Source organism: Pezoporus occidentalis, unplaced genomic scaffold (assembly GCF_034315485.1).
Source record: "Pezoporus occidentalis ecotype Australia unplaced genomic scaffold, CSIRO_AGI_Poc_V1 ctg100, whole genome shotgun sequence".
Lineage (NCBI taxonomy): Eukaryota > Metazoa > Chordata > Aves > Psittaciformes > Psittacidae > Pezoporus > Pezoporus occidentalis.
This window is the reverse complement of record NW_026912780.1, coordinates 1,078,830-1,349,874: the sequence shown is the minus strand read 5'-3', so window position 1 is coordinate 1,349,874 and position 271,045 is coordinate 1,078,830. Positions and strand designations below refer to the sequence as shown.

General features: G+C 41.2%; 3 protein-coding genes and 1 long non-coding RNA gene across 8 annotated transcripts; 2 read left to right on the top strand and 2 right to left on the bottom strand.

Moving 5' to 3' along the window:
* Positions 1 to 85,022: 85,022 nt before the first annotated feature.
* On the bottom strand, positions 85,023 to 107,689 carry LOC134160203 (uncharacterized). Its single transcript, XR_009963479.1, has 4 exons — positions 107,284 to 107,689; positions 104,899 to 104,953; positions 86,140 to 86,271; positions 85,023 to 85,671 (listed from the first exon to the last, which is right to left on the bottom strand). It is a non-coding gene; the product is annotated as an uncharacterized LOC134160203 (long non-coding RNA).
* Positions 107,690 to 111,665: 3,976 nt separating this feature from the next.
* PRICKLE1 (prickle planar cell polarity protein 1) lies at positions 111,666 to 175,774 on the top strand. Of its 3 annotated transcripts, none has more exons than XM_062612421.1 (8): positions 111,666 to 111,885; positions 166,537 to 166,716; positions 168,946 to 169,059; positions 169,885 to 170,022; positions 170,379 to 170,582; positions 171,135 to 171,321; positions 171,455 to 172,318; positions 173,510 to 175,774. In XM_062612421.1, the coding sequence occupies exons 2-8, from the start codon at positions 166,585 to 166,587 to the stop codon at positions 174,364 to 174,366; spliced, it is 2,496 nt and encodes an 831-aa protein (XP_062468405.1). In that variant the 5' UTR covers positions 111,666 to 111,885; positions 166,537 to 166,584; the 3' UTR covers positions 174,367 to 175,774. The 3 variants fall into 3 exon arrangements, with proteins under 3 accessions (XP_062468405.1, XP_062468413.1, XP_062468422.1); XM_062612429.1 differs by lacking the exon at positions 111,666 to 111,885 and adding an exon at positions 160,711 to 160,848; XM_062612438.1 differs by lacking the exon at positions 111,666 to 111,885 and adding an exon at positions 161,114 to 161,278.
* Positions 175,775 to 180,747: 4,973 nt separating this feature from the next.
* PPHLN1 (periphilin 1) lies at positions 180,748 to 254,074 on the bottom strand. 2 transcript variants are annotated; one of them, XM_062612360.1, is made up of 10 exons: positions 253,435 to 254,074; positions 248,630 to 248,677; positions 247,268 to 247,359; positions 243,665 to 243,844; positions 242,664 to 242,725; positions 224,086 to 224,342; positions 221,615 to 221,697; positions 217,309 to 217,425; positions 214,145 to 214,285; positions 180,748 to 184,397 (listed from the first exon to the last, which is right to left on the bottom strand). In XM_062612360.1, coding segments are annotated over exons 2-10 (1,143 nt in total). In that variant the 5' UTR covers positions 248,631 to 248,677; positions 253,435 to 254,074; the 3' UTR covers positions 180,748 to 184,187. The 2 variants fall into 2 exon arrangements, with proteins under 2 accessions (XP_062468344.1, XP_062468354.1); XM_062612370.1 differs by having other exon boundaries at positions 243,674 to 243,844.
* A 4-nt stretch (positions 254,075 to 254,078) lies between these two features.
* On the top strand, positions 254,079 to 270,771 carry ZCRB1 (zinc finger CCHC-type and RNA binding motif containing 1). Of its 2 annotated transcripts, XM_062612384.1 has the most exons (8): positions 254,558 to 254,704; positions 259,408 to 259,495; positions 259,671 to 259,699; positions 266,809 to 266,920; positions 267,006 to 267,113; positions 268,557 to 268,666; positions 268,763 to 268,838; positions 270,126 to 270,771. In XM_062612384.1, the coding sequence occupies exons 2-8, from the start codon at positions 259,412 to 259,414 to the stop codon at positions 270,255 to 270,257; spliced, it is 651 nt and encodes a 216-aa protein (XP_062468368.1). In that variant the 5' UTR covers positions 254,558 to 254,704; positions 259,408 to 259,411; the 3' UTR covers positions 270,258 to 270,771. The 2 variants fall into 2 exon arrangements, with proteins under 2 accessions (XP_062468378.1, XP_062468368.1); XM_062612394.1 differs by lacking the exons at positions 266,809 to 266,920; positions 267,006 to 267,113; positions 268,557 to 268,666; positions 268,763 to 268,838; positions 270,126 to 270,771 and adding an exon at positions 261,849 to 262,022 and having other exon boundaries at positions 254,079 to 254,704.
* The last annotated feature ends 274 nt before the right edge of the window (positions 270,772 to 271,045 follow it).

Below are 271,045 nucleotides of genomic sequence, written 5' to 3'. Positions count from 1 at the left end.
ACAGCTACAGGTTGGGCAGAGAAGAGATTCAGAGCAGCCCTGCAGAGAAGGACTTGGGGGTGTTGGTCAATGAGAAAATGAACATGAGCTGGCTTCAGTGTGCGCTTGCAGCCCAGAAAGCCAATTGCATCCTGGGCTGCATCAAAAGGAGCATGACCAGGTGGTCGAAGGAGGTGATCCTGCCCCTCTCCTCTGCTCTCATGAGACCTCACCTGGAGTATTGTGTGCAGTTCTGGTGTCCTCAACATAGAAAGGTCATGGAACTGTTGGAACAAGTCCAGAGAAGGGCCACGAGGATGATCAGGGGACTGGAGCACCTCCTGTATGAAGATAGGCTGAGAAAGTTGGGGCTGTTAAGCCTGGAGAAGAGAAGGCTGCGTGGAGACCTCCTAGCAGCCTTCCAGCATCTGAAGAGGAGCTATAGGGAGGGAATATTCGTTAGGGACTGTAGTGATAGGACCAGGGGTAATGGGTTCAAACTTAAACAGGGGAAGGTTAGATTGGATATAAGGAGGAAGTTCTTTCCTGTGAGGGTGGTGAGGCACTGGAACGGGTTGCCTAATGAAGCTGTGAATGCTCCATCCCTGGCAGTGCTCAAGACCAGGTTGGACAGAGCCTTGGGTGACATGGTTTAGTGTGAGGTGTCCCTGCCCATGGCAGGGGGGGTGGAACTAGATGATCTTAAGGTCCTTTCCAACACTAACTGTTCTATGGTTCTGTGATTCAGAGACTATTAAGTGAGGGGAAAAAAGAGCTGAAACTCCGAAGAGAAAAATTCAGTATACCTGAGTTCCAGAAAGCAGCATTCTTAAAAGGAACTCCCTTTCTACATCTGTAATCTGGCACCTACAAATACAAGACAGGACAGAGCACAAGCCATTGTGAATGTCTTGTTGTTTCCAGTACAATGGGCATTTTTTTTCTCAGAGCTCCAAACTAAAGGAGGTACCAAATTGAAAACAGAGCTATTGTCAGACAGCAGTGCTTCCTGCTCTATGAAAGACATGGCTGCAGATGTCTGCAAGCAAGTTTCAAAGCTCATGACAGCTTCACAAATCAGACTGTTTTGTTAATGTGCTGCAGGTTTGAGTGTTTCTGAGGTATGCTCCTGATGCTCTCAGTGAGTTGGGCTAGCTCTCTACAACTCCTAGTACTCATGCTGCTGGAGAATCTGGTAGCATTAAGACCATGGCCCTAGCAGAGGCTGACCGAGGCCTCCATATTCTCCAGACCTGATGACACTGCCTCCTCTCTCCCCAGTCTGGCTATTTGGCAGTTCACACAAGCGAGAGGGCTCACATGAATTGCCTTGTTCTCCAGAAACCTGCTTTCATAGTGTACAGCTGCAGTCAGGCACGTGGTGTGACATCTTGAGACCCCTCACATCCATATCTGATGTGATTTGGGTACACGGAGTTTGTAGGCCCTGTGATCTGACCTGCACTATCTTTCGGTCAGCAGCAAGGGGGACTAGGACAGCAACACAAAACCCTCGGCATGCTCTCATGACAGTGTGCATACAGTATCCAGGAGCTGGAAGGTGTTCACATATGTGCAGAGCCCCTGGAATAATGGAGAAACAATTCATAGAAAATAAAGACAGAAGTTCAGACTGTGAAGAAGAATATTGGATCTAGTGTAAGAAGCCTGTCTGGGGATAATACATGTCTCAGTTCATCCTTCCTGATACGTTGGCAGCTACTCAATGCACATTCTTTCCATCAAGGACAACTTTGAGAAAGAGAAAATAACTGTCCCACTGTATTTGATGGTTGTCTTTATTATTTTCCATTAGGAATGATGTCCTGTGCCTCACCTGGGGTCAGATTAAGGACCATAGACATGTGAGCTATGGGCCAGCAGTGAGAGTTCAGGCACAGAAAGCAGAAGGAGTAACTTCTCTGCACTGAGCTGCTGTGCCAGTTCCGTGGGAGGGCACAGCAGATAGAGCAAGTGCATTTGTAGAAAAACACAGAACCAAGTGGAAAGGAAGCAGCACAGGTTCACCTGAGGGCTTAGAAGAGAGAGTCTATACTAAGGGCAGATCTGTTAATCACGTGTTAGGAACCTCATTAAGCTTTCATCTAATCCTGATCGTATAGATCTTGTCTCTTGCTTTCCACATTCTGTGCACTATAATCTGAACTTCCTGTGTCAAGTAACACATTCTTTACAAAATGAAATAACACTGCAATTGTTCTGCTCTTAGTTAGTGGTTTTCATTTTAACACTGTGACTACCATAACAAACAAGCATAAAATATTTGAACTCCCATTTCACATATAGGATGCCTTTGCCTGTCAAAGCAACGGCAGTCCAAGGGTTAATTTTTTTTATATTCTAAACATATGCATGCAACAAAATGTATCCTAGGGCTATGATTCATTTGAGTTCACAGGGATAGAAAGGCTCTGGAATTCTAGAAGTTAAGCCTTGTTTGACGCTTGCATATTTAACTGGTGAATCTTTGTATTAAAATGCATTTTACGTTGTTTCTGAATAAAGCAGGGCATCCCTGCAAGAAATACATAAACCAGATGGTTTATTTCTGAAATAACTTGCCTGTTCTTGCAACTTGCATCTGAGCAAAACTTCTTGACATGCATGAGAGGGTGAATTTCCTAGTGCAGTGTGCTTCATTAGGGTCATTCTGACAAGGGAACAAATAGATTTACTAAGGGCCAGACCCTTATACTGTTTCTTCAATTATTTTCTCACCATAATCGGTAGAATAAGAACTGTTTTTCTGACATTAAACATCAGCTGATGTTCTTACTTAATTCTGGTTTCTAAAATAACCAAAGCCTGTGGGTGATGAAGTTGGGACCTGACTGTTGCCATAGAGAAAGAGACAGCTTCCCACCAGCACTTCCAGGTACATTTCACCTAAAACGTATTTCACCTAAAATGCAGCTCTCTGCGACGCATGCAGCAGGGGAGAGGCTGCCGAGGTCAGGCCGTTAGGTCAGCTTCCCCTCTGCTGAAATTCTTCCTGGTTGCCAAAGACAGAATATCACACTGCTCTCAAGCAGTGCAGAAGCCAAGACTTTGCTTCAGCTCCAGCAGCAGCTTTTAGAACTGGCATAGCTTTAGTAGATTCAAAGCAAGCTTGAAGAAAAGTTTGTGTCTTACAGTGCCAGAATGGCATTTGCTTCGAGCTCTGGTTTGACCTGGCAGACCTACCTTTGCCTGATGGGCTGTTGGCGAGCTTTAGCATCTAAAAGTCATTCCTCACCCTCAGAAAAAATCCATCCCAACTCTGGCCCACCTACACCACGAGCATGGGATGAAAATGATCCGGTTGCCAGCAACTCTCTGTCCTGTTGCCTGTGTAAATCCTGTCCATATCACAGTGGTGTTGAGGGGTTTGATGAGATGAGGAGAGGAAGAGCACAAGGTGTAGGCTACAGATTCAGGGCTGCTGCAGGAACTACTCCCGGTGTGCAGCAGAGAGTAGCATGTACACATAATGGTTCCATTTGTCCAGAAATACACCCGAATGATTGATAGCTGTTATGACACACATGTAGGGCCTGTGGCTCCAGGAGACCAGGGGAAAGAAATAATTGCTTTAATTATCTGGCAGCAAAGGACATCTAACTCCTCCCAGCTGTATTAAATTGCTGTTCTCTACTCCAGTCACCCCTGGCTTGTCAGACAAAGCAATGGGAGCTGTGGAGAGACCTTTGGATGGGGACATCTTGTGTCCCAGTTTGCCGCAGGCTAAGGATTCTTGGCTTACCGGCCAGTCGCTGGGAAATACATCTTTCACAGGACTCCACAGGCTGCTGCATTGTTACCCAGTCACCAAGACCTGCCCTGAGAAATATGCCTGTGGCTCGAGGGCTTGAAGTGTCCCAGGATCCCAGCATTCAGGACCACCACATCCAGAGAAACAGAGCTGCTGGCCAGGCAGCTGGCCATTATCTCTTACTCAAGCAAGAGGGAGATTAAAACAATGTTTGCAACATCCACAATAGCATAACTATAAAGGCAGGGGATTAAAACCACGTGATGACCCAAGGACAAACTCAGAGGATCCCTCTCCCTCATAGTACCCAGCCAAGGTGTTTTGAGTGTTCACCCACCCCAGGAATCTTAATAAAGAACTGCCAGAATATAAGAAAGTGTTGAGTATAACAGCAAAAGATGCCTGTGTCTCCATCCACAGCCTTTATAACCTGATACGGGCCCAAAGCCTATTTCTTCATGAATTTGTTATTAAAATATAATCCCTTAGCCAAAATATAGCTGTATGAAATAAGGGAGGTTATGAAACCCTCTCTGGTGTTTGAAACACTTACCTGCAACTTAATTTGCATATTTTTAATTAAAGCATTAATTAATAAAATTAATTGAAAGCGTTTTTCTACAGATTTCTAATGAAGAACCAAATATTCATCTTTTGACTCTAAGATCACCATTTAGAAGCTACTTTCTGTAGGTCTGGAAAGAACACACAGCACATGAATCCCATCAGCTTTCATTCAACCTGATGAATGCATTATAGTTGCTTTTCAGAATGGCATCAACAGCGCCAAAACATTTGAAACACTTCAGCGGAAACTTTACCCCTAGTTTCCCTCTCATTATTTTGACCTGCTCAGCGCAAGTTTATTTTGAGCTTCATTTTGTAACACGGTGTTCTTTAGAAATACATCTTTTTAAAGACAACTCTTCAAAATGCTCATAAGGGGTTTATGTTTCCTTAATATCCACCAGTCACTGAGGAAGATGACTGGCAAAATCAGGACACAGGCTGTTCACAAACTGTTGTCAATCCATAGATGGTGAGTAATTTTGAAAAAAAAAAAAAAAAATCCTCCTCATAAATTTTAATTATGGTAATTTTGGATACTACTTTCAACTGAAGTCACTAGATGTTTTTCCACACAGGAAATGGATTTGCAGAATCAATGGCCTTCAGTGTTCTGCTGTTTCACAAAAAGTAGCATGTCATCAGAAATATTTACAAAATAATGCCAAGACGTCTTCTAATTTACACATTAAAGGAAAATTGTGGGAGGGAAGGAATACAGTTATTATTTTTGTGAGGAGATCTACATTTACAAAACTGATTTTGTTGCTTTTTCTAAAGAATTTCCTGTAAGTCAGATTCAGACTATTCCTGGAAAAAATCAAGCCGTGTATCACAAGCACCTTAGCTGATCTAGCTGTGCCTTTGATGGCAGCTCCATTTTTGGGAATTGTTATTTTGAGGGAAACGTTCTGAGAAGCCAGGTAGACCCATAAGTAACTAATAAAAATGAGCCAACACCTGGAAGCAATGATATGCTTGAGGGAGATTATCCATCATGCTCTTTTTGCTGCCCAGTGCAGACATTCCCACATACCACTTCAGTAGCTGAATGGAAGTACCACAATAGAAAGTCGCAAATTACATCATGTATTAAAAGATTCAGCTAGAAACACTGACATATTACACTATTGTGTTATCAACTAAAACTATAGCAATTCTGAATCAAAATCTGTTTTAAATGTTTCATTACCAGCCACCTCGATCCTCTTATGTCTGAAAATTCCTCTGTATGGCTGGAAATGCAAAGGAATACTTAAGTATTTGCTGTTGATATTGGAGAGAAGAGTGTGCCCTCTTCATGTAAAGGCCTTTCTCCACAAAAGTGGAGACAGTAATATAGAGCAATACTGAACCATGATATCATTTTGCTGTGCACAGAGGAGGATGAGATTTACAGAAAGTATTTGTAATTTAATTACTCTGTTTTAAAATAAATCAATAGGACAAAAAAAATCACCTACATCTTCCAGCAGAATGGAATGGTTTATCATATGTGTACAAGGCAGTGCGGTACGTTCTTACCTTTATTAACCACGGGAGACTTTCTTTGGAAAATACATATAGATATATATGGATTTTCTTTGATTGGTATGAGCACATGAAGCATGCATAAATGTATAGAAGCATCTTTCCCCCCTCACCTTTTTTTTTAAAGACTCTTTGTTCTGTTTGACTACCTACACTATCACATTCTAATTCTTGACAAAGTAAATATGCTGGTGGTCTTTTGCTTTCTAGATTATGTATTTAGCTGCATTATAGTCTAATGCTGTTGGATTTAGAAGCCACCCCTCTCTCCCTACCAGAGACGTTAGCTGTTGCAGTAAGACCTTGCCCTGAAACTGTTTCTAATCTGCACTAAGAAAGGAGGCTTGGGAAAAACAAAAACACAAAAGGAAGAGAGGGCTCCAGTCTTGTTGTCATGGTGTGTGGGAGAGCTGGGGCCACCTCACTTCACCCTCTTCCCAACTCCCAGTCACCAGACACAGGGCCTTGATGCTCAAGGGTTTGCAGTACTGTACTAACCCTGCAGAATGGGTAATGTGCCCTGGAGACCTATCAACGGAGGGGTATTTTTCTACAGAGATCAGGAAGTTCCCACTGTCTTCACAGGAAACAAGCCCTTCATCCAAAGAATATCAGATCTGGTCAGCACCCACAGCTTCCAACATCTCTTCACTTGTGAGTCTCCAAGGGATCTCCATGTTAGCTTCCTTACAAATGCACATCAGCACCATATACAGACCTTGCAAAAACTTTTGCACCCTCTCCTTTTGTGGATGTCTGGGAAATGGATCATGTCTCTGGGTAATCAGGTGGAAAACCTCTCTACTCGTGGTACAAAGTGTAAATTGGCATAGCTAGGCTAGATACCTCAAGATCCTATCCAGCAATGTAAGACCAGCAAGTCCCTGCTCCAGACAGGCTTAATAACAGCAGGCTGGTTTTGTCAGATCGTTTCCATTGTTAGAATGGAATGCACATGGTGGTGCAGCTCTCTCAGTACAGGCTGCTGGCAAGCTCACACCTTCACCATGGGGCTTCCTGCTGCTCTGCAGCACAGACAAGCACCGTGAAAAGTGTAAGGCCTGATGCCCAAAAAAGCAATATACAGAGCTAGATATTAACCATACAGCCATGAAATGATACCCATCTGTTTTCCAGTTGTAACAGATTGTCAGATCATGCAGCAGTTTAAAAACGAGGTAAGAGTTAATTACAGGCAGTGACAGTATAGTGTGAAAGAGAGGAGACCATTTGCCACCCAGAAACAAGGGCCTGGTGACAAGGTGAAATCTTGCTCATTTGCTTTCTGGAGTTGAGGAGAGATGGGACAAAGGACTGTTTCCTACCTTGGAAACGTTATCTGCTAGGTGGTGACAGACAGCAAGGGTGAGGTAAGGGAATAAAGGGGGTTCTTTCAGAAACTGTAGTGATTTTGGTGTCATTTATGAGCCATTTTTGTCTGTGGCTGTCAATAGAAAATGGGACAAACAAATCAGCAGCATTCTGTAAGTAGTCTCTCTAGTTCTGGATGTTCTTGACACCTCAGCTGGAGACATATTTTGCTGCTCCACGTTGCAAATATTCCTCATGTGCATGGGGCCACAAAACTGCTGAAAGTTTTGCTCAGAATACCAATTACAAGAAGAGACACCAAAGCGAAGTTCAGAGTTCATTTCCAAAAGCACAGTGTAAATGAAATACTCTTGCAGACATTCGTTGTATTTATTAGCTGTTATTTTCCAACTTGTTTTGAAGGGTAATTACGTGGATAACCTGACACATGCCCCATTTTTTTTGCAAAGGTGATGTACATTGCAAGCCCTAAGCATTCCTGAAGACATACTCAGAAAGCAAAGTCCGTAATCAGGGCGCTGCCCTCAGCTTGACTGGACTGACAGGAACAAGCCAAGGTGGAAAAGGCCAGAACCATCTCCAGAGGCTCCGGGAGGGAATGTGGGGAGTGTCGGCAGCACGGTGTTCGCCTGCAGCCGGCGAGCTGTGCCAGCTCGGTGGGAGGGAACAAAAGGGAAGTGGGATCCAGGGAGCAAAACAATTTCCACAACATGTTCCCTGCCTAAACCGGTGGTGATAATTGTGCCAGAAAATAGAAATAATAAAAAGGCATCTTTGGTTTCTGTTGTTTTGGAGCTGATTCCAGAGATGGAGCCAGTGGAAGGAAAACAGCTAATGAATGCAGAGTTTCAATAATGGTTTACTCCTTGTTGTGAGGAGCTCAAAAGTTGTTGTTGTGAAAGCCCCGCGGGTCCCCGGTCCTGAGAGATGCGGACCAGATGTTAGAGGGCCTTCCCAAGGAAACTAGTCCTTGCTGCAAAGGACTGACAGGGATGGCAAGGAGCAGGGATCAGCCGGGACACGCCTGCCAAGGCTGGCATGGCAGCAGGATTTTGTTCAGTGACCATCCTAAAACGCTTTCCTAACCCAACTGAGTTCAACAGAGAAATGAAGTTTCTGTGACTTCTGTAGTTTACCGCAATGTCAGAAATGTGATCTAAACGTTGTGGTGCTAATTGCCAGTAACCCCCAAGGGAAATGAGCTTTCTCATTTAAAAGTGCTTTCTTTGGAGCTAACAACATGGCCTTTCATGTCACAGGAAAATACATACCCCGCACAAGCGTCTGACCCCCCACATTACATTCAGACATCTCCCCACCACAACACCCATGAGGGATGTGTGTACCCAGGAGTAGATGTAGATGACTTTAGGCAGTATCTGGTAGGATTTCATATTCACAATATTTATTACAACTGGGAAGAAAAAACAGTCTCTGTTATATCAAATTGAAGCCCCAAATGCATTTCTTTGCCTGAGTTATTAACCCCTGGTAATGAAGGTTTGAAATTGAGATATTAACTGCCAGAGGGGCAAATGAAGTTGCTTTAACAAGGCTAATTATTTGGCACCTGCAGTGGGGCTGGATGTGGCAGCCAGGCTCTGGGGCCATGCCCTGGCTCTTTGCATCTTATCAGCATCAGGCAGCAACTCCTGCAGTGGGGCTCACCCAAGGACCACAGCCAGGTCCTCCAAGAGCCATTTATCCAAAAGCAAAGCGATCACAGGCAGAAGACACACAAGCACAGCCATGTGCCCTCAGTCCTGCTGGGGCTTTAGTCTTCTATCTTTGATGGAAGACTGCTGAAAGGCATAGCAGCAGCATGGCAGCAGCATAAAGCAGCCACGTTTGGTCCATGCACTTGCAGCTATTGTCTTAGCCAAACATTAGCAGCCTGATTTACATATTCATTGTAGGGCCTTTTTAGTCCTTTTATCTGTCCCCCTCCTCTTTTTGCCTAGAGATCAGAAATATTTCAATCCTTGAAGTGTCAGTTTTAAGATATCAGGAGAGAAATAGGAAGGAAAAAAGAGGCTAAGGCTTTTCATTCCAGTTTGAGAGTTGACTGACATGTTAAGATTATTGGGAGTTTCTTTAACAAAAGCATCTGCATAAGACTTACATATTTCCTCTGATCCTCTTGTGCTGTTTCCTTTTTACCAACTGACAGGTTAATCCAAGCATAAACAATTACATTATCATCCTCAGAATTATTTTCCATATACTTGATATTTTTCTTTAAAGATTCTCATACAAAGTGAATCCGTAAGAAGTCTCTGAATAATTGAAACAGTTTAATTGACTTAGAGGTACCGAGCCACCTCCAGAAAATAGACTCAAATGGCCTAATTACTAATACAGCATATGGAGGAAAAGCAGAGGTGTGGTGCAGTCTGTTGATGGATCAATTAGCACACCAGGCAGAGGATTGTGTCATCATCTCTGTTACCATCAAAACAAAATCTTACTTTGCATGTGTCTGTAATATCACACAAATGATCTTGTTTTTTTCCACTTGTGTAGCACCTCCTTCAAAACTCAGACCTCAAAACACTTTGAAAACATTGAATCAAACTGCCTCTGCCTCTGCTTTATTCCCCACAGGTTAGGAAGGTGTAAATGACAACCTGGTTTATCGGCCCTATAAAAGTAAACAATTTCTAGAGCAGGCAGTTCCTTCATACTCCACTGAAAACTCTCAGCACTTCCACAAAGTAACGGACGAACTGCTGAGAGAGAAGAAGCTGTGTCTGAGGGTACAAACTGGTAAAGGGTTTTTGCCTTTGCAGCATAGGAGGGGCATCCCCAGGTGTCTACTTGTCTTCATCAGTTTAGCACAGCACTGCGAAATTTCAGTGCAGTGCAAATCTCTTCACTGCTTTTATCAGTATAATACACATTGTGCTCTGGGGGGAAAGGTCAGGAGTGTGAATTCTTCCACCCCTGAATATGATGTAGTGAATTAAGGCAAGCAGTTCACGCTGTTATAGTCAAGAGGATCTACTACCCCTGGTAGCCTCTCATCTTAGATTTGGATTAAGTGCCTCTGAAATTTCTAGTAAGGGTTCTTGGGAAAAAAAAAAGCATATTGCTAAAATTTAAAATTAACAGGTTGAGTTTAAATAAGAGAGACAAAATGTCACATTTTGAGAAGAAATTAAGGAAAAAACAACTTGATTTTAAATATTGAAATTTCACCATTTATATGGTAAAGCACAAAGCATGCAGGAACACAGGCTAACTCTGCATCAGGGATGCAGCTCTTCCTCTCAGCAGCTACTGCCATTACTAATATCAGTAATGACAGCAGCTGATAACAGCACTGTCTGATAACAGTAGGTCTGCTGCATCACTTACATACACCTCTTCTATCAAAACGGTAGGATTGTGGCTTTCTGATACATTCTAATGCCCAAGCACTTGCAGAATCCACTCTTCACTGTTACACTGCAACAGGGCCATTCCATCTGTGGAGCTGCCACCTTCCCTTTCACATACAGGCTTCACTGGTGCAGAAGTCTTAGTTCCTGGTACAGTCTCTGTGAAGAACCATACCATCATACCCAAACACATTATTTTCAAGGGGCCATACCTGTGTACAGGAGTCAATGTCAGAAAATGTCAGTGTTCCTGATTTTTCTCTTTGCTCTCCTAATAGAAATGCTGCAAATAAGTCAATTCTCTGACACTCGTGCTCTTCTTTCATCTGCTTTTCAGGTTTTCACTCATTTTCTGCTGCTGTACAATGTGAGAAAATGTGCCTTGTACACAATTACTGGTTTGCTCCCCCAGGTTTCATCTGATATGCGTTTTAGTAGAGAAAGCTGCTGCTTTCCAGCTTTCTCACTCAGGGCACAATCTAAATCTTTGCTTGCAACATCACTGTCAGATAAGTTATCTATTCCTGAAAATTTAAATAGGTATGGAAACCAACTGCATAAGGATGCTTTACCCTTGGAAGAACTTCAAACTGTTGTCCATTAGCTGTTTCCACTGCTGTCTCTTCATAATAATCTTTTGTGCTTTTGAAGTCAAATCTCAGATAAAACAGCTATTTACTGAGTCCAAGACACTTAAATATGACTAAGAAGTCTGTGCAACTCTGTCTGCTGGGCTCCTCTAGTTGTTTGGAAGCAATACAGATTGGAAAGCCAGACTCTATATAATTGTCTCAAAATGAGTAAAAGGCAAAACTTGAAACACTCAGAACCATGCATTTCTTCTGAAAAGCTAGGTCTAGCATTTTATATTCTCCTGGAAAGACTTAGGCAGGAACCAGTATGTCTCAAGATGTCAGAATAAACAGAGCATCATGTTTCACCCACTGTACAAGCAAGACTTCCAGGAAGATGCCTGATGCCAAGGCTGCAAACAGGAGCACTCCCTCTTCCTGAAGGGATGGCCCCATGCATTAGCGTTGTGAAGGAAGACTGCTTCTTTGGCTGCTTTCAGAGGTGTAATAAATTATTGAAATGGAATATAATTGATAACTCACAGAAAAATTACTATCATAAGTTTAAGAGCAACTTAAGGAGGACTGATAGCTTTCATTTTACCCAGGGAAATTGATTTGTCTGTGGCTTTGAGGATGCCTGCTGCCAACAATAATCTTCCAGTGGCAAATTGTTTACTGTTGGACTGTCTCTATATGGTGAGCCCAGTACTGTAAAAGCTATCTCACTCCTGTTGGACTGGCTCCATGCTGAACCTCCTCCTCCTCCCACCATCCATGTGCCCAGTCACATCCTCTTGCAGGAACGCTGCATAACACTAAAACATTATGGGAACCATATGTCTAGAAAATGAAGTGGGCTTGCAAAATGAGATGGTCTCTAGTCAGAGTTTAGTTTTATTTAAAAATGCCTGCAGCACAGCAATGCTTCCAAAGATTTTACTGAGAAACTGCTGGCCAGTGTGAGAGATGGACCTAAGGAAACATATAACTCCTTGACCGCACAAGGCGCGTGCAGTCAAGGGGTGGGAGCTGCCGTTATGTGGCCCTGTCCATATACGCCTTACAGCAATATGACAAAGTGCGTATTTTATATTGTCACATTTTACTCCTGTGCTGTGATAGCTGTCCTTCAAGTACTATTTCTCCTTTTGTCTTTTCTCATTTTGCACTTGGACAATCGGGTATCATTATTTTAACACATTGACTTTTTCCTGGATAACCTTTCTGAAAACTGAAACATCTTTTCTTTTCTGTGAAGAGAAAAACACTGCTTACCCTACACATCTGCCCAAGAGACACTCATTAAGCCTATCTGTAGACTTCCAGCACTGTGGGCAATATCTGCCCATTAACACAGTCATTTGGGATCAGGGATCGCTGGAGATGTCAGGGAGATTTGAGTCCCAGGCTCAATTCATCTTTGGAATCTCAAGAGTACTTTTTAACATACATGGCTGGGTACCACTCTACCCATAGAAAGACTATCCTTCAGGAAGTGAAAAGTGAATCATCACCAAATAATTTCTTCTCTGTAGGAGAGCAGTTATAAAAATGAAACTGCAGTTTAGCAGGGAAGTACATTTATCTTTGAAACTCCTCATACTGCTTCAGAAATGCTGCAACTGTAAGACAAAACACATTATTCAGGCATGATACCTTCCATTCAAATCCATCCAGAAATTCTAATGGATTATCTGTATCAAGCAGACCTCAGCTGAGAACAAGTCTTGTTGGTTCACATCCCTCTAACTTAAGCTGTACTAAATGTCATCCATCCTCCTGTAGCTGGTATAAAGCCAACATAAACTCCATGAAAGCTCTGTATGGTGTGTTCTGGCTAATTTGACAGAAATGTGATCATGTGCCCGTTCTTGAGCCAGATCAAGTTTGTACTTCTGGGAGATCAGTCAGCACATAGGACTCCAACTAATGGCTATAGAGCCGCAGCGTGAGCATGAACATCACACAGGTTCCTGTGACCGAGGCCACCGGAGCTTGGACAGCATCCAACAAGCTCCCCAAACTCCCATGCCCTCAAACCAGCTGGTTTTGGCTTTCTTACATTTTCTTTTTTCTGCCACATTCAGGCCAATCTTAATCAAAAAGGAGACCAATGCCATCCCATACTGTGCTGCTTTCCTCCAAATATTCTTCTTTGCCATGGAGCACTTGTAAAGGTTTGTGTCATTTGAGCTGCTACCCCCAGTCCTCTAAGTCACTGCACACATGTATAGCAGGGGAATGCTTATCAGTAACAGGTTATTTAAAGGACAAAGATAAGGACTAGAATATAATTTATTCAACATTTGAATGCCATCACCCTCTGAACATGCATTTTTACAGTTTGTAGCAGTAGCTGCTGTGGTCTCAGCTGTGTGGATGCACCTACAGCAAGGTTACAGCTGTGATACTTAGGAAGTATTTTTCATGTTTTGGGCTAGGATGGCATTCCAAATGAACAAAGCTGCCTTTACATGAAACTATAGCTTTATGTGCAGTTTGGTTGCATCTGATATCAACTACCAAACAGTACAGACTTCATTATTTCAGGAAAGCAGTAATGTTTAACTCCTTGTGCCTGATCTTGAAACTTCTTACAGATGCTGACTTCAGAAAGGTAGACAGAGATCATTAATAACCTTGGTGATGCCATTTAAATTTGTATACTTCATGCTTTCTCATTGGAAAGTTTTAAAAAACATATATTTTGCTCAAAGGCAGAAGGTTTGTAGAACGTTCTCTTTTCTTTTTCTGAGTTTTTCTTTTGAGCTGTACCTTCAGAGTGAAATACCATATGGCAGACACACACTCTTCTTGCAGAGTAATGAAGTCCCACAGAAATTACATACCTTTTCCCCCAGGGAATAGTTCTGCCTGTACTTCACATAGCCAATTTTATACAGCTCTTTTCCCGTAAGACACTTATTCTATTTTAAGGGATAAATTCCACTGATACTTATACCCCACTAAACCTAGAGCAATTTTCTTGAAGGCATTGAAGATACTTAAGATTTATGCTGGCATAACAAGGCTCTGAATGTGGTCTATATATTGTTAGTCGGTGCTTGTAGTAAGAGACCTGAAAAACATAGTTACCAAATGTCACATTGAATTTATTATCCATGTTCACACCATCAGCACTCACAACATCAGCAAAGAACATCATTATGCTAAATGTAATTTTTTTAAATCTAAAGTCACTGTGTAGCTATCAGGGACAAATTCTGAGATCTTCAGCCGTTATTAGATCTTTACTTGGCAAACATTGCTACTGAGGTAAATAAAGGTTTTCATGGAGCATGGTATGAAGCAAGAATTAAAAAACATATTTCTTCTGAGAGCATTTAATTTCTAAAATGATCATAAATACATAGCTTAGGCAGGCTTCTTTAATGTCACTTTATTTCTCAAAGAATAAACAAGTTACCATTTTGTTTTTCTGCATGGAAGATGCTCTTTTAATTCCAGATGTGGAAGACATATAAGACATGAATGCAAGCTAAATTTCAACCATAATAGACTCTGCATGTTGCCACTTCAATGACCTTTTAATCCCTTGGAGTTTAACCATTTCCTAATGTCTCCTAACAGCCATTTTCTTGTTGGGAAAGCCCTTTCTAACTGATAACATCTAAACAAGCTCATACCTTAATTAGAAAAATTCTCCCATAAATATTTATGTTGCTGTGATTAGGCCATTTACTGAATCCAGCTACCCATTATGAGTTAAAATAGAGCGCCTTGTTTTGAAAAGCCTGGGGCATGACATAGTTTATACTAGGGGACTTTAAGTTGTAATTCATCTAATCAAGTGCCTGACCTCTTGCCTCCAAAGTAGCCAGTAGTCGTTGGAGGAAAATAGCCTTCTGCTGAGCATAGCATCCTCCAGTCTGAATTTTTGTAGGTTGGAAATAAATGGGAAACACATCTAAGCAATTGTTTAACTACAGAATAGCATTGTGCAGTCTTTTCTTTTTTTTTTGGTTCAACAGCAAACATGAAGAATCTGAAAGTGAAAGGGGGCAATCTCTTTCTCAGAAGGAAATACAAAAAGTTACAGGACTTCTACCCAAGGGGTACTGCTGCTACCTAATGAGGCTCCCACACCACGCTGGTGCTGAGGGGGCAGAGCAGTTTTTGCTGGTTGCCGCCAGGCAGCCTGCTGTGAATGGAGTTAGATACCTAGTGTGATGTATCCCATTGAAAGAGTGATGAGAGATTTAGGCAGCCTGCTCTCAGTGGCTGTTCTCTGGCTCCTGAGGTGTAGGAAGCACTGAAATGGGGCAGTGCATATGGTGCATGTTAGCCTTCTTTAGTTGAATATGGAGCCAGAAGACATTGCCCTGGAAAGAAAGCAGTCTGAATTGCCTCAGTTTAGATGCCTAAATCCGTTTCAGTACTTGGACCGGGCTTCTGAATGTAGTTTTTGGGCAACATTCATATGCTCGTACAAGGAAATTTAACCATGCTGGGGAGCTGGAGCACAATTCTCACACCGCTGAACTGCTAATACTCCACCGGCACATTTCGGCTGTCTCACTCTATCATGCAATTCCCAACCACAGTTTTGGCAACAAAATTTTCCAGAGCTGGTTTCTGGAAGGAAGCTTCTGCATGGTTGCCCCAGTTTGGTGGCTGAGTAGCACAGACACAGCTGCTCCTAGCCAGCTGGCTTACATGCGTGAGAGCACTGCTGGGCACGTTTAATCTGTTGATGTAATTTCTGACATCTAATGTGCTAATTCCATGTGTAGGTAAAGATCCAAGATTGCTTCAAGACTTCCAACTCCTTCAGCACCAAATGGGAGAAAATGTTCCTTTTTAAGAGATTTTCAAGTAAATTCTCACTTTCTTCATCCAAAATGTTGTTCCTTTCAGGAAAAGTTGCCTTCACTAATTCCCAGACATCTGACCCTAACTTGGAGTAACACGTTAAAAATGACATGACTCATTTTTCTGTTTGCCACCACTTATGCTGTCCTCATTTGTAAAGATACAATTCTAGAATTAACTCATCCATACTTCAAAGTCAGAACTCCTTTCATACCTTTTTCAGCTGCAGATTTTCATCTTTACATTTATTTCTCTGGGATACAATTGATCCACATTTAAAGTAAGAAAAGCCTACCTCCTCTAAATGTTGCTTTTGCAGCTGCTTTTACTTAAATGAATTTCCATTATTTTTTATCTTATTTTATTCTCATTTAATATCTTACCTACTTCATTCATTGATCTAGGCACTTTACAACAGCAAGTTTACTTTTAAATAGTTAACAAGTAAGCAAGTCTTAAAATACAAGAGATTCTAAACAAATGCTATCTTCATATATTATCTATTGCTATTTATCTACTTCTTGGTTACTTTATTTCCTCTCTTTATACACACACACAAAAAAACAAGCAAGCAATGGGTTCTGTGGCTGCACTGTTTATTTCTTTATTGTAAATAGAGTCCTGTTTAGGTTACATATTCTTGAAAGACAGAATGTACTTCTATTTTTGTAGTATAATTTATTGTCCTGTTTCGGATAACAATTTTCGATGTAAGTATGGTTAATGTTTTAGTTAGTGTCAACTCTAGACTTCCTAAATTTGTTTCATGATTGCCATGTCATGATACTGACCTTGAAATAATAAGATTAGAAAAATAATCATTTTAAGTCTTCTTATGTATAGTCTGGTTTCTGAAACATTAGGGGTCACATTCTTGAGATTTTTCTTTTGAACTACATCAGGAACTTCTCTGACAAAAGATAGAAACAAAGATGAGGCTCTCTGTTGATTGAAAGAAGTACCACAAAGTGATGTTTGAAGAACAACAAAAATGACTGTGAGAGTTGCATTTAACATCACGGAGGTTGGCTGCGTTGCCTTTCCCGAGTTGTGAGCTTTACTGCAGGCTTGAAAATCATAAGCATACACCAAAGGAAGTTTTCTTGATTTTTAGAGATACTGAGCACCAAAAGCTCTCCTTGACAAGTTAACCGGTGCATCTAAAAATAAAGCTATTTTATGTAAATAAGCTGGGCATCACAACCGTTTTATGAAGGCCTGTTAGCAAGGTACAAGTGTTGTGAGTAATCTTTCTTTTAAGGCAGGACTGCAAATAAGGTGAATACAAGTTATACATTCTCTTCTATGTTTGTTGTTTGCACTGTACTTGGTGCAGATTATTAGCAGTTGAATCAGTTCCAAAATCTCTTTCAATTCAAACAATGTTTCCTGTCCCTAGGAGGATTTGCCAAATTTATTTTGTCCTCTCCAGAACAATTCTGAGTTCTGATCTGATAAATAAAATAATCTGTGCTTGAATTCACAAGTTGGACCATTTTGTTATTATTTATTCTCCCCTGAACACTGTTTCTGTCTACTTAGCTCAACTTATCTGTAGCACCACTGATGACTGCGTGAGATGCTTGGAGTTATGAGGTACAAAGTTGTTTTTAAAGCCCTTTACCCCTATGACGTTTCAATCTTCCTCAACCAAAATTATTTTCTCTCTGCTTTTCTCAAGTTGCTCACCACTCAGTTTTCACCTCATACATCACAGCAGGACCATCTGCATCACCCAGTAAACCATGAGCTTCCACTGTCCCAGCTTACTCTGAGAAATAACTTGTTGCCCATTAGGAGGAGATTCCTGTGATTCGCCTTTCCATCCATCAATTAGCAATGAAAATGAGTAAACTGATGCTAACCAGGCAACAATCATTTACAGTCTTATTTCTGGAGACTTTTTTTTAAGAGTATTGAACGTGCCAATGGACTGAATAAGGCAGAATGCCTATCATAAAGGCTGGCTCAGTTATTTCTGATACAAGCTAAGGTAATGAGGAGAAGCGTCCACCAGTAATTTTCAGCAGCAGGTCATTTCACTGAAATAGCCAGAAACTATTCCTCTTGCTGAAAAAAAAGAAACTCAGCATACTTAAACTAAGGTGAGAGTAGAATGGGGTCCTAGAGCAGAGATGGATGAAGAGAGCATATGTGAAAATATCAGTTTCAATAGGAATCTGTGGTAATGTGAACAGATGTTGCAGCAATCAATTTGACGAAGGAGGTACAACAATGGAGGCTTGCCTGAACCTCAGCTTAATTGCAGCAGCCTCTATTTGGAACTAGTTGAAATCGACTGAAATATCTTGGCAAAACTGGTCCTTCAAAATCCAAGCATTTCAGCATTTCTAGTAAGGCCAAAAAGCACTGTCAAGATGATCAAACTTTGACGTAATAGTAGCCCTTCTAGACACATCAAAAAGAAGAAGCACAGAAGATCACAAAAACATTCTTCAATGCTGCTTAAACACTTTCAAAGCTGCTGTTTTTCAGCCCAATGATGAGTTGGTTCAGACTCACAACCTCTGACTAGGGCCACAACCATTGTTTATATCTGATTTTGTCCAGCATCACCTGGCACTGGCATAATCTGCTGATGTTTGATTATGGGCAACCTGCCTGCTCAAGGGCTAAATGCATCTATTTGATAAACAGAACCCCAGTGTCATCCTCTTTGATGAGCCCAGTTTATGAGCCATGTTAATGGGTCCCAACACGTCTCCAGGCAGTAGCCACAACTCACCAGCTGGGCAGTAAGCTATACTGGTAAGCCTAATTCAGATCCCATGTAACCCCGCAGGAGACTAGTTTAGGAGGACTTGGTCTCTTCTGAATTGGGTGTTCACACCCCTAGATATCAAACCCAAAGGACACAAATCTGATCCCTGGAGACCCAGTATCTTTGGGTCTCCCATGGTAAAGCTCATTTAGCTGGCCATGGCCTGAGCAGATGTTCCATTTTGTATACTTCAGTAGTGGTCCCACACTAATCACGAGGCAGGTCCTTTCTTCTTTCATGTATTGAGAGGACCAGTTTAGTGATTTTCCCCTTAGCCATCCCTACATATCATGTTCCATCTTCTCTGTGGAGCAGAAAGAGGGAATGCTACCACTGAAATCAGCACATTACTAAAAACCCTGAATCATCTCCACATTTCACATTTCCATGCCTCATTTTGTGAATTATCAGTGAATTTAAGCTTCAACTGTCCCAAACTCCTCTGGAACTAAAGCACTGCAACAGATCACATCTGTTAACCACCAGGGACTTAGACAATTTAAGAGCAAATTATTCATCCTCTCCATATGTAACTTAACTAACCCCAGCGAGAATATCTTGGCTGACTGTTTGAGACTACATGCACACAGGGGTGCTCCCAGAAAGTGTGGATGACGATGCTTAGCAATAAGGGCTCGTTGTCCCCAGGTTTGGTTGTGGGGGTTTTTCTGATGATAACTGTGAGCTATCCCCCCAAAGGGACCAGCTCATTTTCAGTGCTACAACTATAAAAAGAATGAAACAGGTGCAGAGGACTATGCTCCAGATTTGGGAGTGACAGCCATGAAAGCTAACAGCAGGAAATGAAAGGCAATATTCCTGCAGTATATTTTTTGGTTGCCAAGGCTGACATGAGAGTGTCGTTACGTGGAGAAAGAGTTGAGATTTGCCACTTGGAAGGTCCTTGCCCCATATTATTTTTATTTGTGACACACACAGAAGAGGTCAGAGTGCTTTCCCTTGCAACTTCTTTTATAGTCATCTATGGACCGATGTCTCTAAGTTCAGCTTACTTTTTGTCAACAAGGGGCATTTTTTCCTATTTCTATTGTGCTGCAGGCCTCTGTGGTTCACCATGAATGCTTTACTGCTGACATTTCTGGCTGATCTGCTTCAGCTTTCCACAGTTCTTGCTTGGTAACAGCCATGGAAACAGTCCAGCAGGCAAATTGTGTAGACATCATGAATTCATTGTTCTTCTCCCGCCATTTAGGGCTGTTTGTCCCCCTGGCCTCCTGCATGTGAGGAACCCTTGCTAGCTACCTCAGCCATGGCCAGGATCTCTTCCACTATCACCTAAGTGTTTGCTCCCTCAAGGAGGGACTTGACAGACATGCTACAGTCTGACTTCCACACCAGAACCTTCTTGTCTGGTTGGTGTGTGTCTGCAGCGCCCTTCCAAGAGCAAGGGGGAGCAGGAAATGAAGCCTGGCTGAAACTACAACTGCTGCCATTCCCTGCATGGCTTCCCCACTTCCTTGTGAGACTTGGAAGGAGCAGACCAGGACACAGAAGTAGCAGAATACTGTCCCTCTGTCCATAAATCTCTGCATGTGTCTTGCTGTTCAGTGAAATTGCTGTTTTCCATGAAAGTAACCACCATCACTCTATCATCTTTTGGTTCCAGTCCTGCTGTCTGCAACTTGCTCTCACTGCCGACAGCTAAGATGCACAGTCCTCAACAGCTCTGTCCAAAGATCAGGATTTCCTTTATTCCCCCACTGTACCATGAGGGGTCCTTTCCTCTGGCAGGACTGCCCCCCCCATCCCATGCTTAAAGGAGCTAATGTAATGTTTCCCTCAGAAACATCAGTGGAAACTTAACCTGATGAATGAAGGAAACCTGCAAGGGAAAAAAAAACAACAAACCCACACACAGAAAAGCTGAGAATTCATCCCAGCGCTGGGAACAGCTATTTACAGAGGTACCAGCCACGGGAACTAGGGGAGATAGCCAGGACTGCTGCGAGGTCCGGAGGCTCAGCAGGTCTGTGCTTGGCCACAAAGGCTCCTTGTTTCCTGCTATCAGATCACCAGGAGCCTGGCTGGAGTGCGCGTGGCTGGCACATGGAAAATGGGCGCAGAGATATCCATGTAGTGTATAATCCAGAGGCTGCACATAGCTGCTGGCCGCTTGCAGCTGCCTGTACCAATTCTCAGTGTCCACCTCTTATTCCTCCTGGCCTGGCCACAGAGATGGCTGACTCCAGGGACCCAGCAGTGCTCAGGTGTGGGCCATGTTTGGCTGCCTCACTCCTCCTACCCCTTGAGCTGGCAGTTTGAAAGCTGCCAGCCTCCTTTCCCTCTTCCCTGTTTATACTGGATCACATTCACCATCCCCTTGGCTCTGGCATGCGGTCATGTCACAGTCTGGATTCAGCCACAGGTGCTGTGACTGAGCACAGGGAAATGAAAGTGGTCTCTGTTCCCTTCACTTGCAGAGGGGCAGGAGCTTCCTTTACTGACTTTTCAGGGTTTCTGTTGTCAGCCCCTCTCTCCCAGCATCCAGTGCAGGGATGTCTCTGACTCAGGAGGGAAAAGGAAACTGGTTTAATTGGCATCCAAGAGAAGGACACACGGTGGGGAGGAGAAGGTTGTGTGCTCCCTATGGTAGGAGCTGCGTCTGCAGGACCCAGGGTGTTTATGGAGGGCGAGGAGGGCATAGAGGCAAATCTAAATGAAGGACTTCTGTTCAGGGCAAAGCTCCAGCTGAGCCTGGGATGAGTGCTGTGCAGTGGCTGATCGCCCCACTAAGGACGGCCCTGGCTTTCTTGTGCTGAATGAGATGATCCTGTTCCAGCCCAGCAAAGGTGTTCCTTCACCTCAGCAAAGAGAAGTTCAGCCAAGTGGGGCTGGATGCTGGAAAAGCCAAAGCCAGTGAGGCACTGCAGGCCAGGAATAAGAGCAAGGCAAAGCCAACATGTTGGACCCCCACCAAGTGTTACTTGCCACTTGCTGGGGCCACCTCAGAGCTCTTGGCCCTCCACAGGTTATTGTATTTCAAACGTAAGGTTTGAGGCCACAGCAATTTAGCACATCAAGGAAAGGTCTGCGTCCTGTGACCCTCCAGGTGGCTAGAAGTGACTCCCAGAGTAAGGGGGCAGCATCTGCAGACCCTGAACTGAAGGCACCAGGAGTCTGAGGGGTCTCGTGGAAAGACCTGGGAAAGGGCCAAGGCAGGCATAGCACAAGAGCTGTGCGGATAGCTGGGCAGAAAATGTGTTTACACCATGGGGGTATTTTTAAATCTATTACTCAGTGCTGTAAAACCAAACCTCCCACCATGCTGCTGGTGGGGAGGGGGCACAGTGACAGCAGCAGACAGCAGGCATGAAAGCAGCAAAGCTCTGAAGGCATGTTTGCCCCGATTTTACAGACCTGGGAGCAGACTCACTTCTGCTGATATGCCTGCTATCCGTAGGAAAGATGAACTCTGTTCCCAGCAATGCTTTCTGTAGAAGCTGAGAGATGCTGTGTGCATGAACATTGCTTTGACCTCCCCTCTGGAGGAGCAGTCTGAAGCATACCTCGGGTGTAGGTCTCCCAAGCAGACCCACTGCTTTCTCTCCCACCATGGCTCTCCACCGCTCTCTGAGGGTATGTTTAGAAGACAGCGCTTTACTTTGTGGTGCTGCTTATACTTGCTCGTTCAGTGTAAATAACTGTATTAACTTTACAGGCAGCCCCAGTTTGAACTGACTGAGATTCATGTAGCAAACTGGAACTATGCCAGGCCCACCAGAGCAGAGACCTATTAGTGCGAGGTGGAGCCTGAACAGCTCTCAGGATGGGAGGTCTTTCCAAATGAATGTGATCCCTCCTTGTTCTTACAGATTAGTTTTAACACTGACACAATGGCTGCCAAATACTGAATCTGCCAGAAATGTCAACAAAAGGCACTTTGATCTCATTCACTTGCTCTTGTTAAGAATGTATTGTATTATTTTGCCTCCTTTGTGGTCAGAAGAAAAATGTTTTGCCCTTGCACATCACTCATGTTCAATAATCTATGTGCTGTGTTACACGGGGCTTCTGCTTTTCACTGCTGCTTGGTTTTGGGCTGCTCACTTTAGCAGTTGCTGCATGCTATACATTTGTTTAAATGCTTTAGAGAGGGTGTGTATTTTTTACATAAAAACCTGAGATTTGTGTAGATGTTCTTATCTAAACAACTGAAGAATTTAATTTTTATTATATGTGTAAAACTACTTAAAAATCAGTTTAAGTTTTCATGCTAGTTATTAAATTCTTGGCTTAGTAGTTAATACAGTTCACATATCTGTCCTTGGCACAAGGTTTACATTTTTCTAACCACATATTTACTGTAAAAAGCAGTTAATATTCACTAATAAAATGATATATTGACAATTATCTAGCAACAGTATTTCTTGCAATGCATCAGCCTCACTGTGTACTGTAAAAAATACAGTATGAGTCAAACACTGTAATTCTCATCTTCAAACGCAGTGGAAGTCTATGGAAAATTTAATCCCCCCTACCAAATAAAGAAAGAGGAAACTGTTGATGATGAATTTTGGTGCCAAATCAAAGTACCACATTTGTTTACACACAAAACTGAAGAATAAGATGTAACATGTTGCCATGAGGTATTGAGCATATTCTGATAGTTTGGCATGACAATGCAGTCAGCAATTATACTGAGGAAGATGCAGATAAACTTGCAAAATAGAAAGAATATTCATGATTATTGTGTCTTGGTATTCTAAAAGCAATGTTTGCAATTTTATCTCTGAGAAACAACCACACAGAAAAACTTCAAAATGCAAAGAACGTTCTGTTTTCAAAACAAAATGATTACTTGTGCTGTATATCACAGTGTAGTTGATCTACTCTCAATACCGTCTTTGAAGGTTAAGCTTCCAATGTGTGATCATCTAAAACAAAAACTTATTCCTCCAAAGTCTAGAAGTCAGAAAAAATGCATACACCTTTAGCAAACACTACTCCACATTTAGATAACTGACCAGTGCTTCTTTCTGCAAAGAGAAATTTCGTTTAGACCCCTGGATTATTGAATAGGTTACGGACATGCACTTTCTTAACTTCATGATGTCCTTTCTAGGTGTTCTATTTTCATGGCAGGTTTCTTACTTCCTTCCTTAATTTGGTGGGATATTTTCACAAAGAATCATGTTTCTTCCCTTTAGAGGTTTACTGTCAAAAGGAGGAAGTATTAATAATAAGATTTGTTATCTATTAAGTATAAAAATCAGAGTAGCATTGAGAATCACTAAGCTTGACCTCAACATGACAACAAGTACATTATTTTGGGCTCTGAACAGAATACTAAAATATGTAAAACTTAACACAATTTAGAAAATGTTTTGTAATTTCAATCCATAAACCTGTAATGGTCACTTTCTTCCCTGTTGGTGGCCAATGGAACCCATTACCAAGAGAATTAGCTGAGCTCCTTGAAGTTACCAACCTGCAAAGTTGCTGCTTCAGTAAAATCATTGCATGGTGGATGTTACTAAACTGGACTTTCTTTCTGTAGATTTCAGGGTCATTAAAACACCAGTTGGCCAGAGTAAGTCCCTTTGCCTGCATGCAGTCCATGCAATGGCAGATACATCTTCAGGATTTCAAGATTCTTTGCCATCTCATTCCTATCATCTGGAGCACACATTCATGCCAAAAACTTATCTGTCATACGCTGGATAGATGTGTTGCTCTCCTATAGCTAAAAATGAACTGTTCAGAACATTGCCACTAAAGATACCAAACTTAGTGTTGATGCCAGCAATGTCAGATTTGGATGGCACAAAAGCATCTGAAAACTGGCATTTTTACCATGGCAAAACTTAGGAAGAATAACCAGCCTGTAAGAAATTCACAAGGAAGGGTTATCTGAGATTACCCTGATCATGCAGACTTGGGAATGGACCTCCATAGTTCTTGGGGTTTTGGCTTGCAGGTTGTGCGACCTGCTTGCTCTCAACAATTCTCTCTAAGCACCGTTTGCACTTCTCAGACAGTGACTATCATTAGCAAAATCACTGCACCACTGCACACTCCAGAGTGAGAAGATCAATTCTGACTAGCAGCAGGAGAGATGGAGATATCAGCACAGTGGGGAGGAAATGGAGGGACTAGAAGGAGGGCACATTTTCCTTCTTAACAAAAATCCTTCAAAATCCAGACAGCTTTGCACAGTAATCTATAAATTTCCAGTATGTGTCACACAGTCTCTCTGTTCATGTTGTCAAAGACTCTCTGACAGCTGATAAAATTTAAGGGAAGTGGTAGATGCTATGCACTACTTGTTCAAAATGACAAAGTGTGAAAACATAATCAATTCAGGAATTCATAGGGGAAAAAATAGCACTTTGCTGTTCTTGAAGTCTGTTCAGTAAAATTGTGCAAAAAAGTGTGACTAAGCATCACTAGTAACTAGAAGCTACAGATAGATACCTCACAAGTACTTTAATACAAACTCAATTTGATTCAAGCTTTTCTGGCAAGGTTTTATAGCAAAGCTGAGCTGCCTTTGGCATTGTTCTCTCCATTGGTGCCCTCTGATGAAGAAGAAAACCTCTCGCCCATCTGCTTGGGAGAGACTCATACTTGATAGCATTCTTGTAAATTCACATGCTGCTCACAGCTTGTTCCTCCTTTAAGTTTTCAACCTTGCTGGTGTCTTGTCAAGCAACAACTAAGGACACCGTAGTTACATGACAAATATTTCAGATCAGTGTAGTTTTTAATGTTCGGATGATGGCTAATGCTATTACTCTCTGTCCTGTGCTGCCTTCCAAGAGTAAAATGGGGAATGCAGTCACATACTTCTGCAAGATTATGCAGTTTTAAACTCGCAGCAACCTGAAGAAACTATTATTTAAATTTTTGTAAGCTTCTTCAAGCATTTCCTGTTTATAAATGTACTGGGTCTGGCTGGGATGGGTTAACACACAGAGTATTAAGCAGAAGCAGGGGAATTAGTTGTAGCTCAGTAGTTTGAGTAGGTACTCTGAATTAACCTGGCAGGGGAAGGTCGGCTGGGAGAAAAGGTGAAAACACTGTCAGATGAGTAACTATGCCACTTATTGGGTTAATATCTATTGGTTTGGTTGCATGAACACCCTTTTTCCTTCAAAATTTTTGACAGGATTACTATCATTCTAAAACCAAGATTTAGCTACAAAGAATTCAGGAAAAAATGCCTATAATTTAAAAAGTCCAACTTTTAAAATGTTAGATGCTGGGTTTTAAATCCATTTCACTTTGCTCAGCTTTAATTGTTAGAACAGAGCCTAAAAACATTTGTAATAGACTGAATTTTATTTGAAACTTTCAGTAGAAAGGGTTTGCCCATTTGTCAGAATGGCATTAAGGAGATAAAGTTTAAAATATTATTATTTACTGGAGAAGTTCCATATCTTCCTGATTTGGGTCTGGGATCTGAAATATGTCAGGGCTGTGTGTACAAGATCTTGGCATTAAAAGCTTGCCTTTAGTCATTCCTTGGGAAATATGCCCAAATTTGATTAAAAGATGAAATTATGAAAATTCTCAGTTTGCCTCTGATAAGAGATCATGTGTTAGAGGTTGGCACCTGTATTTCACCAAGAATCCCTGTTTAGCATGCTCCGTCATGGGGTGGAAAGCCACAAGCATTCATTCCCCTGCAATTACTCCTGCAGGCACTTGAAGATGTGTGACCCAGCAACTAAAACCACATGCAAGGAAACTCTCCTGCATGCTCCCGCTACTTTTCCTTATGGCTTCCAGTTCCCTGAAAGAGAAGGAAGAATCTGCCTTATATTAGAAGGGCTTGTGAGGAATGATGTAAGGAAAGGGGAAGCAGTGGAGGGAACAAGGGAAAGGGCAGAAACTGGAGAATGGGGCTCAGAAAGGAGCAGAGGAGCACAGCTCCCCCAAAATTCAAACTGGACTCAAGACCTCTGTGTTTCTGCAGGCTCCAGCATTGTGTACCTGCCTAATGGGTCTTCAACACCTGGCCCCTATAGAGCCATACTGCTATTATGAGTTGCCTTTAGTAGTTTTAAGGATACACCATCAGCTCCAGTCAGAATGCCACTACTAGCCAAGCAGGAAGCCTTCCATGCACAGAACTGCTGCATCTTGTGCTGTATGTGCTTGCATCTGCTTAGTTTCTAGTTTGCAATTACATTAAATGAAAAGTGATTTTAAATACATTGAGGCTGATGGTTCATCTACTTAAGTACATGCATTTTTGTAACCTACTGTGCTAAGCCAAGTGGAATTTCTGTTTCTCAGCGTTGTTAGTTTCTCACTGCATCAGGAGAATGAAATCTGAAATTAGGGAAATACTTAGGACTTCCAATTAACTTTTGAAAGTTTTATGAGTGCTAAAAATATCATGTGGAGCAGGAAATAGACCAACAGGCCTACAGTTCATTGATGTGTTTGTTTTAGTCCTTTATGTATTTTCTAAAGATGCACTGATTGCTCTGCTATATTTATTTTGAAATGCTACACATGAGAGGGAAAAAAGGATGCTACAGCAAAAAAGAAAATAGCTTCCATAGCCTTCCCATAGCTTAGTGGGAAAATAAAAATTAGTATCATAAAATCTTAGTGAATTAATGTATTAATTTTCCAGTGAAAAAAAGCTATTTAAAGAAAGCTGAAGCACACCACTTTTAAAAAGTAGCTTATGTATAATTAGCTATGTCACCTTGTTTGGTATCAAGCACCTCTTGATTACAGAAATTGTCAACCAGATTTTTTTCTTAGACATTTATAAAATTTGAAATAAAACAGCGTTAACCTCATTTGAATGGGGTTAAAGAAATTTAGAAGAGTGAGAAATATGTATCTGATTAAGAAGATTTTTGAGAAACCAGGGAATTGATTCCCAAACCACAGAAATTCATTTTATCCATATGTAATTCTTCTGAGTAATACAGAAGTAAACCTGTTCAGTGAAGCTGGCAGAGGAATCAGCAATGGGAAAACAGGTATTTATTATGCCCAGTCTCATTTCAGTGTGTAGTTTGAGCTACTGTATTTCTGATCCCACATAAACTAGGTAGGAGTGCACAGCTGAGGCTATTGCTCCAAGAAGATTTTCTACATATAAGCTCTGAAATCAGGGATTGCAATCTATTGTGCAATACCAAGAAACACCTGGAGACTTTAATTGGATAGAGGATGGACTATTCCTCTTGTCCCCCATCAGTGGTGATTACTACCTATGAGCACTGCTGGATATTAGAGAACTGAGGCTCTCTGATCAGCAGCTTCAGGGCAACACAACCAAACCAAACTCAAAGACTGATCAAACTGTGGATGCAAAAAAGGCAAGTGCAGAAGGTACAGCTTAGCTACGAATGTCATGTCCTGGCCCCAACTCAGTGATCAAAGGCATTCCAAAACAAGCACTAAGTGTCTGCAAGCTGCCAAAGAATCTGGGCGCAGTATTAGGAAGAAGATGAAGAACAGATTATACACCAGTAGCAGCTACTCCCTAGTTTGAAGAGGATGGATTTAAAAAAAATAGCTGGGAAGATATACAGCCTGTTAGACATCCACACATCCTCAAGAATAGTGTTGTAATGTACATTGCGTTGTAGTGCTCCAAGTCACTGTTTAAAGAAAATACAACAAACAGGAGGCTCTAGGGTGGAGTCAGTGATGAAAGAAATGGAGAACGAAATGAGGAGACTAGGAGGGAATCATGATACCAGAGCAGCTTTGAAACTGGGAATCTTCTGCTCTAAAGCTAAAAGCATAAAAAGCCACATTACAAGAATTAATAACTTTTGGCACCTCTTTCCTGCAATGTCTCCAGGAAAGGAGGGGACACAAACATCAAAATGCGGAGGGAGCTTTCATGTTTGTCCTGAACAAGAGACATCTTGTTTTTGAAGAGCAACGCCCAGAACATGCGCTTCTCATAGAGCTGTTGCAACTTACTTTGGCCATCCCTCTCTCTCCCTACCCTTCACAGGAGGATGGAAACAAACTCCCCAAAAGAAAACACTGAGCTCTGCATGACTGGTTTGCAACAGCATCTGGTGCCTTGGAAACTGCTTCTTCAGCCAGTTCTCTTGGCTGCTTTGGAGGTACAGTGATGTTCAACTGCAATATGGTTAGGCTTGCTTCCCAGACCATATCTACCCTGGCCTGTGGAGCCTCTGCCTCCAAAGCACTGGAGGTAGATGGAGAAACTAATCAGAACATGTACATGGCTGGAACAGACTCACACCAGATGGCCATTCAAAATAGCAGTCACACTGAACAGATATAAGTCTTATTCTTGAGAAAAGTCTTCCCAGCTGCCATTTTCCTCTGACTCATCTTCTAGAAGAACTGTGTTAATTTCAATCAGAGACAGTGTTGAGTCACAGATGCCACACGTCAGACCAGTTCACTAGGTCCCTTTTGTGGCTGGGGTGATGAAAGTACTTTAGGCAACTAAACGTTTTTGCTTAGTACATGCAAATTCTCAGCTTTCTCTTATTTCCAGTTGAAAAATTGGTAGAGCAGTGGCTCACCTTTTGAAGCACTAATGCAAATAAAGGTAAGAAATACATCAGGTAGAGCTAGCTAACAATAATAAAAAGAAAATTCTTGATTTTAAAGAACACTGGATCAGCCTTACATTATATGAGAGCTTTGCCTTTCGGTGCTGAAAGTTAGAAGTTATTTTCAGCACAAAGTGGCTGAGATCTTTACAGAATTCATTATGTGAAACAAAAAGTCCTCTGAGCACCTGCACCTGTATGAAATGTTCTTTCAGGTTTTCTGCTCTTTAGAAAGCTTTTTCTCTTGTTATTTCAAGAACCGCCCTTTGCAATACTTAAGCCATGATTTCTTTGTGCTGGATAATATAATACAATGTCATGAAAGGTAAAAATAGAACTGGAGGAGGTCTTTTTCATTTCCTGATAATTTCCTCAGCAAACTCTGAAAGGTTTATAGCCATTTCATCAAGCACTGGTACTGTCTGCACTGAGCATATGGTCTGTTTTGATCTTCTTTCAGTTCCCAAAATAAAAAGCTAAGGGTCTTTGGTGAATATCTTTCCTCCCCAGCTAGAAAACATGTGAAACCAGCTCTGTCACTCCTCTTCCTAAGCCCCAGTCAATCTGTGCCATGGAGGAGCAAGTTTCAGTTCCCACCTTAGCCTAGCCTACAGAACGCTTTATGTTCCCTTGCTCCAGCTGTTGGACTTTGCATCTACTTGTTCCTGCAGGCCTCCTGCAGTTCTTCCTATCAGCTCAACTGTTTTATTGGGGTAGGAGATTTAATTTACAATTTTCTTGTCTGAAGTTTTTAACCACTTTCATTTATACCCCTCTTTTTGCCAAATAATATCTTCATGTTACTCAGAATTAAGGGTTTGGGCCACTTCTGTTCAGTCCGTGGACCAATTCCAACAATTTCCTTAGAATCCATTGAAATAGGAGGAAGCTCAGGGGCATTTGAGTTTCTTCAGAAATACCAGTCCCCCAGGATTTGCCAAGTTAATTATTCACCATATAGACTTTTCTAGAGTGTCATCAAACAAACAAACAAACAGCATCAGAAGAAAGGTGGCTTCATAAAGCCTCAGCAGCACATACAAGGACAAAACTTTTTGTTCTGTTTTTATTAGTTCGCTGTATTTTTCCATGGCGCTGGACCAAGTTATGCAACAAAAGGAAGACTGTCAGCATTTTAATTTTTGGACTACTGCATTGCCTTGATTCTTTGGCATCACTGAGTAAACCTGCATGATTTTCATACAAGGAGAAAACATCCTGCTTGTAGGTGGTCAAACACCTGCTCCCCAAGCTAGAAAGGCAGCAGCTGTTGTCCTTAGCGTGCCTGATTTGAGGAAAGGAGGATGTTGTCTACATATTTTCACAATGCCATTTACAAGGCAAGGCTTGTGGCTTGCTACCAGATGAATTATTGCCTTTGACAGGAGAAATAAAATTTTCATACAAGACTTTGACAGTAATACTCAAAAGGCATTTTTTTCAAGCACAGGCTGAAGAAGTCAACTGCTTTGGAAGGCTGAATAAATTCTTTTCCCAAAGCAGCTTTGCTGCCCTCCATAATAGAAATTACAGAAGTCATACTTTAGGTATTCTGTATTTCTGTTAAAAAATCAACTGTACTGGGTCTGGTTGAGATGGAGCATGGTACATCAGCATATTCAGATGTGAAGATGTTTGGATTCTGTAAGGAGGCTCATCTGGAAGCAATGTATATGTTCCAGTTCTTTGTAGAAAATGCTTAATTCTATTTTTTCACAAAAGCCCTTTCTCTTGCAACTCATCTGCTTAAAATTAGGCATGTACTTGTTTGTCTTTCTGACTTGAGGCCATGCAATATACAGTCTTCTGATGCTGAGTAATTTATGTGCTTGCACAAATCAGTGGGTAGCCAACAGAGGACAGACTGGATATAATAGTTTCACATACTCATTCTTCTTTTATGGTCAAAAGATCATGGAAATGAGGTCATACTTCATGCCTTTGAAAGTCCCTTCCTTTTTCCGTCATCTCTGGAAAATTCAATGGGTTATGATTATTTCAAAGATTTTTAGTGAATTATTTACATTCCTCAGCATAGAAAAACTGTGGACTTTGCTATCTTCTTTGGTATTTGCAATGAAGGATACAAAGGTGATCACAGTCTAAAACAGTTCCTTCTCTCCTTTCACTCCTTTGAAACATTTTAATGTATGAAAGCTGTGTAAAGCCTGAAGGAGCCCTAGTCCTGTAGGAGAGCCAAAGACTAACAAGAAAGCTATGTGTCTTGCCCTAACTAGCAGAAATGATTCTGTAAAGGAAGGGTTGCAGGACTTTAAACGCACATTTCCAAGTCCCTCTGAGACAGAAAATGACGTGTGCTGTACTAAAATGCTTTTAGAAATACTTCTTGTTGGTCTTCTTGATTTATGGATGGGCCTTCACATTTGAAGCAGCTGAGCTATCTTGTCCTGTTAGCATACAGAAAGAGTTTTTCATGTCTGCATGGAAAGTGTAAGAACAGCTCACATCCTTGCCAAATCACAGAAAAGATGTGTTAAATGCAGTTATACAGAACATTTGCATAGAAGTGAATAATGCAATAGAGAAGAGGTAAAAAAATTACGCGAATGAGTCCAGTCTGGTAAAATCGCCATTTCCAATCCTGATCTGCTTCCTTGCCTTGTATCAGTGCTTGTGGGTTACGCTCAGGGAAAGGAAAGACCCTTTGCTAGATAAAGCAGGCACTGAAGTATAGGTCTTTCTGAGGGTTATTTACCAGATCTCATTCAGGTTTCAGCAGACCATCCTGTAGCACACAAGAGCTGTGAAATTCCAAAGGGTTGAACGCACTGCGGGTCCCCCTGCAGGCTCCAGGGGTGGCACAGGATGATTTCTGGGAGTCAGGGGGACTTGTGGTCCAACCATGGGGAAGACTCAAGCCCCCTCCCCAGGCATGATGACAGGAGAGGGGAGGGATGCCTTGCCTGCATGGGGTGCATAAGCCCTCTCCGGGCAGCAGTGCCTGTGGGCAAAGGTTGCCAGGCTCAGGAAAAGCAGTCATAAGCCAGCTCCTGCCTTGGCAGCTGCAGCAACACCAACACAACAGCAAGGTGAATGAATGAGCAAACTGGCAGGATGTGTTAAAAAATGAATTGCCTCAAAACCTTTGCATGTGTTAGGACAGACTGCTGATTTTAGAATCCTGTTAATCCTTCACTTGTAGTTCATCGCTTATTTCCACCTCATGCTCGCTAACGGTAGAGACCATTCATGTGCATTTGAAGTTCTTCCTGTAAACTGTGCGTTAAAGAATTAATTCTTGAATTGCTTCTCAAAGCCAAAGGAGTAAGGAAGAGGCAGCACCTCTCAATGCTTTTGAATTTAGAGGTGGGGGTCAGAATTGTTGCTAAAGCCAGAGATAACTTAAAACATCACGAGATTCATGAAAAAGTGCAATTTTTTTATACCAACCAGAACACTGGATTTTCCCATCTAAAGTGACAGTCAAGCATGTAAATTGAAGAAATGCAACTACTGAATGATTCTTTCTCCCCCTCTGAGCCCCGTCCACACATGTGCAGGCTATGTGTGATACTGATACGTTAATGCCTTGTATGTGCCTCTGGTTATGAACAGAGCCTCTAACACAGCAAGCAGGAGAGCATCTGAACCAGGCTAACATCGGACCAGACCACAATATTTGAGTTTTATGAGTGCTAGCAGGACAGGCAATCCTCTCTACCCTTGCTTTAATAGCTTTCTTAAAGTCTGGGAAACTACAGAGAAAGTAAATAGCAAGGTAATTAAAACATATGTTGCTTAATTTATCATTATGGATGGATGAGCTTTTGGACAAAATATTTTTTCTTTAGAAAATATCTGTGCTTTGAAAAGAAAAATATCATTTGCAAATAATAATTTTTCTCCAATTATTTATTCACAAAGCCTATTTTAAAAATTATCAGAATGTCCAGTTTCAATATTTTTAATATAAAAAAATCATATTTGGTTCAAATAATCTTTCAGAACTTCAAATTAATCCTGGTAAAAACTGTAAATGAGAGTCAGAATCTAAACAAGAAGGCTACAAATATTGACATATGAAGATTTAATATACTCAAATCCACATTTTATGTCTTATTTAATAGATTGTTGGAGTGAACATGTGTAAGAGCTTGATTTTTCACCCTGATTCAAACTAAAAATTTTTGTTCAAAGATCAGTTTTCCCAAGAAAAAAATACAATTTCCTCATCAGCTCCATGCCTCATGAATCTTAATTTAACAAGTGTATGATACACTGATTTCTGTCAGCAGATCACAGTGAGAATGTACTGTGGTAGAAATGAGCTCCATCTTCCATTCTGAATTATCTTAAGCAGCTCTGTTAATATAATAGGCTTGTGGGCATATATTATACAATGACACGAGGCCTAACCTTTCCCTTTCAAGCAGTTTCTCATTTCCTGACTTCAACAAACATAAGAGAATATCACATGGTAAAAGAATGCTGTGAAAAGTATATTGAATCATCTGGCAGTATTTAAACCATGAGATGATATTTTATTTTGCTTATTCTACATGGAAATTCCTAACATCAGCTCTTGCTCAAGTACATCAGTCCAGGCTCTGCTGTTTCTTTTCAAACATTCTTTATTCCTCTCTTCTTGTTCTTGTTATATCTTTTTATCTCTTAGCCGGAATGTGGATTTTTGTAGATGCCTGAAATGAGATAAACACCCAAATTCTGAGCTTTTAATTTCTTCTTCTGAAAAAAAAAAAAAGAAACCCAAATACAGAAGAATGTAACAGGATTCTTTCTATTTCTTTATTTGTTTTCCCCCTGGACTAATTCAGACATAGACAATATACAGTGTGTTAATAACAAGTCCTCTATGACAGTCCTAATACTTCAGGGATGTTCTAAGAGAATCTACAATAGGTAAGTGACAATTACATTACGTATGTTTAAATCAATTAATTTCTGGCAGAGTGGCCGCTATGCTCTGGAGGTTCTACCTAAAACCACGGTGGTTCTTAGCCCAGGCTGCTCATACACCTAAATCTGACCGTTCTCTTAAGAGCTTTCTTGGAGAAGGTCCAGAGCTCTCAACACCTTGAAGAGCTGAGCCCCAAACACAGGGTTATTTCCCAGAAGAGGCAGCACTTAGTAAAGCAAGAAAAGAAACAATTCAGGAAAAAAGTATGTGATAGTATGAAAAGAAAAGAAAATTAACAAAGCATAATAATACACCAGCTGCACACCTCTAGAGACAAGTAAACAATGTGTTACAGCCAGCAAGTAGCAACTGATTGCTGGTATTTGAACCAAAGGGGGAAGACTGCTGTTAGCAGGGAGGGTCTTAAGACACCACATATGTTTTCATGGATTTAGAACCCAGAAGGGCTATTAGATCTTCTAGTTTTACTTCCTTCATAGCAGAAGCCATAAAAATTTTCATGCTCCTCCTTCCATTCAGTAATGACTTGTGTGCTGCCAAGAGCAGTGTGTTCCCTAGGGGCACCTCCAGCCTTAGTCTGAAAACTTCAAGAGGGGAAGAAGTGGGTCTCTTAGCCCTTACAGTCTTGTTACAGTCCATCCATTCCAGCAAAGGTTTACTAGCCCACATGCACTCCAACACCAACATTACGTTATCCAGTGACATATAATTATACATGACAGGCTGTGATTCATTGCTTGCTTCAAGTGTTCCCAAATGTGTCTTGGTTACACGCCACTGCTGACGATGACAGCAGCTCCCAGCTGGACAGGACACTCCAGCAAAGCACTACTTCACTCTAGTGCACATACTGCAATTGGGGAAGACCCAGCCCAGCTGAAAATTAGTTTGTGGCAGCTACAGTACCTTTGTCCATAGTTTCTGCCTAAAGAAAGGTAGAGACATTTGAATGTCAGGGAAAACTGTTTACCTCAAAAAGATTGATTTCAAATTCTTCATAGTCACAAGGGAAATCACTTCCTACTTCAGCTGACTCCAGGGAAGACACCTCAGGGCTAGGTTTACTCAAGGAAAGGGGGAATATGAGATTATAGCATTAGATATGGTATTAGACAGGCCAAAGCACCACGACCTTACTGTGCTCTTTAGAGTAGTTCCCAGTGAATTTGGGTGTTGCACAAAAATACTTTTTTGAGTGTAGAACTTACAACAGTTAATTTTCACCAAAACGGAAAGAAACAGCTCAGAGAAGAGCGTGTGACCACATTTATTCTATAAAAGAACTTTGTGGTAACGATGCATTCAAGCTTTCTGGAAGGAATTTTCTTTCTTTTTTTTCTTTTTTTTTTTTCTTTTTGTTAATAGTAACTCCTAAACTCACAAAAGACATGAAAAGACTCTCTGTTTCTTTCTAGGCTGTATAAAATAGAAGCCTCAAAACACATTTGTTCATCAGCATATGAATAGCCTCTGTATAAGGTGCATAACCATGCCTAATTTTTGTTGTAGAGGGGTCCTATGCCTTCTTTTACAGTAACAAGGGAATCAATTTAATCACACCTGTAAATGCGTACTTTTTATCTTGGAGGTGTAGAACTCCTTGCAGTTGGAGAAGAGAGGTTGTTGGATGAAACCACAGGGGGGAATAATGCGTATTAAAACTCCTTGGACTACAAGACCAAGGAGTGCCCATTCCATACAAAACTCTTCCATGGTACAGGTACACACACATCACCTCCCAGTCTGAAATTATGTTCCACCCATTCCATGTCTTTGCAATAACGCAAATTCAGAGTTTGTCCCACTCTAATAAATGCTGTTGTGATCTATGCACGCACAAGAAATTGTAAATAGCAAATGGAAACAATGGCAGCAGCAAAAGAAGTCCTGGCCCCTGGGGAATTTTCCTGAAAGTTGGACAAGAGATTTCATTGTTTCTGTACAGTGTATATCAGAGTAAAGTATATGGAACAGTCATTTAGCTCTCAGAAAGCAAGTGCAGTCTTTCCAAAGAGCAAAAGGAAGGCAATAAGGAAAAAAGAAAAAGAAAATTAACTCGATTAATTCAATGGATGATTTGACATTTTGCTCACAAGAACTGATCAGTCCCAAAGCCTTGTCTTCTCTAATGCTCGGCTTTTATTGAGTTATAGAGTTATATGGGTGCCCTGCACTTTGAAGCAGTTACAATGCCTGTTTCAGTAGTGCAAAGAAAGTTGGAGGCTTAGGTAACCCTGCCTGACTTCCAGTCATCCTAGTAACAGCCCAACAACAACCATGTAGTGTCTGTAAAACATCCAGGAGATGCCAGACAAATTATCTCCAAGGTTTTTCCAAAACAAAAGAGAATCTTTAAAGACATTTCATTACCCATAAACAGTTCTGAGACAGATAGCAATTTAAATAAGCCAAGTAACTTCAGAAAGAGTGGAAATTCTGAATTCATGCCCAAAATTAAAATAGCTTTTTAATAGCCTTACCCTTAAAGAGGAATTAATGAATGCTCTTTCACATCTTTACATAAAGCCAGACTCTGGCAGATGTGAGATAGATTACGATATACAACATAAACAATATTTGGTCTTTTATCCTGGCAGCAGGGAGTGTACATCTCTGTACTTGAACAAAAGACCATTTCTATCTTAGCAGAGGATGTAAACAACCCCAGTCACCAGTCGCACTCCAGGAACCCACAGGAATACCTGTTCAATGTTTCTACCAAACCCTGAAAACCAAGCTAAGGGGCAGGCAGGGGGGAACAGGGCAGCGAGCCTGGGGCAGGATTTGGCCTGAACACCAGGATTCATCAGAGATGTTTGCTTTTGTGTAGGGCTGAGGACTGCCAGCCCCTGCCCAGCTGAGCTCTTCAAGCTGTAGCTAGGAGACGGCCTTCAACACACTAAAAATACATCCCCTGCACTGGTTGGTGACAGCTTGTTTGCAAGTAATGGAGGGGACCCTGGATGCTGCTGGACACTGACTTCAGCAGAGGGGGGAGATGGCCAGAAGCAGAGCCTGAACTCCCAGCATGGGTGCATATGTGTGCACTCAGCATCCCACCTTGGCCATGGCTGCCAAGGCCAGTCCCATTCCTGCCCATGCACACTGGTGCTGCTGACCCAATCACCCTGCACCACTGAGAGGCTGCATCTCCTGCCTCCTGCAGCCAAGCAGGGCCAAGGAGACCATGCAGAGCAGGTGGGACATGGGGCAGGACCTTAGGGCTCTTCCTCATGGTAAAAACTCACCTGGTGTCAACCAGCTTTTCCCTACAGCACCAGATTTGGCTCTCATGAAGCCCAGCTCTCTTTTCTGTACTCCAGGTCACTTGGATTAAGCATCTGGAGACTAGAGGGGCCATCCATCCCTGCCTTCACCACCGCTATCAGGCTGCAGGCGATGCAGGGACTCTGCTCTTCCATCAGTAGGCTGAAAACAGAGCCCTAAGGAGCCGTGTGGCAGCCACACATCCCATTTCCAGCCAAGTACATAGATGACCAAAGCTGATTTTTTTGCCTCCGAACTAGCCAGGGCAATACGGTGCTGGGAGCTGGGCTGTGTGTGGTCAGGAGTGGGAGAAAGGGTTCATTTGGGTCATCAGCCAGTGAGATGCGCTTTGCTCACACTAAAAACACAACTCGTTTGAAAATCACGCTAAAATGTACGCCAGAAGACAGGCAATTTTTTACCAGCTATTCCCTGTTAGTGCTGCCATGCACATTGTGCCAAGTTAAAGGCAAGACCTAGAGTAACCAATCACAGGGCTCTGCACAGAGATTTCACTGTCTCAAATTTCTGCAGATATCTGTGGCTATTCCTACATTCCCATCCACATACCAAGCACACACCTTTGCAACACAGCACTATTTGGTTTGGGAACTGTGCTTTCATAGTACAGCAGGAGCCTTGGGCAGAGGAGCTACGAGGAGATGTAACCACAAAGATACCTTTGATGAACCGGATCTCTTGCATATGCACATTTATGGTTAAACTTAGGAAAAAATGTAATTTTCTTTAACTAGAAAAATCTATACCTCCTGTGTAACATTAGTATCCATGGAGATACAGCACCAAAAGCTATTCTAGCGCTGGTTTATGACACCTTTGTTCCAAACAGCAGAGAAGCACAAGCACTAATACCAGTTTAGTTGCTTTGAAATTAATAATGTACCACACCATTCCGTGCACATGGATGCACACAGCCACAAAGGCATCTACCCCTCCTTCTCCCTCTGTTCTCAGGACGTTGTTCCACATTTAATTCTCATTAGTACTAGTATCAATAATTCTTAATATATCATCTTACAGTAATCGATGGAAGTTGAACGTCAATCTGTTTCAGCATTTCAGCTATTGTTACACCCTGGAATGAGCCTGGCAGCACTTGGGTGGGATCTGGGTTTGCAGGAACACAAAAACAAGTTTGCAAAGAGGGAGTAGGTAATGGAACACCAGGTAATTATTTAAAAGATCGCAGATTGCATACATTTATTTGAGACACAGTGCTGAAACAAGGGAGGGGCCTACTTAGTGTTGTCTTTCCCTTTGTATTTCCTCTAATTTCCTGATCCCTTCAAGCTGTTCATCATAAGAAGAGCTTTATTAATGTTACTGCAGATACTATAAAGGAAAAACAAATAGAGTGACCCAATAGAGCAGGAGCTGGCAGAAGTTCGAAAAGCCTCCCTGTTGTTTTCCCTTTGAAAGCTTGGCAGGCATACAGAGCGCTCAAACCTGCTCCTGCACCCTGGTTGTCATTCCTCATCCCATGCCGGCTACCTTTATGGTACACCAGGTATGGTCCAGGGATTTTTATGACTTTCACAAAGCATATTGCACAACCTGGAGACAAAACATAAAGAATACATTAGATTTGTAGACAGTTTTGCAGACAGTGGCTCCCCCAGACAACCACATGACTGTTTACAGTAAATGGTATCGCCTCTTAAGAAGGTATTCACCTGAATCAAGACCGGAGGCTGCTTCCTGTGGTCTCTCAGCAGTGCAGAACCTTCTGCCAGCATCAGGTTTGTGGCTGGCTTCTCCCTAACCTGTTGGTAACCAGCTGTTGTAATGTTGATTTCTAATGTACTGAAAAGCTCTATCTACCCCAGGCAAAGTTGTGTTTGAAAACACCTTCACTTTTCTCAAAGACTGGACATGCCCTTGATCGTTCATCCTTAAACGGACACTAGAACATTTTTCTTCAATTCTTTGTATTTGGGGTTAAACAAGAAGGAGTCTAAAAAGCACATTTGAATTGTAGGTATAAATCTGACTGGTTGCCATTTTCAGCCAGGTTTGCCAGGATGACAGTAAATACCTCCTTCTATCCTTACTGTCAGGGTTGAACTCAGTAGTCCTGCTTGTGTGGTCAGGTCGACCAAGTTCAGCACCCATTATAGAAACTGATTGTCAGCTCTTTGTTTGTACAGCTGCTTGAGGTTTGTTCTCCAGCATTCTGGGGGTTGGGTGCTTTTTGCCGATGACCTGTGAGTGCTAGCACCTTGTCTCCATTGGGAGTGTGGGAGGATGCTAGCTGCATGCTCCTGCAGATGCACTTGCCCGATGGGCAGCGCAGAGCTGCCTGCTACACTGCTATTGCCATTGGTATAGTTATATCATAAAAGCAGAGGATTCACCTAGGACGCTTGCAGAAGTCTAACTGGGGAACACAGATGCAGAACAGTAGCTCCTTCAAATGTTCAGATGATATTTCTAGCAACACCCTCCTATACTCCTTTGTAGACTCCATAGTTGAACCTGTGTACACATGAAAGTGTACTTTAATGCATAATATGTAATAATATTCTTGGAATAAGTATCACAAAGACACATTAATTTATGGAAAATATGGTTTCCCATATGTTGCTGACTCCACTACCTCTCTTGAAATTATGCATATATATATGTGTGTGTGTGTATGTATATATAAAAGTTTCTTACAGTCTTTTCTCTACTTTTTAATTTGAGCCCTTCCCATGCTGGTGTCCCTCCTGCTTTCTATTTCCCTTTCAATACTGTCTTGGTATCCAGCTGTAACACAAATCATCCTCTTCCCAAATCCTTTCAGAGCACTTTGTGTTGTGGGTAGGTTTGGGGTTTTGGTTGGTTTGTTTTTTAGCATGGTCATTAGGAAGCCTGAGTACTTTCTGAGCTTCCTTGGTAATGACTATAAAAATCTCTGAAGCTGGTTGAGGTGGGCCCATCCCAAGCCTTTCCCCTCACTCAGAGCTTGAAAACCCTATATGCATTGCAGAAGTAGTGACCCTTTCTGCATCTGTATACCCATAAACAATATCTGCTTAAAGAAGCAAAGGCAACTGACAATGCATTAGTGATGAGTGTAGGGTTTTCACACCCTTGGTAAATCACACTGATGTCTCCTTTTCAAACACTGTCCTTGCAACATTAAACACAAAAACAGCTTTCCTTTGACAAACAGCACATACTTGTAATTTCAGAAATATATAGTCGTCCATGCCTCAGAGTAAGACTAAGGAGTCTTTGTAGGAGAAAACATTTGAGAAGATAATAATTATAAACAAAGTGACTGGGATACCCCCCACACACTCAAAACAAAACAAAAAGAATCACACAAAAAAAAAAAAACACAAACCAAGCAAAATTAAAAACAAGTAATCAAAAAAGCCCCAAACAAAAGATAAACCAAAACAACCCTCTTGGGATGGGTGAGTGTCCAGATGATGCTTTTTTACCCATATTAGATAACACAATTATGCAACGGCTGCAGCCATCTCACCAGCCATATGCTGGGCAGCAAATAAATACCTTGTAGTGCTGGTCCCCATGGGGCCAACCATGTCTGTCCTAGCAAGTAAGACCCCACACCTGTGACTTGGGGATGTGAGGGAGGGAGGGAGGGATATATTACACACCGTGACAGCCACAGTGAATTCATGCTAGCCATGACTGATTAGGAAAGAAACTGTGTCATTCCTTATCTTGAATAACTTCTCTTATCTCACGTATATTTTATTTTATCCCTAAAAGAAAACAGTGGAGGTTTGCAGATGGCATGGAGTGCAGTTGGCTATCCTACTTCAAGCAGCTGCGATTTCTCGTGGTCTAATTTTAACTGAATCACAGTACACATTTATAATTGAAACCAGTGATTCTACTTTTAGGATATCCTATCCTGTCAGGACTGAACATCTGCCTTAATATCCCCCAAAATGGTCTTCACATCTATGTAAAACCACCTTTCCTCTGCGTTTTTAGTGTTTTTACTGTGTCTTCTCAGCAAAAAACACTGGTTTCAAATCCACATACTTAAAAAAATCTTAAACTATATGTAGGGGTTTGATTCATGTGGCTCTACTTATTACTAAATATTTTTATTCCAAATCCATACCATTTCAATAAAGGAATATGACTAATACATACATACAGGTTATCTCCAACATCTGTCATGCGAAAAATGAATTGGTGAGCTCACCCATAGTTTTTATGCTTTTCTAATACACAAGCCAAGTTTCAACTTTCAAACTAAGCAGAAATGTGCCAAATAGCATTTAAGTCTGTTCAGCAGCATGTGTTAAGCACCTTTTTTGTTTTTAATCCCAGAATCTATCTGTGATGTTAAGTGATTGACTTAGAAGCCCCATTCATCGAAGCTCAGTTTCTCTCACCTGCTGCTTATGAAGAGACCCCCTTTGGCTTTCAAATTCTCAGCCTGGACCAAAGGTTGCAGATGGCTCTGCTGATGTTTATAAAATACTAGGGCATGATTTGGATGTTCTTGGAAGCAACATAACCCAAATCATCACCAGCTTTTGTTGACACAATTAGGTTTTTAAAATCAATCCTTCATTTATTTTTTACAGCAAAATCCAGAAAAAACTTAAAATGTGCAAGTTAAGACTTGCAAGCTTAGCTGGTTAGTGTGTACCTTCTCCTGTCTTTGTGCAATTTAGGGCAATGCATGGATATTTGCATACTCAGTCCACAACAGTTTACATCTTTAAAAATAGTATTATATTTCAGTATAATATTTCAGCACCATAATTTATTTTTCAGGTATGAAATCAGCAAAGAGAGCTAGAAGAAAGTCCTAGAAAAATAGCAAAAGAATAAACAGACAACAATTTGGTGAATTTCTGTTCAAAATGTTAATGTCAACAATGTAAAGTTAATTTAAAATCATAATAAAGACATTTCAATACAAAGAATATTGCATGTTGTATGCTATAATTCTGGACGGAAATGTTTTCAAATAAAGATAACGGGATTCAAATTACAAACTCGCAGAAGCAGCAGGGGGTTTAAGAAAAACAACATATTGAATTATATTTTCCATTTGCACTTTTAATCACAGATTTCAGCAGAGTGCTTGTAGTGACAAGGATGTTACCCTGAGAAATTCCTATTAGAATTTAGAAAACCAGCAGTGCTTCAGTCAAAACACTGAAGAAGCACCAAAACTGAAGATGAGTTTTACTTTGTTGACCACAGCAAGAAAGGGTTGGAAAAGCCCCAAGGAAAATACATGTTTATTCATAAATCCAAATTATATGAACTGAAACAATTAAGTGGTAGTTTAGAAGCACTAAGTCAAAGTGCTACAATGGTGTTGCACTGCAGATTCATTAGTTGGCACTAAGCTTCAATTATTTGTGTTGAGGGACCAGGCTTCACAATTAAAAATTATGTATATCCCTTCATCTGAATTATTGCTTGTTCTAGGGACAGTCCATCCATCCAGATGGAAACTTATCCATCTTGCTTTTGACAAGTAATTCTTTTAGAAGTTCTCTGGGTCGTCAACACCAGGTGGGAAGGTTCAATAATTAAATGTGTATTGATTAGTATAGCCATGGATACATTTGCTGCTGTGGTAAGGATGCGGGTGGCAAAGCTGTCTGTTGCCCATTTGGATTTCTTTTACTCCCTGGGAGAGCGCTCTACCATCCTCTTGCTACCTATTCATTGCTTGATAATTGAGATGGGCAACTACCTGCAAGCTACGATTAAGTCTAAGTTTTTCAGCAGATGCTGGAAATTTGGGATTAAAATGTCTATCTGAACATTTCTGTCTTTCCACATGTTTATGTGAAGGGAAGGGAGGGCAGACATACAGGTCTGGGTGTCATAGAGCAGGCAGTGACACAAAAACAAATGGAGCATGAAATTAAATTTTAGAACTTGTGCAACGTTTTCTACCACAATGATAGTCAGGTAATGAAACTCCCTAGGTTCAAGGTATCAAATGGTTTCTATAACCCCAACACATTTAATCCTGGAACTCAGCCAGGTAATGATTAAACCTTCCGAAAGAAGATCCAGGAGAACATACATAGATTTGACAAGTCAGGAGTTTGAAGACATTTCAGACATTGAAATAGGCTGAACATGTTTGGTCCCCAAGCAAAGGAGCATCGTTGTTTTCCAAAGGGACAGGAACACTATTTGCTGATCAGGGAAAACAGCTCTTTAACACCATCGCTGGAGGAGCCCAAACAGGGCTTTCAGAAAAAAGGAAAGGGCACTCCAAGGTTCTCATTCTGGTTTGCATAAGTAAGACTGAATGAGGGTTTCTTTTATTTCATTTCAGTTTTATAATACTACTTCCATGAACTTTTACTCAGCTCTTGTTTTTACTCTGTCTTCATTCTCCAGTCAGGATGATTGCATACCAGAAGCAGAAAGTTTTTAGGTTTTAAATAGTCTTCCATGAAAAGATTCAATAAAGCTGGAACTTTTCTGCTTTCTTCAGTTTCAGGACAGGTAGTTTTCTGCAGGAAAATCTTCTAGCTACATGATGCAGCCACTCAGACATCTTCCAGTGGACACACAGCTTTCACTCTGTCTTGAACTTCTAATTTATTTACATTTTACTAATGAGAAACAGAACCCTTTAATGCATCTTTATTAAATAAATTTTGAGAGAAATGTGACAAATATAAAGGCAAGAAACCATAGCATAGCTGATCCAGGATAAAACAAGGGTTTCTTGAAATAGCCATCTTTTTCATATAAAAGTTCAGGCTTTATTTGTTCATGTCTTTTGGACCATCTTTTCCTCAAATAGCTAAAATGTTACTCTGGCAGATAATAAATCAGTGCACTCCTCTTGATTCCCTTGTCTGGTTGATCACATTCTTAGTCTGGTATTTATTCCTGCAACTAGAGTGATTAAATGAATTTGTTGCCCAGAATCACGAAACTGAAATTTCATCGTTGTTTGTCATTACTGAAAAATGCAGCAAGTAGAATTCAGCTTTTTAAATAGTGACTTTTTCTCTTCCTGCAGTTTGCAAAGCATATCCAGCAAGTTTGGGTTGATGCAAAGCGATGCACAAATAACTTCTGATCTGGAGTCTCTCATATGCCGTATTTACTGTCACCAAGGGATTAGGTTCCAAAAAAAAGCCCCGGTGAAATCTGTAGCATTTCGACAGCACATAGCATGCACGTCAGTGAAATGAAATGCCAGTGCATCCAGCAGTGACATGCCCCAGCTGAAAACGCCTCCTGTGACATGCGTTTTACTTCTCTGAAACCCATGCCAAATGTTATAATATGCTGAAACTGTTTTGTCGTGTGAAGCCAAGTCATTCCTACCCACCAGTGGTTTTGACACAGGACACTATGAAAAAGTGCAAAACAAAATGCAGAAAGGCTTTTACTGTACGCAAGTGACTTACTTTTGCTGCTTGTGTTTCTTTGGTATCTCTCCTGACTTATTTCACATGCTGAATGTATTGGTGCTGCCCCAGATCTCTGAGAAGGTGTAATGCAGACATTGATCTGAAAAACTACAGTTTTACAAGAAGGTCAAACCACACAATGCTCCCAAGCGTTAGGGTTTGCATTTAGTCACGAGCTAGCTGGAAAAGGGGTTCAATGGCATCTACCTAAACAGCTCCTTGTTAATACGAATCTGAGGAAGCAAATGAACCATCTGAATGAAGCAAAATGTGCTCACTTGTTCAAGGACACTTCTTTTGTTTATCTGGGTACACGTTTTTAGGTGCATTTCTCACAGCTCTTTCCCCTCTGTGCTCAGCAGGGAACAAATGAAACGTGGACTTTAGAGTCTGTGCTCCCGAAGGAGAAACCATGACAACCTGAGGGTTTGCAGTCCGGTCTCCTCGAGCAAGAGCCTCCAACTGAAGGGATCAGGCTTCTGTAATAACATTTTTTAAAAGCAATAAAAGAAAATTTACTGCAGTGACATGATTTAGGAGTTCACTGGGAAAGGCATAGCTCTGCACGCTAGGAAGTGCAGGCCAGGTCTGCATGGCACAGCGCGGCGGGGCTTTGCAGCAAGGATAAGCCAGGAGAAAGGAAGGGCGGTATCTCCCAGAGGTACTGTAAAATAAGATCCTTGGAGCTGCAGATTTGTTACGGGAAGAAGAAGGTTTTGATTGTATCGCATCCAAGCCTGTTATTGGTTTAATCCCTCACTGTCAGGATACCGGCTCCAGCAGTCCCTTCCTGGTGTTTTTCGCCACCACCGCGCCGCTTGCAGAACAAGGAATGGGGTTCAGCCTCACGCTGTAAATCACATCCCCATGCAGCGCCCTTCACAGGAGTGCCTTGGGAGATAACAGAGCCTGGCAGCCGTGCTGCCTTCCGGGCGCTCGCCAGCCGCCCGCCCCAGCCCCGCTGCTGCTGGAAGCACGGCGTTAGCAGCCATTAGCCAGGCAAGGCTGGGAATGCCTGAGTCAAGGCCAATGCCAGCCCTCTCTTCAGCCTTTGCTGAAGGCTGATAGCTGCACGGGTGGCAGAGACAGCCCTCAGGTGTAAGAGAGGAGATTTGGATTCTAGGATATTGCAGTAGGCTCTTCCTTCAGCTCTGCTGCAAGTTTTGTGGCTGTTTTCCCTTTGCTCACTTAAAGGGAATGTTTCCTGTTGTGGTGTTGCTTCAGACAGGAATTCCCTCATTTCGCCTTATCTGCCTTCAAACTATACCAAGGTGGCAGAAAGGGTCAGCCTGACATTTTTCAACACACGACTTCTTGTTTTGATGACCTGCTCACAATCTCTGCAGATCCTTTGCTACCAGGACAAGCATCCATGCCATGTACAGGACACATGCCCTCTGCAAAGACCAGCAGGCTTCACGAGTGCTTCTGAATTAAGCGTCCCAACACCCTTGCACTGTTGCCTGTTGTCATATGTCTCTGGAGGAACTTTGAAACAGAAAGAGATTAAATAACTTCTTCAAGGTCACATAGCAAGTGTGTGACAAAGCTGGGAAAAGAATGTAAATTACAGCAACTCACCATCCTTTGTCTCCATTAGCTTCCGCCTTTTGTTGTTATTGCTATTAATAAACACAGGCAGTATTAGAGCAGGCACAGTTTCCAATGAGGAGAGACCATTGCTCCAAGCATTGTAAAATACAGATAAAAGAACAGCCTTTGTCTTGAAGAGGTTGAAATCCAAAATTAAGCCTCACATTGCTGCGACGATCCTTGCGGTTTTCACTGGCCAGCCACTCAACTTCTTAAAGATGAAGCTGTCTCTATGAGAAAAACCACATAGCCTTCTGATGCAGGGGAGGCAGGGTGCCAGGAACACAAGGGGCACTGGATTTCAGATTACCTTTTCTTCTGTCTTGTACTGAAAAGCACTCAAGGCAGACTGGGTTTTTGCTCATTTCCTGTGAACAGAGCTGAGAGGGAAAGTTACTGATAGCACCTACAAGAAGTACACACACAGCTAAGCAGGGCTGTGCTCAAAATTCAACACAATAGCAAGCCCTATACCAGCCAGGCCTGACCTAACACCAATACTACAATGTGCAGTGTTGCCAGATTCAGGCCTGGCTGATTTAACAGATTGGTCACAGGTTTCTCTTTAGTTATGAAACAGCTTCCAAACTTCAGATGTGAGTGCAGTGTGCTGACTCAGTGCCAGGTATGTCATGCACAGGACAATAATGGCTAGGAAGTGCAAGAATCTGGATTTATTTTTAAACTTCAATTTATCAACTTCTTAAATGCAGTAGCAGTAAGTTTCTGCTTTTTCCATTCCTCCTTTTTCCTGAGCTACAGGCTTGGTGATCAGGCAATAAGTAACTCCAGGCACTAAATTTACAGGGAAATTGTTGCACTTTTCAGGTGGTTAAAGTCATTAACTCATACCTTATTACAGCAGCTGAGGCGTGCAATAATAAGCCCCAAAAGTACTGCTTTTCAGGTCTTAATGCTCAATTAATTTTCTGGAATCCACATCAAGAAACAAAGGAATGAAACCACAATAAGAAGAACCAGGGGAAGAGTTATTGTGTTTCCTTTATTCTTTAATTTCAGTCTTGGTTTATCACAATTATAAATACTTCAACAAAAAGCCATGCAGGTCAAACCTTCCTGCCAGTCTAAATTGTTCTTCTATTTTTGTTGATTCAACCAGGATTAATTGCAGAGGGCAGCCATGCGGGTCAGGCCACAAGTCTGTCTACCCCAGCATGAGTCTCCAAAAATGCCCAGCACTGGATGCCCAGGAAACTGTACATGCATGGGACAAGCAGAAAGTGGTGTTTTCTTGGGATATCCTCAGTGTTCAGTGTCTCTGTAAATCAGAGGTGGTGTCTTTCTATCTAATATCCCACAATGGACTTTTATTCTCTGAACCCATCAAATCCTTTCTTGAACAGGTCTGTAATGTTTTTGTCCACAGCATGCTGTGACATGAAGACCTATAAATAGGTCTTCAAGACACTGAGAGATGAGTCCTTCCGTTTGTTCTGCACTTGGAAACCTCCAGTTTTCTTTGACGCCATCGCTTTCTCCTCAGCTGTGTGTTACTGGGGCATAGCTACGAAAAACTATTCAGTAGTTATCTAGGCTCACAAGGTCAGTGGTGTTCCTTTTTGAAAGGTAGAAAATGCTGTTTTCAGTGTAAGAATAATATAAACATTTATTTGCAAAAGAAAAAGGAATAAGACTGAGGACAAAATGTGCCCGTACATTTTGCACAGGCCTGCAGAAGACGTGGAAAGCCCTTACCAATAAGCTCCTCTTCAAAGCAGTGGAGGTGTGCAAGTTTCTGGACAGGGCTCAGCCTCCTTGGCTAGAACAGCTGCAGAGAAAAGTTACCAATGCAAGCTCAGGAAACAGATGTGCAACTCTATATTCACAATGCAAGTGCAGTACTTCTGAATTTTCCTGCAGCTTGCAAGGCCAGGGACTGCCTTTCTGGTTCACTAGTCTGATCACATGGCGATGAATCTTAAAACAGACCTTCTGTCATCAAACCCATTTTCATTTAGAGATAAAAAATACTCATGCTAATTGGGAATTTAAGAACACTCTCTTGGGTGCCAAAATCCACAGTTGAGAGAGACAATGTTCTGCATTGTTTTAAAAAAGGAATAATGACTTAGGAGGAAAATGTAATAAAGAAAGTCACAAAATTATTAAAACAAATGGAAAAGCGAGAAAGTTGACAGAATCAAATATCATAGAACAGTAGGAAGTGAACAAGACAGGAAACAGGACACAAGATAAAATCTATAGCAAAAAAGTATTAAGGACAAAACAAAATTTAAGTATAACTGAAAGAAATACTAACAATGGTTTTAATACAAGAGGGCAGAAGTGCGTAATAAATATTTCTGGCCTTGTGGTTGGGAACAAGACAGATTTATATATACGATAAAATACTTTGCATACCAATTATAACCATTTCTAAAGAAGATGCTAAGCAGCAGATTCCAAATGAAGATCTGATATCAACTAAATCAGATAATTTCCATGTATGAATTTTTAAAGAGCCAGAAAAGGTTCTCTTTAATATTTGTCGTCATTTCTAGTAAATTTTGGAACACTCAGTAATTGCAGAGGCTTAGAAGAAAGCTCACTTTGTAACAATACCTTAGAAGTGTAAGCAGACATCCTGAACAATCACTCCCAGCCACCTGCTATCAAAGGCAGTGGAAGAGCTACTGTTGGTTTCTATTAATAACAAATTTTAAAAGGTAATAAAAGAAATGCCAATCAACATGCATTTATGCAAACTACATTTTGCCAGATTAACGTGGTAAACATTTTCACAGGGTTACAGGTTTGGGTTATTCTTTATACATTTATACACTGCTTAATATCAGTGCTGGGGGGCAGAGACAGCACAAGGATGTCTCTCCCAAGTGAAAATGGTGGGCACTGGGGAAGACAATGGGGAAGCAGGCACCAGGCACAGCACGCAGAGGGAGAAGGGGCTCCTCAAGCCCTATCATCTGAGAATCCGAGGGATGTGTAAACAGCTTACAAAGTCCATTTAAAGGCAATTAATTAAGCAAAAAGCCACTATCACAGTATCAGAGGTTGGGGCAGAAGAAAGGTCCATCTAGCACAATACCAGGTCCTAGTGTGCCCGTCCCAGCCTGGGCATGCTCATAAATACAACTTTGCAAAGAGTACTGAGGGAAACCAATATAAAGACTGTACTTGCAAAGACTGCACTTGTTACTTTAAGGTTTGTTTATTTCTTGCTCCTCATTGTATGGATTCTAAACGTGCTTTCAATCATGAACATGATAGTGTGATTTGTTCAGGGCTATGATCTTTTGCTAATTTAGTTTTATATTAATATATTACATGATTATATAGCTTATTGTTTTATAGCTGATCTCTGCACATGGTTAACAAACACTGCATAAAACTATAACCTCTTCTTTTGACCAGCTGTGAGAACGTGCTGCAGTTTGCGTATCCCAGAGTGAACAGAGAGCAAGACTGTTTAATTAGATCCAATCCAAGCAGTTTCTGAAAAATTAATTTAGCAGCTACATTCCCAAATTAATGTTGATTAGCAACTATTGCATGCACTATGTGCGTGAAATGTGTCTAAACTGTGTTTATGTTGCAAAATTGAAAACTTACTTTTAATTTTCTACCCACCACCAGATGACCATTTTCAGCAAATTAATCACTTAATATGTTCTAAAGCATTCCTTTGCTTTATTTGTTTATTCGGGCCTTTGTTCATTGTTAGTTTTCTAATAAAATACAGTCTTTCAAGTCTGGTTTTAAAATAAACCTAATTTCTCTAAGCCTTTAAGTTTCGCAGTGAATTAACCCATGGATATACCGACACCATTTCATTTTTGTCGTTTCTGATCTTTATGAAATAATCATATATGAGAGAAGGAAAATAAAACCTCAGCTGGCCAGTGCTTGTTATAAACAGGTCTGATTTCAACGAATACTTGATTTTTCTAGATGTTATTTAGTGGAGCAAATGTTTCTCCTCCTGTAGTCCCTGAATGTTTTTGCATCCCCATTATAAAGTAACCAGGATTTTCCACTGTTTAAGGCATGCAGTAGGAATGTAAGTGCAGAGTCACCAGGCAGCGCTTGTCAGATACACATGAATGGAGGTTTAAGACACAAGGCAACGTAATCTCAGCCGTTGATACCAATGAAGGAAGCATTACCCTAGGAAAATGCAAGTCAATGAATCTATCAGCTGCTTCTGACACTCAGTTCCTCCCTCCATTTCCTGCTCACTCCCACTCCGCTGACCTCCAAATCCCCTTGTTTCCTATCTTGCTGACTTCTTTTTCAGCATCCTCATCACTGCTGTCTGTAAGCATTCTGCCACTGGCCCGCCTTCCTTATTTTCTGCATGTTGTTTCTAAGAGACCATTTCTCAGTGAGAGCCTAATAACCATTATGTAAAGTGGGAGGCAGCAAGGGGAGAATAACTGTAAGATATTAATGATAAAAAAATCATTAAAAGCGTGTTGGACTGATTCCTGCAAATCCCCAAAGGTGAGAATATCTTTACAACAACTTAGAGTGAACTTTATGGAACAGCGCTTTAGCAGGGACTGAAGAAATAAGCTGTGTTTAAAAATGCGGATGGCCGAATTAATTTCTTCAATTCTTTTAATTGCTAAAACAACCACTGAAAAAGTTCAGATTTCTGACAGCTTTTGTAAAGTCAGATCTTATTCCATGGATATTTTGAACGAGTAAAAATGGAAGTGGCAAAAATGCTTTATATATTAAAATTTGGCCTTTTTGAAGGACACCATTTTAAAGGCAGAAATAACTTCAAAATGAAATATCCAGTCAAATCGCCAAACAATCTAAAGCAAAGCTTAAGCTGGACACTGCTCAGCTACAAAGCCAAGTGTGTCCAATACATGCCTGGCACTAACTATAAACATGCTCTGGGTTGCTGAAACAGAAAAGAATTCTGCAGATTTAAAAAAGGGCACAATTTAAAATAGTTTCCTCTACTGCCATAGCAACTGGTACCTAAACCTAATACAAATGGAAGAGACAGGCTGAACTGTTTAGTCCTTTTCTTTTGAACAGTTGCTGTCAGTTTGCCCCATTGCAATGGCTTGATCCGGGTGGGATGTTTCCCATCTTTACACTTCTTTTATCAAGCAGCAGCATGGAGAGACACTCCAAATGGAGCAAATGTGCTTACAAAGCCCAGAAATATCCATCAGGAATGTGAAATGGTGGCTGCTTTGCAGTATGCTGGAACTGACGCTGCGAGATAGAAATACTGTTTTATTAGATGCATTTTGAGATCATTTAACGAAGTTTATCCCAAGTTTTGGATAACTTTATGAACTCCCAAAAATAAAAATCCACCATGTACAACCCACTTCCATCCATCAGCAGTGAGCATGGGCTACAATCACCCCATCCTCCTTTTTCCTCTCCTGTACCAAAACCTACGGAGAAGCCTTGCAGCGTGCCCAGGTTACAAATGTGGGCTCCGGGGCAATGCACAGCCCAGACGTGATGGACTGACAGGGAAAGCGTCCCCTCAGCAGCCCCTCTGCTGAGGCATCCAGACAAATGTTGTGGCTGGGGAGTATGAGAAGAAAAGCTGTCTCCTAGGCATATAAAAAGGTGACTCAGACTTTTCTCGACCTTTCATAGAAATGGAAAGATAAAACCGTTCACAGCTGAAACTGGCTGGAGCAATGTGGTGGGCATGTGTCTTTTCAGCCTCATAGTGTCAGCAAGTATTCAGACCGATGCATCACTTTTTACCTATTTTCCCACACATTTGTTTCAGTCGTATGGCATAAACTTACTCTGAATTTTAGCAGATATCACCACGCAAAAATAAGACATGCCATCCTGGCACTGACTGGCAACCCTATTAATCTGGGATCCAGTCTCTGAAGGGGGAGAGTAGCAGAAAAAAAATGAGGGAGGAAAGTGGAAGAACATTCTCCGTTTCATTCAAGACCTATTTTCTCTGAAAGACTATCATTTTAAGTGTCTCTACAAATCTCCCCGCTATTAAGTTCTTCTAGTCCCATTTCTGTCCTTTCAGCATCAGAGTGCTAACAGCGTGGTACAGCTGTGTCCACAAGTTCAGTCCCTCTCATGTGAAAAAGTGCAGCCTCTTCTCAGCTTTAAACTTCTTGCTGCCTCCTCATGAAGTGCCCTAATTACCTTGCCAGTGCAGTCAGTATTTCATACGCAGCAGCCACATTCCCTGTCATCTCCTTTCCGAGCTAAATATAGAACAGGCCATTCTGCAGCACTAAGGGCAGCACAGCTACACTAACAGCAGCTCTTTGGCCACCTGCAGTGTCTGAGGTGGCTGCTGTGCTACTGCAATATCTTTTCAGGAAGAGATGTCTTTAAAGCTTCCTCAGGAACCATTTTCTCAACAGAATCCAATCACTGGATGCGTACATCAGACAGAAAACAGCTAAGCAGGCCAGCAGAAAGCAGGAATTCAGTCTATCCCCAGAAGAGAGGAAAAGGCAACACTCTGCAGTGTGAGGGACCCTGGGCCAAGCCTCTGAAACAGCCACTACCAGTAAACCCAGTGATTTGGGTTCACACAGGGTAGTCTAACAAGAAGTATCCTAGAATCCTAGAAAGTTCAGGTTTGGGAGGGAGCTTAAAGATCATCTCATTCCAACCCCCTGCCATAGGCAGGGACATTTTCCAGTAGACCAATGCTCAATGCCCCATCCAACCTGGACTTGAACACTTCCAGGGATGGGGTAGACACTTCTAAGGATGAGGCAGAGTAAGATTGCATTGAGAAAAGCATCTAATAAATTAGTATTTTAAACAAACAAGCTATCTAACTAACTAACTGCTTTTGCTAAGAATTCACTGCTCAATTCCCTAAATTATACCAGTATAGTTTTAACCTGTTTGAACGCTGGACCATAGCATGCAGGATCGGAGGTGCAGGCATCCCTGAGAATTACAAGTGTGTGAATTGCTTAAGGAAGTTTTACAAGTTTTTAACCTTGGATTTAATGAGGACTCCAAAACTGTACCTCTGTGATCGATGGCACTGGTAACTTGATTTAAATCTATGCCATGAAGATAGATAAACTGAGGGTTTTCTAAACTGAATCAGATAAACTTTGAAGAGATTTTACCTGACTTCCACTTCCATTTTGGAAAACATTAACAGAAAAAGTTGGTTTATTTGTGTCCCCTGGCGGACTCTGTCAATTTTTCTTCTTTTAAAAAGTAAGACAATTTCCATGAATAAAGTATTTCTCAAGCCAGTGACAAGAGCAAGGCAGTGAAACAAGCTCAGCTAGCTGGTGCTCGCTGCCAGCTGTTTGCTATGCATGCCAACTGGTCACATTGAGTATCAGCTATCAAAAGGTTTAAACCATGTGTAGACAAATCCAGGATTTTGAACTCTAGCTTAAATGTCTTCTCAAAGCCCAACTGTGTGAATTTGGACAGGCATAAAATCATCCCTGAGGGGAGAGATGGTAGGAAAAAGTATGTATACTCACTTTTGCTTGTTTGCATATTTTAACCTGTGATTTGCTCCTCTGTGTGTGAAACTCTAATAGTAGCTTGAATCAGGTTTGCATAGAAAGGAGGAGGATTTCAGTTAAAATGTTTGTATATCCTTCATTTATCTCACAAAGGTGGTTTTTAAGACGAATTCGGAAATAACCATCTTCATAAATCCACCAGCTCCTACTTCTGGGAAACCACTCTTGCCTACATATCAGTCATGTGAACTAGTAACAGTATTAAGCAAATTTCCAGAATATTTCATAGTTGGTCCACAAATTTAAGCCCAATTTGCCTTATGGGCTGCAATCTCCTGGATGCCAATCTCAGTCACAAAGTCCTTGTAGAAATTGTCTCTCCTCACTATGGGAGGAGCCTGAAGAGCCACTATGCTAAGAATGCACTTAATATAACTCTTGGTTCCTGTGGCTGTAATTTAGCGGCTGGAAACAACAAAGAGGTGCTGTTCGCATGTGATCAGCCAGCTCTCCAGAGGCAGCTGTCCAATGCTCTGGGAACCACAGGCTGGCAACCCTGTGACCCCCACTAAACCCCAAACTCATGGCTTTCCCAACAAACCTCATTCCTCAGAGCACAGCAAGGAGCTATGAGCAATTATTTTTTAAAATATATTTATATATTTATATATTTATTTATCATTATGTTTATAGAATTGTGCAATGCTATGGAAATGATGCTGTTTAGCTAGCAGTGCTGGCGGTGGCTGTTGATGGTTCTTAGTTACTGACGTCAAGGTAGTCAGTCCCTAGAGTACTTCAGTGAGGGCCTGCATTCTTTTTTCCCTGTCTTTCCCCACTTGTCACTGATTTCTACTTTACTCTACTCTACTCTACTCTAATCTACTCTACTCTATTCTATTCTATTTAACCATGGAGCCAAGTGCACACCTACCAGCTGTGTAGTCACAGCAGGTACAGGTTTGCCAGGAATGCCTGTTCTTGCCCTAAAACTGCTCCATGTACCTCACAGTACATGAATGGAGCTCAGGCCATCATATGGGGCTGGAGCAAAGCAGATGAATCAGACAGAGACATCTTCCTAACTGGGTCTCAGGTGTGCAGCAGTGCCTATGGAATAAGCCTCCTGCCTGATCTCCACTGCCCTGAAAATGGTATGGGACCTCAGCTCCTGCAGTACTGGTACCCTCAAACTGGCAATACAAGCGTATGAAATGTGAGTTTTAAAAGCATTTCCCTTGGCCAAGGTGTTTTAGAAAGCTATCTGCAGGCAGCAAGGTGAAGGACGGTTGAAGCTGCCATCCAGTCTCCTTAAATTTGTGAGTCTCTGTTCATTACCTGGAGACCTCAAGCAAAAGCTTGAGGGTTTCACTTGAAGGGACCCCAGCTCTGGAGGGGCATGGCGTGCAGCCCCATCTCCTTCCAGCATGGGGCCAGGACACAGAGAGAGGGTCCCCAGGAGTGGATCTGTGAGGCATGTTGCAAAGAAGCCATAGTATAGACACAGCCTGCGGGAGATGCACAACTGATGTCAGTAAGAGAAAGATCTGACCCTGGTGCCTAAAATTACTTGCTTTAAGTTAATGGTAGACATATTGCCAAAGCATCTTACACAATTCAATTATGCACTGAAAGAATCTGCATTGTGGAGTTCAAGTTTAATTATATTGTCGTTTACTCCAAGGAATGCTTGTGGTTTAATCATTGTTTATATTTATTATCTTTGGTTTACATTTTTTTCCCAGATTAATAGATCATAAGATACCACCGCATCAAGACTTCGCATTAAGGCAAGATACTATTTTAACATTATGTGGTAACTATTTAAAAAACAAACAATTGTCAACCTCATCCCACTGAAATAACTCTTTGTTCCAAATTCATGTCCCTGGAAGCACTGGAATGTCCTCATGGCAAAGTGGCCTGCCAAATCGCTGAGTAAGGGCTGGGGTCAGCTCCCCTGCTGGTGTAACACTAATGACTTCATGGAGCCATGCCAAGGGGGCCCTCCATATAACCCTCTCCCCCAGGATGTTAATTGTTTGATTATATGGAACAGACACATGCTGTGAACATGTAATGTCAATGTCCTTAAAATAAGCCACCCCAGCAAAGCAACTTTGGGACGCTGGTTAATACACAGAAATGAAGAACCTGAACTGTATGTTAACCCCACGAATGTGGTCCCAAGTGGCTCCAGAGCCCTTCACTGTAACCAGCAATTTCCATCACAAACCAGCCATGTAATTACAGACTAACCGCAGAACTAATGCTCATCTCACAGCAGTTCAGTTGTGCTCTGGGTCCTGATCGTGCTGTCAGATACCAGGTGCTTTCCCATACTATCCAAAGGTCAGCCCTGACCTGTAAATGCCATCCTGGGAATGGAAGGCTCTTGCACATCCTAGCATTTGTAGGTAGGTGCATAGACAAGGGCTGGCCAGAAAGAACTGCATCATCAGGTAGGAGAGTCCTGCATTATAAGAGAGACTTGGTTTATGCAATTTATCAGTAAAATCAGTATCAATAACATCATTACAGTAAATTTAGGAAAATAAGAGAACCGAAGGTATCATATAAAAAGAATTACTCACATCACTTCACAGCTTCCAGATGGTGAGTAAATATTATAAAAGAGAGCAAGAGAATCGACTCTTTCCTACCTAGTTTTCTGGGGGAAAGACATTTGTCCAAATTTTATATATATTAATTAATATACATGAACACAAAAGCACATGCATGGGATTGCTTTTTACATTTTCTCATACCAAGAAAACCATACATGAAGTTTCCTTGAGCTTTAATATACATTGTGCATTTGTGATGACTGCAGAATCTGGTCATGTTAGCAGTAATAATAATGTCAGTGTTTGTTCACATTCCTGAGCTAAGTTACATGCTAGAACAATGTACAGAGGGTTGTCATGTGTACTGATGTCTTACTAAAATGCATATGGCTTAATAAAATCGATATACCTAATTCATATTTCCTTTTTTTAATTAGATGACAGATGTGCCCCATACAAACCATGAATGTATGTGGAGGCTGTTAAACTACTCATTATAAATGCAGACGTTTCCGAAGTCAGTGAATCACTTGCAAATAAATTCTGATTTCATTCTAATGCATTCTGCATACTCAAGGATTCACCAAATACTTTCTGTGACAAACTTTCAGCTGATGGGTGCTACTCAACATTCACTGAGCACAGCTAGTAACCCACTGTGTAGTCCTTGCCTTGATTGGATAAGAAGGAAGACTTTGTCAACAAGAAAATAAGGAAGAATGATTAATTCACTTCCTACCTGATAGTTAAGGCATTCAAAATCATTCATACTGAAATTCATGAGACTTTGGGGATTAATTCATAGCAGGAAATTCATTTCAATTCATTTGTACAGGGACTGTCTTAGTGAATCACAGACTACTGAGCAGCTCAATTCTACCAGGACTTTTTTCATTCACCATTTGTCCCTGGGTTTTTCTGCTCCCCCGTTTTCTGCATTTGACCAGTCCAAAGTATATATTTGTATGTTTTTATATGTATACAAATACAGTAAATACCATGGTGGCACCACGGCCAGGAAAAACCATGCTGGGGGTAGGAAACACCATGGTGTCCACCTGTTTAGAAATCTGTAGGGGGGAGATAATATTTTGACCATCCCCTGATGGATAAAAGTCTTCTCAGGTACTCTACTCTCCCAAACTTTCCTAAATGGAAAGCTGAACTTCGAGGAGAATGAATCTCCCATCTGTGGGGAGATGGGACTGTGGGGACAACTTAGGCAAATAGCTTAATGAGAAACTTAAGTTTAATGTAGTTCAACATGTCTGATGAATCTCAGCCTTTTGTCTGAACTTGGGAAAACAACCAAGTAAAATAAGGAAGTCATAAGAGATTCAGCCTTTTTTTGTTACGCTTTACCAAGCTTTGTGTAAATGCTGGCTAAGGGATTTCTGTATCTAAAATAATAACATGAACTGACATTGCTGGCTGCGATTTTCTCCCCCTTTCATTCTGAGGAGGCTGAACACAGAAAACAAGTCACTGGGAGGGAGGGAAGCTTGAAAAATGTGCCTCTGTCTGCAACTGCAACCTTTCCCTTATTAATTCTCAAAGGACTTACGGCAGAATCTCATGGAAGTTTAAAATCTGACAAAGCTTTAGAAAAAAGAAGGCAAGTCCTAAAACTTTTAAGGTAATAAATCATAGATTTCAGCTTGACCATATCTTAGAATGTCAGTTAAGATGAAAGAGCCTGAGAAGGAATAAAATACCTTATCTTCTTTAATTATTCTTCTTCCATGTCATCGTTCCTGCGTTTCTTTCTAATTGACCTACAGAAGATCCATTTCTCTCTGTGTAACTTACAGTTTATTTGCAGGGGTCACCCTTTCCATGGCTTTTCTGCAAAGAATGTAGAACAATCTCTGTGACAGACTGTCATGAAATAATATCCTGATGTACCATATGGAACAATTATCTCAATGTTATCTCCTATTAGACAGAAGAAAGATACATCAGATCACACATCTATTACTCAAATCAGTCAGACACAGTATCACTCTATTACATGTGGCCCTGAAATTGTGGAAAAAGGCCATTGAAGTTGCAAAATACAGCATGCAGATGCTAGAAAATCCCCAGTTTAAGGATGTCTAAACTGCAGCGTTGCTGGGACTTCATTACACGTCGATACTTAAGAACAATTTAATGTTCCCACACTGTGCACTGAACTACCTAGAGGTGGCCAACAGAAATGCCAGGCATAGTGATGTTTCCTCTGTAGCTGACACAATTAAGACTGCACACAGATATTTTTGTCCATGTGGGATCCCAAATTCGGAGTTTACTCTAGACAGGAGGCACCTATTCATGCATGGCGGGGGAGGAAACTTTGTTACCATGACTTGTGATGAGAAAACAAATGCATAAGTGACACACTTGACCAGGAGGAAATATGAACTTAATTAACTCTGAAGCAGCATTTGAACTGGATGTTGACCAGGATACTGTTGACCACTGAGAGGGTCAGTTGGAGGTGGAGAGGCAAAGTCATATGCTCCTCTTTGAAAAGCCCACTGCACTGCTGAATGTGTAAACACGATGCCGCTAAGAAGACTGGGAGTAAGAATTGATAAAGGGCCTGGATGCTCTGGGCAGGCCTGGCAGACTGGCCTCTTCAGGGCCCTGGGTGAGATTTAGGGATATCTCCACTCATTTCTCTGGATCATAATGTGAGGAGAAACCAGATACAATAGCGGACAGATAGTTGGTCTGTTCAACCTGCTGTCCTGCCTCCAGCAGTAGGGCAGTAGACATCAGCAGATGCCCAAGGAAGATTTGGAGAAGAGGGCAAGCCATGCTCCTCTCACACCTGCCCCACTTTGCAGTGTAATTGCTGATGTATTTGTGTCTGATACCTCTTGATGGCTTTTCCTTCCATGGCCTCCCCTCTAACACCATGGACAAAGCCCATCTCCTGAACTGATGGGGATATTTGTGCCTCCACAGGGACCTGCAGGTCCAGAGCGGGGGGCCAGCCCACAGCAGCAGGGGACAAGCTTTCCAAACAGTTCCCCACCATCCAGGTGCCTCGGCACCACTCCAGCCTGCCAGAGGTGCCTAAAATAGCTAGACTCAGTCTGGCCTGAGGAGTTTAATGTTCCCTTTATTGCTGAAGCAATAGTATAAACCATCTGAACAACAGCTCCAGAATGTAATCTAACACATTGTTTTGTTTGCATCTTTTAAAAATGAAATTACTAGGGTATAAAAGACATTGTGTGAATTATGAGGGCTTTCATATGCGCTGGAATAGGATGTTTGAAGCCATTCAGAATAAGAATCTGGTGTGGCAGATGCTGTGTTCACACAGTGAATACAGCGTTATCTTAGGATCTGAGAGAGGACATTCCCAGAACTTTCTTTTTCTAACTGATATCCTGAACTCCATGCTATGGTGTGGGCACTACAGATACATAAGGTCTGTTCCTTCATCCTGCTTCAGACATCCCACAGGATGCTCAGAAGAACACCCCTTCAGCAGCCACCTTCACCAGTCACCGGTGCCTGACTTGTTCCCCCTCATCACCCCCCAGAGGCCCAAAGCAGACTGCGCAGATAGCCCTGGGGAAAGCTGGATGTTTCGATAGGCTTCAGCTCCTATGAGCAGCGCCACGATTTAAATCCACCCGGTATCTACCAGCTCCCACGAAAGCTGAGAGCATTTCAAGTTTCATCACTTCATTTAGCTGCCTACACAGGAACTGGTGGATGCTGAACTCTGTGGAAACGCTTGCCCTGTGAAACTGGTCTCCAAGCGGTTTATATCACAGCTGACGGTGTGTCAACTTCGACATGTTAAGTAAGGTCCCGACATAATACACTGTAATGACTCCCCATGCAGCTCTTTAAGGCTTTTATGTAAAGACACATTTAGACGTCTTAATAGCTCAGAGTTGTTACTTTTACTGCTCATAGCTGTCTTACACATACGGGTTTATATATCGATTCATGTCGATGTAACTGCTAGGCAAACATATTCACTTAAGCCTTGGAATTTTTCTTGGAAAATGCACCAAAGCTTTCCCCCCTTCCCATAAAATTAATGACATCCATTTGATGGGGTGCTTTCTCTGATATTCAAAAAGGCCATTGCCATAGGAGTTAACCAATTATCTGCTAAAAAATCAGTTGTAAAGTTATGCCTGTCTGTATACTCACTAAGCGTTTTTCAGTCTAGTAGTTTAAAAACAAGTCAGCATTTAAGTCTCAGGTTTTTAAATTAATCATTTTTTGTTTTTTCATCTAACCACTGAATTCCTGAAAAAAAAAGAGGTTTTGTCTAGAGCTTTGCTGTAATAAGAGAAGCAAGCCTTTAGATTGCATGTATACTTTAGACTACACATGTATTTTACAAACCTGCTCCATGTGGCTGTGTTTATCAACTGAAAGTATATATCGCAATGAATGAACATTTAAAAGTAATCATGTAAAGGACAGGGGAGAGCTGGATTAATCACTACAGCTTTTGGGTGGTCTGGGCTATGCTTGTAAAATTTTATGCTGAGCAAATTTAACATCATGCAGAAAAATCATCTTTGCAGTGAATTCTGCCTTCCTATGTCTGCCTTTCTCCCTACCAGAGCCAACACTGGCTCAGGCACTAACAGGGAAATGTTGTGCAGACCCTTCACGGCTGTAGGACTGACTGTGCAGGTATGTATTTGTTGGTAGACGATGGACTTTTCCACTGGTACTTGCCAGACTGACAAACCAGACCAGCTCCTTTCAAATGTATTCCTGGTGCGGCCAAGACTTTGAGAAGGCCTGTATATTGATGTGTTTGGCTTTATTTTTGGCATAGCAGACTCTCTGAACTCAACTCGGGATGAATGCCTTTTTTTCCCCCTCAGCCTTTAGTAATATGTAAATAGGTGAAATCATCTCTTACATTGAAAAAAATAACTAAAACTTTAGAATACTATCTAGCTAAATCCATTTTTCCAGCTCTGGCATTTACTGCTTTCGCTGTTTATAAAACCTAGGTCACGGTGTGTGTTCATTTTAAAGAAAAAAATTTAAATACACCTTTCAAGCACAAATAAAGGCTTTCCAGTCATATCCTTCTGCTGTGTGAAAAAAAAAAAGTAATAAAAAAAAGTTATTTAAAAAAAATATAGCATAGAAGTAGTGAAAAAAATTCTATTAAGAGAGGAAGGCTGTCATAAATTTACTAAAGCTTTAAAGTTATCAGCTCCAATGAAAAGAGTGATAAGCCTAGTAGCATCACTCAAAGGATAGATTTATTGGTTACGATTGTGATTATTACATGATTCTCAAACAATATTGTGGTTTTGTGACAAACATGGAGCTATTAAAGCAACAATAATTTAAAAACTGCCCAGTGAACAATGAATAGGTGGGAAAGAATAATGCTTTTTTATAGGGGGCTATGTTAACTGTCCTTGTTATAGGTGGCTCACCGAAAACTATTCAAGGAGAACAATCCAAAACCAAACAAACTTGTCTACCATTGGTATTAAAGCTTCCAGGATCCTCTTCAGCTGTGATGGCAAGTGAGCTAAAAAGCAGAAGAAGCCAAGATCTTTGGTTCTCTCCAGCAAGCAGGCAGGGATGCTTCCCAGATGTCAGGAACTGCACGTACAGTTCAACATTCCCTCAAGCCAGCACAACAGCACTGGGGGAGAAGAAAATACACAGTTTCCTCCAGATTATTATTAGCTTTCCAGTAATGAGTCAGATCAGAGAAAAACCTTTGGAAAAGAGCAATGAAGAGAAGAACTTTGTTTCTCTGACAAAGCTTGATACAGTTTTGGTTTGCCCCAGGGCCTAAGGAAGGAAAGCTGTGCTGATAGTTACCAGCACATTGCAAAATGCTTTTGTTGCCTACGGGGAGCTTATTCCCTGTTCAGCTGAGCCCTCTTTGCTGGATGCAAGCGATATGGTGAGCAGCAGCACCAGAACAAAGAGTACGCACACCTCTCTGTTTACTGCGGTCTGCAGCTAGATACACACCAGCACTCAGCTAACATCTGAAGTACGGAGTGACTGAAACAAGTGATCAGCTCTGGCACGCCTGCTGGTGGCCCTGCCTGACAGAGTTAGCCTTCACACAGGAGTGGGTCCAAAGCTAAATAGTCCTGCCGGGGAGAAGGATGCAGGGAGGCTGGAGGCCAAGAGAGGTAGAGGGAAATCTGCACTGCTGCTGCCCGAATTATCCTACCTATGTGGATAAAAAGCTTGCCCTTACAAGTACCTGCAATACATTCAGGCCTTCCTCTCTCTAGCTTCTATCCCACGTTTTTAATTACACAAAAGATTTCAACTTAGTGCTTTTTATTGCTCTGGCTAAGGAAGGTAATGAAAGAGGATAGAGGCAGAATAAAACCCTGTTGCTGGTGCTAGCACAGAGGTTTCACACTGGAAGTTCATTTTGAGAAATCTCCCTACCATTATCTTATTCCAGCTCACATTCAACATGTAGCAGGGCTAACAACTCACCCTCTAACCCACTGGCTGCAGAGGATACCTCTGCGTGTACACCCGCAGACAGCCATGGATTAATACAAATGCAAACAAAGCTGGTGTTCCTGGCCCCTATTGTTTCGAACTGGCAGAAGACATAAAGCAATAAAACTGTTAATAAACATTTTGAAATACCTACTCAGTCATAGCTAAACCAGACCTAAACCCAATCTGTTTTGGAAAGAGGGAAGAAACAGACACTTCATTTCTGCTCCTTAGCTACTTATGAGCATGGCCCTTGTTTGTAAACCTGGCAGGCTCAGGCTTATGGACCTTAAAGTTACAACAGCATTATGTGCAGAAAGCTGTTTCCATTCATCCTTTGGAATATATAATTCTGGTTGTTTTGGGGTTGGTTTTTTTTTGCTTGTTCCACAGTAGATGCAAAGAGTGCTAACACAATAATGCAAAATGCCTGGGACATTGACAGAGAGGTGAGAACTCAGTAGTCTTTTTCTTTCTGCCTGGAAGACTTCTTTGGGAAGTTAGATTCTCTGGGAACTACCAGAATTTAGGACCTAATCCAACTGTAGTTTTAAATTAAAGCATTTTCATGAAGTATGGGGGTGAACTGGGTCAGTCTTTGCTTCACATGAGGTACATATATTTACTTGTGGCTTTGCCTCTCCTGAGCAACGGAGCCATCCCAAATAATCACTCCCAGAGAACTCAAGCCTCACCGATCCAGGGACTGTACAGACAATAAAAAGACTGTCTAAAGGAGTTTAGTCTATCTAAAGTACAGACAATCAGAGAATCAGCTGAATGCCAGCTGTATTTACTTAGCTTTTTTCTATCCCAAGTATATACAATATGTATAATTTCTTTAAAATTCAGTTGCATATTAGTTGAAAATTTACTTAATAAATAAAATCAGTAAAATATATTTGAAATATTTTCATTCACTGATTTCCTGCACTGGTTATTTAAAATAATAGCATATGATTAAAAATTGTTTTGGTTAAACCAAAATATCAGTTGTCCCAACCATTAATATGTCCTGGCTGTGCTCCTAGGTGATGACAGTACTATATTTAGTCACTGAGTACCACCAGCTGTCTTGCTAACAGAAGTCTGGCATTTTCCTTAATTGAGAGATGCAGTATGTGTGAAATGATACCACTCACACTCACTCATGATAATACTAGCATGACCTAGTTGAAAGCTTTTGATTTTTTTTATTTTTTTTTTTGCTTCTTTGTTCAAAAGAATAACAGTTGGTTCAGTATAACGTTAAAATCTGAAACCTATCCAAGGGGGTTATAAAGAATCCTCTGCAGATTATGATCTAGAAACCTCATTTTTCTAAGTCCCTGCCAGGGAAGGGCAGGTGAGGGGGAAGAAATGGAAAATGTAGCCTTCAACACTTGACAATTACCTACCCAGTCACCCATATCTTGCAAGTTGGGTGATGTTTTCTTAAGGTTTTTTTTGCCTAGCTGAACACCGGGCCAGAGGGAGTTCAGGTTGTTACATTCTGGTGGACATCACTGATTCCTGTCAGCCTTCTACTTTAAAAGCAATGGTATATCTAGAAGTGGATGACTACTTTTGCTGCTGAATAGTTGGTAGCTTTGGGTACAACAGAATTCTTTGTGAATTCTAGTTTTAATTGCTAGAGTACAAGTTTCAGGTAGAAGCCAATGTTCCCTTTCCCCACTCTCAGCCCAACACCGTATTGCCCATTAGGTAGGCCAGATATCAGGTAAGAAGTGTAACTAAGTGCACCGCTTCCCAGGAGAGCTCCTTGGCACTGGGGTCTGGGCAATGGGTAAAAGTAGCTCATTTATTCTCTCTTGTTGACGTTCTTCCACTCTTATTCATAAATAAACATACAGTGAAGCAGCAACTGAAAGTCTGAAGTTCCTCTTGTCAATGACCTAATCACCAGGTCAGAGAGATGTATATTATTTTTTGTCCAATAAGTACTTAAGTTTTCATTGTTGAGTGGTCCAGCCATAAGAGAGCTATGAGAATCCCATCTCAGCACACACTGCAGTTTAACACTGGTGATATTTTTCTGGATGGGGCAGCCTGGGATTAAAATTCCTGCTGTGGGCCAGACAAAGGGGGAATCGATCCCAAAGTTTCCCATATATGATGTGAGTGTCCAGGACTGGGATCTAGGGCACAGGAGGGAGGAACAGCTTTAATACCAGCTCCTCATGATTACCTCATTCCTCTGGTGAATCTGGCCCTTGGGTATTTTTAAGATGCCCCGAGGTGAAACCAAACGATTCAAGGTGAAGCAGTCCAGAACTGTTGGGTTTTGATTCATTGAAAATGTTGAAAAGCCTTGGCTGGGGGAGCAGTCAGCCATAACAGTCAGCAAAATACGGAAAAGAATGGTTGTTGAGCAGGAAACGTCCTTGTCCGCTGTGCCTGCTCCTGAGGGGCCAGCTGGAGCTGACGTGTACAGCCAACCATCCTGACTGAGAGTGCGATGGCTTGTGAATGGGCAAAATAAACCTTTAATGGGATTTACAGGCACTGTGGGCAGGTGAGGAGCCTGCAATTCAGTGATGTGAATTCAGTTCCCAGCTGAGCCACACGATTTCTGTGCAGCCTCAGGTGAGTTGTTTACTCCTTGAATATGCAGGTGCAAACTTTTGTAGCTCTGTCAGAGGTTTCTCTGCTTCTGTTACACCAGCTGGAGATGTGAGCCCTGACACCTCATGTCCCTTGGTATAACGGGGGGGGGGTAATGCTTTCCTAGATCTGGAGGGTCTTGGACCAATGACAAAGTCAGTAACATCTCATGTGTGCCTGTTGTGGTGGGCTGATACAGACCTAATAACACAAAATGAATAAAATAACATGGGAAAAACTTAAGCAGCAATTTATTGGCTACTATACATTATACACATACAATATATTGTATGGTATACAGTAATGTGTACTGCAGCATGCTGCCATCACAGGCTTTTAAAATCTTTATACACATGGCTGTTTTGCTGTTCTCACACACTTGATGTTTCCTCCAAATGGGAACTCTGGGTTGCTGGCAGATCAGCCATTCACGTATTCATTATTCCATGAAGTCACGTTTTTCAGGAGTAAAGCTATGGCTTTTTGCTTCAAAGGCGATTAACAGCTGAACTCATACTGCTTAGCAAAATAATGTAGCTGCTTGGATTTCCTCCCCATGTATTCACTGTGAAATGTGCTTGAAAATGGAGATTTCCATTAAAAATTGGTGTTCTTCCCTGACATCACTGGAGGGTCACTGAGCAGCACAAGAATGCAAATGAATTCTTGCCCACTTCAGCAGTGGTTAACAAGCCAAAGGACACTATGATGTCTCACAGAAGGCCCAAAGGTGTAGGACACACACCGTGTTTCCCAGCCTGCCAGTACGTAAAGATCATCAGATCTGTTTCTCTGTTCCAAACTTGTATCTGCTGGGAGGGGAAATCTGGATGGGATGAGGAGGCTCTCAGTCACTGTTTAAGTATGTTGCTTTTCATAACAGCATGAAGCAGAAGTGTTTTGTTTTGTTTTCCATTGCATTTCTCAGCTTCTGCACATTAAATGCCTTCAGATTCCTGCAGAGAGCTAAATCTGGTGTGCAGGCTGCAGCAGGTAAACAAGGTGTATCTTAATGAACTGCCAAGCAGTAACATGAGGGAACTTTTTAACACAGCTTTACTTCCATTGCTCACACTGAACTCCCATGACTGCTCCTGCAGCCTCTAAACCCTGAAAAAAAGAGCAGTGTTTGTCCCTGTGATTACTGATATAACATGACTAAGAGGCATGGAAGGCACAAACCTGACCCTAATTTAGTGCAGCTGAGTCACATGTCTTTACAAAAAAAAAACTGAGTTAATTATGTTTTAACTAATTTTTTATTTTTTTAAGGGAAAAGAGAAAAATATCTCATTTAATTAGAGAAGATGCTTTGTTTCAAGAATATGCCCAGCAGGGTGACATTTAGTAACAGCACTGTCTCTTCTGACAGCAGCTTGTCAGACTAGAGTCACACAGTTCTACCTGCTGTTCAAACACAATGTGAGAAATAGGTCCTTTCCAGAATATTTTAGGATCTCAAAATAAAATGTGACAAGTTGGTGAAAGCAAACAAAGAGGGCTTGAAACAGAGGAGCAGTGAAAAGAAAGGTCATATGGCAGGACCACTTGGCTTAGTACGACTTGGGCACGTGCTCCTTTAAGAAGAGAAGCAAGAGATCCTAATAATCCATTAGCTAGCAACTTGGCAATGGACACTGTGGTAGTAAGGGGTCTTGAAAACCGACTTGAAGGAAAAGACAGAATCCCACAGCCATGGAATGGTTGGGGCTGGAAGGGACCTTTGGAGGTCACCTGGTCCAGCCCCCTCTGCTCTGGCAGCATCGCCTAGAGGCAGTTGCTCAGGACCATGTCCAGACAGCTTTTGACTGTCTCCAAGACGGGGACTCCACGACCTCCCTGGCCAACCTGTGGCAGTGCTCAGTCACTCTCACAGTAAAAAAGTGTTTCTTGATGTTCAGAGGGAACCCCTGTGTTTCAGTCTGTGCCCATTGCCTCTGGTCTTGTCACTGGCCAATCAGGAATAAGCAGGATGTTCTCCATGAAATGCTTTCCACTCATAGATTGCAAGACTCCAGATTTCTATGTTCACAAAGCACGAGATGGATGACTTGATAAAATTTTTATCAGGTAACTCACAAAGCCCAGCATTAGGAAACAACAGGTCAGCTCCAGACACTGTAACTTGAAGACCTTGTTTCAAAAACAAACAAGGTTTGTTTGGTTTTGAAAGCTGAATCACAGAATCATAGAATACCAGATTGGAAGGGACTTCAAGATCCTCTGGCCCAAACTTTCTTGGCAAAAGCACAGTCTAGACAAGATGGCCCAGCACCCTGCCCAGATGAATCTTAAAAGTACCCAACATTGGGGAATCCATCACTTTCCTGAGGGCATTATTCCAATGGCTGATTGCTCTCAGTGTGAAAAAAAATCCCTCTTGTGTCCAAGCATTGTTGTCTCTATTGCCTCCTGTCTTTTCTATGTGACTCCTTGTAAAAAGCAAGTCTTCATCTTCTTGGTAGCCACCCTTTAAATACTGGAACATGGTGAAAAAATCTCCCCTGAGCCTTCTGTTCTCTAGGCTGAATAAACCCAGTTCTCTCAGCCTTTACTCACACGGCTTCCCAGTCCTTGGATCATCTCTGTAGCCCTTCTCTGCACCCTCTCCAGCCTGTCCATATCTTTTTTGCAGGGACCAAAACTAAACACAAAATTAGAGGTGTGGCCTGACAAGCACTTAGTAGAGTGGGGTAATGACCTCTTTATCAACGCTGGTGGTACCCTTGCTGATGCAACCCAGCACCCTGTTGCCTTTCTTTGCCACAGCAGCACACCGTTCACTCACTGCTGCCCATCGTGACCACCAGGACTCCTTCCACACAGCTGCTCCCCCACTAGATCTCAGACTGTGCTGCACTCTTGGATTGTGTTTTCCCAGGTGCAAACCTTACATTTGTCTTTGTTCAACTTCATAACATTCTTGTTAGCCCACTCGTCCAGCCTATCCAGGTAATCCTACAGGGTGTCTCTCCCTTCCAAAGCATTCACTTCCCCATTCAGTTTGGTACTGTTGGCAAACTTGACCTTTCTCCCAGATCCATTATAAGACATTGAACAGCACTGGGCCCAATACCAATCCCTGGGGGACCTCACTTGTGCCAGGTCTCCAGTTTGAAAAGGAACTACCTATTCACCACCACCCTTGGGGGCAGCCAGTCAGCCAGTTACTCACCCACCACACAGACCACTTGTCTAGACCTTAATGCATCAGTTTTGAGCATAATAAAATCATTAGAATAATTAACAGTAAAGAAAAATGTCAGGTAGCCATTATAAATTCTCTAATGTTGAGATCACTGTGAAAGCAACAGCTTTGATAGGTGACCTGAGCTCTTTCATCTCAATGCAACATTAACAATAGAATATTAATTGCAAGCATAATGCTACTTCTTATTTCAACATCTTAATCTGTTTCACAGGTCATTTTTGTGACAACATGACCAGCTGATGGATGCAGTAGCATATGGAAAGATGCAACAGGCAGCTTGCTGTTGTCACTGATGCTGCAGATCTTGAACATTCTTTGCCAAAGTATAAATTACTTGACTGGAAGGAGAATATTCCACATTTTTTCCAATGAAGGAATCTACTTCCTTCTGCTCCCAAAATCACAACTAAGTTATATATCTCTGTGTCTCTCAACCTACTGCTTCTCCCAAGACTGTTTCCATGGGGCATCTGAAGTATATAATTGAATGATACCAGATTCACCAGCTGATCAACAACTAATTTAGCCCTGATTATATTGTTCCAAGGGATGGCACATAGTTCACTCCCCTCCAGCTGGTGTCACCTGGCCCTGGGTTCTTCACTGACTCACATCAAGCAATGCAAATGGTTGCTAGCAATGTATCAGTCAAGTAGACCTACACAGCGGAACATCTGTATTATGCTCTCAACACAGGAGCCAGATGCCTAATACTATGTACTAATGGAGAAAAGGGGGGTTGTGGTTTTTCTTACCTTACATGAAGACCTAACTTAAAACAATAAACATCTGGTGGAATTTGCAAAAGAGCCTTGTGGAGCTGACAGGCTATCATGGATACTGCTTGGGAAATGCAAAGCCCACAGGGGCATGGCTGCAGCATCTAAAGTTGCTTTAAAGAATTCAGAACCTTTAAAGACCTGAATCTCAATACTGGAAGGTCCATTTCTGAGATGATTGTCATCTAATTCAAAGGGCCACAAACTGCAAAGGATGAAATTTGATGCTCCCAAGCCTTTGGGAGCAGGGAAGGAAGTGATCAGAGGGCTGCAGAATAAAACAGCACCTAACCAGCTTCTAGAGAACTACAGATACCCTGGTGTGAAGAGCATATGAGTGGGAAATAGAGCAGGAGCAGGAAGACTGGAAGCAAAAGAAAAGTTACTGCTTGGCATAGTCCTCCAACACATCAGGAATCGAACAGCTGATTGCAATGAAGGATGCCAGATATTGCTTTGAGCATGCATCTTTTCCAGACACAGTGACTGTGCAAAGAGACTGTTCACATTTCTGTCAGGCATGGACTTACAGGGACTTAGGTGACACACTGGAATTGCCAAGGCTGGCATCTGTAGTAGGAAACCCAAGATTTGTCTGGCTCGGAGGCTTTGTGTCAATCTGATGATATTAAACCCTCACTAATCAAAACCTGCTCGTGCTGTAGCTTTTACAAGAGGGTTTCTCCCCTTTTCCATGTTCTGCCCTGGGGGGAAAAGGCTAGTTCCAAGCTAAGCATTTTTTTCTGGCTTTGCTCTTTCTTGACTAAGTAAGCACAAATGAGCAAGGAGAGCATGATAAATCATATGACAGATTGTTCTCAATATCTGAAGAAGAAGCCACACAATAAATAAACAAACAAATAGGTAAATAAATAAATAGATGTGAAAGTACAGCAGGATCCATTTACAAAATTGTAAGCCTCATTTGTACTGTTCATTCCTTACTTCCATATGTAAATGGGATGTCACTGATATTTTCCACATCCATTTATCTTATATTTTCATGGATCCAACCTCTTTTTTTCTTTCTGAGGCATCTCTAGCACTGTGGCTGGAGATCCCAGCTGGGATACAGCTGTGTTCTGTCCAGCTTTGATGAGCTATAAATGTTTTCCCTTGTGTGAATGTTATGTCATTGCCCACTGCTTTGATTTTTTGAACACTGGTGGTTAAAAGGCAGATCTGAAATCCCCCAAACTGCTCTTTTTAGTCAAGCATTGCCTTCCTTTTGTGTCAGTGGTTTCTAATTAAACAAACAGCACCATACTGGAGGACCCAAGGATCATTAAAGGTGCACTTGGGGTGTGCAAGAATAGAAACACAATGCAGGTGTTGTTCCCTCAGTAGCCTTTACAAAACGGACCGGTCAGTCCTCTCACTGATTAGCAATTGCACTAAATGTCTTATAAAAGTCTGACCCTAACACTGCTAATACCTTCAGTCAGCCAAATAAATGATTTCAAACTTTCACAGTGGAAAAAGCCTTCTATTTTATGATTTTATAACCCTGTCATTAGCAATCTTTGAAACAGCATTCCACCCCCAGGTAGCATTCTGTGGTTATGAACTTCATTTGATCACTGCCCCATCAATTTGACATTAACTGCTACAATTTACAACTGCTCCGGCTTTCTACCTATTATTGTCGTACCTCTGCAAGTGCACAAAACTGCTGCCCAGGGGAAGTCTGAAAGAATGCAATGTCTTGTTAAAACCTGAAAGGCCAATGGGGGTGGGGGGAAGAACCTCCTAGAAGAGAAAACCAAAGGTTTGATAATGAATAATGCTTCATTCTCTGCCGTGAACACGGGTGACCTGGCATATAGACCACAGCAAAGTAGTGAATAATTCACTGAGAGAGTCATAGACCTCCTGGTAGACCACAGCATTGCTTTGTCTCACAAATATGTTCTCCCACAGAATGGGGCTCAACAGGATGTTTCAGTCTAGAAATGTTTAAACAAAAGGCGGGTGTGACAGGGTGTGCAAGGGGAGTACCGCTCATGGAGCAGGCCAGCTTGCATGACTATTTTTCCATTAGCAGCAGTTGATTGATAATTCTATAGGCCCTGCACATAAGGGCAATGGAGAGAAGAATGGCTTTGATGGAGCTGAGGCATACAACTCATGTCCAGTTTCTAACCCAGACAAGAAACCAACTCCACCCTCAGAAAGGAACATTTAAGCATCATTAATTGTCTGAGCTGAAGCCACGGGTGCATGGACATTTTGAGCAGCAGCTGGAATCCAGGCTGATTTCCTGACCTTTGTGCTCATAAAAGGAAAAACATCCAAAGGAGCTACTGGGGCTCGAATATGGTCCCAGATTCCATGTGAGTCGCTTTCTTTGCTTTTGTGGGTTTCTCAGCCTCAGAGACGAATCTCAGGCCAGGATGTTTGTATTCTAGTTTTCAAAAGGAAGAAGGCTCTCAAGTCACTGAACACTATTCAGGCTCTACCTCCTTTCGTCTCTGAGCCCAGGACTCTGAATACAGGCCTGGGCTCTCAGGGCTGTGCTGCAGACAGGAGAAAAGCAGTGCAAAACCCCCTAAATCCCAGCTCTGCCTTGGGTTTCAGTTGCATTTGGGAATAAAGCTAGCAGGCACTTTTTGTTAACTTGGATATCGAACTGTTTATAGAAGCTTTTTGCCATTTCTCTTTTGCTTTTCCATCTTTGTCGCCAGAAATATTTTGAGACTAATCTCTTGGCATATCTGAAGTTGAAATTGTTTGGTCTGATGGGACTCCTGAGTAAGTCACATCTATATCCAGATCCTCTCATGTTACCTTACTCTCACTAAAACTTATCTTTGCATTTCATTGTGGTAATTTCCAGCATATAAGATAGCTAATGTCTCGCCGGTGCTTCTTTTATCCAGGCAAGCTGAGCTATTCTCAGGTTCTGTAAACTGTAGAAAAATCAAGCAACTGTTCCTCAGTTCTTCCTCCTGATTATCCTCCTATGTTGTACAACCTTCTGTAGATCTGTTTTTCTGACATCCCAGGCAGCGCCTTGTCCTCTCACATGGGAAGGATATGTCTGATCTGTCAGTTCACATGCCAGGAGGAGGATGCCCAGATGCTAACGCTTTAGTCCTGTGGGCACTGCAATGATGTGAGTTCCACCCATGACTTGGCAACTGCTGTGTCTGTCTCAGGAGATCACAAAGCAGAAGATAGACTGCAGATTGGCATCGTGCTTCAGAAATGAGCATCCTCAGTGCATGTGAAGGGGGGCAGGGGCCAAATGAAGGACTCCAATGCTGTTCATGGAGCTTCCATGGGAAGGAAACCACATCTTGAGTGAGATGTTGTCTTTCATTGCCCTTCCCTCTTGGCACAGTTTCCTCAGCACCACTTGTACTGAGTGATGCTCAGTGTGACTCAGTTCCACTCAGCATCACACCACACACAAAAGAGATATTGCTGCTGTGATTCTATGTCAAAAAGCTTTTTGGCTTCTCCATTTGCAGACAATGGACTGGTAAGAGTGGGACAATTCATTCTGAATATTGCCTTTCCAGTCCATGCAGTTCAGCACATGCTTGCAAAAGTCTCTTTACTGAAATGTTCACAGTAACCTGGTTTTGCCGCTAACCAGAGAATTATTTTAACTATTTTCCAAATGGATAATGTTTTCAATTTTCATCATACACTACCAATTTGTCGAAAAATTTAATTTTTCAAAATGAAGCTGGTTTTGGTATGACTGCAGAAAGGCAGCTAGTCCACCTTTTTATGGTGCTTTCAACTCTCCTAACATACTGGTTCTTCTAGTACTTAGTAAAGCCGTAAATGCTTTACAATATCGGAGAGGTTTAGTCCAGGTTCTTGGAATGATTTAGTCACCATTTTGGTTAACAGGGACTTTAGAAGCTACACCTAATATTTACAAGCTTCCACTGTAATCTTATTATTTTTCCAACCATTTGGGTCATTCAATCTCCTGCAAATTGGCTCATGGAACACCACTGTCTCAGTATCTTTTTATTGTTTCCATCTATTACATAGTACCCTCAAGCTGAGAGGAAACTTTAAAAGCACACAACTGAAGAATCTTTGTTTATTATTCGGAAAAGCTTGGATGTATTTCCTTTGGCCAGATTTTACTGACTATGACTGGAGAGCTAAATGTCCCTGTTGTTTCTAGTAAATAACCTTTAAAATATAATTCTCTAACCCATAGTAGATAATAGCAGATAACACTGCTATTTGTATCCAATGAGCCCTCATATTTTCCCAATCAACGGATGCCTAGCAGAGAATTTTATCTGAGAACAAACTTACTTATTGTTCAGCTTCCAACAGCAGGACTCACAAGCAAGATCCTGCCATTCATCTGTCTCCTGTTTTCCTGCTTTCTGGAGGGGCCTGGTTTGGATCCCAGCTCCCACTGAAATCCAGGGGAGCCAGGGGTACTCTCAGAAGTCACTCAGGGCCTTCATGGGGCTGAGCCATTATTTTCAAGGGCTACTCTGACAACCTGAATGCACCACAGAGACAGAGCTGCAATCCCATTTCAAGCAGAGATGCTCTGAGTGTCACTGCACAAGGCCTCCTGCAGATTTTAATAGGTGTCCTACCTTCAAGAGAGACCATTACCAACACAGTACAACTCCAATGGTTACTACACTGATATTTAAATATGCTTCTTTATCCAGGTGTTGCCCCTGCTGTGCAGGCATGACTCTCTATCACTGACCTGCTAATGAGACTTCACCTACTGACAGAACGTATCAGACTCTGTTCCCATGGTGCACACTGAGATGTGCTCTCCTTCTCCAGTTACCCCTCAGAAACAGGACTGACAGAATCTAACCCTTTGTCCTATAAAAGTGGCATGTTGTTCTAAAAGTCAAAATGCAAATAATTCATGAATTTTGTAAACATCTCCAAGGGAAGAGAAAAATGGTAGGCAGAATGGGAGTCTGCTATTTTTACCCATGCGCCTAGTTGATTACATGTCATTCTTCTCACACAGAACTAAGTATCTTAAATGCAAATAGCCAGAGGTTGTTGTACATTTTTTGCCCTTTCCACAGCTGTTCATTACAGAGCTCAATAGCAGCTGACAGCAGGTGAATATGTGGATGATGGGCTATGGATATATTCTGTTAAATAGAATGAATAAACCATTAAATGATCTTATTTCTTGATATGCCTGAATGCATGCTGCATCTAGAAGCAAAACAACATTAAATTCTGTAAGTAAATCCCTCTTGTATTTTGCAGCACATCAGTCATGCAAATTTTATGCTATAATCTTTTAAGCGATTATAACCTCCATTTATTTTTAATGATATCAAGTATCCTTTTGCTTTTAGCTCTAGACAATTGAAATAAGGATGTATGAACATGGAATATTAGACTGCTTACAGCTGGTTCATTTTGTAAGCTATTTTTGATGGTTTATATAGCTTGTTTGACCTGGGTGAGAATGTGTGACAATGTGCCTTCCACTTTTGATGGTCAGTATCATTGAAATTCTCTAATGCACTAATTTAGCTGTATGCAGGTATGACAGTGCTATCATAGGAATCAAGAACGGAGAGTACTGTTTCAGTCAAGGCATATGGTATGTATGTAACACATATGCATGTATACAATATAGACACAAATTGCACATTTTAGGAAAAAGGAATTTTAAAATGAAAGAAATTATGACACTGGTCCTAAAGCTCCATCTCCAAAAAACAACCACAATATCTGGAACACTTTCTGATTTAGGTATCTGATGCGGGATTTGAAAGTGTGTCTCTTCAGTTTAAAAAAGTTTGTTTCCTATAGGAAGCATTATTTCAGACACAGCTCTGCTCTCCATTTGCTCAAAAAGGGATATATTTCCCAGTAGCTCCAGCAATGCGGGACCTCTAATTCTTTCCACACCACATTATCACACAGGTGTGACCCTCTGCCAACCCAAAAGCTATTTGACCTGGTCATGAGCGTATGGGTCAAGCAGATCATGGCACTCCTCTGTATGAGAAGGAATTAAGAGGGAGATGTGTAGGACCAGACTGGGCTGGCAACCCCACCTGAGGGACGGTATTACTGCACAGCTAGTTCTACCTCCAAATGTGCTGTTGGGGAAAACAGTGACCAAAGAGCATTAAAAAGTTAACCATCCCTGCATCCAGGGGCTCTTGTGCTAACTGCGGACTCTCCCCATCTTGCTGACACAGCAGAGTTTGTGTCTGGACTCCAAAACCTGGGGAGAAGTCTCACCACCTTCACAGAGACCAATGTGGCATGACTCATGCTGGGAACCACAGGAGAAGACATCCGTCTTTGATTAGTAACACCTATCTCTGTAAAACTTGCATGAGTCCTGTGAAAACCAGAATGAACTGCAAAAGTGAGCAATTCCAATAGTACTAGAGGCTGGGTGGAGAAGGGGGTAATTGATAGAATCAGATCTCATGTTCCTTCCTTGTGTGCAAGCAGAAAGCAATATGAATATATCGTCCTTCAATTCCGTACAGCTCAGATACAGCAATATTTACTAAAATCAGAAGTACAGGGCCTATGAATCACAAGCTCTAGTAAACCAGAGACATCCCACTGGTCCACATGATAGGCTCCCAGTCTCAGTAGCCCACTGCTATTATATTTTGTGAGGAATTAGGTTGTGTTATGCAGCTGGCCTAATACTGTTTCTTTGCAGCCAAATGTGGACTAAAAGCAGGAGAGAGATTTTGTTAAGTTTAATTCTTTGTTTTCTGGCAGCTTCAGGAAAGATGTTATGTTCTCTACACTTGGAATTTTCCTTCTTTAGAAATTTCTTCTGTTACCAGCTTCCAGGGAGGCCTTTTTTCCCGTCATACTGCTGCAGTTTGTCCACAGTGTTGACCTAATGCGCTTTAAGAGACGTCTGTGCCGTTTCCTTTTAACAATTGAAATCCATAAAAAAGTACTCTACAGTTATCTGCAGAACTGTCACAGGTTTAAAGGAGTGGGTTTTGCCATTAGCGGAATTAAAGAAGAAGCCTGGCAACAGAAGCATTTTATATATGGTAATAAGAAAGTCTGAACATAAAGAGCAAAAATAAAAAGTAACATGTAGGCTACAAAAATATAAACTGGATAAGATTTATATATTAGAACGTATTTTAGTAATGTACAGACAAGTTGCACTATAATGAAAAGCAGATACAAAACCATCTAGCTATACACAATACTATAGATTTGTGCACGTAAGGACTATCATAAAAAATGAACATTGAACTAAACCCAGTTGAACAGACCAGAAAACAAAGAGCAGCCCTGTCAGCATACCAAGTTTCAGGAAGATTAATCTGTGTTGCAAGTGTTGTTTCAAATGTATATCTCTGCACTCATCCATCATCTCCCTCCATGAAGCCAACATGAGCCTGCGGCCTTTTTGCTGCCTGAGGCAAACTGGTGTATGTGTGCTTGTGTGTAAATATAGATTATGTGTCCAGTCCCCAAGCCAACAGTCTTCATGGAGTTAATAGCCAGCAGGACATTTTGACATTCCTCCAGTGGGAATATCCAGGTCTTCTCCTGCTCTCAAATTCATTCAAACTAAGTTTAGCTACAAAAAAAATAAGGTCTTTTAGAGTCCTACACGAAAACCGGTGGGAAAACTGCACACTTCCAAAGGAAGGAAGTATTTTAGATAGTTACTTCAAAACCATGGGAGAGTCTGTGTTAACTACAGAAGAAGCCTAAAAGTGTAGCTCAAGCTAGACATCAATTTGTATACAGTTAACATTAAGAGAATTTGGTGCTTAGAAAGGGGCATTCAAACCCCACTACACACATGAATAGTTGTTACAGTCCACCAGAACCTGTCCATAATCCAAGGACTCATTGGACCAGCACTTGAAAACCACTGTAGGGCCCACCAACATTTTGTTCTCTCTCTGGCACACACTCGCTGTGCCTTGAAATGAGCTTAAATTAACTTGCTTCCTTCTTTTTCATAATAACACTAATTCATAGTGACACTTTTCCAAGCCTCATATACAGCACTAGTCTCAGTTCCAAATTTTTCCTGTCTGTGTGGACAAAGCCTGGAGTATGGCCCACATCCACAGCACAGTTGAGGGAAAAGTGGGAATTCTCAGAGCCCTGTCCCTGCATGGTGCCATCTTCTTCCTCGCTCCCCAGATTTCCTCTGGTGTCATCTCTAATGTTATTACTAGCACAGAGTGTGGCTAACACACCTCACAGGAATGTTATGGGCTTTAATTAATAAATGCTCATAAAATGCTTGGAAACCTTCCGGCTCAAGAAACTATAAAAACTTCCCTAGAAATATTGTTCTTTTTTTCTGCATCCAGATATTATGTCTCCAGAGGTCTCTGCAATTTTAAAGTAGGTCAAAATTCATCTTTTAATAAGTTGAGTTGGGAACTCTGAATCATTTTCCTCCAGACACAATTTTGTACTGCTTAAATTAAGAAACTTGAGGCCCACTTCCCTGCACCCAAACACTGCTGTGCAGCCGCTGAGGACAGCAATGAAGAGCCCAGGAGATGTGCTCAGCATGCCCACAGAAGGTGCATTTGCAAGCCAAATGTCAGCCTGGAAGTCTCAACACACCCTGGACTAACACACGCCTTGGTTTCCATGGGCTTCTTATGGTTTTATCATTTGGCTCCCAAACAAAAGGCATCCATAGGATCCATCATTTGCATTAAACCCTTCCTTTTGGAGAAGCCATGATCAGCCAGGTGGATGCATACATTTGATTCATGCCACGTTAAAATTCTCTGTATGTACCAACTAGAATGGGATCGACCCCTAAAAGAAATACATGGCATTATGCTTTTCTTTTCCATTCTGTAGGAGCAAACACGCCTGAGACATAGGGTGTTTCCTGAGGTTAATGATAACCTGAGGTTAATGGTTTCTGGCTGAACTTTAGGCCCTCAGCTCCCCCTAACCTGTCATTAATCCCCAGGAAATGCCTGAAACCAAGCGTATTATTTAAATCTGGCAGCAATTAATTTATCTCTGGACCTTACAGATGCTCATATTAAATTAAAAAGAGGATGATTTATGGAGAGCACCAATAATGTCCAGATATGGGCAAAGATAGATGTTATCCTTAATATTTAAAATTCAGGTTTCCTTTTTCACTGAGACATTGGCTATCAGCTGTATTAAAGGTTTTTATTTAATTATTCTAGCAAACAGGATCTTTTCCCTAATTATTCCTTTTACAAAACACTTTATCTTGTATATCCTGCCAGCTGCATCAAGATTTTATCTTTTTTCCTCTTTCGGAGTGTTTCATGAGCATTGTTCACTGTTGCTTCTGAATCAGAAAATAAATGTATTTTTAGCACTTTAGTTTAAAAAGAAGCAATCAGAACAAATGCAGCGGCATGTGTAAGACATAAGAATTATTCTCTTGCTCAACAGTAGATGTACAAGTCTCAGGCTAAATAACAGCTGTGATTTTATTTCCACATATTAAGAAAATAGGCCAAAAACACAGTACAAACTTGTCAGTTTCTGAGAGCCAGAAGGTGAAGCTGTACATCAGTTTCTATTCTCAGTTTATCTCTGGCTTTTAAACCAAGGCTGCCAGCAGTGTGCACACTCTCTATTAAAGCTTCTGAAGCCTTACCAGAGCTCTCAGTGATGTGGTTTGGCAATAGGTACCACTAAATCAGAGACACAGCCATCAATGCAGTTGGCTCCGTAATTGCAAACAACAGCCATAAATCCACTGAAACTAATCCCTGTACCAACTAAAATAAAATCCTTAATCTCACCTCCTTTCTGTTGTTCAGCTTTCACTTTCAAGTCTTATCACACCATAGTGCCATTAGCTCCACAGATAAAATGGAGTCTTCCAGACCTTTAAAATCTGAACTTCTGCTGTAAGAACAGCTTAAGAGAAATATTCTGGACCTTCCAAGCTAAAGGCAAACAGCAAAATCAGAACTGTGGATTTTTAACTTCTTTGCAGAGAATTCATCTGGTGATGCTCTTCATGATAAGATGGTTAATGAAAAAAAAACCAAACGCACTTTATGCTTTAATATTCCTGTAAACTGATTAAACCAACTCCCTACAGAAAAATTACTGCCTGCATTGCAATATGAGTCCTACTGATACGCAGGATTACTCCAACTCGTAGAGAATAACGGGAACGCTCTCACATGTGTATATCTGGTCACACATCTGGCTTTGTGCAGCATTAGCACTCCCTTTCCTGAAATCAATCTCTCCTGAATATTTCTTTCCTTAGCAGCCTTTTCTCACATGCTGGTTCTGCTGCCCCTCGGCAGTTTCTGGCCTAACCCACCCGTGGAGAAGAAGACAGGGCAGGTGCAGTGGTCGTGCTGTTCTGGTAAGGCTCCTCCTCACCCAGGTGAGTCTCAGCCCCAGCAATGCCCTCTCTGAAGGTGCTTCTACCGCTGGTAACACCGGTCTGTACATGTGGGGAGTACACGACACTGCTGTATGTATGTGTCAGAACTGGAAGGCAGACTTCATCCTCCTCCACTGACACATGGCTCCTTCATGTTTGAAGAAAACTATCTTTCTCTGGGTTTACCGCAGAAACTGTTCAGATATGCTTTTTTAAGCCACTTTTCTTACAAGCTTAGTTTCATACAGCAGAGCTTCAGCATCTCTTTTTGTTACAGTATTTTGTCTTCCACCATTGTGAACATGTCACTATGTGTTACAGCTGCAGGTGTTGACCTGTTTAATAATAACCACTTAAAATACATATTCTGCAAGATCATTTTCTAATGGCTACAAATGCGTTACAGAAATATGGCTATAAAATGCCAGCCAGGGAAGGTCAGGGCAGCGTCTGCCACAGCTGTACCTTCCTCTTTCCTGCACAGTCATGTACAGTGCCCATTTTTTCCACTATGCGGTTGAGCAGGTGATGAGCATCATCAGTGGCACTGGAGCCTCCTGTTCTATCTGATACAAGTGAGTTTCACTCTTTTCCCTTGGAGCACTCAAAATGTTTTAACCATGACTGAATAACTGAAATGCCCAAAATATTTTAATGACTAAAGAAAACATATTTCTACTGTTCCTCTAATCGCATAGGGACCAATCTCTATCCTACATCACTTAGGAAGGATTTTGCTATGCACTTCACTAATTCTTGGTGTGAAAGATACAGAACATACTGTCATGTGTGTTTTGTGGACACCTTTATGGCAAGAGTCAAATTCAATGACATTTACATGCTGATTGGTAAATGGTTCTATTCCAAGGAAAAAGAAACCAATTACTAAGATACAGCCACATTTCTTATGGTTTGCTGATTTTCTGCCTTCTGGTATACCTAAATCCTCTAAATATGAGCTACTGAATCAGCATTTTGTATGCTCAGATGTGATTAGAGCTATTCAGAGGACAAGGATTCCATTTTTCTGTAGATTTCGAGGTTTCAGAATTTGTTTTCACTATTCAGAGGAATGCAAACAACCCACTCAAACATTTTTGCAAATGGAAATTGTTATGAAACGTCTGTTTCGGGATATAAAACTTGATCTTTTCAGCTCAAGTTCTTTCTCCTCTGGCCATAAGTGACAAGGGAACCCCAGACCAAAACTTTCTCAAGAAATGTTTGTCAAAACTGATATGTTGATACAACATTTTGGCTTTGATGAAGTGACATATTTCATTTCACTGAAAATATTCTGACCAGCTCCAGATGTGACTGACTTATTTAAGCTAAGAAAATGATTCATTGTGAGAGTCTGAATAACCCAATAAAATAATAGAGTAATGCAATGTTCTTCAATTCATCAGCATTGGATCTGAACTCTTGTCTTTATGTATGGGATAAATTCAAAAAATATAAACAAAGCCATACAACAGAAAGGATGTTTATGTCCATCCAATATAATCCCCTGGATAATATTAGCCAACCCCTTTAGAATCCTCAAGTCATAGGAAAGTAAGGTCTGAATCCAACTTTCTCCTCTGCTGAAGAACTTATATACATAGAACACATCTGAGAGAATTTTGTGTAAAATGTTCCTAAAGTTTTCTAACAGAAGAGAGTCTAAAACTTTCCCAGATAGCAGTTCCTGTGCTATCACGATATGCTGATCATTGTTTTCCTACTACCTAACCTACGCTTCGGATGAAACCTCAGATAATTACTTCAAGTCAAACTTTACAACTGATCCTTGCCCTCAGTTGTACCAGTTCCAGGTATATTTCAAATATAATCAAACTTTTCAAGGTCCCCACTTGTTATTCCTTTTTCATAACTAAATAAATCATTTCTTGAAGTGTTTCCCAGCTACCTGTGTTTTGTAAACCTGTTTTTTTGAAGAGAAAAGCAAACGAATTTATTGTATGTAATGATTCCTGAATCATAGTCATATTTCCTGATTGGGTATGTCAATACTTATGTAACCATTTATTCTAATTTTTGGGTTGTATTTTCTACATCAGGTTCAGCTACTACACCACCCTTAGTAAGGGGCCTCAACCTTTATTTCAGTCAGAGGAAGGCAGTCAAGTCCTCCACCAGTTTACCTCCCCCGACTGACATGTCTGCTGTTAAGTGGAGCTCTGGCCATCAGCATGCGTCATGAAAGCCATAACACAGCCACCAGATGCAGAAAAGGTGGGGTGGCTAACTCTTGTGAACTTCACACTTATCAGGGATTGGAAATCCCTGCCTGAACTAGGGCTTTGAGTATCGGCTCTGGAATTTCCCAAGCCATCTGACAAAGTGCAGGCATCACATGAATAGCTCCTGCCAAGCCATAGCAGTGATCCACACGCTGTTTCCTTCCTAGTGTATCGATAAGACTGGTGTGTTATCAGCCCAGGTCAGAATTAAACCACAGAGATGGTTTTGTCATGAACAGAAAAGTGAGGGCAAATAATTATTTGCTTTGTTTTCAAAACCAGCAAAGACCAAGACTTGCTGCACTGCTTTTATCTCAAAATCTATAAACAGAAAATGCCGCTGGGCCTTAACACGGCTTTACTGCAGAAGATAGCTTTCGTAATTAATTATTTGGGATGTTTGCCTGATTAATATAATTGCAGTATCTCCTTGATCCAGAATTGATGCAATTTGGGTGGGGTTCGAGCACCAGTAGAAAATAAAGCCTGATTCCTAGTCATTTGTCTTGGGAACAGGCTGTCCAAGCCCACATAGATCAGAAAATCTGATTCTTAATGTTTTTCTTCAAGGAGACTCCTGGGGCCAATGGTAACATATGAGGTTTCATATCAGGTCATTAAATTGCCATGCTTTGTCCTTTGATTTAATTAAAATCTTCTTAGTTATTCAGACTTCTGTGCTGCAAGCTGAAATGTAAATGAATGATAAGATGAATGGTTTAATATAACAACCGCAATTCTATATTTCTTCTTACCTGAGAAGATAAAATTTGATAATGTATTTTTTCTGACTGCATATAGTCATAAGTTCCCAGTTGTCAGAATAACTGCTTGCTTTAGAAAACTAGAAAACATAATTTATAGTTTCCTTAACACAAATATTCCCTAAAGAAATTATATTCTCTTTTTCTATCCACCAAATGTTGTTTGAAATGTTATGAAGTTTAAGGGACTGAACAACATCATACAGGTAATTTTGATGTTTTTGTGTTTCCCCTAAATAAACACAAAATCAGAATTATATTGTCCAAATTTTATATCCTCCTTCCTTACTTCTTTGGTGAACAGGAAGACACTTAGTCCCATGGCTATAAGCTACTTTTTAATATACCACTAATGATTTATTATAGATGTCTCTCAGGAAGAAGAAAAAGATCTTTCTGCATTCTTCCTCTGCTGACTTCAGCAATATAATCAGACATTTTATTTTATTTTATTTCCACTGATACCACTAAGTTCTAAAATCTAAGAAAAACATGTGTATTCCTTGATACCACTGGAAACTAACATTCAACACAGATGTGTGCATTCTGCACATTCGCATTCTCTGTATGTATTCTGTTTTTAAAATCTCTGCTTAGTGTAGATGGAAACTTACTCAATTACTCTCAGAGTATTTTGCTCTTCTAGACATAACATCTGCAATTCAATTAAATTTTTCATCTATTTTCTTCCTATCATTCCAGGATATAAACCTTGATTCTGTTAATCCAGTGTTGATGCTCGTTTCATTGTGAAAAGGGCATTTTGCAATTCTTTAAAACAATGCAGTACTAGAGAAGCAAAAAGAAAACAAGAGTATTTTGGAAATATAGTATTTTAGGAAAAGTTACTATGGGATTAGATCAGTGATTTCTTCATAATCACAGCTTTTCCCTGGCAGACAATTAGAGATGATCATATATGCTGGGTTTCTCTGAGGGCACTGAAATGCTTAGTTTCTGTTCCAGTTTAGAGTAAGAAAAAAATTAACACTTCTGTAGCTTACAGTTCCATGAACAGCCTCTGTTTTTCCTCTGCTTTTTAGACCATTTTGTAATAATTTCTACAAGAACAAGTCATAGCTTTCAAGCAGTGGATTTGCAGAAAGAGATCTCATATGAATTGTTGTGGAGTAGCCCAACTACTAGATGACCTGCAGAAATAGCCAGTATTTCTACAGATAGGCTAAGAAATGTCTACTTACACCACATAAATGCTCTTTCAGGTTATTCTACATTGCACTGGCTTTTATAAGACCTTGTTGTTATGGTATCTGAGAACAGACAGACATGAATTAAGGGACAGCATTGGTATCTACTGCATTTTCTTTCATTCTCTTTCAGTCCTCATCAGGATAGCACTGCACACAGCAGAGGACATTTTTATTTCCAGGTCTGTTCACTTAATGTGTGTCCAGTGCCTGTATGAGTCCAGTGAGTCTGGAAAGTCAATGCACCATCTCCAGGGAGGTCCAACCAGCCCAGGAGAAGATACTTGTCTGTTGGACCGGGAGAAGCATGGCTGCTGCTCGCAGTCCTCCTTTGGGACATCCCTTGCAGGTGTCAGCCCCAGGCTGGTGGGAGCAAGGCACCAAGAGCAGGGAAGAGCAAGAGAAAAGGCAACAGCCCCAGGAGCTCTCTCCTGGCAAAGGTTTCCCAACACTTCCCCGGTCACCAGCTCTGTGCTGCTGCCCACTGCCTTCCCTGGGAACCCTCTCCTGGTCCCTTCTTTTGAGGTGTCTCAACGAGTGGCTATAAAACCTGGGATCTGCCTTATATCAAGAAGATTAAGTTTTGGAACTCACTATCTGTACAGCTGCCCAGACCCAGACTCCCTCTCCAAACTAGGAGGAGTGGTTTAGACTTGAGTTCTGCACCCCAAAACTGTGTGTGCCCTTTGCCTGGAGTATGTGCTCACTTCCCTGCCTTATCTCTTTTCTTCTCGTTTCCATCATGCTTTTAGCTTGCTAGACCAATGCACTTTACACTCAGTCTGCAAAGGACAAATTATTCAAACCAAACAGTACACAGAGGAGACAGCTTGTGACAATAGCATCAAGTGTTGATACCAAGGGATTATTATTTTATAATAGAAGCTAGAACAAATTATTTTCTGTGAAAGAAAGTCTACTTTCTCGAATGCATAAAGTTTATGTAATAGTCAGAAACTGGCCAGTTCAGCAGATTTTATACACATAAATGTTATATGTAATATTTAATGTATAAATGTTCCAAGTTTACTCCAGTGTAAAGCTTTCCTTTAAAGAGTATTTCTCACCCCATAATTCACTTTTATGATTTTCTTAGGGCTTTAAGTGTAAAAGCTCAATCTGGTTTTGTTTTATTCTTAAAAAAAAAGAAGGAAAAGAGGCAGAGAGCAAGTTAATTTTTACATTGAATCTGCCAAAGGCACGTTGTCAGATCTGAAGTTAAACATGTCACTTCTGCAAACACATGCGCACACACACACGTGCACATCCAGACACACAAACAGCTTTTTAAGGCTTAATGACAATAGAAATAGCTTCACGTGAGTGGAAGAAGGGAGGCCCCGGCTGGAGCCGATGACTGCAGCAGGCTGTGCTCATTCTTGGGCTCCTCTCCAACCCTCCCTCAGGCCCTCCTGTTTCACATCTAGTGTAAAGATGTTTCTCTCCCCCAGACAGTTTCTCACAAATCTGAAACTTGGGCTTTCTGCCAGACGCTGGGTCTTAGGCTGAGTCCCTCTCCTGACCGCGAACCCTTCCATGTCTCGTCCCTTCTTTCTGCTCCCAGAGAGCTGAAACAGACAGCAACAGGCACGTTCTTCGTTTGTTCTTCCTCTTCTGCCCTGTACACACACTGGAGAGTGTTGACTCCTGTGCAGCCAAACCATGTGTGCGCTTTCTCAGGTACTTTATTACAACCCCAAAAGAGAGGAGCTGGTGAGGCTAACTGAGGAGATTACACATGCTTGGGCTGGAATGTTATCAGACTATAAGACAGATTTTGAGCTGTCCCTGGATCCATCAAAGCCAAGGACAAGGCTGCTGCTTTAGAGCTCTAAGAATGACTAACAGGGGTGTCTGCTTCTTCAATCCCCTTCTTTCTTAGATAGCTGCCTAACTTTCAGACATACTATGCAACCAATCCTTTTTTGCCCCCAAATCGTCTATTTTAGATAGAAATTACTTCCAGTATTTTCTAGTCTCTAACCTATACCTGATCCCAGAATTGCAAAATCAAAGCCATACATGGGTTGCATTACCGGAACTGCCTCTGCTAGGATCTCAAGTCCTAATACATTTTTCCCCCATGTACACTGAGCTGTACTTGGGAGCTGCAAGTATTCTTCTTGCATTCCATTTCATATTTAAAAATGCTTTAGCTCATGTACAGGCTTACCATTAGGATGACATATGAGTGTTTAAATCCCCTGCTCATCCACACAGAGGTTACAGCACAAATAATGGCAGCATCCACTCCACTGCCACTACCTCCAGAGTCACTACCATCTTATTGCTGTGATAATTTCTTGGTGACAAATACAGCAACACTTTGGGATCAGCCAGTAATGTGGTCCCAAGGTTCATGGCACAGTGCAAATACAGAGCAATTTACAGGATTCCTGCTGCTCTTGAGCAGCTTGCAGTTTCCTATGTGAATATTCCTCAGTTATTTTACCATTTTTCTTGACAAGCACATTTATAGAGGTGGATCTAGTTGTGTAAAAGTCAATTTTCTATGAAAACAGAGAATTTTTCGTTAAAAGGAGATCTGCCCAACTCAACAGGGACAGCTGAGTTCAGCAGTCATTCAGACTGGTTATCAGAAATGGGAAATTAGCATTGGTCTCATGGGATTGCAGAGGATTCCTCAAATCACTTAGACCCACAATTATGCACACTGCTCATATGTTGGTTCACTTTTCAAGTGCAAAAAATAGTGCTCCATAAAGCAAAAGCCAGGTGCAGCTCTGGGGATAGTTTATTCCAGGAACTGCTGCTTACTGTGATAGGTTTGGTTCCCAGCAAGCCACGTAGTACATGATCACATGTAAGCATACAGCTGACACCCTCAGTATCACCTTATAAGAACACGAGTCTGAAACACTGCCTTCACATTTCAGACTCCTTACACTGAAAGAGCATAGTAAAAATATATATTTGTGTATATGCACATGCATACACACATATGCATACACATCTCATGGTCACAGAGATGCCGTTGGTGCCTCTATGCACTTAGCAGAGAAACTGCCCCAGTAGCGTGTGACAGAGATCAGTCTATACTGTTCAGGCACTGTTTGGTACCCCCTTGCACTGTTCTTGCTGTTCTACGAAAAAAAAGACCTTTCCTTGGAGCACTTCAGTTCCCATTCAGTGATTGCTGTACATCTGCTAAATGAGGTGTGTGATCGTGTAAAAAGAAACACACAAAGGGCACAGTAAAGGAAGTGAGATAACATTGCACAAGGATCTTAATTTTGGCATTTCATAGCTTATAAGTTACTTCAGTGTAAATTTTGTGTTTTATTTTACTGTGAGAATTCCCAACCCCATTGTAAAGATATTTCTCAGCTACAGCTCACAAAGTTTGATTTGAAGTGCTCCAAAATGGGAGCACACATTCCTTACACCTTTAATTGCTTCTGGATCCAAACCAGAATGATCAGATAGTTTAATGTGTCACCATAACAACTGCTGAGCACTTTAGTTTAAGCAATTTTTCTCTATTCTTTTGTTCAAAGAACCAGTAGCTGAGTCATAGATTTCATACTCTTATTCTGAAACAGATTTAATCAGACCAAAATGACCGTTTTAGTCTGTTTGTCCTTGGTCCACAATAGACCACAAGCCAAAGGTTTCCTTGGTCCCCAGGGGTAAGCCCACTAAAGAAAATATTTTGAATGCATTATTGCTATTGTGTGATCAGCAGAAATGAACACTTCTGACAAAATCTTGGTGGCTTTTGAATTAGTTACCATTTTTAAAGGTTTCATTTCCATTCCTAGCAAATCTTGAAACAACACAAATAAATACACCTAAGGAACAGATTTCATATATCCATACTTACAGGGGGATTTGTTTTTTCTAGTGAATACACCCACATAGATTTTCAGATGAGGTTTAAAATCTTGGTTCCTTTACAAACAGTTCCCTTACTGGAATCAAATACTGGAAAATGTTTGATAAAAAACCTTTACCTAAATAACCTCATTGTATCTGAAGTAAGTCAGACAGGTTTCATCTCTGAAGACTTTAAACCAAGCAGGTTTCTTAGTTTTAGAAGTATTAAAATAATATCTTTGGTAACCAGGACTTATTCATATAAACAATATAAAATCAAACCCCCATCACAAATTCTCTAGAAGGCCCTCTTTGCATTACTCATATGGGGTTGCAGACAGCAGACACACTAAGACACACGTGGAGACCAAGCTTCTACTTTCTCTTACAATTCAGGTACCAAACTACACAGATAATGTTGAAACACTGTGAAGAAATAAACCTCAAAGATGAATGATGCAATATAATTTGGAAGAGGCTTCCAGTTTTGTCAGATACAAACATCAGGATTAATGTAATGAAGGAGGCTGTTCTGCCATTGTCTATGAATAGCTATAGTATATACAGTATACACATCAGAAGGCTGGGATGCAATACAAAATGTTGGCCAATATCAAACAAAAGTGAATGTGTATCATGCCCTTGTTTATCATGCCACTCCTTTTGAGTGGCTGCATAACATGAATAAATTTTAGTTTTCATGTTAGTGATGTCTCTGCTGATATAAAAAGCCAGCATAACATCCTGAGTGCTGGAATCTTAAACCATTGCTTCTGCCTTTGAAAGCTCATTTACATTAGCCCAAGTATCAGGTGTGGTTATGAGTGAGTGAACTTCTTAAAGACATTATCTACCACATTGTGAATGGGTATGATGTACATGAGCTCAACACAAATCCTCCTTTGGTCTCTACACATGAGACCACAGTTGAACACCTGTAGAAGAGATTACGTAGAGATGTCTTCAAAGATTCAAACAAAGAAGAGCATTAAGGAAAACAAGGTGCTGGGAATTCAGGAAACTATATTTGGATCACTACAGTTGCCAGAGCACTACAAAAGTCAGACTAATTTGTCATCTAGAAAGCCACAAAATCTAGATCTGTCAAATAAATGTGAACCTCCACCAGCCCCTATCCTCTTTCATGGCTGCAAATAGCATTTGACTAAGTAGCTGAGAAGATAAATTAAAGTAATTAAATAGCTTGTAAGAACACAGCAGTGTTCTATCCCAAAACTGACTATGAAATTATTGACACACATAGGGATTGTTCACTGCCATCTTTCAGGGGTAACACACAAACTTTAAAACAGCACACAGCCACATATATACTCACAAGCATTTTCTCAGGCAGACCAATTTGTTTGGTTTTGAAACAGCAACTGGATCTCTAGAATACATTATACTCTTTTGAGGCTAGACCTAGGTCCACTTTCCATCCCAAAGTTACCTTATATCCACAGTTTGATAGATCCCCAGTTTGTGCAAGTAACAGCCCTTTCAACCTCACACTTTGAGGTGATTATGTTCTGACTCATTGAGAGGAATTCTCACAAGTTATTATTCTGAAACATTTATTGATTTAGGCAATTCATTAGAAATATTTCATCTCAAATATGGTTGCCTTGTTAAAGCCATTGAAAATATAGTACAAGCTTGTCTGGCTGAGCCAGAGATTAAATCACCAGAAACATATTGAAGTATGCTCTGCACGCCTTTGGAAATGGTAACATTTCTATGGATTTAATAGATTCTTATCTTCTTTAGAATTAGAAAGGATGAACAAATGCAGAGGAAAAGTCATCCAATTTTAAAAACTGATCCTCCAGATACTCTTCTCTGACAATGTAGCTACAAATTCCTGCTCTGCATCTGATTCCCTATTCATAAAATAGTTGCTCATATTGCACAGGACGTTATGAGGCTGTCCACACTGAACAGTGTGAGTGACTTCAGTAGGACAGTAACAGGGTCATCCAAACTCCTAAAATAAAAATAAAAATAAAATAAAATAAAACAAAATAAAATAAATTAAAAAAAAAAAAAAGATGGAATCAGTGAACTCCATTCTTCCTCAGGAAACCCTTCTGAGGATGTCAGGCAAAGACTTTCCATGGGGCACATCAGTAAATATCTCAAATGTGACTGTAGGAGACTCATCATATGGTCTCAGTTTTTACTGATTTATGCTAGTAACTGCAACAGGACCAGGCTGAAATGCCTGCACGTGGTTGTCCATTCTGTCTAGCTGTTAACAGATCTCTGTCCACTGCAGCTTACACTCTTCTCTCCCGGATGAGAGTCCTTATGAAGCATTATTCTTAATTGGCAATGTAGGAGGAACCACTCTGTTCTGAGGGGAAAAACACCCTGGTTTGAGCTGTGCCATATTGTTTGCCCTCCAGCTGACAAGGGCAACTACTCAATACAGAGTCCAAGGACCACTTTATTCACTAGAATGGCCATAAATCACAATCACAGACCTAACACTTTCTTTATCTGCTGAAAGGAAAATTCAGCATCTTGGCTTTTGTTGTTGATGTTTCTGGTGCTGTTAGAATGTGAAGAAGCACAAGGCATAATTGGGAAATTTTTCCTATGATGTCCTATTCCCATAACCTTCCTTGCATTGTCTTTAAACCCCAGGCATGCATTTCTCTTCATTATGGAAAATGTATGCTTAATTTAAGCCTCAAAACAGAAATGCTGCTTACAGTAATGCTTTCTTGATTCCTATTAACTTATGAACTCTTGGTGGGTTGCCCAGCACTCAGAGCAGCTTTTCTGCTATTTTCCAAGCTACATCAAAGTGTTTGTCTCAAGAGCCTGAGGTTGTTTTTTCTTTAATTTTCAGTGAGAGAAAGCCTCAAGAATCATTTTCTAATGTTAGGCATGTGTGCTGTAACTGCATTTCTCTCCTTATGCTAAGCTTAGCAGTTCCTCATAACACAGAGGGGAAACAGTACTCCCACAGTGGACACAAGTGATGTGCAGATTATGTAGCATATTACTCTTTCTAGCAACCTTGGGAAGAGGTCCTCAGCCATGCAGTGTGAATCTATACCCAAATCTGCTTCTGCTTCAGTGACTCAGGGTATCACACAAAGACCATGGTAGACTCCAGGTAAGCTTCAAGACACTGCAGCAAACACAAGAGCTTTTTCTAAGGCCCAGTTAGGATTCTAAGGCCCAGTTAGAATTAAACTTAGCTAGAGGTATTAAAGATAACAGGAGGGGATTCTACAGGTACATAGCAAATAAAAAACAGAGTAGGGAGAATGTAGGCCCCTTCAGGAAGCTCTCAGGAGAACCGGCTACACAGGATTTGGAGAAGGCTGAGGTTCTGAATGACTTCTTTGCCTCGGTCTTCACTGGCAAAGGCTCTGAACAAACCACGCAAGTCTTGGAAGGCAGATGCAGGGACTGTGAGAATGAAGACCTTGCGCCCACTGGAGGAGAGGATCTGGCTCGAGACCATCTTAAAAACCTGAATGTACACAAGCCCATGGGACCTGATGAGATCCATCGGCAGGTCCTGAAGGAGCTGGCAAATGAAGTTGCTAAGCCACTGGCCATAATATTTGAGAAATCATGGCAGTCAGGTGAAGTTCCTGACGAATGGAAAAAGGGAAATATAACCCCCATTTTCAAGAAGGGGAAAATTGATGACCTGGGGAATTACAGACCAGTCAGTCTCACCTCTGTGCCTGGCAAAATCTTGGAGCAGATTCTCCTGGAAGGCATGCTAAGGCACATGAAAATCAACAAAGTGCTTTGTGACAGCCAGCATGGCTTCACTAAGGGGAAATCCTGCCTGACCAATTTGGTGGCCTTCTATGATGGGGCAACAGAACTGATGGACAGGGGTAGAGCAGTTGATGTCATCTACCTGGACTTGTGCAAAGCGCTCGACACTGTCCCACACGACATCCTTGTCTCTAAATTGGAGAGATACCAATTTGATGGATGGATCACTGTGGATAAAGAACTGGCTGGATGGCCGCACACAAAGAGTTGTGGTCAATGGCTCCATGTCCAGCTGGAGACCAGTAACAAGTGGTGTCCCTCAGGGATCGGTGTTGGGACCGGTCTTGTTCAACACCTTTGTCGCTGACATGGACAGTGGGATTGAGTGCGCCCTCAGCAAGTTTGCCGATGACACCAAGCTGTGTGGTTCGGTTGATACCCTGGAGGGAAGGAATGCCATCCAGAGGGACCTTGACACACTTGTGAGGTGGGCTGATGCCAACCTCATGAAGTTTAACCATGCCAAGTGCAAGGTCCTACACCTGGGTGGGAGCAATCCCAGGCACAGCTACAGGTTGGGCAGAGAAGAGATTCAGAGCAGCCCTGCGGAGAAGGACTTGGGGATGCTGGTGAATGAGAAAATAAACATGAGCCGGCTTCAGTGTGCGCTTGCAGTCCAGAAAGCCAACAGTATCCTGGCCTGCATCAAAAGGAGCGTGACCAGCAGGTTGAAGGAGGTGATCCTGCCCCTCTGCTCTTGTGAGACCTCACCTGGAGTACTGTGTGCAGTTCTGGTGTCCTCAACATAGAAAGGTCATGGAACTGTTGGAACAAGTCCAGAGGAGGGCCATGAGGATGATCAGGGGACTGGAGCACCTCCTGTATGAAGACAGGCTGAGAAAGTTGGTGCTGTTCAGCCTGGAGAAGAGAAGGCTGCGTGGAGACCTCATAGCAGCCTTCCAGTATCTGAAGGGGGCCTATAGGGATGCTGGGGTGGAACTCTTCAATAGAGACTGTAGTGACAGGACAAGGGGTAATGGGTTCAAACTTAAACAGGGGAAGTTTAGATTGGATATAAAAAGGAAATTCTTTCCTGTTAGGGTGGTGAGGCCCTAGAATGGGTTGCCCAGGGAGGTTGTGAATGCTCCATCCCTGGCAGGGTTCAAGACCAGGTTGGATGAGGCCCTGGGTGATATGGTTTAGTGTGAGGTGTCCCTGTCCACGGCAGGGGGGTTGGAACTAGATGATCTTAAGGTCCTTTCCAACCCTAACTATTCTATGATTCTATGATTCTATTCTATGATTCTTGCAATAGCCTCTATCATTCCCACATACAGTAGAATTACATCCATGAGAAGTATGTGTAAATCCAAATTTTGCTCTCTAGCTGGCAGCATTCACATCTGAAGATGAATCATGAACAATATGGATTACTCAGGGGTGCCCACTTGGAACAGTGATGGACCTTCCTTTTCCTATGAAGCTAATATGTACAACCAGCCCTTTCACCCGCTGCACTACATGAAGCCACAGCTGTAGTGTAAACACATTGCTGATGAGGTCTGGAAGGGTTAGAGATATACATGGAGATATACAGAACTGCGTAGGGCAAAATTCACTTGATAACAGTCACTGTCCTGTAGGGAGGCTCATAAGCTTCCCCTGGTGCCTGAAGAAGTGGCTGCAGTGTCACTCAGTCAGGGATGCATGAGCACTGGAAAGCCCTTCTGCCCAGATGCAGGTGAAGGAGGACCACAAGACTGTCTGTACTCAGATTCAGATCCTGCTGCTCACACCCAGAGCTAACAGTTGGCACAGACTTTGCCACTGTATTTTACCTCACCAGTTTCAGGAAAACTCAAGCAGGTTTTAATTCTTTCCACTATTTATCCTTGTCCTGGCTGGGAGCAAAGATCTTTTTTTGTTAGCCTTTTCAGATGCATTCCATGGCTACTGATACAGTGAAAACTTCAACCAGCAGCACATAATGATGATGGCAGTTCTGAACATTTATTCCTTCAGCAGGATACTGCAAATCAAACACAGTGAACCAGCAGCTCTCCTTTCGGCAAACAAATGTCCTGCCTTCACTTTCCAAGGGATCAGAGCTTCTCAGCCACCAGCCTCTGCTTCTTACAGAAGAAGACTACTTACGTCTGTAAGCCCTAGAGATCTCTTTGACTGGAAGTGGTCCTTAAGAGCAACCTGGGATGGACCTAAGTCCTCAATGTGATTGCTTTGTGTTGATACATAAGATAAAGAATTCACAGTGAAGTCATCAGCTCTCATTAAGGGCAGATTTGTGCAAGCAATAAGCACTACGGACATGGATCTGCAAACATTAGCAGGGCTTGCTCTCTAACGCATGCCATAGAACAGACAGACATACGCTGGACAGGAACTTGGAGAGAACCATTTTTATTTGTTGCTTGTTTTTTGCTGTGGAGCAATGGAATTTGGGCATTAATCAGTTTGTGCTGCAGCGTGGGTGATGAGAAGACGCCAGCTCCCATGGAACAAGGTGAGATCCAGACAGAACATGCAGCGTCCCATGCCTAGGGAAGCCACATGCCACTGCCCTGTGCTGCCCCAGAGAGCCGCACAAGAAGGTGCCATCCCATGAGCCTTCCTCATGTAGCTGGGGATGTGCCGAGGGCAGGAGGACATGAGGTTAGCTGTTCCTGATCTCGCCCTGGGCTGAGCCTCGGGGCAGTGCTCCACAAGTTACACAACACCGGATCAGTCCTCTCAGCACTGACGTTACCCAGATTGGGTGAACTTTGAGTCTCAGGCTGGGCTTTGCAGCTTACAGTCAGCACTTTTAGTATGTGCTGGCTGATGTTATGCTATGTGTAGTGTATTGTAATGCACTATATATCCCCTTTTGCATTGCAGCTTCAAAGAAACACACTTATTTAAGTGAGTCACTCACCTGGAGCTACATACAACCTGAAGTGACCCCAAAGGCAGAGGCAGGTAACAAAGACAAGACCTAATCCTGAAGCACATTAATGCTGAGTTTTTTGGGGAATGTTGTCTGAGCTAGGATGAGAGGATCTGGCCACAATGAGTTCATGGAAGCACAACTCCCTCAGCAAATGTAACCTACTGAACTCTTCCCAATTAGCAATCAGGCTCCTTTCATTCTTCCGAATTTCAAACACCAGCAAGAGAGGGAGGGAGAAATACACACCGATGCTTTACATCAATTAATTCCAACATAATGTCAGAATTTATCTATTATTAAACCTGCTATATAATTATAGCAAAATCTCTTGCATTGGTATGGTAGATATCTTAAATAATGTCTTTTTCCCTACATTTCTTTCACAATTTCATCTGTCATTAAATAGTTATTTCTCTTTTTTTTTAATCTCACAGTTCTTTGGTACTGATGAGATGTCTTTCCTCACTAACACTGCTCTAACATCAGCAGTAAGACATGACCACACTGTGCTCCCTTTACTCTCAATTGCCAATAGTTTTGTGAACCTCTGCTGACTTCACTGCAACCCCTTGTGTGAGCATCTCTTCACCAGTGGAATATGTTCATGATCTGGCATGTAGTGTTTTGCTGGTCACTGGCACACTGACACTTCTGATTTCAGAGAACTTTTGGGAAGATAATGGCTTATTGCTTATTCTGTCATTGATTTAAATCTTGTCAGTCTTGTAAATAAGCACAGGTGAAAGAAAAATATTTCTATTAGCCCCATTTTATTGATGAGAAAAGGTGGACAAAGGGATGATGTACCACTCTAAGCCTTGCTTCATAGGTATTTTAAGAATAAGACAGAAAGTGACTGCAGCACTCAGTACTGTGGCTCACAGGCCACAAGGCAGATTGTCAAGAGACTACTGTCTGCAGCTCCTGGGTTTATGCCTTCTGAGGCCAGGATGAAATCCAGACCTAAGTTGTTCCTATCTATTATTTGTGTATTTATAGGGTGTCAGTCACTGAAGTACTGAAAGGCCAGACTAGCCCGAGGCCACAGACTCAGCATCCAAAAGGAGTCCAGACCTCAGGAATTCCACCGGCCCATTCCCATGCTCCGTCCCCTCCTCTGTGCGACACGAAAATAAAACTAAAGATCAGGCCACCATTATCCCTAGGACTTTTTGACTTGATATAATAGATACAAGTACGCCATCCCTGCTGCCAGTAAGTATTCACCCATTTTTTCCACATTTCTACAGGAATTTCATGATGCGAAAGAGCAGTGCTGCAGTCATATAAATCAGGAGACTTATTTCAGAATTGCCATGATAAGTCAATTGCATTCCCCTTGCTTGGAGTGGACAAGAAGGAGTAAAAGAAACACTGGTGACAGAAAATATATGTTCACATTCAGCCACATCTCAAACTTGCTCAGCAAGTCTTGTTCACTGTCTTCATTCATTCTCACACTCTTTTTTCACCCAGTTCAAGACAATTAAAAATGCATCTTGGGAAAAGCATGAGGCAGTGGAAGAAGGGAACACCTGGAATTTTTTTGGTACTCTCTTGTTGCCCTAAGTTATTATCTTTTTCTGGTAATAAAAATCATGTTATGAGCAGTGAAGGTGACCTTTTATACAAGTCTTGCAAACTACAGGGACTTGGGAATCGCAAATCAAAACATGCTGAGGAATCTACAACAGTTAACTTCTTTATTCTTCCCTTACCTAATCCACAGTTAGAAATTAAGAGAACAGGGCTGACTAAATGAAACATATTTAACTATATCTGGATTAGTTATCAATGTTCCCTTTACCATTAACAGAAAGAAATAGGCATCTCAGCTAATGAAGGCCAGGTAAATCTTACTCTCATGCTTCCTTCTCTCCAGTAGTTAAGTAGAGAGTTTGTTGGCTACCATAAACATAGCTATCTAAAGTCCTATGAGACAAATCCTAACCTGAGTAACCACAGTTTAATCAGTTTTTATCCTTGTTTCTGGATTATGAAGTTTAACACAAGTAATGATGTGTAAACCCTTTATTTCATTTGCTTGAAATAAATACCATAGTTTATAATTACCCTGTTTTCCCTGAATGGCTCCACCCTAAGTGCCCAACTGAGTAGGTATCGCTCAGCCACGCTTCCCCTTTGATGAGTAAGAAATGAGGGCCAAAGACCTGAAGAGCTTCTCTGCCCTCCTGTCTTTTAACTTCTCTCCATATTCTTCTCTCTCACCTAAGCTCTCATCACCATCCACAGCTTTTAGCAGCTGGTGGCCATGATAAAACAGGTCAGCTGCTGAAATTCTTCAGATAACTTTTGACAGCCAATTTGGATCAACAGCCTATAGGAATAGTGCATTTCTGAAAGCCACACTCAGTTTATACCCCAGTGCAAATGGCTAATGTTCAAATATGTCAAACAGCTCAGGATTAACTGCACTGGAAAGTATGAATTTAATTTCCTCTGTTTAAGAATTAGAAGAGAAGCTTGTTTTTAAACTTCACAGTTGCAGAATACTAATTTCATTTTAGGGTTGTTTTCTGTGGAGTGGTTGGTACCACATACAGCACTAATTGTTGTGGTACAACAACATGCTTAAGCACACATATAGGTTTAAGCAAGTAAGTAGCCCTAATGAAGTAATGAATATTTCACTATACTTCAGTAGGCAAGACCTGAAAGTCTGAAAAATCAATTCTATTTTTCCCTATGAAAAAGCAATAGGAAACATTAATTTTTTTAAACCTATTCACACAGTAACTACTGGCTTGACTTTGGACTGTGGTATTGTCTTGCACAATTTTCTTTCCAAGGTACTGTTTAGTTTCCTCCAGACCAGGAAGAAAGAGAGCAAGCGAGAAAGATTGACACAGGGTTGTGTTTGAGGCCAGATTACCCAGAGGCAGAAACTGGTGGGCAGCCTTCCTTGGGACCCTGTTCCAGTGACATAGTATGTCTTTTCATTAGAGAAAAACTGCTTTCAAAGGCATCATAGCAACTCCTGAAGGACACTCTGACTTTCAAAATGGGACAGAGAGTTACTGTTTAACACTGAAATACTATTTATTAGATAAACATTACATTTAAATAGCAAGAAAACACATGAGACCGTTGCAAAAGTTAATGTATTTTCTTTGCTGCAGCTTTGTCTTTCATGTTACTTTTCTTGAAGAAAGAGCTTGGTACAGGAGCAAAGGTTCAAAAAGCACCAGTAACATAAACTGCAATCTACTTGCTCAGTAATACTGTGTATTCTCCACACTGTTCCATCACTGATTTCGTATTTGCTCCTGAATGATTGCTTTCTTTTCCACAACTCATGGATCTTCTCATTGGTGCAGGAAGAAAGCAAAAACTTGTGTGTGACATCAGTGTGCTGCCACAGCAATGCGTGTCATCTTACATGCAACCTTTCAGGCTAAATTCTGCTCTTAATTATGCTTGATTCATGCTGTTGGCTTGCGTTCTTCTGCAGAAATTTAAGAGAGAAGAGAGATCTATTGCAAGACTATTATGGGTACAGCTCTGCTCCCATGTTAATCTTACTTCGCTGGTTACAACCAAGTTGCTCCTGATTTATATGAGTTTACCAGAGATCAGGTTCAAGCATGAAAATTATCAGGAAGTAATAGGCCTTTATGCAAAATAAAAATATTTTTCCTCATTAATCAGGAAAGGCCATGGAAAAAGTAAAGAAGTGACTTTACATTTCACTGATATGTGGGAACATTTGCCGAAGTACTAAATCCCCCTTTAAAGAAAAATAACATGTGCTAAAGCTTTAAAAGGAGTCCAAACAGAGGATTAATTGAGGAGATTGATTTCAGTTCTCCCCACCCTGGTTTAATAGGCTTTTTCCCTGGGTTTTGGGGAGTTTGGTCTTTCAAACCACTTGTTCTTAACAGCAGTAAGGAAGAAATCTGGGAATCAATTTATCGTGAGGATTTTCCATTGTACTCAATGGACATTCTGTACTGTCTTTTTTTTTTTACATACTTTCTAGCTAATACGAATCTGTTAAAGTTTATACTTAGCATCTACCAGTATCATGTATCTTACTTAGACGTCAAACACAAAAGACCTGGAGCCTGTATTAAAACAAAAAGAAAGAAGAAAAGATTTCATGCCAATATTTTATTGCAACATATAGCTCTTATTTTCAGATTGCTTGGGTCCATAAACTTGCTGATACACTACCGTGCTATAGAAGTGCCATGCATGAGCTGAAAGTCATAGACTTAGATTGAATCTGAGAACTGAAAAATCTCCCATAACAAATGTAGCATTTGACCAAAGACTAAGTCCCAGTTTGGTTTTGGGTCATAAAGGTGCAAGTCCCTCATCAATCAAGTTCTTTTTGAACTGATCTAATTCCAGGACATTAACTCTTAAGAGCCGCAGGAGCCAAAACAGAGAGGAAATTACTCCTTTTAACAGAGGATGCTCTTGTAACTGCAGCACCGTGACCCACCAACAAAGACAGCTCTGTCCCACGCTGCAGGAGCAGGAGTTCAGGGCAGCTCTGCTCAGGGAGCTACATCTACTCCTGGTCATACCACAGGTGGGGACAAGCAGTTGGAGGCAGCTATTTCTCCACGTTGCTCTAACCTCCTGCTATTTAAAGCTCTGGCACAGAGCAGTCTGATCCAGCTTTACTGCAGCTCTGCTAGCGGATTTGGTCCTGCGCTGCATACGCCGGTGTAACTCGGACCAGAGTCAGACGCGCCAGGCCAGATCCTTGGCTGCGTTTGCAGACCACACACCCAGCAGGCTTAGCCTTACATCAGCTAGGAACAGTGAGAGCTGGTAAAAAACCAGAAGCGGAATACTCCTGGCTTTTTAACAGCGTAGTTTTTAATTGTGAAAATGTTCTTCCAGGTTTACTTAAGCCACAAGAGATCAGAACAGCAGGCAGGGGACCAGCTCCCCAAAAGAGTGTTCAAGGCCAGGCTGAACGGGGCTTTGAGCAACACGGTCTAGTGAAAGGTAACCTTGCCTGTGGCAGGGGGTTGGAACTGGATGAGCTTTAAGGTCCCTTCCAACCCAAACCATTCTGTGATTCTCTGATCCTATGAAGACTATCCCAGGCACACCCCTTTCTCTCTAGGAACAGATATGCCCATACTATGGCCAGAAACTGCTGACTCCCTGATGCAAAGCACATGATCTGGCCCCTATACCACATTTTCTGTCAAAGCTGTACCTAGAATTTATGAAACTCTGGTGATTTTTTTTTTTCCTTCTGTTCTGTTTTAGATCAGGCTGAGAATTCATCTGAGCATTCAGAGATTTTTAATATCATCCTTTTCTGGCTAAACAGGCATAATGTTTCATTATTTTCCCACATTGCAGGCTTTCCAAAATGTATTGCTTTTATAAGTCTGAATGTAAGAAGAGGGAAAGAAAATGGGTAATTATATGTCCTATCCTTTCTTATCAAAGCTGTGTATTGGAAAAGAGGGAGAAATTGAGAAAAATTGAGAATAAAATTTATTGCAGGTATTATGTCTCAGCTGAATGTCTTCCAACAGAGCTTCCTCTCCCAAACCTTGTGATTTCAAGGACTGTGTATGGTACATCTCATACGCAAGGATTTACTTGGGTTTCTTTTGCAATGCCAAAAAACAACATTTCCAGTCTAACTCAAATAGCAGGGTAGAAAGTGTGTTCAGTGATATCTCCCAGAACTACAGCTGCATTATAATTGTACAGAGAACTCAAAATGCCTGGCCTGCCTATAGAAACCAGCTGGTAAGAAGAGAAAAAAAGAGAAAAAATAAAAGAAGACAAAACCCTATTCCTACAGGAACCTGAAGGAAAACACAATTAGTGGATGTTCCCACTTACTCTCCAAAACCTGTAGCATTTGCTCCTTTCCCCAGGACATATATTAATGATCTCAAAGGGTTGTTTGCCTGTCACATTACACCCTGGAGCTTTGAATCAATATTTGCCTACTCCCGTCAACCTCAAGCTCTTAAAAGTCATGACTCCTACCCCAGGCCAGTATGTGATGAGCTCCTAAATCCTTACACACTTTTCCCAGCTTTTTCATTTTTCATTAGAAAGTTTAAATCATATTTTTAGATCACATTTCCCCTTGCCAGATATCCATACAGTATGTACAGTGCTGCCAGGTCTAAAATAGTGAGAACATTGAGAAATACTTTTAGAAGTTCTTTACAAGACCTCTACCTTGGAGTCCTACATGTGGTCAGGTCACAGTGGCTTTGTTTGGGTGTTACTTCTCCCTCACATCAATTCAGTGGCTTCAGCCCCACATCTACAACTTAACTTTGCAAGGAGCTCAGCCTAGAGAGCAAAAGCATGCACACACTCTCCAGCTATAGATCAGTTCATCCCCCAGCCTCACATCTGTTTCTTGACCTAGCATCACCCCTGCTCCTTCTGCAGCACTGGAGGCTCCATGTCTGATGGGGTCAGTCCAGGGAGGGTTCACTCTCTCCCCTCCTCCTTGTCCTGAAGGGGGCTCCTGCAGATGCCTTCTGATACAGATGAGAACAGCAGATATGGGGCAGCAAGGACCACAGTCCTTCTGAACTTCTGGGTCTTTTCCTCATCCCCTCTTCTTCCCTCCTGTGGGGTTAACATGGGGCTCTCCCTTCTCTACCTTCCTACATAAAATGTCATCAGCTCATGCACAAGAGGGAAGGAGCCCTGTGGGCTGCTCCCAGCAGCCTCACTGGATTCCCCATAGCTGCTGGGGACATGGCAGAGGCAGCTAGCCAGGACTGCAAAGCATGCAAGCACTGCGACATCTTACGCCACTGGGACCTCGGTGTCTCTTTGACATGCTCTAAGTACCAAGAAGTCTTAAAATGGGGCGACAATGTTTCTTCCCACTGGTCCTGGGCAGCGCCTGTCAGGCTGGACATACTCAATCACCCTAGCAGGAGACGTGTTGTGTCTAGAGCTGCTTTCCAGTGACTTCTTTTATCTCTTCAACTAGAAATTCCGTGGCACTCCCTTTAATAAAACATCCACTTTATCACTGTTTCTCATTATTTCCAGTGACCAAGCTGTAGTTAAACATGCAGCTATCAATTACAGTTACAGTTCACTACTCAAGTAGTAAAATCAGCTAATCAGTCTTTCACACTCGAGACAAGCTTGAAGTTTGGCCTTGATTTCTGAGACAGATTATCGTAGTTCTAAGTTGTAATTATACTATTCAGTTATAACTGGCTACTGGAGTTCCCCAGAACCAGCGAGAAAACGAGGAAATCTAAATGAAAACAATGCATTTTTAGGCACAGAGCATGGATCAAGTTCCTGGAATGAAAACTGTGCAGGATGACACGAGTGTTATGAGTTAAGGCATACCCAGTGGTTTATATGAAAGATCATGTACCTCATAGAAATTCAGTTTTGAGGTGAATGTGTGGTTTGGGTTTGAACTTTACATGGGATAGACTTTCACACTTTCCAATGCACTCAGCTCCTATACGTCTATTTTGTGGTAATCTACTGATTTTCTGATACTAAAGCCTTGCATAGGTAAAAAAGAGGAAGAATGGTTACTTGTTTATAAATCCTACCTAGTCAGCATTATGAAGCACAATGAATACTTCCACAGACTGTGTTTAAAATGAGGTCCAGCCTACTGAGTAAGGCTAAAGAAAGAATAGCAGGGGATAAGTGTTGCTGCATCCCAAATTGCGATGGCCTGTCCTATATTTTAGTATCTGGGAGGTTATGAAGAACATCCAGGCAGCGGAGGTCCCCATAAGATTCAGAGAAACAATGTGGAAGACCTACATGAAATCAGGATGAAACACTCAGGAGAGTTAGGAAACCTAAGAATCTAGAGACAGCTGCCTCAAATATGCTAGGGAGAGAATGGAGAAACAGGTTGTCTATGGAATAGTAACAGTTGAGAAGTTTGCTACTGCTGAGTGGAGTATCAATAGAACAAGATAAGGTGATGGTGAGAAACCCAGCAGGCTCTGGGTGATTGTCAGATCCAAACTAATGTACCAAGTGCACCCATTACTTCATATACATTTTGTACATACTCACATATTACCCTGCACCTCAAATTTCACTTTTGTTTGTCAAACACACACAAAAAGGAGCATGTTTCTCTTCCACCCCATTTCTGTAAACAGTAAATCAGACTTCAGAGAGCTCATAATTTTTGCTCATAGGAGTCAGACTAATAAAACCCATTCTGGATACAGTGCTGCATCCTTCCTTTTTGGATGCTCTTGTCCTGGAATGGAATCTGTTAAACAAGAGCCCTGGTCCCAGTGGGCACCTCCTGACAGTGACACACGCAGCAGCAGAGGTTCTAAGTGAGCAGGTGGTGTGGGAATGAATGGTATGTTGGGGAGGGAACCTAATAGAAAAATGTCATAGAACAAGGTAAAAATGAGAGCCCACCTCACTTCTAATCAGCTCCCAGATAGATGCCTAAGTGATTTAATGAGGACCGCCTGGATTTAAACGCTTAAGCTGTCCTTTTGGCTCTCAGTGGCCCACTTTCCATTATTTTAAAGATGTGCTGCAGTGATTATCCATTATTTACTTAATACCTTCTTGTTTAAAGCACTTGGCTAAGTGACAGGTCTAGGATGAAGGAATTTCTCTGAGTAGAGCAACAACGCAATAAGGGAGAGCAAAACTGTTCGCTGCTGCTGTCAAAGCTGTATCATCATCACAGCAAACAGAGAGAGACTTGTGATGCTGAGAGCAAAGCTAGGGTGTGACTGTGCTGCCCATGGGCAAGGGCAGCCCCCAGCCAAAGGTAATCCTTTATTCCATGTCTCAAACTTCAGGATGCTCATACAGCAGGAATTAACAGTCACTACTAAAATAAGAAACAGCGCTGGGAAGGCAGATAATCCCAGATCTCCAGCTGGGTTTACTTATACCTCTATTTCCTTACTTGTCCTCAATCCCACTCTCTCTTAACCTTCCCTGGTCAGATGAATGGTTACTTTCCTGCCCTGCACCCTGCGCCCTTTCTCCAGCATGGTTTTCAGGCTTTTCCTCTGCAATATAGGGGATAATGAATTTTAGCCCTTAAGCTGTGGATGGAAGAGAAACAAGGCAGCCAAGCCTCAGGTTAGTGTTCTGGTGACCAGTATTGAAGATGGAAATCACATTCTCCACAATCAGCTATGTGGATCTGGGCCTCAACTTCTTCCAATTGGCATGCACCCCTTTGATTTTCTAAGCTGAGGCTGCCTTTTAGGAAGTACCAATGCAGACACAAATTTTCTGAAGAGAGTGCTCTCCTCACCCGGTATTGTGTGCTATGTCTTTGACCAAGTCTTAACTTCAAAACTATATAGAATAGAAAATGAAATGAAAGACATTTCTTCCCTCTTTCCCCCCTGTTAAAATCAGTTTTCATTTTGTGTGTGTGTGTTTAGCTACATTTGATAAACCACGAACTAGGGGTCAGTGAAATATCGCCATGGTTTGACATAGATTTGACAAGTACTAACCGATCCTGACAAATTTCCCACCAGTTACATTCTAAGATACAGTTTTGCTGCTGGATGAAAGAACAGGACTTTGTGGGTGAGCAGATTTCTCAGATCAGCACAATGAGAAGAATGAAAAGGATCCCAACTAACACATGCACAGAAAACACTGGATTTTAAGTACAAAAGAAATGTGCCAAAAGATTGTACAAAAAGTTGCGATTCTGCAATTCTTGTACCCAATTTTAAGTGCAATGACTCATGTGCTTTCCTTTGATGCGACTAAACAATGTACAGAATAAAACCATGCTGTATTGCAGAGAATCTCAAACCAATCTGAAGAGTACAGGCAGTCCTGAGAAATTGTCTTCCCAAATAGCTTAAACTGGCCAGATAATTCAGTGTGAGTTTACCAAATCTGGCTTCGCTGACTCCAGTGTTTTGACTTTCTGGAGTTTCCATTATATCAAGTTCAACTACATTAAATGCAAACAAAGAAATATAAGGCATATTTAGCTGAGGTGACTTGACATATTTTCACATGTCAACCTTGACAGATAGGCAGTGCCTGAGAAGATGACACTTCCAAAGGAAGTACCTCAGCTTACTTAATTGTTGACACTTCACAGAGGCAATTAATATACCATGAACCATACAGGATGGAGAATGAAAAACTACAACATTTGGCAACAGTCCTTTCTAACTAGACCTAGAAGAGGCTTAGTGCTAAAGGGAGCTGTCAGGGCTGTGGCAAATTATATAGTGACACTCAATGGAAGAGAAGAAACCTGAAAAATAGATCAGTATTTAGTTACCAACTGTTCAGGCTCAGCTTCAGTGAAGTTAGTCGATACCTGAATCTGGTAAATACTTGGGGAGCAAAAGAATAAGCATTCAAATTCTGTCAACATTTCTGATTTTCAGAAATGCGGCCCACTCATCATCCTCCTCTGCTTCTGTTGGGTTTCTGGCTCTTTACTATCTCAAAAAAAAAACAAAACATCCTTTAGTTTATTTATTCATAACTTTTATGTTTCCATGAACTCCCATGTTCCCATGTTTTACGACTCAAATGTTTTCTGAAAATGTCTTTCAAAGTCATTTCGAACTGCTAAAGGAAGCAGAATTTTAAATTTGTCTGTGTGAACTAGCAGCATAGTGCCTTTACCCACCGAGATGCAGAAACAATATCATGCAGCCTAATATGTGGGAATACAAATAATTTGAATAATAAACATCAAATACTGAAAATATGATATGCATTTAAAACAAGGAAAGCAAATCTATTGCATGCTTTCAATACTACGAATCTGAGTGGGCTTTACTTTGGTTTGTGTCTCGTTTTTTCATATTTATCTTCCAAAATTACTTTCAACAAATGTTGAAAATCATTCATTTGTTGATACTCAATATAAAGACACAGTAAAATGTGTTTCATCTAGCAGAGAGAGAAAATACTTCTGATGACATTATCGTTTCTGTCGCACTTTAGAGGTCTATCTAAAATTCTATTTAAGTCTGATTGAATTCTGTTCCCCCTTTTCATTGTCAAAGTAATGGCTATTTAGGCAATGGAATACATTTTTCCATGCGTATGTTACCTGCAAGTTTTGCCTTTATGGCTTCTGAACTGATTGTCATAATGCATTTTATTGAGGCAAAAAGACCTAGGAAACTGTGAGACAACTCATATTTAAGTCATAGTCTTAATGATACCTGAAAGCGTATTCCCAGTATATGAATTTTAAATCTACCTAAATATTTGTACTCTATTATCGCACCCATCCTATCAGCATCAAAACAATGTCATGCAAAGTTATTATTTGAAGCTAATAGCTGCATTCAGTTATATAGCTTGCATAGAGAATACTTCTAGAGAATAGTTCACCCCAAATGATAAGAAATATACTAATTTTATAAATCCTTCTGAAATATTTTTTTAATATGAAAACCAAACAAAATTTGCTACATTAGTGACCTTCTTCAGGTGGAAGACTATTTCATTCCTTTCACTCTTAGTGTGGTAGTCAAAAAATACTATTTCAAGACAGCATCTGCACATGTTGGGGACTGCTGTCAAGGTCAGACCTTACTTTCACCTGAGTCCAATTGACTGAGAAATTGTTTCATTAACAGTAGTTTTGATGAAGACCTAATGCTGATGTTTTTAGTGTTTCCTAGAGATACTTTTTCTAGGCATGTTACGTGGCTGAAGACAAAAGGAGAATTCCCATTGGTTCAAATGTCCAGAAGGCCAGGTCCTGTATTCGTGGAAATAATAAATATATTAATAAAGTCAAAACTTCATAAGATTTGCAAAACCAAATCATTACAGCAATGTAAATTTTTCCATGTTCATTTTGAATCTAACTTCTGGGTGGCACAAACAAATTAGGCTAAAGATAAACCTAGCATGGGAATTAAATGTTTAATTTGTTTTTAAGAATGTGTTTTGCTTTTTGCAACTGGTGCATCGGTCACATAATAATGGAGGAGACTGAAATCTATAATCATAATAGCATCCTTGCATTAGACAGAAGTAATGCATGGGGAAAAATAGAAAATATTTCAGGCAGCAAATGTCATCTGCGTCCCCATACATGAATAGGCTCCAGCAGATTACACTTTTGTACAATCATTACTCAGTGCCTCAATCAGGCTACTCACATTTTAATTTCAATTTGATTTAATTGCAAGAATTGTAATTTCAAAAGAAATTATCAGTACAGAACCGAATAGTGTTTTATCTTAATTACAGCTTATTCTTCATGTCATCTATTCTTCTCTGAGGATGATGAATAATTGATTACATGATTTGCCACAATTATTTGATGAATAATCAATGGTATTCAATCAATTTGTTTAGCGATTGTACTTTGCAATTTACATTTAAGTAAAAGATTAAGATCTTCTGCACAGTTAAATAACGAACTATGTTTAAATAATGTTAAAACCGTAACACAGTGAAACAAAAGCTAATCAAGTTAGGGTTGTGATTTACACTTGTGCCATTATAGAGAAGGAAAAGGACAAATGGTATGGTGTATTATCCTTAACTTCTAACACCCTGGACTCTCAAAGTGTAATTTTTAAGTAAATTGGATTTAATAAGAACAAAAGATTCTTAAAAATTATCATGGATATTTACCCAAAATAATATTTATTGCCTTCATCAAGGTTTTTTTCTGTGCAGTACTTACAAATCTGGGTTGATCTTATGAAACGGCTAATCATCAAGTGTCTCAGTGGATGTGGGATCAGACATATGCTCTCAAAGCTGTTTCATCTCTCAAAGTGAGGACAACAGAAGGATGTTCAATCTCAGTATCTCCTGTCGAAACAAAAACACATCCAGGCAATGAAATGGACACGCTCCTGGGGAAAGCACTGTGAAAAATCCATAGTAGCATCATAAGCATACAGGTAGGAGTCTAATGCCTGCTGGGACTGGGAAATAGGTACGCAAAGGACCACTGGGTTTCTGAGTATTCGTTTGGAACTAGAGAAATGTTGGAGTTTTGCCACTATTTCTAGAATACAACTAGATTTATCTGCGACCACTTGGAATGCAGAGTACAATCATCCATGGCAGGAAAATGTGGGGATGTTTTCCAAGAGCTGCTCCAAATGTCACTGAAGCTAGCAGGACTGACTCCAGCTCCAGTGGGAGGGAGTACAAGGCACAGCAGTGGATCTCAGAAACAGGACTGGGATTACTTACATGCATTGTAAACTAAATTAAACGTTGTTCTTTTCATCTCAGTCAAGTTGCTGATTTTATCCTAGTCCATAGGAGATAACTAGGCTAGAAGAACCCAATGGAGAAGTCTGTGTTCAAAGGCAGGGTGTGAATCCTACATATAAGGATAACATTTTAGCCCAGGTACAGAGGACAGAGGGAGCTAAACAGCTAGAGAAAATGCCTGGGAATTAAATCCATAAGAAACCTTTTTCAGGAGGCCATGCAAGGATTCAGCTAGCTTTTAAACACAGATTAGGAAGGACCATATAGCTGAAAAGTTATGGAGCCTATGGATAAGGCCAAAACAAATCAAACAGGCAAAAATTAGCAGGAGAGCTCCCCAGAAGCAGCTGCTCTGTGCTTCACACCACAGAGAAAAGCTAAACCAAAATAGGACAGTACAAACTGACCTTGCAAAAACTTAAATCTTGCCCCTAATCTAACACAAATTTTGTTTTAAATACTCAGTAAAACCACCAGGCACCTGTGAGGTGGCCAATGTCAGTATAAAGACCGCTGTGCTTCATTCAAACTCTCCATCTCCTTTTTCTATTCCCCAATATTTAAACTGCTTTACTAATTAGACAGCATAGTCTGGCCTGTGTCTTCTGTATTGGCTGAATCCAACAGCTCTAGATCATAGGACCAGGGTTGGAAGGATCTCTGGGGTCCATCTGGTCCAGCCATCTCTTCCAAGCCAGGTTAGCCTCAAAGCTGTATCAGTGTTAGATCACATTTTTGCTGCCTAGCTGAGGAGCTATTTTTGTTCACATCCCTGCATTGCAGTCACATCTCTGTGTGTAAGATTTTTAATATGAAAACATAGGATACTTTAAAGATAATAAGAAATAAAATATTTCCTGGGAGAGGTAGGATTGGAAAAGAAGATCTGATGGATTGCTCTCGGCATTTTCTTCCAGGGTAACTGTGTGAATTTGCACGGTTGCTTTTCCCCCTTCTTCAAAATCACACAAAAACTTTTGATACTTCACATTTTTAAATTGCAAGTGTCTGCAACATAGGCCAAAAATTGCATTCCTCACATGAAATTCATAACTGTCAGCACTACTTTATAGAGAAAAATCCTAGAGTATATTTTAGATACATTTTTCATAAAATAGGTAACAGTCCCATGAAAGTTGCAGTTTTTGCTATGTTACAGTAACAAAGCTGGGACTCCAGCCCTTTTTAAACTTGCTTGCCAGTTGTTACTATGCTTTTTCTTGCATAAATATTTTGGAATATTTAATGGAAGTTTAAGATACATAAATAGATATTGTAATTCTGGGCCTTTTTAATGTGGAAGTTTTCCTTATACTCTCTCAGCCCACTCCAGTGGCAGAGTAGACCCTACCCTCCAATTATCCAGATTTCAGGTGGATGAAAAGTGCATGCAACTAAAAACTGCGAGCAGTCCCCGAGGGTTGAATGCAACCAACTCACAGGAGAACTGAGTAGCTCCCACAGAAAGTGCAAAATAAATCAGGGAGAATATTATAGATCCTTCCCCAGAACCTGCATTTGCAGGTTGTGATTTGTTACCTTATTTACTAGTGTTTGCAGGGTTACGGCTGTATTTGTTCTCTGGCACAAATAAAGTCCCCTAGGCTCAAGAAGAAAACTGTCTGTGCTGTTTCATCAGGACTATAGTTGGTAACTTGGACAGGCTTTATTTCTGTCCATGTTGTGAAAACCAGAGCTGGTTGTAACACTATTAAAGCAGTTATGCTGGATTTGCATTGCAGACATGGCTGTAGAATGGGTAAATTACATTACTGTAGCAAACTTCCCAGGCTGCCCATATGGTTAAGTAGAAACTAAGAGTTTATAGCTTAATTAGAGGCATTTGTAAGTGAGGCTCAGATAAACAGATACACAACTTAAAAGAGTGCATTGGCCATAAATTTTTTCATTCCAGATTCAGATCTGCTAATATATGACTGTAATCACCTTTGACAAGGTTATTTACAAGCCAAGCAATCTTATTTCCTATGCCTTTGGAACCTGAAGTGGGAAGAAATAAATGATGAAAATCATGCAATGCTGCCAGCACAGTCTAAACATATTTAGATCTTGTTGATAAGTGCTAGCTACACCAAGGCTTGCCTAGGTGGCAAGGGGGAACACAGGGTGAGGGACAAACAGCTTTGTAGCAGCAGCAGTACAAGCAGCTCTTTTGACATCTTTGTTGTCTTCTTCTTCACTTTCCCTTTAGAATGGGTTCATTTTTTCACACTTCTGCTTCACTCTTCATGTTTTTTCTTGAATTACAGGAGAAATCCAAATTCATTCTGATGGAAAGAGTGACAAAGGCTGCCTCTTCTGAGGCTTCACCTGTCTGTACAAGTGGTTTTGCTTTCTCTCTGAAAACTTCCACACAGATGCAATCTGGAAGTGCCTATTTTCAGGCTTGGTTAAGATTTAAAAGGAGTCGTTCAGCGGTGTGACAGTGATACTACATCCAGGATGCAAGGAAACGGCAGAGCAGAGCACCCAGGGTTAGAATTGCAGCTGAAGCTTCCAAGGTGATAAGTAGGTTTAACACTCTTGCCTGTAATAAAGTTGTAGCCTAGGGTTGTAGCCTGAAGTTGTTTCCTGTGTGTTACATCTTTATTTTTTCGGATACAGAAAGCTGATTTTGACCAGATTGGACTCCAGATAACAAACTTAGGCTGCTAACACAGGAAAACCAAATGTGCTTCAAAGCACGAAGGGAAAATTGCCATTTCCTAACCTCAGACAATTCCTATTTAGAGAGTCAAGAGAGACACTGCTAAACTACAGACCAAATTTCATCTTTATATTAAGCTTTCTCAGTTCCAAACACATTTGTTTCACCAAGTAGGGAGTTTCGAATCGCTGAGAAGTCTCTCTGGTAACATTATCTCACCTTCTGATTTGCATCTATAGAAAAAAAAACAGCATTGAGTTAAATGTCTCCATTGTTACTCATCCTTCTCTTGGATTTTTTCAGAGAGGATTAAAACACTATGAGACCACTAGAGAACCAGGAGCTCAGCTCACATTGCTTAAGGCGTGTGAGGTGTGAGCAACTGAAAGAAGGGCTGCCAACTCCAACAGCTTGAACAGACACCAAAAAACAAAGAGTGCCCCAAAGCGAAGGGATTTAAATGCATCCTTGGCTACTTCACCACCCTCAGAATGCCCACCACATCCTTTAATGCCTACCAAGTGCGTTTTGCCATGTTTTTTACATTAACACTGTAACTGGGGCTGCTTGGCTTTAGCCACATGCCCACCGTTGCCAGCCCTCCCAGAGAGCATTTCTAAGCTGCTCCGCACAGCCAGGAGGGCAAAGGCTGATGGCAGGGGCTAAGGTCTAATGGTGACGACGACCCTGCTCCCAGTTCTCTTTAGCAGCGCCCCGGGCGCGATGGATGGGGAAGTGCAGCCCGCCACCAACACCGTGGCCCGCATAGCCGGCCGGAGCGGGCTCCATCGCCCACCTTCGCACGGACTAGCAAGGCAAGTCTTTAATTAACTTCCCCTCCCCTGCTCCCTCGGGGAGGAGAAGCCAGCGACTGCCCCCATTGCTCATCCGAGCGGAGTAAAAGGAGGGGTCCCTGCCTGCCCCAAGCTGGGGGTCAATGGCATTGCCGCAAGTCCCCCCGTGCCCACCGGCACCTCCGCACATCCCCACGGGCGCGGCCTGGCCGGGCCCCGCCCCGACGGGTTTTCAGGGCGGCCGGCCGGCCCCGGCCCGACGGCGATTGGCGGGCGCTGCGGGCGGCAGCCAATGGGCGCGGCGGGACGCGCATGTCGCCGTCCGGGCGCGGGGCGGTGGAGCCCCATTAGGGCGGGGAGCGGGCGCGGGGCTCGGCCACTCGCGGCGGGGCGGTGCAGCGCAGCGCGGGGCCGCGCAGGAGGCTCCGGGCTGACCGTGCCCTCCGCGGCGCTGCCCGGGATGAGCGTCTCTCGCCGGCGCTGACTCCGTGGGGGCCGAGCTGCGCACCCGCCTCCGCCGCTGTGGATGTGACGGACCCTGCCGCCTCCGCCGCCCCGGAGTGCATCGCTGTGGTTCGGACGCGCTGCGGGGAGGGTAAGTGGCGGTTCCTCAGGATGGGGGACACTGGCGGTCAGGCTGCAGCGGCGCTGCGGGAGCTCGGCGGGGTTTGACTGGGCGACGTCCGCAGCCGGGACCGGAGCCTTTCCTGCGGCATCCCGCTCTACGGCGGGGGTCCTGCGCCCCTGCCGCGGTTGCATCGCCGGCGCGGCTCTTTACCCAGCGTGGGCATTCTTCAGCGCCGTCCTGCGCGGAGTTGTTGGACGTGGGCTGTGGGCTCGGGGGCGGGGAGGTCCTGCCGATCCCCGCGGCGGCTGTCGGGGGCGGATGGGGGGTGCAGCGCCGGCTCGGTGAGGCGGGCTGGTGCCGCCGGTCTGAGCGAGGTTCCAGATGCGGAAGCTCAGCTGTTGCCTGTCACTGGGGTGACAACTGGCCTCCCTCTGGCAGCCTTCGCTTTCTCCACTGTCACCGGCGGAGTGTCCGCGCCTGGGCGCCGAGCCGGCGGAAGGGTGCGGGGAACGGGACGACCTCGGTCTTTCATCGCGGCGGTATCTTTTGGGCTCAGCGCTGTGAGCGCGTTGTGTTACTGGGGGGTGAGCATCGCTCGTGTCCTTCTCCCCCCCCCCATCGGCTGAGAGGCAGCCGGACCCATCCCGAGTTTGTCTTTCTCCTGCCTCAGTGAAGAGAGCTCTGGAAGGGCGGCGGGCACTCCCTGAGCCCCTTCTCCCAGGGAATGTATTCCCATCGAGGGGTTTCAAACTCCAGCCCTCACCATCTATCATCCGGGCCAGGTCCTGGGCGCCTTCGCCTTGGTGCGAGCCGCGGGCGGCCGGGTCTGGCCCTGGACAGGGATCTGTCATTGCACCCCAGCGGGAGAACTGGGGAAAGCAAAATAAAGTACCCGCCGGTACTGGCGCTTCGAAATGCCATCCAGCCAGGAAACGCAGCGGGGGGTGTTTTACAAGCTCTCTGAGAAATGTTTATACAGAGGATTTGGAGGTTAACAATGCATATTCCATACAGGCTAAAACCTAAAAGGTGGCAAAAGTAAATGGCTGGAGAAGGCTTTCTGTTTCGGTTGTTTAGCTGGTGACTGAGGTCAAAAATGCATGTTTTGCAAGGCAGAGTGGCTGCTGAGATTTTCTAGCAGGATGTGGTTTCACTGCTTTAGCTCAAGTTATTAATATTTCTAGGAGGGATTGTCGTTATTTCTATTATTTCTTTACAGCACAGGCATAGCACAGTGGCCAGGTTTCCATCCCAGAGTGTCAACTGGTCAGAGCAGGCTTGGGAAGGGAAGGAAGGGGAGAGGTGAGGAGGACAGCACTTAGTCTGCAGTGACAGATTCTTTCGTTTCTGACTGCAGAGCCCCGGATGAGCTGGGCTGGTGCAGTTCTGCCAAGAACACAGTTAATTGTGTCCTGTAAACCAAGGTCCACAGAGCTGCTCTCTTTCTATATAACAAAAGGTTTTGTAATGAGTAAGCCCAGGTCAGTCATATAAAAATTTTAACATCAACTAGGCAAGGTGTGTGTGCGGGGACCTTACAGGGTTAATAGCTAAACTATTAAGATTGGAGTCAGATGTGGGTAAAAGCAACAGGAGGGTCTGGTTTTTCCTAATATCCTGTAGTATGATAACTCTGAAGAAGGTAATTGTTCAAAAAAATCTGTTTCAATTTAAGATTTATTAAGCAAGAAGAACCTTGTGTAAACATCAGAATCCTTTTCTTGTTTGCAAAGGCAAGAAATGGCTAGAAATGTCATCTGAACTTAAAGACTACAAACTATATGTGGATTTTTGTGCATATGTGCAAGAATGTTATTAATCTCATTTTCAACTATGTGTTGGGGAACCGGGGTGTTTAACTCAGGCTTTTGGCAAAATGGCTTCTGTGGGTTTTTTTTTTTCTTTTCCCTAGCAAATTAGTTCTTTCTAACATTTAAGAAGATATTTAGAATACAGGAGAAGGAGATGGCAAGTGTCTCGCAAAGAGGGAGAAATGGAGGGGGCGGAAAGCCAGGTTTTACTTATATGTACAGTAAGTAGGGAATGTAAATTTGTATGTAAGGAAGAGATCTGAAGAATGACTTGGCACGTTAATGACCTGGCTTTTCAGAACTTCAAGAGTTTGGTCTGTCTCCCCCTATGGTTACAAGAAGAGATTAAATGCATTTGGCATATTTAATTAATTAGCTTATGAAAATCGGATGGCTTTTACTTCGTCATTGTTTTCCTGTGAAACTTTCCTATGCTAATGAATGTCTACATTTTACAGAGTAATTTAAATGGCTTTGGTTTGTGTGATGTCTTTGCAGGTTGCTTTAACCTTTTCTAGTGCTGCAGCTTCTGTACCCCAGCCTAAAAATACCTTCCCTCTGTAGTATGGATCTTGCATAATATATTGTCAGTGGCTGCCATACAGCTTCTAAGAGAGTGGACTGAGAGTTGCACTGAAATGTAAAGCTTTTGTTTGCTTGGATGCTGTGTCTTGTGCATTCCAGAGTTAATTGTATGGGCAGTGGTGAAGTCCATTTAAAACAAACAAACAAATGAGCTGGGTTTTGTTTCTGTTTTCTACCACTGCCTTTTCCTAAAGTAAAGAGCTCTCTGTTTTGGGGGTATAAAACATGCTTTAGCATATTACTTTTTATTTATTTATTTTAGTAATTAAAAATCATCATTTGTGTTTCTGGGAAAATTGTGATATGATTTAATATTGTAGTATTAGTATTAAGTATTAATTAATATAAGTATTAATTAGTATTAAGAATACTTGATTAGGAGATGGGTGCATAATAACCAAGTGGTTTCTGCCGATGTTCCATTTACCCCCTTATATTAAGGCTTAAGCTTCAGCTTGGCCAGCACTGTTTTCTGCTTAGGCTGTTTAAACGGAGGTAAACTTGAGGTTAGCTCTAGTCATTAATATATCGTTGGTGTATGCCATGCATGCTTGGGTCCTGCTCCTGGAAATGTTTACAGAAATGAGTAGCTTTTACTTGTGTGCTTAAATTGTTTGGATTAGGAGTTGTATGATGGGAAGAACCAGCTTGGGAAGGATACAGCAGCAATCGCTGATCTTTCCCCCCTCCCACCTTATGGCTGAAGACTGATGGGAAGAAACATGTTTTGCAAGTAGTAGCACAACAAAGTCATGGCATTTCTGGTAGGAATTCCCAGACTGACTATCAGATCACAATTTGCCAAAATCACGAGTTTTTTATAGACACAGCTCTTTGGCTGCTGATTCATTGTCAAAGGATATTTCCAGTGACTGAAGGAAACTTCACAAGTGGCCTGCTGCAACTCTTCCTTTGTGTTTTGCTTGTTTGTATTGTGTGCTAAATACATTATGCTTCTTTTGCAAAGCTACATGAATAAATGACTTCTCGGCATAAACTGACAGTACTTTTCAAGTATGTTCTTGTGCAAAGAGGGTGTTTTTTCTTCATGTAGAAAATGAGTGAAGTGCTCAGATACAAGAGGTACAAGCCAATACAAACATTTTTTAGTATTTTTAAAATATCTGTAAATGAGAGCTTTTTTGCTCATTTACCTTTTCTTGGAACTCTGCCTGGAAGGCTGACTCCTTAAAAGTTCTTAAATTGAACTGTAAGATTGGTGAGTTGCTTTTCCAGATCATTTTGAACCCATCAGATTCAGAGTGTTTTGCTAGTTAATAAAACTGGGGTAGGCAGTCTCTTAGGCAGACCTTTCATTTCCAGGGGATCAACAAAAGCTGTAACTGTTGTTTCAGTTGTTCTGTACCAAAGTCATCTATTCCTGTCTAGGGTTTGTGTTTGAGATGTTGATTTATAGCACCTGATAGCTCTTGCTGTTCTGCCTTGTGTGTTTCTCTCCTTCATTTTCCTTCTTATCCCTCTTTCCTCAAGCCACTTGTTCCCTTGCTCTCTAGCTCTACTGAGTTGGCAATAAAGTGGTAAGAATATTACAGCGTTTGCTTGTAGGTTTATATCTGTAACAGTTTTATTCAGTTGCCCCCCTTTTATCTAAGCACAGATCCCACAGCTTGCAATTAGTCTTTGACTTCAGTAACAATTCTGGTTTTTTGAAATGCTTCCAGTTACACACAATATTGGCTTTGTGGAGCAGCTGCATGCCAAAAAAGCATTTCCAACTACCATCCACATATTGAAATATGATTGCTTTGCTTTTATTTTAAATAAGATTTGTTTTCTGTGATGTTTTTATAACCACCTTTTTGAGCTTGTTGCTTTCTAATCTTGCATCAGGTAGCCCCAGTCTTAGTGTGACATGATTCCAGAACTAGGCTTCTCTGATGGCAACATGCCAAATTCCTGTTTCATGTTTGTGTTAATGTGGTGTATACAGAAACTGACTTCTCGGTGGATTTGATCACTGATTTGTATAATTGCAATAAGCATGATCAAAAGTCTGCATGTCAGTATCAAAATGCTTATAATGAAATTCACAGAGTATTTTTTTTAAGCAGGGGGATGTTAGTCCCTTAAATTTTCTTAAAGGGAGTCTTCATTGTCCAAGCATCTTTATTTCTGAAAGTGTTAGTGTTTTAAAAAAGAAACGAAGAACACAGATGCAGCTATGAGTATAGCAACATAGGCTTCAGATGGCGCTGCGTGGTAGGACTCTTGGAGCTCTCCTACAGAACAAGAGGATGCGTCTTCTCTCACCAGTCTTAAAAAAGATTGAAATGGAAACCTGTGCAATTGAGTCTTTAAGCATATCTAGACAGGTGCTGTTATGCCACTCCTCAAAGCACACATTCCCATGCTTCTCTTTGGAGCTATGCAAACCAACTCTGAGACAAGCGCTGTAATTGTTCAGCTTTGCCTGTTTTACCCTCCCCTAATCTCTTCATTAACAGGGTACTCCTGTGGCAGAGGTGGTTCTGCCTTGGCAAGAGGCTCTGTTGGGGCACCCAGGCACTCTTGCTCAACCTGTCCAGTGCAGGGCCGAGTCGGACACTGCCCTCACCCACGGCCCATGTCTGTAGCAGCACAAAAGCACAATAACCATGGCACAAATTGAAAGCCACCTTGCGCTTTGAAGCGTGGATCAACTTGTCTAGCTGCAGTAAAAGCTGACTTGTTTTCAAGCATGCTAAAAATTAGTGCATGATTAGTGAAGATGTTTTATTAAAGATCTCTTTTTGTAATCAAGTGTTGAAGTTAATCACCCAGAAGTTCAAAAGCATTTAGGTAAAGAAAATTGCATGTGTTTGTGTGCATACTGTAGGAATAATATATTTTTATTTTTTCAGTCTCCTTGCAGGAATTGCTATTTTTGTAGGAAAGTAAAAGCTTCACATGCTGAGATGACTACTCAAAGTGTGAATATTTATATACTTTAAAATGAATTTCATGAAAGCATTGAAGAATGTCTGAACCTAGCATATTTGCATCCATATATACAGACTGCTAAATTAATTATGCTAGGTTTAGAACCTCACTGGTGAATTGCAGATGTCTTTTGTAAAAGTATCCATGTGGCTCTGGGAGCTTTGAACTGTTTTCTTATGCTTTGCTCATCAGAAAGATCATATGGATAACTTCATTGTGAGAGGGTTTTTCAGTCTTGTTTGCAAAGCATGGTGGATCTGTGTGATAAATACTGAGTTCCCATTCATCCCAGGACTGAAATGAGTTTGCTCTGAGCATATGGAATATGGGAATAAGATACACAGAGGATATGTTTATATTTAAGAAAATTAATGGTATAGTATAAAGCGAGTGCAAAGGAACTTGCAAGCCTAAACAGCTTGGCAGGCCGGTAGCCAATGAGTGTCTTACAGTACTACCAAACATGTAGAAAGCAAACCAGGCTCTCATCTCTACTGAGGTACCAGGAAAAATATGCAGCTTCCAGCCTGGTAAGGATGTTGTTACCCAAGATGCAGCTTCGTTCTCTCCTCTCAGCAGGTCATCTGAGGTTTGGATTTCAACAGATACCTACTAGGAGGTACCACTGATATTCAGGACAGATGTAAGCTGTCTGAAAAGGAAGGAAGTGATTGTGTTAAGATAGCTCTTCTCCGCAGCCATATCTCAGAGTGCAGGTTCCCTTTTCCAGGGCACTGGCCTGCCCTTAGGAGGCTCTGGAGAAGGCAGCCATGTACTGGGGAGAGGCTGGAGAGGGCATCTGCGTTGTAGGAGGAAGCCCAAGGTGTTGCTGTTGTGCTCAAGCTGCCAGAAAAGCTGTGGACGCCGCTGAGTATCTTGATGAGCTGGATGGTTGATTTGACTGTTTGTGAATCCAGTAAGTGTCAAGCTTTACCCCCTGACCTTTCATACAGACAATCTGCTTGGGCAATCTTTGCAGGGTATTTTGGGTGGTGTGAAGTTGTAGTTCAGTGGTCCAGGCTAATAGGCTATTTTTTTGTCAATATATGATTTTCCAGTTACATAAAACTTCAGATTTCATGCAGGAACAGCTATTATGGTTTTAAGAGTAGCTGTTAATATATTGAATTTGAGCAGTGCAGGTATTTGAACCGAAGTGACCACACTGACAAGCAAGCATCTGTTTCATTGCTGCAGATGTATTGCTTTTCAGATTTTGTTGCAAAATCTCCCCTGATGCTCAGACCTTTATCGTCTAGTTCTGGATCTGCCACATCTTAGGCTGTAATTTTGGTAGGTTGGTTCTTAATGTGTCCCTGTCTGTCTCATATTGTACAGTAGCTGTTTGTAAACCTTTATGACCTATTAGTTGATGCATGATTAGCCTGGAGCTGGTGCTGTAAAGGGGTAGATACAATGAAGACTGTGACTGTGGTATAGTAGCACAAAGCTATACTTGCTGACCTTATTTTAGAAATTGAGGTGATACCAGGCTCCTGTTCATTTGAGGCTTTTTTATTTTTGCTTTGATGTGTAAGTCAGTGTTGAGCATCTAAGTGCTAACTCTGAAACACTAAAAGTTGGGTATTCAAGGGCATATGTGTTTGTTCTTTCCACCTTCCCATGGCCTCTGGAAGGAGACTAATGCTTTGAAAGAACAGGTATCACGAAAACTAGCAGGTGTATCTTGAATTATGCAACATCATTTTCTGCAGGTAGAAGTCGCCCTCCTTTGTGCAGTTCTGTGCATTTATCTTCTTCCTGCTTTGTCTTGTACTGAATCAGCCAATATTTAATGCACTTGTGAGAAGAGACTCCAGACTTGTTTTTAACAGAAAACTGCTGCGTGTCTTCCTGCTGGAGTGCAGGGGGGAGACTGAAAAACTAGTATGTGAGCTGGGATGCTAGTTGTGCACATGAATGAAAGGTGGGGGAGAGGAGGGAGGGGGAAGGCATTTCCAAACAGTTAGTTACAGTAATATTCTGTCAGTGGTCTCTGAATGAATATGAATTACTTCAGTTTTGCATTGCTAAGGTATATAGACCTGATGAAACAAGTAAGTCTGATTCCCTCTGTAAAATACTTGAGCTATTTCACTGTTACTTAGTTGTGCTGGCACAGCTTGAGCAGGGGTGTAGAGATGGTTTGAAAACACTGGGGGTTTGGGGTTTTGTTGCTTTTTAAGTGAGCTTCTCAAATCGGTACAGACCCATACAATGACTGTGTTAGTGCTCACTGGCGTGGTGAAAAGAGGAGCTTCTTAATCATGTGCTGCTACCCAGCACACCATAAAGCTGTAGCTTCTGTCATGTCATAGGTCCAAACCATGAAGTGGTTTTGTCATCTATAAATCATCTAGTACTTTGTGTGACTTAAGTTCCAGTCACAAGTGTTGCACTCTCTAACTACTGTAAAATTAGTTGTCCAGATGATCCTAAAGGGGTTTGGAAATCATCTGTTTGAGCTTGGGTGTGAGTAATGGTTACGCACCATTTCTCATGATGCAAATAGGTCAGACCTCTCCCCACTTCCCAGTTTCTCGGAATTGCAAAGAAAATGGCCTGCTATTCATTTTATAGAATAACTGTAGGTAAATATAAATCAGTTACCTCTGATAGAAAGAAAATGCAGTATTTATTTCTAAAATTTTATTTTAAAGCCAGTTTAATGTCTGGGCTTCTGACTTCTTAATACCAATCCCAAGTCTTCAAAAAAAAAAAGCCCTTGGATAAGCTGCAAGTTCCCCACCACCACCCCCAGCTAGAGCCTCTTTGCCTGCCTTTGCTTGTATACTCTATCGGTTTCACAGTTCATATACTTGTGTTTTTTTTAAATCTCCCCCAGCACTCTGGTGAGAAACATGTCTGCTGTTTCCTTTCAAACACACAAGGCTTGATTCTCCTCTCACAATGGCATAAATTGTGAAGAACTCCACATGAAATCAATGGAAGTAAAGACATGTAAAATGGGGTGAGAGAAGAGCCCAGCCTCTGGTTTCTATTTTTAAGTGAGTCTGGTTAACCTAAAAATGTTCAGTGTGCCACTGTGACTTTAGTTTGTAGATATTGGTTGCTATGCTTGTTTCTCTTCATACATAATTTTTCATTTTCATATATAATACATTACAGCTAGTACCCCTAATCATGGTGCATGTTTCTTTGATTTAATACTTCAGTAGTACTACATCAGTTTTGGTAGTTAATAAGCAATATGCATGGTAAAGTACTTGCTTTACTAGGGTCAGATCCAAAAAAGTCTGGGGTGTAGCTGTATTCCTGTGCAAGTTCTGCAGGAAAGAAGGCTGGATTGGCTCTATCCATACAACTTAAACTTTCTTTGTGGTTTTTGGTTGCTTTAGTAGTTCTAATCTGTGACTCTTGTTCCTCATTATCCAGGTTCAAGATACTAATTCTACACAAACAAAACTTTCTTGTTGATTGCTGTTTTTCCTGTGCTTGTAAAGTGTTTGGCTCCGTTCTTGTGTTTTGTACGTACTCAAGAAGTTATTTCAACTTCAATTTTTCTCTTAACAGTGAGGTACTTGGCAATAAACCTGGAATATCCACACACAATTTCTGCCATTGCCTAAGTTTTGGTGGCTGCTCACACTTGTTTATTTTTTTGGCAATGGAATATGGTCCTTAATTACCATCAGTAGTCAAATAACTGAATGAGATTATACAGCAGCTCTGTAAAAACTTTTCATGCTAGCTATGATCTGTACATGTGTGGATATCTTTGAAAACAGTCGCCTCATTCATTAACCAGTGCAACAGACTCCAGCTTTACCACTATTTAGTTTTTTAAATTAATGCAGCATTCTCTACCTAACTGAAACGTTGCTTTGACTGCTTCTTTCTTTAGTTTTAAAAAATAACATGAAATAGTTGACTCTGGCGATGTATTTTAACTTGGAGTAGATCTATTGGCTCATTTGAATTCTTGTTTTCTGCTTGAGCAGCAAATAGCAGGTGTCCATAAAAGAATCTCTCTTTAAACTTGAAGAATGTGGTAGGTTTAGTATGTCACTTAAAATCTATCTCTAACTTGATTATGATGAGAGTGAAAACCCTGTGGAGTTTAGCCCCTTTTGCTGTTCAGTCCTTGAGCTTTCGCCTTCAACTTGAATCCCCTACCCTACAAAAAAGCCAAGAAGCTGCTTGCTAATATGTAGTAACCTTATGTATCGGAGAAGTATCAGAGACAAAAGATGCCAGAGACGTTTGTGCTGCACAGGGTTTTAGTGTTGCAGACCTCCCTCTTCAGTGTGGCTTCACAGCCACAGAGGTGGTGCACAACTGGCTTCAAACCTCTTGACTATGGCTATTAATTCTACTAGTGAGTTCTGCTTTGCCTGTGCTAAGTTTTGCATTACTTACTATGGGAAAAATGAAGCATTTTAGATAGTTGATCTGTCATAGTGAGTTGATTGTAGCTTTAACTATGTCTTTTTGGAAGTATAGCTGTCAAACAGTGAGGGAGCGTGGTGATGGAGACTAAATCAAGGTGTGGTGTTCACTGCTGCTGTGAGCTGCTGTGATCATGTGCAGTTGTGCTTGCTTATAACTGGTATGAGAAATGGTGGGGGCAGAGAAGGGTGGACGATAGGGATACATATGCTAGTCAATCAAATATGCACTTCCTAGCTTTATTATGGTAGAGCTGTCTTTGTTGTGGAGTGGGGAACTAGCAGCCTTCTGAATGCAGAAGTGTGCAGGCGGTCTTCCTGGTGGCAGGCTTTACTCATTTTAAATCTGATGGGTATGAAACTCATTCTGTCATACCATTTTTTTGGAGCATTGTTCAGCTTTTCTGAGAGTTATTATTGTGTAGGCTGCAGTATGTATCTGCAACAGAAAGTACTTTTGGTAGTATTTTCAAAGCATAACGTCTGGTGTGCAAAAGTCATCTTTGGGTACAAGAGAGACAAAAGGGCGCTGTGGCTAGAGTGTAAGAATTTGGGAAAATGACTCTCTAATGCAAACTGATGTGTACAGCAAGCTTGAAGAAAGACTGAAGTCTTTGCCAAGCAATACAACTTTCATGGACAAAGCAGCTTCCATTGAAAAAGATGTGGGAATAGAAGAGCATGCTTTGGCTCTTTATTAGTTGGTGGTTGACAGCTAGTCAATGTTGTATAATGAAGCTAGTGACTAAAGTTTGTGAAGAAACTTCAGCTTTCTGCTTCTTGTGATACTGCTGCTGTTAAGACTTGACCTCAGCAAATAGACATGTTATTTGGAAATCTAGAGCTTGTACGTGTTTATAGATAGTTTTGAGGAGTTCTTACCACAAAATATAGAGCTGATGGTACAACACTTCTGCAAGACATGAATCTGTTTGGGAAGCAGCAGTAAACCCAAGGGAAATATTAGGAAGTAGTCCTTAGCCATTTGCTTGCAGTCTTGATTTGTATGTAGGTATCCTGAAAACTGTGACTACTGAATATGTCACTATATGCCTATTCCAGGCATCGTCAAATGCTTTCTGACAAGAGGCCTCTGATAGATGCTTGGCACCATGTCTTCTGTGTCAGTATGTAAAAATGAACGGGATCAGGAGTGTGAATAGATTACACTTGAGTAAAGCTTCTGTTAGTTACAGGTCCATGTCACGATGTACACTGTAAAAAGTGTCTAAAACTCTTAAGAATATGCATGTGTTAAGGACAAGAGGGGAAGGGCAAATAAATGTTTTAACTAATGCCAACAGGCCATAAGCTTTTATCTGGCTTTGCATCCTGTTTAAGGAAGGTAAAAATGATTAAAAGTTGGTACACTGTTGAAGGGTACATAGAAAAGATACACCTCTTGACATCTTTCCAAAATTACTACTTAAAGTCCGTTCTGTTGATGTGTAACAGCTTTCTGCTAGCCTCAGTTTTCTTTCCAGTGGAACAGTTCCAGCCCTCACCTACAAGTTAGTTTGTTCTGTGCTATTTTAATGGAATAAAGCTCAGGACACATTGCAAAATAATTATCCCTAAATTTCTGACCGAAGTACACACATAGCTTGGTATAGCTATGAACTTGGCCCTCAAGAACAGGTCAGAAGACATGTGAGCTTGCATGCACACACACTGTGCCTGTAACACAATAGATGAGCATTGAGGATACTTCCATAAGAAAGCCTGAGATCCACAGCTCCAAAACTGAAGCGTTTCTGTAGCTAGGTCAGCACCGAAAGGTGCGTTGCCAGCATGGAGGGCAGAGCATTCCTGCCTGAGAAAGCACAGGTGGGTCTCAAGTCAGTGCTGTGCAAGCTGTCTGCAGGAGAAATGCTTGGGAACAGTCACCTTGAAACTGCATGGGTAAAAAATCTGCAAGATTAATGACAGATCTGGCCATTTTCACTTGAACAGTGAAATATGGGGCTTGTTCAGCCTGGAGAAGAGAAGGCTGCATGGAGACCTCATAGCAGCCTTCCGGTATCTGAAGGGGGCCTATAGGGATGCTGGGGATGGACTATTCATTAGGGACTGTAGTGACAGGACAAGGGGTAACGGGTTCAAACTGAAACAGGGGAAGTTTAGACTGGGTATAAGGAAGTTCTTTACTGTGAGGGTGGTGAGGCACTGGAATGGGTTGCCCCAGGGAAGTTGTGAATGCTCCATCCCTGGTGGTGTTCAAGGCCAGGTTGGACAGAGCCTTGGGTGATATAGTTAAGTGTGAGGTGTCCCTGCCCATGGCAGGTGGTTGGAACTGGATGATCTTAAGGTCCTTTCCGACCCCAACTATTCTATGACTGCTAACTGCACTTCAGGTTTTGCAGAGAAAACCGGGCTGGTGTCATAGTGCCTGCCTGGGCTCCCCTGCCGAGGGTGGCTCCAGGGGCGGGATGGGAAGTGCCACGGGGAGGGCAGCAGCCAGGTCTGGTCAGACAAACACTGCGCCCAGGCTCCAAGAGAGCAGATGTACTTGGTTGGCTTGTGGCGTACGGAAAACCCGTAGCCTGTGGTGGTAGGGCTCTGGCTGTTAGACTTTCCAGTAGGAGCTTTATGGCCCTGGTGGGAAGACTCGCATCTCCTCACCTGGGAGAGGTGCGGTGGAGCTGCAGCCGCGGGGCTGGTGTGACTTGTGACGGGGGATTAATTTATACCCGAACGGGAGGGAGGTCGATGAGCAGCTCGCCTTCCTGCTCACCTCAGCGCGGGGAGCGGCGCTGCCTCCCGCCCCACGGCTCGGGGCACCGGCGGCCCCGTCCCGCTAGGTGGCGCCCGTGGGCTGGCGCTGGGCGCGCTCCAGCCGCGGCTCTGCAGGGAGCCGTGGGGCCGCCGCCGCTGCGGGAGCTGGCGTGGGAGCAGTGCGGGGCGCGAGGGAGGGAGCTCGGCTGTGCTTGCTGCGGTGAGCTTTGCGGCGCTCGGAGCGCGTCCGCCTCGTATCGCGAGACTGAAGTTCAGGGCTCATGTAAGACTTGTCTGCTGTGACACCGGGAGCGAAATCACAAGTGTGCTTTTTCACTTCCCTCAAGTTGGGATAATTTGGGAGTGAAATAAATAGATGTGGAGGAGAGGCGGCAACCTGCCAATGCAAAAAGCAGAGGAGTCCATTCCTCTGCTTGCTTTCTCTATTGATTTCCCCTGTCCAAAAATCATACTGAAACCCAAAGGAAAAGAGAACAAGCTTGAAGGTCCCAACCCGTATGTTCAGCTCAAAGATAGGTGTAGGTGTACATCTTTTGGGGTGACATCTCACTTTATTTTCCTCTGCTGGGAGAAGATGAACGTGGCTGCCCCATCCCTGGCAGTGTTCAAGGCCAGGTTGGACGGGCCTTTGAGCAACCTGTGCTAGTGGAAGGTGTCCCTGCCCTTGTCAGGGAGTGGAACTGGATGAGCTTTAAGGTCCCTTCCAACCCAGCCCATTCTGTGACTTTGTGGATGGAGCTTGAGGACATGAATAGAAAGGAAGCCTTCAGCCTCAGGTTGCCCCAGCTGACTGGAGGGGTACATCAGGAGCCTGGCGGGCTGTGGTGCTCCAGGCCCAGAGGGCAAGCCTTTCCTCACCAGGCTTTCAATCCCCAGAAGACTCTCTGACAGGACAAGGATGTGTGTTGCCTGTTGTGAGGTGGAGGCTCCATTAGGGTATGAGTGGTGCCAGTGTGTAGATGTAGGCAGAAGCCTGACAACAACCACTCCAGAAATGCAGGAGACAAGAGGAAAACCAAGCACTTTGATGTCTTTCTGTAGGCCCCTGGTAAGCTGCCCAAACTAGTTTAACCAGCCATAGAGACAGCAAAGGGAGGAGGAAATGGGCTCTGCTGAATAGTTAAAGGGATGCTTCCTTATCACCCTCATTCCTGGGGAGCTTTTGTGCTGTAGTGAGCCCGTCCTGAAGGTGTGGGAGTGAGATAGGCTTGCCTTAGACTGCAGGAGAAGCATGTTTAGTTAATAACTGTGTGGCAGAGGTAGACATTGGGGGTCAGTAACTGTTGGCCTGTCTTTTGAAGGAAGGATGAGCAGGTGCAAAATTCAGGCCTGCAGTGTAATCCTGCTTGGCATGCAGGTAGCAGCTGCCACAGGTTCCCTCAAATGGCCTTGGAAGGAGTAGGGGCACCTCAAGAGGCTACTGAGACTTCAGGTGGTTTGTACCTTCCAATACAGTGTCTGTCTCTTTCTGCAGATGCAGGTGATCGTCAAGTAAGGGACCAACAAGAAAAAGGGTGACAGCCTGTGCAGCCTGTGGTGGGAAGATTTGTGGATCAGAGCCATCGAGCGCTGAACCCTGAGCTGTGTGCATAGTGAGCTCCTCCACCTGGACTGAACTAATCTAACTGTAGAAGAATTGCACTCGGGTGAAATGCTAAGTACTCAGAAAATCTCCTGCATACAAGAAAGGGGGAGAAATTGCTGGCATTGCAGAGCTCGGGCATCCAGCCAACTTGACCAAAATAATGTTTAAAAATAAAACTGTGGTTTTCTCAGGATTTTAGGCATATGGTTTGAGAGGTTTTAGCTAAATCCTTGTGAGCATTATCTTGTTAATGTGAAAAGTGTTACTAGCTTTGTAGACTTTCTGATGGGGCTGTGAGACAGCGGTGCTGAAGTGAATCACCTGAATGGCAGGCATTGAAGCTGTTCTCAAATAGCCCAGAAGGCTTTTTTTATCTTCTACAAATACTGGATAGTGCTACACTAAACAAGACCTGTCTCCTCTTGTACCCTTCTTCCCACAAGAGAAAGAAAACATTCTTTCAGGGGGGTTTTTTGTTCTTTGAATTCAATCTTGGGAAAGGAAACCCTCAGTGGTAAATAATTAGGTTAGGAACTAGCAGGATGGGCTTAAATGAAAGTGCCTCCTTCAGCGATTCCTCTCCCTTCTTAATGGTACAATGGACTTTCTCAATGCTGTTTCCTGGTATTCATCCAAGTTCTCCAGCCCGGAGTACCTGTAAACAATTAACATTCTCTCACATGGCACACAAACCCTTGGTCAGTGTTTAACAGGGTATTTGTGTGTGGCAACAGTTTAATGTCCTTGAGGAATCCTATCCTCCTTTTGCCTTTCTCTTCCACATCCTTTCCTCGCAGCTATTTGTTGCTGATGTATTAAATTTATATTCAGACTCTAAGGACAGCTATTTCTAAGTGGTCTTGTCTGTTGTAAGTAGCTGTAATTGCACAAAACTATCAGGTTCTGATTGCACAGCTCTAGTAGTCCCTATCGTTCGCACCTGCTTTTCAGTTTGTTATAGCAATAAGCTGCTGATGGGAACATCCAGTTCCACTCTGTACATTGGTAAAAATGAAGCAATTTGTGGGCCTCCTGTAAGGTTTATTTTCTTGCTGTCATCCTGTTCTGCGTTTGAACAGAGTACACTGCTAGTTGCCTGTTGACTGGGCAAAAGCATAATACAGGGATGTGGAAGCAAGAGCTACTATGGAATGTAAATTTCCTGGTATGTAGCTTGACCATTGGGTAATAGAGTTGGACCTGTGGTGCTGAGCATCTTAAAGGTCTTAAAATGGATTGAAACTTAACATGGAATGAGAGACCCTGAAAAGCATGTTTCTGAATCTCAGACCTTACTGGTGTGGAATATGTGGAGATGAGCACAGTGTGGGAAGTACTTATTAGCCAATGGCAAAGGGTAAGTAAGTAAAGAGTAAACCACCACTACCCTCAGCTGAAAAGTAAAAATGGTTAACTCCTATGCACTTCTAGAAAACAGGAGGTCTCTTAGGCTTTCCTTGCATGAAAGCTCAAATACTAGTTTTATCATGCAATCATGAGGCATCAAAATTACCATATAGAAGAGCTCAGTGCTGGGGTACTGAGGGACCAAAGCCCCAAATTTCTGAATATTATTCTGTTAACATTTGGTTTTCATCAGAGGATGCATAGCTTCATTCACCTGAATTGCAAGGTCTTGGTTTGTTTTTTTTTTAAATCTTTTAGATGTGAGGAAGTAATAAAAACACAGTTGCATCAGAGATGCCAGTGCTTTGAACATCAACAGCAGTTGCAGCACTTCAGGATTCAGTGTATAATGAAAAAATGTGTAATGCCTGTAATTATCTTGGTCTTGAGCGACCTGGTCAGGTAACTGACTTCAGGGATCAAAGTTGCCTATATTTTACACCAAAAGAGTGTGGATAACAAATAGAAATAATTCTGCCCAGTAATGAGTATGTCTGACAAATAGACAAGAGACCTTCAGAACAAGGGAGGAATGGAACTGGCCTTAAACAGTTGGGTTGTTCTTGCAATAACTAAAGTTTCTTAACAAATACGCTTTGCAATTAAAAGTACAGATACTTTTTTTTTTTGGAACTTAAAATGCATAATGTCTTACTGTAATTTTTGTCTGACTGACCATTTCTTGTAATTACAAAGCTAGAAGTAGATTGGATTGATAAGGCATAAGCCTGAAAATGCTTCGTGTACATGATCTGTAGTGTTTTTTAAATTCTTATCACATTCTAATCATGTCTGGCAGTGTGACATATACCTTCAGGGGATGACAGACTGTGGTCATGTCATTTTTGATTTTAAGTCTTTTAATGTAAATTCTAGGAAGCTTATATAGATTAGATAATGATTCTTTCACCTCTGAGTGGGTAGTGTGCTGTCTGTACCCTGATGTGTAAAGAGTGTGATACAGGAATACCAAAAATTGACGGTACAGGCAGCAGTCCACAGCAGACATGCTGTAGTTCAGTGTTTGTGCCATGGCAAGAGTAACCTTTGGCAGGATTCTTAGCTCAAGGAAAACCTAGTGATGTAGATAAAATCATTCTCATCTCAATGTTGCTTCAGTCTTTTAAAAGTCTCTTTAAAGGGTAGACAGCTCTTCACCTTCATTGAAGCTTGTACTAAATGTCAAGCATGTTTCTTGAAATGCATTGAAAAACAAGGACAGGGTAGTTTTGTTTCTTCTGGAAACTCAAAGTCACTGGAGGGCTGATGTTACATGGATGACTGCTGGTGATTGCTGTCTTCACACAACCTCTTTGCTTCATAAAACCATTTTTTTAATGAAAACTTAAAATATTCCCTGTTCTTTTGTGTAGAATGTCTAGCTCTGGTGCCACTGGCTGCCTTTTTTAATGGGACTGAATTCATGATGGATCTAGTTTGTGAGCTGCTTCTGTAAAGCCACCATGTGGTGCATCGGGGCAGCATCTGGACAAAATGCTTCAAGTAGTATGGAGTACTGCTGGGCCTCATAAAACACAACAAAGATCTAAACCACTGAGAAAGGCCATCTTCTGTATCATGTCCAACTCTGAAGAAGTTCTTAACTCCTCTAAGCTGATGTTTCACGAAGGCAACTCTTGGGTAAATCCATCTTGCATAAAAATAATCAGACTTAACTTTGGACTATTCCTGGCAAAGTCTTTGGAAACTTCTCCCTTAAGAACAAATCCATCTTTAATCAAACATCTGTACCCCAACAAAGGCAAAAAAAAAAGTCACTTTAAAAAAATAAGTTGTTTTTCTTGAAGTGTTCGTGCTCAATTTTTAGTCTGTGTTTAAGCTGCATCTGTTAATCTAACTTGCTTTTGGCTTGTTCTGTAAAATGTTACTGTACTTACTGCTATGGAATACGTTAAATTACCATTATAGAGTGACATCTGGCAAGTATTGGTTACTTTGGCAGATTTACACAAGATTGTGTTTATTCCACCAAAAGTACATTTTCCATCTGTACTTTTTTTTAAGAAAGCATCCATTAAAGAATTGAGGAATTCCAGGTGTGGATGTTCCTTCCTTCCCCCTTTCCCCCCACTCCCTCATCCTTTTTTCTTATCAGTCTGTCAGGTTGACATTCAGAAAATTAAATGTAAGTAACTAGTTTTATTTCCATCTAAAATACTGCATATTTTTTTCCTGCTGCTGGCTAATTTTGTCCAGACTCTAGGGTCTGCTCTTCTCCCACTCAAGCACTTGAGTCCTTGATGATGACAGTAGTAATGACAGAAGGAAAATGGTACTCATGGGAACACAGTAAAGATGTGGGAGGTAAGGACTGACCAGCTGTCTTTCCAGATTCTCAGTCTTCACACCTATGGATCATTAGAAAACTGAGGTTTGGACCCTTAGACTTATTTTATCATTCACACCTGCCTGATACAAAACTCCTGTATGAGACCTAGCATGGCTACTGGCTGTGTTCCCCACAGGTGAAAGTACAAATGCTTTTGTAGAACTGTTGGAAACAACCTCAGTTTCTAACTGTAGAACAGTTGGAAACAACTAATACTGTAGAACTGTTGGAAACAACTAATACAAACAGATAATTCCTATCTACAGTAAATTTATTTTTGTGCCTTCTTCCTCCCCTATCCCATGTGCAAATGCAAAAGAAGAGAAAGATTCAGGGTGTCATTCTGAATGTGAAAGCAGAATCATTTGGGGTAGATACAACAATAATGATTTTGAGAACTGCCAAGGGAAAAGCGTGCTCACAGAGGGCCTGGTTCCACTGGCTTAGAGTGCTATTTAGATAAGTGCTGCTGCGGTCTGTCTTTCCCTTGCAGTGGTATTACTGCTTGTCTGACCTCATGGTGAACTTGTTCAAAGAATCAAATCAACAGGAAATTTCACTTTTTTTTTATCTGTCTTTCATTTGGCAAAGTTAACTTTCTGCTTGTTCAAATTCCCACAGAGTTCCACCATGCAATTAGCTGAGTGACAGGGCTGGCACAAGGAGGCTGCATGTGGTCAGCACAGAGGAAGAATCATAACTTAGAGTTGATTTGGTTAGAGTTGGAAATGACTTTAAAGATCACCTAGCTCCAACCTCCCTGCCATGGATAGGGACACCTTCCTCTAGACCAGGCTGCTGAGAGCCCTGTCCAACCATTCCAGGGATGGGGCAACCACAGCTTCTCTGGGCAACCTGTGACAGTGCTTCACCACCCTCTGATAGTAAAGTATTTCTTCCTAATGTCTAATCTAAATCTACTCTCTTACGGTTTAAAGCCATTCTCCCTTGTCCTGGTGCTACAGGCCCTTGTAAGAAGTCCCTTTCCAGCTTTCTTGTAGGCCCCCTTAGTATTGGAAGACTGTTAAGGTCTCCCCAGAGCATTCTCTTCTCCAGGCTGAACAAGCCAGACTCTCTCAGCCTGTCTTTGTAGGACAGCTGCTCCAGCTCTCTGATCATTAGCAGAGTCCTTGCAATGTCCCTGACATAGATGGATTTGAGTTGTGTCTTAAGAGTCCTTGTTTTCCAGTTCTTGTTCCTCTTGCTTTGTCTTGTTCTGCAGGTGCGCTCTACTTCTGTTTCTGCTCTTTTTACTTGGCTCACTTCTGTGACTCTCGTAATGGTGAAATGGTCCTCAGAGATAAGCTAGTCTGGGATGCTACATGTGGCTAGCGCTCTTGGTGGTGCAAAGATTACTAGGGGATGGAACCCTTTGCCTGCCTTGTCTGCATCAGCATGGCTGTCATCCTGGCTTCATGCCAAAACTTGCTGGCCCTCCCCAGTGGAGGGGATGAAGTGTGGGGTGGGTTGGGTAGGTCTCTGCCACCTCAGGGGAGGTTTCAGCCTACACCATGGTTAAAAAGATGGGTCTAAACCCAAATGGCATGTAAAGAGTACATACCCTGGGAAAAAAAGCCGAATACTGAGATCTTTTAGATTTTGGATGAGGGAAGTAATTACTAAAGCTGAAGTCTCCTACATGACAGACCTTTTTTTTTAGCATTCTTCCTGTAGATAAAATCTGAGAACTTTTGTCCCTAGTGCCTTTGTTTAATGTGTGAGAGGCAGGGGGATGAAGTTAATTCCAGTCTGAAATTTTTGGTTATTTTATTTTTTTTTCGGGGGTGGGGTGGTTGGGTGTGTTTTGGTTTTTTGGGGTTGGGACAGTGGCAAGGGATTTAGGAATGCTTCACAGTAGTCACCAGCCTCTAAAAATTGCTGGCACTTGCTAGATCTTGAATGCTAAAATTAGTTTCTCTTCAGTGTGATTGTGGTCTATGCTTTTGTAAACATCTTCTGTGTGTTCTGTCCTTAGTTTGATTGCTTGATGGGTATTGGGCCCGCAGATGCAAACTCGGGTCTGGTGTTTATAAACAGCTTCTTATATACATCAGGTGTGCAAAAGCAGAAAAACAAGGCTTAAAGAAAGCTTAATGTATTCATACCATGTGTTCACCGCTCTGCATCTGAGAGTTCGTAGGGAAGTGTGTTGCCAAATTGTGTGTTGCTTCCTTGTTCAGCTTTACCAAGTACTGGGAGTTTGTACTGACAGAGATGAGTTCTTTGAGGAAGAGGAGTGTTACAGAGTATTAAACTTAGCTGACTTATTTAAAGGATAATGCTCTGACATGAATTTGTATTTTTACAGATACCTGCGTAAAACATTTTGTTCAACTTTGTGATCTAGTGGTTAGAAACACGCTGAACTTACTGCTTGATTTGTTTTGTATTTAAATACTGTGAACATGACTACATTTCTAAAATACTGGTGTATTGTTTCAGAGAGCAGACCTGTTGACTGCAGTGTGTATTATGAGTCCCAAAAACTGCTGATAGCAAACTTCATGAATTTTTTAACTAAACAGAGATTAAACCTGATCTACACAAGTTGTGGCTATGTAGTACTTGCCAGAAATTATTTTATTATATCCTAGGGAAGGGAGATCCCCACTGCAGCTGTGTAATAAGTAGGCCACACCATGCTTTAGCAAAGAAGCCAAGAATATAATAGGTGTAGAAATCAGTTCATTTGAGGTGATACCTATAGTTAAGTGATGATGAGCTGATATGGGAACTCTGCATTGCCAGAGATCTATGCAGTTCTTGCTGTGTTTAAGTTTTCCTGTGTATTTTCTTAAATATAAATCTTAAGAAGAAAAACCCAGGCACCAGATTTATTCATGCAATTAAAAAATGCAAAGCAGGCTATGTATCTTCCCATGTCCAGTTGAACTGTCACATGATCTCTTCTAGTGTTACACTGTGCAGAAAGTCTGATGTTAAAACAGCAATAATTAATTACGCAAATAGAGTAGGTAAGGACTGGAAAATAAAGTTGTCAGATTCTCCAGCTGCACTAAAAGCAAAGTCAAACACTAGTTGCTGAGGTTTCTACAGCGCTTGGCTAGTAATGCATTATCTTGCTGTATTCTTGACTTTGAGCAGCTATTGTGCTAAAGTGTGGGTCCCGGCTGTCCAAGTCTTTCCCACTTTCTGTGTGCAGGAATGGCTGGAGCTCTGAGAGAACAGATTGTCTGGCTCTTTTTTTCTTCTTTTTTTTTTTTTTAGCCAACCTTGTTTCCAATCTGGTCTGAATGCAATCAGTTATCTGTAGATAGCAAGCAGTGACTGGCTATGAATAATGTCTGTGTTACTTAAAAGTGACATCTGTGACTTGCCAGACTGCCTACGTGAAATGCTTCCAATGATAGAGCTGTTGCTCATGCACCCGTGTAGGAGGGGATGGCAGCCTTAGTGTAGGACCAGAGTGCTTGGCTTCACTTTGCTGACCTTGGTCGAGCACTGCTCTTGTCTGAGATCCCAAAATCCTGGTATATGTGATCCTCTTTGAAACAGCATCCAGGCTGGTGCAGGACCACAAGCAGCTCCTGTTGCTAATGGCTGTGCCTGCTCTTGCCATCATACAAATGGTGGTATGCAGGAAAACCAAGGCTCTGGAAAGCCTGTGTTTTGACACTTCTTCAGAACATTTCCTTTGCTGAAAGATCTTATGTATCAAGGTCAATTCATGAGGATTTCACAGAGAAAGTTGGATTTTTTGCTTCAAGGGTCAAAACTATCAATTTTTTTAAAGTGATAATATGGAGAGTAGATCACCCCAGTGGTGGCTGAAGAGTCTATTTTAAGAGACTTCTGAGCCTCATCTGCCTCTAAGAAGGGAACAGAAAGTTATTTGCTCAGCTGTAATTAAAGGATCTAAAGGCTTCTAGTCTTTCTGAGGTAAGGGCTTATGTAGTGCAATATAAAATAAAGCCTGATTCAAAGAGCTGCAGTTGTTTAGTGCTTGCACTCACAATCCGGAGAAGACACTGATGACAGATTGTACTCACTGCCATAGCAAGTTTTTTATTCCCCTATATTTCATTATGCTGCTGGGCTTCAGACTAGTGGTTGTGGTATCTTGCCCTGCCTGCACTAATGTAAACGTAGTGTTTGCACTGTTTACGTTTACAGGTGGGTTAATGTTTGCAGCCATTCAGAAGAGATGGAAATACTCCTTTTTTTTAGGAGGGTGAAAAACTAACAAAGACTGTTAAATGAACAAAATCCATTTATCTGTAACCTTTCCCATCTGTTAGCTGTCCTGAGTGTTGGTTTAACAAGGAATCTTAGAGATATGGTCAAGTACAGAAGGCAGCTTGTTGGCCATGCTCCCGTCTTTCTTCCAGGTCAATAGAAATATGAAAATGACCTTTGTGTATGGGTTGTGTAGAGAATTAGTTTTAGAAAGTGTTCTAATAGTGACTTCTAAGAAGCAATAATTACAGCTCTGAAAACCCACTGGAGCAAAAGGCTGAATACTGTCTAAGGATTTTATTTCTGAGCTTTTCTTAAAAAGCAAATCCACAGCATGAGGCATTCAGGAAGTTAAATAGGGTTAAACTCATTGTGTTAACTTAATCATATAGTCTGAACAAGATCCCTGAAACAGAGTTATTACTTGTTTTTATCAATTGTTGATGGAAAGTCAAGGTAACTGAGTTTAATTATCCCTGTGTTATGCCTAAGGAAATCAAGCAGGTTGTGGGGTGGGATGACTCATAGTACTGACTAGGTTTGCATGCAATTTGTTTCCTGGACTATGGATGTTCTTCTGGGACTTCTGTTAAGGACAAATTGATGCTGTGTCAGTGCTTCTCAAGCCAGCAGGGTAGGTATATAGCTTGGGGTTTTTACTCCAGAGTTGCTGTTATCACCATGTCAATACCTCCCCAAAACCTAGTAGCAAGCAGGATGGGTTGTTCTCCATCATCCATGTAGTTACTAACTAGTTGATTTGAGGAGCTGTAGTATGCAGATATTAAGACCATCCTTTGAAACTGGCCCTTGCATGTGCACAAAGGATTTCTCTTGCAATTGGTGGATAGCTTGTTCAGACATTCAGGTGTATATTTACAGAAGTTCTGTTTACTGTCTAGCCAGGAGGTGGCTCTGTCTAGCCATTCCCAAAGGACAATCACATACCTGAAGCTGGGCATAATTGGTATTCCTTGGGAGAAGTGTGTTTAAAACTGGTATTTTTAATGCATGTGTTCTGTGAGTTTCAGGCTACCTGTAGGAAAAAACTTGAACAGGAAGGCATTCTGAACAGAATTACAGTAAGAAAAATGGATGCATATGGACATGCTTGCTGTAATTGAAGATCTGTTTGTGGAAGGCCAAGATAAAGGCCTTACAGTAACCAGAACCTGGCTACAGAAGTAGGGTAAGCACTCACAGGGTAGTCTTGCTGCTAGAAACACAGATTTCGAGCTGCAGCATAAGCAGCTGCATAGCACTGTTTCTTATTTCTCTACAAGTCTTATTACACCTAGTAGCTACTTCCATTGATCGTAAAATAAAATACTAAATGGTGTATGCTGAGTGGTCTCATGTTGTTAAACCACTGATACTTCAGTCCATGTCACTCACCCGGAGAAAGGAGGTCTACTGCTCCACTCTGTGGTACTTACTGGTCCAGTACAGGACTGGGGGACCCAAGAGGCAGGAGTAAACACAAACTAATTTACCAAATTCAAGCAGCAAGAAGAATACTTGGGAAGAACCATCATCAAAGAGGAGTTGTTGACCACTGTTTGTTTGATATGCTGCAAAAAATGAAGAGAACATATGTTGAGTCTTACGTGCTGCAGAGTGAACTGTGATGTTAAGGAAGTGTTGGATGTACATAGATTTTATAGTTGAAGGACTCAGCTGAAAGAACAGATACAATCTGACCATGCAATACTAGTAATTTTGAAGTATTAATACAGATGCTGACGATCACAGTTCTTACTCCACCAGTACTCTTGTGTCATCTAAATGTGTGCAAGTGACTCCTTGCTGCTTAGGTCAGGTAGAAGGTCTTGTCTACTGTTGTAGCTTCTTAGGTCAAAGCAAGCTAGGGTTTTTCTGATAAGCAGTAGGTTATTAACTGATACTTTTTTCAAAAGTCAAATTAAACCCAGGTGATTGGCTAGTGTAAAACTTCTGACTGTTCTTGTCTTGTCTTCTCTGTTGCATTGCAGATGACTTGCTTAAAATTTAGACCCACAATGATAGATCTGTAGAGTTTTTCCCAAATATGGGTCTCTTTCGGTAGAAGATTTCTGTCTAGTTGTACTCCTTATTGGTAACAAATGTTGCTAAGATTTTGCATGGGACTGAAAAAGGAGGAAATTACAACCGAAGTCTTTGTCAGAATTCTTAAGTTCTAGACACTATAGTTCTCTGTATGGTGAATTTTTTGTCAGTATTTAATGCTGAGAGATCAGCCTTCAATTTGTAAATTAAAGCCTGTACATTTATACTCAGGCAGTTTTTACTGAAAAGAGAAAAGGAAAGTATAATCATTTGAAGTTGCGATAAATATGGCAATGTGATGGGTAGCATCTGTTCTCCAGGGATGGGACTCAATTTAGGATTTCTGGAAGTTGCTTGGTTTCTGTTTTTCTTTATTTGTCGCTTCCTTTATAGACAAGATGGTTTGCATTTTTCTTGACACAGATGCCTATGTGTTCTTGAGATAAGAACCTCAAATTATTCGATACTTCTGGGAAACCCTGGCTAGTAAATGAGAGTCAGTTTGGAATTATTAGTGTCCCAATTCTGAAAAGCTGGACTTCACCATGAGGTTTCATTATGGTTAGGGTCTTGGGTTTTTTTTTCCTATTGGGAGACATGTAAATTGAGTTGCTTTTTTTCCCCCCAGGTGTTTCATGGAACAGGGTGGCTTTTGGGCACACAAGGCTGACTTGTTTGGGTGCCTTTTTTTTTTCTACCTGCCCTGAGACTTGTTATTTAACTATTTATATAATAACACTCAAGTATTTCCGGCCTCCCATAAAATCTGTATGGCTGAACGGTCTTTTATGTTTTGCAATGTGACAAAGTTTGAAGATCTAATCAGTAGAGGGAGCTGTGTAGAAGACCAGTGTTTCCTTCCTTTGGTGGTCGAAGTTCTATGAGGCAGGACAAGCCTACTTGAAAAGCTTTTGAGAACTGGCTGACTTGCCATAAAATACCACTGGTGTAAACTAATCTAAATGCTTTAGGGAAGTGCATTCCTATACAAATAGGTATAACTGCAGTTATCCTTTTTAGATAGTCATGAAATCACAGGCTGATCATAGGAAAGTTAATTTTGAGATGTAGATCCAAACTTGGACTATACGTTTTTTGAGCAACAAGTTGCAAATGAAAGTGAAAAGTACCCATTTTAAAATCCCTTTGATATCTGTAAGATTCCTCAATAAGAGGCAAATCCTCGACTTAAATTTTCAGAGCTGATTTACAACTGAACAAACACCCACTAAGAAAAGTAATTGTACTTGATTTCCCCCCACCCTCTTTAATCCTTGTAGTTTTTATAGCTCTGAAATAGGATGGTTTAGCAGCTGCCTCATGAGCAGCCAGGATCCTTATTACATTCATCTTAGAGAAGGGTGGGATGGGCAGGTAGGGAAAGAACATCTACAGTTAATTAAAGATAAGTTATTCTAAACTTATGGCACATCTAAGCACAAGAAGGTCTAGAAAGCAGAATTAAGATTGTTTTTTTTTTTGGTGAATCTTTGGTTTATTTCTTCAGAGTCATCTAACTCTGAGAATCAATAAGTGTGGCTTATAGTGCAGCACAGTGATATGAAAGGTTTGCATTAGTAAGCTCTTCAGTTGAGATGCACAACAGCTGGGTGCTGAACATGTGATTTTGCCAAGGTTAAAATAAGACATTTAAGAAAGAAGCCTTTCCTCGTAACTTGTGCATGCATATAATTAGTAGGTTTAAACTTTTCCATCTGCATGATTGTTCTTTTGCATTACATAAGTCTTCAAGAACAGGTTTAATTACCTAATTAAGGCTGTGGTTATTATTTCCTGTGGAACATTGTAATTACAAATAAAATCTGAGGTGAAGTATCTAATGTTGAAGGAGAAGGTTTGTTCTGAGATTTTGCAGCTATTTGTGCTGGTGTAACTTCGTAAATGTTTCCATATGGAAACCCTGAGGAGCAGGAACTCTTATTTACGTATATCCACCCACAGGAACGATTCCTCTAAAGGTAGCCTGCAGAAGACATTTTCGAAGTTGCTCTCAAGCCACCTTTGCTTCATACCTCGCAGCAGGAGGCCTAAAAACAGTTGCACTCAAGTAGTATGTATTTTTTAAATAGCGGTTTCTTGCCTTAAGTACAAAAGGTGTTGGGTTAGAAACCTAGATCTTGATGGACTGGTGGTCAGGTTCTCCAAAGCATGTGTGTTTGAAGGTTTACCAAGGTATGGGACAAGAAAAGGAATTCCTTCAAAATTTACATCACTGAAGTACTAAAAGTTATTAGTTAGTTCTTTAATGATTAACTAAAATGTTCTCCTTTTAATACATTGTTTTTCCTCATGGTGAGAAGACATTTAATATATACTTATACTTTCTTCAAGTCTTAGATTCTCAGAAAAGAGATTGATCTTTCAAATGAAGTGCTGAAATCTGGAAGCAGTTTGGCCGAATTGCTTTTCTTATTCTTCAGAATTTAGACTTTTCAAGAGAGAAGAATCTTACCATTTTATGTGGGAAGATGCTCTCTTCTCCATCCTTCAAATCTGAAGAAAATCCAAGTCAAAAACCTTTCTTTTCCCAGCTGTTTTGTCAACAGCAACAACAAAAAGCAGATAATCCTGTTTATGACAATGATACATGAGCTAATGCTTACACAATCACCTGAGCTTTCTATTAGACAAGACCCAAAGCTTTAGTATGAAAATGATTTGAAAATAAGAAAAGGTTACTCAGAAAAGGACACTATAAATGCCAAGTCTGCAGACTGCTTTTGTGACATGGAGGAAGCCACGTTCTTCTTTGTGCAGTAAAGAAAGTGAAACACATGGACCAAGTGGCTTGGCAGAAGCAGAATGTTTAATTGTTGGAAAGGATTAAAGTTTAGGAATTTTGGTTTAGTGGCTTGCACACACCCTTCTGACTATGTACTTATTAATTTTTTTAATAAGGATGTGGTTTGAGATGCAGGATTTCTTGAGGGGGTTTTTGGAGATGTAGGGGAAGTAGTCTTGCTTGACAATTTATTTCATATGTGCTTAATGCTGTGCGCTGGAAATGCAGCACAAACAAAGCTCAAAAGATGAGCTCCAGAAATCTCTTCTCTTGCTAGGGAGAGGATTATCCGTGTTTTGTTTGCCCTGGTGAAGTAAAATGTGGTCACAGATACGTGCTTGCATTCAGTCTTTCCAGTGACTGGAAGAGTTGTGGTGGAAACAAAACAGATCTTTGTGCCACTTGCCAGAATGAGTGCGAGTCTGCTCACTCAGTAAGCCTGTTTTGTGGTTGGCAGTGAGAGAGGTTAACCTTTTTCTTTGTGGGTGAAGCATTATGAAATGTAAGTTCTGTAGATGGTTTTTGGTCCAAGTGGAAGAGGATTTGCTTCTTCTTAACTAGCCCATGTCTGGCTCGCAGGTCCAGAGTACAGTGAACCTGGTGGCTGGTGGAGGACCGGTGTCACCTGGCTAGCAGGCTAGTGCTTTAAGAAAAGCAGCCATGGCTTTACACAAACTATAGCTATCTGTGTTCTAGCCATAAAATAAAGAAAAAAAAACCCAGCAATTTAAGGTTTGTTAAGCTTGGCAGGGATTTCAAGTTAACTTAATTCAGGTTGAACTCATCTTGTACCCACACAAATAATTAAGAAAGTTATCAGAAGCCTAAAACAAATTTTACTGCAGACAAAATGAATTATTCCACCATAAAATAGATGGAGGTACTTCTCAGAATGAACTACTTTGCATCTTTTAGCTGTCAGCGTGCTCTTTTAAATTGTGTTATTACTTAACTTGTCTCAGCCTGTCTATTGTGGTGTCCTTAAGTACTCTGGAATCAGCTTGCCAGTGTACAGTCTTGCCTCTGTAAGTGTATACCTACATATACATGCATTTAGTGTATAACTTGTATGCATAGCAAAAGCATGAAGCTGAGCCTGTTTGTAAATCTCAGTCTGTGTACTCTGCTTCCCTGTTGTCCTAGCGCAAGATCTTTCCCTGTGCTTCTGAGTCCTGTCCTGAGAATAGTAACCGAACTGTTGAGATTACTTCATTTTACATCTTTTCAAATGAAGGAGAGGGAATATGTCTGGATCAGTATTGCAGTGAAGTTGTAAAAACTTGAGATGGCCTTGGAGAGTGAAATCCTAAGGCCTGTAGTGTCACTTTGAATAGTACAACTGATGATGGGGCAGGTCCTCCTTTTGCCATGCAGGCTGCCAGGGGTATTGTTGCCATCACAGAATAGTCAAGAGCTGATCCCCCATTAGATCTTAAGCAGAAAGAAATCTGCAAAAGCTGGTGGTGGTGCTGTGCATCCCTAATTCTTGGGTAGAGGCGTGAGTAGAAGGTGCTGGTTGTGTGTAAAGCAGAGTGAGCAGCCCATCCTCTCTTACCACGGTGTATCACAGCTTTCTGGCCTGCTGTTCTGAAAGCTCTGCCTTTTGAGGGAAGGTGGCTCCGCCCAGGATTGTGTCCACTGCCAGGGCAGCCTCTGGAAGTTCAGATGCTGTTACAAAGCCTGCTCCTGCTGTCCCAGGCCCTGGAATCTCCCAGCACTGCTGCAGCCTGGGGACCAGAGTCTTCCAGAACAGCACAGCAGAGTGCAGGGAGCAGAAGTGGGAGGACACTTGGTATTCCTCCATCTCCTGCCTTCTGTGCTCGAAAAGAAAGCACTTCAAGTGGGCAAAACAAAGAAAATGTGGTTGAATTGCCTCAATATTAACTTTCTAATATGAAAGAAAGAGGAAGGAAATGGAAAGCAGTCTCAAACAGCCTCCAGTGTATGGTCAGACCTCTCTTCCCAGTACTTTTCACTCCTATACATAGTTCCAGTAACTTACGTGTCTTAATGGAAGTTGTCTTCTTTTGCCCTTCCCTTCCCTGCTCTGTGCAGCAGTGCCTTGTGTTTTGGCCTAGGGCTACAGGCCTCCCTAAGAAGCTTTACTCCCAATTTCTGAAGTCCTGGCTCAATCTGCTGCGTTGGTGTTGGCTTTTCCCCAACACTGCCAGTGCTGACTGTGTTGATTATTTATCCCATTGGAAATAATTAAAATATAGCTTCAGCATAAGTTTTAAGCTGTTCATTAGATCAGTGCTGTTTGCATCTAAAGCCACCATAGCCTCACCTGTATTCAAAGGTTTAACTGGAAGCAGCAATTCTTCCTGCATTTTGTCAAGAACTGAAGTCCTATTTAAATTGACCTTTGGCCAGCTTTGGAGTTCCAACATTTTGTTTTTAATTTGGTATCTTTTTTCTTTGGTGAGCATATGTTTCCAGATCCACACTGTCTGCACTGGGTCTTCAGTTCGCCTGAATCCTCCCTTCTGCTCCTGGCTATCGCAGCTGCTTGTTAGGATGGGGGATGGGGAAAGAGGGTGGTTAAATCTCTTCCATCCTTTAGCTGGCAGGAAGACGGTGATTCATCCTGTCAACTTTTTGAACATTTCTAGACCCCAGATGTGTGTTCTCAGATTGGCTGCGCTTGGAAGCAGAAGCTGTTGGGGAATGCAGTAGAGACATCCAAGTTTAGTGTCACAAGAGCTATGTAAATGAAGCAATATCATTGCTGGCCCAGACTGAACATCCAGCTGCACTGCTTCATTGTGGTTTTATGCGTTTGAGTCTCCACTAGCTTATGAATCTCTCTTTCTGGTATGTTGCTTAGTGTAGGCACGCATGTCTTTTGCAGATGCATGCGCTCAGGGGTCCAGTCTGAAACGGTTGTAACTCTTTGTGCCTTACCATTTCAAGTACTGGTTCTTGAGCTGGGTGAGGAGCCTAGCCGCCATATGGCAAAAGGCATGTTGCCTGACGTCTTATTCCCTTCACCTGACTCCATTTAGAGTCATATGTAAGTTGTGGACGTTCCAAACTTCTGCATGGACTGGCCTGGTGTTCCACTTTGAAGCACTCTCCAGGAAACAAGTGGGCAGCTGTGAACCTTAAACTGCAGAAGAGGACATAAAGCTTTCTTCTTACTAACACCATGGAATGAACTCTCCAGCAAGACTTTTCTTAGGAAGACATGCTTAGGAGGTGATGAGCAATGTGAGAAAACCCAAATGTGTAATAATGGAGTAACTTAAGATAATGACATTAATGAGATCAGCTCTTCTAGATAAGTAGAAACTATTTTAGAAAACCTAATCCATCCGTTTCTGATAAACCTTTACATACCAAATCTTGCTTTGTCCTGTTTCCAGCGTTATCCTGGCTTGCTTGTTTTTAATAAACACTTACTGCTGTATCTTGGTCCAGTAAAGAGATGTTTCAAGATAAGTTGAACATTGCAAAATCTTTCTATGTTTTGTTTCTTTTTCCTCAAGTAAAGTTACAAGTGACAGGTTGTACTGAAGATAAAGCAGTGTTATCATCTAGATATTAGCTGATGAAATCTTAAGTAAGCTTTTTGTGATAGAGCTGTTTTGTCAGTCAGGTCCCCACTTATGTATGCAGTGGAAGAGTGGCATAAATTAACTGCTCTCCCTAAGTTAGAAATCACTGCATCTTAGCCTGCTGGCCCATAGCTTTCTACTATAAAACTTGCCAAAACCAATGCACAATGGCAAGGTGATTAAATGCCCTGAAAATGACTTGTTTTAAACAGATGTATGCAATATAGGTGGAAAACTCATGGCTCTGAAGAGCATGCAGTACTTCCTAAACTTGGGAGTCTTAACACTAGCTTTTTTTCTTCCTGTAAAGCCAGCTAAACATTGCTGGATCCCTGGGGATTATGGATCACTTTTCAGTAATACTAGCTTAGAATTTCTTCTAAAGGGAGAAGTTAATATGTTTCATCTAACTGCTAATGGAGGGAAATTGCTGCATGATCCCTGGCAAGTACTGGAGTAAAAAGCCTTTCCTTTGTCACAGGCTTAAAGAATCCTCTAGCAAAGCATGGTAGTGGGTGGCTGGGGAGGTACAGCTGATGGGGCCAAAGTACGTGGTTTTATATTGAAATGCTTTCTGTTTCAAAGTGTAAACAACATGTTTACAGAGGCACAAAAACTTCTCTGTACAGGGTGCCTCTGACACTCAAGTGTTGAGGGCTAAAGAAACTGGGCATCTGCAGAGGAGGGACTGCTGGTGTACACATTGGCTGTGTTAAAGCATAGCAGTACTCACGTGGTAGACTTACACACGATTTCTTGCCTTTAAGCTTTGAAAGAGTCCTTTCTGCATATTTTTGATGGAAACAAGGCTGGTGTTTTTATTAGGAGTTGTTAGCATGAATATTTATAATAATTCCTGCCTAATTTTGTTGCCTACTCCTCCAGTTTTGTTGCCTTCATTCTTCTTTGAAAAGCAGGTTCTTTCTGAAAAGATTGCTCCTGGAGAAAAGGCAGGTACTACAGTTTATAGGTAAAAGATCATCTAAGGGATCAGAGAACTGTGCGTTTTGCTGTACTCCTGTGACTAATTGAAAGATAATGGAAAAGAAGGGAGGTGGGAGGGAGAGGACAAAAGAGAGGGAGAGAGACTACCTGTGTACAAGTCACAGCCACATATGCTTCTTCAGATAGACCTCTTTGCTGCCTGGGGCATGGAAGGAGAGGATATATAAATGTTAGATGAGATGGAATAAAGCCCTAAGACAAAACTGTTTCTAACTTGCATGCTATGACCACATGCTATGTCCACATCAGCCTGTCAACAGTGTAGATTTGGGGTTTATTTTGCCCTGGTCAATTTTATTAAAACTACAGGTGCCTTGTGTTACTGGCATGCCCTGGGGAATACTTGTGTTCCCTGCTGGCTAAGGTAAGGGAACTGCAGTCTTTGCAAGATGTCATGTGTTGGCAAAAAGTACTCTTACAGCTTTGCTGCTGGAATAGGCCCAAAGTATGTGGGGCTCTGCTGGTATGGTGTAACTTACTGGGATGCGATAACACAATAGCTTTCATTTCTATCCCATGCCCTTCTTAACCATGCTTGCATAAACCAGGCATGGGAAGTCCGAGTGAAACTTTCCTTTTCCCATCTGAAGGGCACTAGAGTAACTAGAAAAAGGATAATTCCTTCAGTGAAGATTGAATCTAGCCTCTATCTGATTTTAAACTGCTTTCTAGAATTAAAGCTTAATTTAATCAGTGTGTCTGTGCTTTCAGCAGACATGCTTTAGAGTAGATATACTTTGTTTGCTGTGCATCGTGTTTGTAAACTGTGGCCTGTTGATCAGACAGGAAACGTTTGAGATTGAAAAGCTTCCTGTCACATCCTCTTTCACGTGAAAATGAAGCTTCTTACTGTTGCAGTCTTTTCTGGCACATCTTATTACTGGTGTCCCAGAGGTTGCAAGCTAACAGGTCGAAGGAACTGCACTGCAGACGTTCAAAAAAGATTGCAGAGCTCTTTCCAAAGGATGCTGCTCCATCCAAGCAGATGGCTGGCCTGAAAAAACAGGGCTGGGACTCCAGGACATTGCTCCAGAGAAAGTGGGAAGAAAGCGAAGTGAAAAAGAATTTTAAAAGTTTAATGATGTGCAAATTTCTTGCTCTTGGGGCAGGGGAGTTTTACTTAAAACATGTGGTTTATGTGCAAGGAAAGGTCGCAGATCAAATGCTGGGAGAGGTCTGAGGCTAGTCATCTAAGATGTAGATAAAGGTGTATGCATCCAGCGCTGATGCAAACTGGCAGATGTTGGATGGTCGCGTATGCACCTTAACATGTGTGATCGATACCACATGATCCTGTGATAACTGGAGAATGACCATTTTGTCCACACTGACTGCGCCCAGTCTCCTCATCTTCATTCCACATAGTAAGATAACAAACAAGCCCTGTGTCCCTCTAATTATCTGCAGGAGTACCAGCTCTCCTGTCTATGCTGCCAGCTTAAAATGAATCCAGGCTGGTGTCATCCAAGCAGCTAATCAATAAATCTCTTCTGAATGCCCATTCCTGCAGCTTCTCCTCAGCCATACTGCTGTCAGTGTGTTTTCTTCCACTGGAAGGAGGGTTGCAGGAGTGTGGGATATAAGCAAGTTCCAGGCCCTGGCTCCCTGCTACAGCAAGTTAGCTGAAGTTCATGCTGTAGTAGTCCCATTTCTCTCTTGATTAGGTATGGCCTTTTGTGTACCTAGGAAAACATGAGGACCTGTTTCAGGAACAGAGGTACGTGATAGATTTGCTGCATTTCACAGGACTTATTTTATTACCTGCTTTTCATTTGCCTAGTGAAGACTGACCTCTGCATGAAAAAGTCTGTTGGATACTGATGGCATAGGGAACTTGGCAAAATCAAAGCATTTACAGCATCTATATCTTTGAAGTGCCTGTTTAATAGTGCCATTGTCATGCCAGTTGGAAGCAACACTTCTCTTTGCAATTGAAAGGCTCAGCAGAGCTAGCTGATAAGCACTGGTGCCCTGCTGGGAAATTGACCCTTTGAACTGGGAAGAATCCCTCCAGATAAGCAAGTAATGGAATTTTTATCAGGTCTTGCTTTTTATTGTAGCATGTTTAGAGTTGTCAGTCTTCCTATGCAGCAGAAGTGTTTTCTCTCTAGTCTAGTAGGCGTGTGGGTAATGTAATATTCACGCTTTAAAGATGCTGCTTCCAAGCTTGGAAGCCTGGAATAGCTGTGCCGTGCTCTCACAGAACAGAAAGGAAGCAATGACAATATAACTTAAATAATAAACATATGTTGATTTAAGAGCCGAACTTGCTGAGCATCCTGACTCCCAAGGGAAAGGAGTTGTGAGGATATACTTGGCATCTTCGTAGAATATATATAACATTTTTTCACTGTTACATTTCCTCGCTTTTTTAAAGTATTTCACAAATCTTTGTTTTGATTTCACTATAGAAATATATATTCTACATTAAACCTCATAGATGTGTTTGTCTCTAAAAATGTAACATTTGTCTTAACAGCATAACAATGTTTGCAAGCAAAGCACTGTTAAGTACTAGGCTTCTTCTGTGCAAGTGAGAATCTGCTTTCATTTAAAGCAGAGATCAAGCTTTTCAAGGCTTTTCTTTCTAAGCCATAAAACTGAACCATTAGACTTCTTGTCTCAAATATCAGTGCCAAAAAAAAGCAAAGAGAAAGAAACTAAAATTCAGATTTGACCTGGTTTTGAGCCTTACTATGTCCCTGTCCTGGACTATCGATATTGTCAGTGTGGCCATCCCAGGAAACCACAGCGTGGGTCCTGTGGCAAAGCTGCTGTTTGTGGGAGCTGAGTTGGCTTCGCGTGTTCTGGACTCCAACATTGCATATTCATCCTGCACAATCTGTTTGGCAAAGAAGCCGTCTCTGGCAAGCTACACATAAGTGCAGATGGTTTGAGTTGGGAAGTATGGGACAATAACAGGGAAAACATGGCTCTATTAAATACATCAATCTGAACAGATCCATCTCATGGACAACCTGTGGAACAAAAGGAAACTGTAAGGAAGGGTATTGCGAAGTGATGTGGGAAGCTGCTGCCGTTGCAGTGGGGGACGGGCCACATTGCTCTGGGTACAAATTAATCAAGTTCAGGCTGACATTCTTTCGTGTCAGGTTTCCCCTTTGGTCTCCCTGAGACACTGCTGCAGTGGAAAACCTTTCCCTCCAAGTAGTTTTATCCCACTTAATTGCTCTTTAAAATGTGCTTTATTCTTGCAAACAATATAGCACTGCTGTGTTATATTAATGAATTTGTTATTTAAAGGAGGGGGGCAGGGGCTGACATATGGCAAATATATGCCTTAGTGCTGGTAAGCACATGATTTTGAAGATAAACAAAGCTGTTTCCTTATCCTCAGCATGTCCTTACTTTGTTTTGCTGATAATGAGGAAAAATTAACACTGTTAAACATGATTGAAAACAGCACTATCCTCTGAAATTAATATCTGTGTGAATGACATTGAAAGTCTTTTTGCTTCTTTGCATTTACTGTAAACTAGAGTAAGTCTAAAATGCGTTAAGAAAAAATGCATTGTAACTCCAAAAAGTATTTTCAAATCTAATTTAGTTTCCTTTTCAGTCTTGTAACAATGGTCTTTCTGCATTTGCTTCTCAAATGTGTATAGTTAAAAACTATTAAAAATTAGGTTCTATCAAAAAGTTTCCAAATGATGGATGAGCTTCTGAAACTATTTTAAAACATAAATGTTTTGCATTGAAGTTTGCAACTACTCCCAGCACTTGGGTTAGAGTAAATCATTGTTCCAAAATTTTGTTTTATAAGGAAACTTATGTAAGCCTAAAAAATTTGGGGAAGACAGCAGGTGTTCTGCCATTCCATATTTTAAACGTGTTTATTAAGGTCAGTAGAAGACTCCTCAGAAGCCCAAGACTACATCTGCCTGGGCGGTGTTTCATTTAGCAGTAACTGGTCTGCTGCCCCTGAGACCAGGTGCCAGGCTGCCCAAATCCATGCTGCATAGCCCTTTCCAGTGGTTGCACTGTGCTGTGTGCCCCACCACACATATGCCCTTTGCAGAGACATTGCTGTTTGGTGGATTGCCTTTTTTTTCCCATTCAATGTGACTGAAATACTCATCAGGGAGCTGACAACGCGTGTTGTGTGTGTTGAGGTACTACATGAAAGGATGGGCAGAGTAGTTCAAAGCCTCTTTGAAATAGCACTGGAGCACTGTGATGAAATCTGAACTCAACTGTTTTCTGGCCCACCTGGTAGGAATGGTCCATGGCCTTTCCAATATCCCACACACTGTCCAGTAGTGCTGGTTACTCAAAATCACACCATAGAGCATACCACTAGTGAAATGGTGTCTTGAGCTTGTGCCCTGGCTCAGTTTAATTTACTAGTGCAGACATGGCTGGAGTGTCCTTCCCACTCAAGGAGGGTCGAGGTACTTGAAGTGCCTCTTGGCTGGCTATATTTGGCACTGCGCAAGCTGCAACTGCACCAAAAGCTCATAGTTCATGTCTTGCTGGTTCTCTCAACCTGTGCTCCAGTGTGAGTGCTCTCCTGGGGTGGGGCTGAAGGGCTTTTAGCACTGTCCTCTAGTAAAAGTGCTCAGTGTGACCTGCACACTACAGCTGTCCACCCAGTCTGCTCTTAGGGGCTTCCTTCCTGGTGTCTCCAAAGAGAGCAGTGGGCCAGGAGTCCCCAGAACACCATTCCACACCTACAAGATAAATACACAGGTTATTATGCGTACACAGGACATGAGAAGTTAATCTAGGATTAAAAACCAAGAGCTAGGATGAGGCAGTGCTATAGTGGGTAACCCTCCATGAGACTCAACTGTGACCAGTGGTCTACCCAGAAATAACGTTAGGCACCACTGCCTTACAATAGTGTTGAAAGGTAGCATCATCTCTAACTCTTCACTGAAGCATTCTCACTGAGGGCATGGGAGGAAGGCTGAAGCCCCCAAAACCAGGAACATAGTTCATAAAGATCTCTGCTGTAACCGCAGTCTGTTTCTCAGGTTTAGGTCTGTTCTAAGTTTAAAATATAAGACCCTTTTTAATATAAAGCTTACCCTCTGAAGTGGTTTCTGTCTACCAAATCTGTCTTTGCGCCCTAGAGTTGTAGGAGGAGAAAAAAGAGAGCATACAATTTGGAGACCTGTGATATCTTTTTTTTTCTTCCCCTTTATCTTCTTCATATCTCTTTTTAGCTGTTTCCATGGACGGAGTTGTAGATGTAACACTTTTTGACCCCTTGTTATTAATCATGATGTTCTCCTGCAACATGACTGTATTGTGACCAGTAGAGAAAAGGGAGCGGGTTGTGTTACGCTGCTTCATCATTCTTCTGATTAATGAAGTCTAATTTCTTCTAACCCCTCTCATATGAGGGTTCTAGCTCTGCTCTTTGAAACAGATGTATAACTATGACAGTAATCAGATCAACTCCAGTGACTGAACTTGGCTTGCTCTCCCCAGAGGCATTCCCCTGTTTTGCTTACATTGGTGCCTAGGAGCAAGAGAGCACCGTGCAGGGCAGAACATGTTATTTGGCTGTAAAAGTGGATACTGTTGCTGCATTGCTCTCCTGGAGAAACCAAAACCTTTACTAATCAAGTTCGAGTTATTCAGAACAAACTAGGCTGATAGTTGTCAGTATTTTGTGGATGCTGCTTTGCAGATAACTTGAGGCAGCAGTGTTCTCAGCATTCTTGTGTCATTGCCTGTTATCATGAAACATGTTTTCTTGTAAAATAACTAGAATTTCTCCATAAATTTGAATGGTGTGACATTAATTTCTCCACTGTGCTTTGCCTCCACTGAGTAATGACAAAGTAATGAAATGTTTATAATACAATGTTGCACTATTTCACACTATTGTCAAAGTAGAGTTCAGATAAGTAATGCATCTTTATAAGACAAGGTGCGTCTTTGCATACACTTTCAGATGAGGACAGCTGACAAAGTATGTAAAGATTCTGCTGGGGATCTGTTGGTAGTTGCAGGAAGGTGATGCTAAACCTTGATCCGTGTTCAAGGACCTGAGTTTGTATTGTGCACTCTGTTTTCACAGCTGCTGTGTCTTTCCTTAAATGTTCTGTATATGTCTACTGACACAGGAGCTTCATTCTGTTTCATTGATTAGAATTGCAAGGGTAAAGTACAAGTGTCTTGTTGAAAAAATGCGACTAGATTTGATTGTTTGGCAATGGGTGCGCTTGCTACTGCTTAGAATAACTAAGAGAATGTACAGCTCTGCCTCAGGTAGTCAGTGTTGTCCCAAGAACGGAATGCCCCCTGTCTGAGGGATTTAGTCTTTCCCAAGACAGACCATGTGCTTAATTATTGCCTTGCTGTTCAGAGCAGAAATTGGCTTTCTAAGCGACGGGATTTGCTTTGGGTTCTCATTAAATGTTGTATGTCGTAGTGTGACACACAATATGCCCTGCAGTGTGTCATGTGCTATGATGCTAATCAACATTCAATACCAAAGCAGGAGAGCAGCTGCTCTGCAGTCAGCATGTCTGAACAGTGCTGTGCCCAGCAGGGTATCGCTTAATTCACGCTAATGGATAAAGAAGTGGCCTCATAACACTTCTGTAAATGAGGCTAATGATCAGGGAAAAAAATGCAAACTAGTTTTCATTTATTCATAGAGGTAGGTATAATTAGTGGTAATAGCTGGATCCAAAAACTTGCTCTCCAGCATTTATTTGTTGATAGTACAAAATGTGAATGGCTTGTTCAACTATTTGTGTCTTGTGAAGTTATTAACTCCACACAGAAATTGAAGTATGTATGATCTTAAATCCTCACTGAGGAAGTTACAGGGCTTAATGGGGAAAAGTTACAGATAATTACATCTTCTAAACTTACCTCATTTCCACTGTGTGGTAACGGGGCTGTATTGAAAATCCACTGCTGGGAGGATCAGCATATTGATTCAGTTTGACTTTTTTACATTAGCTCCACTGGAGACTAGAGAGATCAAGAGGAGGCAACCTGTCCATTGAAGTTGTGGCAGATGAGTAATAAGATAATTAGGTATGAAGGTCTTACTTTTGCATCTAAGCTGCGGGACTCTTTCATGTTACCCCTCATTCTTCCTCATTCATCTGTTCCTCTCACAGGTGTGTCATCCCAGTGGCACAGCTGATGCCACTTGATCATTTATGTCTTGAAGAATCAATCATTTTATGGTGACATAGTCATAGTATCAAGCAGGAGTTGATCTAGCTGCAATTTTAGTAAGTCATCATCTTCTTGGGTACTTTAGGCTGTGCCGAGTGCATGTTTCTGATGCTGCACTAGCTGGTTTTGGCTATGCAGATTTCTCCAAGAGTGGTCTTCCTTGTATGGTGAGTAGTGAAGAAGTAAATTCAGCCTTAATCTCATTTACAAGAGGAAGCTGAGAAACACCTAAGGCTCTATGGTCCTGGCACAGAGCCAGGGGTTGGTACGGGCATTGCTTATTTTCTATACTGTAATGTGCAAACTAGCTACATAAAATACTGCGAGAGCTGGTTTTACTTGTGCTGAGCAGGCACCCCTCTGGACCTTTGCATCTTAACTAAGTCCTGCCACATTTTACATACTGTGTGATCAACACACCAAGAATTGATTGAGGAAGGACTTTCTAATCCAGCTGCATAATGGCACCAAGTTAGATGAGAAAGCAGTGGCAGTGCTCAAAAAGGTCAAGTTCTCCATTCTGTAACTGAAACCTTAACAAAACTGTAGCTAATTTAACTAGGTTATCTTTTCAAACCTTTTATTTTTTCCTCATTAATAAGCCCGTTAGTAATCTGTTCCAGTCCTCTTTCTGTGAATGGAACTTACACCAGTCTAGAAGCATGTGTGGGATATCTGTTGATGAAAGCCAGTTATCCGAACCGAAAAAGTGATTCTTGCCCAAATCCCCACCCTGGTTTTTGTTGGGAAAAGTGTTTCTTACATTAAAACTTGGCCAGTACAAGGTTCAGAATATATCATGTGTAAATAAAGTCCAGGCCAGCTGTCAATCGATTGCATTTACCAAACAATGTAATTGTTACTGAATTATCATTGACTCATCACTTCTGCTTCTCAGAGAAAGAGAATTATGAAGGAGTACCACTGAAGAGAAAGTAGATGATGACTGAGGAGGGAGGGATGTGTATGTAACATAGAAATCTGAAGATTACATCAAGCTGGAGAGTCATGTGTACATGGCTGTTGTGAAACATTTATTCTCATCTTTCCTCTGCTTACTAATTGTCTGAGAGTTAATCTTGTCTCAGCAATGATTGTTGTAGACAAGATAGCAAGTCAGGAAAATACGCAAGTGTAAAGGTACTGAATTGTTGAAAACTTAAACTAACACAAACATACATGAATATTCCCAGGACTTTTTATACACTCTGTTTGTGACAGTTGCCATTTCTCAGACCTGTAAAAATACCGTGTCTTGACAAATCACCTGTCAGACATATCTGAAGTCATACCAAGCAGCTCTGATATTAACAGGTTTTACTTAACAAAACCTGATTTGTTGAAATGTAGGGTTTTGCCTTGAGTTCACATTGTTATCTCAAATATTTGCTTTGAAAACCTGTTTAAAAAATACCAAAGCATTATGTAGTGGAAAGGTTGGATGCTTTTCTGCTGCCTCTTCCTGAAAATGAATGAACTTTTTCTGTAAAAACTGCAGAATTGTGGAAATTAATCTTGAACTACCTTTGTGAAAGTGCCCTGACCCCTGAGCAGATTCCCTCAACCTCTGATGTTGGATCTCACAGCAGTGGTGAAATGCTTCACTTCATAGTGGCTGGATGTAAATGCATTCTTAAAAATGGGGATGGAGGTTGTTTATTCCAGAAGCATGTGTTGTTTGTGGCCATAGATTGCATTAGCACTTGTTCACTTCTGTTAAACTCGGTTACTCTTTTAAAGCTAGGCATTATTACTTCAAGGGTCACATCCAAAGGAATCCATCCTCCTGAGCAAGCTGGTAGGAAAAGCTGGGACATGCTGGCAAGCCCATGTGGGTGTAGCTTAAAGCTTGGAGTCTTCCAGCTGAGAATTGTGTGTCAGGTATTGTCAAGCAGTTGCTGTTTCAGCAGCTGATGGTACTGTAAGGACTTGAGGATAAATGGATGCTTGTACAAAGGTCACTTGTGTCAAGGGTACTATTTGAGTATTCTTACAACAATCTTCATTTGTACTGTGCTTAATACGTAAAGTTTTTCATTACTATAAATAATCTAAAAGCTTTCACTTTGCAGATATTTCTGTGACTACAATTAAGGAAATACATGTGTATTAGAGGCTCCAGACTTGTCTATAGCAATGTCACATAGGTGATTAGGTGAAGCTTGCTTATTTAGGGGACTTAAACTGATTTTCCCTGTTGTAGTTACAATTAGGTATCTTGACAGTTGGTGTGAAAAGGGTAATGACTGCCAAGAAATGTAATTAACTGGATTTCTATTTGAATATTTAACCGAGGTCTTTGCTGTTATCCTACTGAAGACCAGGCATAACTTGCATCTTGAACAGACTCTGCCTGGCTCACCTGAACTTTAAATGCAGTGGAGATGTAGAGAATGAAAGGAGCAACTATTGTATCTCTAACCATTTGGTCCTAAGCATCTAGCTCTGTGGTGAAGGAAATACTTGGAGGAGAAACTGGACCCTTTGGACTGTGACTTTACTAGGCCTGGGGTTTTTACTGATATAGCACTTGTTGCCCAATCTTTCTCCCTGGTTCATGCCTGTGTGTCCATAATCCCAAGGACACTTGGCAGGCAACGGAGAGAAGCGCTTGCGAAGCCATCTTCCCTGGCTGCCTTTTGATGTGGTGTTGATGTATCAGTGTATTTATAATTGCTAGCTACTGACCAGGAGTGGGACTGTCCCTCTGGGCTTTCCTCCCATCCCCTCCCTAACACTGACAATTGCACTCAACTCATCCTGCAACAAACCAGTTCTGGGAGCTAAACCAGCAGAGAAAACCTAATCATGCTTGGGGGGGAGCAAAAGAAGAAGAAAGGAAGGATGTAACCATTCAGATAGGCATTCCTGACTGTTGAGCAGAAAGCCTGCTTGGGTTTCTTAGAAAATGAGCCGAATCATAATCCTCTAGGAGAAGAGACAGCAAAGTTAAAACTTGCATGTTTACCCCACATTTTATTTGGTCATAGATAGATTAATGTTAGTAAGGTGAAATCTGTACAAAGGACGAAGCCCCTTTAACATAGATTTTTTTTTTTCCCCAGGCATGTAAATGGGCGTTGGTTTGGTGCCCATTTTGGGGTAATGGGTTACCTTACAGCACTTCCATGGGCAAACACAGCAGTGGGAATATTTTTAGCAGGATGCCAGCTTACAGAGATTTCTAACTCATTCAAGAAGGACATGGGAGTGAGGAGGAGACCTGTGTGGCTCTCACAGCAGGAGCTTCAGTTAGGTGATCAGGTAAGTGTTCAAGGCCAGGCTGGACAGGGCTTTGAGCACCCTGGTGTAGTGGAAGGTGTCCCTGCCCTTGGCATGGGGGTGGGATCTAGGTGATCTCTAAGGTGACTTTGAACTCAAGTCATTCTGTGACAGGTGGAAGACTCTCTTATTCCTCTTCTCTCCCCCCCCCCCAGCATAGGAGAGAATAACAAGGGGAATGAGATTTGGGTGTCATTCCTGTTTTAAGGTACGGACAAAACGCAGAAACTCATCATAAAACTGCATTTGTGTATGGAGTCAGGGTGTCATCTGGATGCTGCCTAGCCCATGAGAAGTCTTCTTAAACATGAGAAAGAAACACTGTAAAAGTCAAGAACTCAGTAACAAAATCAGCTGTCCAGATAGAAGAGCGATGAAACTGTTGAGGTAGAAACCTGCCCAGCTTTAAGGCAGGGTTTTCTGTTTACTGAACAAGAAGTGAGAGGACTGTGCCCATGCTTACCTGGATAATTATTTAGCTATTGATCTTTCTATGCAAAAGACTGAAACACTTACCTTTTTCTGGTGATGCCGTTTGGTAGGGTTTCATGGCCTTCAGTCTTGACAGTTCATCAGTCTGTTAGTCTCTCTTACAACTGCTGTGCTAAAGAAAGCTAATAAAGTTGTAATGCATCTCGTTATCCACCTGACATTTATTACATCCTCCTTGCATCACTGTCTGCCTTGAGGATGGCCTGCGAGATTAATTTGGTAAAATATACTACTAGTTAATCTAAGCATTGTTCTCTGCCTTGTGTCTGTAGTGTGCTGTGGGTATGGCTTCTGGAAAGTGGCAATGTAGCACTGCTGGGTACCTATTTCAGTGACTGCTAGATTTCCTTCACCCTGCAGATTTTAAGCAAGAAGAGGTTACCTCAGACCTTTGAAAATCTCATCTTTGGTTTAAAACTGGGTTTTGTTTTCTCAGGATGTGATGCTGCAGTAGCAGTAGTAATCTTCCATGTCGAACACTGCCTTTGCTTGAAATCAGACACCTGGGTTTTCCTCCTAAATTTGAGCTGTTGAAAAGCATCACCAGTGATAGAGCAGACCGAGTGTCACTCAACTGACCTGTACTCACAAAGGGCTTGAAACACTAGTTTAAATGTTAGTTTCATTACGTGGATGCCCTGCTCCTGGGGTCAGTCTCCCTTTGTCTGTGTATGTGTGTTGACCATAGTAGCAGAGCTACACAGTTTGCACGGTTTCCTTTTTTTAATCTAAATGAATTTCCCAACCAATTTAGATAAACTGTGAGAAGTCCTTCGGAGGCAAGGCCTGAGAACGGGGCTTGACACAGATAAGAGTGGCATCATTCATCACCCGCACAGGCTTCGGCACAGTGCTTGGCTGCAAAGTCCCTCCATAAGCAAACAGCGCATTAGCACCATCCCCATTGCATAATGGGGTTTGCTCTGGGGTGTTATTAAAAACCCAGGCAGAGATTCCACCCTGCGTCAGCCCCCGCTACCAGCGCAGCGTTGCAGACGCGTGCTGTCGCAACGCGCTGTGTTGTGCCTCGCGCAGCCTGGGAAACGGGCGCTAATGAAGCGAGGGTGCCGGTGTGGGTAGGAGAGCGCCGCTGGCACCTGTCCGCCGGTGGTTGCGGCGGGTTGTGGGCACCCGGGTGGTTGCCTCTGCCCTGTGTGATTGTGGGCTGCGCGGAGCCAATTATGATAAAATCAAGGTTACTCCTTCAGAAAAGCCTGTGGGGTTAAGAGTTTCCAGAGACAGCAGCAGACCTGTTGGTTCAGGAGCAAGTCCTGGCCCGATCCAGCGAGGAAGGGCATTTTAATGAAACTTTAATTCTTTGCTGCTGAAGCAGAGGAGGATCCCGGGTTTAAAAGGTGTTGTTGGTCTTCACCTCTGAGAGCATTAAGAAAAGGAAATAAAGTAAACCTTAGACATGCATTCCCATCATGCCGTAGCTGATGCTGGCCAGTCCTCAGGGCAGCTGGCATAGCTATCTGCTGGAACCTGTTCAGGCACTGGTTCCCTCCTTGATGCCTGGTTACTGGATGCCTCTGAAGCTCCCTGTGCTGTGGTTTGGCAGGTAAAAATTAGCATTTTATTTTAAAGTATTATCTATTTTCTTAGTGCTACTTGGTTCTCTCCTCGTTTGTCTGATGGTAATGTGTCCATTGGATGTTACCACTTATTTTCTGCAGCTGTCTGGGGCGCTGTCGCTGGTCTGTCGACACTGAGGCAGGCAGAGGGCAGACTGTTAGGATCACAGGCAATATAGCAAAGAGCTGGAAACTGAGCACCCTGAATTGGTCACCTGTGGTGAGCAAAAGTCATCTGTATTTTTTTAACCTGCTGCATTTCATATGCACACTTCCTTTTAATCCCTGTAACTCTTCTTCTCTGTTGCGTATCATCTCCTGTCTTTTCCATGTCTCCTACAGAGCTGGTTTTCTCTATATTTTAAAATGTTACTTTAAAACTGGCAAAGAGCCATCAGAACTCACAGGGTGCTGCCTCCATGCCCTTCCTTTGCAGCCTCGAAAATGAGCACAGAAGGAGACACCAGTCAGTGACACAGCCGAGAGGCCCCGATATGTCAGTAGCAGCACTGCTCTGCCTCTGCTCCCACAGCATGTGATGATGTGCTGGTGGTGCTAGACTGCCCTGTTTGGAGGGGTAGAAAGCTGTGTTGAGCAGGGAGAGCACTAGGAGGTTTCTGAACACGCCAAGGTGAACACAGTTGAATTTCACTTGTATGAATTTCACATAGCTGAATTTCGTTTGAGTATTGTGGAGGTCAGGCTGTTTATGCGCCATCTGAGCAAGACCCTCTTGCCCTTGTGTTTGCAAGGCCCATGACTCCCAGTTTTCACAGAAGAGAGAGAGGGCAAGATTGACATCTGAGTTTGTAGCTCCACAAGAGTCCAGCCTCTCAGGAGTTGATCCTGGTTTTCCCTTGTGCCAACACTGGCAAGTTCAAGGAACTAAAGCAGCCTTTTTCACTGGGTAGGGTTTTCCAGTAGATCAGCTTAGACCATGGTGGAACTACTTCCCTTGCTCATAGAATCACAGAATGGTTAGAGTTGAAACTATTTAAAGATCATCAAGTTCCAACCCCCTGCTATGGGCAGGGACACCTTCCACTAGAGCAGGTTGCTCAAAGCCCTGTCCAACCTGGCCTTAAATGCTGCCAGGGATGGGGCAGCCACAGCTTCTTCCTAATACCTAATCTGAATTTACCTTCTTTCAGCCTAAATCCCTTCTCCCTTGTCTTGGCACTACAAGCCCTTGTGAAAAGTCCCTCTCCATATTTCTTATAAGCCCCTTTAGGTTCTGGAAGCTGCTCTAAGGTCTCTCCTGAACCTTCTCTTCTCCAAGCTGAACAAGCCCAACTCTCAGCCTGTCTTCATAGGATAGGTGCTGCAGCCCTATGAGCATCTTCCTGGCCCTTCTCAAGCAGGTTGATGTCCTTATCGGGGCCACAGAGCTGGACACAGTACTGCAGGTGAGGTCTCACCAGAGCAGAGGGGGAGAATCATCTCCCTTGACCTGCTGGTCATGATTCTTTTGATGCAGCCCAGCATACTCTGGCCTCTACACTCCCTCAGGGCACAGTCTTGGGGCCAGTGAAGGTAGAAGGGACCTTGGTGCTATAAACACATCCTAGAGCTCCCTGTGCTGCAGCCTGCAGGCAGGACCATACATGGTCAAGTCGCCGTCCCTAAAATTCCTGAAGGGCCTACCCAGCTTGTCAGGCACAGGCTTTGATTTGTGCATAACGCCTTGGGGAGGGAGCAGTTGTAATTCCTACTCCATGGATGACTTCTGTGCTGTCAGAAACATGCAAAACCTTTCTTGGTTTGTTTTGTTTCAAAACATGAAACCTGCTTTATTTTGAGTAGTTTTCTCATTGACTTCTCTGAAAGAACCATTCCTCACAGGTTGTTTTCTTTTCTGTTGTTCCAGCTTCCATTCACCTTACTGCATGCTTTCACCTTTCCTAGCTGACTCGCAACTTTTTACTTTAAATGAACAAGTGAGGTGATGCTCAATTAAAACTTTTGGAGTGGAGGTGGTGATCGTTAAAGGCTGATGATGTAGAGGGTGAACTCCGTTTATCCACAGAACTAATCAGGCTTGAGAGGTGGATATAATGCCACTGTCCTGCCAGAGAAGCTGCCTCTGAAGCACAAGAGGTTAATTCGTTTTCTGCTCCTTGGTCTCTCTTCTGTGACTGCCAACAAGGTAGCAATTAACAGTGTTATCTCGGGGGATGTTTCCTGATGTGGATAATTGCAAAGTGGGAAGCCACACTGATACGCTTAGTGAATTCCTTACAGGCCACAGAACACCCCTGGCCTGGTCAGTGGTACAAGAAAGTTGTTACCCGGGCTAAATTTGTGCTAATACCTTAGGGCAAAAGGTTCCGTATCGATTACAGGTCTCTGGAAGCATCTGGTTGTTTGAAGGATCAGCTCTACCCAGCCGCAGTCAAGAATGTGGAACGTGCCTTAGAGGGCAAGTTGGTTTGTGCCTGTCTTTTTTTAGCTTTCATTTTTTTTTAAGGCAACTTCTGTAGCATAGTTTATGCTTCACATAACAAGTATGTATGTTGTGTATTTGTTGTGTGAGAATAAGAAACATCTCATAGCAACACATTTGTTCCTGTGGAAGCAGCCGGAATCAAAAGAGAGAGTTCAGGAATGACTTTCACAATTTGCAAATGCCTTAGGGGCATTATGACAGCTGGTTCTTTACCCTAACATTCAAGGGTACCTAGGATCCAGCATTTGAGCGCTGAAACATGGCAATCCAGGAAAAAAGAAGTTTAAAACAACTGACTACTTGAAACACTTTAACAAAAGCTGTAGTGGATTTAGCAGGAGTTGTAGCAGGGTTCATTGCTGGCACTTTTAAATCAAAATCAAATGTGTTGTTCACGCAGACAGTAATTTTAGGAAAACCTTATGACCACATTATTTTGGGATAGAAGATCAAAATGGTTGGTTTTGGCCTGGCAGTCTCTAAGTGCATTGCCCAGAACAATGTAGTAGTTTCTGTGCTCAAGCCAGAAAAGTCCAGGAAAAAAAAGCAGTGCAGCCAACTGTCTGTGTGCACCCTCCAGCCCTTCAGCGTCAGGGAAAGTGTTCACAAGATCAGGGACAGTTTGACTGCGCAGTAAGTAAGGGAATGACTTGTCTCTGGCTTCGATAGGCTCTTGGTCAGGAAACATTGCAAACTTACCTGCAGCCACTGAGGTGGTTGTGCTGCAGAAAGTCCCCACGTGAGATATTCTCCTTTCTGCAATGCGCTGTGCAGACGCGATGAGCCCTCGCTGTGGGGACCTACCAAGAAAGGTCAGGCACCCCTGGAAAAAGAGTAGACAATATATGCAAATTGTTGGTATTTAATTCAGTTGTGTAGTGGGGAAGAATAAACATTATTCCTGACATTTCCATTTTTGATTAATGATGAATGGAGTTGGCAGATGTTCAGCTGGCCACCAGATGGGGTCTGCTCAGTCCAACAAATAGAATAGAAACAGTCGGGGTCTTGTAAAGTCAGCCTGACAAAAGCTCTGACAAAATCTCTAGTTCATCCGAGTGATACGACGACTTTGACCTCAAAACAACTTAGCTGCTTAAGAATGGAGGTGGTACAACCAGAGCAACTGCTTATGGAAGTGAAATGGGGTGTGGAAGGATGAGAGCCGGGTAACTTGCTGGAGTTCCAGCAGATTTTTTTCTGCTGCAGGAGGCGCTGACTGTGGCTTTGATTTTTGTGGGGTTGGATCTGCCTAGGGCCTCCTCCGTTCACCTACTGTTCCAAGTGAAATTGCCAGGACTCTGGGCACACACACCTCGTGGCACAGTCGGTTTGTGTTGGGGATCGGCTGCTTTTGACATCGTTAACCTAGGAAAGGCTTTGCGACTTGGGATCAGATAGCCCAGTACTGGTGTGGTCCATCAGCCTGCCTGGCTGCGTCTGGCGATGGTTAATCAGCAGGCGGGAGCACGGCTAAGGCCTCTCCCCGGCACACCTTGGAGCTGGGTGGGCCCACGGGAGCAAGAGATGGGGACAAGGATGCAGCCGCCGCGCCTGTGTACCCATCGGGGCCGGCTCCCCGTAGTACCCTGCGGGCAAAGCCATTCAATTTAGAAGAGTGAATTTAAATGTATGTAAATTCCGTTCCCGGGGGAAGCGATAACCGTCTGCGAAGTGCCCCGTTGCTGTCCCGCACAGCGGGGTCTGGCAGATAAGGGGCTCCCGGCTGCAGCACCTCGGGGGTGTATGGGGAGGGGGGGGCTGGAGTCCCGTCGCTGCTGCCTGATGCTGCCCGCTGCCCACTGCCCCTCGCAGGGAGATGGGGTGAGAGTGGGGAGGGGCGGATTTGCCGCTTTGACCCCGAGATGCAATTCCCTTTGATAATGACTTCCCAAGGGAGACAAAGAGCGGGGTGGGGGGGAAGAGGAAAGAGGAAATTTGACCGCGGTGTTCACGGTTACATTCACGGTGCTGGGGGGGGGAAGCTGCCCGCCAGGCTTTGAAGCTTTGAAGCCAAACAACCACCCCCTGGGGCTTTTTAGGCCCACGGGGGGTTGTGGGGGGTGTAAAGGTGAGGGCTGTCCGCTGTTTGTCAGCGGGCATACGGAAGATGCCCCAGTAGCGCGGAAGTTAGTTGTCTGTGTATGAGCGGGGGCTCGGGCACCTCTTTCTCTCTTGGGATATGCCAAGGGAGGCGGTGATGGACATCCGCTCGCAGTGGTCCCAGCTTCGCGCTGATCTTTGTTATCTTTATTCATCCACAGCGATCTGGAGCGAGTGTTTTCCCTCCCGTATCCGAGTCCTTAATTTCTGGGGGCCGGGCCGGGTCAGCCCGGAGCACGGCGACGGGTGCGGTGGGAAGTCTGTTTCGGGCGTGAACACGGGCAAAAGCGCTGTCGCTCACCCCACGTCCGTCGTGTCCCGAGCGCAGAAATTTATTGCTTCTGCAAACGCCGGCTCGGTGCCCCGGGTGGGCCGGCGGTGGGGTCGGCTCCCCCTGCGCTCCCTCCCTGCCTCCTCCCACCGCCCTGAGCAGCGCTTGGAAGGGAAGATCGCAGCTAGGAGGAATTCCTCCCGCCGCCTGACGGAGGAGCGGTGAGGGGCGCACGGCGCTGGGGATGCCGGGGGGCGGCGGGCGGTGTGGGTGCGGGTTCGGGGTGCGTTTGGGGAGGAGCGCTCGGGAGGCAGTTCCCTCCCGCCCCGGCCTGACTCCCCTGAGAGGGGCGGCGCAGGTACTCCCCGCCGCACTCCCAGCAGGCGGGACCCAGCACGGGCAGGAGGAGTACCCCCCTCTCCCCCTGCTCCTCTTTTCCTGGCTCTGGCCGCTCCCCAGACCCGGCCGGCGGGAGCCGCGCTCCGGCCCGACGTGAGCAGCACGCTTGTCCCGGAGCCGGCCGCTGCTGTCGGGTCTGTGGGGCTGCAGAGCCCCGGGGTTCGGTCCGAAGCAGCGGGGAACGCCCCTCCGCGCCTCCTCTCGCCGCGCCGCCGGCAGCAGCCTCAGCCGCTCCTTCGGTGCTGTACAGAGGTAATTTGCGGTTCCTTGCATCCGCCCTCCTGTGCGGCTCCCCCGCCCGAGAGGCGCGGTGGGCGCCGGTGCCTTCGCGGAGCCGGCTCCGGGGCGGGGTGTCCTGGGGGGGCTGGGGAACCTCTGGCCCACCGCAGCGTCCTTGGAGCTTGGGCAGGACGGAAAGAGCCCACCTATCCCAGCGAGCGCTGCCTGCCGAGGACGGCATCGCCCCGGGTGCGCTGGGATGAGCGCGGCCGGCGCAGGGTGAATGTCAGAGCGACCTGGGCTATGCACGGAATTTTTTGGGGGTGATTTTTACAACTTCAGTCTTGTGGCTTATTGAACACTTTCTTGAAGTGTTTTCTCTGGAAACTTGTCTCAAATGAGGGCTGTGAGCCTTAACAAAGAAGGGTGTTGTTCGGGAGCCAACAGGTGACGGGGTGAAACCTGAGTCTGTGTGTACATTGGAGTAAAGTCTGGCTGCTGTTTAAAATAGAATTAAAAAAATCAATGGGAGACTGTAAAAGGCAAGGTTTCTGTCTTTCTAAATCTGTACACCCCTCTCGTAAGGAGAGAGGGGGGAAGCATCCGTGAGAATACCGCTTCCTGGGCTAGAGGTTTGGTTCTTGCCCAACTGCAGCATGTGCTTGTATTTCCATCACTGCTACATCGTGCCAAGCATAATACACCCAAATCAGATGTGTTGGCGTGGGGCGATGCTTTGTCACGGCGCTTCCTCCTTTTGTTGATGCAGGTAGCCTGTCTGTGCAGTGTGGCTCCTCACCAGAAAATACCCTGAGAAGGATCCTCCAACCTCCAGTTGGGAAAGTGATCTTTGTGCTGAGATGCGAGAGGAGGAAGGCAGTTAACTCTTCTGTTGGCCCTTATAGGGCGGCTAAGGAAAGGGAAAGAAGTTCTTACTTCTAGGGTCAATCTAAAGGTCTGTTTGAATGAACAGGCTGTTTCTTTTCCCACTGCTCTGGGTAGTTCATTACTCAATACATTACTTGTACTGTAGCTAGGGAATGGGAATTTCTAATCGTTCAGGTGATACATACTGGAAATGGTCTTTAAATTATTAATAGTTATTTTATGGTGGTTCATTGTTGCTGTATTACACCCTTCCTCTTTTTAATGCACCAGGGATTAAATAAGCAGGTGAATGGGCTGGCCATGCTAATCTTAACTCGTTGAGCCTCCACTGTGAATGGATGCATGTGATATGCATCTTGTATCCCCTATAGCCTTGTTAACAAGGCTTCTAACAAAAAAGTTGTTAAAACAATTTGCCCTGCAGGACAGAGTATAACAGCAGGGGATGGGCGAGGAGATGTTTGTCTGACTGTGCTACAAATCCTGACCTCTTCTATCTGGTCAGGGGGGGAACATCATCAGTGAGCTGGAAATCTGAGCACAGGGAATAACCTTCCTATGGTCTTCAGCTTTGCTCTAAGTTTGATATCCTACTTTTTTGTGTACTAAGAGGTTTGTAACTGAGTAGGAGTGTAGTTTGCCTTTGCTTCTAAGAGCTCAATTGTAATATGGTTGTTTTAATACATTAGTGGAAAAATGTATTAATTGCTTTTCTTTCTAAATCGAATTTAGCTGCTTAATTCAATAATGTTATTCATAGTTGTCAAGATGCCAGTGAAATACCTCCTTGTAGGCTGTGAAGCTTTTTTTGAGAGGTAGTGTTTGATCAGAGCCGAAACCTCAAACTGTTCCACAGACTTTAAGAAAGCAAAACAAAACTTCCTTGCTGTGTTTGGTAGAAGTCATGGCAGGAGTAGAAAGACCACCTTTCTACTCATCCCTCGGAAAGCATTTATTTTTTCAGCTGTTGTTTATGTTCATTTGAATCCTCCTTAGGATGTAATCATTTTAAACAGATCACTTTGAAGGATAAGTGCGGCTGGGGGGCAGGGAGGAAGAACCCTGTCGTTTTAAAATGCAAACCAAATTACACTGGAGCAGGAGAGGAAGAAGAACTCCTAAACAAGCAATTGCTAAAATAGTTGTGCAGATAGCCTGCTGTTAAGCTGGGCCAGTGCAGAAACCTCATGCTCAGTAACACTGCAATATTTGTGATGTGGCCATGCTGATAATATATGGTATACTGTCAGTTGCTTTATAGCTGGCTTAACATTAAGGGGATTGAACTAGATGACCTTTGAAGGTCCCTTCCAACCCAGACTATGCTTTGATTCTATGATTAGCTATATGGTAATGTTTTGCTCTTAAAGTGAATGCTGTCCTTTGAGTAATCTTAGTTAACTGAGATTTATGAACCTCACTTTAAACATTTCCAATCGCTTTATCTGGGAATGAGCACCCTGACTGTAAAGTTACAGTTGGAGGTAAGGTATATTTTTCCTTTATTCGTTACCGTCCATGCTTTCAACCTGCTTTGTATCATTGGGAAATGGGCCTGTGTTTTTCTCTTGTTGGAGCTGGCGCATGTGCTGTCTGAAATGGATGGCTTAAAGGTGGTCCAGGCAGGATCAGTCTCTTGAGGAAAAGCAGTGTCATCTCTTTTGTGCCAATGCCTTGCCTTCCTTTGGAATTGGCCAACGCTCCGGCACTCACGTACGTACCTTTGCTATGCTAGGAAATCCCAACATTACCCAGCCATACAGAAGTAGTGTGTAGCTTTAGTGTTCAAAAGTCCTCAGAAAAGTTAACAAGTCTTCACGCATTCAGATTTTGGTTTCCTTGTCTTTCAAGACAGGAAAGTGAGTCAGAAGTTAACCTTTGATCCTATGCAGAAAGGCTTTTGAACAATCAACATGAAGCAATAACTCAGTTACCGGTGTGCTTGTGAGTGTTGGGTGCCATGTGAGCGAGCTGGGGGACAGCCCTCTTGAGCACCTGGGGACTGGCAGAGCTGAACCTGTCTCTACCTAACTTATATTTCAGATCTGCTGCAGTTGAGGTCAGGCTGCCTGATGAAGTGTTGGCAAGGGTGTTTCACTCAGTGACTGTTCATTCCTGGGTTATTGGGCAGAAGTCAGTCCTTGAAAAGTGGCAGTTTGGTCAACACAAATCTTATAGCAGTGCTCTAAGAATTGGAAATACTAGTTTAGGTGTCAGTGATTGTAAACCAGGTATCTACCCCCTTCTGATGGGAAATTGTAAAACAGTTCATCTGCTGCTGAGATCATCTTGGTAGGACTTGGGCTCCTCAATGATACTCACAGTGATTTTATACTTAAGAATTATTTGGGTATATGTGGTGCAGAACACAAGCTGCCTACCTGAGCATCTACATCTGTCTGCAACAGTGAGAACTGTTGCCTTTTTTTTCCCCCTACTCATTTCTTAACTGCATCACAGTATTCCTCTGTCCTTCCTTCTTCACACCCTGGTTTATACAAGCAGTAACAAAACCATACCTGACGCTTGACTTCATTTCCAGTAGTATGTGGAGACAGCAAACAGTTTTGTACCGCTTGTGTTATCATTTGTTTCTGAAGGGAACTAATTGTGGAGATCTAGTATGTACCAGGATGTCTGTCTATTTTAAATGCACAGGACTGAGCTTCTAGGACTGAGTTTGGGTTTATTCACCTTCCTTCACAGAGACTGCAATATGGTGTTCATAATATGGTAATATGGTGTTAATAATAACAGCTCAGAAGCTGTTTTGCTAACCTTAAGTTGTTCAGCTAGAGTGAGATTTCGGAAGTTTGCCTGACAGCTCACAAACGTTGTAGAAACAGCCTGTTGTCAGGTTTGCTTGCCCCATCAAATATTAAATGAATCTCCTGTTGCAGTGCAGCTATGCAGTGTAACAGTGTGTTGGCATCTTAGCAGTGCACCAAAAATGTTTTTTCCAGCCAGAAGCTTCTGGAGTAAAGTTAACAAACCAGTTAATTTTTTTGAGCACTAGCCCAGTGGCAGAGTGAAGTAATCCCATCTCTTCTTATTGTGGGAATGTATAGATGTATTGAGAACAGGGGTAGATAAGAGTGCATAATAGTGAATATTGTCATTCCTCTGAGTTTGTAGCTTTGGATGCACGTGGCCACTTTTCATGGAGCTGGTTTGGGTTTATGTGCTGAATCAACATAGCCTGGCACTAACCAGTTCCTCACACTTGAAGGAGGAGAAACTCCTTTTGAGTAACAGGAGAATACTTGGGTACACAGTCTTAAATCTTTCTTTCACCTGTAGTCTAGCAGCAAGTTATTTTCTCTAAAATGGTGGTGATGAGACTGGAAATGTAATTTGGGACCCACTGGAAGATTCTAGATTGCTCTCCCCTTTAGACACACCAGCAAGTGTCAAAGAGAGAAAAATTTTCTTTACTGACAAAATTGCGTCTGTATTTAGATGAATAGGTGAAAGAATTGCCTAAAACGGGGAAGGCACAGCTCATATGGAATGTTGTACTGTCAAAGCCAACTTGTTTCTAACCCCAGTGGTCAGGGTGCCTGTCATGGCAGGATACATCCCCCTTGCTTCTGGTTATCTGCATTTCACTGAAATTCCTGGTGTGAGTTTCCTAAGAACTTCTGCTAAAATTAGTGTAAAATATTTATCTTAATGAGCTTTTAAATGCAGAATGCTACAGATGTTGTTGAGAGCTGCCTTTGCCAGTTGTGACTCAAAATGATCCCACTGATGCAAAGCTTTGCAGGCTCCATGGATCAAGAGAAGCATCTTCCTGTAGCATTTTACATTAGCAGAACAATTGTGATGTATTTTACAGAGCCTAATCTGGCATAGTTGGATTTCGGATACTTAACTGGACCACTGCCCTTCCGCTCAGATACAGCTAAAACGAAGTTCTCAGGAATCCAGCTGGACTGTGACAAACAGGATGCCACTTGCACAGCTGTCTTTCCCCAACAATTTCTTTAACTTTTGACAAGCGTTTGTTGTGTCTTTTGTGTTACTAGGCTGGTGGTAGTAATGACTTCAGGAAGAGCTCGTGTCATTCCTTTTGTTATTATGTGCTCAATGAGTCTTCCTCGATATACCCATGTATAACCTGTGATGTGAAATGAGCCAAAGTGTAAAAGAGGACAAATGTTAATCTTGAAACACATTGTGTTTGCCAAACATGGTAGTGTGTGTCGAGTTTTCTTTTTGAGTACTTGTATTTTTATAACTCTAAGCACTTCTGAATTGCTTGTAGCAAGTTGTAATGATGCTTCAGTCATTTATTTGTCTGGGCAACACAAGGAATACTAAACTGTTGTAAGATCATTTACACTGATAAGTAGTTGTTGCATGTTCAGATTTATTAAAGCTCTGTCAATCTCTTCCTCCAGATCAATTGCTTGATGAGCTGCGGCTGAAATACTTAATACTTCACGCTTATGCCATTGGAGATGGAGCCCAAAGCCAATAATCTCGTTTTTGGGTGTCAGCGAAGCTCAACATCTGACGATGACTCTGGCTGTGCTTTGGAAGAATATGCCTGGGTTCCCCCAGGCCTCAGACCAGAGCAGGTACCATTTGCTGCTGCAGTTTTGAAGTGACCCTAGTAAGGACTGTCTGAGGGAGGGGTACGCTGCTCCTACATGTCCAGTTGAATTTTTACAAAGGTTAAAACTTAAATGCGTCTAGAACTCTTCACTCCTTGTTTTGCTTCCTGTTCCAATAAGGCTGTGTTTAGAGAGCCTAAAGTCCTCAACACTGGGGAGTTTTATGTTCCAAATAAAGTTCCCAGTCAAGATCTTTCAATAAATACAGGCCATAGAGGTACGTATTGTCAAGTCTAAAAGCAGCACAGAAATTTCTCTTTGAAATAAGTTACTAGGTTAAATTAAAGCTCACGGCATACCTTATGGCGTTGTGCTGCTTGGCTAGTGCTTCGCTGCACTTGTACAAGTCATTTGACATCTAGAACAGGTATGTTACTACAGTGCACATAAAGTGTCATTGTGACAAGTAGTACCGTATTTTATGCTTGTTTAAATAGTTATACGCCTGACATTTGTTCATGACAGGATTTCACTTGTACAGTCTGTGGAGCTGACACTCCTGGCGTAGTTGGGCTGTTCTTTCCCCTCTCCCCTTTTTCTTTTATAATATCACAAACATTGTGGCAGTGGAAGTAAAAGTGAAATTGTTGATGGGAAGGTTGCTATGTGAGATTAAAATGGCCCTCTCATGGTATTCATTTCCTTGATATTGCCAACTGTGTTGAAGCTGTGCACTCAGTAGTGTCCAGATCTCAGACTTCAGTGTTAAATGGACAGACTGTACCATCTGCTGACAGAGTCAGAGCAACCCTTCTTCAGCTGGCAAGCTAATACAGTCCTTAGCTGTAAAGGTACAGAAGATGTCTCCTTTTGGCTATGCAGTGATTTTTCTTATCATGAATAAAGTAATGAGACAGCAGGAATTCCAAATTATGAGCTATTTTTAGGGAAACTCTAATCACTCACTTGAGCATCTATAAGAATCCTGGTGAATCAGACCTGAAGGCAAACAGCAAGCTAACATTCTGCCAGAAGAATTAAATGCCCTAAAATAGCCTCATAATCCGGCTAGCTCAAACTCACTTAAAGACTTTTTCCCAAGAAGAGTGACTTGTTTTGAGAGTAGTGCAACAAACTTCAGAAAAGGCCATAAAGCATCTTTAAAGCTTCACTTCTTACTGCATGTTATCTTTTCCTGCAGCTTCTTGAAATAAGCTCAGTAGCAAGTGGGCTTACAGCAGACTTCTGATGTTTAAATTTTGGCTAAAGGAAGACCATGTCATGCTTCGTACAACCTGTCCCATGTCATTTTGATTGCTTCCTGAGTCAAGTGACTGATTACTGCTTCTTTTTCATCTGTCTTGAGCAGTAATAAGCTGTTGACCTGAGCATTATTTAAATCTGGATGGCAAGTAATATTTTTGCCTATAGTCGGCTCTTATTTACAGCCCCAGGCCTCGTGACAAGCTGGAAACCGCATAGGAAAAACAATAAATCTGTAACTGTTCCACAAAAATATGTTTTGCCATTGGGCTTTGTGATGGTGTTCATTACAGCTTTCCTGTCATCATTTTCTTCTGGGGAAAAAAGAAAAAGAGTGAAGATTGATAAATGTGTACCCCTAATATTAATTTCTTCATCAAAAGCCTGTGAAAATGTGGTTAATTTGCATCTGATTGAAATGTGGCTGGATCCAGCCTCCTCCCCAGGGAAGGATGTTTCCACCTTCCTACTAAAGCCCACATGGAAGCAATGAAAGCTGATGCTTTGGGTTGAACCTGATCAGCAGGAGACTACAAAACAGCTTTTGTCTCAACAATGTGTAAAATGCAGAGAGCAAATTAAATCTGTTTATATAGTGGCTGTTTTCTGGAAAGCTTCATGCCTTGTGTGGTAAATTGCAGAGGGAAACTTGGAATTTCCACGGGATTGTTGACCAGCCCTGAAGGGGGTGGGAATAATGAGAACATTAAATGTGCATAATTTATGATCCCCCCCCCCAGTTGTCACTGCAAATTGCATTCCAGAAAAGCAATTCAGCAGCTGGGTGCTAGTTTTATCAGAGACAATTCAGGTTTGCTGAGCTGGTTCATCTGGGCCTCGTATTTTGAGCACGAACCCTGTCAGAGGTCTAATGTAGTGTAACCTTCTTCCTTCTTAAATGAGACCTGAGATAAAACGGTAGCTGAAGGAGCTTGCAGTGCTTGGGTGATGTGTGTCCCTCAGTCCCAACTCTGTGTTCCTCCTGGTCAGGTCCAGCTGTATTTCGCCTGCTTGCCAGAGGAGAAGGTCCCTTACGTTAACAGCCCTGGAGAGAAACACCGAATTAAACAGCTTCTGTATCAGCTGCCACCCCATGATAATGAGGTAAATACAGAATTTAGGATGCACTGTCAGGGCTCAGGTCTCCCTGGTGGCTTTTATGTGGAGAATTACCTACCTGTGTATTTTATTACAAGCTTAAACTGTGGCCTGCAGTGGCATCTGACCTATAAAGCAGCACGGTGTGTACACTGAGCCCATTGTTTAGCTGTCCGGTTGGCTTGTGTGCAGATAAGAGCTGTCTGGAAGGACACTGCCTTTGCTTGTTAGGGAGGCTGGTGTCACTGCAATAAACTTAACACAAGTTGGTTTTATAGTGTTTGCAGCCACCCACCAATTACCAGGAACCTACAAATTCCTGGAATTGCATTGTAGCACACAAAAAGGATGCTTTGTGATAGTAAAAGGTCTGCATCTCAGATATGCAGTGCAATTTGGAGTAGAAGTGGAAATAACAAACAAGCTCTTTGTAGGGAAAAGGGGCGGGGGTGTCAATACTTAAGATCTTGTGTATACTGCGGTACTTAGTTGCGGTACTTAACCATAAATCTAAAGGACAATGTTGTGGCTGATTTAGGTTCATTCCATGATTTTAGGGTAGCAGCAGGTTTTGGGTTGGCTTTTTAAAATCTTACTTCCTGCCTGGGCAACTTCTTAGCTCAATATGGGAGTTTTTTAGTACAAAATATCTCTCCGTACTTTGTGTTGTGCCATATTAGCTGAACACTAAGAAGGTAGAGAAGACAAGTTGCAGAAGTTTAGTGATGATTGTCAGCATGCCTGATGAATTTCTTGCATATATGCACTTACTGATCTGTTACTTTAAAAGCTCAGTATCTAAAACAAGTTCTCCTGTGTTTTCACTGGAAGGTGAGATACTGCCAGTCTTTAAGTGAAGAAGAAAAGAAGGAACTGCAGATGTTCAGTTCTCAGCGCAAAAAGGAGGCACTCGGCCGAGGCACTATTAAACTACTCTCAAGAGCAGTGATGCATGCAGTGTGTGAACAGGTAATACTGCTGGTGTCACAAGCCAACTAGCGGGCTGAATAATGTAAAACTACAGTTTCTCAATATTAAATGTATGCTTCTCTCTCTCTGAACACCAGAACGCTGCCTCATACTAATGACACGTAAAAACTGGCATATGCTTAAAAATGTTATTCCGTATGAAATAAACTCCTATGCACAAGAGGTTTGTTGGTGCACAGTTTGGCTAGACCAAAATTGAAAATATTTTTGACCCCTCTTGTCAGAATTTTCAGATTAAATCTGCATTATTGGGTTTGGTGTTTTAACTTGGTTTAAATGTTAAAAGCTGGTAGTGTGGGATGGGAAGTGTGTTCACTTTCTGGTTTTGTTCCTAGTGTGGTACAAAAGTAAACGGTGGTGAAGTTGCAGTTTTTGCCTCGAGAGCTGGGCCTGGTGTGTGCTGGCATCCCTCGTGTTTTGTGTGCTTCACGTGTAATGAGCTGCTTGTTGACCTTATCTACTTCTACCAAGATGGCAAAATTCACTGCGGCAGACACCACGCTGAACTCCTCAAACCTCGATGTTCCGCCTGCGATGAGGTAAAGAATTAACAGTTTATGGCCAATCTATGCTCCTGTTGTTCAGTCAACAGACTGCGTCACTTGGGCAATTACTGACTTCAGATCCATTTGTTCAAGAAGTCAGGACTGTTGCATAGATGTGCTTGAAGGCTGAGGGGTGTTTAATTTCTTGTCAAATAGGCAATATTACAAGGGATGTGATGGTATTTAGTAAGCATGTATCTGTTTGTATTTAGAACTCAATGCAGTAGATACAATTGGAAGAAGGATCTGTACAAATACTCCCAAATACCATCCTGATAGAAACTTCTCTTGAAGATCTTATGTTCTGTTTGTTTGATTTTGCTTTAAAAAGTAAAGTTGGGTTGTTTTTTTTGTTTCTGTTATAGAAAAGGTCAGAATGCCATACTTGCTATGGGAGATTGTTGCTTCTATCCTTGTATTCAAAAGACAGCTAAATAAAACTAAATTTAGCATATGAATTGCACAATTAGGATGTTTTTCATGCACTAACTCCCAAGGTGAGGTTTTGGCCACTCAACTAAAAGTTTACCTTTTATCTCTGAAAAGATCATATTTGCCGATGAGTGCACAGAGGCTGAAGGTCGTCACTGGCACATGAAGCACTTCTGTTGCCTCGAGTGCGAAACAATCCTTGGTGGACAGAGGTACATCATGAAGGATGGGCGACCATTCTGCTGTAACTGTTTTGAATCTCTCTACGCTGAATACTGTGAGACGTGTGGGGAGCACATTGGTAAGTATGTCCTTTCTGAACATTAGACTTACAAATTAAGGGAAAGCCAATTTCTGAAATTGTTTCACATTCCAGAAGTGGGGATTCATGTTTTTTAGAGAAACCCAAAGGATTGTTTTTATTCCTTTTCCAGGTGTTGATCATGCTCAGATGACCTATGATGGACAGCACTGGCACGCCACAGAGGCTTGCTTTTCTTGTGCTCAGTGCAAGACCTCTTTGCTTGGCTGCCCGTTCCTTCCAAAGCAAGGGCAGATTTACTGTTCAAAAACCTGCAGCTTGGGAGAGGATGTTCATGCCTCCGACTCTTCAGATTCTGCGTTTCAGTCTGCTCGATCCAGAGATTCCAGGAGGAGTGTCCGCATGGGAAAAAGCAGCCGTTCAGCCGACCAGTGCCGCCAGTCTCTTCTCCTGTCGCCAGCCCTCAATTACAAGTTCCCTGGCCTTTCAGACAACGCTGATGATACACTTTCTCGCAAGCTGGATGATTTAAGTCTTTCAAGGGAAGAGGCAAGCTTTGTTAATGAAGACTTCTGGAAAGGAAGAGTAGAGCAGGAAATGCCTGAAGACCCTGAAGAATGGGCTGAACATGAAGACTACATGACTCAACTTCTCCTGAAGTTTGGTGATAAAGGCCTCTTCCAGCAGCCCGCTGAAGTAGACATTAGATCAAGTGAACATTGGATTTCTGATAGCATGGTCAAGAGCAAGCTGGACTTGAAAAAAAATAATCCAAGCCTGGCAAGTAAGAAGTATCAGTCAGACATGTACTGGGCCCAGTCACAGGATGGCTTGGGTGACTCTGCATATGGCAGCCACCCAGGCCCTGCCAGCAGCAGGAAAATCCAGGAGCTAGACATGGAACACGGGGCGTCGGGATACAAACATGACCAAACGCCGTGGTACGAAGGTTCACTCGAATGTTTGTCTGACCTGAAACAGCAAGAACAAAGTGTTCGAGACTCAATGGATTCTTTGGCTTTGTCCAATATAACAGGTAATGGGGGGAAACGGTTTTGAGGGAGAGGTCAGCCAAAGCGGAGTATTTTGAGCTAAGACTTTTCAGATCTGTGATTTATAAAAAGCCTTACATGCCTTACTTTACATGCAAGAGATGCATGTAAACTAGGCGATTGCTTTTATCCTTCTGCAAGATACATTTCTGCTACGTACATTCTATTTAAATTCTTCTCCTTTTCTTTTGAATTCTCTTTGCTTATGAAAAGAAATCCATAATGTTAAACGGATAGGAATGATCTTGAACTATGCATTTGTTATATACAAATCACGCTTTAAGCAAATGGATTTTTTTTTTTTCCATACCTTAAGTGCAAGAAGTTGCATTATAATACTAGGATAATATTAATCTGCAAAATACTTCAGGTAATTTCCTTGCTTGTAAAAACTATGGAGAAAATCAGAAAGGATGGTAAACTTCTTAGCTGTAGGAAATGAGGTTTATGAGATTATCTTTCTCCATTGGCTAAAGAGAAACTGCTAATCCACTTTTGTGAACCTCCCTGTCAAATGTGATTGGAATTAGCCAAAGGAATAAAAGTCAGATATGCAAGGGTGTGTGTGTAGCTATGCATGAGTGTGTATATTAACTTCCCTTTCCTATTGCCCTACAAAAAGCCCTGGGAGTGAGGTATGAAGGACCCCTTTAAAAGTTGTCCTGTCCTCTTCTCCATTCCTGTCCTCCTACAACCTGAAGTATTGTAGCTACTTGTGTAGCTCAGGCCCGACCACATGCTTCATTGCCCAAGTGGTAACAGAGGAACTGACATGGGGAGTTTGGTTCAGGGGGCACAGAAGGAGGAGGAACTAGAGGTGTTGCAAAGCAATTTAGCAGTACAGGAAACATGAAATATTTTAGCCTTAAAAAAGGCAAGCATGGACTGTAAAGTAATTCTTTCTTCTCAGAGGCTTAGCTGTATATGTGTTAGAGCTGTTTAAACTCATTAAACTTCTTCCACTCTTGATATCCTAATGTTAGTGAATTCTTTAGTAATCAGAGCTAATACTTAAATGTTTTAAGGCAAAACAAAGCTTACTGCTTTATGAAGCTAATCCTTTTGGTAATAGTTCCAAAACCCACTAATAAGATCTCCTTAGTGATAATACTTTGTTATAATATTTATCTCTTCAATAGTGTTTTCATTTTCCCTTTTCTCCATTTCCACCGCAGGGGCTTCAATGGATGGAGAAGGCAAACCACGGCCATCTTTGTACTCTTTGCAAACATTCCAAGAACTGGAGGTAGAGGACTGTGAGAAGATGAGCAACATGGGAACTCTGAATTCTTCAATGCTCCACCGGAGCACAGAGTCCTTGAAGAGCCTGAGCTCAGAGCTGTGTCAGGAAAAGGTCTTGCCAGAGGAAAAGCCAGTGCATATGCCCGTACTGAGAAGATCTAAATCCCAGTCTAGACCTCAGCAAGTCAAGTTTTCAGATGATGTTATTGATAATGGAAGTTACGAGAACCTTGAAATACGTCAGCCTCCAATGAGTGAAAGGACTCGTAGGCGCGTTTACCACTTTGAAGAGCGTGGAAATCGACCTTCTCATCATCGTAGAAGAAGTAGGAAGTCTCGTTCAGACAATGCACTTAACTTGGCCGCAGAAAGAAGATGCTCTCCGAGAGAGAGATTTCGTTATTACTCCCCTCAGGATCATGAAAAATTCATTCAGAATAGAAGCTCTCGTGAGCTTCGGGCATATATCCAGAATGCGGAGCTGTATGGGCAGTACGCACATAGTAGGTCTGATTATGCACTGCGGAATAAGGTGGTGGATAAATTCTTTGGATTGTACGGTGAGGAAGATGACTCCTGGTGCTCAACTTCATCATCCTCATCTGATTCTGAAGAGGAAGGATATTTTCTAGGACAGCCGATTCCACAGCCACGATCACTGAGGTATCCATACTATACAGATGACCTTTCTGGTCCAACTACTGCGTTATCTAGTTCTCAGTTTGGACAAAGGACAACCAAATCAAAGAAGAAGAGGGGACACAAAGGAAAAAATTGCATCATCTCTTAATTTAACAGTTGGGAAGACCAGTCAGCTCTGTAACTACAGTTTGAACCACGTCTTTTTATATTCATAATTGTTCTTAGGCAAGTTGCTAAGGTAATTAATGCTTTGCCAGTGTAAATGATAACCCTGCCAGAGTTTACATTGTACAAGTAACGTTCAGAAATGTCACCACACCAAATGATGATCTGCTCAGATACTGCTAGGTTTACATACTATGTTTCAGATGTCAAAATACTGTTACTGCAGTTCTCAATACAGACTTTTTGTAGGCATTTTATTTTATGCTTGCTGTTCACTTATGTTGGATTATCAGAGAGGGGGAATTCAGCAAAGATCAGTCAATAAAGTTGTCAGTCCTGTGCTGTAGCTATACCCACACAGGGTGATCTTTGACTTCTTCTTCTCACTGCCAAGAAAAAGAAGGCTCTGTACTGTGCCCTTTCCTTATTGATAAAGCTCACTGTTCCTCCTTCGGGTTCCGTTACAAAAACTGGATTTTATGGTTGATTTTCATCTGGGAAAATTCGCCTTTTCCAAAGAGTCCACTATTAGGGAGGCAAAACCAGAATCTGGGAGCGGAAATGCTTGAGGCCTTGATATATCCTAAAGCAGCAGTAAATGGTTTATACGTTTAACTTCCATGTTTTCCTTCCACGGTTGTTTAAGAATTCCATCCCTCTGTAAGGGTTTGGTGGGGGGGTTGTGCCTGTAGAAGGGAAGATGTTAATTCAGCTGCTGGAATTGGACTTAGCTGCCAGTGAGCAGTAATGTCTTTATGCTGTGCCCCCCCTAACTCACAGTAGTGAAGGAGAGAGGTACAACCGCTGGAGTCCTTTGCTCAGGCATGGAACCCCATTTAAGTCAATGAATCTACTTACGTAACAAATATTTTCATAAGGGCTTAAAGGATTAGGCTCCAGAATTGTGTCTTTTCAAACACATCATCCAGGTTTTAAAATGTATTAGCTGCAATTCTAAATCAAAAACATTGATATTTATAATGTAGTATTTCATAGGCTTAAATGTATTCATAATTTAATAGTGCAAATACTAATGTACATATTGTACAGTTAAGATTTTAAAAGCTGAATATTTTTATATCCCTGAATTTGAAGACGTTTGTAACAATATCAAACTAGATTTGTTAGGGGTTTAACAGCAGCATTACGGATGAAATATTGCTTGTATTTTAGTCAGGGGTTTTAAGTTGAAAAATATGGAAAAATGTTTAGTGCAAAACAGCTTAATTTTGTCTACTAGGTATTAAAAGCTCTGTATGCATGGTGGGGCTATGTAAATACTCTCTATGGCCCTCTTAATCTTGCAAGTGTTATTTATGGGTCAAGCAAAATGTAAACTATATAAATGTAAAAACCACACAAGCCTGGAATATATCAGTACAACAAATATGCACCTCCTGTGGATGTGGATTTTTTTTATTGTTACTGTTTCCTTCCTTTCCTCAAAATAGTTCCTGAAGTTCCCCTACATAAAGGAGGACAAATGCTGGGTGGTTCTAGAAGGCAGGCTGGCAAAAAACTGTGAGGTAGTAGGTACCCTTAAAAGTTGCTTTGAACTCCTGTATGGAGTAGGAGCTATTTAAAGTTCTAATGCACTTCCAGTGTTTTAAATGAAGATTTGTTAGTTGAATTCATAGAGACATCTACCAGTTAAGGTAGTAAATGCTAAGACCATTGGCTTTCTGACCACCTGAAGAAAGGCAATTAATGAAATAATAGATGTTTTTTACCAAAAAAGCCTGGCAAATTTAACTAAGCCTGCCCTTCTTGAGGACGTGGAAGTTTGGAAATAAAAGCAGCTACAAGTAAGGGAGGGAATGGCCACATGAGTATTGGCTTACACCAGAGAAAATGAAGTTAACTAGCAGTTGCTTGCTTGTCTTTCTCAGCATAAAATAAGCAAAGGTCTTTTACTCCCAGAGGTGGTATTCACCATGTAAGTCACTTTGCTAGCACAAACAAGTCTTGTGTGTATGAAGGCTGATCAAAGTAGTATCATACTCCATCGCATGGGCCAGTGTGTGGCTCATGGGATGCTTCCAGCCGGCAGGCTGCTGTGGTGGTTTGGGCAGTGTTTGCTTTCCTTGCAGCCAAACGCCTGTTGTGCTTAGACAAGCATCTGTCAAGCTTATGGGCAGGAGCACCTTCCACTGGACCAGGTTGCTCAAAGCCCTGTACAACCATTGCAGGGATGGGGCAGCCACAGCTTCTCTGGGCAACCTGTGACATTGTCTCATGATCCTCATAATGAAGAATTTCTTACCAATGTCTAATCTAAATCTCCCTTCTGTCAGTTTAAAGCCATTCCCTGCTTTTCCTGTCACTACAAGCCCTTGTCAAACATCCCTCTCCAGTTTTCTTGTAGTCCCCCGTAGGTATTGGAAGGAGGTGCAAACAATGCCTGGGACCTTCCATTCTTTCCTGCATTTCCAAATACAGGGAACCAGGATCCTCAGAAACAAAATACAGTGCCCCTACTGCTGTGTCCGTTTCACAGCATATAGTCTCATGGAGAAATACCTCTACCAGTAGTTATTACACCTAATCCTGAGATACAGCGTATGTAACCTCCCAAAGCGCACTGTTTTATTAAATGGTATAAGTTCTCCATAGATGTTTAGCTTCTTCTTAATACTTTCTGCTTAAAACAAAACAGACTGTCCAACACAGATCTCTTAAGTGTGTCTGAACTAGCTTCGGGGTTAACTTTCAGGTTCCCTCCCTCTAAACCTCAAAATAGATGAGCTGAAAGATGTATCTCTCGGCCATGACCTTACACAAAACCCAGACTTAAGGCTAGAGGTGTTATGGCTAGGGTGCTGTGAACTCTGCTCCTGAAAGGGCTCTGGGTACTTCAAAATGAGTGATGTAAACAGCGATGCCTCCCACCACCACTGTTTATTGTTAGCTCTCAGCTGGAAGCTTCGGCAGTGGCTAAGGGCCTCTCCTCCTCCTCTAGTGAGGGGCACATTTGTCTGTGCAAGGGGTGATAAATCCCTGTGCCTGGTGTTGCTCTGCCTTACACAGCGGCAATGCCTCCAGCCCGAGGCATGAGCTCCAACCAGACCCAGCCAAGTGAGTACGCTTACAGTGCAGCGCCCTGGGGAGCAGTGTGCTGGTGGTGTTGGGTTTTAGAGGTTAAGCAGCTTGTTCGGAGCCAGTTCAGTACCTCTACAGGGTGGCACATCCATCTCCCTTAGGTAGGCTGGGCTGCAGGACCGCAAGCCACTAAGTGCATTGGAAAACATTCAGACAGCTTTGTTTTGCTGAGGAATGGACTTGGACACACTGAGGTGCAGGGGAAGACTAACAGGTAGTTGTAACCACGTGTAATGAACCAGGGGCAAACATGTATTTTTATCCACTGTAAAAGTTACACTAAGTTTAAAGCTGCCTATGTGACTTGGCTTCGTTTTTTCAGCTTGACATAAACGATTTCTACTTCATTATTTTTGACCACTTCTCATGAGAAATGTTTCTAGTTGATTCTGCCACTTCAAATATACACACAGTGGTATGGGATATAGGGTCTGCTACCAGCAGACGCAGATACAGTCACCAAAGCTGTAAATTCCGTTTTGTATTATTAGAAGTAGTATCTGTGTTCCAAGTGGAGCTAACACCCTTATAGGCACCTAAGCGCCACACAGCTGCTCACTCAGTACCCTGCAGTGGGATGGGGGAGAGAATTGGAAGAGTAAAAGTGAGAAAACTCTTGGATTGAGGTAAACAGTTTTATAGGGAAAGCAAAAAACCCAAAACAACAACAAAACGCACACAAAAAAAAAACACAAAAAAAAACCCAAAATGATAAAAAAAAAACCCTCAGCCAACTGATACTCAACCAGTCCCTGAACAGCAGCCCCAGCAAACTCCCCCCATCCCTTCCCCCAGCTTTTTATGCTGAGGACGATGTCATATATATTTAGGGGCCTATAAGGATGCTGGGGATGGACTGATCATTAGGGACTGTAGTGATAGGACAAGGGGTAATTGGTTAAAACTTAAACAGGGGAAGTTTAGATTGGATATAAGGAAGAAGTTCTTTACTGTGAGGGTGGTGAGGTACTGGAATGGGTTGCCCAGGGAAGCTGTAAATGCTCCATCCCTGGTGGTGGTGTTCAAGACCAGGTTGGACAAAGCCTTGGGTGATATGGTTTAGTGTGAGGTGTCCTGCCCATGGCAGGGTTGGAACTTGATGATCTTAAGGTCCTTTCCAATCCTAACCATTCTATGATTCTGTATGGTCTGGAACATCCCTTTGGTCAGTCAGGATCAGCTGTCCCAGCTGCACCCCCTCCCAGCTCCTTGTGCACCTCAGCCTACTTCCTGGTGGGGTGAGGAACAGAAAAGGCCTTGACTCTGTGTAAGCCCTGCTCAGCAACAGCTGAAACATCCCTGTGTTATCAATTCAGTTTTCAGCACAAATCCAAAACACAGCTCCATGCTTGCTACTAAGGCAAAAATTAACTTTACCCCAGCCAACACCGGTACAACCTTTATGAAGTGAGCGATATTAGAGCAATGCATTATCCTCATCCTCACCGAAGGAGGAAACCTTACACAGACAGCAGGGTCACAAGGAACTGCTCCTTCTCTGATACATGGCATTAGCTCCTTTCATGTCATAGTGGTTTATCACTGATTTTTCACCCTAACTGCTCACCTTGCCACTCAAAGCTGCCAACTTACCCGGTGAGGTTACAGACCTGCTCAGAACCGCTCCAGCCTCAGCAGGCAGCACTGAGTTTCCACGCTCCTTTCCTTTCTCTCCCTTTTCCCTTTGTATTTTAAGGGTATCTGCCCATTAATGAGCACTGGGAATAAGTTTTGTTTTCAGGAGCACTTAAGGTGGGAATAAACTCCCCCGCGCAGCCTCTGGTTCTTTCCACTGATGCTCTTCCTACCCCTTTCCAGGAGCCCCATCGAGGCTGCCCACGAGACCAAGGACAGGTTTTTACACTGCTATGAAATTAATCCAAAGTATGTGTTTGTTTCTACAGGAAGCAAGGCTAGAAGCCACGTTCCTTGCTCAAGTTAAAGGGACCGGCATAATACCCACATCAACAGAAAGCATACATCATGAAAGGTTAAGGAAAAGCAGTCACCTGTTACCCATGAAACCTTTCACAGAAACAGGGCTTACAGAAAATCCAAACGACTCCTTAGGTCATGAGTAAAATTTAATCCATTAAGTGCCCCCCAAAAGTCAGCTTAAGGTAAGGACAACCTGACAAACCTTTGAAAGCCCTTACTGACCTGCTAGCTAGCTTTAAAACCCCAAGAATATTGGCTGAGAGGTCGGGCTCAGACAGTAAATGGGGTTACATCCAGCTCAGCGGCCAGTCACCAGTTGAGTTCAGGAGAAACCCGAGTTTCGGGGCTCAGTTCTAAGGCACGTTCTCTTTAATGTTCTAACAAATGATATAAATGAGACACAGGAGTCAAATGTACAGTAAGTTTGCTGACAACACTCAACAAGGAGGAGCTGTGGACTCCCTCAAAGGCAGGGGGGCCTTACAGAGAGATCTGGATTAGAGCTGGGCAATCACCAACCATATGAAATTTAACAAGAGCATCCTGGGATGGGATGATCCTGTGGTACATACAAGTTTGGGGTCGAGAGACAGGAGAGCAGCCCCGTGGAAAAAGACCTGGGGGTTTGGGTTGAGGACAAGGTGACTGTAAGTCATTAGTGTGCCCCGGCAACCAAAAGGGCCAACCACGTCCTGGGGTGTACCAAGCACAGCATGGCTGGGCAGTCAAGCGAGGTGACTGTGCCACGTCACACTGCCCCTGTGCAGCCCCACCTTGCGTACTGTGTGCAGTTTTGGGTGCCCCAGTATAAGGACATCAGACCCTCATAGTGTGTCCACAGGAGGGTGACTGAGTTGGCAAGAAGCCTCAAGGGCAAGACTTACAAGAAGAGGCTGAGGTTACTTCATTGTTCAGCCTGGAGAAGAGAAGGCTGAGGGGTGCCCTCACTGCAGTCTACAGCTCCCTCAAGGGGGGCAGCGGAGGGGAGGTGCTGATCTCCTCTCTGGAGGGCAGCTGTAGGATACAAGGAAATGGAATGTAGCTGCATCAGGGGCGGTTCAGGTAGGACATTAGGAAAAGGCTCTTCAGTGGGAGGGTGGCTGTCCACTGGAACTGGCCCCCCAGGGAAGTGGTCACAGCCCCAAGGCTGTCGGAGCTCAAGGGGTGTCTGGATGACACTCTCAGTCATACAGTTTAGTTTTAGGTAGTCCTGTGAGGAGCAGGGAGTTGGACTTGGTGATCCTTACGGCACCCTTCCAATTTGAGACATCATTTGATTCTGTGATTGTAAACGTAGGTCTTTACAGAAGGACACTTGAAAATCAAACACTTTTATCATAGTAAATTTAATCAGGCTTCTAACAAAGGAGACTCCTAACAAACTATACAGTTATAATGAACACTTTTAATAAAAAATATATTAAACATAATTTCAGGATTTTCCCACTAGCATTTCCAACCCAAAGCAGAAAGTTTGATGCAACACCCTGGAGGCTCTCAGTCCTGTAACAAGCAGTGAAGTGCTTCTGCCTCAGAGAAGGCTTTGCCTGTGGTTTCATGACAGATCTTGGCAAACTGGGTTGCTGCCAGAAGGGGCGGGTCAGATCTGACTACTGTGCCACAGCAGGTTGCCTCTCTTCCCTTCTCTCCCTCCCCAGATTAGCATCCTGTAGGATGTGGGAGCTGATTCCCACTTACTGTGCAGCCCACACAATGCCGGGTGCCAACAAGGTAAGTTGTAGGTCATCTCCTTCGAGCAATGTGAACTCTTGTTGTAGAAACCAACAAAAGCCAACTGGAAAACCACACCCTGCTGACATTAAAGCTAATTGGGCACCTCAGGAATCTGATGCAATACACTTTTAATATACCCTATCAAGATTTGCATGTGTAAGATGCTGTGATACAAACAGTACCTTGTACAGGCAAAACCATTGCTATTTCCCTTACTTTTCTGCACACCATTCTGGTGAAACCTTGGAAGCTCTCTTGATAAAGGGGCTGAATTCAGTGACTTTTTAATTTCAAAATAATGTGCACTTTGGAAGTTTTTTTACAGAGTTTCACGTTTCTAAATGCAAATGTATACAAAACAATCATGCTTATACTTACCTTTGTGTTTATGACTCAAATTATCCCCTTCCTAAAACATTCATAAAAAACAGAACGTTATTACATGTAAAGAGAATTCAACAGTCAGGATATCACCAATGAGTCCTAAGTATTTTTCACCTCTGAAAAGTAATCATGCAGCACTGGCAGCCTCCCCAACCACTCAACCAACTCTAATCACTCTAGCAGGTCAATAGGGATGCCAGACATTATCCAGAACCACCTAGGTGTGAAATGATGATGAATCTGGGGCCTTACAGTTCAACTTGACATTATACCTAATCCAAAGGAAACTTGGGAGTTCCTAAAGAGACAATGCTGCTCACTTTCCTTGTCCCCCTGAATTCCTGCTCCTTCTTGATGCCAGAAATGAAGATTACACACAGCCTCCTGATTGTGAAAACTGCTGCATGAGAAGTGGTGAGAAGGCTTAAGGGGGGAGACAGAGAGAGTAGGAGAAGGGACCTTTCCCTGCTCAGTGGTTACCTGCAGTTATACTCTGTAAGGTGCAGTCAAAAACATAACAAAGGACACATTTAGTAGCAAATAGTAACAAAAAATGGAATTCATCCTACATAAAACTCAAACACAAGCAGGAGATACACAGGAGGTGGAAGCAGCGACAGGCCACCTGGGAAGAATATAGGGATGTTGTCAGAGTATGCAGAAATGCGACAAGGAGAGCCAAGGCTCTTTTGGAAAAATATCTAGCTAAGGACGTCAAGGACAACAAGAAAGGCTTCTTCAAATACATCAATAATAAAGGAAAACTAGGGAAAACGTAAGCCTGCTACTGAATGGAGCAGGGATGCCCCTGGTGACAGAGGACACAGAGACACTGAATGCCTTCTTTGCTTCAATCTTCAATGCCAAGGTCAGCCCCCAGGAGTCCCTGACCCAGAAGACGACAGGGAAGGTCTGGAGAAAGCAAGTCCTTCCCTTGGTTGAGAAGGATTGGATTAGAGATCATGTAGACAAACATGACATCTGCAAGTCCAAGGGATCTGACAAGATGCACCCATGAGTGCTGAGGGAGCTGGCAAACCTTATTGCTAGGCCACTCTTGATCATCTTTGAAAGGTCATGGCAAGCAGGAGAGGTGCCTGAGGACTGGAAGAAGGCAAATGTCACCCCAGTCTTCAGTAACGGCAAGAAGGAGAAGCCTTGGAGCTACAGACTGGTCAACCTCACCTCAATCCCTGGTCAGGTGATGGAATGGCTCATCCTGGAGACCATACGGAAGGCATGTGGAAGACGAGGCAGCTATCAGGAGTAGTCAGCATGGATTCACCAAAGGGAAACTGGAAATAACCCCAAGCACCAGTACAGGCTGGGAGCTGACCTGATGGAAAGCAGCTCTGCAGAGAAGGACCTGGGGGTCCTGGTGCACAAGTTGTTCATGAGCCAGTCATGTGCCCCTGTGGCCAAGAAGGCCAATGGTATCCTGGGCTGCATCCGGAAGAGCACTGCCAGCAGGTCGAGGGAGGTAATCCTCCCTCTACTCACCCCCAGTGAGGCCTCATCTTGATTAGTGTGTCCAGTTCTGGGTTTCCCAGTGCAAAAGAGACATGGAGCTCCAGGAGCAAGTCCAGTGAAGGGCTATGGGAATGAAGAAGGGTCTGGAGCATCTCTCGTATGAGGGAAGGCTGAGGGAGCTGTTCAGCCTAGAGAAGACTCACAGGCTCGGATCAGTGTGCGCAAGTATCTGAAGGGAGGGTGTCAAGAGGATAAGGCCAGACTCTTCTTGGTGATGCCAAGTGACAGAATGAGAGGCAATGGGCATAAAGCAGACCCCAGGAAGTTTCATCTGAACATGAAGAACTTCTTTACTGAGCATTGGAGTAGGTTGCCCAGAGAGGTTGTGGAGTCTCCTTCCCTGGGGAAGATCCATCTGGACACAGTCCTGAGCAGTGTGCTCTAGGTGACCCTGCCTGAGCAGGGGCGTTGCATTAGATGACCCCCCAGTGGTCCCTTCCAACCTCAAGCACCCATGACTCCTTGAATACTGCTCACTATAAATGACTCATGACATGGAAAACACCAACATTTAAACAGCACTCGCAGAACCTGCAATTAGAACACAAGTACAGCACTTACACCAAGTAGCATTGCTCTGGCAGTCAGAGACTAGAGATAACCCCTAGTGCAATTTTACAGAATGAACCTGAAGTTTAAAATTAAACTATAATAAATAAAACATAGCTGCTACCAATTTTGCAATTCTTCCCTTCCTATAGTATATATGAAAACAAGACTTCTTTCTGTGTAAGTTGAAGAATGAAGAACTGCTTTTTGTTACTTTAATAAAAAATACAGTGTTTGAAGTTACACTTATAAACATCAAAATGTAAGTGTACATACATCAGACTGAACAGTTGTTCCTAGGTAACTGTGTAAAGGCTTCAAAAATAGTTTGTCACTTTACAGCATTTTTGAAAAGGACATCCTTTCAAAGGAATATATGTCAACAAGTACAGGTAGGAAGAATACAATTGTGGAGACCACAGTGAACATGATATAGCCACCTGAGCTACTACAAAGGAGCGCAGGCCTTGGGTTCAAATTCCCAGCAAGATCTCCTCTTTCCTAGCAAAAAAGCAGATTTATGTATTATGGCATACACAATGAAGAGGATCTAAAAGCATATTTCTGTCCTTAGTGTGAGCCTTCTTTGAAGGATTCTGACATATCTTGATTGGCAGCATCGTACTGAGCAATGAAATGTTTGAGTTCTTCTATACACCGTTCACCTATTTCATGCAAATTCTGCCTCAGGGCAAACTGAATGGACTTCTCCAATGACGGATCTTTATCAATTAGCATCTTCACTACCATGCCAAAGGTTTCACAGTCTTGTCGGTAGATCTAGAAAGAACACATTGTAGAAAAGAATTAAATGGAACACTCTTTACATTAGCACAGCAACAGCCCTCATTGAGTTAGGCACTACTGCAGACACAAACCAAACAAAGAATACTGGGTAACAGGAGTCTCAACTGTAAGATGCTTTTTCTCTTATGCCCCGTGCTAATAAAAATTTCAGTAGTTCAGAACTATCTGGATACAAGAAATCACTCTTCTTGGAAAAAATGCCTTAAAAAGAAAAATGAAGTTCCTCTTGCAGCAATATTTAATACATAATGGCAGAATTAAGTGCAAATGCTAAACCAGATTTTCACTGCAAATACGTATAAAATTAATTGTGGCATGTCTAGCAATCCCAGTCTTCATACAAAGCATCAATAACTTAGATTGTAATCTTTCCTAATACTTTAAATACAAGTTGTGTTTAAATAATTTCACCAAATTACGTTTGTTTGGTGGATATTTGTTTCTTATAGAAGTTCTTGACAATATGATTTTTATTACTTTGACTGCATTGGTGATTCAACCACTAAGGATAAGAGCAATCCTGGCAGTGGTTTATGTGAACCCAACTGATCTTATACTGCAGGGAACGAAGAGTTGTGAGTCAGTTATGTACCACAGTTGAGGAAAAGTAACTTCTCATTATCACTGCAACTGTTTTTTAAGACAAACATCCAACGATGCTTTTAGATGGTTTTCAAAGTAGAATCACAGAATCATAGAATAGTTAAGGTTGGAAAGGACCTTAAGATCATCTAGTTCCAACCCCCCTGCCATGGACAGGGACACCTCACACTAAACCATGTCACCCAAGGTCTCGTCCAGCCTGGCCTTGAACACTGCCAGGGATGGAGCATTCACAACCTCCCTGGGCAACCCATTCCAGTGCCTCACCACCCTAACAGGAAAGAACTTCTTCCTTATATCCAATCTAAACTTCCCCTGTTTAAGTTTTAACCCGTTACCCCTTGTCCTGTCACTACAGTCCCTAATGAAGAGTCCCTCTCCAGCATCCCTATAGGCCCCCTTCAGATACTGGAAGGCTGCTATGAGGTCTCCACGCAGCCTTCTCTTCTCCAGGCTGAACAGCCCCAACTTCCTCAGCCTGTCTTCATGCAGGAGGTGCTCCAGTCCCCTGATCATCCTCGTGGCCCTCCTCTGGACTTGTTCCAACAGCTCCATGTCCTTTTTATGTTGAGGACACCAGAACTGCACACAATACTCCAGGTGAGGTCTCACAAGAGCAGAGTAGAGGGGCAGGATCACCTCCTTCAGCCTCCTGGTCACGCTCCTTTTGATGCAGCCCAGGATACGGTTGGCTTTCTGGGCTGCAAGTGCACACTGAAGCCGGCTCATGTTCATTTTCTCATCAACCAACACCCCCAAGTCTTTCTCCGCAGGGCTGCTCTGAATCTCTTCTCTGCCCAACCTGTACTGAATCCTTGCAACTTTATTGTACTTTTTCCAGATTCCAGCTAAGGTTATTAATCCAAACACCCACCAAAAAAGGAACTTGTCAAAGTCTTCCAGCTGCCAGATGCAGTTCTTTTTCACACCTCTTTGGCCAATTTCCATTTAGAAAATACACTGGCTTTCTGAGTGCAGACAAGTAAGTTTTATATTGCTGTGTTTGTTTTTTTTTTTTGGGGGGGGGGAGCTAAAATGTTGATATACCTCAAAGTGTGATTATCTTTTAGCATTGGGTTCTTGTGTTAAAACGTGTTTTTTACGGAGATGCGTGACCTTCTCCTCCCCTATTTATCTATATTGCGGACCCACAAATGATACAATTGTATATACGCAATTTCCCACTAGTAAAAAAGAAAGAAAAAGAACCCTCCCCCAACCAAACACCACCACACTTTTATTCATAAGGACCAGTCCAAGGGCAGCTCAAGCATATTCATTCCAGAGGAACAGTAAAGCAGACAAATGAACAAACATTCTGCACACAAACTATTCTCAGAAACACGATGATTTAACATGATACCCTTAATAATGACAGTTCTCAAGTGTTTAATGGTATATTCTGTACCAACAGTTTAAAATAAGACCCACTTTTCAAGTGCTGGTTGGCAAATAAAAGAAAACCTTTTGAAAGAAACTAATTTTCAATGGAGATTAAGAAGCCAAAACGAAGACTGCAGTCCAAAACAAACCACAGCTAAACATCTTAAGTGTGGAAACAGTGTGCACATGGCATTCTTTCTGAGGGGTTTGTTTCCTCCTTTGTATGCTTTGTTCTTTGGTAGTAAAATATCAGCACAAACCCCAGACTCTCAGAGTTCATGTTCCACAGCAAGTAAACCACAATACATGCTAAGAGAACTTCAAACACAGTAAATTTGGGTTGCTTTTTCTCTGACTCTTTCCAAGGAAAAAGCTCAGGAAGAATTGCTGTCTCTGATTAGCCATATGACAGACAGATGGTATTTCACTCTGGATAACTCATGCCTTTCATGTACTTGCAGCACGCTTCCTAGCACCTTCACAGAATGATTTCTGAAATTTTTTCTCCCCAGAGCCATTATGTTTGGGGGGAAACAGTTAAAAACCTTCTTTTTTCTCCTCTTCATTTTTTTCCTTATTGCAAGTCTATTTGTCCTAGTCTATCACCTTTGAAGTGGTCAGAACAAGGATGTGTGAATGATCTTCCACAGGTAAACGAACCTGGTTACTGTCAGTCTTCAGAGGACGCTGTGCAACACTGGCACGAATGAAACCCTGACACTAACAGAGAACACAGACACATTGGCCTGTCTTCTGCACCAGAAGGCACCCGTAGCTACAGCTGAAGGAAATGCTCTACTTTTAATTGGCCTTCAAATTAATAGCAAACTGTGCTATCTGCTATTTGTCTCGCACACCACAAAGAACTAGCCCAGATGAAATTCTCTGACCCTTAGCATATAAATATTAGCTCAGTCTAAGCACATTTGTCCTTAAAACTTTCCCAAAAGAAGGCACGGAAGAGAATCAGGAGAGCCACTGCTGTCGCTGTGTCTGGAGTCAGAAGTCACCTTGCTGTCACAACAATCTGGAAACCAACCACCTTCATGTATAAGACGAACACTTTCAATTCTTTGTGACAAAAGACTTTAAAAATAATAAAACAGCACTGACCTAAAACAGGGGAAGAGGGCAGAGGTGGGGCAGGAAGGCAGTTCTAACAACAGAAAACAAAGGAAACAGCTCAGCTCCTCTAACAATAATTGAGCAATTTTCCCTCTACAAAGCTTTCTACCCCAGCTGCTATTTCTAATCCTCCCCGTGCAATCTGCCTCCTTCTCAATTGTGCTGATAAACCTATTTGTATAGCTGCGACATAAATTGCATCATTGAGATGATCCCGTTTTAAATGACTTCCCCCCCAATTAATGTGATTCAGTGATTCAATTCTAAAACCAGATGCACCAGCACAATTGAAAGAACTACAGGCCACAGTTGCGAAGTGGTAATAACTTCATAAACCAGTTTGTATCTGAAGTCAGTGCACCACTACCAGCTCTCAGAGAGAAGTTACTATGCTTTGCATAAGGGAGTAGGGATTATAAATACAAGAATATCAATTACAGAAGATATTAGCAGCTCAATGGTACAATCAGCTATGTTTAAAAATGGTGTAAACACTCAAAGTTCTTGTAAAAGAGGATGGTGACATGGCATACTAAAATCCATCCTCTCCACAGAAGAGAGAAGAAAGATGTTTCTGGAAAATAAGCCGAGAATGTAATGTTTGAGGAAGAAAGAAAACTGCAGAAAAGACCCCAAACAAGCAAACCAGCTCTCTGCAGGAGAAGAATATTTAAAGAACTTGTGACCCAACAAAGTTTGAAATGAACCCTACATTTAAAATTCCAGCTGATATTGATTTTGAGCTCAGACTGTGGAAAGCTTATCTGTAAACATCTGGAACTAAAAGCTGAAAACGGTTCCATGTGTGGGGAAAGAAGAAACAACATTTTTATATTGAAAACCAAGAAAGGGAATGATACCAACGACATGATTATTCTGTCTGATATATACGCCAGTTAATCCTGAAAACAGCTAAAGCCATGGGGTGAGCATTTACCAAGGCCCTAGCATACTTTTATTCTCTGACCTAAGCTACAGCATCAGCATAATGGAAAGAACATGTAACACTTTCGTAAGCAGTTGAAGGAGAAACAGAAACAGCTGTTCTAGTCCCAAATATATAAATGCATTTATATTTATTTTATATACACACACACTATATATAGTCTTGATTTTCCTGAGAATGAGAAGTACATAGGCAGAATTCAAGCTCTCTTTGAAGAGTTTTCCAAAGTCAGCACATCTGGCATCTGTGAGGTCAGAGGATCCCAAATATGCCTATTTTTATATTATTCTCATGGCATTTTAGCTCTTTTATTCTTACATGATAATAGCATAGAGGCTCTAGCTTAGATCAACCCTTCACATGCCAGTCTCTGTATAGCACTTACGCCTTGTCTAGATTCAAGTCTAAAGTTGTGGTGCACCTGCAACACATTAGTGAACACTCCTTATATATTTGGGAAAACTACACCAAAATTTGCACTTAGATCTATTTAAATATAGATCTAGCTAAAGCGATGGAGATGTTGGTCTCCAAGGTCGGAGGTGATTAAGCCCTAGAACACGCCAGGCAGAATGAAACTTTGAGGTTAATTGTGAAACTTTGCACAGACGCACATTAAGGAGTTCTCCAAAGTACCATCAACAGTGACTTAAATTAATTACAGTGTATGACACTGACATGACGGAGATGAAGGATACCACACATTCTCTTCTTCCAGCTCAGCTCTGGGGCATTAACCTCTAATGGAAAAGAGGGGCAGAAGCAAGCTCATGTGAACTGCTCACGTCTTAGATCGCTATATACCTTCTGCAATGATAATGCAAAAATGGTCCCAACTTAAACCAAAGAAAATATACTGAATGTCTCAGATGATGGGTGGAAACACTATCACCAAATCTTTGTTGTAAATCTGAACTCGGGGCGTGTATGAAATTATACCTAATTTGATGAGATGTCTAATATTCACTGACAAAGTCCACATCATTTCCTTTCGCTGCTTAGCACAGCTCCATCTTCTTCTCTCAAACTTTTCTGGACCTGCCTGTGTATTTTGCCCAGCAGAGCTGCTGGACGACATAAACTGCAATGAGAAAACCCCTGGAGAACTTAAGATGTCCTCCCCTGCAAGCGAATACAGTCTGCAGAAGAGTCAGAAACTTTGTTATCTTGGTCTCAAAGTCTTGCATATCTGGCCAAAAAGCAGCTTCATTTCAACAGCAAGAGGAGACACAACATTCAAAGGAGATGAGGCCAGGAAAAAACAGAGATAATAAAATGGAGATATTTGCAGCCTTTATTTCAACCCATGCACCAAGCTTTCCCTGCTCAGCTCTACAGTCTGTGCAAAGAAAGGCTTTTTAACTTCTCAAGGTGAATCAGGACAGCTAGAACTACAGCTTCTGTTCTAAACAGCCTTTGAAGAAGATGGAAACCAGAAAGAAGCTCCCGGGTAACTGAAAAGACCCTCAGAAAAACTGGTCCAACCAGGCTATGAGGTCCAACCAGCCTCTACCTGCCATGTCCACAGCTGGTAGAAAGTACAAGTGAGTAGCAAGTGGAAGATGCAAATTTCTCCTCTCTGCCTCAAAAGACTCAACTGAACTGTCACTTCCCATTTATGGGATAACTGCTGTAATGAGCATGCTTTATTCTAAATATAAGTAGGCAACATTAACTATTGTCTCTACGATGGTTTTGGATGAGTATGACTGTGGTACTTATTTTAAATCCTCTTGGCTTGAATAGGAAACATCCAGAGACTTGCAGATGCAACACTCAAGCAGCTTTATGCAAGATGGACAAATTCATTTCAGCGCACAAGGTGGTACTACTGCCCACAGACAGAAGCAGGACCGCCAGGCACAATGAAGACCACATCCATTAGGTGGATGTCATGATTTAACAAATGAAATTGATGTCTGTGATTTAATCTGTAATTTCCAACCTCCTGCACTTCTTCATCACAACCTTTCCTGCATTTTTGAGTATTTTTATCATTCCATACATTTACAGATTCATCTAACACTCTCTCACCTCCACCAGGACCCCTCCTTCATAGCAACACGATGCAACTCCAGAGTCTCTGAGCAGCTCTGCACCATATGTATACAGCCCACCATCAGTGCTTGTGAGTCAGTGCTCATCCTCAGAGATGCCTGTTCTCAGCTTCTCATCCAGAAGGCCAAAGACCCTCAAGGCCCAGTTCACATGGGGAGAGGAGGTAGGGTTGTGGCTCAGAAACAACATTAAACAGCCTGCAACCCTTAGATACTAACTCACCCTTGAGAAGACCCAACATGCCCAGCAATCACAATCTTGTATCTGTGATTCATGCAAGTATTCATTTAGTATATTATCTTTCAGAAAACAGAAACTTTTCAGTTACTAAGGGCACATTTCCCACAAGTATCAAATACCCCATGCAAGGAGGAAAGAAACCACATGCTCGCTGGTAGCTGTCTGATTGAACTTGCAGAGTATAAGTATAGCACAAGCTTGCATGCTGTACCACATCCCCTACAGACATCCCATTAAAGAAAGAGCAAACTGCCTGAAATCTCTCTTGCTTCAGTGATGCCCGAAGGCTCCTCTACACCAGACACAGGTAACAGCTTTTGCTCCCCTAGCTAAGCCAGGACAGAAAGGCTGGTATAGCCCTCTGGTGGTATAAGCCACTTCCTCATTTCCCCTCCTCAGCAGACCTAAAGTAAGCTTGACAAAGCACTCTTCTGTTAACACAGCCACATCTATGCCAGGTTTTCCGAGCAGGGGTAGACAGACTATGAGGTCTAATTTTTCCTGTACTCCTAGCTATGAGCAATACTGAAAGATTCCGTAATGCAGATCTAGCTCAAAGCTCACTGCATATGCAATAAGATTTGCATTATAATTGTGCACGTAAACTTAGGCAAATTGTGAAAATACAAACCAATTGCTTCAATATGGCTCGTATCACAGTATTTTCTTTGCCAAAGACAACTTCAGAAGGAATTATTACCTCTCCCCAAATCACTTCTTTTTAATTTATTTACATACTCTCTTGGATTGTTCTCAACCATGCAAATTAGGCTTTATTAACTTACCCGAAATTTAGTCTCCTCAAGTACAATAAGCTAATCCTCTACTGAAAGAGCACAGAGAAATTTTCATTACTGCACTGGCAATGTAATGGTATTGTTATGTTTATGAGCACAATATATAAATTTATAGCTCCGCAGTGCAACGTATGCTCAGAACTGTCATTAAACCACTTGCAGACAATTCTCATGATCAAGATATTTAAAACTGGTTTTCAGCCAGGACGGACTATTTTTTACGGCTACAAAAAGCTAAATGAACGTACAAGGAATTTAATGCGTGGTTGCAATAGGGGCATATAATTTTTAATTATAAACTATCAACAAGCCTATTCTATTCCTTTCTTAAAAACAACTAACAATTTTGCCTTGGATCTATGTAATAATTTCTGTACCCATTAATCAATCTGTTTATAGACCAATTAGATATTCATTGAATTGCAAATCGGGGGAAACAAGTTATTTAATGTACTATGTAATAATGAACAACTTCATGTTAATTTGACACTTACTGAAGATATGCAAACTATTAAAGTTACATGCACTCAGTGTCCCTTTCCAGTGAAAGTTTCAAGCGCCAGATAAGCCTGATCTAAGCCCACCATTTCTGGCAGCTAAACACCTGACTGAAAGGTCTGCTGGAAGTCCCGCACATGGAAGAGATGCTGATACAGCCATCATTTTAACAGCAGTGTGAATTCAGAGCTGAGCTCTGCTTTGCCCTCAAGGACCAAGACTAGCAACGTGGATGCTGGTGCCCGAGTGCAGTGCTGCAGGGAACAGTGCTAGGACCTGCAGTGCCTGGGAGGTAGCCCCTGGGAGATGCAGCTAGGGCCACCCAGCCCTGAGCTCCTCAGGGCTAGCCACTGCTCCCCAACACGGGGACACAGTGTTTCTGTTCAGCTGATCTACAACACTTGTTTCTAGGACATGACATCTTCTGCCTGCTTTTTATTTATTGCTTTGATTAAACTGATTTGAAAGAGGAAGATGCAGTCTAGAACAATGCCACTGCAAGGCTTCCTGATTAAAGTAGGATTCTAGTATGAAAAGAAATGGGCAGGTCATCTGTAAAATTGGGGGTGGGCGTCTATGTCTACAGTAACAAACTCTCTGCTGAATTTAAATGTGCAATTTAAGGCTGAAAACCCTGAAGAGTTGGCTTCGGTCCTGAGACACAACTCTGGCCTTTTCCATACAATCATAGACTGGTTTGGGTTGGAAGGGACCTAAAAATCATCCAGTGTACATCATCTAGCATCATATCCCTTCTATGTAATACACTGGGAAGTAAACATGCAGACCAAATTATTTACTTCCATGAAACCATTATCTCCAGTTTAAGCTGAAGACATCATCTGCGTCCTCGTTTGCTTCACATCATGACCCTGGTGACACCTCTGCAACTACACTGAAGCCATGCGGGCTGCACAGGGTGGAGTCCATTGCAGCTCAGGAGAAGCCTATGGCTGACTCAGGCACGCTGTGACTGCAGGAGTGTCGGAACAAAGCCAGGCTGCCTCATCTTCCCCATGTCAGCCTCATCCTCCTATGGCTTCTATTGTGTGGGGCTCTGCCCCATAGCAATCATATCTCTAATCATCACCTCTGGAGAGAAGCATCATCCCTTCTCAACAACTTTCTTCCTCCTTTCACCATCCAAACAAAAAATGACACATTTTGGTGCATTTACTCTATGCTTATAAAGCAATCTAAAGATGGAGCAGTCAAGCTTTGGCAGGACTCTGCTGAGCAGGGTAAAAATAACAAAACCAAAAAGCAGCTAAAGGGAAGTCCTCAACAGTTGTAGCAAGTGTTTACAGCTCCAGTTACACAGCAAGGACAGATCTGTAGAGCAAGGCTACAAAGTTCTGAACAATGATAGCAAAAGCCAACCAAGTTAGTGCTATTTAGGAAACTGCTCACATGAGCTATTGAACTATCTCAGCAATCTTTTAAAGACAAAGTGACCAGGGAAAGCATCACATACAAAGCATTCAGGACAGTGCAAGATAAACCTTAAACTGCTATGACTTGTACTGTCTGGCAATTAAACTGGCATCTGGAAAGTTCAGCAACACTTTACATTTATGAAAAATTTTCCAAATAGTTTCTTACTGCTTTAAAATGATAACAAACAAGTTTTCAATACAACACAAGAAATTTATTTTAAATATATTGCTAAGAAATCTGTATATTTACTCGAACTGCTTCTAATACTATGGTGGAGGCCTTTAAGTGAATGTTTAAATGAACAAGAATTGATACACAACAAAAATGTACATGACGATACACTTCATTTAATGTTATGTTTTGGCAAGAGCAAGTGCATTATTACTTCTTCAAGAAATGTCTTGCTCAGTCAAGCAGAAGTAGCTCCCATGTGGGAGAGCAAAGACTATTATGTTACATGGTTTTACTGGAGATAATTCTTTACTAAACCAATCAGACCACATAATAACAGCATTCTAACACCAACTACAGGCCCTTGGAGACCAGTTTGTGTGTGGCCTAGATTTCATAGGCTTCTTTACAACAGATGTGTTGGATGAGGGTAGTGTTACTTCATATATTAACTTCTGTGTTCCTTAGGTAAAACAGCAGTATTAGTTTAAGTTCTCCCTCTTACATATTTTCCTTACAGAAAGCGTGTGCTTTCTGCAAGCAGATGATAAATCTGAATTCAAATAACCCATTGCAGTTACAAGTCATCAGTTTCTAAACCTCACCAGAAGTACTGATGATCTCTCAGAGACACATCAATGATGTGTTTTCAACTCACATATAAGAATACCCAGCTGTATGTTTAAAATGCCTGGCTACAAACAGCTGTACAGCTAAGTCCAAAAATTCTCTGAAAGAGCAGCAAGTTACATATCTATTAGTTTTTCTTTGTTCTATAATGACCCTCTAGTATAGAAATTGCATTTCACAGGACCATAAAGGAAAACAGAATCCTAAAAGCTCTCCTCTCTTGTCGGATGCTAAAAAAATCCTATTACTTGAAATGCACCAGTTCAGGATGAAGCAGGAAATAATCAGCTTTATGCCAAAGGAAGGACCTCGCCCTGCAACTTTTTATTTATAAAACAGAGAATTGATGGAAAGCTATTTCCTAAATCTGCTCCATGGTAAACTTATTGCTCCATCCAAAACAGGAAGGGTGAAGTTTATCTACAAAAGACTCTGTCTATGGTAATTCTCTTGTTAAAAATGCTTTAATAGCTTTCAGTTATGTCCACTGACCACAAAAGAAAGCGATATTCATGTAAGCCTCATCAGAATGAGCTGTGTATTAACAGCAACAATTACATGATAAACTAACCTTCCTTGTACAGAAAGTACAGTAGTTTAAAAGCCACATACACGGACTGTGCTGCAGTCAAGATCAGCAATGATGCATTTGCTTTTACCAGAAAGTGACTTGTGGTGATTTAGCTCTCCCTGACCAAAAGTCTTCACACTTTCAATGTCAACAAATCTCTTCAGCTACAAACACAGTCAGATTCAACACTGTGCAGCGAGGGGTCAGTTTTGTTAATGGGCAAGACAGAATTTTACCCTGAGGTGTGGATCACCTGCATTTTCTTCCGTGGCACAGTGTAAACAAGCAGCAAGAGAAAGCAAAACAAAACATCTTCCTTTTCCAATTGAGAGCAACTCCCAGCAGATCAGTTGCACGATTAACTGGCGGCAGCATTGTTATTATAAACTCAAAGCTAGTGGATTGATGAATTTAAGAACCAGTTCTTAAATGAGAAGACTCTCACCATCACTGCTTAAAGAGCAACTTTTTTTCATTTTTCTTCTTTAATGGGTCAAAAAAATGCTGAAGTCAAAGGGTTTTTTAATCACATGTGCAGCATAAGGAACTTACAACACAAAATAAGTAAACTACTGTAATGGACAACTTCTCAGAAAGGAAAAGCAACAGCTGCAAGAAGAAAAAACAATTACTTCTATTACCAAGGTTTTATTACTTAGGTTATGCTAAAACTTAAGGTTTCTGAAAGTTTAGAGTTACTTCACACGTTATACTAGCCTCACAAATCAGTTTTATTAGTGCATCAATAATGGATCAAATTGTCCAAGTCATGGTCCTGTCTCTCCCCTCTAAACAGTCACTCTCATTATTTACTTTAAGTGCTCATTTCAAATATAAAATCAAATAAAAGAAAAAGAAAATTAAGGCCATGTTTTCGAAGAATTCTGTAAGCCCTCCCTAGCTTGCGGATGGGTATCTTTTTCCACATGCAGCTGTGATGGCTGAAAATGCTATTCCCCCTTCCCAGCTGTCACCATCCCCATACCAGAAACCCTCACCCACTTGTTTGTGTGAGCCAGCAATACACAGGACTACTCCTAAAATTCATTTTTAGGCACGAGCATCATAATTAGGTCACACACTAGCACATCAGTTGGGCTGTGGGGAGGAATCGCCTATTCTGGATGAGAAGGGGACAAGAAACTGTAGATAACCTCCGAAGAGGACATTTATCTACAGCCTTACTAATGTGTCCAGTCTCTTTGAACTCATCTGGGACCACTCTCAGAGCTGCTACCTAACCCAGGCAGGCAAAACACACAGGATCTGTGTTTTAATGTTTCTGTATCTTCAGTCAAATACAAAACATATAAAGAAACAGAACACAAAGCTAACACAATGGCTGGAGGTGGAATAGGTCAGAAAAGCTGTATGATGAAACTTCATTTCTGACTGCAAATATATTCATTCCTTCTGTATTTTTAGCATTTAACACCCAAACTATCTCTCCCTCTGAATCTGTTCCCACAATTCTAGCTAATTCCATTTCAATTTGGGAGCAGAAATCCGACCCAAAATTGGTAAAAATAGAAAGCACGTCTATCCCCAAACAGAAAGCCACAAGGAGCAGAGATTGTCTTTCATGGTTAGTAAATCATGTCTTAGGGCAGCGATTACCAATTGTGGTTCCAAGAGAACGTAGCAGGAGTTCTGCGTTTACTCAGTGGATATACCACTAACTGTATCCCAGAGTACTTGGAATTAATTATTCAGTAAGTTTGGGTTACACCTCATAAATAATACTGAAGAATCACAGCATCTAGCTGGTTCAAAAAAGCTTGGGAGTCACTGTTGTTTTCATGGTGAACTATTTTTCCATGTGATAAACACACCTATTCTGCATTTAAAAAGATCTCAGACTAAGGACGCTGGCTTTCTACTTCTTTGTTACAAGCCTTTATTAATGAGACAGTTAAGCAGCGCTGCAGCACTTCAGCACAAGAACTGTCACCTATCAAACTCATTAAAGGAATGTCTACCCTGTTCACTGCAGTGTCACTGAACATTTTCCAGAAGTTGTCTGATGGGGTGAACTGACAGAGGACAGATTTGGAACAAACTTGGCAAGATATGTGAACACACTCATGACTTTTTGAAGGGTTTGCTTGTCTTCACTTTCTGGCATCCACTGAAAAGCTTTGATTCTTTTCGAGTCTGGCTTCAGTCAGTCCTTATAAAAGGTATTATGACCATTATAAGAAAACTGGCATCATCAAATACTGTTTTGTGTGGGGTTTTTTGAAAGCTTTAGCTCTGTATTCTTCAGATATTCTTTAAATACCTTTGAGCAGCTTTCTGCAATCCTTGACTTCTACAAATTGTGCTACCAGCATGATGCAACAAATCACAGAATCACAGAATAGTTAGGGTTGGAAAGGACCTTAAGATCATCTAGTTCCAACCCCCTGCCATGGGCAGGGACACCTCACACTAAACCATGTCACCCAAGGCTCTGTCCAACCTGGCCTTGAGCATTGCCAGGGATGGAGCATTCACAACCTCCCTGGGCAACCCATTCCAGTGCCTCACCACCCTTACAGTAAGGAATTTTTTCCTTACATCTAACCTGAACTTCCCCTGTTCTAGTTTAAACCCGTTACCCCTTGTCCTATTGCTACAGCCCCTGATGAAGTGTCCCTCTCCAGCATCCCTATAGGCCCCCTTCAGATACTGGAAGGCTGCTATGAGGTCTCCACGCAGCCTTCTCTTCTCCAGGCTGAACAGCCACAACTTTCTCAGCCTGTCTTCATACAGGAGGTGCTCCAGTCCCCTGATCATCCTTGTGGTCCTCCTCTGGACTTGCTCTAACAGCTCCATGACCTTCTTATATTGAGGACACCAGAACTGTACACAGTGCTCCAAGTGGGGCCTCAAGAGAGCAGAGTAGAGGGGCAGGATAGAACCACAGAATGGTTTGGACTGGAAAGGACCTTACGATCATCCAGTTCCACCCCCCCTGCATGGGCAGGGACACCTCACACTAAACCATGTCACCTTAGACTCCATCCAACCTGATCTTGAACACTGCCAAAGATGGAGCATTCACAGCTTCCTTGATCAACCCATTCCAGTGCCTCATCACCTCATTCTACCTGCTGGTCATGTTTTTTTTGATGCAGCCCCGTCTACCAAGAGAGCTTTCTAGTACTGAGGAGACAAAACTTAGAATCATAGAACCATTTAGGTTGAAAAAGACCTTCAAGATCACTGAGTCCAGCTGTTACCCTAGCATTACCACTATAGACCATGTTTCTAACTGCCGCATCTGCATGTCTTAAATACCTCCAAGGATGTGACTCAACCACTTCTCTGGGCAGCCTGTTCCAATGACTGACTACCCTTTCAGCGAAGAAATTATACCTGCTATCCAATTCAAACGTCCCTGGTGCAACTTAAGGCCATTTCCTCTTGTCCTGTCATTTGTTACTTGGGAGAAGAGACTGACACCCACCTTAGGACAGCCTGCTTTCAAGTAGCTGTAAATGAGCAACAAGGTCTCCCCGAGAGCCTCCTTTACTCCTGACTGAACAACCCCAGGTCCCTCAGATGTGCCTCACACTTGTGCTCTAGACCCTTCACCAGCTTTGTTGCCCTTCTCTGGACCTGCTCCAGTATCTCAATGTCTTCTTGTAGTGAGGCCCCAAACTGAACATGGTATCTGAGGTGCTGCCTCACCAGTGCCAAGTACAGGCAGATGCTCACTTCCCTAGTCCTGCTTCCTATGCTGTTTCTGATGCAAGGATACTAGAGGTCTAGACCCAGTCCTCTTGGATTTCATGAAATATCTTATTTACTCTAATTGTAAACCAGAGAGGATGATTATGGTAAGTATTTATTTACTAGTAACAATAGTAAAGCATCACATAAATTAACAAGTCAATGAAAAAAAAATATAGCTAGAACATATTAGTGGCTGCCAGCAATTCTGTCAATGTCCTGCAGTTAAAGATTTGCTGACACCAAAACAATAATTTCAAGTCAGACAGCTAAAATTGAGGAAAAGGATACACTAATAAGGAGGTAATACAAAAGATCTAAAGTAGATAATGAAACTGGAAACCACAGAACTATATATAAATGTATTTATTGAATAAAATGTACTGTTACAATATAAATAAACATTTTTATGCTGTATCTTTGAGCAGAATAATAGCTGTTGCTGATAAAGTCTACTGATGCTGGATTGATACGGTGTGTTTTGGATAAGAACAGCATGGAAAGAGAGCAGTGAAGTCTCTTTTGATAAGCAGAACTAAACAGTTTACTGCCTAAGATAAAAATAGGTTGCTAAAGGTCAAACAATGATGCAATAGCCAAAAGAAACAGTACCATGCCATTTACCTTTTAACCTTACTTCACAGAAGATTACCACGTGCTTTCAAAGATACAGAATAGACAAGGGTTATTCGTACAAACATATCCTGAAAAATAAGACATTCCTCCCTTCATGCAGCCTTCCAGAACTTTATTTTTTTAACAAAACAGTTCATGCTAACAAAGATTTGGCTGAACTACACTCTCTGGAATGAGAATTAAATGAGGCAAAAAAGATTTAATTACTTAGACTAGAGCAAGCCAAATTAAATAAGATAGAGAAAGCCCAAACAAAACCACAATTAAAATGAATGACATTTTCTCATTTCATTTAGAAATTCCAGCAGGCTTCGGGGGGGGGGCGAGAGGATTTGTGTTTGTTCTGTTTTGTTTTAAGTCACCTAAGGGTATAAACATTGCAAAATTCCTATTTTCAAATCAGTAGGTAGGACGTCTTGCTATTTCCAGGATTAGTATCCACAAAGAACTGATTTACAGTCTAAACAAAGGATTATTTCATTTATTGATTTCAGAGAACCATGGACTGGGCAGAATGAGAACAGTGACTGTTTCATTAAAACAAAAAAAGAAAGAAAAAGAAAAAAAAGTTGCCTTCTGCAGAGTAAGTCAGTAGCTTACACTTAGACTCTTAATGAAGAAAATACGCCTGACTTTTCATTTGTTGGCTGCAATCCACTGAAGCCAGATCTTAGACCTATTGCTTAGTTTTAATACAGAATTGACTATTGACTCACTTCATCTTACATCAAGTTAGCATTAACCTCTCTTTCACTTGTCCGTATTTCCTCTTTATTCTCCTTAGCTTTCCATTGCCCAGCAAACTACACTGTGGACAAAGCCAAATCACTCTTTCTGCTCCGAAGACCCTGCAGTGGGGCAATATGTGCATAATAAAAGAACCACTGCCATCTCTGACTACCTTCACTTCTGCCACCAAAATCTTATCCACTCCCTCGGCAAGTCTTTGCTCAAGCTCTCACATAGCCTCGCTCTCTGAAAAATCAGGAATTCATTAAAAAATATCAACTGAATTATGTGAGCACCTCGTGACATAAGCACATTGACATTTCACACATTTCTATCAAACATGAAAACACAGGCAAAAGGCCTGTTTCATAACTAGGTGGAAACATCATTTAAAGAACAAAACCAAACACTGCTCACTGTACACCTTACGTACATGCGCACATGCACACACTTCAGTGCACTTCAGAGCTTGAATACATGCATAATACAGCAGCTTTAAGAATACAGTAAAAAGGTACTTACTTACCAGTGACACATGCATACCGAGCAATTTTTCTTGAAATAAATTGCAAGGATATCTATGAAAGCTTGTATCCTTGTATGCATAAAACCTTACCTGAGCCTAGACACTGCATATTCCTATTCAGTTAACATGCTAAATGACCTTGCCTCTTTTAAAATCTTACAGTTGATCCACAATAGACAAGAACAAGCTCAGCACTTTATCCCTAAGACTTCTCAGTATATCCTAATATAACTCTTCAGTCTCAACATAACTCTTCAGTAACAGGCATACACATTTAAGAATACTTAGTCTTACGAGACAGAAACAGTCAAATAGCAACAGACTGAAGAGAAACTGAAGCCTGGGATAAAGAAATAAGACATGAGCCATGTTACCATAAAGGTACTAGACTTTCAAATTATGTCCAGCATATTTTTTTAACAAAAGCTTTAAAAGTCATTGAATTCTGTTTTTCCTAAAGTGTCATTTTTGTGATAATGATTCAAAAAAATGACCAGCTCGGTCCATACACAGCATAAAGAGAGGACTGTGCTGCAAAGCAGAAGTTACATTCTTGAAGGTCCCCAAGGTATAGCACAGGTCTAAGACAAGCAAGGAATTACCTTACATTTTCACTGCACCGTCAGAAATACATACATGCAAAAATTATGTTTCTCTCATTAATTAAAAAAAAATTGTATCTGGGTCAATATAAATGAATAAGGAGGGAATAATTTCTACAGTAGATGAGATACTTCTCTTCAGAATCACTGCTCTGGCTGCTTATTCTGACGTGAGTAACACCTACACAAATTAAAAGGCTCCAGAGCCAACTCACAATGATACATGCTTTTCTTGGTAGCAAAAAGCCCATTCTGCTTAAAACTGAAAGGAACACTCCTAACCCAGTTTCTTTGACAGCCTACCTGGGCCATAGGAGACCATATAATTACTTTAAACTCGAGAATTTTTTGCCCACCCCCGTTCCCCAAACACTGGCTGACAAATGACGCAGAAAATTCACACAGCAAGAACGCAAACTGTATTTAACTGATTTTTTAAAAGTCTGTCTTATCAAATTACATATAGATTTGCAATTTTAGATTAATCACATCTGGATTAGGGAATTTAACAACCCAACACTACAACCATTTTAATTTACTAGTGTACAGATGATAATTGTCACATTTGGAATGCAGATGCAACTCCCCATCCAAAAGGAGACTGCAAGAATAACAAAGCCAATAATTTTATGTATTATGAAACATCTTGCTCTGTTATTAAAAGCACCAATCACTTATATATAGGCTTAAGAAACCAATAGCCTGAATCAAATCAAGGGTGAGTCAGGGAGCTCTTGAAAGCTCAGAGTTAATCATTCAGGTATCCTGTTACTAGAAAATCAATGGGGAAAAAAAAAACATTAAGTGACCTTAGTGAACAGGAAACAGAACCTGAGAGTTTATCTTTCTTCTGATTTTAGCAAAAACATAGTTGCAAGAAAACATCCTCCAGTAGCAACATAAGGAAAACTATACAGTGAGTTGAAGTAATGCCTAAGAGTAGATTTAAGGAAAAAAACCTATGAAACTATGAGAAGTATTTAAAAATTAATCAGGGTATTTTTGAGTTATGGCTAGACCTATTTGTGTAAGAAGACTAATAATTTCATTAAAAACTCATTTTCACTTTAAGAAATTATTCACATTGGTTTTATTTGTAGTTGATGAGAAACACAGTAAACTGAACCAAATGGACAACAGAACAATCAGCAGTGACTGACGTGTATCAAACTCTTCAGTGAGTGAATTCAGGTACTTGATGCAGGAACGCTGCACTTCCTGCCTTACCATGGTAGCTTCTGCAGACGCCTCGAGGGCATCCAGAGGGGAAGACACCAAGCTGGAAGCACCTGACTGCTCCCCCACTTGTTTCTGGCACCAGAAATAGCAACCAGTTTTCTTGCATGATGTAGCGTCTCCACCCTTCAGCCAGGGAGAAACTCCACTGCATTTGCCCATGGGCTTTAGAGCTTCTGTGGAATTAATTCCCATCTCCACCCATGTTCCTCTTGATCCCCATCTCATTCTTTTCCCCACCCTCTTGGCTGCAGTTCCTGATCTTGGCACAAATCATCCTTTTTTTTTTTTTCAACTGCAAATCCAGTCCCACCCTTGTTTGTTGCTTCCCACACTGCCAATTCCCAACCTTACCTCTCCTGTCACCACAAATGCTTTCATCTCTTCCAGATTCCCTCCACCCTCCAATTCAGAGGTCACCTCGCTCCTCAGCTAGACATAGTTCCATTCCGTGGTCATTCCTCCGTGATGTCTAATGAGATGCAATCATACTATGGTATTTCTCCACTGCAACTCACACGGTTTCTGCTACTGCCTGTTAACAATCATCTTGGTTTAAGCCCAAACTGAATTTAGCTGAAACCTGACAATAGAGTCAAAAGATGCACAGCACAGATACTGTCAGATTGCATAAGCTAGTTTCTCCAGGAAGCCAAGTTGAAAAAGAAGTAATAAAATGGGCAAATTTCCAGTTGAAGATGATCACTGAAAGGCTTGTGTCAGCATACCCTAATCTATTCCTGATTTTGTGTTTAAAAATGCTTATGCAGAGTTTTTTTTCATTTAGGTAGCACATGACCAAAGAAGTTAATACATAAATTATCTTCTATACTAAGGTTGTGCTTGTGGGGTGTAATTATGGTCACATAAGTACACACAGTCCTCACATAGGTACAGCATTTCATATTGTAATGAAACCAAGTATTTAAGCTATCTGGGGAGCAGGAGAGGGGGAAAGATCACTAGGAAGCCAATTAAACCATGGTGAAAGAGTATCAAACCCATCTATTAAAGGTTCTTTGTGTCATTCACAGCAATACTCAAAGTTCAATAGTTCAGAAAATTACCATATAAACAGTCCTTCTCAAGAAGCTTAAGAAGCTAAAGAACCAGGAACAACAGGACACACTTGTTTTTTGTCAGTATTCAACTTCTGTAATTTTGTAAGTCTGGATATAAGACTCTATTAGTCTTTCAAAGTGAAAGTGCCAAGGTAAGAGAGGCACACTATAACCTTTGTCCTGTGGGGAATCCTGGCCCTTGCTTTTCTGCCATATTTTGTGAAGCATGCCATTGTGGTACCCATACTAGTGTATGTCTAGACAACCACTGAGGACTGAAAGTCACAACATCAATGCAAATAAGAGTCAAACAAAACAGGAAAGTGATCCTTGTGGGTTGGTGACAAATGATCATGTGCATCAGTCATTTACACACCAAGATAAAAATCTAATGTTTTTATAATCTTAACTTACAGAAGAAGCACATGCATAAGCAACTTATAAGCAACTTATGCAATGAAAGATATTTTCCGATAGCAAGTTCCCAATTCTGATGCCTTCTGGAACTAGAAGATTATCTTGTATTTTAAATGTTGGAGCAAATGAATACCCTCTATGCCAAGCTTTTAAGACACAAACCTATATAAATACTATATGCACTCAAAATAATTGGAGCAAACCCCATGTAACAGTCCTCTGTAAACTGTGGCTTTTAATTTCAAATTATTTCCTTGTTTTCCAAATGCTACCCAATTGCTGGCTGTCAAAGCACTATCGTTCACAGAACAGAACAAGCTATTAAAAACAAGTGTAGCCTACCCATCTTAAAAGCATACGGAGTTTAACTTGCTCAGTGAAACAGCTGTCAGAAGAAAGCAGACATTAGGCTAGGTACTCAGATACAAAATATAAACGTAAGAACCAGATGACAAATGCAACCTCTCACCAAAGCAACTTTGGTCACAGATGATCCCATACTTATATAAGAACCAGTGTTGCATACAAATCGGATTACAAATGGATTAGAGGATTAAACTACACGCACCAGCAAAACGACCATCTACAAAACCAGTTTCTGTTACATTAAGATCAACCCCCAACAGTCTGAAAAAGATGCATGAAAAAACATAAAATCCATAAAATCATAGATTCACACTTCAGCAGATTTTCCCTACCTACAGGTTGTCAGTGTGATACTCTTCTGTCACTGTCTATTCCAACCTCCTGAAAGCTCTTATCTGTGCAGGAGCTCCCACGTCAAACATCAAGTCCCTCCTGTGACCTACCTTCCTGCCACTACATTTCAATTCCCACTTACCAGGGGTTTTTGCATGTTTGCTCAGTTACCACCTTCCCATCATCACATATGGTTATATGAAATCTTTATGACACTGTTCTCTGTTTGCCCTACACACATCCTGCTTGAAGCACCACTTGGATTCCCGTTTCCAGACTTTCAGAAGATCAATGCTCAGATAGTACTGGGAATACTGATAGAAATGATGTGAAATCAGTGCTGGGGCGAACAGACAGTAGTCCTTTGAGACAGGGCTATTTCTGAGGCAATTTAAATTTCGAGATCTAATTATTAGGTATATGGGACTGATCCTATTCTCATTCTGCTCCAATCCAGGAAGAAGCAGGTTTCCCCAGCAGCAATGCTGAAACTACTCAGAAATTCAAAAGATACCTTGTTCAACAGGCAAGTTATAAGAAAGAAAAAATACTAAGAGGTTAAAGCTTTAAGCCTCAATGCATTGCACCAGCTAAGAGAGTTTTATCTTCCAACCTTAAAACAGTTAAAAAATAAAATCAAACAACACTGCTAAAACCACCTCTCAAGTCCACCAATGCCATTCTGTTAAAGCAAGAATTAGCTGGAGACAGAGACGGAGAGGTGGCTCTCTTTATCCGCCAAATCAAATTCAAGTTATTAAAACCACCACCACCAAAACCCAACCACCACCACCAAAACCACACACACAATAAGCCTCACTCCCACAGAAACTACAGCCTTTATCAAGACTCAGACAATTCATCATTCCTGGTTTTGTCCTTCAGCTTTCTCAGGAGGTTTGCCATTGTCAGTTCCACTTATCCTTCCAAGCATCTCCGCTTCTGACAGTTCTTTCAGTAGGTAAATTCTCATAATTAGTTCCTAATTATATATCAAGGCCCACACATTTTTAGAGTTTCTTCTCTTCGTAACGCCTCTTCCAATCCTGTTGACATTCATCATCTCTTGAAACTGATCTTTCTTCCCAGCCTACTCAGTGTTATAGTTTCCAAGTCTTCTTTCATCCCGTTGTTTGAGTTCTCTTGGTTTCTCACAACAGACCAAGAAATGATAAATCAAACAATCACTGCTAGCTGCTGACTGAAAAAATACTACTTAACAGACAGCTCCTTATATCTGCACTTCATCTGATCAAGAAGTGGATTTTTGTCTTTCAGATTTGAACAGGTGGGCACAGAAACAGGTACAACCTTCTTTCACATTTTCTCTGGTTTCAACTAAGCCCACCAGTTTGATCAAGTACCTAACTACTAACCTCTCACATTTAAGTCTTCCAGAGATCGGCCATAAAATTATAATATCTATAAACAACCCCCTTGAAGACTGTCTCTAAGCAAACAGCCCTCTGAGATCTTGCAAGCTGCAGCACTGCTTGATAACATAAATGTAACACCACTACATCGAAAACTAGATCAATGGCTACCTTCGTCAAATGATCTGAGTCTCCAGCATTCACAAACTTCAACAGAATGCGCTCAGCACAGGCCTAAAAATGTTTACATTAAAAAACACACAGCAAAATAAACTATCAGACACAAAATCTTCCACAGAAAGGTAGCGATAGAAATCTAAAGGTGAATTCTACCTAAAGCATTCAAATCTCTCTAATACCCAACTGTTACTGGATACATGCATACATTTCTGGTGTTAAGTTCTCTTAAAAATATTGCCCTACGAGCCCTGTGAGCGTTGCATATTAAATAACACTTTTTATCAGCTTCCCAATGAAAAAAGCTGCTGGCAAAAAGCTGAAATGTGGTAATACACTTCCTTATTAAACCATACCTTCAGGTGCTGAAGTAAAATAAGTTGCACTGATTTTGCATATGTAGTTTGTAATTATGAGCGTTGCAGCGCATACCGAATAACCCATTAATGTCCATGGAAAGGAAAGAGAACACAGCTAAACAAATGGAAAGTGAAGGACTGCAATTTCTAAAGCATGGTGACCCAAACATACGAAAAGGAAAGTACCTGAAGTTTTTACATCCTTTTACAAACATTCTGCTTTAAATTAATGTATCTGTAAGGAGAATCAATGATGCTGTGAAGACACCAACCAAAAGTTTTCCATCTCGCAGCTTCATAAATGTGAAAACACAGATTTCTGACAAACAGCTCAGATTTAGAAAAACGAAAGATCCTAGCACAAAAAAAATACTTAAGTGTGAACTATAACAATGCAAGTAAGTGTAACAACTTAACTGATTTGATTTTGCAATGGTAAAAAATAAGGTCTAGAATAAACAGAGATTATAGAAAAATCAAGTCAGAATTAATATGGAAGAAAAAGTGCTTAAGAATGTGTAAAAAGTAATAAATGATTCATATATAAGGAGAGGGGTACTGATATAAGGAAACTAATAAACCACAAAAGGATCAAACAAGATCATAGGCAGATGATACCACTAAGGAATCATCATCAATTTTTCTGAGAAGCCTAAGGCAAAACACCAAAACCTGAGACAAATGTTTTCTCGATTAGGAAAAAATAAATAAATTAACACACTTAATTACATCTTACTTTTAAATAAAATAAGCCTCAGCTCAGAGGAGGCATGATACATACTTCAGTACCAACCAAATTAGTCTGAGGATGATGATGAGTCCATCATTAAGCCCTTGCTACTGTGTATTAAGTACACAAGGTTTGAAGGACAACAGAAAAGCTAGGAGGCAAGCAGAATCTACAGCTTCCCCATCTTCACTCTCATCTGGCAAGTTACTCTTGTCTGGTCTCCTTCTGTCAGAAACAAAGCATGTCTGACCTCATCCATAATCAGAAATAATCCTTTAATGTGTTTTCTAGCTACTGTTCCAGTTCCTTCAGCATCATTTAACTTACTTACCTCTTAACTCATATTTTAATTAGGGGATTTTTTTCTAACCTAGACAATTCTGCCTGAAATGAGCAACCAACAAGCTAACCGAAGGAACAGTAACCTATTTCCCTGGCTCAGCTGAAGTCAAAAGAAAAGGTGTATCATCCAAGGCCAGCTTTGACAGCCTCCTTCATTCCTACCTGGATTCCCATTAGTGCAGTTTATTCATTCACTTATTTTCTTACAACCTCTAAAACTTAAATGTTTAATCTAACATTAATATCCAGAATTTATAAAGCTAGCAATGGGCACAGAGGGGGTTAGGCGCAGGGAGGAAGGCATGCAGTATACTTCTATACATTACAGAAATCATAACTAGCATGACAGAAATGCCTTATCTTTGTATGACCTGATATTAAACCCAAAAATTTTTAGCTAGGTAAAGTTTCACACTGTGAGTTGTCAGTCTCCAGAGAACAGTCTTATTAAAAAGTGTTAAATACACACAAAGACAGATACTACCAGAACAAGAGATCTGAGAGCAGAGCTCTGCAGAGCATGAGAACAAAAAACATTTCTTCTGAAACCACACACACTGAAACTGCTAAAACCTAACTGTTTTTCTTAACTGCTAGGCCAAAGATTTAAGTAATTTACTTAAAAAAGAAAAGGAATTAGACAGCAGATCTAGAAACAGAATCTGGACAGACCATTCACCCAGCCACACACCCATTTTTCCTTCTTTCTCTGTACCACATCTATGAAGTTTCAAATGCAAGCTTTAGAAAAATCTGTGATTTTCGGCATCTTCCACAAGAAGGCTGTCCAATTAGGGTAACAGTTCATTAATACTACTGAGGCCTGCTAACAGGTACTATTTACAAAGTCAAGCAAACAAGCAATTAATGAGAAAGTTTAAGTATTTAAAATACTATTCTGCTGGATACTTAAAAATATTGAACTGAAGGTAACCAGTCAGCCAGTAATACCACTGAGAAAAAAAGCCTTCATGATTGTAGTAATTCCTACACTTTCTTCTTGGATGCCAGAGCTCTGTGGTAACAGACAAATTGAGGTCCGAGTGTCAAATCTCATTCAGAAACTGAGAAGTTTATTTTTCCCAAAATCAGGGAAGGTACTTGGCTCATTTGGTAAAATTTGTCTACAGAAAATAATAGATTTTCAGAGGTAACCCGTGTCACTTCAACTTGCATATGCAGTGTTTAAGAAACTGGACACATAATAATGGACTAATTAACACAGTGTTGCAGACTTGATGTCTAGACAAGATAAGACATTTCAAGAATCCCTGCTACTCACTCTCATAAAGGAACAACAAAGAGATAGCCTTTTGTGTAACACCAGTGCTGAATTGCTCCAATTGTGAATTTAACACCAGGGACATATTTGTCATCACTTCCGAAAGAAAACACACTTCAGCACATTACATGCTCAAAGCATAATCTGATCCTTAACTATATGGAACCAGAAACTAAACAACTCCAAAGCTATATGTTAATGTATACTAAATGTCATTAAACACAAAAATAATAATAAAAAAAAGTGCATGAAATTGTTACAACAGCAACCTATGGACATTCATTGACTTTGATATGCCAATGCAAAGGTCTTGCTACACTATTTTCAAGCACCAAGGCCGATTAAACACCTATTTCATGGGCTTCAACCTCACCATACTCAGACAACATACAGAAAGAGGGAAAGGCATGTTCAAAGGCACAAGGAAACCCAAACAAACAGAAAGCTAATTACTTCACTATTTTTGTTTCTAAAAGCTCTCCAAAGTTTCTGATTGCTTACACACAGAGAATCAAAGACCACAACAGGATCTAGACCCTACTTCAGGGGATATATTAAAGCATGAGACACACATTAATGCTGCAGAATTTTCATTCAATGCAAAGAGGCACAAAGATAGAAAAGATGTACTGGGATGGCAGGGATCACTTTTCCCAGTACCTGCCTTGTGGAAGCGCCAGGAAAGATCCTGTTCTACAAACCACAGTGGCATAGCCAGAGGGTGCCAGGAACTCAACCATTCTCTAAGGGCAGCTGTGAGCAGCTGGAGCTGGTCTCAACAGGTAGGTGAGGCCACCCGAAAGCTGGGGACCACAGCAAGGAGCTGGGAGTCCACAGTTCAAGACTGGAGACAGGAAATTGCCAAGAAGAGCAGGGAGCAGAAACCTTGTCATTGGTGGAAAGCAAGCAGGTTCTGGAGAATAGCATGCAGGGCTGTGATGGCAGCTGAGCTCACAGACAGCAGTGAAACACCAAAACAGGCTGTTCAGAGAAACACTGGAGTCTCCCTCACTGGAAATATTCAGCACTCAACTTGGCAGAGCCCTGAATGACCTGATCTAAGGCCCTGTTTCAGGAGAAGACTGGCCCAGGTGAAGTCCCATCAAACCTAGACACTTCCATGATACTGTCACTATGCCTGTCATTTCAAAGATGAGACCAGAGACTTCCAGTCCCAGTTCAGCAATGGTCTCGAGCTCCCACGCATCTTCAACCATGTTCTTCCTTTCCACGTAATATTGTCAGACCTCAAATTAAGCATATGCTTCTGAGTTTTTCTAGGCTGGGAGTCACACAGATAATTTTGGCTCTGTTCAAACAGTGTCTGGATTTTCCCAAGCCTTTATCCATGAGCACTTCTATTCTCCTCTCTTTATGTCAGCTTCAGTTAATACTTGCAAAGCAACTGCAGACTCTTAAAAAGATAGTCACTAATAGCAAATAGCCACCAGCAACTGTTTGATAACATCTGTCCTGTCACAGCACACAAAGAACTTCGTTTTCAAATTACATGATTTTAAGTGAATGCTTGCAGTAGGTCTCCCATCAAATAAATAACAAACAAATATTTTGTTGATGAGCCAGAGTGATTGTTTGCAATCACATTCTATTTAAAATTCTGAATTTGGCCAGTGGTTATGGTATTAGGGGGAAAGGGAGAGCGAACTTCACAAATAGTGATATGAACCATTAAGTAAGATACAGAGATGGACTTACTTAAATGGAAGAACCTCAGTGAATGTTTCATTCAATTGCTTAAGGGATTTTTTTTTTTTTTGCTGTTTTTTCTTAAAGAGAGATAAGAGAAATGCATCACAAGCTGCCCTTTCCCCTGCCCAGGGCATCAGGATGCCTGTTTGCTGTACAGCAATGAATTTGTTCATAGCATCACTGTACGTGCTCTATCAGTATGGGGTTTTACCTGAAATAGTACCATACTATGAAGTACATATTTGGGTAATTTTGTTCTTTTTCCTGGTTGAGCTTAGGATATGGATATGGAGAAGACAAAGAAAAGAGGGCATTATCAGGAATTGGGAACGGCAAGAATACCTGGGAATCAGGATGAGAATAAGCATGAACTGAAAAGCAAACATCAAGAAGACCTGGTGCTCCAAGAGAAAGCTGAAAAACTTCAGAGACAAAACCACAAGAGGTCTGATGGGTCAATCCTCCTAATCAAGTCTCCCTTTCTCAAACTGAGCTCATCAATGCTTAGGCACATACCTAGTTATTTCTACCCTGATTTATTTAGTTATTTTAAACACCTCAATAGCTGTCCAGTGAAGACTGAAAACCAATCTTTTTGGAACCTTGCTTTGCACATGGATTGCAGCGTCACCATTTTTGCAGCTCAACTCTCAGTATTTTATTAATAAGAAAATTACGTACCAGAAAGAATACATTAAAACTATGTTATCAGAAGCTATTTTAAACACCGCAATGAAAAGAAGGCCATAGAGCTAAAGATTTTTCTGCTGTTATTTGAGTCCTCAAGACAAATAATCAGAAATGTATTATGAAAAAACTTTCATAAAAATGTATTCTATATTTCAAGTCAGACTTCCTATTCCTAAAACGTTATAGCCTACAGTTCACTTCTAAGACTCAAATGTTACATCTATACAAACAATGCAGCATGACTACTGATATCAAATTTGCATGTTAAAGACTAATTTTCACTGTGCAAAAATCAGAAACATACTTTCAGCTAAACGGCAGCAAATTCAGTATAAATAATATTGAGAAGTTAACCCAAAGAACCTTCTATAAGCCACAGGACCACAGGACTATGTCTTAGGACCACAGGACTTCAGATTTAGTTTCCATTCCGCTCTTTGCACCTTCTCTCATTCCTTGTCAAAGGCAGAGAACCCAAGCCACACAGAATTAAACTAGATTTACTTTTAGATGCTGACAACTCAAAGTCAAGGGAACAGTGTGTACCTTTCTCCAGCGACTGCTTCCATATAGAGTAGGAAGATTCACAGTATTTCACAATTATGAAAACCATCATAATTTTCACAACTGTCAAAAATTCTCTGGATTTTTTTAATTGCTGAAGCATGAGTTACTTTTAAGCATTTATCTGAAAAACACAAGTCATTTTACAGCCTAAATTTAAATGATTAAATACATATCTTCTCTAGCTCTCAACAAATTCACAGTACCTGCTTTCATTAAAAAAACACGAATCTTGTTCAGTTGAATAAAATGTATTGAAGATGCTTCCAGTATCATTCTAAAATCTTATTTTAATTCTTTAGAAGCTGACAGCTTCAATATTCAGATCAACAACAGGAGAAACTGGTTCTATGAAATTAAATACAAATCTTTTTAAGTTGGGGAGGGACTCATCATTAGGGACGGTAGTGACAGGACAAGGGGTAACGGGTTCAAACTTAAACAGGGGAAGTTTAGATTGGATATAAGGAAGAAGTTCTTTCCTGTTAGGGTGGTGAGGCACTGGAATGGGTTGCCCAGGGAGGTTGTGAATGCTCCATCCCTGGCGGTGTTCAAGGCCAGGTTGGACGAAGCCTTGGGTGACATGGTTTAGTGTGAGGTGTCCCTGCCCATGGCAGGGGTGCTGGAACTAGATGATCTTGAGGTCCTTTCCAACCCTAACTGTTCTATGATTCTAAGTTATTCCTCAAGCGTCTCTGAGCTAAGTTCCTAAAACTATTCTGCTTTACAGAACATAGTCTAGATTTCTTTAGTGATAAGTGCAAACCCTACCAAACATAGTAACATTAGGTCATATTGAAAACAACATCTGGGGTTTATGCCCAAGTTTTCATCTGTTTTCACTACAAGCCTGTCCTTAGGACCTAGGGGACACAAACCAATCACAGATTCACCAGCATCAGGTGAATCAAGTAAATAATCACAATTGTTATTTATTTTAAATATGGTCCTAATCTTTAGTTTTTTCAGTTCGTCATTTTTAAATAGTCCTAAATTCATGCATCTGGCAGAGCTGATTTAGGCCATGCACAACCCGGTGATCAGACACAACAGGATAAACAAACTGCATCATGACCCCCGTAGTTACAGCACACTCTGGTTAACTCGAATACAGCAAGACCCGGCACACAGGCAAAGCCATGTTCACCAGGAACACGGTTATGCAAAGCCAACATTAAAAACAAAAAAAAAAACAGAAAACCAAATTGAGTATAAAGTTGTTTTTCAAGTTGTCAATAAAGAAAGGAAAAACAGTGTTACAGCACAGGAAATGGGCTCACAGGCAACAGAAAAAAGGACACCAGGCATAAGATGGAAAACAAAGACCTAGAATAGGCTTATCTCAATCAAGACTAGAGTCCCGTTTTCTTGAAGATGTTATTACAAGATTATCATGAGGGGGAAAAATGATCTATAATTCCCTTCCACCGACTCCAGGCATACACTCAAAACACTGTAAGTCAGAGCAAGTTTGAAGAAAGTAATCGCTTTCTCCCACCCAAATTATAAACTTTAAACACAATTTCCAGAGTTGGGTATAACTGCATTTATGTCAGAAAGATCGCATCAGAAAAATCTCCATTTAAAATAACAGAAATATGGAAAAAAAACACTTTGATTGTTTATGACAAGTGAAGATAACTGTAGTTAAGTTCCTTACTGTGAGGCGACATATTAAAGACTAATGTACAAGCAAATTTCCCTTGAACCTCCTCAAAAATTCAACATAACAAGAGGAACAGAAATCCTATTTTGTATTAAATCAATTCCCAAGTACTCAACACAACAGAGAGAAGAACACAAATTGTCAGGACAATATCCCTCCCTCACTGAAATGTAAAACACTGGAGTCAAAACAGAATTTAAAGGCTCTTACTCTTCAGAGAATGCTGAAGACACTGAGATTCAAAGTTATTTTTTAAAAAACACAAAAATCCAACAAAACAAGCCTTCCCCCCCCAAAAAAAATCACAACAAAAAAGACCAACCAAAAAAACCCCCCAAACCCAACAGGCAGCTTCTAGTGTTCAATCCCAAAATGTACATATTTAATGAAATTACTGTGTAAAAGTAATTTGTGACAATTTGGTCTCACATAAAGCCTTACTTTTTAATTACATTTGAAATTATGTGTATTATATGTGATTTTAAAATAATTATTCAAAATAGAAGTAATTTTCTTGGCCTGTAAAACAGCAGGTGTTGCATGTAAGTTAAGAAAACTACCATTAATTCCCACAGGCAGATAAATGCCATGCTGCTTCAGAATGTTACCATCACATCACCTCAAGAAATCGGATTACATTCACATTATGCTCCAAGAAGGAGGAAAAAAATAAATCAACATATTTCTAGCTGATCAAACCATTACACAGGTACTGTATCAGTGACAAAATGCCAAGAGGACTCACCTGTTCAATCTCCTTCGTCTTAGTTGCAATTGCTTTTGAGCGACCAAGAAGCTGACCATCCTCGTATAATTCTGTACTGTCTGTTATATTTGTTTCTGCTTCCTCTGTTTGTTCGCTGTATAACGGAGCTGAAGATCCAGCCTTAAAAAAAATACAAGCAAAATAAAAACCTCAAAGTGCAAGAGCAAAACTAAACACCCAAATACAGTCATTCAGCTAGCTATTCAGTTTGCTTATCAAGACTACCAGTGAAGCATTATTGCTACAATCTAACATATACAGAAATATAGATTTTAAGAATGTAGAAAATATGGCATCATAAAAAACCTGTGACTCAGTGTTAACTGTATGAAGACAATGATGTCAGATAACCTTTACCCGCCCTTCCACTGAGAAGGAAGGCCACCCTAACTTGTACATGTGATATTTAGAACACCAGCTAGCAAGAAAAATCCACAATCAAAGTGGGATTAGCTCTCTGGGAAAGGATAAAAGTAACAAAATCAAAGGTAAACAGGCATCAATGAAATCAAAACGCTGCCAGAAATAACTCTTGCAGCACTCAGGACCACAGGTTTACTATCAAACGCACATAGATACCTGTTGTAAAGGAAAAGTCAACGAGCCCATAGAGGATTCCTGATTAGATGGGAAATCTTACTGAAGTACCAGAATTGTAGAAACTTCCCTCTAAAACAGAAATTAAGACAGTATCCCTGCCCAAAAGCAAAAAACCTCCCACTCCAAGGGGTCTATAAAGAAGATAGAAAGGAGAAGAAATTACCATAGCCTACTGAAATCCAGTATTATGCAAGAGAATTCTAGAGTAGTAATTTGTTTTTTGGGGGGGCAGTATCAGATTTGAGAATTGCGGATGCAGAAAAGTATTTTCTACTGTTGCAAAATAAAAGAGGCGAAGAGTCCTAAGACATAAACTAACACAAAAAGAAAAGCATCAGACCTAAAGAAAAAAAGCTTAAGTGGTCCTAAGAGCATCTACTCAGAACTTAGCAGCAGTATAAACCATTAAGACTGAATCCCAAATCTTATTGCAGCAAATCATGAAATGCCTGAGATTGATCGAAGGCTGCTAAAAAGTTCAGCGCAATGCAAACTTTAGCTACTAAGAACTATGTAAAATAAACTGAAAAAAGATGAAAAGTGTTGCAATTCATACATGACAGCCTACTACTAATCAAGGTGAGAAGTATCCTTTCTTCAAGGACTCAGAATGATATACTTCACTCCTTCATTAGCATTCCTACAGCGTGCTTTCTGAGTCAATAAATCATCTTGGACTCTGCCATAACCAACTGCAATTGCTTCATTTTGAAAATTACTTTAGTTTGAATCTTTTTGCCACTGCAATTTTCTCTGAGGCACAGTGGAAGCTTTAAACAACTTTTTTCTATATGGCTCACTCTGTTCTTTTCTCCCTTACATTACCTTCCCCTCACCAAGAACAGGAGTGACATTTCTCTTTACTGTTACTCTCCTGAACCTCTCAGAAATGTCCACGCGTATGTTCACCTCCATATGGTATTCATGTTTGGAACAGTTTGCTGCTTCTTTTTCCTCACTCCAGGCCCTCACATTCCCTCTACCCCACACCTCCTTTTTTTTTCAGATTTATTTTTCCTGGAGGGAAATGAACAGTTAATTTATCCAACTGGCTCTTCCCATACAGGATCAAAAAGCTGCTGGTGCACTCAGATATAACATCAATGGACAGGACTTAAAAGTTCATATGAACATGGATCCAGCGAGCTGATTTCTCTAATCTAGCCCTTAAATTCCACGAGTGTGAAACACAAAGAGGAAATCTGATGCTTCCCAAGATGCTTTTGTCTTCCCTCAAATTATCTGCCAACAAATATAAAATACACATTAATTATGATGTTTAAGACATGTAATTTCGTAGAGTAGGTACTATTTTGTTTTTTTTAAGAGTGCCTGAAGCAAAGGTAAAGTTGAAGATAAAAGGATCACAGAATTAAAACAGACTGGTCTACAAAAAGACATTACATGACATTTGGTTTGTTTTAAATGACAAATACATCATCCACTAACATAGCAGAATCCATGACATCCTATCCAAGAGCAGCATAACAAAACAAAGACTGAAAAGGGCTATAATCACAGTTCAATATAGCAAGGGGTAGAAGACAGGTAAAAACAAATGGCTATTAACCAGCAATTCATTAATGCTGATTATTGATTGTTGTGAATTGATTATTGATTGTTGTGAATGCTCCATCCCTGGCAGTGTTCAAGAACAGGTTGGACGAGGTCTTGGGTGATATGATTTAGCTTAAGGTGTCCTGCCCATATATTTAGGGGATGGACTGTTCATTAGGGACTGTAGTGATAGGACAAGGGGTAATGGGTTAAAACTTAAACAGGGGAAGTTTAGATTGGATATAAGGAAGAAGTTCTTTACTGTGAGGGTGGTGAGGCACTGGAATGGGTTGCCCAGGGAAGCTGTAAATGCTCCATCCCTGGTGGTGTTCAAGAACAGGTTGGACAGAACCTTGGGTGGCATGGTTTAGTGCGAGGTGTCCCTGCCCATGGCAGGGTTGGAACTAGATGATCTTAAGGTCCTTTCCAACCCTAACTATTCTATGATTCTATGATAAAAGTTCTGGGGAAAAAATATCTATCCACTGCAGTACCAAAACAAAAGGTTAATTTTTAATATAGAGGAGAAGTGCTTTCTGGAAAAGAATAAATGACACAGTAGTCTGACATGACATGGAACTGAACTCAGTATACCAAAGGTTCTCTACTAGTCTTATGTTTCATAAGTACACTTGTATTTTGACTCAGAAGTCCCTCGCTAATTTTAAGGAGTTCAGCAAGCATACAGATTTACACTAGTGCAAGGGTTCCTTGGAGAATTCCTGGGAGAGCTGAAGCCTTATTTTGGCAGTTGTAACTCAACATGAATTTAAATTATACTAACAAAACCTACTTTGTTTTTGCGTAGTCTTAAATAAATAAATCACAAGGCTCTAGTCTCCCTCTCACTCACTTTCAACAAACATTTAAGAGCATATGCAGACAAATCGAGGGGTAAATTATAAAACGTGCCTTTCAGGAGAGTAAAGAAAAACAAGAGGCTATTGTAACAATTTAAAATAAATTGATTAATAATCCTGTCTTACTTCATACTCTGCTTCAGGTACATTGCTTTCATCGGCCTTCTCTGACTTTTCAGCTGCCCACTTGCTTGCAGCTTCTGCAAGCTCCTTTTCCGATGGTCTGTTGCTCTTATCCGAGGCCTGTACAAGAACATTACAGTCAAGGTTTCACATGAAATATATTTATGCGTGGCAAAACATCTTCCAAACTAATATAAACAGTTTTTCAGATCCCCTCAACATTTTAAAATAGGAAATAAGGAAGCTGAAGCTATTTCATTTGCTGACTTATTTCTGTAAAAAGAAAAGTGGCTGGAGAGAGAGCAGAGAAAAAAAAGAAAAAAAGAGAGAGAAAAACCACAAAGATAAATCAGTGAAGTTCAGTAAAATGTTAAAAAAAGCACCATACTTTCAGAATCAGTTTTATTCAATTCATGGGACAGAGACAGCAGAAAAATTATTTGAGACCAATTGAGTTTAAGGAGACATGGATCAAGTGGACACTAAGAAGTCAGATACAAGTGTGGAGGGATCTAATATCTCAATGTGGTTTTCAGGCATGAAAGGTTGCAACTAATTTAAACTATTAAATACTGTGTAGGGTGTAAAACCTGAGCTAATTAGGCATGAAGTACTTTACACATACTTTAAATGATCAGAGCTGCTTCCATTAAAATTCATTATTTTTTATTGGGGGGAACATTGATCATTTATAATAGAGTCAGTCATGGCTTTATAGCCTTTTAATCCACCTTTTCAGACTGAAATACTGCTATAATATCTAAAAATTAATTTCGCTCAATTTGGCTTTTACTAACAGAGAAACAGATGACAAATACCCAGGTACCAAAACCAGTTCAGGAACAGCCAGATTTACAAATCTTGTTACTACTATGTCAGTATTTCCTCTGAATCAACAAACATCCATCCAAGAATCTATACAACTCTAGTATTAAAACCTACAACAGTAAGATGGATATCTAAAAAAGATACAAAAATCCTCCTGCCTTAAAAATGTCCCAATTTCTACCCAATGTCAGTTCTATCACAGCAAACAGGTGGACAAAAAAACCCAACAAAAAACCCCAACACTGTCCCCTCTCATCACTAGTTCATTCTAAATTACATAAATGGCCATCAGAAGCAAACCTTGTGAACTGTTACAAGACTGCTTCATCTTCAAACCTTTTGTATTTACCTCAAGTAAAATATTACCCAAACATCTCTTTGTGCTGTAGTATGGCATTAGTATATGATTCACAGAATCCTTCCAGGATTCAGTGTCATAAGGACACCACATTTAACCGGTTCCAGAAGAGAAGTGCAACACAATGTTCAAATAGAAATCCCTCTTTTCTACTATTGTAAACTACAAAATTATAACCAGCAAAGTCAGGAGGCGATGAAGTTCAATGTGCAGGGGAACAAAAAGGGCTCTTAAGAAAACAGTAGTATAATTCATAGAATAACTTGCCCAGCTCACCTTTCCAAACTACACTATTATTCTTACACTAGTCTCACTAGAAACTATCTGCTGCCAAGGTTTTTTTCTCCCCTCAACGTTCTCATTTCCCATAGTATGCCTTTTACCTTTAACGTTACCTATCTGTAGCTGCCAAAAAACTCTTGTACTGTGGTTCTATTATGAATCTCTCCCTTTCCTCAAATGTGGCTCTGGCCAACACTAACAAAAATACAAAAAAGACCGGTACCTTTGTCACTGTCAGTTTTGCACAAATAAAAGACAAATAAAATCTCACATGACCTACAGTATTTCCCCAGCCATAAACAGAAACTAACCACTCTAATACCTGCTGGAATGCAGCAAAATATCTGTTTAATTTAATCTCAATAAATTTAATTCTGTAAGTTGCATGTCAATAAATATGTATTAAAAATACCAAGTATGTTTTATGTAATAAAGGAACGGTATTTCCACAGGTACACTACAAGTGAACAACGGGTACATATTTCTCAAAGAACAGTATCTGCAGCTACTTAAGCTGCAAACTTGCAAGAAATGAACAACCTATCCTGTATTGTCTGAAACCCAACCAAACTTCCCCCAACCTCAAAACAGGGGTATCTTTTTTCCTTTTTCTGTTACCTTATGCATAAGAACAGAAAAAACCTGTCAGTTTTCTGCTATCTTCGCTGCAAAGCTTTCCCTGTCTCACACATCTGCCTTTTGCTCTAATAACGTTGGATACAGCCTTCAAGGCTTGCAGTCCAGACAGCTATTAAAGAAAAACACAAAAGATGTCATACCATAGTCAATTAAACAGGTGGTTAAGATCAGATAGCACCCACATGTGTTAATTCACATGCATGAATATGTAAAAAAATTAATTATAAGACAGATAAGAATATCTTTTCAGATTTGCATATAGCTACTACAGTGAAAAGAGATATTGCTACAGAGGCATATATAGCTTTGTAAGTATTTCAAAGCTAAATTATAACTTGGGGCATTGGACGTTATCTCCTTTAATCTATAAAATATATAACTCTTATCTCAAGTCTAAGAAGATTATAAGATTCTGGTGCTAGAGATGCTCATGTTTTGCCAAGACTACTTCTGTTGGTATAACTGAACCACTAATGTAACTGAACTGGTTAGTGTAATTCAGCCATCATCCCAAAAGTCTCCCCTGACACAGGCCAGTACATCAAAGGCAGATTTGGAAGCTTCAAGAGAAAAGCAATAAAAGGTCACTGAAGTGCTTCCATTTCGGCAGCTGATGCATACCCAATAAATATTTATGTTGTATGGGGAAACGATTTCCATCAAACAGAAAGTTTCATTTTGTGTAGCTTACATCAAGTGGATCTCCACTGCCAGCAGATATACGCAAAGTGCTGGCAAAACCCCACAATATAGAATAGATCAGACTTGACTGAAGCAGAAAGCAAAACATTTAAAGAATACTTCACAGTTTAAGCACACACTGCACATTAATACAAGTGCAAGAGATTTTGCAATATTTCCTTGTTCTCAAAGGTTTGTATTAAGCAAGGATTTGGTATTGAGCTGTAGCATGCTGAGTCTGTAAACAAAACAGGTGAACTAATTATAAAGTTTATTTTATAATCCAAATCATCTCAACTTGTGAGTAACAGCTTTTATCTTGCTTTCCTTGTTTACATCACTGAAAATATATCGCTTGCCTCCCCCCTTAAGGACATTGGCAATTAGCTAATGCCTAGCACAGCAATTCTAAAAGAGCTGCATAAGGGATAAGTATTTGGAATGACAGCACAACCAAAGCCTGTTTTTTTCCCTACCTAATTATTTCCTTCAGTCTCACCTTCTCACAACAAAAAGTACCTTTCTTTCTTCTGATTTCTTTTTTGTTTAAGCAATCCACTGCTTTTATTAAAAAGACGTCAAGAACCAGGCTGGTACATCATGCTACTTAGAGCAAATACTACTTTCTTTTGGGCATCGGACTAGATGGTCTCCAGAAGTCCATTCCAACCCTAACAATTCTGTGACTCTAATAGGGCCTTATTTACTTAGACCAATATAATGCACTGTTTCTTTCTCAATAAAGTATTATTCAGCTATGTAGAGAAAATACTCCAATGGAAGTGTTCATTTTAACCTCAGATATAGTTTACAGGCAAGCAGTCTACGATTTGAAAATGTTTTTGCTGCCACAACAATCTTGAATGCTGCTTGTTCATCAGTGTTTATTAGCCTGTCCGTTTAACTAATTAGCAAGATCACATAGTTGGTGCTCAGCCCACAGATTTGATGAGAAATTAAACAGCATCATTTAGAACATAAAATTACACTTATCAAACTAAGCAATATGGCTCCCTTCCCAAGTAAATGCTATCATTCTTGCCACATCCTCAAACAACCCTGCTTCTAAGTCAATTCTGCTATTCACATTAGATTCCCACACAGTTTCCAAATCCAGTAACAGTTTAAGAATCACTGAATGATGGAGTTCAGTGCAAGTATAGGTTTGTCCAATTCATTTGCTGGTCCTAAGACTGCTTCCCCATTTTTGTCCTTGCCATTCCTTTTCTAGCACAATCCAGACTTTGGAAATTGACAAATTTTAAACACCTACAAAATTCCTTTTCTCTTAAAATGAGACAGTGAATACAGTACAAAAAGGTCTGTCAGTGTCACGATTAGACAGACAGCACTATCAACACCTTCCTGTCAGATAAGGGAAACCTATCCTCTGCAGAGCAATTCAGGATGCTTCTTTCCTTAACACCTACATACATTATCTCCTTCCAACTGAGGAAAAAAATTCCCAAACCAGTGTATAATCTGAAACCATAGTGAGAAATACTTGAAAAGAAAATTCACCTTTGATGAGGATACTGCTATGGAGCCTGAAGGCGATGCATCTCTTGATGTTTTCAATGATAGACCTGATGCCCTCTCTTTACCTACAGTTAAGAAAAAAATAACAACTGTGAAATTATATTAAAACATATGTTGCAAATATAATTACTGGCTTAGAAAAACTGCAGTGAAATTCGCTCAGGTCAGACATGAAATCTACAAGCTTCACCACCTGATAAATATTGATAAGTGATAGTATTAATATTGATAATATTAATATTGAAGAGATATAACTATATTATTTAATGTATTTAGAAGAATCCACTGTCCTTTTTCCAACATTAACTGAAAGGCTGTATCAACATGACTTGGCAAGATGATGTGGTTTTACTTTTTAATATTCCTGTAATGATATAAACAGGTGAAATATTAGACACCAGTCAATCACTCCAGGAAACCAGGTTGGTAGGAACTGGTTTAGCAAGCCACAGTGTGGTGCCAAGTCCTGCCATGGCAAACAGTCCTACACTGTATCAGCCACAGACTAGATGCTCTTTGTATTATCAGTGTTTTTCTTATAAGAGTCAAAATTGAAAAAATGACAATTCAAATTCACTGTGCTAATCAGTCTGTGCATACCCTTGCCACAGACTGGCCACAGCCTGCAGCAGCAGAACTGGTTGCAGTGTGAACTACTAGTTTTCAACCTGTGGTCCACGGATTACATCGAAGGGATCTGCAAAAGGTAAACACGAAAAGCACATATGCTGTCAGTAGGCCTAACTTAACTAGACTATTCATACTCACTGAGGAAAATGGTTGATTCTTCGCAAATGGAAAACAATGCAGACTTCCCTTGGCTTCCATCAAATTAGTATCAATACAATTAAGAATGGGATAAAAAGTTTATCAAATACTTTAAGAAAAAGATATAAATTATAATGTATCCTATATTAATATTAAATATTAACAGAACTATGAACAAATGTGGCTTTAATTTAATGAGTCAAATAAATAAAGAGCAAATATGGCACCTCAAAATGCTGTGATACTTTCTGTTTTTACTCAGGGCCATAAAATATGACTGCATCGTGCTGTGAATTTAAAAATACCACTACCTACATAAAACACGTAATGGAAAGTCCATGCAAACTGCATACTTGTTAACAATAGGAAGTGTTTAAAGAGTATTTGAAAATTGGTCTTCTACTCTTTCCCTGCATTTTCATACTACATGTATAGCATAGACTTAATACAAAATTTTAGGAAAACCCTGAAATTTTATATGGTTTCTCAAAACATTTTTTCCTGTTCCTGATAATTATGAACTGTGTATCTGTAACACTTCTACAAATTTAGTTGAATATCTTATTTTTCCCTTCCTCTCCTACATTTTAAGGAATTTGCATTCACTGAGTATTGCTCCAAAGTGTTAAAAAGAGTTGCAGTGATGAGCTAGAAGGATAATTTATATTCTACAAGGAGTGAACTGATTCCTCAGTATTTAAGCAATGTTAACTAAACTCCACAAGATCTCTTTTGGCAGTAAGTGCTACATAATGGTCCGGTATGTTGCTCTGGAAACTTACAATATGCCTATCAGTGAACAAAAAAAAATATCTAATTAAATTTTTCAAAAGCTGCCAAAATGAACAGTGGGTTTGGAGAGTTCACTAGAAAGCATTTGCAGGGAGGGAAATCAAATCAGATTAATTTACATACACTGTACAAACAGCAGCGGCTAAGACAGTAGTATACTAAAAAAGGGCAATTTTGCACTTTTTTTTTTATCCTTAATTATTTAAATAGGAAAACCTTAAATATTTTCAAAACAGATGATTCATTAGGCTTCAGGGAAAGATTAACAGCCAAGTTTTTAAAAGGCAGAACACACACAGTACAGACTTAACTGCGTTTCACATTTTTTTGAGGAAAGCAAGATTTGAGCAAATCTGACAGGAGATGAAGCTGTTAAAAACCCCTCAAGCCCCTAATATCACAGGTCTGAGAACACTTTCAGAAAATGTAACACGTAGCAGTATATGTATTTTAATTTCTCCAATTTTTTAATCCTTCTTTTCCCCTGGCTGCAGGAAGAAAAGTCTTTGTTTGCTATAGATGACAGCAAAGTTTCTTGTAAGGGAATTCAATAAAGCACATAAGGAAGAGAAGCAGTTGAGGCTAAACAAAAAATAACATAAGATACCAGAAAAAGCCGTGCTGCTCAAACTCCTACAGTCAGTCTAGAGCTGCTGCTGAAACACCACTTACAACCTCCCACATAAAATACATAAGGGAACAGAGACTGCAGTGAAACAACCAAAAAGCAGACACCACAACTGGTACAAAGTGTCTAGTTTTCTCATTATAAATATAGCATGTAAAGAATCACAGATGTGCACACATCTCTAATTCTGTATGAGAAAAAGGGCTTATGGAGTGAGTTGCAGTTTCACCCCACTAACCAGTTCTCATCATTAATGCAGCATTACCTTGCTGAGAAGAAGTATTTCTTTTATGTAAAGATGACATATTTCTGCTATGCTGGGACTGGTGGAAAGGATAGGATTTGCTTCTTTCAGGAGAGTAGCTCCTGCTGCTGACACTAGAGCCAGATCTGCTGTGTGGAGAATCCCTTCGGCTCCCTGGTGATTCCCTGAAGAGAGGAGAGTCCCTCCTGTGAGGGGATCGTTCTCTCATGTAATGAGAAGGATAGACGCTTTTTCTTCTGAAGCCATCTCTGACATCCCTTCAAAGAAAACAGAAAAATAAAAGTCACTTGGTTATCCTTCCAATGTTTGTGGAACAGCACTGGATAATACAATGACAACATTTTGTATTTGGTTAAATACTAATAGATTAGCTGTCATCTGCAGAATATGTCTGAAATCTTCAGTGTTGTTAGAATAATAGGCAATGAATGAAAAACAAGTAGGAAAAGAGGATGTATATGTATATGTACATGTATATGTAAGTAATTATTTTCAGATTTCATTCACCTGCTTCATTGCTGGAAGCTAATTCCTTTCTATTTCTCAATAATACAGCTAAAACGTGAGAAAAAGACATTCAAGAAATTGGGACTTCCACATTTTATTTCTTCAGATTCACTCAATTTCACCTGGAAATTAAAGCTTCATTTACAAAAACTAAAAATGCATACGCAAATAATTGCTCACACTCTTTGGCTGTTTTTCAACTCTATTTTTCCCTTACCCTTATTTTCAAGGGAGTATGATTTAACACACCTTGCTATGGGAAATACCATTGAGGGATTTCGATTTATATCCAGCAAGGACAAAAAGAAAACCGCAGACTATCTATCCTCATGCCTACGTATCCACCCAAGGTCAAACCATGAATGAAAACATGAAAATTTATACCTACTAAAGAGTCTATGTCTTTCACAACACACAATACTAATTTTGAACTTTACTGTAAAATGCCACAGACTCACTCAGTTATTATATGAAACCTAACTGATTCGAAACTATAATCTAGTCAACACCAAAACTTTCTACTACATGTATATATTGTTACTCCAGACCATACCCCAAATGTCCTGGTTACTTGCAAATCATATTAATTTACACATATATGTGAAGGTCAGAAAAACAACATAAAATTGAACTTTTCCTAAAGAATCTCAAAGCTAACATGCAAGCAAACATCTACTGAATCTAGATTTGTGACATGCGCCTTGGTCAGAAGACACATTGCCAAGAGAAGCAAGTAATTCTCAGCTCTTCCACAGCACTGCTAAATAAAAATAAAGACTCCATGGCATTTATAGTAAGCCAGAACGTACCTTACTTCACTGCCTTTCTCTCCTATTTCTCACCATAGTCCAATATTTATATAAGGGAATGTCTCACAACGATGAGCAAAGACCTGGTGGTCTCTTTTAGTGCAATGTAGCTATAGCTAATTTTATATTGCTGGAGAAAAGGAAAAAAGCCCTCTAGTGTACAATTCCCATCGCATGTTGCAGGCCCACATTTATGACGGGTAACAAAGGACTCTAGCATGTCAAAAGTGTTTTGTACTGCTGAAACTATACAGGTAGCACCACAGTAATACAGACACTATTACACCAATGTGTTTTATACAGTGCTGATTTACTTTTTGCATGGAAAGCACAACTGCCTCAAACAAAGCCAGGTTTTACAGCTCAACAGTTATTTCACTGTTAACAGAACACAGGCTTTTTACAAGTATGTTATCTTACAGAAAAGCATATTTTACAGAACTACATACCAAAACTGCTACAAGACAATGTTACACAGATTTATGCTTAACAGGGGTGCTAAAAAAATCAATATTCCTTTCTAAACATCTTTTCTTCTTCTATTTATTGTGACACATTATTCTTCCCAAACAAGCCAGTAAAAGAAACAATTAAGGAATTGCTAAATAATACTCTATTTAATAGCCTCTATACAGTAGCCATTGTATGCTTACATCAAATAATGAATCACCCCAGAATACACAGAAGGATAATCCTCCTGCTTTCTTCAAAGGCCAAGAGCAATGCGCTCACCTTTGGACACTACTCTTTAGGAAATGTGTAGATTAACACGAGATTTTCCAGAAAGAATAACTGAAATTATCAGACTCTGAGAAAACACATTTAATGACAAAACACTCAAACCTCTTTGTCCCCTTAAATTTAGCAGAAAGAAATCGAAAGAAGCCAGGCGAGTTCGCTAACCTATGAGACACAGCTGAAAATAGGGAACAACCGCTTTATCTGCATTACATGTATAAACATTTTATGCGGCAATAGAGAAAAAGTTCAGACTTTAAAAATAATCGAAAGATTAGCTCACCACCGAACTAGTTTTTAAGTAGGTTTTTTTTTATTTATTAAAGAACATATTGATCAAATATTTATCCAGAATGAGTTATGTACAGTGCATTTCTTCTTCAGTTTCCTCCTAAACATCTCTTTTTAAATAATCCTATTTATTTTTAAAGCACAAGCTTTCTGGCAGACCAGTACACCACTTTTACACCCAAAACACGTTTTCATGACTGAGATGAAGCCCTAGTACACAGAGAAGTTTATTATGGAAACGTTTACAGAACCCCAGCCACTGCACACATAATAAATGCTCTAATATCCACAGAAGAATTTACAAAATACCATTGAAACACACTTTTAAACAGGAAAACATTTAAAAGCCTCATTCTACAATAACATTATCCACAAAACAGTAGATTCTAACTTTCATTTTTCAAATTTTCATTTCATCACTCCATGTTAGCTCCTAACTGGACCATATCTCTTACTAAATACTCATGCCATTAACTATATTAAATTTTTTTCAGACAGCATAGCAACAGCACAGCATTTCTGATGCTTTCCATTAATATAACAAACGACACTGAACAGAACAAAATAAGCATTGTTTTACTTTTTTTTCCCCCTTAAATACTTAAGCTAACATACACCTGCAATTTGGTAATGAAGGCCCCAATTCAGCAAAGCAGTTAAGCACATGCTTCAGATTCCAACACATACTCAAAAGGTTTATTGAGCAGGGACAATATTTAATAGAGATGCAAAATTTTGTGCTCAGCTCTAACTTTAAAATAGAACTACTGCCCTTAATAAAAAATACAGGATGAATTGCTTTCATACAGGATCCCTCTTCTCTTTATATTTTGTATTCGTATCTCGCACTTAGTCCTGAAAGCGCAATGTAGTTCTCTCAGCAGTACTGCAACAGGAAGCATTAGAATGTTTAACCTCCACGGATCTTGACCATTAAATTCTCAGTGAAGCTGATAATCTTGGATGAGCTCCTGAAATTTTGTAACTAACCAGCCATACCCTGATATACCATCCACAAAGGGCAGCTGAGGGAAGAACACAAGCCTAACAGTTATCACCAAGTTCCAGTTTCTTGGAGGGAAAAACACAAATACAGACTTCTGCATAGCAGGAGATCAAGGGAATACAACACAGAGCAGATTTACAGTTGCCAAAGGATCAGAGACACCATCTTTCCTAAGCTACCATTACCACATCAAGTACTTCTGTTCTCACCCCTCTCTGCCATTTTAAGGCCTGCAAAGCATTCAGTAGCAATGTTGGGGGGAAACTGAGAGTTAGTGGAAGCCTTCTCAATTACAAAAGGGAGTAGTACAGGTTAAGCTATGTGAAACAAAGACTAACACAAACTGGTGTACCAGTTTGCATTTTAAGAGTACCTAAAGGCAAAATTAAATTACTTGGCAGATGTGAAATGCCTGAGAACGGAGGTGTACTTGGGAACATGAAAGCACATCATATGCAATACAGGAAGAAATTTTGTGTGCAAGAGAAATCTCAGTTTACTCTCATTGAATTCATGCTACCAGGCAACAGGGTACAATACTACTATATGCTTACTATTCTCTTGGACTTCTACTCCTGATACAGACATCCATCTTTTCAGTTAAAACATTAATCTACGATGTGGTCCAGCCACAGAGGATGTAACTCACACTTACGATACTGCACTGAACAGATTAGCAACTCTACAGCGTATCACTGTGGAGCAGAAACTGTAGGCTCTTTCAGTAACTCACAAGTGAGCACAGTTTATCACCTAGATAAACAGTCAACAGAGAAGTAAGTTTATGTGACCCCTTCCATCTGAGAAAGATTATTACTGTTGTCAAAGGGGTTAGACATTCCATTTATAGGCTTGGGCTTGATTACTAGCCTTGCCTAAAAGCAACTCACACGATTTTATAAATAATTTGAGGAAATTATACGTATCTCCTGAGACACCAGACTTCAGTGCAAAGAGAGGAAAAAAGAGAAGATTTTGAACCATGCTTCTTAACTCAATATACTTCCCTTGTCTCATAATACACAGGCAAGGGGAAGGAAGAGTGAAAGAAAAATAAAAAAGCCTCTTGCCTGCCCTGCCAGGACACTGCAGGGGCTGGCAGAGGGGGACATGATTCAGCTGCAGGGGCAACATGATTCAGATGATGGGGAAAACTTTAATAAAGTGCACTACACCCCGACCTCCAAGTTTCTCAAGTGATTTGCTGTCTTAAAACATCTGAAAAGCAAATACAAAGAGTCAAGAAACACCTCTACTTTTAATACCTTCAAAGTAAATGTAGGCCGTGGAAGATTACAGCCACTATCCTCTCTCCCAGAACTCATTCCCTTTCTTTCCAAAGTACCCAGTACGTCCGTGCAACAAACCAACAATTTACTCCTTAGTTCTGCTTCACAGACTTACTATAATCTCGTTATTGTTCAAAGATCTTTATGATGATTTATCATTAGCTAAAACAATACGGTGAGTTACACCACTGCAGATAAAACTAATTGCATCTAGTTCCATTGGCATTCATTTGAACATTTGAAATGATGACAGATTTCTTACAACTGGTTTTCAACATTTTATGACTAAGCAAGTAACTGCAGTACTGGTAAATGGTATCTGCATTAGTTTTAAATGAAATTAATGCAATTAGGGCTGGACAACGCAATCTTATTAAGAGTTTTGTGCATGAAGGCAAAAAGGAAATAGGCATTGCAAAATAGTGGTAACTCATGTACAGAAGGGTAACAAGACATACCAAATGTACAACAAAAATTAAAATCATATAAATGCCTCATGATATTTATGCTGCATGTAATACCGCTTAAGTCATCATCCGCAAACACCAAAACTCCCCACTGATGCCATTTGTCTAGCTCACTCAGTATAAAAACTACTAAACTCACCTCCCCACCCACCTCAGGACGTTATGACAGATCAGGGAATAAAATCTAAGACAACCAGAATATCATACATTAGAAAGGAATGCCTCTATGTCCTTTAATTGAAGCTATGTACTTCAACTGAAACCAGAAAACAGATTACACTGCTCTTTATCCTTAGTAGAGTATCTTCTTTCCTACTGTCATCAATAATGTACTTTATTGGACTTGCAGGAATAGAAACCTGCAAAATAAAAGTATATTTAAACTCAAACTCTTTATTATCTGACACAGAGAAACTAAGGTCAAGCATACAGGTAAGGAGAAGAACAAGAAACAAATAGTTAGAGTCCAGGAAAACACGGATTTAAGTTCCAAAGAATTAAGCAAAACCAGCTTGCTTACAACGGTATGAAGAATACAGACAAAATATGTTAATTAGAAAAATGAAGAGCAAATTAGACAAAATAACTGCATTCAAATGCATGTGATCTTGGCTTCTTTTTGTAAACAAGTCCCTGCAATTTCTCTACAACAGAAAATTAATCATAGGTCTAAAGCTCCAGAATATATATTTGCTTAAAGTGATGGACTAAGTTACAATTTCTCTTAAGAGGTACAACAATCACAACAGCAGAGAATTTCACTATAAAATATTTACCAACACACACTGCTGCTGGGACAGATTTGAAACACACAACTTTCTGAGCAGCGTATCACTTCGGAAGTCAAGCAGTTCAGATAACTAGCTTGAAGAATAGGATTCTCAACATAGTAGCAACTGAATCAGTTCCTAAACAGACTTAATTCAAAATGGAAACCGTTCAAATCTTGTATCTCAATATACAAGCTTAAAATTAGAAAGAAGACAGGAAACACAACACTGCGTGTTCACATACCCTTCACATACCCATACCCCGATGCCCCGATACCATAATGGACCAGAGATAACTCATCATCCCTACTGTCCTAGAGAAAGTTCTAACAGGACAGACCTTCCTAAATAGGTGCTTGCACATTTACTGTCATTCTGCCTCAGACACTGAGACCAGCACATGGGAAAGAACTTTGTTTCCCTGTGCTACCACAGAATGTGGGGATGATGGGGTAGGAGATGAAAAAAATTCCCAAGTGCCACCCAAAGCAGATGTAAAGGTACCAAGAACAAGCATTTGTGGACAGTAACATACTATGAAACACAAGTGAACAGTTCAGCAAAAATTTGTAAAGAATTTTATTTACTAAAAGACCTTCTAAATTGGTGTGGAAAATTACATGAGACTGTGGAGAAAAATATGTGCTGTTTATAGAGTCACACAACTTTATATTGCCAAATGGCTAAACAAAAGAAGGTGGAGGAGGAGAGGTGGGGGGGAGGTGGTGGATTTGGTGGGGTTGTTTTGCTGAGGTTGGGGGGGTTGTTTGTGGATTTTATTTGGGGCTTTTGGGTTTGTTTTGATTTTTACTTCACAGTCAGTCCTTGCCAAACAATCCAATGTAGGCGAGCATTTGTCTAATGAAAGAAGGAAGTATTTTTGCACTGTATTTTTAGGTGCATGAGTGAGTTTTATGTTCAGCAAGCTATAACGCTTTTTCCCAAAGGCTATCTTTCAAATTTTTAAACAGAAGATCCCAGAAACCATGAAATATCTGCTAAATGAGCTCTTCAGGCTTCTCATCTGTATGCTGTGGAATGCTGTTAGTTCACTTACAGTAAGAGAAAGCAACAAGTAGTGTACTGTAGTAGTAGCATATACTGATTCGATCAAACCTTGTCGCTGACTTTCTAACACTATCAATAAAAATCTGCAAAACGAAAGAGTGAGTTGTGGAACAGGTTTGTAAGCACTTATATTGGCACACAATACCCTTATCATATTTAGTTTTCTTCTTTTTCCAAATCCCTTAATGAGATCTATAAACCAGAAAAACACTCCATCTTTCTCTGTATCAGAAAAACTCTCCACAAATAGCTATATTTTTATTCTTAAAGTGAGATATGAAGCAATTAGGTCAATAAGTTTCATTTGCTTGTGCCCCAAAGTTTTGTAATAGTTACACAAACTTCTGTATTTATATAAAAGTTAGCAAACTACCTCTCCTTCTGGATTTCTCAAGACATTATATATATATATATTTATATATATATAAAAAACATTTTTTTTTCCTTTATTTGAGCTCATTCCTTCCTGTCAAGTATGTAGTTTGCTCAAAATCAGAAAGCCCCAAGACAGACATTTCCCATTTCCTCTTATAAATTATTCAGCCATGTAGCTTTATCTTTTTTTTCCAGTTTGCTTTTTCCCCCTCACTTCAATTACAGTTTACAATCACTATAATATACACTAATATTGCTTGCTCTTTTTTTAATGCCATTTCCTATATATTAAAAATAGCACTTTCCTGAATCTATTTAACACAGAGATAAGCCATGCTATTCAGGTAATTTTTTTATTAAAAATATGCCTTCAAATATTCCAGTGATTTACTAACAGGTAACTTCAAGGCATAGCTCCACGAGAGATCAACTGATTTAAACTGATGCCGCTACAAACCTAACCCTCTCAACCTTCCTTGAATGCATATTCCTTCTCCATGGCAATGGCATTTATCTGGCATTGATATTTTCTCTCAGGCAACCAAACTGGTAGGTAATTGTTTAATTGACTGTGGTGGGTTAGCCAGCAGGAGCAGCTCATTGAAGAGTACGAGCACCCAAAACAGTAACAGGGAGAAGGAAGGACTTGAAACTAGCTTAGCTAGGTTTAAACTGCTGTGGAAATACAATTTTTATTGTAGTAATATCTACCCCCTTACTGCATTCATAACATTTATTTATTATTAAAAAAATAGGTCCCTTGACAGAATTTTATAGTAAAGTCACCATCATTAAGACTCAAAGAAGTAATATTTTTTCCCTAAAAATAATATACATACATATCTAAGCAACATTGAAAGCACAATATTCTGGCTGTAAGCAACAAAGGCAGATTCAAAGATACATTTTTAAACAGAACACTATTTAAGAGAAGTTTTAGTAAGGAATAAAACAGTAACTGAAGAGTTTTTGAAGAAGATGATGCATCGCTTGTCACTCCAATCTCCTCTGTTAACATAATCTTAGATAATCCTTGTGCAAAATTCTTCCAAAAAACACAACTAGCAAGATAAAGTTGTAGAATACATGCTAAGCAAAAGTAGGTAACCTGAGTTGGTTTGCCCCTCTATTCCCCCTGGCGAGACCCTACCTGGAGTACTGCTTTCAGTGCTGGAGTCCTCAGTACAAGAAAAACACAGACCTGTTGGAGCACGTCCATGGGTCCAGATGGGATGCACCCGCGGGTGCTGAGGGAACTGGCAGAAGTCATTGCTAGACCGCTCTCCATCATCTTTACCAAGTCTTGGGAAACGGGAGAGGTGCCTGAGGACTGGAGGAAAGCAAATGTCACCCCAGTCTTCAAAAAGGGCAAGAAGGAGGACCCAGGTAACTATAGACCGGTCAGCCTCACCTCCATCCCTGGGAAAGTGATGGAGCACCTTATCCTTGGTGCCATCTTAAGGCATATCAAGGATAAGAGGGTTATGAGGGGCAGTCAACATGGCTTCACCAAGGGGAAATCATGCTTGACCAATCTCTTAGCCTTTTATGAGGAAATAACACGGTGGATGGATGATGGCAGAGCGGTGGATGTGGTCTACCTTGACTTCAGCAAAGCATTTGACACAGTCTCCCACAGCATCCTCACGGCTAAATTGAGGAAGTGTGGTCTGGATGATCAGGTAGTGAGGTGGACTGCGAACTGGCTGAAGGAGAGAAGCCAGAGAGTTGTAGTCTATGGGGCTGAGTCTAGTTGGAGGCCTGTAACTAGTGGAGTGCCTCAAGGGTCAGTACTGGGACCGGTATTATTTAATATATTCATCAATGATTTAGACGAGGGAATTGAGTGTACTATCAGCAAGTTTGCTGATGACACTAAGCTGGGAGGAGTGGCTGACACGCCAGAAGGCTGTGCTGCCATCCAGCGAGACCTGGACAGGCTGGAGAGTTGGGCAGGGAGTAACTTGGTGAAATATAACAAGGGAAAGTGTAGAGTCCTGCATCTGGGCAGGAACAACCCCAGGTTCCAGTATAGGGATTGGACTAGATGATCTTTTGAGGTCCCTTCCAATCTCTAGCATACTGTGATACTGTGATACTGTAACTGTTAGAAGTCAGATTTCAGAAGAGAAAGACACTTCCACAGTATACTGACAACACTGTTACATGTCACGGCATCAATATTCAGTTCCACTTATACAAAAGCATTTGTTACTAAGTCACAAACTAATACTATAAAGATTTGTATACAAGGGACAGAACTTTGTAAGGGTATGCAAATACGTATGAGGAATAAATGTCAAGACTAACATTAATAATCATTTGTTAGCATGCAAAAATAGCATCACCTTTCAAAAATAATACCAATGGCATGAATTATGCAATTGCTGTATTGATTAACTTTTCCTCAGATGTAGATCATAGCACATTCAAATGCAGCAGTAGGTAGAAATGGCATATCAAAAATCTTCTCTTTGTAGCAAAATGCTTAACAAAAGGATGCCTATACTGAAAATAACACCAAATTTGTCCCTTTCTACTGTATCCTAGTATTCCCAGCTTCCCACAACGGGAATTAAATTCCCTGAAATGTTTAGTGTATTCAAAATACAACAAACAAGTCATTGGAACTTAGGTTTCAAGAAGAATTAGGTTCCATGAAGAATTTATTTTCCTAAGGGAAATTATGTACAAGTCCTCTGTGACAATATTCCCCATCCTGAGAAAGCCATGACTACATCCATTAAGCCAATTCATTGGCTGGTGGTTGAGATGATTTAGTTAGATGCCATCTTAACAGTAGGTGTCTGGATTGAAGGGAGAGTCCCCTCTCTTTCCCTCCCCACTGTCTCTCAGTACCTAGCTGGTTTTCAACACATTTGTTAGGAAACTTTTCCACATTAACCAAGTAATACCCATGGGAGTTTGCCTCATTATTTCCCAATACAGCATTAACTTGCTAGTTTGATACCATCTATATCCTGATTATAACGTTAGCTATAAATGGGACCAGATGAGCTTGCTTTTTAAAGTCTTCTTTAAAGAGAGGTGTTAGCCAAGATCTTACAGTGTAAAGGTATGTAATCTTATCTTCAGGCATGCTGCCCTATCATAAACTGTAAGGAAATTCTCTGTTTACAGTGTATTAGCATTATGTAAACATCTTTTCTCAAAATATGATTTAGTTTAAGCAACAAGTCAATGTTATGACAAACTTTAACTGAGTTTGCACACACTACTGAATTTTTCCTTACACGTACACCATAACATACTAACAATTGCAGTAAACAGTTCATGCACAATAAGCACTGTTAAAATATAATGATGACACCAATCTCATTTGACAATTTACAGCCTTACAAAAACTGAAGTGGGAAACAGTTATATACACTAACAGCCACAAAACCTTAAAACATAACGTAGCTTTGGAAAAAGCAAGTTGAATAAAGACATGAGAACAGTTGAGAACCGCGATGATGAGAACTTCTAGGCTTTTAGTTACCAAATCTGCTGTCTTCACGGTAATTCTAGTCAAATAAATACTTAGAAACCAATTTACTACCTAGCTGTTTCTTACTCAGGAATAATTCAGACTGGGTTTTTAAGATGATCAAAACATCCTTTAAGAAGATTCTAACTACCTGTCTTTAGTCAATCCTTTAGAGTCACAACACAGAGAACATACTCAAACATAACTGAAATATTTCAGAAGACTGAAGTATAAGCACAGTATCATACACACAGAATCAGACTGAAATTATCTATTTGCAATCATACTTTTCAAAAACAAGCACACCCAGTTTTCTCTTATGGCTCTCAGCAGGAGTTAAACTCAAGGTTTAGAACCATTCTATGTTTCATACAAAGGGTAAGCTCTACTGCATGACACTGTATATTTACAGGCTCAGCAGGAAAAAAAAAAAATCAGGTAGTGGGAAGTTCTGGTAATTTGACAATTTCCATATATAAGAAACTTCAAAATGTTTTGATTAGAATAACAAAACCTTCATGACATCATTCCAAAATGAAACAGAACAGCCAGAACCCTCTGTAACCAACAACAGTCAAAGGAGTCTCCCACCAGGTGAGGTTCCTGCAGGAGGTTCCAGGGTCCTGGCTGAACGGCAGAACCCTGGCTGAATGGCAGAAATACTGGCACTGACCTCAGAAGCTCATCAGGAGAAATGAACAAGAGAAAAAGAAATCAAATGATCAATACATCCATACTCAATACATGAATTTATGACTTTAAACTCCTTCCCCTCAACCAGAGATGGAAACTGCAATCAAATCAGAGTTCTGCAAGACCCTGCAGAATGAACAAAATTAACAGCAACTAATTTTTGAAAGCAAACATGGGTTAGAATTGCAATGAGAAATTCTGCAAAGAAACAGAAAACAGGCCTTCAATAAAGGTCACAATCAATCGTTATGCAAATTAAAATATTTTAAAATTAAAAGCAATCATTGAACAACTACAACTACCTGCCAGTGAAAGCAACATTCACCTTACAGAATAAACCCACAATTAGCTGAAATATGCAAAAAAAATACAGTTGAAAGTAAGAAGAATTTTTACCTCCTCCCCATATTTTTTCATTATAGGGTGGGGGCCAAAAACAGTTTAAAAAATCTACAATTGAAAGCTTAGGCACCAATGTCTCCTTTTCTCCCCATTCGCTCAAATGACAAACATTTCAGAAGTGTAACGGCAGCAGTTTTGTTTTGAATGAAGCTTTTGTATAATTCTAGATGCAAACAAAGCAGGTCCCACCAACATTAATAACAGCAGAAACTCAGTTTGACATAATATTCTTGGTAAGAAAACAGCCAGTGCTCACACATTTTAAGCCTCTGGGTTCTAAGTTAAACAGAGGAAAGAGATTCATCATGTCAAGAAACTCAGACTTACCTGAATTGAAACCTTTTTACTGTCAACTGCATTGACCTGCAACAGTGGACAGTTCTGACCTGTTCTTAACTATACAGTCTTCAGCACAGGCAGTTTTAAAATGCTAAGTGGTATCTGCATGAGAAGATCTGAGTTCTTAAGACTCCATTCAAAACAAAAAGCCATGGTCTAAAGGAACCCAAAGCGTTCGTAATACTATTAGACATATATAATTTTGTCCAAGTAACAAAACTCAAATTATAAACCATAAATCTCAGTTTGCAAACAAACTGGGTGTCCCAAGCACAGAAGAGCTAGACGTGGGGAGCAGAAAAACAACTCTCAAAAAAAATGTCACAACTATTGGATCAGTAAGACTGCTGCATAAGACATGCAGCATATTAAGAAGTCATTAAATACCAGTGTAAGCTAGAATCAACTTTTAAGTTATCTATTACCTATTATCTTGTTCCAAAAAGTTTTAAGTCTTCCCTTTACCCCCCACTAAATATCGTAAGCCAAGGTAAACTAATTTACCTAACAGACTAATACAATGGGTCTTCTGAACTAAAGATTTCAGTAGACAAGTCCTTGCCTGGAGTTGTAGACAGGTATAATGAATCTACCACAATGACCTACTATAAGGAATCAGTAATTTCGTATATGAATAAACAAGTTACTTTAGCAGTTCGTGTGAATACCTGAGAGGTTCAATGTTCTGGCAGTGATTTTATTTATTTATTAAAAGGAAAAGGCATGTGCTAATGAATATGATTAGAACTCTGCTTATCAATCTCTGTCAAAAGCAAGACCATTTACTTTGGGTGACTGCCATATTTATTTCCCTCCACACAGGTTTTTTAATAAAGAATAAGGTTCTTGTATGGTGTCCCTTAAGACCTGTGAAATATTGCAACAGAACAGCAGACTTATGTACATTTTTAGCACCATCTCATAAATCCCTTTGGCTATGTTTCTCTTCTGTAAGCAAGACAAAGACCAGTTTACATTGTAAGAGAGTTTAAATCCAAAGCCTGAAGACCTCCCACAATATAATATGCTGCTTTATATGAGCATAAAATATTTAAACAGGTTCACTGTTTTATTCACTAAAGAATACATACAGGGAGGAAAAACCCCAAGAAACAAGCTACCCCCTGTAATTCAGAGGTGATTGCACAGCGTAAAGATAACTGCCTTGGCCTATGACACATCTGAACCCTCAATATTAAATCTTGCTTTACTGAAAGAAGATGTTAAGGGTCACTGACTCTATCTGGAGACTCTTTCATCAATGGTTTTGGTTCAAAATAACTACTCTCGCCAAATAGCAATTTTCTTCTAAATTTACAATCTTCAGACCACTCATCTAGAAACATCCTGTCATCACATATTGCACCTGCAAGGGTTAATCACCAAATGGAAGGGTACTTCAAGCAAGGATCAGAAAGCCACGACTGCTGGGCTTTAATCCCCCACCTTGCTACCAATTTTCTCCATGGCCTTTGGTAAACACAATCTCACTGTGAAAGTTTATGCATCTACAAAAAAATGGGGTATATTTAGCTTTACGACCCTAAAGATGTAACTGCAAGACTATGTTCACAATGCCATATAAAATGCGCTTTAAAAGATTTCAAAAAAAAAAAACTCACTGACCAACCTTAGTTGTTCACAGATCACCAATTGTTTAAAACTAAATTTCAACATTTTTGTTGGTTTTATTTCTAGAATCAAAATTACTTTTTATTTCTACTTATTACAAAATATTTCCTGCATACTCCACAGATGAGCAGATTTGTTTATATATACAAATGCGGTATTAAAGACTTGACTAAGACTACCACTTAATTTCACAAAGGACGTGTGGAAAAAAAAAAACCACCACCAATAAAAACACCACCCATAGTAGCAGTAAGTTTCCTTCAGTAAAAAACTCATTTTTATCAACAACTTGAGAGTAGAAATAAGAAATATCCTACACGAGGCACTCTTCAGGAGTCTATGCTATACGAACCAACATCATTACTGAGGCAGAGAACTTGGTCTACAAACACGGCAATCCTTATTTTACAAAAATCTGGACCTCAGATAAATTTAAGGATCAAATTTAATGCCTGTATAGCTGGGATTTACAAGTGTGTTATTTTGTAACTTCTCTTTGAAGATGAGTCTTGCTCATCTCAAGTTGCCAAGTTTCACATATTTCACATCTTACAAACTCAGTCTGGCTGAAAAAAAATAATGAAGTAATGCTCTGTGCATGCAAAAGGATTAAAATTTGGCATGACTAAAGTGAACAGCAGCTAACAATCTTCTAAAGCATTTCACACTGAGAAGTTCATTAGAGACTGTAGTGATAGGACAAGGGGTAACGGGTTAAAACTTAAACAGGGGAAGTTTAGGTTGGATATAAGCAGGAAATTCCTTCCTGTTAGGGTGGTGAGGCAGTGGAATGGGTTGCCCAGGGAGGTTGTGAATGCTCCATCCCTGGCAGTGTTCAAGGCCAGGCTGGACGAGGCCTTGGTATGATTTAGCGTAAGGTGTCCCTGCCCACGGCAGGGGGTTGGAACTAGATGATCTTAAGGTCCTTTACAACACTAACTACTCTATGATTCTATGATACTTTACAAAAATGAACTTGTATGAAAAATCCACTGCTATGAGGCCCATACAGAAGTACCACAAAATTTGAGTTCTTCAACATATAACAGCCTAGGTCTTCACAACTTTTAAAAAAATCTGATATGCATAACATAATTTGAGTGCTTTGAATAAGTAAGTTTGATATATCACTAAAGACGAATAGTAACACATCCCCAGAAGTGATCAGCATTAGTAAAAGATAAATGTACAAAGAATGTGTTATATGATCTCTACTCCTCTCATAATTTCCAAGTTTCACAATTCTCATAGCATCAGTAACCAAAGCATCAAAACTGTCTTAATGTGTGCAGAAAACCCTTTGTTCTCTAAACTAAGAGGTTCTGCTTTGATGTACAATTCTTTATGTATGCCAAATATGCTCAAAGCAAGAAGCACTTCAAGCCACGCTATACGGGTTACACAATTAACATCAGAATCCCTTACATCAGGATGAGAGAAAAAGGGCTGGCAACTCATTTTGAAATCTATGCCCAGCACATCCTCTGAATTATTTTATTTTTTTACAAATAAAAATATATTACCATCCAGAAGTCATGGTCACGACGAGAGCTGCTCCCTGAGCATAACATCAAACAGGGCTAACAACTCGCAAGAACTGAATGGTCCAGAAAAGAGCAGAAGGGTCAGTAATACTCAGCTCAGTGACAGATTATTGGCAAAGAACAGCAGCTTGGAAACTAGAGCACAACTCCCTAAGAATCACAGGATGGTTTGGGTTGGAAAGGACCTTAAGATCACTTAGTTCCAACCCCCCTGATATGTGCAGGGATACCTCCCACTAGACCAGGCTGTTCAAGGCCCTCTCCAACCTGTCCTTGAGATGTTAAACAGCATTTGTTTAACCGAAAGGCAAGAAAAAAAAAGGCAACTAAGCTAAGTGGTACATCTTCAGCAATCCTGTCTCTCTCAGAGAATTGCTTCTGGTCAGTGGACACATCGCAGCTCAAGCCACAGCTACACAACTGCTAAGTAAGCATTTTAAGGAAAAGACAAGCAGCTTAAAAAAAATCCACATAAGAAACAACAGCAATATAAAACAAGGCCAAACAAACAAAAATCCACAATGTTTAAAAATCCCTAACAGCTGCTTTATTCAACATAGGAAACGTTCACACATCCCCAATTCTGTATCATTTAAGGGGTTTTGATACTCCAGTTAAGCAGCTTTGGGAGAATCTCAAGTGATGTTTATTCAGCACTCCAAAGAATGACAGGGGGAACAAAAATGGAAAGAGTTAAGATATGAGAAACTACTTTTTGACAGTTAAGTTGCCAAAAATCGAAGCAGGAAAGCATGAAGGATTAATGCTAAACAGGAACTGCTGAACACCGCATTGAAAACAACTTCTTACAGCACATGTTTAGCCGCTGAATGAGTTTTTGAAAATACTCAAGAAAACTGATTATTTATGTCAATAAAAGAGCTATTCTTTTTAGAATTTATAGTTATGGTACTGCCTGTGAAAACTCATTAACTTTACAAATCTCCTGAGTGTCTTTAGCTTCACAAATCTAACTTTGTACTATATTTTAGCCATGTTCCATGCAATTTTTTAAAATGTTCTTCTGGTTAAAATAATCTTGTATTTCCTTTTAGCACTTAAAAAAAATAAATTTATATATACTCCAGAAAAACTTAACCCAAATAACCTTCATCGTATCCAAAGAGAAAGCATTTTCACATGTAATCATTTTTAATCTCATGTTTTATACTGTAAATGTCTTTGAAATAGAAAGTAATCAGTATTTTCACCACCAGAGATGACACATACTAAATACTATACTTCAGTTTCCTCTGTTGAGATCCCTTACACCGCTCAATAGTGAGCAATATGCACAAAATCATAATTAAGTTTATTACAAAGCATGTAATGCTACAAGTGCTTAGCAGTTTGATCACTGGATTTTTACATCCAAGGCTATTCACTATTCCTGTACTCTTCAGTACAATCAGACTTCTGACATACTAATGAATATTTATATAAGAAATCAGGAGGTCTTCATTCAATTGCAAATACATTCCCATACTCTCAACTGAACCAAGTACCTTTACAGGTTCTTCCACAGTGTTACTGCAGTTATTGCAGTTTCAGAATATTTACATATTCTGAAATATCAAGACTCAGATAGGACTATCACTGGTTACACAATACATTTTTAAAGCCTTCAGGAAAACAAGCGGACATTTTATCCTCACATTTTAAATGGAAAAAATCAGAATGCATTTAAGGCAATCTTTTTGACCACTGGGTGCCACTCTTGTTCTGTGTGAAAGAAACGGCCTGGCATTAATTGTCTTCGCCATCTTTCCACCCCCCCACCACACAGTTTTAATTAATTCTGATTCTTCTGAAGTGGAAGGAAAAGACGAAAGAATTTTGACACTACTTTCCAAAATCCTTTACTATTGTTTCCAGCCCCAAGAATGCAATTTTGAGAGAAACCTAGTGCACAAAGACCCTTATGGTATATGAAGGATTTTTTAAATGGTGAGGTTATGTCTAAATCACCACATCCAAAGGAATAGGGATCTGCTGTAATTGCTTAGTGCTGTATTGTCATGGCTACTAACAGCTTCATACTGAGTCTGCAAGGCCTCAAGACTGAGGATGTAAGCAAGCGTAAGTTAAGTTTGCTGTCCAAGCTTTTCCTGACCTGCCTGAAATCTTTTATTTTTTAACTTGGTGCAGGTTTAACAGTAATTTTTATAACTGACCAGGTGTCTATAACTAACTTGGTTTACTTCTGTTGATCTCTGTATGGTACAACCATAGTTTTACACAAACAAGGAGTTATTCTATGTAGAATGAGATATTTATGACTAACACCATGAGGCAGTGTATAGAAATACAGGCCTGGTATAATAGCAGACACCTTGAGAAGTGGAAACACAGGATACGGCATACAAAAGTACAGTCATTTGTAGATAAGCTGTTAAAATTTCAGTTATATTAACAACAAATTCTTGTTTGAATGGTTAGGGTAGTTTCATCCTTGTCCATAAATTTTGAGTGTAACACTTCTGTGCACTTCATCTATCACATCAAATAATCATTGCGGGCATGCATACATTAGAGCCCTACTGTTCAACACCATTCCTTACATTTCATAGATGAGAACATGAGGTACAGACTAAGAAGTGCTCACAGGAACTAATAAAATGTAGGATGGAAATATGTGCTCATCAGTCCAGCTGAGAAAATGAGAAGGTAGAACAAGGCTATGGTAAACTTCATAATCCCATTATCCACTCCACCTGCATTTAAAAAGGTGCAGGTATCCTTCCACTGTACTGGGGCCCCAAGGTACTGCAGTCACAGAAGCAAATATTAGACCAAAAAATTCTCAGAAGTCATATAAAAAGTGTGTCTGATCAGGGAAATGCACCACATTATTTAAAGACCCAGGCTAACAACCCAAAGTTGCTATCATTATGCCTCCTTATCCTATCCTCCTATCCTATCCTTACTAAACAAATACTAAAATACAGACTTTCATGTGATACCATTTATTTAATCTGCAGGTCAAACAATACAACTAGAAACCACTTTTCCACTATAGGCTTTTACTTCAACAGATGACCTTTCCCACATCCCTGCCATTTTACTCTTCTTCTCTACAAGCTGTTTTGATAACAAAGAAAAATTACCTAAATAGTCCCAGTCTACGCACAACAGTACTATAAAGTCTTGTAAAATACCTGTATTCAGGGTGCCGACTTAGAGGATGATCATCCCTTGGCCACCTGTATCCTGATTCATCCTGGAAAATATACATGCAAAACAACTGTGTGACATGTATCTTAATATCAGATGTCAGGTACAGCCAAATGGTACTTATTTACTGCAAAACCAAAGCATTTAATGAGCTAAAAGAAAGTATTAGTCATTAACAATAAAATTCCTCTCTACCCCATTCCTCCTATTTTCTTTCTTTATCGATACTTGATGAGAACAACTTTGCAATGCTGTACAAAACAAAAACTACAAAAACTTCCAACTGCATACATAGGAATATAATAAATATATAGACATAGGAATACATAGAAACATATGCATATTTTTTAAATAAAAATTTCCTTACTGAAATGTAAATTATCACTAACATTTTGAAATCACAGAATTTCAAAGAGCTGGACTGAAGGAAGCAACAGAAATGACCTCTCAAAGGGACCATAAATTTTGTACTTAACTGTAGTTAATGAGGATAAAAAAAAGCGTTCAGCATCATGCCAGAATTATTGAAAGTGAACAACTGTGTGAATTAGAAGGACAGGGACACAATATTCAGCAAGTTGAGTGTGCAAGGACTTGTTAAATAGAAAGACTTTCCAATCATTCCTTTATTTGTCCAGGTAACTTTGCACTGCATTACTGACAGGACTTCCTGACATTTCGTTTTCCCAGTTCAGGCTCTGAGCTTCCCACAGAGTGAGACAAGGGCTCTTTTCTAAGTCAATAAAGTAGCTAGGAATCACAAGAAGCAGCAAACAGGAATTACCATACAATCACAAGAATTTTAGAAGTACAGTAACTGCAAAAAAGCACCAAGTATCAAAACCCGGATGTTTTTTCTATTAATTCTAATACGGTTTATGAGAACAGTAGTAACATCAATGCTCTGTCTGAAACAGTATTTTAACTGTTCCATATTCAAGCATTAACAAGAAGACAAATATCATAAACATGCAAGAAAAATCACCTTACGTACACCTCGATGTGGAGGGCCACTTCTTCGCTCATGGCCAAAACTGCGACCCTCTTCATAGTCTCTGTACTCAGCATGACCGTAATCATTATACCGACTGTAATTCCCTTCTCCAGGTCTTTCAAGCAGTGGTGGTTTCTTGGGCCCAACGTTTACTACTCTATGGTAATTATCCTAAATCGCAAACCAAACAAAATCATATTGCTTTTTATGGCTGGAGATCTGTAGTGAATGCGCAAAAGTAAAAACAAAATGTTATTTCCAAATATAGCACTATAATGATCTTGAAGCTGAAATAGCACAGGGGAGCAAGCAACATTAAAAATCATGCCAGTCTGGTGGTGGAATAATTAAATCTAATTGGAGAGCATTCAGATGTAATCCTAAAGCATTAAAAATTTCATTACAGAGGGCAAATGGTTTAAGTTTCTTTTCAAAGTTTAAAGCAGTAGCATCAGCTAATTTATTTTTCTAATCATTAGCTACATACGCTCCTCAGGGCCTTTTACATTAACTTAGGAATTCACTAGAAAGTACACCTGTAATGCCTGCAAAACAAAGAACCTGTTAAAAGTACTAACAATTTTCTTAATGTCAATAACATCCTCCACGCTATGGAGATTATAGAGAAGACAGTCCTTGCTTCACATTTACATGCTAACCTCAGTAGATAAGCACTTTCTCAACGCAATGTAGTAGGCGATCTGGTTCAAGTGACAAAGTTTTAACACTCAGTTTTTCTTTTAATGCAAGTCTTGTATAGCTTTTTGCTAGAATGCAAAATTAATTTATTGCATTTCCTTCAAATAAGATGTCATACACCATTTACCAATCATAGAAATCATACAATGCTTAGGGTTGGAATAATCATCTAGTTCCAACTCCTCTGCCATGGACAGGGACGCCTCACACTAGACCATGTCACCCAAGGCTCTGTCCAACCTGGCCCTGAATACTGGCAGGGATGGGGCATTTACCACTTCGTTGGGCAACCTCTTCCAGTGCCTCAACACCCTTAAAGAACTTCTTCCTTATATCTAACCTGAACTTCGCCTCTGTGAGTTTAATTAAACACAAATTGCACAGTTGCAAAAGAAACAAATTGAATTTTCTGGAACCAAATATTATACAAGCCAACTGCAAATAAAACATAAACAAAAACATGAATGTAAGATCTTATGTTTAATGTCTTTTTCCTCTAGTAAGATAATTTTTCTATGGCCCTTAAAAACAAAAGCTATAAATGCAGATGCATGAACTAACATGTGCAATTTGGATGGGGAGAAAGATACTTAAACTATTTTTTCTTTTTTTAACAGTGAAAGTCAAACTCTAATGCACCAAAGGTTTTTGTAGAAAAAGACATGAAATTCACAAACTACTAAATAGCATCATGCAAAAATTAGTTAGCTCTGAGTTCAGAGACCATCCCAACAAATTCACTAGAGGGCAATCCAAAGCCAGCCTACAGACGTTCTGATGCAAAGTACAGATTAGACACATTCATATGCAGCCACACTGCTTCATCTACCCTTGCCTCACTGAACATCCTCCATGTGTGTATTTTTTCTTAGTTTAGTGTCTCACAAAGAAGACATTCTCTGAAGTTAAAATTCAGATGCTCCATGCTTAAACGTTACCCAGAAGTCCCCATCACATAACTATACTGACATACAAAAGGCTAGTTACATGAAACCCCAAGGTGTACCCACTTACAGTTACTTGTGCTAAGCGCTTGCAATTTCATGCTGTTTAGCAGGATCTGAAAGCATGTGTTTCAAGTATAATCGATACTTGATATATAATTAGCACCCAGATTAGATTAGGACAACTCTCTTGCTCTCTCAAGTAAGATACCTCATTCTGTACCATTGTAATGCCCCAGGTCCAACATACTAACCTATCAGCAAATGCTAAGCACGTTCACACACTGAATAGATTAATTCCTCTTTACTTGTCTAGTCAAAATTAAGTCAGAGCTCTATACATGGACACAGATAAAATGGTACAGGCTTACAAGGACAGAAACTGCCTGCCAAATATTTTGAATCAGCAGAGCTGTATGAGAAGGAGCTTCATATCCACCTTTCAATAAAGCAGAGTGACACCACATCTTGGTTTGCCCATCTACTGAGGGTATAGTTTTGGTGCAGATGGATGGCACTGATAGTGATAAATGAGTGTATTCAGCTAGTCCCTCCATCCCCAGTTCCAAATGCATGTACTATAAAGTTAACATTGAACTATTGAGTTAATTCTCCCATCAAAATGAGCTTATAACATATTTTAAATTGTGAATTTTCATAACGTATATGCCATCATTATTCTCTGGACAGCTTGGAAGACTGCAAGAACTTAGAAATGTCACTGGTGCAGTGGTTAAATTAAATTATCAATGTGTTAGTCAAGTCAAACATTGATTATAAAAAAAAAATCTGTGAAAATATATTCTGTCTTTCCTTACATCCTATTGCTGATGATAAATATTTTGGAAAAGCAGCTAAATCCCCTATGCAAACTTATCTGATTTCCAGTTTGCTGAAAATGCAGAAATGTTGTTGTTGCCTGTAAAGAGAGTTAAAAACATCACAGAGAGGCTAAACACTAATACACTCAATAGAGAAGACTACATAATTAGTTACCAAGTTACCAACACTGGCATGCTTCCAAAACAACAAGCTGAATGTATGGTAGAGGGAACCCAGAAAGTATGCTAAATCAGCTGTGCTATTATTCCAACATTCAGAATTAAAAGAAAAGCCAGGAAATAGGCAGAGGTATCTGAAATTTTACTTTGCCAAATGTACATTGCACAGCATGCAAAGAGAAATACCAAAAAGTACTTTTAATGATCTATTTAAGGTGTAATAGCTCAAAAAAAATAAATCACTCAATGCTGGCACACTAAACCCTGGGATTTTCTAAAAGCATTCTAAAGTTATTCTACAGCACAGCAAGCACAGCTTCTGTAGTTGCTTTTACAAACATAACATAAAGTAGAAGTCTCCATGCCTATAAAGTAGATTTCCATCAACTCTCTTCTTGATAAGCATTTCCCTTATGATGCTCTAAAACACAATTTCTTTAGCAAGGGTATATTTTCAACATTTATTATAAACACTTCCTTCTGTACTTTAAGCATCATAATAAAAACTGCATCAGTGACAACAACAATACTGAACGTAGGCAGTCTACCATCTCACAGCACTTGAAAGACTTATTAACATAAATAAAAAGTCTAGGGAAAAATACAACATAGTATGGCCTTTGGTCCTCCAGAAGTTATTAAAAATCCTGTCTTTAATAACTGAAAGAATTACACATACAAAAAAAATCAATACATATATTCTAAAACATTTTCAACAGATTTGGAAAAAAAAGAAAAATCCCCCAAACCAAACAGACAAGTTTAACTTTGTAGGAAACCTATTACCTCTGTGTAAATGCATTTGCTAGATTGTTGGCTTAAATGAATGAAAAAAGAACGGATCTTGGGGTATACCAGGAACTTAAATATGCACATAAATCCAGCCCTTATGGTACAAGCCATGGTATAAAGATATGGTATAATGCTAAAGAAAAATGCTGCAGACTTACATTAGGATGCATCCTTGGAGGCAGACGTTCTCTTGGAACTCTTTCATAGTCATATCGCCCTTCAGACCACATTTCATCTCTTCGATATGACACTAAAGACAATAAAAATCCAATTAGCCAAAACCAGACTCATAATGAGCAGAAGAAAGGATAGTAAGCACAGAAATAAAGGTTCCTGGACTTCTCCCAGTATAATGTATTATTCACAAGCCCTGTACATAAACTTATTTTTCTAATTAACACTTTTAAAAGTGAGTCTATCTATTTACAGAAACTAATGAACTCACAGTACGTTCAAGAACAACCGAAAAACTGGAAATTAGTGTGATATAATCATGATAATTACAGGACTTAGGTACTATAAACAGCTCTATTGAAATATATGCACATTGCAAATACCAGGTGTACATATAAATTCATACACACATACCTTATAGCAATTTTGATATTGCTCTGCTAAAAATAGAGGACTTCTTTTTAGAAAGAGTTCAATTCCTATTTATTAGATTGAAGAATATCTACATTTTTATATAATATAATAACTTCAAATTATTTCATCATCTCAACCATCTGGACAGTGGTTAAAACACATCATCCAGTTAGTACAGAGCTCCATGTTTTAAATACATAAATGAAATGCATTCTTCACATGCAGATTTTTCCTGTTTTAAATTGGGAGCCAGCAGAACACAAAAATTCCTCTTTCCAGAAAAAGGTGTCTTTCAAAGTCAAGATAAGTAACTAAATACAGGTGGAAAAGAACCATTGCCATAAGAGATTCTAGTCATGCTCTGTTAGACAACACAAACTTGAATCATAGAATCATAGAATAGTTAGGGTTGGAAAGGACCTTAAGATCATCTAGTTCCAACCCCCCTGCCATGGGCAGGGACACCTCACACTAGACCATGTCACCCAAGGTTTTGTCCAGCCTGGCCTTGAACACTGCCAGGGATGAAGCATTCACAGCCTCCCTGGGAGACCTGACATCTTTCTGATTATTAAAAAGGTGACAAATTATATACCATACATCACTGAAAATAGGAAAGAAATTGCTAGAACTATATTTTTTGAAGTTTCCCTTCACAAAGGCAGTTCTAGGTATTAAAAATGATCAGTAAGAAAAAGAAACAGCAGGGCACATTCAGAAAGAGAAATAACATTATCTACTTTCACAGAAAAAAACGCCACTGGATATTGACTTACGAGGTTATATAAAAATGTTACTGCAGATGTTAAGAATCAACATGACACAAGGGTTTCTTTACTGTCAACAGAAGTAGCACTACCTCAGATATGTATTTTTGTGAGGGGGCAAAAAACCCCAAAACCCAAACCAAACCAAACCCCTCACATACTTACTTTTCTCTCAGTTTTAGTAACTCTGCTTCTGAATATCCATTCAATTATCTACAAACAATAAGAAAAGTTAGCAAAATATGCATATATATTCATAACTGCATATTTTTAAGTAAACCAGGCATTTAAAATCAAAATCTTTCAACTGCCCCTCATGATCTGTCTGAATTAGTACACAGTAACTCACTACACTCAACTAACAAAGGATATGAACTACTCAGCTGAACTCACAATATCAAAAATCTCACCATGACAAATTGTTATAGATACAGTATTTTCCTAATAAATTCCAGAGTTTTCTCTCCCTTTTATCATCTTTTAGTCACTACCTCAAGTCTCAGTTTTCCTTCCATTTGTTAGCAAAAGCTTTCGGAAAACACTGTAACTGCTTTCTTAAAAACACTCACAAAACAAGTAACATATTCACTTCATATTAACTTAACTATCTTTGAGTATCATTAAGGACAATAAAATAAGACTCAGCTGCATGTGATGAGAGGCTAATGAAAAGTCTTAAGAGAAGCTTTTCCTTTGGTAACAGTAAATTCTGATGAAGTAGCTTTTTCCTCAACTGTTGTAAGCCTTCATGATCAGAGATTTTGACCCTACCAGTGGTATAAATGAACCAGAGTACCTTCTTAAAACATTGTTCCATTTTATAACAGTCTTGACCTAAGTATGTTCCATAACCAAGATACCGCACTAGTCTGATGTAGCCATGGGTCTATAAATCAAAAACTGACTAAACCAGTTGAGTTTGGTTGATCCTGGTTTTGGTAGGATAAGAGCTAGAGGGTCTGCTGTCCCTGCCCTCTCTAGTAATTCTGAAACCACTGGTCATATTGCTATATTTGTTGGTCAGGCATATCCATCAGAAGCACCTTCCTGACACTTTCACAGTAAATGCCTCAACTTTTTTTCATTTAGCTTTTGTGAAAGTCTTAAAAATTCACATCAAGGGCTACATGTGCATTAACTGTTCTTAGGCCAACCCTGTGCCCCCCTCCTACATCACCAGAAGCGATGTGGGATATGGGGTGATATCACCCATATCACTCTATCCGCTTCCACACTGTCCCCACAGTCCTCTTTTCTTTGTACCTAGAATAGCACCTGGAAACTCCTGTGTGTTACATGTACCAGGGGCGGGGGACAGAATTAGCTGAAGCAAGACAAATCATTATGCTGGCACAGCATCATGTGCTCCTTCTCAAAACCTTTGCCACTGGTCCCTCATGCCCAAGCCTTGCCCCAAGGTGGACCATTCCTTCTGTCCATTCCTGCTCAGGGCTGGAGAGCACCTGAGCCTCCCCTGGAGCCCCCTGTCCCTCATATGCCCACAGACACTGGTATCTGAGGGCCAGCCTCACTCAGTTCTTAGACCAACAGCAAATATCCAAAGCTGGATTCAGCTAAGGTTTTCAAGTGGAGGTTTTTTTGGCATTTTTGATATATACAGTAGCGTCCATGCCCTGCTGCCTGCAGCAGCTACTTGAAATAGTTAATTGAATACAATAGTCAAAATGCAACATGCTTCAGGTAAGTGCTGCTGAAGCAAGTGCAAGCTTCCACATCCTGCTGCTCTGTCAGGCAAGCCACCTCCAATATCCCAACATACACCACCAGCAGCAGGCACCAGGCACTGACATTCATGTACACACTCTGTTATGTTATCAGGCAGCAAGGCTGGAAAAAAGCATTGCAAATACTCCCATTTTTATCACTGTTGACGCACCTCACTGAAACTAGCACGAATTATCACCGGTATTTTGACAAAACAAAAGCATAAGCTGGACATAAAGTAGAGATACACTATCAGAAAAGTCAACAGACTGAGGAAAAAGAATCACAATTGCACAGACAAGTAGTAAGCATGGAGGTGGAAAAAGAAAATAGCACAAGTGAGAATACTTTGCACTAAGAGGAGTGAAATGAAGAAAATTAACCAGAGAGAATCAACCATCAAGTACATTGCTCAAAATGCTGGTAAGGAAAAAAAGTAAGAGAAAACTAAACAGACAGGGATCAATGACATAAAGTAAGGATGCATTTGAAAATACCAAAAGAAAGAAAAAAACAGGTGAAAATTAATTTCCCAGGATCTTGAGCACATTTAATCTGTTTCTAAGGAAAAAAACTTTCAATTTCTTAAATGATGTGACCTAACCCAGCCTTAATAACAACAAAAAACCTGAACTCCTGAGTTTAATATGAGAAGATTCCATTAACCAGGTTTCAAGAGATCAAGCCTCAAGTTTACTATGCTGCATTCACATCCATCTGTTCCCACAGTAAAAAGCTCACAGTATCACAGTATGCTAGAGATTGGAAGGGACCTCAAAAGATCATCTACTCCAATCCCCCTGCCGGAGCAGGAACACCTAGATAAGGTTACACAGGAATGTGTCCAGGCGAGTTTTGAATGTCTCCAGGGAAGGAGACTCCACAACCTCCCTGGGCAGCCTGTTCCAGTGTTCCGTCACCCTCACTGAGAAGTTTCTTCTCAAGTTTAAGTGGAACCTCTTGTGTTCCAGTTTGTACCCATTACCCCTTGTCCTATCATTGTTTGCCACTGAGTAGAGCCTGGCTCCATCCTTGTGACACTCCCCCTTTATATATTTATAGACACTAATAAGGTCACCCCTCAGTCCCCTCTTCTCTAAACTATAGAGACCCAGCTCCCTCAGTCTTTCCCCATAAGGGAGATGCTCCACTCACTTAATCATCTTCGTTGCCCTGCGCTGGACTCTCCCCAGCAGGTCCCTGTCCTTCTTGAACTGAGGGGATTTTACAATTTTACAAGTTGTTTTACAATAAGGATTAAAAAACATTATATTTTTGTTTCACACCTAACACCACTGTCACTCATATTGACTATTTTCTATTAGCATACACAGCAAAGATAGTTGATATTTCTTTAATATAGTGACATGTAATCACTTGCTACATTAATTTAAACAACCTCTTCCTATTTTTGATAAGAGATGATGGTTTTCCCTAAAGCAAGGTCTTTATTTTCCTCAAATAAAGACACCCCAGCGTATGCAGCAGCCAATCTATTAACACAGCACAAACTACTCTGCTGTGGCCAGCTGCCAAGAATGGCTTTGCTCTGATTATCTCAGCAATATATCTTGTTCTGTGCTCTGTAACTGATGCAATACAAAAATGGGTTCTTCATCAAGCAGATTACACGGATCACTCAAATTTTAGATTTTTTTGCACAATTGGATCTTCTTTATCAATCATTTTTTATTTTTGTTTCCTAAATAATATATGCTAAAGAAAAATCTGACACATTTGCAAAAGCACTACAGTGTTCTGCAATATTTTGTTCACAATTCTTGTCTGTTCACACTTACTCAAGACATCAGTTTTCATCATGGCTAGAAACAGCTACTTCTCCAGGATTCGCAGTTTTCCAGTGTGTGCTATCAGCCTTCTGCAGATCCATATTTTTGTTTCAAAAACTCAGCTTTCTAATCCAGATGTTCACATCTTGCCACGTGTGAACAAAGCATAAAACCAATGCTGTGCTCTAAATGAAGGGGCAGGCAGCTGCCATATCTCTGATGCTACTGGGACATATCTGGCTTTATACTGTTATTTTGACAAATGTGGGCCAGCTCTGCCTCTCCTCTGCTTTGAAAAGCTCAGATGCTTTTGTATGAGTAAGGCATAGGAGAGATGCTCAGAGAATTGCAACTCCTTAGACATATCATGGACAATTTTGCAACAGTTACTGCTTTGAGGACAAAGGCAGAAAATACCATTCTTTCGTTCAACAATTAGAATCTCTGTTTAATAATGCTTACAAAGATATCCCAGTATCTCTTACCCAGACAGGAAGCAAGACACAAAACTGAGTTTGGAGGAACAAAAAGGTAACTTTTTCCTCCCCCCATACTTGGGACAGGCAGAAAACACTGAAGAGACATACGTCTCTTTTGATAAGATGAAAAAGCAGAAGTGTAAGAGCAAAGGGAGAAATCCACCATGACAGTACATAAAATACTCTGAGGGAGGCACTGAAAAAAAAAACAGGAATACAAAGAGAATCCATCTCTTTCTAATAATAAACGTTAGGCTCTAAGATTTTCAAAAGCAATTAGAAGCATGACTGCAATGAATCTAGGTGTATTCAACCTAGATATGAAATAGCTTGAAGGAAGAGGCTTTTTCCCAACCTTTCCTGACCCGTTCACAAGAATTTGACTTAAAATACAACAAAGAAAAAAAAAAGGGGGGGGGGAGGAAAAAAATATTTAAAGAAGCACTGACCAAAAAAGTCAAATTAACTCCCACCTCAAAAGGGGAAAAAAGCCAGAAATGTGTAAACTGAGTGAAATCGTCAGCAGCAGCAGCACTCTGATAAGGATTTACAATCCCACTGGTTCAGTGTTCTTACCACATCCTTCTAATGTATTACTGAGAGCAAAAGAAATGGAGACAATGAGTTGGGGGTTATATTAATACAATGACTGATGTATTAGTGTTTATCTTTACCTGAACACCTGCAGTTACCAACGTCCCATCCTTCATAAGTGTCAGTGCTACCCAAAGAATATTCTGCCAGGCTGCAATAGGACTGCTACGCTAGCAACGTCCATGCAAACAACTGCATGGATCACTGCCTTCAACGTGACTTTCCATCTTGCAGGACACACATTTTTACAAAAAAATATGTCAGTTCACCATACTGTTGCCATGACAGATCAAAACTGCAATGCTTTCTACATTTACTCTTGGAAGTACCAAGAATATACTCTGAATATTTCACCCAAATAATAGTATTGAACTCTACTCACCGCTTGCACACATTCGGTCAGTTTCCACGTCCTTCTGTGTCCTTCTGACAGAGACTTTGTTCCCTTGAAGTCCCAGACACCTCAGATAAAGAATTGTTAAGACTACCCATGAAAACACTAATGCAGGGCAAAGAGAAATGTGGATGAGAATGAAGAACCATGGAAAGCACACTGATAGTGTTTAGATACTAATAAAGGCTTTAAATCTACTACAGATGCCCTGTTTTTAAGCTGTGTGTAACGACTTATTCTAGCAGTTCTAAGGAAATATGCTGAGTGACATACTTATGTCTTGTTTATCCTTCTAGAAACATAAAGACACTGACCCTGCACCCTCATACCCACAAGACACCTCACTGGAAGCATTTACAACGTGGTTTATACAGCCTCCAAACATTCGTTACCAGTTATTAAAGTTTAAATTAACTCTCAGGCGTACACACAAGTGGGATCATCCTTCCCTTCAAAGAAAAACCACAAATTAAACTGAAAACCAAAATCACTTGTGGGTTTAAGAAAGGGTGAAGAGATAACGTTTACAAAAGCCATTCCCGTTGGCACGCCGCAACCCCCGCCCCTGGGCGGTTTTCCTTCCCGGTTCCTCCCCCACCCCGTCCCGCCACTTCACGCACCCACCCTTCCCAGAGACACAGAGGAATAAGGAACCGGGGCGGGCAGCCGGACGCAGCTCCCGAAGTCCCCTCGGGGCCGCCCCCCCAGCCCCAGGAGCGGCCTTACCGACGCTTCCGCGACTACCCGAGCACGTGTCCGCAGCGCGACAGCGGGGAACGGGGAGGAACAGGCCCCCGGGCGCGCCCCGCAACGCCTCACAGGGCAGCCGGGCGGCAAACCGCTGCCAGGGACCGGGCGCCCACGTTGAGCACAGCAAAATGTCACGTTCACTCCACGAAAGAGGGAGGTCAGGCAGCAGCTCCGAAGCACCGAGCACGGACCGCGACCCCGGCACCCCGCTCACCCGCCTCTCCCTCCCGCGGCGCGGCACGCAGCTCCCTTCGCTAGCGCCGCACCTCTCCCGCCGCTTCCGGCGCTCCCCCGACGTCATCGGAAACATCCTCGTCCCTTCCACCATTGCCGTCGCCTATTGGGTGGGTGTTGCGCTGGGCGTCCCCGTCATCGGAAGAGTGCCGTCGTGCCGAGGGGGCGGTTGGAGCGGCGGTGGTGCGGGAGGGTGCGTCGCGTCCTGTTGTCGTCTCGGCCGGTATCGCGTCTCACCATGGCTGCCCGTGCGGGGTGAGCCCCGCCGTGACGGGTAGGCCGGGGCCGGAGCTGCGCCGGGGACCGCCACCCCTTGAGGGGAACAGGCGGGGAAGCCGGTGCGCGAGGGAACCCCGGCACGCTCTCGCTGTGGTTCGGTGGTGGCCGGAGCGAGGGCCACCTCGCGAGGGCCGGAGCGAGGTGGGCGGCTGGAGCGGTTGTTTGCAGCCGGGGAGGTTGTGGGGTTGTGGCGATCTGCGCGGGCCTATGAGGATGCCGGAGAGGGACTCTTCATCAGGGACTGCAGCAATAGGACAAGGGGTAATGGGTTCAAACTTAAGAGGGGAAGTTCAGGTTAGATATATGGAAGAAATTCTTTACTGTGAGGGTGGTGAGGCACTGGAATGGGTTGCCCAAGAAAGTTGTGAATGCTCCATCCCTGGCAGTGTTCAGGGCCAGGTCGGGCAGAGCCTTGGGTGACTTGGTTTAGTGTGAGGTGTCCCTGCCCATGGCAGCTGGGTTGGAACTGGATGATCTTAAGGTCCTTTCCAATCCTAACCGTTCTATGATTCTCTTTGATTCTATTGGCCCTGTACTATTTAAGTAACTATGTAAAATTTAAAAAAAAATTGTGCTCCTATAGCTTACTACATGCCCCTTGTGCAGGACAGAGTTGTAGCAAGTGGTTAATACCCTTCTCTGTGACCAGAGAGAACATCAGTTTGAACTCCTCATTTATCACAGGTTTTTGATATAAGCTTGAGCCAAGTTCCCACCACAACTAATGGTTGTTGATGTGGGTCTGAACTCTGTTGATGCTCTTGTATTGGGGAAAAGCAAAATGTTTTGATTTTAAGGATCAAAATAGAACTCAAATTAGTCAGCCTGACAGAGCATGATGATTTGTGAGTCACTTTAATTGACTAAATCACTAATATGGCCTTGCTGCTGTGCACTTAAAAACACACACAAACAGAAGTTCATGCTTAAGTTGCAGTGTTGATGAAAGCATCAGTAAATTCACTTGATGCTTCAGAGGCATCTGAACTATTTTGTTGGTATCCTTCTGTGTTCTGGGACAGAGTAGAAAAGCCGTTACTGAAAGGAGTCATTGTCTTCTCTTGTGATGCTTTCAACATGAGTGACAGATACTGCATTAAACATATTGGATTCAAGCAAAACATACTCATGTACCCAAAGTATTTTCCAGGAGTCTAAATCATTACTGACAGATGGCTCCTGTTAAAAAATGGTTTCTTTGAGTTGTTACAAAAGACAGAAAAAGATGACTTCAAGAAGTCTTTGTAATGAGAGATGGCTCTATCCTGAAAGTTAATATATAAAAATGATGAATGAAGAAAACATTAATACTATAGAGAGGCTATTACATCAATGGGAGTTGTGCTCAACCCCATGGAGCCAATGTATAGGCTTCCAGCTCATGCTTTAAAGTTAAGCAGCCAGGTATACCCTGAAGATCAGAGAGGTCCCATAACAGCATTCACTACAAAACAGAAATGTTTTGGTTTGTTGGAGAGTTCTAGCAAGGTATAGAAGCCAGGTTGTGCATGACTCTCAGGGGAGTCCCCTGCAGCAAGTAGAAAGCTCAGATGTTTTTTTTTTGGGTGGAGGGAAGGGGGTATTTTTTTCAGCCTGGGAAGTGAAAACCTACAGAGCAGAGAGACTGGTGATCAAGCAGAAAGAATGTGATGAAAATGTTGAAATTGTATTGGGCAGTTCTATGAAATTATAAAGTTCCTGAAGTATGAGGTCTCTGAGCCTTGTAATGATGAGGCTGCAAATGAGATGTGTCCCATCTAGACAGTCAGCTTAAAGCTGAAACTAGCAGGTTTTATTCCCCCCTTTGCCTGCCCCCCAGCTGGAAAACAGACCAGTCAATATGAAGCTGGTCTGGCAAGGCTGGCATCCATAAATAAAGGGAAGGAGGAGCTATTGTTCATATGGTGTTTGCACTTGGTATCCCCAGAGGGGCTTCATGGTGGTTTAAAAGACTGATGGATTGGTTATAGCAGAGTAAAAATTAGCATGTGATGTTTTAAGTTTTCTCATGGTGGGAAGAATTGTGCCAGTGGTTGAATCTAAAATCACATTTATACTACTGTATTCACAACAGTTAACCAGAAATCTGCATGTTTACATGCTCAAGCTGTTTGAGAGATTGGTTTTGGTAGAATATTGTTTTTGAATGTTCTGCAGAAGAGCTAGTAAGGAAGACCAGGCTTTTAAGTAGACAGATGAATCACCCAGATGTTACCACTGGGTAAACCTGTCAGTATCTGCTGGGTTAAATAAAATTTTTATGAACTATCCCAATGACTCCTTAATATTTGGAAAAGAAAGTCCTCCTGCAGATCTGTGGAAGTATTCTTTCCTGGAGTACTAAATGTAATCCTTTACCATCTTGAACATGACCATGGTGATGCCCTTACAGTTACTGTACTTCCTCTTTTATTAAAATTGTGCCTGCTTGGCAAGTCAGACATTACAAGTAAGAAATCCTGGCACAGTAGTCCTAAACAATAAGAATTGTTAAGAATATTTGGGCAGTTGAAGGAGGCAAGACTGTTTCACTTGTATTTGTCCAGGGTACTAGAAACAAAGCTCTGCCTCAGCTGTCTGGCAGCCAGCACTCCAGGGTGCCACGCTCTCAGCTTGCTTCTGAAGAAAGTAGTGTGCAGCTGAAAATGGCAGTTCTGTAGCTTGCATTCATTAATAATTTCCTATCGACTAAGCTGTTAGACCTATAGTAGTCTTCATGTGACATATCATATTCTCTTCAGAGGGTTGCACTGTAATGGTGTGGAATATGTAAGCTGACTGCTCTCCAGTCATGCCATTCTCACTGGCATCTGTTCATTAGTAAGGTGCTTGTTTCATCTCCTGTTACAAGGTGCTCTAGCTTCTCTTGTCTTTTAGGCAGAGTTAAATTGCTGTCTACTGCCACATGAGGTTCACCTCTGCTGTTTTCTCCTCTGCTGTAGCAATATATTAGCATTTGCAATATACCACAATGCAGAGCTAAGGTAGCTCTTACTGAATCTTTTGTATCCACTGTACATCTGGATAACTGCACTTCAGGCCATCTATTCACATGGCACGTTGCCAAGTCAGTCTGGTTAGGCTTGTCAAGGATACTAATGCCAAGCAGCAAGGAATCTGGAATAATGAATCTACCCTGCGTAACACCAGATGCAGTGTGTGGCCTTTTACGGCAAATTTATTCTATTTTCATTTGCTTAACCTTTATGTTGCCATTTCTGCTCATGCCAAAAAAAAACAATCTCTGGACATGGAAAACCTCAAAATTCAGTCACTTGTAAACTGCCACTCAAATGAATTGCAATACAGTAAGCATGTCAGGAAAGAGAAGGAAAACATTTGGATAATCAGTGTCTACTGGGAATATCACATCTTCAGATGACTGAATCATGAAATACCAGAAAATAACCGCAGCCAGATTAGAGTGTGATACTAGTTATTTTGTTGGCACTTGGCCAGGCAGTCTGTTCAGACTCACTATCAAAACATCCCCCTAAGAAACTGTGTACTGTGACAGATGTTGATTTTTAATACTTTAGTTTCTTTTATCTCTTCATCAGCTTTTGTCTTCATTTTTTAAATGAGGTGGTCTTGCTGAAGAAATGGCTTGATCCTCAGGAATTGGCTAGAGGTGCCAAGAAGCAGGAATAAGGCTGCAGGAAACTGGATAAGGAGATAATAATTGGACTGCATAGGGAACGTGTTTGGTGTGCTCTCTCTCAAGGACTGTGCTTTATTCTGATCTTGAATTTTGCTTCTTGAATTGAGCCATGACTACAAAACAGATCAAAGGGAAAAGAAACGTTTTGCACAGACTTTAGCACCACTTAAAATTTTGGGAAATGTCCAAACACAAGAAAAAACATGGGCTGTTCTTTTTCAAGTTGCTTCAGTTACTCTTCACCTAGCGTTAGATGATGTGTATGCAGTTATAACAGTGTTTTGAATTGATTCATTGTTTCCAGACACAGTTTCAAGAGGTTGAAAGACATTGGAAATGAAAATGGCTTTGCGATTTCCCTGGTTCCTTGGTGCAGGGCAACTGCTTGATCGGGAGGAGGAGGTGGTGGGGGGAATGTCTCTAGGGGATGTGCTGTGATCAGCTCTGGACACTTGCAGTTCCTGAGCAAGAGATACAAGAGGAAATGCATGCTGCTTTAGCATCTTACTACATTGACTTTGAAATGTATCTATCTTCCCCACTCCTACCCTCAATAATTAGGCCTCTGCTTTAGGGAAGCTTCCCCCCACTCGACCCTTAACCAATTGTGATTTATTCTTTCTTGAATGCAGCTGAACTGAAACTTGTATAAAGAATCAGATCATGAAGGTACTTGAACAAAGGTCAATTATTTCCTATATTTGCCGTAATGGTTGGTAAATGGATCTAAACCTTTATTTACTGCACAAATCATCAGAGATTTATTTTAAGTGCAGACATGTCTGGTTTTTCATTACTTACAAATTGACTCACCTGCAGCAAAAATATACTTTGGATCCAGGAGAGGAGGAAAGAATGTACTAATTTCATGTAAAACAATGAAAGGGGAATAAAATCTATGCTTTCCTGCAACTTTATAATGGATGACTGTCTGGGCTAGGTTTGAAAAACAACTTGAAGTTTTGCAACCGCTTCTTTTTTTTTAATTGCTTTCTCTGTTGAATATAATTTAAATCCTTTCTTTCTCTTTTCATCAGGAAAATGAGCGGTGGGTTGGCACCAAGCAAAAGCACAGTGTATGTGTCCAATTTACCCTTTGCTTTGACAAACAACGATCTGTACAGGGTAAGTTTTTTTAAGAGCTGCATTGATCAGATTAAACTTGTTGACAACAATTTTGAGTGTAAATACAATACTGATATATAGCTTTTACTTAGAAAAGTTTGTCTTGATAAATTTATTACTAAGGAAATGCAATTATCTATTGCTAAACCTTTTTCTTTTTTTTTTTGTATTTCAGATATTTTCAAAGTATGGGAAAGTTGTCAAGTAAGTGACCTGACATGGCCTGCTATTTTTGTAGCTCTCATTTTAAGTATTTAATGTCTTTGCTTCACTTGACAGCTTTGTGCTTTTTATAATTTAGGAATAAATGTGGAACTATATTGAAGTGCTATCAATTTTTAATGAAGTATAAATTTAATTTAACAACTGGAAGCTCCTGCGCTTACATGCATGATGTAAGAATATTTGTATTGGGACAGGTTTGCTACCCACCTCTTACGAGCAAGAAGAATGTTGTTATATACCAATGCTCTTTTAAATAGTTGAAACAATATTCTTCTGGTGTTATCTCCTTTCCACCAAACACTGCCTGGGACACAAGTGGATTAGTGTAAAAGTGAGAACTTCTACATACGTGAACTAGGCATCACGATTCCCCAAAACAGTTCCCACAATTACCATTACAATTCCTCTGCAGTTCTAGAAGGACTTGTTATTCTGACTGCTCAGTATTATACTGAAGATTAGGTGTAAGGCTGCATAGTAACAGTTTTTAATATGTGAGGCATTCATGAACAGTACTTGGGAATACCTGTCTCTGTGTTCAAGTGGTAGACGTGATTGTCACAATGAAGAATTTGCTGGTTTGCTTTGTTTCTTGATTTTTTTTTATTTTTTAACTGGTCATAATAACCAGACTCAAGGCTTCAGTTTTTAACCCTACACCAGCAAATATCTATTCTTAACATCTAGAAGCTGACGTAATAATCTGTGAGATACAGAGCTAAATTCAAAGTTGTTCAACTCTCAGGAGTGTGTTTCAGGTGACAAATAGCAAGAAAAAAAAAACTTTTTCTGAAGTTGTAGGGGTTTTTCAAAAATTGACTGAGAGGAAAACCTTTATGCAGGGCTCTGGCAGACAGGCAGTAACCAGTACAACTGGCCACTATTGTTTCCAGGGTGGGGTGTGTGACCTGTTTTAGTTGATCTCTGAACTACCAATCTAGAAAAATCGTGACAGAGGCGTAATACTGGTGTTTGTCTGTTGATGAGCTTGTTCCACATAAATGTGACACTGCTGATCTCCCTGTTATCATTTGGTAATATACCTGTACTCTGTGTGTTTGGGGGTAGGAGTCTGCTACTGTCCTGGCTTTTGACCTTGTATGATAGGAGAATCAGAACAGTATGAAGTGTTGGCTGTATGTATGATGCGTTGCTTATGTCAAAGGTGTTACAGCAGCATTCTCTTTTTAATACTTTCTAGTATTTTATTTGCCATTTTTACTGTCATAGACAATAGAAATGGTGTTTTCCTGTGCTGCGACCTGTGTGAAAGTAGCTCATTTAGAACTTGCAATTCTTGCTGCCCAGTAACTGCTTTCTCCCATCTATATATTGTTTTGCAAAGAAATCACTTACTGATACTTAGTTTTTCTTGTAATTTTGTCTAGTCACTGCCAGAAGTTAAGCCAAATGCAGAAACTCGGAGATTATCATGTGTAAAATACTACCATGGCATTTTTTATCTAGCAAAATTTGTTTCCTGTTCACCCGTTCGCAACCTGAGCTGACTATAAACAGTGTCAATACTGTGGGAGTCTACTGGTATCCCATTTCACTATGAAACTGACGCTAACAAAGATCAGGTTTTTTCTATTTGTAACTAGTCATTAATTCCCAAGAAAAATATTTTCAAACATTAGCTTGATTTCTGTAGAGTCTTTGTTCAGGGACTTTAAAACACTTTACAGAAAGCTTTGTGATGCCATCAAGGTCAGCTTTAATTTAATTAAATAAGCATTAACAGACTTCTTTTGGTTTTTTTCCTTGGCTCAGGAAAATCACTCTGGACTTTTTTCTGTACTCCCATTTCTCACCCCAGTATACCGTGGCTATGATGATTTTAGCTTGATTTGTTCACTGAGAAATCAGACTTTTTAGGGCTCAAAAAAAATTGCTTCTTAAAGATTTGTCATGCTTAGAATCATAGAATAGTTAGGGTTGGAAAGGACTTTAAGATCATCTACTTCCAACCCTCCTGCCATGGGCAGGGACACCACACTAACCCATGTCAGGAGTGTGTTTTGCTTGAATCCAGTATGCTTAATGCAGTATCTGTCACTCATCTTGAAAGCATCACGAGAGAAGACAATGACTCCTTTCAGTAACTGGCTTTTCTACTCTGTCCCAGAACACAGAAGGATACCAACAAAATAGTTCAGATGCCTCTGAAGCATCAAGTGAATTTACTGATGCTTTCATCAACACTCCAACTTAAGCATGAACTTCTGTTTGTGTGTGTTTTTAAGTGCACAGCAGCAAGATCATATTAGTGATTTAGTCAATTAAAGTGACTCACAAATCATCATGCTCTGTCAGGCTGACTAATTTGAGTTCTATTTTGATCCTTAAAATCAAAACATTTTGCTTTTCCCCAATATAACAGCATCAACAGAGTTCAGACCGACATCAACAACCATTAGTTGTGGTGGGAACTTGGCTCGAGCTTATATCAAAAACCTGTGATAAAGGAGGAGTTCAAACTGATGTTCTCTCTGGTCGCAGAGAAGGGTATTAACCACTTGCTACAACTCTGTCCTGCACAAGGGGCATGTAGTAAGCTATAGGAGCACAATTTTTTTTTAATTTTACATAGTTACTTAAATAGTACAGGGCCAATAGAATCAAAGAGAATCATAGAACGGTTAGGATTGGAAAGGACCTTAAGATCATCCAGTTTCAACCCCGCTGCCATGGGCAGAGACACCTCACACTAAACCATCTCACCCAAGGCTCTGTCCAGCCCAACCTTGAACACTTCCAGGGATGGAGCATTCACAACTTTCTTGGGCAGCCCATTCCAGTGCCTCACTACCCTCACAGTAAAGAATTTCTTCCTTATATCCAGTCTATAAAACTTGTTTGAACCCGTTACCCCTTGTCCTGTCACTATAGTCCCTATCGAATATTCCCTCCCCAACATCCCTATAGCTCCCCTTCAGGTACTGGAAGGCTGCTATGAGGTCTCCACGCAGCCTTCTCCAGGCTGAACAGCCCCAACTTCCTCAGCCTGTCTTCATACAGGAGGTGCTCCAGTCCCCTGATCATCCTCGTGGCCCTTCTCTGGACTTGTTCCAACAGTTCCACGTCCTTTTTATGTTGAGGACACCAGAACTGCACACAATACTCTTAAGTGAGGTCTAATGAGAGCAGAGTAGAGGGGCAGGATCAGCTCCTTCAACCTGCTGGTCAGGCTTCTTTTGATGCAGCCCAGGATGCGGTTGGCTTTCTGGACTGCAAGCGCACACTGAAGCCAGCTCATGTTCATTTTCTCATCAACCAACACCCCAAGTCCTTCTCAGCAGGGCTGCTCTGAATCTCTTCTCTGCCCAACCTGTAGCTGTGCCTGGGATTGCTCCCACCCAGGTGTAGGACCTTGCACTTGGCATGGTTAAACTTCATGAGGCTGGCATCAGCCCACCTCACGAGCGTGTCAAGGTCCCTCTGGATGGCATTCATTCCCTCCAGCGTATCAACCGAACCACACAGCTTGGTGTCATCGGCAAACTTGCTGAGGGCACACTCAATCCCACTGTCCATGTCAGTGACTAAGATGTTAAACAAGACCGGTCCCAACACTGATCCCTGAGGGACACCACTCGTTACTGGTCTCCAGCTGGACATTGAGCCATTGACCACAACTCTTTGTGTGCGGCCATCCAGCCAGTTCTTTATCCACCGAGTGGTCCATCCATCAAATTGATGTCTCTCCAATTTAGAGACAAGGATGTCGTGTGGGACAGTGTCGAAGGCTTTGCACAAGTCCAGGTAGATGACATCAGCTGCTCTACCCCTGTCCATCAGTTCTGTAGCCCCATCATAGAAGGCCACCAAATTGGTCAGGCAGGATTTGCCCTTAGTGAAGCCATGCTGGCTGTCACCAAGCACCTTGTTGTTTTTCATGTGCCTTAGCATGACTTCCAGGAGAATCTGCTCCAAGATTTTGCCAGGCACAGAGGTGAGACTGACTGGTCTATAATTCTCCGGGTCATCCATTTTCCCCTTCTTGAAAATGGGGGTTATATTTCCCTTTTTCCAGTCATCGGGAACTTCCCCTGACTGCCATGATCTTTCAAATATGATGGCCACTGGCTCCGCACCTTCATTTGCCAGCTCCTTCAGGACCTGCGGATGGATCTCATCAGGTCCCATGGACTTGTGCACGTTCAGATTTTTAAGATGGTCTCGAACCAGATCCTCTCCTACAGTGGGCCCAAGGTCTTCATTCTCACAGTCCCTGCATCTGCCTTCCAAGACTTGGGTGGTTTGGTCAGAGCCTTTGCCAGTGAAGACTGAGGCAAAGAAGTCATTCAGAACCTCAGCCTTCTCCAAATCCAGGGTAGCCGGTTCTCCTGAGAGCTTCCGGAGGGGGCCCACGTTGTCCCTTTTCTGTCTTTTGTTCACTACGTGCCTATAGAATCCCTTCCTGTTATCCTTAACGTCCCCAGCCAAATTTAATTCTAACTGGGCCTTAGCTTTCCTAACCTGGTCCCTAGCTTCCCAGACAACATCCCTGTACTCTTCCCAGGCCACCTGTCCTTGCTTCCACCTTTTATAAGCCTCTTTTTTCCCCTCTGAGTTTCCTCAGGAGCAACTTGCCCATCCAAGGAAGTCTCCTGGCCCTCCTGCTGCACTTCCTTCTAGTCGGGACGCAACACTCCTGAGCTTGCAGTAGGTGATCCTTGAATATCAACCAACAGTCTTGGGCCCCCCTGCCCTCTAGGGCTATATGCCATTGAACTTTACTAAGCAGATTCCTGAAGAGGAAACACTTGTTTCTTTCTATGCTTGTGTTATTAACTGGTACATTCAATATCCCAGTTAGAAGTGTGACAGTCATATTAGGGCTCATTTGGAAATCTTGGTGGAGTAACTTGAAGAAAGAATTAATAGTATTGTTGTAAAGTCAGTTTTACTCACTCTTCAACTCAGTACATTCAATTAGATACATCCTTGTCCAAGAACCTTTGGTTAAAAGCCTGTATCAAGCTCTGTCTTTCTGTGCATGTATTTGCGGGGAAATTATGCTTTCTGTATTGAGCTTTTATTTAATACACTTTTTACTATGTAAGTCGTCTGTTATGTACACAGGTTCCCTGGCAGGCCTTCTGCACTGGAGTGGAGTTGGGTTTTTTAAAATTCCTCCATTACTACTTACAATTTTGTCTTGCCTTACGGATGAATCTTGTTCTCTCCATGGTGGGCGCAAGGAATAGCTTATTCCCTACTTTTTTAACATGTACCTTTTTTTGTTTCTTTTTTGTTTGTTTCCTAGGGCTAAATATTAAGACTGAAAGAATTCCCACCCCTTTACCCCTTCACCTCTTGTCATTCTTTGTCTGCTGTTTTTACTGGGTTAAGAGCTTTCTTGAGTTTTTTGGTGTGCTACTGGAGCTGTTGATTCCAATGTTAGGGTGAAGATTTGACTCTGTATGTTACATAAAACAACACATGCATCTACAATCTGCTTGGATTCCACTTAGAGATATTTGTAGAACAATATTGTATGTATTTATCATTTCCTATCACGAGCCTGTTTAACTGATTAGACTTACATGTACATAAATTCCTCAGTTTGGATGCAGTTTGAGCACTGTGTTTTTCAGCAGTGATAACAGTGGTAACATTACCCCTCAATTTCACCTTCAGTATGTGTAGTTGTCTACAGTTAAGTCGTCTGCAAGTCTATAGATTATGTTCTCTGTTTTTCAAGTCATCCAAGGGAATAAGTTTTTAAAAGACATCTGCACTCTATCTGTGTAGGATCACAAAATCATTAGGGTTGGAAGGGACTTCTGGGGATCATCCAGTTGAAGCCCCCTTCCAAGGCAGGGCCACCTAGAGCAGGTTACGTAGGAATGTGTCCAGGCAGGTTTTGAATGTCTCCAGAGAGGGAGACTCCATAACCTCCCTGGGCAGCCTGTTCAGTGCTCTGCCACCCTCAATGTAAAGAAGTTCTTCCTCATGGTGACGTGAAACTTCTTGTATTTTAGTTTATGGGTACTGTTCCTCATCCTGTCGCTGGGCACTGCTGAAAAGAGTCTGGCACCATCCTCTTGGCACTCACCTTTGAGAGACGTACATGAGATCCCCTCTGTCTTCTCTTTTCTGGACTAAACCTTTTCAGCTCCTGCAATCTCTCCTCATAAGCAAAGCTCAAAATCCCTGATCATCCTCGTGGCCCTCTGTCGTGGTTTAAACCCAGTCAGGTAATTCGTTCGCTCACTTCCCCCCCTTTCCTGCCCTCCCCCTGCTCTCGGAGGGACGCAAAAAGAATGCAACTCCCACGGGTTGAGATAAGAACAGTTTAGTAACTAAGGTATAACACAAATCACTACTGCTACCACCAATGATAATAATGATAAAGGAAATAACAAGGGAAGAGAATACATCATCTCACCACCAGCCAACCGATAACTCGCCCCCCCAGCCCGACCAAGCTCTGACCGATACCTCCTCCAACCCTGCAGTCTCCCAGCCCTTCCGGCTAACTCCCAGTTACCTCCTGGGCATGACGTGCTGTGGTATGGAATACCTCTTTGGTCAGTTTGGGTCAGGTGTCCTGTCTCTACTTCCTCCTGGCTTCCCCTCCTCCCTGGCAGAGCATGAGGCTCACAAAGTCCTTGGCCAAACCTAAACATCACTTGTTATCAGCTCTGTTCCCAAGCTGAAAGTCAAAACACTGCACTGCACCAGCTACCAAGAAAGGGAAAAATGACTGCTACTGCTGAACCCAGGACACCCTCTGCTAGACCCTTTCTAGTGGCTTCTTGTTTTTCTTGTGCTGAGGAGCCCAGAACTGGGCACTGCTCCAGATGTGGACTCATCAGGGTTGAGTAGAGGGGGAGGATCATTTCCATCAACCCGCTGGCCACACTCTTCTGGATGTGCCCCAGGACTCTATTAGCCCTGCTGGACACATGGCTAGTTCAGCTGTTCCTTTGAATTTCTATTTAAGTGAGCCTTTCTGTTGTTAAATATGCTTTTTCCTTTTTGCTATATAACAAAGCTAAGATCCCACTTATATCTTCAAGGAACAAATGTCTCTGAAGTAATTACAGTGTATCAATAATGTGGTTATATGTTTTCAGAGTTACTATTATGAAAGAGAAAGACACCAGGAAGAGTAAAGGAGTTGCCTTTATTTTGTTTTTGGATAAAGAATCTGCACAGAACTGTTCTCGGGCACTTAATAACAAACAGGTAAATTGTGGACAGTTGTTCTGGCAAGAGGGTTGGGTTTACAGTTCCAAAATATTTACTGATTTTTTTTCCTAATTTGCTGTAGTTGTTTGGAAGAGTAATAAAAGCAAGTATCGCCATTGATAATGGAAGAGCAGCAGAATTCATTCGCAGGCGTAACTACTTTGATAAGTCTAAATGTTACGAATGTGGGGTGAGTAAAGCCAAAAATGAAGTAATATATTCCATCTTTTGACCCTGTTGTGGTTTAACCCCAGCCAGCAAATGAGCACCACACTCATTCATTTCCACCCCTCAGGAGGACGGGGGGAAGAGAATTGGAAGGGTAAAAGTGAGAAAACTTGTCGGTTAAGAGAAGAACAGATTAATAATTGAAATAAAATAGTAGTAATAAAAAATTGCAATGAAAGTAAAAATAACAGAGAAAAATTAACCCCAAGAAAGGTAAGTAATGCAAATGAAAACAATTGCTCATTGCCTGCCAATCAATGCCCAGGCAGATCCCCTCCACCAAACTTCCCCCTAGTTTTATTGCTGAGCATGACATCATATAGTATGGAATCTCCCTTTGGTCAATTGGGGTCAGCTTTCCTGGCTGTATCCCCTCCCAACTTCTTGTGCATGCCCAGCCTACTTGCTGATGGGGTGGGCTGGGGAGCAGAAAAGGCCTTGACTCTGTGTAAGCACCACTCAGCAATAGCTAAACCATCCCTGTGTTATGAACACCGTTTCCAGCACAAATGCAAAACATAACCCTATACTAAGTACTATGAAGAAAATTAACTGTACCCCAGCCAAAACCAGCGCAGGCTCTTGGCTTGTTTCTTCAGTTTGGCCATTTCTGTTAAATCCTGCCCATGCTGTTAAATTATTTTTTTTTTTTGCTGTAGATATTACCAACTAAGGGAGCAATTTTACCATTTTCAAGAATGATAGTACCCCTTTTGTCTTTTATTTGAGATTGGGGGGGAAGATTGTATATGTAATTGCTTCTTAACAAGTTGACCAGCATCCTGATCTGAGCATCAGTATGATGCTGTTTGAGAAGGAAAACCTCCTTCAAAATAGCTGCTTTTGTTATACTTTTGGAAATTCATGATATCACTGGCAGTAAAATAAATACTGAAAACAACTAGTTTTATACAGAAGTAGCATATTTTAAGTTTTAGGCAAGTCCTCACTTTCCCTAAATGTAATAGCATAGGAGATTCAGATTTGGGTAGTATTTCATGTCAAATAAACCTTGATTTATGTTCATAACATCTTTTAGAGCAGAAATGTTGACTCGCTCCTGTTTCTTAAACTGTTAATGCTGAGGTTTATATCTTGACTTGAACATAAATGGTGCTGTAGTGTATTCAGCTATTGCAATAGCAAAAAAGAAAATCTACTTTGCTTATAGCTTGTTCTCAATTTGCAGTTAAGCATGCATATCGCCACTAATCTCTTCGTTTCCATGGCAAGCTTATAGAGAAGAGTTTGTCTTCTGTGTGCTAATTCAGCATTCCATTTATCTTACTAATTGCTTCCATTTTTTTCCCCCGTGAACTGTCTTACATTAACTTTCCTCATGATGTGTTTTAACAGATAGTTGTTTGCAATGGTTTCTGTTAAGCAATATTTCTTTTTCTCCAAGGAAGCAGGACACTTAAGTTACGCATGTCCTAAAAATATGCTAGGAGAGCGGGAGCCACCAAAAAAAAAAGAAAAGAAGAAAAGAAAGAAGATAGTTGAGCCAGAAGAAGTGTATGTATATTTATTGACACAGTACTACTTTCTTTTAGGAAGCTTTTTCATACTGAACATTTAAAGATCTATATATTTTTCTCTTTGCACAACAAGTGAGGAAGAAGAAGAAAGCGAAGAGGAAGGAGAAGACCCTGCTCTAGATAGTCTCAGCCAAGCCATAGCTTTTCAGGTACAAAATTGAAGCAGTGCATATTTATTATTATTTAGATGCAACTCTACTTCTTTTTTTGAGCTGCTTTGCAAAGCTCTGAGATATAGCCCTAGGACTGCCTGCTCTGTAACCCAGGGCACTCGGTGGTTTCTTTTTTCTTTTCCCTTTACTGTTTTCACTATTGATGTGTTTGTTTGTTGCAGGTTTCTTTTCTTTTTTGTCCTTCAAGCTCTTTTGCTGCTTAGTTTCCTCCTGTCATCTCCACTGTGATGTTCTGTTAAGTTTTTGGTCCACAAATCCCACTTCACTCTGTTAACTGAGCATCCAGAAAAACAGTCATGTATAAATGACTAGGTATATTCTCTGTCTTCACTCACTATCTTGTCTTTCAGCAGCGTCTATTTCTGGAGCATTTCCTTTGCCTTATGCAATCCATTGTGGTCTCTAATGGACTCCTTTTCTCAAAACATACTTAATGCACTTTTTTGTTATGTAGATAAATAGTCTGACAGCTGTCAGACTATCTTCAATACTTCTTTACGAGCTTTTGCTTCTCTACACAGAGCAAGCCTGACCTGATCTTCAAATTTCTTGGCTCCCTGGTTCTCAGCTGTCCCCTTGTGTGCCCTTGTCCCTCCAAAAAAACCTTCAAGAATTTTTAAGATAGCTTTGTTCTGAATATGACTGTAATGAGTGCAGAACATTTAGATGACATAGTCCAAAAAAATCCCCAATGCAAATGTGCATAGCTGTCCTCCCACAACTGGAAAACTCCACGATGGAAGTAAAACCTATAAATATAAACAAGCCAAGAAACTTTCTCATTTCTCTTGCCATCCAAAGATTTTAACTGGAATAGCATATTTCCCAGTAAAAATAGGAAGCATCTAGTTGAGTAAACTTTTACATCCCTGAAGGTGTTCATTTCCTGCATGAATGATTGCAAAGAAGACTTGCTAGTGGAACAAAGCTGATTCAGTCATGTCTGTTTAAAATGTGATGGATTCTTTGCTTCAGATCTCAGCTGCTCTATAGTTCTGTATGTTTGCCATGGGCAAAGTTCCTCTCTTTAAAAATGGAGGGTGCTCCATGTGGCCTGCACTGGTGCAAAATACCTACTGTTTGCAGATGAGAACTACTTTCATGAATGTTTTCTAGTGCATTCATTACACAGTTTACCTGGAAATGGAGATAAACTCTTTGAATTCTTTAATTCGGTAAATTAAATTAGAATTAGCATTATTATTTATGTAATGCATTTTACTTTTTCTTAATCCTACCTAAAACTTTGTTCTTTCATTGTAGCAAGCCAAAATTGAGGAAGAACAACAAAGATGGACGCAGACTGCAGGGGAATCTTCAATTTCAGATGAATCAAAACGTCCACGGATTAAGAAAAGTGCTTATTTCAGTGATGAGGAAGAACTTAGTGATTGAAATAATGCTGGTTTATATGCATATGTAATATATATATAGTGTACATTTTGTAAAGTGCTACAAAGTTTTCTGTAATACAGGTTTGTCTTGATGTTGAAGGAACTTACTGAACCCTATCCCCCAAACTTCCTGTCTTTTAATCTCTCTCTTTTTCAAAACTTCACCTTTCAAGGCAGCCTCTTAAGAAAATTATGTGCTTCTACAGTTAAAACCAGAAAAATATCTGAGAGAATGCTTTTTGCAGTTAGTATCTAGACCCAACCCCTGCAAGTGAAGTCTTTCATAAGAGAATTTCCTGAGATTTTTTTCCTAAGAGGAGTTCCTCTTAGCATCACTGTTATCACCACCACTGAATCTTTAGGTATTGGTCTGTTTATTGTATGTTTGGAAGCAGTCCTTTAGTAGCATATGAATCTTGCACTAGTTCCTGGGCACAGGGTTGATTTTCAGCCTTAAGCATTGTACTAGTCTTTTAACTCTTTATGCAGTAATATAATAAATTAATGTCACATCAGTTCAGTCCGTGAACTCATTTTAGGCTAAACAATACATCTGTCTGTTTACAAAAAGATATTAAGATGTTGAACTTCTGCCTTAAACACAGTTTTAGGAACTTGCTCCACACTTCATAGTATTATATGGACTGTATGCAGTATAAGCTTCATAGGAGTGCAAGTTGAAAGTGATGTGGCAATTAGTTGAGTCTGGAAACATACCTAATACTTTTTAAGAGTGATAGTTCTGTTGCTTTTTCATTAAAAATGAGAATAGCCATATGTTTTAAGATA

What these genes read in the sequence shown, in the direction of transcription:
- ZCRB1 (XM_062612384.1), top strand. Translation starts at nt 259,412, where the DNA reads ATGAGCGGTGGGTTGGCACCAAGCAAAAGCACAGTGTATGTGTCCAAT. An exon ending in AAGTATGGGAAAGTTGTCAA is followed by an intron (nt 259,700 to 266,808) that starts GTAAGTGACCTG and finishes ATATGTTTTCAG; the next exon opens with AGTTACTATTATGAAAGAGA. An exon ending in ATAGTTGAGCCAGAAGAAGT is followed by an intron (nt 268,667 to 268,762) that starts GTATGTATATTT and finishes TTGCACAACAAG; the next exon opens with TGAGGAAGAAGAAGAAAGCG.
- PPHLN1 (XM_062612360.1), bottom strand. An exon ending in CTCCAAGGATGCATCCTAAT is followed by an intron (nt 243,845 to 247,267) that starts GTAAGTCTGCAG and finishes TTTGCGATTTAG; the next exon opens with GATAATTACCATAGAGTAGT. An exon ending in AGTCGGCACCCTGAATACAG is followed by an intron (nt 224,343 to 242,663) that starts GTATTTTACAAG and finishes TTTTCTTTGAAG; the next exon opens with GGATGTCAGAGATGGCTTCA.
- PRICKLE1 (XM_062612421.1), top strand. Translation starts at nt 166,585, where the DNA reads ATGCCATTGGAGATGGAGCCCAAAGCCAATAATCTCGTTTTTGGGTGT. An exon ending in GATGTTCCGCCTGCGATGAG is followed by an intron (nt 170,583 to 171,134) that starts GTAAAGAATTAA and finishes ATCTCTGAAAAG; the next exon opens with ATCATATTTGCCGATGAGTG. An exon ending in GGCTTTGTCCAATATAACAG is followed by an intron (nt 172,319 to 173,509) that starts GTAATGGGGGGA and finishes TTTCCACCGCAG; the next exon opens with GGGCTTCAATGGATGGAGAA.